Source organism: Chiloscyllium punctatum, chromosome 44, assembly GCF_047496795.1.
Source record: "Chiloscyllium punctatum isolate Juve2018m chromosome 44, sChiPun1.3, whole genome shotgun sequence".
Classification (NCBI taxonomy): domain Eukaryota; kingdom Metazoa; phylum Chordata; class Chondrichthyes; order Orectolobiformes; family Hemiscylliidae; genus Chiloscyllium; species Chiloscyllium punctatum.
This window is the reverse complement of record NC_092782.1, coordinates 42,362,700-42,610,453: the sequence shown is the minus strand read 5'-3', so window position 1 is coordinate 42,610,453 and position 247,754 is coordinate 42,362,700. Positions and strand designations below refer to the sequence as shown.

General features: G+C 43.8%; 4 protein-coding genes across 4 annotated transcripts; 2 read left to right on the top strand and 2 right to left on the bottom strand.

The window, feature by feature from the left end:
* Positions 1-11,112: 11,112 nt before the first annotated feature.
* LOC140466617 (C-type lectin Cal-like) lies at positions 11,113-187,260 on the top strand. Its single transcript, XM_072562066.1, has 5 exons — positions 11,113-11,167; positions 12,883-13,034; positions 126,858-126,986; positions 127,072-127,177; positions 187,136-187,260. Exons 1-5 carry the CDS (start codon positions 11,113-11,115, stop codon positions 187,258-187,260), a joined length of 567 nt encoding a protein of 188 aa, XP_072418167.1.
* LOC140466656 (lectin-like) lies at positions 66,000-77,899 on the bottom strand. The gene is made up of 4 exons (XM_072562096.1): positions 77,845-77,899; positions 76,432-76,583; positions 66,232-66,360; positions 66,000-66,146 (listed from the first exon to the last, which is right to left on the bottom strand). The coding sequence occupies exons 1-4, from the start codon at positions 77,897-77,899 to the stop codon at positions 66,000-66,002; spliced, it is 483 nt and encodes a 160-aa protein (XP_072418197.1).
* Positions 86,912-99,996, bottom strand: LOC140466648 (C-type lectin Cal-like). Its single transcript, XM_072562088.1, has 5 exons — positions 99,918-99,996; positions 98,497-98,645; positions 90,598-90,726; positions 90,407-90,512; positions 86,912-87,133 (listed from the first exon to the last, which is right to left on the bottom strand). The coding sequence occupies exons 1-5, from the start codon at positions 99,970-99,972 to the stop codon at positions 87,045-87,047; spliced, it is 528 nt and encodes a 175-aa protein (XP_072418189.1). The 5' UTR covers positions 99,973-99,996; the 3' UTR covers positions 86,912-87,044.
* Positions 181,062-217,117, top strand: LOC140466616 (C-type lectin-like). Its single transcript, XM_072562065.1, has 6 exons — positions 181,062-181,143; positions 197,069-197,151; positions 198,887-199,038; positions 211,716-211,856; positions 212,257-212,365; positions 217,029-217,117. The coding sequence occupies exons 2-6, from the start codon at positions 197,097-197,099 to the stop codon at positions 217,115-217,117; spliced, it is 546 nt and encodes a 181-aa protein (XP_072418166.1). The 5' UTR covers positions 181,062-181,143; positions 197,069-197,096.
* The last annotated feature ends 30,637 nt before the right edge of the window (positions 217,118-247,754 follow it).

Sequence of the window (247,754 nt, the reverse complement as noted above, 5' to 3'; positions counted from 1 at the left end):
CAGATATCCCAACCCAATCTAGTCCCACCTGCCAGCACCCGGCCATAACCCTCCAAACCCTTCCCATTCATATACCCATCCAGATGCTTTTAAGTGTTGCAATAGTACTTGCCTTCACCACTTCCTCTGGCAGCTCATTCTATACACGTACCACCCACTGAGTGAAAGAGTTGCCCCTTAGGTCTCTTTTATATTTTTTCCCTCTCACCATAAACCTATGCCCTCTAGTTCTGGTCTCCCCCCAACCCAGGGAAAGACCTTGTCTATTTACCCCATCCATGCCCATCATGATTTTATAAACCTCTATAAGGTCACCCCTCAGCCTCCGACGCTCCAGGAAAAACAGCCCCAGCCTGTTCAGCCTCTCCCTATAGCTCCAATCCTCCAACCCTGGCAACATCCTCATAAATCTTTTCTGAACACTTTCAAGTTTCACAACCTCTTTTGGAAGGAGACCAGAATTGCACGCAATATTCTAAAAGAGGCCTAACCAACGTCCTGTACAGCCGCAAAATGATCTCCCAACTCCTGTACTCAATACACTGACCAATAAAGAAAAGCATATCAAACATCTTCTTCACTATGCTATCTACCTGCGACTTCACTTTCAAGGAGCTATGAACCTGCACTCCAAGGTCTCTTTATTCAGCAACACTCCCAAGGACCTTACCATTAAGTGTATAAGTCCTGCTAAGATTTGCTTTCCCAAGATGCAGCATCTCACATTTATCTAAATTAAACTCCATCTGTCACTTGTCGGCTCATTGGCCCATCCGATCAAGATCCCATTGTAATTGAGGTAACCTTCTTCACTGTCCACTCCGCCTCCAATTTTGATGTCATCTGCAAACTTGCTGACTATGCCTCTTATGCTCACATCCTAATCCTTTATGTAAATAATGAAAAGTAGAGGACCCAGCACCAATCCTTGTGGCACTCCACTGGTCACAGGCCTCCAGTCTGAAAAAACAACCCTCCACCACGTTCAAACAACACAGTTAATATATTTTGGATTTGTCAGCAAGACAAGGACATTGAGCAAATTATTAAAATCAGATTTTGTTAAATATAGTTAAATAAGACATTCATCCAAAAACCAAAAATAATTTCAGTCACAACTACAAGACACAGACGTTATAATTGTACGAAATACAAAATCGGCTTCAAACTGAACCCAGACCCTGTCACATGGTCAATTTATTTCCTCAAAGTGAAACACCTCTGACCAGGACCAGGGCCAGAGTCAGAAATCACAGGGACCAGCGCTGACCCAACACCCCAACACCCTGCCCCAGCCCCACCCTCTGCCCCTGACCCCCACACCCTGCCCCTGACCCCCACACCCTGCCCCAGCCCCACACCCTGCCCCTGACCCCTACACCCTGCCCCTGACCCACACACCCTGTCCCTGACCCACACACCCTGCCCCCGACCCACACATCCAGACTCCCACCCCCTGACCCGACCCCCACACCTTGCCCCCGACCTCCACACCCTGCCCCCCACCCACACACCCTGCCCCTGACCCACGCACCCTGCCCCCGACCTCTACACCCTGCCCCGCCACCCACACACCCTGCCTCCGACATCCACACCCTGCCCCCGACCCACACACCCTGCCCCCGACCCACACATCCTGACCCCTACACCCTGACCCAACCCCCATACCTTGCCCCCAACCCACACACCCTGTCCCCGACCCACACACCCTGCCCCCGGCCCCCACACTCTGCCCCCGACACCCACACCCTGCCCAAAGCACCACACACTGTCCCCGGTCCCCACACCATGCACCTGACCCCCACACCCTGCTCCTGACCCCTACACCCTGCACCTGACCCTACACCCTGCACCTGACCCGACACCCTGCCCCGACCTCCACATCCTGCCCCAACCCCCACACCCTGCCCCTGACACCCACACCCTGCCCCCAACCCCCACACCCTGCCCTGACCCCCACACACATTGCCCCCAACCCCACACCCTGTTCTAAAAACAGACAGTGCAAGATAGCAGACGACCACATATCCCTCCCAGATCGTCTCAACGCCTTCGGTGCTTACTTTGAGGAGAATTTTGGTGGACAGGTTACACCTATTCTGACAAGTCCTGATGAACCTATCCCAACAGTCACTGCACCAGAGGTCAGATCAGCTTTCCTTCATGTGAATCCAAGGAAAGTGATGGGACCAGATGGAGTACCAGGCCATACACTCAGAACATGCGCAGATCAACTGGCAGAGGGCTTTTCGGACTTCTTCAACCTCTCCCAGCAGCAGGCCACTGTCCCTGTCTGTTTCAAGAGGGCCAACATCATCCCTGTGCCGAAGAAGGCTCATGCAGCATGTCTCAATGACTACTGCCCAGTGGCCCTAACTTCAGTGGTTGTGAAGTGCTTCGAAAGGCTGGTCCAACCCGTCCATGCCGACCAGATATTCCAACCCAATCTAGTCCCACCTGCCAGCACCGGGCCCATTGACACGAAGAACAGCCTCATAAGAATCCTACTCATTGACTATTGTTCAGTGTTTACCACTATTATCCCCTCGAGACTGATTAGTAAACTTAGTGATCGCAGACTAAGCCCCAATCTCTGCAACTACATCCTCAATTTCCTGCCCACAGGCCACAATCAGTGAAGATTGGGGACAATATTTCATCCTCACTAACATTCAACACTGGAGCCCCCCTGGGATGCGTACTCAACCACCTACCGTACTCACTGTATACCCATGACTGCATCACCAAATACCAGAATAATGCCATTTACAAGTTCGCTGATGATGCCACCATAGTTGGTCAAATCGCAGATGACAATGAAACAGACAACAGACAGGAGGTGAAAGACCTGGAAAAATGGCACACTGAGAACAACCTAGCTCTCAATGCCAGCAAAACCAAGGAACTCATTATTGACTTTTAGCGGGATGTTACTCAAGCCCCCCTACACATTAACAGCACAGAGGTGGAACGAGTGGAGAGTGTCAAGCTCCTGGGGTGGTCATTCACAACAAGCTTTCTTGGACTCTTCATGTGGACACACTGGTTACAAAGGCCCAACAATGTCTCTTTTTCCTCAGGCAAATGAGGAAATTTGGCATGACAGCGAATACCCTTGCCAACTTTCATAGGTGTGTCATCGAGAGCATTCTGTCTGGATGTATCACGACCTGGTACGGTAACTGTGCCACTCATGATCGGAGACAGTTACAGAAAGTGGTGAACTCGGGCCAGACAATCACAAATGCCAACTTCCCATCTGTCGAATCCACCTACCAGGCCCACTGTCAAGGAAAGGCCGCCAGCATTCTCAAAGATCCATCCCACCCTGGCAATGTTTTTCTACAACCTTTACCATCAGGGAGAAGGGACAGAAACCTGAACACACGCACCAGCCTGTTTCGCAATAGTTTGTACCCTACTGTTGTTAGAATACTGAATGGACTCACAAACTCTTAACATTCGCCTGTACCTGTGTTTTTGTTTTTGTCACTGTTTACCTATTATTTACTATCTATACCATGTAACTCTATGATCTGCCTGTACTGGTCACAAGACAAAGCCTTTCCACTGTCCCTCGGTACACATGACAATATATTCAATTCAATTCAATTCAATTCACAAGCGGAGATGAAAGAATAGATAGATAAATAATAGTAGAAAATTTCAAGTGCAGTCAAAGTGTTGTGACCTTTGTAAGGCGAACTTCTGAAAGTGAAATTCAGTGGTCCATGCAAGGCAGTTATTAGTAAAGTGGCTTATTTGACACATATTCCTGATCACAGGAAGACCAATTGGTTCTTCACGTGAATATTCTGAAAAGATATCATCACTGGAAAGAGGATCAGGAAGAATAAGTCTCAGTGAATCAGATGGTAAGAGCAGTTCAAGGTGACATGGAAACAAGAGAGAGCTGCAAGGACAGACTGAACCTCCAACCATTGATGAGATAACTCAGACATATTGGGACAGCTAGACACTGTATTCTCACAAACAAGGACAACAGGATGAGCTTATACAATGACTGAGCAAGTAGAAGGCGATCTGTACAGCTACAGCACGATGTTCATGGGCTGTTGGCATTACTGAGTGGCCAGTGTTCACTGCGCATTGCTAATTGCCACTTGAACAGAGTGGCTGGCCAGGCCATTTGAGAGTACAGTTAAGAACTAAACACATTGCTGTTGCCTCATCCCCCAGCTACATTCCAGAGGCTTATGAATCAAGTCATGGCTGAGGTTTGTAACTATCTGGTTTATTTAGATGATTTATATAGTAACCAATGGGAAAACATATTGGGCGAGTCAAGGAGTTTTTAAGCAATTACAGTTGGCTGGCATCATAATAAATTTAACCAAAAATGAATTTGGAAAAGGGAGAGTGATTTGCAAAACTGAAGACTCTAATAGGATTTCCTGTTGCTAAAACTAATTTAAAAATCATGAGTTTTTTCAGGAAAGTATGGGTTTTTAGAGGAATTGTTGTAGGTTTCGGGATTTGGATGTTTCGGTAAGAATATAGATGATGGTAAAAGAGGGGGAGGTGTGGCATTGTTAGTCAAAGACAATATTATGGTGGCAGAAAGGACATTTGAGGACTTGTCTCCTGAGGTAATCTGGCTGAGGGTAGAAACTGGAAAGGAGAGGTCACCCTGCTGGGAGTTTTCTATAGGCCTCCGTACAGTTCCAGAGATATAGAGGAAAGGATAGCATAGATGATTCTCGATAGGAGCAAGAGTAACAAGGTAATTGTTGTGGGGTCTTTATCTTTCCAAATATTGCGTACTTTAGATGGGTCAGTTTTTGTCCAATGTGTGCAGGAGGGTTTCCTGACACAATATATTGACATTCCTGAAGAAGGGCTGATGCCCGAAACGTCGATTCTCCTGCTCCTTGGATGCTGCCTGACCTGCTGCGCTTTTCCAGCAACACATTTTCAGCTCTGATCTCCAGCATCTGCAGTCCTCACTTTCTCCCACAATATGTTGACAGGCCAACAAGGGGCAAGACCACATTGAATTTGGTACAGGGTAATGAACCTGGCCAGGTGTTACATTTGGGGATATATGAGCACTTTGCTGATAGTGACCACAATTCAGTTATGTGTATTTTAATGATGGAAAGGGATAGGTATATACCGCAAGGCAAGAGTTATTGCTGGAGGAAAGGCAATATGATGCAATTAGGCAAGATTTAGGGTGCATAGGATGAAGAAAGAAACTGCAGGGGATGGGCACAATTGAAATGTGGAGCTTATTCAAGGAACAGCTACTGCGTGTCCTTGATAAATACGTAGCTGTCAGGTGGGGAGGAAGTGGTCGAGTGAGGGAGCTTTGGTTTACTAAAGAAATTGAATCTCTTGTCAAGAGGAAGAAGAAGGTTGGATGAGACGTGAAGGCTCAGTTTGGGCACTTGAGAGTTACAAGTTAGTCAGGAAGGACCGAACAAGAGAGCTAAGAAGAGCCAGGAGAGAACATGAGAAATCTTTGGCAGATAGGATCAAGGAAAACCCTAAAGCTTTCTATAGGTATATCAGGAAGAAAAGAATGACTAGAGTAAGATTAGGGCCAGGGCCTAGATTAGAGTGGTACTGGAAAAGCGACTTTTGTCGAAAACATCAATTTTCCTGCTCCTCAGATGCTGCCTGGCCTGCTGTGCTTTTCCAGCACCACTCTAATCTAGACTCTGGTTTCCAGCATCTGCAGTCATTGTTTTTACCTAAGATTAGGGCCAATCAAGGTCAGTAGTGGGAAGTTGTGCATGGAGTTGGAGGAGACAGGAGAAGCACTAAATGAATATTTTTCGTTAGTATTCACGTTGGAAGGTAATGTTGACGAGAAGAATATTGAGATACAGGCTACTAGACTAGATGGGATTGAGGTTCACAAAGAGGAGGTGTTAGCAATTCTGGGAAGTGTAAAAATAGAAAAGTCCCCTGGGCCAGATGGGATTTATATGAAGATTCTCTGGGAAGCCAGGGACGAGATTGCAGGCCTTTGGCTTTGACTGTTACGTCGTTATTGTCTGCAGGAATAGTGCCAGAAGACTGGAGGATAGCAAATGTTGTCCCCTTGTCCAAGAAGGGGACAAGAAACAATCCTGGTAATTTTTGACCAGTGAGCCTTACTTCGGTTGTGGGTAAAGTGTTGGAAAAGGTTATAAGAGATAGGATTTATAATCATCCAGAAAGGAATACATTGATTATGGATAGTTAACATGTAAAGGGCAGGTTGTGCCTGACAAACGTTATTGAGTTCTTAGAGAAGGTAACCAAACAGGCTGATATGGTGTATATGGATTTCAGGAAGCTGCTTGATAAGGTTCCCCATGGAAGGGTATTGCACAAAATGCGGAGGCATGGAATTGAGGGTGATTTAGCAGTTTGGATAAGAAATAGGATCACTGAAAGAAGACAGAGGTTGGTTGTTGATGGGAAATGTTCATCCTGGAGTTCAGTTATGAGTGGTGTACCACAAGGATTTGTTTTGGGGCCACTGCTGTTTGTCATTTTTATAAATGACCTGGATGAAGGCACAGAAGGATAGGTTAGTAAATTTGCAGATGACACTAAGGTCTATGGAGTTGTGGATCATACCAAAGGATATTGCAGGTTATGGAGAGACATAGATAAGTTGCAGAGCTGGGCTGAGAGATGGCAAATGAAGTTTAATGCAGAAAGGTATGAGGTGATTCACTTTGGAAGGGGCAACAAGAATAAAGAGTACTGGGCTCTTGGTAGTGTAGATGAGTAGAGATGTCTCGGTGTCCATGTACATAGATCCCTGAAAGTTGCCACTTAGGTTCATAGGGTTGTTAAGAAGGCATGTGGTGTGTTAGCTTTTATTGGTAGAGGGATTGAATTTCGGAGCCATGAGGTCTTGCTGTACAAAACCCTGGTGCCGCCGCACTTGGAGTATTGTGAACAGTTCTGGTCACCGCATTATAGGAAGGATGTGGAAGATTTCGAAAGGGTCCAGAGGAAAGTTACTAAGATGTTGCCTGGTATGGAGGGAAAGTCTTATGAGGAAAGGCTGAGGGACTTGAGGCTGTTTTCATTTGAGAGAAGAAGGTTGAGAGGTGACTTAATTGAGACATATAAGATAATCAGAGGGTTAGATAGGGTAGACAGGGAGAGCCTTTTTCCATGGACGGTGATCACTAGTATGAGGGAACATAGCTTTAAATTGAGGGGTGATAGATGCCAGACTGATGTCAGTGGTAGTTTCTTTACTCAGAGTATGGTAGAGGCATGGAACGCCCTGCCTGTGACAGTCATAGACTCGCCAACTTTAATGGCATTGAAATGGTCATTGGATAAACACATGGATGATAACAGAGTAGTATGGGCTCGATGGGCTTCAGATTGGTTCCATAGGTCGGTGCAACATTGAGAGCCAAAGGGCCTGCACTGTGCTGTGATGTTCTATGTTCTATTACACTTCCTTTCCCTACAACATTTCCATGTGACAGTAAAGCAGATAATATCTATAAAATATTATCCATTGTGTAACCAGGACCTGAAGTCTTAGGTCAAGAATGTTTGATATACTTCTCTGTAATTTCTACAGAATCAAACCATGTTCCAACATGTTGATTGTATTGCCAATCTCCTGTGTAACTTGGAATAGCTTCTTGATTAAAGATCCAGGGAACTTTGCCAAATGACCTTTCGCAAACTCACAGGCTGCATATCTTGTTTTTCACTGCATGATACAATGGTCTCATGGAGTTGCCTGTGTATGAATTCCAGGGGGCATGTTTAACTGTTGTCATTACCAGTTTCCAATGGTGCAGGTGGATGCAGAGATTTGACACAGTGGCAGTATTTCATTTCACAGTCAGATTAGTGTCTGCACACCACCTCAGCACTATCCCCACTATTGAATCCCACTGAAATGAGGTATTGGATGGCCACCTGTTCCACAGGAACAGGGAACCTGGTTTAAACAGAGTTCTTGATCCTCAGAAATGTAATTAGAACATGCCCACTATGGGTCATGGGCCTGCACAATCATAAATACTATAGCTGAAGCTCACAGCAGTGAGGATCCTGGACACAGATGACCCAGTAAATGATTGGGAAGGGAGTAATGTTTAAAACTATTAATCAGGAGTTTTACTCCACACTGAGAATCCTCTACTGTTGATTCCACTCTCGCCTAGATCTTCGGATTTACTACAAAGTTACCAGGCATAAGGGGCTTCCGTTATGTAAAGGTTAGAGAGAAGCTGAGATTGTTCTTCTTAGAATAAAGTAAGCAAAGGTCATATTGAATTGAGGTATTCAAACTCTTCAACAAATAGGGAGAGGCACATTTAAATTAATTGACAAAAGGATCAGAGAAACATTTCTTTATTACAGTTCTTCACTTTATCTAAAAGGCAAGGCTGAATAAAGTCTTCAAAGCACATTTACTGACAACTTCCAAACAAATTGAATAAGAATGAAAGGGGAAATGTGATGAACGATCAGTGCAGAGGGATCAAATTGACAGTTCTTTCTAAGCTTCTGGATTAGTGGTGCTGGAAGAGCACAGCAGTTCAGGCAGCATCCAAGTAGCTTCGAAATCGACGTTTCGGGCAAAAGCCCTTCATCAGGAATTCCTGATGAAGGGCTTTTGCCCGAAACGTCGATTTCGAAGCTACTTGGATGCTGCCTGAACTGCTGTGCTCTTCCAGCACCACTAATCCAGAATCTGGTTTCCAGCATCTGCAGTCATTGTTTTTACCTAGTTCTTTCTAAGAGTCAGCTCAGACTCAATAGACCAGAAATAACTGCGCAGAGGCCAGTAAGCCATCGCCAAGTCACCCTTTATTTACATGTGCTCTACAAATGGGCTGTGACCAGACATCTCAAAACCAGCCCCTAGACAGAGGAGACCTTCTGAATCACCTGTTTATTTCTTTTTCAGGAGCAGTACACAATCACAATCAAACTCTTGTCAATAGCAACTCCACTCAGTACACTGGCTCCGACCCACACAGCTCAGAACCAGTCCCTAGCGTGAGGGGACTCCCTGAGACTCCTGTTCATATCTATCAGCCAGGGCTCCCTGATTGGCCCAGGTTAGCAACCCCCAATCAGGGATCTCATTGTCAATGACCATTCGTCTGGCCATGGTTCTAATCACTACAGCACCAAATGGCATCCTTCTGTACACTGTTATTGTGTGATTTTAAAATTTTCGAACAAAGAATACATGCTGCATTCAGTTCTGGTCAGTGTACTGCAGGACTATTATATTGACCATGATAAGGGTACAGCACAGATTCAGCAGACTGTTCCTAGGGTGACAATGATTAAATCAGCCAAAGGGAGCTTGCGGTACAACAGTGATGTCCCTACCTCTGGGCCGCAATTTCTGGGTTCAAGTATCAACTACCCCAGAGATGTGTCATAACATATCTGAATTGGTTGATTAATAACACCTAAAAGGAGTAAATCTAAATGCTAATGTGGATTGTTAATGATAAAGAGATAGTGAAGGCTTCACCTGCATCAGGCAATGAACTGATTTAATGAAATGATTTTGTTTCGTGTCGCTGACAGGACAGAGGGAAAATCTTTAAATTAGCTCCTCACCATTCAAGGTGATATCGTAATTAGATTAGATTAGATTACTTACAGTGTGGAAACAGGCCCTTCGGCCCAACAAGTCCACACCACCCCGCCGAAGCGCAACCCACCCATACCCCTAACCTAACACTACGGGCAATTTAGCATGGCCAATTCACCTGACCTGCACATCTTTGGAATGTGGGAGGAAACCGGAGCACCCGGAGGAAACCCACGCAGACACAGGGAGAATGTGCAAACTCCACACAGAGAGTCGCCTGAGGCGGGAATTGAACCCGGGTCTCTGGCGCTGTGAGGCAGCAGTGCTAACCACTGTGCCACCGTGCCGCCCACTAATGTTGAAAGACTGGTGGAAATCTAGAACTCTGTCTCAAAAAGCTGTGGATATGGAACCAAGATGGAGTTAAGACACAAATCAGCCAGGATCCAACTGAGTGATGGAACAGGGTCAAGGGGCTGAGGAGGTCAGATTCTAAGATCTGGTGCAAATCGGATGACATTAGTAATGACGGGTAAAAAATCTATCTTGGTGCGTTTAATTGTCAGTGACAAACAAGATTTTTGACAAATACTCATAACCATAGATTAAAACAAAGCAGCTTCAAATTTGTCCTCTTGTCCTGCCATTATTCCTGCTCAAGCTTTCAACATGATCCTGCCAAGAGCTGAGGCAAAAAAAGATTAAACCAGAATGGGAGGCAGGGGGGTATTTCATCAACAAATCAGATTTACAGAGAATAAAGGCCTGATAACTACTGGTGAGAGAACAGAGGCATTATCACATGCATCTCTTCAAAGATCATCACAGTGCCAGAGGACTGGAGCACAGCTAATATGTTTTACACCTGTATATATATATTTATTGGGAAATAGAATAAGCCAAGGACATTTACAAATAATTTTAAGAGATTGTCAGAAAAAGGATGAAACATCAACACATATTTACATGCACTTTTAACACAATAAGTCATCCCAAATTTCTTCTCAAGTGCTTGACAGCTAAATATGACATCAAGTTCTCATATTTTGTGAGAATTATCCCTTTATTCTGGCAACTTCATCTCAATCCAACAATATGCAATCCTGTTTGCATCGATGACATTTATTGAATTCTACTTTCTGAAGTGCAATCACTTACATCTGATTATGGTGTTGGGAACAGTGCCTGCCAATTCTATCTCTCACTCAGCACTCACCATATCATATTCTTAGCACATCAAATATTCTGAACATACTTGAATATCTGCATTTGAATATCTTCCAGACCCCCCAATTAGTTGACAGCCACTAATTAATCAACAATAACACTGACATCATTAGTGGCTGAACCAATCAGATTTGAGTAAATAGTTCCATGCTCTTCACAGATAATGGGATATATTGGCAGAAGCAATAGAAACCTCATCACATCCCCTGTCTGGGAATGAGAGAGGTAGCAATGGGAGCAGGAAATTCCCACTTTTGTCCTGTTGTATAGATGTTAATGTTGAATCTATTTCAAATTTCAGATTTGAGGAAAGGAACTTCACCGCAGGCATGAAACTGATTGGAGTTTTGCTGCTGAGTGCATTTCTCATCAGTAATGTGGCAGGTAAATGGATTCTCTTGTCGCTAAACATCCACCATTGCAAACTAAAATCAAGATGTAAATTGTCGCACGGGGGAAGGTGTATCAGGACAATAGAAGCTGGGAATTTGGGAATGCTGAGAAATCAGAGCTAACACTTTGGTTCTGAGGAAAGGTCACCGGACCCCTAACATGAACTCTGATTTCCCTTCACAGATACTGCCAGACGTGCCGAGCCCCTCCAGCAACTTCTGTTTTTGTTGGAGCAGCAAGTCTCTGTTACTTGAGACCCTGCAGCTCACAGCCACTTTACTGAAGTGTGATTCAGATACACTCCAACACAAGAGAGGGGGAGGGATACCTACATTGCTTTCTCTCAATCTGATGTTAAAGTACATTGCAGGAAGAGAAGGTAGAGAATGAGACCTCATAAATACTGATGGTGGCGAGTGACAAGTGTTGGAAGAACTGACCAGGGTCTTGCAATGCTGAATGGGGATGGGAATGAATGAAGTGGCAGAAATATAAGGTGATAATGTGAACAATGTGGAGGTCTGAGAGGGGGGAGATAAGGTAAAGGGAAATTCGAACATGATTCTTGGAAGGAATAGAAGGAATTAGGGAAGTGTGCGAAATGGGACAGTTGAAGGGACTCACTGTGGAGTGAGCTCTCATTTTGGGAAGAAACAGGAGAGATATCAGAAACACTGGTATTGACCGTGGCATCATCAGAACAGGACAGACAGAGAGACCAAATGGAGCAGACTTCGTACAGAATGTGACATGGGAATAAGTGCAATGATGGCATCAGTGGGAGCTGGGGCATTTATCCCATTCTGCCATTGACAGTGTCACCTCAGAACTAGAAACTTTGAGGAAGGGGAGAGTCCGAGATTAACATAAAAACAAATGAAGGGTGACAATTTGGAATTAAGTTGATGATATTTTCGGTGGATATATAAAACATAAGGTGGTCACAAACGAATCAGTTAAAGAATTCATGAGAATGGCCTCCTCCAGAGTGTTGAGAATGTGAACCTTGCCATTACTCGGTGTACCAGAGGCTGACTGTACAGCCCCATTGGGGGGAATGTAGACAAGCTGAAGGGAATGAAGTGATTTGTTGATAGTGTTGGAGGAAGTGATCAGAATGGTAGGAGACCCCTGTAGGAAATAAACACTGTCTTTGACCAACTGGACCAAGCAGATTGTTTCTGTGCTGCACTTTCTCTGTATTTCCACATAAACAAACATAGCGTGTGAAGGTTATTGGAGTCAGGTGGGAAGTCTCACTCTGAGGCAGGCCCCATTGACCATGTGCTCATCAGTTTCTAGCTTCATGAAGGGGAAATGAACTGTGAATGATGTGTAGAGGTGTACAAGATGATTAGGGGTTTAGATAGGGTTGACAATGAGAACCTTTTTCCACGTCTGGAGTCAGCTATTACGAGGGGGCATAGCTTTAAATTAAGGGTGGTAGGTATAGGACAGATGTTAGGGGTGGATTCTTTACTCAGCGAGTTGTGAGTTCATGGAATGCCCTGCCAGTAGCAGTGGTGGACTCTCCCTCTTTATGGGCATTTAAATGGGCATTGGATAGGCATATGGAGGATAGTGGGCTAGTGTAGGTTAGGTGGGCTTGGATCGGCGCAACATCGAGGGCCAAAGGGCCTGTACTGCGCTGTATTGTTCTATGCTCTATGTTCTATGTAATTATTGTGGCTTATTGTAATTTGCAGCTGATCAACTGACTACACGGAAACCAACACACATGGGTCAGGACCTTGAGAAACGCAGTTGCTTGGGCAACGGGGATTGTCCTGATGGCTTTGTTTATTTTGGTTATTGCTACAAGTTTGTTTTTGCGACAAAGACCTGGATTGATGCTGAGGTAAGACCTTGGAATCTCCATTGTAAGGTATTGGGTTGTGTTCCTCAGTGTTTCTGAAATGACTGAACACAGAATGAAAGAAGCTTCTTGTATATTCCTGGACATTTCGGAAGCCATGTGTTACATTACCTGGGTAATGTGAACTCCACAATCAACTATGACATTGAATCTGCTCGATATGGAGGGACCCATAACAAAATTATTTTGCCACAAATGACAACTGTTTTGGGTGAACCAGGTTTTAAAGTTGTCATGTGATAATTGGATACTTATTATTAAAATGATTTTCTGTGTTCCAATAGAACATACTGTGACTTACACATGCATCATTGTAATGATGTTTACTAAAGTTCATTGTTCAAAATGTTTGTGATTATTCTGCTCAAGTTTGAAGTAGGTCACCGACGTTAAAGATCATTGCATTGCAAAGACAGAAAAGTGGTTCAAGGAACTAAAAGTCTTTCACTTGTGAAGGTAACTGAGAAAGGAAGTTCTTTTGCTATTAAAATGTTGAGAGTAATAGATATTCTTGAGGAGTATTCAACCCTCTCAACGGCATTTCCTCAGTATCTTGGAGCGCAGAGGCTGAGGGGTGACATTATCGAGGTTTACAAAACCATGAAGGATATGGATTGGGTGAATAGCCAAGTTCCTCTTCCCAGGGGAGGGGAGTCCAAACCCAGAGGGCATAGGTTTAAGGAGAGAATGGAAAGATTTAATAGGGACCTGAGGGGTAGCTTTTTCTCACAGAGGATGGGAGATGATGGAATGAGCTGCCTGAGGAAATTGTAGAGATGAGGACACTCACAACATTTTAAAATACATTTGGACAGATTCATGGTTTGCAGGGATATGAGCCAAATAGAGGCAAATGGGATTAGTTCAGTTTTGGAAACCTGTTAGGCATGAACGAGTTGGGCCGAAGGGTCTATTTCTGTGCTGTATGACTCTATGACTCTATATCATTGAATGACAGAACAAGCTCAAAGGGCATATTGAAGTACCCCTATTCCTATGTTCTTTGTGCATATGTGGGCATTTTATGCTGGGTCAACATTTATTGCCCATCTCTGTTGCCCCTGAGAATGTGGTAGTGAGCTGCCTTCTTGACATCCTGCAGTCCTTGCAGTGTAGGTGGACCTTGCAGTGCTGTAGTGATGGATGTCATCGAGTAACAGTGAAGTAAAAGAGATGACAGATACAAATCAGGATGATGTTTGGCTTGATAGTATTGCCATATAACTTGTTCTAGATGGAAGAGGTCATAGGTTTGGAAGATGCTGTCTCTGCAGCCTTGCTGAGATCGTGCAGTCCGTCTCTTGGATGGTATACACTGTGCATGAATGATGGAGGGAGTGAATGTTCAAGATGCCTGCTGGCTGTGCCAATCAACTGGGCTGTTTTGTCCCAGATGCTTTCAAACTACTTGAGCTTTGTTGGAGCTGTACTCATCCAGGGAACTGGAGAGTACACCATCACACGCCTCACTTGTACTTTGATTAGATTACTTACAGTGTGGAAACAGGCCCTTCGGCCCAACAAGTCCACACCGCCCCGCCGAAGCACAACCCACCCATACCCTTACATTTACCCCTTACCTAACACTATGGGCAATTTAGCGTGGCCATTTCACCTGACCTGCACATCTTTGGAATGTGGGAGGAAACCGGAGCACCCGGAGGAAACCCACGCAGACACGGGGAGAACGTGCAAACTCCACACAGTTAGTCGCCTGAGGCGGGAATGGGTATGGTGGATGAGTTTTGAGGAGTCAGGAGGTGAGTTTATCATTGCAGAATTCCAGACCTCTGCCCTTGTAGCAATAGGTATTTATTTATATGCTGTTCCAGTTCAGTTTCTGACAAATGGCACTGTGAGGATCTTAATAGACAATGACTCAGTGATGGTAATGTTATTGAATATCAAGGGGAGATGGTTAGATTCATTCTTGTTGAAGATGATCATTGCCTGTTTTTATTGATCTGAGTTTATCTGAATTAGAAGACCTAACTAAAGTTCAGCAAAGCTGCAGCATAACTTCTCTATGCTTATACTCAATGCCCCTTCCAATGGAGGCATGCATACCATGGCCCTACTACCTTACTACCTTATCTGTGCTGCCATCTTTAGTCATCTGTGGACCTGCACACCCAGATCCCTCTGCATATCAATACTCCAAGGGGTTCTGCTAGTCACAGTATAATTTCCACCTGTACTTGACCTTCCAAAATGCATCACCTCACATTTGTCTGGATTAAATTCCATCTGCCATTTTTCAGCCCATACCTCCAACTGACTGCTGTATCCTCTGACAATCCTCCTCACCATCTGCAACTCCTTGTATTGTCTGCAAACTTACTACTGAGACCAATCACGTTTTCCTCCAAATCATTTCTGTAGATCATGAATAATTGGGGTCCCAGTTCTGATCCGTGAGGAACACCGCTAGTCACAACCCTCCATTCCGAAAAGCATCCTTCCACTGCAATCCTCCGTCTGCAATGACTAATCCAGTTCTATATCAATCTTGCCAGCTCATCCCTGATACAATGTGACTTCACCTTTTGTACCAGTCTGCCATGAGGGACTTTGTCAAAAGCTTTACTGAAGTCCTTGTAGACAACATTAACCATGATTCCCTCATCAATCATCTTTGTCACCTCCTCAAAAAACTGAATTACATTAGTGATACATGTTCTCCCCCGTGCAAAACCAGGCTGTTTCTTGCTAATAAGTTCATTTGTGTCTCAATGTCTATAGATCTTGTCCCTGAAAGTCTTTTCAATAATTTCCCTACCACTGATGTGAGACTCACAGGACAGTAATTTCCTGGATTATTCCTGCTACCTTCTGAAACAATGGGACAACATTGGTTATTCTCTAGTCATCTGGGACCTCACCTGTGGCCAAAGAATGGATAAATGTTGTTAAAAACCTAGAGCCATCCAGCTCTGCATTCAGGTATTTTCAAAAACCCACAAGATATTTTTAATATTTGGCTTGGCTTGTTGACTGGGAATTTATTTTGAGTGGCTTCCTCTTTCACTTGGTCAGTTATATCTGCATGATCAATTAATTTTCTAACTTCCTATTGGGTAATGTTTTTCACATATATTCTACATAGAATAATTTAGACATTATTTGCTCATATTTGGAAAAGAATGGAGCTATTTGAGATAGTCAGCTTGGCTTTGTGTAGGGGAAGTCTTGTCACAAATTTGGCTGATCAAGATGATGGAGGAGGGTAGGACAGTGGAGGTTGTCTACTTCGACTTTACTAAATCTTTTAACAATGTTCTTTTATGGAAGATTGGTCCAGAAGATTAAGTCACTTGGATTTCACAATGAGTTGATAAATTGGATACAAAATTGGCTTGGCTATAAAAGACAGACCATATTTGTAGAGGGGCGATTTTCTAACTGGAGGTCTGTGACCCATTGTGTCCTGTAAGGAACAGTGCTGGGACTTCTGTTTGTTATATAGATCAATAGTATATATTATTTGGATGAAACTGTAAGTGGTCTGATTGGTAAGCTTGCAAATGAAATGAAAATTGTTGGAGTTGTGGGTAGTGAGGAAGGTTGTCAAAGAATACAGCACAGTAAAGGTCAGTTGGAAAGTTGGGCAGAGAAATGGCACATTGTGTGTAATCTGGACACGTGTGAAGTGATGCATTTTGGGAGGTCAAATGCAAGAGGAAAGTATACAGTAAATGGCGGGCCCCTTATAAACGTTGTTACACAGAGGGATCGTGGGGTGTAAATCCATGTCTCACTGAACATGGCAACAAACTCTGGTCACCCTGCTACAGGAAGGATGTTGGAAAACTTAGCAGATGCAGGAAGGATTTACGTAGGAAGGGATTAATAGGCTGGGACTTTTCTCTTTGGAATGTTGTAGTTTGAAGAGTGACCTTGTAGAGGTTAATCAAATCATGAGGGGAATGGACAGGGTGAATAGCCAAACTCTTTTTCCCTGGGTTGGGGGAGTTCAAATCTGAGGGCAGAAGATGAAGGTGAGAGGGGCAAGATTTAGAAAGAACCTGAGGAGTAACTTTTTCATGGAGAGAATAGTGTGTGGATGGAATGAGCTGCGATAGGAAGAGATGGAGGAATTTCCAGTTGCATGATTGAAAAGGTGTCTGGATGGAGTTATGAATACTGCAGGTTTAGACAGGCTTTGGCCAGATGCTGACAAATGGGACTCGGTCACATTGGGATGTCTGGTCAGCTCAGACGAGTTGAACTGAAGGCTCTGTTCCTGTGCTGTACGACTCTATGACAAGTGGATAAGGTGGTGAAGAAGGGTTCCAGTCTGCTTACCTTCATCTGTGGGGGCACTGGGGATAAAACTGGGCAAGTCACGTTGCAGCTGAATAAAACTTCAGTTAGGCCGCATTTGAACTATTGTGTGCAGTTCTGGTTGCCACACGACAGGAAGGATGTGGAGGCTTTGGAAAGAGTGCAGAAGAAGTTCATCAGGATGTTGCTGCATTGGAATGTATTAGCTGTAATAAGAGATAAGACAAACTTGGATTGTTTTCAGTCGACCGTCATGGGCTGAGAGCTGATGTGACAGAAGTATCTAAAGTTATGAGAGGCACAGATAGAGTGGATAGTTGGAATCTTTCTCCCAGGGTGAAAATGCCAAATATTCAGTGGAATAGTTTTCAAGTGAGGGGGAAAAGTTAAAAGGATATGTTACAAAGTCAAAACAGTGTATGGTCACTTTGAGAGCGAGAGGGTTTTCTGAATTTAAAGTACAGCCCCAGCTGCCATTTTACAGAATAGCTAAGAGACAGGCTTTTCCAAAATACATACATGTAACTATTGGCTGTTCAATGGATACCTGAGTTTGGCTGGTGTTTTGACAACAATTCAAATTTAACCAATTAATTTAAACTATGCCCAGGATTGTAAAACCCAATTGAGTTTGAATTTACTGTGTTGACAACATCGGACCAATGAGAAAGTACGATGTTGGGAGGTATAGAATACCAGGGCATTTTGAAAATTGGTCAAAGCAACTGAGACAGAGAACCATCATCTGAAGAAATAAACACCTTGCTCACAAAGAAATCTCAGAAGGCACTATCTATCAGAAGGTATCTTTTCCTGGAAAAGCAGTAGAAAGTAAGAAGATAATCCAGGGAGAAGACAGCAGAATAGGAAGGACTGAAGGAAGTAACTGTTTCTGATGACTGGAAGGAAGGCAGCGGAAGGGTCTGTTTGGAATTGAGATTAAATTAATGCAATGTTTAGACTGGAGCAGCAGTTTTGTAGAATTGGGGTCAGATAGTAATTAATTCAGAAAAAGTGGGGGATCTTGGATTTGTTACAATTTTTTGTTCAGTGTTCAATGTTAGAATTAGGAAAATAAGTTACTATTTTTCTTAAAACAGTGGAAATTAGGAGGTCTCTTTCACTCACTCACACTTTTAGCAGATTTAGTAGATTTAACAACCCTCCACCACCACCCTCTGTCTTCTACCTTTGAGCCAGTTCTGTATCCAAATGGCTAGTTCTCCCAGTATTCCATGCGATCTAACCTTGCTAACCAGTGTCCTGTGGGGAACCTTGTCGAACACCTTACTGAAGTCCATATAGATCACATCTAACTCTCTGCCCTCATCAATCCTCTTTGTTACTTTTTCAAAAAACTCAATCAAGTTTGTGAGACATGATTTCCACACACAAAGCTATCCCGAATCAGTCCTTGCCTTTCCAAATACATGCACATCCTGTTCCTCAGGATTCCCTCCAACAACTTACCCACCACTGAGGTCAGGCTCACTTGTCTATAGTTCCCTGGCTTGTCCTTACCATCCTTCTCAAACAGTGACACCACGCTTGCCAACCTCTTGTCTTCCAGCACCTCACCTGTGACTATCAATGATACAAATATCTCAGCAAGAGGCCCAGCAATCACTTCTCTAGCTTCCCACAGAGTTGTAGGGTACACCTGATCAGGTCCTGGGGATTTATCCACTTTTATGTTTCAAGACATCCAGCACTTCCTCCTCTGTAACATGGACATTTTTCAAGATGTCACCATCTATTTCCCTACATTCTAAACCTTTCATGTCCTTTTCCACAGTAAATACTGATGCAAAATACTCGTTTGGTATCTCCCCCATCTCCTGCAGCTCCAAACAAAGGCCGTCTTGCTGATCTTTCAGGGGCCCTATTCTCTCCCTAGTTACCCTTTTGTCCTTAATGTATTTGTAAAAACCCTTTGGATTCTCCTTAATTCTATTTGCCAAAGCTATCTTATGTCCCCTTTTTGCCCTCCTGATTTCCCTCTTAAGTATACTCCTACTGCCTTTCTACTCTTCTAAGGATTCACTCGGTGTATCCTGTCTATACCTGACATATGCTTCCTTCTTTTTCTTCACCAAACCCTCAATTTCTTTAGTCATCCAACATTCCCTATACCTACCAGCCTTCCCTTTCACCCTGACAGGAATATACTTTCTCTGGACTCTCATCATCTCATTTCTGAAGGCTTCCCATTTTCCAGCCATCCCTTTACCTGCAAACATCTGCCCCCAATCAGCTTTTCAAAGTTTTTGCCTAATACCTACAAAATTGGCCTTTCTCTAATTTAGAACTTCAACTTTTAGATCTGGTCTATCCTTTCCCATCACTATTTTAAAACTAATATAATTATGGTCGCTGGCCCCAAAGTGCTCCCCCACTGACACCTCAGTCACCTGTCCTGCCTTATTTCCCAAGAGTAGGTCAGGTTTTGCCCCTTTTCTAGTAGGTACATCCACAAACTGAATCAGAAAATATTCTTGTACACACTTAACAAATTCCTCTCCATCTAAACCCTTAACACTATGGCAGTCCCAGTCTATGTTTGGAAAGTTAAAATCCCCTACCATAACCACCCTATTATTCTTACAGATAGCTGAGATCCCCTTAAAAATTTGTTTCTCAATTTCCCGCTGAATATTGGGAGGTTTGTAATACAATCCCAATAAGGTGATCATCCCTTTCTTATTTCTCAGTTCCACCCAAATAACTTCCCTGGATGTATTTCCAGGAATATCCTCCCTCAGCACAGCTGTAATCTATCCCTTATCAACAATGCTACTCCCCCTCCTCTCTTTCCTCCCTTTCTATCCTTCCTGTAGCATTTGTATCCTGGAACATTAAGCTGCCAGTCCTGCCCATCCCTGAGCCATGTTTCTACAATTGCTATGATATCCCAGTCCCACGTTCCTAGCCATGCCCTGAGTTCATCTGCCTTCCCTGTTCGGCCTCCTGCATTGAAATAAATGCAGTTTAATTTATCAGTTCTACCTTGTCCCTGCCTGCCCTGACTGTTTGACTCGCCTTTGTTCTCAACTGTACCAGTCTCAGATTGAAATCTTTCCTCACTTTCTCCCTGGGTCTGACTCCCCACCACCCCCCCAACCCCCTTCTCCACCCTCCTCCACCACCGCCACCTTACTAGTTTAAATCCTCTTGAGCAGCTCTAGCAAATCTCCCTGCCAGTATATTATTCCCCTTCTAATTTAGGTGCAATCTGTCCTTCTTGTACAAGTCACTTCTACCCCAAAACATCTTCCAATGGTCCAAAATTGTGAATCTTTCTCCCATACACCAGCTCCTCAGCCATGCATTCATCTGCTCTATCCTCCTATTCCTGCCCTCACTAGCTCATAGCACCATGAGTAATCCAGATATTACTACTCTCGAGGACGTCCTTTTTAAATTCCTGCCTAACTCTCTGTAATCTCCCTTCAGAATCTCAACCATTTTCCTTCCTATGTCGTTGGTTCTAATGTGTACAATGACCTCCAGCTGGCCCCTCTCCTCCTTGAGAACATTCTGCACTCTCTCTGAGACATTCTTGATCCTGGCACCGGGGAGACAACACACCATTCTGTTTTTTCACTGCTGGCCACAGAAACGTCTGTCTGTACCTCAGACTAGAGCATCCCCTAAGACAATTGATCGCTTGGAATCCGATGTACCCCTCATTACATTAGAGCCAGTCTCAATACCAGAAACTTGGCTGTTCATGCTACATTCCCCTGAGAATCCATCACCCACTACATTTTTGAAAACAGCATACTTGTTTGAATTAGGGATAGCCTCAGAAGACTCCTGTACTAATGGCCTACCTCTTTTGCCTTTCCTGGAGTTAACCCATACATGTGACTGTATCTGAGATTTGTCCCCCTTCCTATAACTATCATCCATCACATCCCCTTGCATTTGTAAATTCCTCATTGCCTCTAACTATCTCTCCAACTGATCCATTTGATCTGATAGAACTCGGAACCAACGGCATTTATTGCAGATATAATCCTTAGTAACCCGTAAACTCTCCCTAAACTCCCACATCCTACAAGAAGAGCATATCACTCTACTAAGGGCCATTTCTGCTTCTTTCAGTCTACAGACCCAGAAAATAGCACTGTCATATTCCTCTACAAAACACTGCTCCATGTTAAATTAATACTTAAGGCTTATATTTTAAGTTTAATCAAGAGACATAGCTCAATAAAACATATAATCAAGAAAGAACCCACTCTACTCACTACTGCAGACTTATTTTAAGGCCACACTTAAAACATCCACTTATCTGTTCCTGTGCTGTGACCTCTCCCAAACAGGTTCCTCCAAGATCAGTTGTGAATTTCACTGTTTTTTAATTTTCCCAGATGCATTCTGATGTCCAGCGATACATGAATTTGGCACCAAAGGCAGTAACTGCTAACTCTGTCAGTTAACAGTGTGGGTTTCTCTCTCTGTCCTGCACTGACCTCACCATGTGCTTCCTTTGTTTGCTCTTCTCCCTTTTAAAACTGCTGTTGTTTTGACTTATTTTCTCAAGTTTCAAAACAATGCAACAGCTTATAAAACAGTCATTGCTGCTCCTGGAATTCAAAGAAATCACCTCCAGCACCTAAAATACCTCAAGAAAGGAAATTTTTCCTGTCCTCCATCTTGGATTACCCAGAATCCCTTGCACTATAAATTTACTCGGGATTGTCTGTGAGACCATTTCCAAGGCTGACCCTTCATTAGAAGTTGATGCAAAGGCACCAGGATGGATGTCAGGTTATGTTTGAACTTTATTGTAATAATTTACCATCTCAACAAATTAGCTGAGGTCCTATTCAGATGTGGGAGCTGAGATATCTTTTGACCACCCTCTCTTTATCTTCCAAAGTGTATAAACCAAGTCAGTCACTCTGGGAACCTGGAACATACATGTTTCACTTATAAGGCATGTGCCTGCCTTGGAAAAACATTTGAAGGACTATGTCCAAGTTCTTTCAGTGTTCCTTATTGGTTTTCCCTGTTATTATAACATCTTCAAGGTAAATATTGAGCTGAAGTAGACCTTAGAAAATGTTCTCCATCATCCACTGAAAAATTGCCCATGTGATGATATCCCAAATGGCAGTCTTGCGTGTTGGCACAAACCCTTTCTGGGATTATCTAGGAATCCTTGTCAAACTGTAATTATAAGGAAATTTGGCTCGTGTTCAACTGAACGACAACACCCTCCACCCTCCCCCCCCCCCCACCCCCTCCCCCACCTCACCAGATTTTAATACAAATCCTCTAATGTACGGATTGGGGATTTATCCAGCTACAAAACAAAAGGTTCACCATTTGTTTAAAATCCCCAAAAAGGTCCACTGACCCGTTATTTAATGAACTCTATGACAAACGGGCCTCATACATCCAGTGCTGTGTCTATTTTAAATCAGAACTTCAGCCAGATAGTGTCAACACACATCCCTTCAGAGAACACTGAAAACAGCAATGAAGACATCATCCCGCCAATTACTCTTTCAATAGAGAAGCTTCTTATGAATTTTTCTTTCCCATTGTGGCTGACCCAGCAAATTTCGGGATGCGACCGTTATTCAAAATAAAGCAATGGGGATAATGATAAGTTGATTGATAATCCCAAATACACAGAACGAAGCAATCACACACAAAGTTGTGCAATTTACTGAGCTCTTCTTTGTCTCTTTCCTCCAGGGAATTCACTTCATTGGAACGATGCACCTTGTGATTTGAAAGTGTATTCCCTTTGCTCTTATAAATTGCCGTTTCCCTGCTGCTACCAGAATAATCTATCACTGCTCCCTGGATCCTGTCTGGGATGTGGATGTAGTGCCTCCATCTGCTTGTAGTTGCGATCACAGCCAATGATGACTGTACTGACTTAGTTTCTCAGCCAAGAATAAAAATTGCATAATGAGTTGTGTGTTTGTTACTGTGAGTCTAGTTTATAGCAGCCTTCCTGTCCCACTGATGCTTTCTACCCATCTGTCCTTTCAATCCTATACTGGGGAGGAGACAGCAGAACAGGGACATGGATAATTTATAATCCATTTCCACAATGTGAGTATTACTGCAGGGTCCAACTCTATTCCCCTTTGGGAAGGTGTTGGCTGTGAGCTTCCTTCTTGAATTAGTGCAGTGCGACTGGAACAGATACACCCCATCTTGACAGGGAGGGTGTTCTAGGATTTAGATACAGTGACAGTGAAGGAATAACATTCGTTCCAGGTCAGGATGGAGTGTGCCTTGGAGGGGGACCTGCAGTTTGTGGTGTTCTCATGGCCTTGAAGGTCTGGTTCATACAGCTCACTGATTAGGAAAGTGTAGTCAAAGGAGCTGTGGCCAGTAGCTGAAGGCCATCTTGGAGATGGTACACACTGTTACCAGGGGGTGCTGTTGGTGGAGAGAGTGCCAAGCAAGCAGCATGTCTTGTCCTGGGTGGTGTTGAGATTCTGGAGTGTTACTGGAACTGTGCTTACCCAGGCAAGTGGAGAGTACGGGTGGTTCTCCTTTAACACTGCAGTTGGGTTCCAGTGAAACCTCGCTTCATAGAAAATCGCTGAATCGAAATAATGGGGCTGTGGGAAACGTGGGGCTGGGGTAGACCAGCAAAAAATATCCCTCACAATCGCTTAAAACTCACCCAAAACTCCAACACAATGTATAGCACAGCCAGAATGAAGGTTGAAATCATATTTATTAATGACACACTAGTAAATTTAACACAGTACATTCAAAAACTGTAAGAAAGCTGCTCTCTGTCTCGGACCTCTCTCAGAAAGTTGCTTCTGCTGGCAGCTGACATCGCACATGCGCAGAACAGAGTTGGGGTTTTTTCGATAAATACTCAATTGCCCCTCAAGTGTGAGCCATTGCATTTGTGGGCAGTTAATGTTCCACAGACACAGCCAGAGGCCCTACATCAACAGGAAGGGTTACCATCCCATCAATGTCTGATGGGTTTACACCCACCGTAGATGGATCCTTCAGGTGGAAGTGTGACTCCAGGAAGCAGTGTATATGCTTCAGATGGTCACAGCTTTTCCAGTTCCGGGTACCTTCAGGCTGGATATGAGGAGACCAGGAATACCCACTGAGGAAATGGCTGCTCACTCTTGTGACATAAATAAACAGACACAGGTGTCAGCTCCAAGATATTCCACAGGGTAATCCGAGTGACCATTGAGCAGGTCTTTTGATGATGTGACCTAGGTGCTGAGGTTGGTTGGGTAATGCCCCTCAACATCCCCTCACAAGGTATAGCAGCCTGTACCTGCTCAGGTAAAATAAAATCATTAAAAAGGAACCAGCAACAACAACCATAATGCCAGACACACAGACACAACAACTGAAACCAACAGCATAGAGAAACTGGCCAGACAATAAGGCATGCTGGGATACGTCAGTCCAAGACACAGACACACAGAGACAATCCTGCTAAGAGATAGGCCCTTGCAAGGTTCAAGCCCAGAGAATTGAAAACCAGTGAGGAACCAGAACACATTAGCAAGTGTAAAAGGTCAGTTCAACATTTCCTGACAAACATCACCACGAGATACATGGGGCAGACGTGTCTCAGTAAAACAAAAGACCAGGTGTACACCCTGTCCCAAAACCAGATACCCAGGGCCCAAAACAGACCCATAAACAAACAATCGAAAGCCATTAACAACATCTCAAGGTGATCAAACCAATTAAGCCAATGCCCCTGATCGGTGAAGACCTTGTAAAATTTGAGAAGCTGCCCAGGAATGTATAAGAAGCCGACTCTGGCAGGGCTCAACCTGACCCCACTCTCCCTCTGACCTGAGAGGTCCCTCTGGACACGGCAGAGACCAGAGCAGCTTGACCTCCGACCAGAGAGAGAACCAACCCGTGAAGAGAGAGGAACAAGCCAAAGAATTCAACAAACCAGCAAACGTTACCAGTCTCTGGGAAGTATTAAAGTTTAGAAAGAATTGGATAGTTAGAGATAGGGTTGTTAAAACTGTAAAGATTAGCTTTTACCGTGTTGTCTTCAAATAAAGACATGACTGTCCCACTCACTGCTGCCACATGCTGCATCATCCCCCAACTGACACACACAAAGGTACCTGGGGAAATACATTTCACACTTACTGGTCAGGTGGCTCTGCAGGGTCCTAGAGAGGAGGAAAAAACAATGACTGCAGAGGCTGGAAACCAGATTCTGGATTAGTGGTGCTAGAAGAGCACAGCAGTTCAAGCAGCATCCAACGAGCAGCGAAATCGACGTTTCGGGCAAAAGCCCTTCATCAGGAATAAAGGCAGTGAGCCTGCAGCGTGGAGAGATAAGCTCGAGGAGGGTGGGGGTGGGGAGAAAGTAGCATAGAGTACAATGGGTGAGTGGGGGAGGAGATGAAGGTGATAGGTCAAGGAGGAGAGAATGGAGTGGATAGGTGGAAAAGAAGATAAGCAGGTAGGACAAGTCCGGAGAAGTCAAGGGGACATTTACTGAGCTGGAAATTTGGAACTAGGGTGAGGTGGGGGAAGGGAAAATGAGGAAACTGTTGAAGTCCACATTGATGCCCTGGGGTTGAAGTGTTCCGAGGCGGAAGATGAGGCGTTCTTCCTCCAGGTGTCTGGTGGTGAGGGAGCGGCGGTGAAGGAGGCCCAGGACCTCCATGTCCTCGGCAGAGTGGGAGGGGGAGTTGAAATGTTGGGCCACGGAGCGGTGTGGTTGATTGGTGCGGGTGTCCCGGAGATGTTCCCTAAAGCGCTCTGCTAGGAGGCGCCCAGTCTCCCCAATGTAGAGGAGACCACATTGGGAGCAACGGATACAATAAATGATATTAGTGGATGCGCAAGTAAAACTTTGATGGATGTGGAAGGCTCCTTTAGGGCCTTAGGGTGAGGGAGGAGGTGTGGGCACAGGTTTTACAGTTCCTGTTGTGGCAGGGGAAAGTGCCAGGATTGGAGGGTGGGTTGTTTGGAGGCATGGACCTGACCAGTTAGTTGCGGAGGGAACGGTCTTTGCGGAAGGCAGAAAGGGGTGGGGAGGGAAATATATCCCTGGTAGTGGGGTCTGTTTGGAGGTGGCGGAAATGTCGGCGGATGATTTGGATTATGCTAAGGTTGGTAGGGTGAAAGGTGAGCACCAGGGGCGTTCTGTCCTTGTTACGGTTGGAGGGGTGGGGTCTGAGGGCGGAGGTGCGGGATGTAGACGAGATGTGTTGGAGGGCATCTTTAACCACGTGGGAAGGGAAATTGCGGTCTCTAAAGAAGGAGGCCATCTGATGTGTTCTGTGGTGGAACTGGTCCTCCTGGGAGAAGATACGGCGGAGGCGGAGGAATTGGGAATACGGGATGGCATTTTTGCAAGAGGTAGGGTGGGAAGAGGTGTAATCCAGGTAGCTGTGGGAGTCGGTGGGTTTGTAAAAAATGTCAGTGTCAAGTCGGTCGTTATTAATGGAGATGGAGAGGTCCAGGAAGGGGAGGGAGGTGTCAGAGATGGTCCAGGTAAATTTAAGGTCAGGGTGGAATGTGTTGGTGAAGTTGATGAATTGCTCAACCTCTTCGCGGGAGCATGAGGTGGCACCAATGCAGTCATCAATGTAGCGGAGGAAGAGGTGGGGAGTGGTGGCAGTGTAATTACGGAAGATCAACTGTTCTACGTAGCCAACAAAGAGACAGGCATAGCTGGGGCCCATACGTGTGCCCATGGCTACCCCTTTGGTCTGGAGGAAGTGGGAGGATTCAAAGGAGAAATTGTTAAGGGTGAGGACCAGTTCGGCCAAACGAATGAGAGTGTCGGTGGAAGGGTACTGTTGGGGATGTCTGGAGAGGAAGAAACGGAGGTCTTGGAGGCCCTGGTCATGGCGGATGGAGGTGTAGAGGGATTGGATATCCATGGTGAAGATGAGGCGTTGGGGGCCAGGGAAACGGATGTCTAGGAGGAGGTGGAGGGTGTGGGTGGTGTCTCGAACATATGTGGGGAGTTCCTGGACTAGGGGGGATAGGACAGTGTCGAGGTAGGTAGAGATGAGTTCAGTGGGGCAGGAGCATGCTGAGAAAAAGGGTCGGCCAGGGTGGTCAGGCTTGTGGATCTTGGGAAGGAGGTAGAATCGGGCAGTGCGGGGTTCCCGGACTATGAGGTTGGAAGCTGTGGGTGGGAGATCTCCTGAGGTGATGAGGTTCTGTATGGTCTGGGAGATGATGGTTTGGTGATGGGGGGTGGGGTCATGGTCGAGGGGGCAGTAGGAAGAGGTGTCCTCGAGTTGGCGTTTGGCTTCAGCGGTGTAGAGGTCAGTGCGCCAGACTACCACTGCGCCCCCTTTATCCGCTGGCTTGATGGTGAGGTTGGGATTGGAGCAGAGGGATTGGAGGGCTGCGCGTTGTGAGGGTGAGTGGTTGGAGTGGGAGAGGGAGATAGACAGGTTGAGGCGGTTAATGTCCCAGCGGCAGTTGGAAATGAAGTGGTCGAGGGTAGGTAATAGGCCAGCGCGGGGTGTCCAGGTGGATGCAGTGTGTTGGAGGTGGGCGAAGGGGTCCTTGGAAGGTGGGCGGGAGTCCTGATTGTGAAAGTAAGCTCGGAGGCGGAGGCGACGGAAGAATTGTTTGACGTCACGGCGTGTATTAAATTCATTGATGCGTGGACGGAGGGGGATGAAGGTGAGTCCTTTGCTGAGAACTGATCGTTCGTCCTCAGTGAGGGGGAGGTCTGGGGGGATGGTGAAAACTCGGCAGGGCTGAGAGCTGGGATCTGGTGTGGGTGTAGAGCTGGGAGTGGGGGCGGAACCTGTAACTGGAGTGGGTGTGATGGTGGGGGGAATGGGGGTGGAGTCATGAGCAGGGGTAGTGTTCCCCTTTGGGTTCTGGGGGGTGGGGATAGTGACAGTGGGGTCTGTGGGGGGCATGTCAGCAGAATGCAGGTGAGTGGCGCTGGTGGGGGCAGAAGTGGTGGTGACCACGGCAGTAGGGGTGGCGGAAGTCACTGAGTGTGTGACATCAGCGATGATGTGAAGGGCAGAAGAGATGTCAGGTGTGATGCATGAGGAATTGTGAGGGGTGGAAGTGGTTGTGGGAGTGGCCATGATGGGGGCGGAAGTGACATCATCAATCAGGGTGGGGGTGGTAGCTGCATCACCGCATGGCTCATGGTGGAATAGGTTCCGAGGCCAGGGGAATCTTCTGGAATGTTTTCGAGCACTGGATAAAAGTTTGTTGTACTTACAGTTTTTGATGTTTGAGATGGAATTGAAATACTGTTTGTTGAGAGTATGAATTCTCCTGAGGATGTAGTACAGAGTGGGTCCTTTGCAATTCTGAGAGAGTGTGGCCCTCAGCTGAGGCAGGGCTGACTGGAGAGAGGTTAGGTGCCGGCGCATTGCTGCAAGTGTGGAGCGGAGGATCTTGAAGGAGAACTGTTGCTGGTGTTTTTGAATCTGTAGTCTGTACTGTTTGTCCTGTTCGGGTCCGAACTCTGCTGGTTTAAAGGTGGTCCGGAGTCCGTGTGGGATAAGTTGGTTACGGAGGCAGGCACTGAGGAAGCGAATGTGGCTGTGGTAGCGAGTTTGTTTCACGACATGGTTGAAGAGCTTCAGGGCAGAGGAAATGACCTGGGAGAGGGACTCCTTGAGATTCTTCTAGAGAGAGGAGGAAAACTTTTTCAAAGCAGTCATCCTTGCAAGAGGATTCGCAGTAGGGTTAAAATCAACGAGGTAAAAACAATGACTGCAGATGCTGGAAACCAGATTCTGGATTAGTGGTGCTGGAAGAGCACAACAGTTCAGGCAGCATCCAAGTAGTTTCGAAATCGACGTTTCGGGCAAAAGCCCTTCATCAGGAATAAAGGCAGTGAGCCTGAAACGTGGAGAGATAAGCTAGAGGAGGGTGGGGGTGGGGAGAAAGTAGCATAGAGTACAATGGGTGAGTGGGGGAGGGGCTGAAGGTGATAGGTCAAGGAGGAGAGGGTGGAGTGGATAGGTGGAAAAGAAGTTAGGCAGGTAGGACAAGTCCGGACAAGTCAAGGGGACAGTTACTGAGCTGGAAGTTTAGAACTAGGGTGTGGTGGGGGAAGGGGAAATGAGGAAACTGTTGAAGTCCACATTGATGCCCTGGGGTTGAAGTGTTCCAAGGCGGAAGATGAGGCGTTCTTCCTCCAGGCGTCTGGTGGTGAGGGAGCGGCGGTGAAGGAGGCCCAGGATCTCCATGTCCTCGGCAGAGTGGGAGGGGGAGTTGAAATGTTGGGCCACGGGGCGGTGTGGTTGATTGGTGCGGGTGTCCCGGAGATGTTCGCTAAAGCGCTCTGCTAGGAGGCGCCCAATTGATTACCTGGACCTCCAGGAGGGATTGAATAGTGTCCCACATAAGGACATGTACTGGTTTGTTTCTGGAATGAACTGCCAGAGAATGTGGTGGATACAGAGACAATTACATTTAAAACATACTCAGACAGGTATATGAATTGAAAAGGTCTAGAGGGATGGTGAGTCAAACACATGCATGTGGGACGAGTTTAGTTTGGGAAACTTGATCGGCATGGACACATTAAGTGAGGGGTCTGTTTCTGTGCTGTATGACTCAAGAAGACTATGATTCTATAACTGAGGGCAAATTATTAACATGGCTGGGAAATTGATTGAGTAGCATGTGACAGGAAGTCAGGATAATGGGTAAGTCTTCAATTTACAGGATGTGACCAGTGGTGTCTCACAGGATCTGTACTCAGCCCTCTATATTCACATTATCTATCAACAACTGAAGTATATCTAGAAGTCTTCCAGATGTACTGATAACAAAGTCTGACAGCATTGTAAACAATAAACAATAGCATTAAATTGATAGATTGAATAAATGGGGAAAACTGTGGTACATAGAATTTAATGTCAGCGAGTGTAAGGTTATTAATTTTAGAAAAATCATGATAGAGAGGGTACTTTCTAGATAATATGCAGTTAAGCACAGTGGCTGTCCAAAGAGCCTTCGGGGTTCGGGTGCATTGATCTTTAAAATGAATAGCTGTGGAAAATAATCAACAAAGCTCATGAAATGTTGGTCTTTATGTCGAGAGGATTGGGGTTACACGGATGTAGAGGTTTTGCTGCAGTTAGACAAAACCCAAGTCAAACCCCACTTGAAATCCTGTGAGCAGATCTGGGCACCACACCTTAAGGATGCATTAGCCTTGGAGGGAATACAATGCAGTTTATAGAAGGATACGTGGACTTAGGAGGCTCAGTTATGAGGACAGATTGTCCAAAGTTAAGCCTGTTTTCTCTCGAGTTTCGAAGGTTGAGGGGTGATCTGATTGATGTCTTCAAAATATTAACAGGAAAAGACCAGGAAGATAAAAGTAAATTATTTCCACTGCTTGAGGATTCTGGAACTAGGAGTGACAGTGTAAACACTGGGCCAGACCGTTCAGGAGAGCTGTTACACAGCACATTGACACACAACCTTTGGTTGATGTTTGGAACTCTCTTCCACAAATGGCAGTGGATGTGAGATCAGTTGTTAATTTCAAATCTGTGATGGAAAATACTGTTCAGCAAAAGCGACCAAGGGATATGGAGCAAAGGTAGGGAGTTGGAGTTAGGCCACAGGTGTACCATGATCTCGTTGAATGCCGGAACATTCTTGAGGGGCTGAATGGCTTCCTCTTGTTCTTACGCTCCTAAATCTTACCATACTCTTACCTGCCCTGAGAAGAACAATCCCGGTACCTGTCGTGTAAAAAGTTCATATGAGTATGTAAATAAGATAGTTAAGATCATTCCTGGGAAGTGATGGAAGATTACAAAATTACTAGTTTATGGTTTTTTCCAATAACCTTATGGTAGAGGTGTATTCTTGTCCGTAGTTAGCTCTGGGCATGTTTAAACTAAAAAGTCTTATTTGACTCGACATCCAAAAGACTCCTGCAGTATTTACCAATCCCTGTCCTTGATATAACTGTCTGATATGGTGCGAGCAGGTTGGTGAGGAACAGAAAATTGATTGAGCAACCAAACAATGATGGACAGCAACAAGAAAGAGAAAGGAATGGAGAGTTCATTGTCATTACCAGAGTGCTTTGAACAATTTTCAGTCCCGATCCAGGCTGTATTTAACTTCATACTCACTGGAAAGTACCCTGGGCAGTGGCTGCACAGATATCAGAGATTCACGAGGCATCACATTGTATTAGCACCAGCTATAAAGCTTGGAAAGGAGCAGGTTAGTGCTGACTGCATGTAGTGGGAGGTGATGCAGATGGTATCCTAATCAGACAAGAGATCATCAAGGAGCCATCTGCATATGGCATATGGAAGTTAAAGTATTTTATATTTAAATCATACTTAGAAATAATACCATTGTTAAATCACACAACACCAGGTTATAGTCCAACAGGTTTATTTGGAAGCACTAGCTTTCAGTGCGCTGCTCCTTCATCAGGTGATTGTCGATGAAGGAGCAGCACTCCGAAAGCTAGTGCTTCCAAATAAACCTGATGGATGATAACTTGGTGTTGTGTGTGATTTTTAACTTTGTGCACCCCAGGCCAACACCGGCATTGCCAAATCATGAACACCATTGTTGAGCAAGTGATTGGAAGAGAGTGTTAGTGGGTTTATTCATGATTTGTACCAACTGACAGAAAATTGCGAAGATGTAATTTTGAATCGGAATCTTTACAATGAGGAAAGATGCCTTTCAGCCCATTCAATGCTCTCTGACTCTCCGAAAAGAATGCTACCCAGACCCAGTCCCCTATCCTTTCCCTGTAACCCTCCATTTCCCATGGTTAATCCATCTAGCCTGCACATCTCCAGACATTATGGGGCAATTTAACATGACCAATCAACCTAATCACCTAATCTGCATAACTTTGTACTATATTTCTTTGTACTTAAGGGTATTCTTGACATTGTCAAAGGCCGTTGAGAATCAGAGATGAAGTCAGAGAAATGCAGGAGATAGAGGCAGGCTAAAGGATTAATGGGAATATGTAAATAATATTATTACATTATAATTGGGAATGATGGAAGATCACATACTACCAAGAGATTGTTCTCTCCCATGGTTTCCAGACAGAGGTGATTTCTTCATCTGTATGCAGTTAATGTTTTTGATGAAAAAGCTCATATTTGAATCCAATGTCGGAAATATTTACCAAGCTTTCACCCAGACCATATGAAAATCAACAACGTGGGGGTCTGAAGGCATGCTTGAAGGAGGGGCCTTCCTGCTCCTCTTGTCCAATGAGGAATCTATAAAAATTTAGAAATACCATTTACTGCGTCTCCCCTGTGCAGATTAGTCATTTTTCTCAGCTTCAATGAGAACATTTGTAACTGCTTGGGCTCATGGTTTCTATTACAATGTGTCTATTACATTCCTGAGGACTGGTGATGCTGTTTAAACTAGGCCCCTGATCCTGGGTGGGTGTTCTAACCAAGAACCTGTTTCCCTGTGATGAATAAACAAACTGAGATGGATCTTTCTCTGTTATTGCAGCATTGTTTAATTTTCATCAGACTCTTGTATCTTCAACAACTCAAACCTGTTCCATCATATATTTGGACTGTGACTGATCTGTATCTGAACAGCATTGATCTGACTTAGTTCCCTATCCCTTAAGCTTCTTGCTGTACAAAAATCAATGAATTTGTACCTTGACATCTTCCATTCAGTCCCAGCCTCTGCAACATTTTTGGTGTGAGTGTTCCAGACATACTGTAACTTTTGTGTAAGGCAGTGCTTTGACAAGACCTAAAGCTAATTTTAAAATTTTCCCTTTCATTCTGGAATCCGCCAGCAGATAAAATAGTTTTCTCTCTATCCAAGGTCACCTGTTTTAAATAGATCTTAAATTCTTCAATTAGTTACCAATAACCAGCCAAAAGGGAGAGGTGGTCACTGCTGGGTGTGGAGTGCTTTACCTTGATTTAATCCCTCCCCTTTACTTTTCTTTATTTCACATCAGCATTGCCCCTTCGGGCCTCTGCTTGGCACTGGTTCCTTGGATACATGGGGTGGGTTTCCTGGTGCTGGAATATCAATAAAGTTGTTTGCACTTGGTGTTTTCACTGTGTCTTGCACCTACACACACACAACATGAACACTGGGGGATATAGACACTACAGCTGTGTGCGAACGGAAAACAAAAAAGTAAAAAGCTAAATTAGCCTTGTAAGCCTTGATACTGTTCTACTGAATCTGTGCTCTATCCTTATCAAGGCCTATCAATACAATCTGCCTTGAGGTGCTTTGTCCAGACCTAAAACAAAATGCTTTAAATGGGTCAGAAACTCACTGGGTTAAAGTTATGTTTTTGGGCAAAGTATGGGAGTCTCACACTGTGTTTGGTTTGTGTTAGTACCAAATAATTGAGGAGTCATGGCATATCCTCAGAAATTGGACACAATAAGCAAATGTCTACAATTGAAGAGAGTCAATGGTATGCCCCAGTTTGAGGTAATGACCAACCAGCTTGGAAAATACATGTTGAATTTGACTCCCATCATGAGATACCTTTTGAGAAAAGGTCAACATTAGCTTGAATATTTGGAGTAAACCGAGACTCCAGCATTTTGGAAGATAAAATAGATAATCTTTTATCAGAAATGCCAGCTCTTCTCAATTCCAGGTGCCCTTGGTGCCTGCCATAAATATATCTTCAACACAATTTGGTGCAGTACTCATCCAGGTCCAGAATTTCAGTCAAAGTAAGCCCGTTTGTTTCACAGTGAGAATATTAAATGAAACACAATTATATTCCAACTCTCATGACTGGAATGAGGTCAGCCAGCTGGACCTCATAGAATATGATTTCCTTGATTGGGGCTGTTAATCTGGTCCAAACAGGGAGTCCTGGCTGACAGATATAAACAGGAGTGTCAGAGGTTCTGTTCACTCTGAGAGGTGTGTCTGAGGAAAACGGACCAGTGTCAAGTGCTGTGCACCTGTAAATAAAGGGTGACTTGATGATGTGATCCCGGCCTCTGTGGTGTTATTTCAATGATGACAAGAGGAAAGCATGATCCTGAAGAAACATGTTCACAATGGTCATCTTTTTGAATTGGGGGTAAGTCTTTCTTACATCATGCTTTTTTTGGGGAATTTTGACTCTTTCAAACCCTGCCATTGAGGACTGCGTCAAGCTCGTGGAAAGAATGCAAATTTTTTTCTGAGTGAACAACATTGTGGAACACAAGAAACAATGAGCGGTTCTCCTGAGAGCCTGTAAAGCTGTGGCTTTTTCTGTCATTAGGAGCCTTAAATTCCCGAACTACCAAATACTAAACCTAAATACTAAATTAAAGAACTGACTGACATAGTTCAGGAATAATATAACTCTGAGCCTCCTCCAATTCTGAGACACTATCACTTTTACTCGGCAACTGAAGAACTTTCTACTTCCATTTCTGTATCCTGAGTAAGGGTACAACCTCTGTGTCCGTCTCTTCTGAAAGGCAGCTTGTTCAATTATCACTGACTGTAGTAAAAGGCTCAGGCTGAAGCTTGATTGGACGGGATTGGTTACGAGAGATTCACCGAGACTGGCTCAAGGTTTTTCACTGAGAAAATGGCTGCCTGAGTGAAGTCCGAATTAAACACCCGGAAATCTTCCAGGAAACTCCAGGGACTATCAGAGGAGCCAAGACCACCTTGCGGGTTAATCAAGAAGCAACCCAGTGATTGGGCAAGACCCACCCAGTGACATTTGCCTTACGGGCAAAAGGAAAAGCAGAAATCAGAAGGTTGGAAAGTGAAGGAATGGGCAGCACCGGTCGTCCTGAGTTTGAAGGCCGGTGAGTCAGTTCACCTTTGTGAGCATTATAAACAAATGGGGTCAATTTTTATCCAGTGTGTGCAGGAGGGTTTCCTGGCACAGTATGTAGACAGGCCAACAAGGGGCGAGGCCACATTGGATTCAGTATTGTGTAGTGGGCCGTCACGGTGGCTCAGTGGTTAGCACTGCTGCCTCACAGCACCAGGTTCTCAGGATCGATTTCAGCCTCGGGCAACTGTCTGGGTGGCATTTGCACATTCTCCCCATGTCTGTGTGGTTTCCTCCCACAGTCCACAGATGTGCAGGCCAGGTGAATTGGCCATACTAAATTGCCCAATGTGTTAGGTGCATTAGTCAGAGGGAAATGGGTCTGGGTGGGCTACTCTTCGGGGTCAGTGTGGACTTGTAGGCCCGAAAGGCCTGTTTCCACACTGTCGGGAATCTAATCTAATGAACCATGTGAGTTGTTAGATTTGGAGGCAGGCGAGCACGTTGGTGATCGTGACCACAATTCGGTTATGTTTACTTCAGAGATGGAAAGGGATAGGTATACACTGCAGAACAAGATTTATAGCTGGGAGAATGGCAATTGTGATGTGATCAGGCAAGATTTAGGATGCATAGGATGGGGAAGGAAAGTGGAGGGGATGGACACAATTGAAATGTGGAGCTTGTTCAAGGAACAGTACCTGTCAGGCAGGGAGGAAGTGGTCAAGCGACGGAGCCGCTGTTTATGAATGAAGTTGAATCTCTTGTCAAGAGGAAGAAGAATGCTTAGGTAAAGCTGAGACATGAAGGCTCAGTTAGGGCACTTGAGAGTTACAGGTTAGCCAGGAAGGACCTAAAGAGAGATTTAAGAAGAACCAGGAGTGTACATGAGAAGTCTTTGGCAGGAAGGAAGGTAGGTCAGGAATAAAAGAATGACTAGAGTAAGATTAGGTCCAGTCCAGGACAGTAATGGGACATTGTGCATGGAGTCCCAGGAGATAGGGGAGGCACTAAATGAATATTTTTCATCAGTATTCAAATTGGAAGAAGATAATGTTGTTGAGGAGAATACTGAGATACAGGCTAGTGGACTAGATGGGATGGAGTTTCATAAGGAGGAGGTGTGAGCAATTCTGGAAAGTGTGCCACTAAATAAGTCCCCTGGGCTGGATGGGATTTATACGAGGATTCTCTGGGAAGCTAGGGAGGAGATTGTAGAATCTTTGGCTTTAATCTTTATGCCATCATTGTCTTTAGGAATAGTACCAGAGGACTGGAGGATAGCAAATGTTGTTCCCTTGTTCAAGAAGGTGAGTAGAGACATCCCTGGTAATTATAGACCAGCAAAGCCTTACTCTGGATATGGGTAAAGTGTTGGAAAGGATTATAAAAGACAGGATTTATTATCATTTGGAAAAGAACAATTTGATTAGGGACAGTCAACAGGCGTTGCCTCACAAATCTTGTTGAGAAGGTGACCAAACAGGTGGATGGGGTAAAGTGGTTGGTGTGGTGTATTTGGATTTCAGTAAAGCATTTGATAAGAATCCCCATCCCCATGGGAGGCTATTGCAGGAAATACAGAGGGGTGGGATTCAGGGTGATTTAACGGTTTGGGTCAGAAATTGGTGAGCTGAAAGAAGACAGAGGGTGGAGGTTGATGGGCAATGCTCACCCTGGAGTTCACTTATTAGTGGCGTATCTGTTTTGGGACGACTGCTGTTTGTCATTTTTATAAATGACCTGGATGAGGGCGGAGTAGAATTTGTTAGTAAATTTGTGGATGAAACTAAGTTCGGTAGAGTTGTGGACAGTGCCGAAGGATGTTACAGGTTACTAGTGGGACATGGATAACCTACAGAAATGGGCTGAGAGGTGGCAAATGAAGTTTAATGAGGAAAAGTGTGTTGTGATTCACTTTGGAAAGAGTAACAGGAATACAGGGTACTGGGCTAATGGTAAGATTGTTGATAGTGTGGATGAGCAGAGCGATCTCGGTGTCCATGTACATAGATCCATGTACATTAAGAAGGTGTATGGTGTGTTAGCTTTTATTGATAGAGGGATTGTGTTTCAGAGCCATGAGGTCGTGTTGCAGCTGTAGAAAACTCTGATGTGGCCGCACTTGGAGTATTGCGTACAGGTCTGGTTACCGCATTATAGGAAGGATGTGGAAGCATTGGAAAGGGTTCAGAGGAGATTTACCAGATGTCCCCTGGTATGAGGGGGGGGGAGGGGTTCTTATGAGGAAAAGCTGAGGGACTTGATGCTGCTTTTTTTTAGAGAGAGATAAAGGTTGAGAGGTGACTTATTAGAGACATACAGGATGATCAGAGGACTTGATAGGGTGGACAGTGAGAGCCTTTTTCCTTGGATGGTGATGGCGAGCGTGAAGGGACATAGCTTTAAATTGAAGGGTGACAGACATAGAACTGATATCAGAGGTAGTTTCATTCCTCAGAGAGTAGTAGGGGCGTGGAATGCATCGCTTGCAACAGGAGTAGATTCACCAATTTTATGGGCATTTAAATGGTCATTGGATAAACATATGGACGATAATCAAATAGTGTTGATTAGATGACTTCAGATTGGTTTCACAGGTCAGTGCAACTTCGAGAGCTTAAGGGCTTGTACTGCACTGTTATGTTCTATGTTCTACGTTCTATTATTGGAAGATCCCACATGCAACTACAGGGGTAGCCCCAGCAAGATCCTAATCTCTGCACCCAGTTTAAATTTAATCTTCCCAGTGAAATTCCACCAGGGTGCTCCTGGAGCAAGAGGTGAGCCCCCATGTGGTACATGCTGCCCGTGTTAGACACTGAGTCAGGGGAACCTGACCCTGTGCTAAAATGCTTCAGGAGGCTGTCCAAGGAGCAGCTGATGTTGATGGATTCAGAGAGGACGGGGTGCGGTGATTCTAACAAGGTCAGCCAGGTGGACTTCATAGAATACAACTTCCCTGATTGGGTCTGATAATATGACCCAATCAGAGAGTCCTGGCTGACATAAAAAGTATGAGTGTCAGAGATATAACCTCATCTATAACTCAAATTCAAAGATTTTTAAACAATCAGTGGAACTAACTCTCACACTCTGACAGATTGGACACAGGCAACAGCTTCGATTTGGATTAAGTACCGCTCAGTACAGCTTAGAATTCAGAGAAACCAAATGTCTAGTAAAAAATATTAAATGTAGAAATGTATAAATCTCACCACTATATCACATAATAAAATGCCATTGTGAATTCAGAAATTCAGGCTCATGTTGATACAATACAATGATGCTGCAGTCTACATTCCAGGGTCACCTCAAACCGCTGATGATGATCATCTGGAGTGAGAATGGATCAAGCTGAGCAGAAGGTTCAGTGCTTATTGAGGGAGCAAGAATATTTTGTCAATTATAAGAAGTCAGCTTCTGAAAAGAAGTTACAGAATTTTTGAGAAGCACAAAAGGCTGAGCTAGAGTGCACTCCAATCAGGGAGTTCTACCTGGATTCTTGGTCAAAGTACAATCCAACAAATACCATGAACATTTGTTTAAAAGGTTTTACACAAATATCATTAACAAGAGAAGTATTTGAGCACAGCAGTTGGTCTTCAGCTTTTCACAAACAGGCTTGTGACTGCAAACCATTTGAGGGAAGAAGTTCTTCACAGAATCCATGAAGGTCTCTGAGGAATAGCCAAGTCGAGAGCTCAGACACTACATTCTTTACAATGATGTGATGATAATGTGGAAAATGATCAACCGTAATCTAATGGATTCAAGGAGCAAGTTCAATGGGCTGAATGCCCAGCTCTTGTTCACATGAAGTGTTGTGTTGGATTGTCTACTGCCTTGACCAGGTGCACATGGCAGTATTAAACATACGTGCCACCCCTCTATGTGGCAGAGGGGATATTCAGAGTTAGGGTGTTAGGTACTGCAAGAAGTGTTAGTTAGCAAAGACCATTGAGACATGTTGCTCACTGACAATGGATATGTTGAAGATATAAATGAAAATGATATTTCCACAGAAAGTTCATGATAACATCTTGGACGTGCACCATCACATCTTCGGCAGCACCTTGGACAATTACAGCAGCACACACTCTGCTGGTTTTGTTTGATTCAGCTGTCAGGGATTTGCATCCTGCTGTGAACACATGAGAGTCACAAGACTAGCAATCAGAGACTGTGCAGGCCTCTGGCTCTCAGAGAAGTGCTGGAGTCAGCACAGATGCTGAGCCCGAGGCTGGTGATGAGCCTCTGAGCCTATCCATCATTGGCAGACACTGGAGGAACAGAGTGAGGCATAGGGAGATATGACAGAGCTTTCTAAGAGGTGTGTGCACTGGCTCAATTATTGGAGAATCCAACCAGACCATGAGCCTTATCATCAACTGTGCTTTAGAATACATGGCTGTATCCATTAGACTCACAGTGCAATTTGTTAATATTGATGTAAATCTTCATATTCTCAGAGATTTGTGCACATCTCCAGCATGCGAAGCCTCCTGTGTAACAGCTTCCACAGCTGGCTGGCATAGCTCATCCTCCTCAAAATCAGAATATGGTTCTCACTCGATTACATTCTCCTCTGCCAGGGCCTCCCTCTCTGAAGCACCAGGCTCTGTATTGTGCAGCAGACCGTGACCACGAGGGACAGCTGAGCAGGTGGGTATTGTCCTGGAATATAATGTGCAAACACTGCTGGGTAACTGAGAATGTTATTCTGACAGGACCAGAGAAAAGAGAAGACTCCTGTAGAGAGAGAGGGTGAGTGATATTAGACATTGCACTGAAGAGCTGTCTTTAGTAAGTTATAATGCCTGAATGTAAATGGAAAGAGTGACAGTTATGAAGATAGTGAGAGCCTTTCACTGGGAATGACAAGCTCAGGATGTCAGACACCAAGAGGATTGTTAACCAAGTAAGCACAGAATCAAGAGAGTGGGAAGGAGCAGGCAAAGGATGGTGACACTTGCCCTTGTTGGAGTGTAGAAGGCCAATAATCTTATTGTGCCAGCACGATGATTATATTAGATTACCTTACAGTGTGGAAACAGGGCCTTTGGCCCAACAAGTCCACACCGACCCATAACTCACCCATTACCCCTTACCTAACACTATGGGCAATTTAGCATGGCCAATTCACCTGACCTGCACATCTTTGGACTGTGGGAGGAAACCAGAGCACCCGGAGGAAACCCACACAGACACAGGGAGAACCTGCAAACTCCACACAGTCAGTCGCCTGAGGCGGGAATTGAATCCGGGTCTCTGGCGCTGTGAGGCAGCAGTGCTAACCACTGTGCCACCGTGCCGCCCACTATGTGTCCTTCTGGAGCACAGATATCTCACTGATCTCAATGGCTCCTTTAGATTAGGCTGGAAGTGTCAATGCTTAAGGGCAGATGAGGCCTTTCTGCAACTGTTTGAGAAATAAATGTTACCGAGGAAAACTATTTAATCATCTTGGAGGTAGTTGTGGAGCCCCAATTGGGGGGGAGGTGGTTTAGACATTTCACTTCTAGGACATTCCTACAGGAGCACTGTCCAGGTATTGTCCCAGGCTCAACCATCATCTACTCCTTCATCAATCAGCTCCCCACCACCATCAGGGCAGACGTTGAAATGTTTGCCACTGATTGCACATGGTCAGCACCATTCACAGCACCTCAGATACACAGCACTCCACATCCAGATGAAGCAAGATCTGGACAATGTACAGGCTTGGGTTGTCAAGTGATCAAGTAACATTCCCTCCACATAAATACCAGGCAATGATAATTTCCAACAAGTGACATTCTCATTGATGAATCTTGCACGATCAACATCCTGGGGGTTACCATTCAAAGCCTGTCCACTATCTAAAAGGCACAAGTCAGGAGTGTAATGGAATGCTCTCCACTTGTCTGGATGAGCTCAGCTCCAACAACACTCAAGAAGCTTGTTACCATCAACAAACCAACCCACGTAATTGGCTACATAACCATAAGCATTGACTCCCTCCATCACCAACGCTCAGTAGCTGCAATGTTTGTCATTTACAAAATGCACCACAGACATTCACCATGGGCCCTTAGCACCTTCCAAACCAATGACACTAACATCTGGAAGGGCATAGATAGCAGATACTTGGGAACACTAGCACCTGCAAGTTCCCCTCCAAGTCGCTCACCATCCAGACTTGGAAATATATCACTGTTCTTTCAGTGGCACTGGATCAAAATTATGTAACTCCTTCCTAACAACATTATGTTTCTACTGACACTAAATAGACTGGAATTGTTCAAGAAGGCAGCTTCCCACCACCTTCACAATCGCAAATAGGGATGGGCAATAAGTGATGGCCCAGCCAGCCACACCCATATCCCTTGAATGAAATTTAAAAAGAATGTTCCTATTACATGACTGTGTGCTGATGACAATGATTAAAATAGGCTACCTGTTCCAGTGGGATTAAGAGCCATCCAGCGCCCAATTTCAGGGGAGTTTCAATGTTGGGGTGTTGTGGGGTGAGAATGATTGGGAACCAGTCTGGAATGTGGGACTGTCACTATCTCAACCTTCAGCACCAACCTGTACTGATGCCATCGTGCTGGGACAGCAGTTAAACCAGCCCCCTGTGAGACAACCACAGACAGCTCCATGAGATGGTCACACCACTCCGTCAAACAGAAAACACACAGCCTGTGTGATCATGAAGATCACTTGACAATGTGACCGAGGCTACACCTTGAGGAATATTTCTGAGGAAAAAGAAGCAGCAATAACCAGCTCCAGCAAAACAATTAACCAAGGATGTTGGTACATGGTTATATTAGGGAGGACAAGTACAACTTCATAAATGGCCTGTCGAGAATTGAATTTGACTATGACACCAACTTGGGAATGTTTTGATTTATAAATTTGAGTACCATATGTAAATTAAATAGACATTTCAGTTTTATTCTGTGAATTGTGTTCAGGAGATTTGGGGACTGGTTTGTAATATCAAAAGCATGGGTTCAATTCCTGCAGCAGCTGAGGTTACCATAAAGGACTTTCCTTCTCCACCTCTCCCCCTGAGTGCGGTGTGGTCACCCTCAGGTTAAATCACCACCGGGTATCTCTCCCCCTGAGTGCGGTGTGGTCACCCTCAGGTTAAATCACCACCGGGTATCTCTCCCCCTGAGTGCGGTGTGGTCACCCTCAGGTTAAATCACCACCGGGTATCTCTCCCCCTGAGTGCGGTGTGGTCACCCTCAGGTTAAATCACCACCGGGTATCTCTCCCCCTGAGCGCAGTGTGGTCACCCTCAGGTTAAATCACCACCTGGCATCTCTCCCCCTGAGGGCGGTGTGGTCACCCTCAGGTTAAATCACCACCGGGTATCTCTCTTTCTAGTGAGAGAGAAGCCTATGGTCAGAGAGGGCTACAACAACTTTACCTTCACTTTTAAAGAGAGCTATGTTTTACAAAGTACCATAGTTATTGACATAAATAATCTTTTTTGTAATCATGTTATTACTCTGATTTCTGTTTAAAGTTAGTAACAATTGTACAGTCACCAGTTTAGTAAGGCTCTCAGACCCTGACGGCGAGAATACAAGAGGTGTCCTGCTGAGTCTGTATAAGGCTCTGGTCAGATTGCATTTGTGATATTGTGAGCAGTTTTGGGCCCTGTATCTCAGAAAAGATGTGCTGGTCTTGGAGGGAATCCAGAGGAGGATGAAGGGATTGTCGTATAAGGAGCGGTTGAGGACTCTAGGTCTGCAGATGATGGAGCTTAAAAAAATAAAGGGGAATCTCATAGAAATATACAGAATACTGAGAGGCCTGGATAGAGGGCACATGGAGAAGGTGTTGGACATCAGAGAGAGTAGGATCTGAGGGCACAAACCAAGATTGAAGGGCTGATGCTTTAGAAGTGGGATGAGGAAGAATTTCTAAAGTCAAAGGGTGGTGAATCTATGGAACACATTGCCACAAAAGGCTGTAGAGGCTAAATTATTGAGTGAATTTAAGACAAAGACCAATAGGTTCTTGATTTCTCAGGGGATCAAGGTTACGGGGAGAAGGCAGGAGGATGGGGTTGAGAATCGTGTTAGTCAGGATTGAATGATGGAACAGGTTCAATGGGCAAAATGGCCTAATCCTGCTCCTGTATTTGATGATCTTATTGTAATTTCTTCTTTCTTTGGTTTTGAACTAAATTTTATCTTCAAATGCCAAGGCACACCTTCCAGTTTGTCACTATATAATCCCCAAAAAACATTTAAATGTATTACACCATGCTGCAAAAAACACATTTACTTTGATAATTAGATCAATCAGTTGGTATAATTTTCACTCATATAGAAAAAAAGCCATTTTTCTGAAAAAGAAATTGCTTCATTTCCAATGTCACTTCTTTGCCTTTGGATTCAGTTTTGGTCATGACCCAAATGTACAATGTGACTGAGGCTGGAGGGTGATGCTGTTTCCTTTTCTAGTCCCAGTGCTCCACTGATCTCAGTCAATGTGAAATCCAATCAGATTGATGTTATGGCCAGTTATTTAGGTATCAGGCTGTGTCAGGTTTCAATAAACAAACTCAAACAAAAATACAAAGGTCAGTGATAAGCCTGAGTGGATTATACAAAATCTCTCTGCATTTTGTCATGATCCTGATGGGAAGAGCAAGTTGATAATCAAGCTCCATAAACAACCATTTGAGTCATTATTCCAGTGAATTTGACATTAAATTTTCCCTTTTTTTTGCCTTCACCCACTTCATCTCAGCATTTCCTCTTCCTCAAGATCTCCCTGTCAATTTCTGGGAACGGGATGGCAAAGTCATATCAAACTCAAAACACTAACTTTGTTTTTCTCTCCACAGATTCTGCCAGACCTGCTGAATTACATCAGCATATTCTGTTGTTATGTTAATTGTATATAAATTCATAGATTTATAGAATCATACAGCATGGTCCAACTAGTCCATGCTGAACATAATCCCAAACTAAACTCGTCCCACCAGCCTGTTCCTGGCCCATATCCTTCCACACCTTTCCTATTCATGTACTTACCTCAGTGTCTTTTTAACATTGTAACTGTACCCACATCCACCACTTCCTCAGGAACTGCGTTCCACATGCAAACCACCCTCTGTGTGAAACATTTGCCTTTCATGTCATTTTCAAATCTTTCTCCTCTCACCATAAAAATATACCCCCTCATCTTGAAATCTGCCAATCTCAGGAAAAGACACCTCCCATTAAGCTTATCTATATCCCTCATGATTTTATAAACTCCTATAAGGTTATCTTTCAACCTCCTATGCTCCAGTGATAAAAGTCCCAGCCTCTATAGCCTTTCTTTATAACTCCAAGTTCAAAATCACATGATACCAGGTTATAGTCCAACTGTTGTGTGATTTTTAACATTGTCCACCCCCGTCCAACACCAGCAGCTCCCAATCATTTATAACTCAAACTTTTCATACCTGGCAATATCCTAGTAAATCTCTTCTGAACTATTTCCAACTCAATAACATCCTTCTTGTCACAAGGCAACCAGAATTGGACATAGCAGTCCTGAAGATGCCGAAGCAATGTCCTGTATAACCTCAGCATGACTTCCCAACTCCGAGACTCAAAGCAAAAAACTCTGGAAATCACAGCAGACCAGGCAGCATCCATGGAGAGGGAGCAAGTTCACATTTTGAGTCTAGATGACTCTTCATCAGAGCTCTGCTCCCAAAGGTATGTTAAAGACAGTTCCTCCCACTGTACTTCCCTGTTATATTCAGGTTCTGTCAGAATGTCAGCACTGGGCAAGTCAGATCCCCAGAGTGAAAACTGGCTTGATAGACCGAACGGGTTACATTCTCATTGCTGTCAGTGACTAAAGGAGACTCACCAGGGATGAGAAATGGGGATAGTAAATTCATTTCAGATAGCATTGGAATTTAAGGATTACTGGCATTTTTTAATTTCTTACTGACCAGCATTTATTGCCCTCCCTAATTGCCCAGAGGACAGTTTTGAGTCTACATATTTCTGTAAGTCTGCAGTCACATGTTGGGTAGACCGGGTATCAACAGCTGTTTTATGGAATCATAGAGTCCCTACAGTGTGGAAACCAGCCCTTTGGCCCAACAAATCCACACCGACCCTTCAAAGAGTAATCCACCCAGACCCATTCCCCTACCCTATTAACTTACATTTACTCCTGACTTATGCACATTACCTACACATCCCTGAACATTATGGGCAATTTAGCAGAGCCAATTCACCTAAACTGCATACCTCTGGAGTTTCCTTCTGTTAAATGTGAATCAGATGGATTTTTCCAATAATTGGGAATGATTTCATGGTCATCTTTTTACTCTCAATTTCAGATTTTGATGAAATTCAAACATCACCATCAGGTTCATGAACCTTGATCCCCAGAATGAGACCTGTGTCCCTGCATTAATCACCTTGCGATAATACCGTTAGGCCATCTAACCTTTGTACTGGATCTGAATTACATCTGTTCCCCCATTTCTCTCCCTGTTGGGAGGTTTACTTACTACAATAGCAGCAGTGAGATTGAATCTGTTCGTAAAGAACAGGGCCCATTCACCATTACTGGCAGCTTTTAGAAAGGAATACAATTGAGGTTTGTTCAGGAGTGACAATGAGGTACAGGGAGATAACTTGTGTATGTGTGATCTTAATCACCTCCTCGTGTCAATGGAACTACCTGGAAGAACTCTTTCTCACAACATGATCTGTGCAGACCTTTCCCCAAGACCCTGGTTGATGTCTGTTCCTTTCCAGTTCTCTCTCTCTATGATCAAGTGACACTGATATCATCATTACATCATGACACAACAGTGTTATACACGCTGCTGATGGTCATTCCATCAGTCGACATCATGTCCCAGTCTTTATCCATTTTCTGTATGTGTTTTATGCATTGTAAAGGTGATGGTTCTGAAAGGGTTAATACTCACATTACATTGGCTCCACCTATTCTACTGACATCACACACTGTCTGTGGATGGAGACAAGGAGTTCTGCTCCAGCTTATTGAGGGAGCAAATATATCTGCAACGGCTCCCTCAGGTTCTCGTATCAAACCCTGACCAAACGTAATTATTGTTATCATTTAATAACCTTCTTGTTATTGAAGAAAAGTGCTTTGAGTGTGAATGCTCTAGTGCAAGGCTCAGGGATGGGAAACAGTGAGTGGGGAGAGGGGGGTTGGTTATGAGGTTGGCAACCTGTGACCAGTGAGGTCCCACAGGGATCAGTGCTGGGAACACAACTGTTTATTAATTTTATTAATGACTTGGGGGAAGGAAGGGAACGTACTTAGATACATCTACAGTTTACACTAAAATATCTGGGAAAGCAGGTTGTGAGAGGGATACCAACAGTTGATGGGCTAAGTAAGTGTGCAAAAAGTTGACAAATTGAGGGCAAATGTGAAATTTTCATTTTTGAAGGAAGAACAAAAATACAGAATATTGTTTAAATGGAGAAAACCTGCAGAAAGCTGCAACACAAAGGGACTTGGGGGTACGTGTGCATGAAAGACAGAAAGCTAGCCCACAGGGACAACAGGTAATCAGGAAGGTCACTGGAATGTTGACCTTTATTTCAAGAGCATTGGAGGACAAGAGTCGGGACATCTTTCTGCAACTGTATATGGTACTGGTGACACCACAGCTGGGGTACTGAGAGTGGGTTTTGGTCCTCTTATTTAAGGGTAAGTATCATTTCATTGAAGGCAGTACAGACACTGTTCACAGGGATGATCCCTGGTATGGAGGGATTGTCTTATGAGCAAAGGTTAAACAGGTTGGGACTCTTCTCATTGGAATGGAGAAGAATGAGAGGTGATCCTATTGAAATGTTGAGAATCCTTAAAGGGCTCAACAGGGTCAATGCTGAGAGGATGTTTCCCTTCCTGGGAGAATCTAGGACCAGAGGGCATGGTCTCAGACCAGTGGGCCTCCAAATTAAAACTGACATGAGCAGGAATTTCTTCTCTCAGAAAGTTGTGACACTTTAAAACACCTTGTTACAGAAAGCTGTGGGGACAGAGTCCTTGTGTATATTTAATGGCTGAGAAAGATAGATTCTTGATGAATACAAGAATCGAGGATTACAGAGAAAGGCAGGAACATGGAAGTATGGAATGTTGAATCAGCCGTGATCCTATTGAATGGAAGAGCAGGCTTCAGGGATCAAACAGTATCCTCCTGTTCCTATTTCTTGTGATCCAAATCAGAGATATGAACAAATCCAACCTGAACTGAAAATTGTCAAGGGTCAAACAGAAAACGATGAAAATATATTGACGGTAAACATATCTGGGAACAATATCCAGGCTTGGGCTGACCAGAGTGAAGTGACATTGACATCACACAATACCAGGCATTGACTACATACAGAAGGCTGGGAGTCCTGCTGACTGACGTTAGCTTCTCAACTGCACCCAGGAGACTATCCTCTGTAAACAGGCTCTCTGACCTGGGAACTGCTCTTCTACTCAATGCTGCAGTGAGCAGGTACTTCAGAGGGTTTCAGTGCGATTTAAAGTCAGAATATAATCTCACTTTCAGAGACCTGTCCCGACACCCATCCAGGGCACTGGTCACATTGGTAATTCTCCGGTTGTTCAATTATTGATGAGCATGGTCCTGACAGCACGGTCTCTGCCAATGAATTGGTGCTGGGGATGGGAGTGACAGCAGGATCCTCAGTACACTGTGTCTTTTACAACATTGCTCAGCAAAAACTGAGTCTATTTAAACAGCGCCCTGCAGAAACAGTCAGCAGAATCAACTTAAAATCTCCTGGGAAACTGTAACAATCACATGACTCAACCTGCAATCACATGACCCAATAAAGACTGGTTTAAACTCCAAACAGAGGGAGTGGAGGATAGTTACAGATGAATGGTGTGTGTGAAATAAACCCCAGCTCCTACAGGAGAGCAGCCTTCAGCTGTGATTGATGTAGAGATCTTCCATGTCAGCTCCATTCCAGCCATGAATCATGGTGTCACTCGATGCAGATATTATTGAGGCTTTGGAAGTAAAGTGGGCATGGAGGCTTCGAGTTGGTCTTATCAGCCACTTGTCCTGACACTGCCCTCAGCAACAATACCCTCTGACCTCCTGCGAGTGAAATATTTGAGAAGTTTCCACATAGGAGATTGATTCATGAAGTTGTTCACATGGATTTCAGGGTGAAGTTGCCAATTGGAAACAAAGTTGGGTTCACAGCAGGAGACAGAAAGTGGTGGTGGAGGGTTGGTTCTCGAACTGGAGACCTGCGCCCGGCTGTGTTCCACAGGGATTGGTGTGGGTCCTCTTTTGTTTCTCATTTATATAAATGATTCAGATGAGAATATGGAAGGCATGGTTAAAGAACAAAGAACAAAGAAAATTTACAGCCCAGGAACAGCCGATCCAAATCCACTGTCTAAACCTGTCGCCCAATTCTCGGTATCTGTATAACTCTCTTCCCCACCCACTTATGTATCTATCCAGACGCACCTTGAATGAATCTACAGTGCCTGCCTCTATCACCTCTGCTGGCAATGTGTTACAGGCACCTACCAACCTCTGCGTAATGTACTTGCCGCATATATCCCCCTTAAACTTTTCACCTCTCATCCTGAACGCATATCCTCTCGTTATTGAATCCCTCACCCTGGGAAAAAGCTTATCTCTCTCTACCCTGTTTATACCCTTCATGGTTTTGTCGACCTCAATCAGATCCCCCCTCAAATCTTCTTTTTTCTAATGAAAACAATCCTAACCTACTCACTCTCTCTTCATAGCTAGCACCTTCCATACCAGGTAACATTCTCGTAAACCTTCTCTGCCCCCTCTCCAAAGCATCCACATCCTTTTGGTAATGCGACCAGAACTGTACACAGTATTCTAAATGCAGACAAACCAAAGTCTTGTACAATTTTAACGTGACCTGCCAGCTCTCATACTCAATATCCGTCCGAATAAGACAAGCAAACCATATGCCTTCTTAACCACTCTAAACACCTGTACAGCCACCTTCAGGGTACAATGGACCTGAACTCCCAGATCTCTCTGCTCATCAACTTTTCCCAAGGCTCTTCAGTTTACAGTATCGTTCATTCTAGAATTAGACTTCCCAAAATGCATCACCTCGCATTTGCCTGGATTGAACTCCATCTGCCACTTCTCTGCCAACTCTTCAGTCTATCTATATTCTCTTGTATTCTTTGACAGTCCCCTCTGCTTTCTGCTACTCCATGAATCTTCATGTCATCTGCAACCTTACTGATCAGACCAACAGTGCCCTCTTCCAGATCATATATGTCTATTACAAACAGCAGTGGCCCCAGCACTGATCCCTGTGGAACACCACTGGTCACCTTTCTCCATTTTGAGAAACTCCCTTCAACTACTGCTCTCTGTCTCCTATTGCTCAACCAGTTCTTTATCTGCCTCGCTAGATCACCCTGCACACCATGTGACTTCACTTTCTCCATTAGTTTACCATGGGGAACCTTGTCAAATGCCTCACTAAAGTCCATGTATATGACATCTAAGGCCCTTCCTTCATCTATCAACTTGGTCACTTCCTCAGGGGCCATTTGTTTTTAGTCGATGTGGAGATTTAGAGAGCAATGAGGTGAGGTATGAAGGAAGAATTATTCACCCGGTAATTAAAGAAACAGATAAATTAGAGTTAATAATTAAATACCCTGTAAAAGATTTTAAATGTAATTATTGTAATAATATCTACAATGCTACAGGGATGTTTAGGAAACACTTGAAAATATGCAAGGGAATTAAATCAGTGAGGATTAGGTGCAATAAATGTGAATGGGAAGGGAACTATCAGGCGGTAGCGTGCCAATATCCAAAATGTAAGAAGAGTGATAATGTTAGTAATAGTAGTAATAGTTCCAGTAATAGTCATGAAGGAGGTGGATTAGAAAAATCATACCAGTGTGAAGGATGTCCATTAAAATTTAAATCAGCCAGAGGGTTGGTATGGCACGATCTACTCCACACAAAACCATGTTGCCTATCACTGATGAGCCCATTCTTTTCCAAATATGAATAGATTTTATCCCTCAGTATCTTCCCAGCAACTTGCCCACCACTGATGTCAAGCTCACTGGTCTGTAGTTACCTGGAATATCCCTACTACCCTCTTGTACGGGGGGACAGCATTACCAATCCTCCAGTCCTCCGGCACCTTACCTGTGTTTAAGGATGCTACAAAGATGTCTGTCAGGGCCCCAGCTATTTCCTCTCTCCCCTCCCTCAGCAAACATCCAGTCCTGGGGATTTGTCAACTTTAAAATCCTTTAGCCTACCCAACACATCTTCCCTCCTTATGTCAATGTGATCCAGAGTAAACAAACGTCTATCTCTAATCTCAGCATTCATCACCTCCCGTTCCTCAGTGAACACTGATGTAAAGTCATCATTGAGAATCCCACCCATTTTCTCATGTTCAACACACTACCTTGCTTCCTTATCCTTTAGTGGACCAACCCTTTCTCTGGTTACCCTCTTGCTTCTTATATAAGAATAAAAGGCCTTCGGATTCTCCCTAATTCTGCTCGCCAAAGCTATTTCATGACCCCTTTTCGCCTGCTTGATTCTTCGTTTAAGAATGGTCCTACTCTCCCGATATTCCTCCAAGGCCAGATCTGTTCTTAGCTGCCTGGACCTTATGTACGCTTCCCTTTTCCTCTTGGCTAGTCGCACACTTTCTCCTGTCATCCACGGTTCACGAATCTTGCCTTTCCTATCCCTTATTTTCAAAGGGACATGCCTATCCTGCACTATCTTCATCCTATCCTTGAAAGCCTCCCACATATCAGATGGGGACTTGCCTTCAAATACCTGTGCCCAATCCACATTTCCCAGCTTAAGCCTAATTTTGAGAAAATTGACCTCTTCTCAGTTTAGCACTCGACCCTTAGGACTACTCTCATCTTTGTCTATGAGTATTCTAAAACTTACAGAATTGTGGTCACTATTCCCAAAGAAATCCCCCACTGCAAATTCTACCACCTGGTCTGGCTCATTCCCCAAAACCACCTCCACCCTTCTGAACAGCAGTGTCTGCCATGGTGCCATGATCCTGGCAACTGCTGCCCTCCCCTGGTGAGCCATCTCCCCCAACCATATCATAAACTGTATACCTGTTTTGGAGGGAGATGACAGCAGGGGACACCTGCACTGCCTTCCTACTTTTTCCCTGTCTGTTGGTCACCCATTCACTGTCTCTCTCAGCAATTCTAATCTGTGGTGTGACCAATTTACTGAACGTACTATCCACGACCTCCTCAGCATCGCGGATGCTCCATAGTGAGTCCATCCACAGCACCAGAGCCGTCATGTGGTCAAACAAGAGCTACAGCCAGACACACTTCTTGCAAGTGTAAGAGTCAGGAACATCAGCCACATCCTTGAGCTCCCACATCAGGCAAGTGGCACATGCCACAGGTCTGAAGCCCCCTGCCATTGTAAGCTTAGCTTTATAGCAACAAACTAAAACCAAACAATGCACTTGAATATATGAAAGAAACGCAAGTAAGTTAGTAAGTTTGCAGATGTGACGTAAGTTGGTGGTGTATTGGACAGTGAAGAACGCTATGTAAGATGACAAAGAGATCACAACCAATTGGGTCAATGGGCCCAGGAGTGGCAGATGGAGTTTAATGAGGATAAATGTGAGCTATTGCTTTTTGGTAAAACAAACAAGAGCAGGACTTATCCGGATAAAACCAGTGCCTGGAGTCATACCGTAGAACAGCAAGATGTAGGGGTTCAGGGACATAATTTGAGAGTTGCATCACATGTAGACAGGGTGGGTAAGAGGCTTTTAGCACACTAACCTTCATTGCTCAGGCCTTTGAGTGTAGGAGTTGGAACGTCATGTTGAGGTTGTACAGGACATTGGTGAGGCCCCTTCTGTGTCCAGTTTTAGTTGCCCTGTTGTAAGTAGGGTATTATTAAACTGGCGAGGGTTCAGAAAATATTTACCAGGATTTTGTCAGGAACAGAGGGTTTAATCTGTCAGGAGAGGTTGGAAAGACTGGGACTTTTTTCACAGAATCGGAGGAGGTCGAGGGGTGACGTTCCAGAGGTTTATAAAATCATGAGAGGTTTGGATAAGGTGAATGCCAGCTGTATTTCTCCTCGGGAGGGGGATTTCAAGTCCATTGGGCACATTTTTAAGGTGCGCAGAGAAACATTTAAAAAAGAAATGGGGGGGGGCAACTATTTTATACAGAGAGTGGTACATGTTGTATTGAATGTTAAAAAGTTATTTGGACAAGTTGGGAATGTTGGGAGGGATGTGGTCCAAGTGCAGGCAGGTGGGACTAGTTCAGTTTGGGATTGTGGTTGACATGGACAGATTAGTCTGAAGGGTCTGTTTCTGGGCTGTATGACTCTGTCACTCTGTGACTCTGTAACATGTACTGTCCTCCCCTCAGCTTTGAATCAACCCTGTACATGAGGTAGGCTGGCAATGAATTCAGTGTTCCACATGACTCACCCTTACTATCGCATCAATAAAGGTGTTATATAAATGTGTGTGTTTGTTGGATGGTGAGGTGGCTTCTCGTGGTAATGGTGCAACAGTTCCATGTGTTCCCATTGTTTCCATTGTTGCAGCTGGAGGTGCTGTAGTTCCCGTATAGAACACATGGTGGCAATGTTGAGACTAATGTTCCTGTAGCGCAACACCACCATCTGCTGGCCTATCTCGGAACTGCCGGTTCTCTGAATTATAACCATTGAAGTTTCCAGCACCAAAGCAAATCATTCTGCCCATTCTAACTGTGACAGTTCTCAGAAAGAGAGTTCCTGTTTGGCTCCAGGGATATCAGTTTGCAGGGAAGAGCTGGGAAAATAATGAATAACTGTGTTGGGCTTGGAGCAGAAGGGCTTCCAACTGATTAATTCGATCTGATAGGATTTGCAGCCAAATACATTTCCTGCAGACATAATCCTCAGTAACATGTAACACTCCCAAAACTTCCACATCCAACAAGAGCCTATCACTCTACTAAAGGCCATCACAATCAACAGACCTATTAAAATAGTACTGCATTATTGCTGTAAAAGTACACTGCTCTATGCTAACTTATGGAATAACAGTGTTGGGATTGGAGCAGAAGTGGTTGCTGCCTTGCAATCTTTCTGTTCTACAATAAACGTGCAATGTTGTAAAGCAAGAGGAATCCTTCCACTTTCTCAGTCAGGAATTTGTTTCCTCAGAGGAAACAATGTGAAGGACCACACAATGTGAGCTCAAAGACCTTCCAATGACACAGTCCAATGTCTGTCAGCATACAGGGAAATGGAAAGAGTGGTAAAGGAAGCAGCAGCCAAGCTAACAGAATGTTGTATCTTTATTGGGTTTGTTGGTGAGGATCACTCCAAACAATCCTCCAGGAGCACATCCCAAGCATCCTTTGTGAGCATCTCATTGTGCCTCTCTCATGATCTTTAAGGGTCATCGGATCAGCATCTCCCTCCATAGCCTCATCATGGAACAGGGCTGTGTGCTGCACAGTAACCCCACTGTTCAAAGTTTCACCATCCTCCCCCCACCTCGGCCAGCCTAGGGTACCAGACAGTGTAGAGCACATCCAATCCCTACAATACACCAAACCCTTGTGAGGGGATGTTGAGGGGCAATACCCAATCACCCTCAGCACCTGAATCACATCATCAAGAGACAACGATCTGCTCAATGGTCACTCGGATTGCCCTGTGGAATATCTTGGAGCTGACATCTGTGTCTGTTTATTTGTGTCACAAGAGTGAGCAGCCATTTCCTCAGTGGGTATTCCTGGTCTCCTCATATCCAGCCTGAAGGTACCCGGAACTGGGAAAGCTGTGACCATCTGAAGCATATACACTGCTTCCTGGAATCACACTTCCACCTGAAGGATCCATCTACGGTGGGTGTAAACCCATCAGACATTGATGGGATGGTAACCCTTCCTGTTGATGTAGGGCCTCTGGCTGGGTCTGTGGGATACTAAATGCCCACACAAGTGTAATCATTCACACCCTGAACCGGGGCAATCGAGCAGTGACCCCAAAGCCAACCCCCCGGCCTTTCAATTACAGATTGTTTTTCATTTTGCTTTCATTAGGACTAACATGCAAGATATCAAAGTTAGAAAGAAAACATCAGCCAATACAGTAAGAGAACAAGGTGCTGATTGGTTGGATTGTGGTTGGCATGGAGATGCAGTGAGACCTGTCATCAATCTTAGCTGATGAAGCTCACACCAGGCCAGTCGGCACCGGTCAGGGTGTTGCCATGGGGAATGCAGCAGGGTCTGACATTCTAATTCACTTTCCCCTCAGTGTAAAAGATACAATCTAAAGACAAGTTCCTCGTGTCTGTGCAGAACAGGGTCCTGTGTGTGTACATGCGGAGCTTCTAGCTCATTAATTGAATTATACTGTGAGCCAAACTGATTATCTTACATTGATTTCCGCTGTATCTGAGCACAGTCTGGATGATGGAATCCATTTCCAACAACAGGAGCAGGGCCATCCTCCTGCTGTGTCCCAGGATACGTGGAGCCGGTGAGGTCACTGCACTGTGCTAATCCCCAGGAAATGGACTGGGAGCTGGAAAACTCTGGGCCTCCCCCTGCACACCCCATGCATCCTGAGGGGCCCTGCAGCTACAACCTTTCTCTGGGCTGGGTGTTCCCAATCCTCTGTGCCAGACCACTGCTGCTCCTGTGCTTGCTGTCAGCTCTGCTCCTCCTATACCATCATTCACCTTCTTCAGAAGGCAGTCCCAGTGACCAATATCTCACCAGAGGCAGGAAGCAGGAATCTCAGTGAAAATTGGGAAACACAAGGAGCGAAGGAGGTTCTTCAGTCTGAGGAGAGTCATTGGTGACACACACCTGCAGGTGAGGACACAACACACTCCCCCAGACAGTGGGACATGCTGCATGCCCGCCAGTAATGAGGGCCTTGTCTCCATCGTACATTCAGCTTCAGCCTCAGCAACTTGGTGAATAGACCACATCAGCTCAGTGAGCAGTATGTCACATCAAAATGGAGTACTTACTGCACTCTGAACCCTTTCCCATCCCAAATCAACATCAATCTTTCACCGTCCCAGTGCATTCAGTCCAGACTATCACCACCCTTCCATGATTGATGATGAAGTGATGGTGTGTGGCTCTCACATCATCCTCTGATGTTGAACAAACAATGCTTCACCTTGAGCCAGTGCTGGCCTTTTGTAAAATCATTGCTGCTGACTTCAGAATCATTGAAATGTCCAAGTTCAACTTGCAAGGACCAGTAACATTGCACAAGTCGGCCGTGAACATTATCTGACCCTGAGCACCTTCACTACAGGGAAATGGGCGATGAAATGAATATTCAAGGCTACACGTGCTATCGTAAGGACAGACTGACGGGCAGAGGGGGTGGGGTGGCCTTGTTGGTAAGGGAGGATATTCAGTCCCTTGCGCGGGGGGACCTAGAGTCAGGGGATGTAGAGTCAGTATGGATAGAGCTTCGAAACACTAAGGGTAAAAAGACCCTCATGGGAGTCATCTGCAGGCCCCCAAACAGTAGTCTGGATGTCGGATGTAAGTTGAATCAGGAGCTGAAATTGGCTTGTCGCAAAGATGTTACTACAGTTGTTATGGGGGATTTTAACATGCAGGTAGACTGGGAGAATCAGGATGGTATCGGGCCTCAAGAAAGAGACTTCGTGGAGTGCCTCAGAGATGGATTTTTAGAGCAGCTGGTGCTGGAGCCGACCAGGGATAAGGCGATTCTGGATCTGGTATTGTGTAACAAACCAGAATTGGTCAGTGACCTCGAAGTGAAGGAGCCATTGGGAAGTAGTGACCATAATACAATAAGCTTCAATCTGCAATTTGAGAGGGAGTGGGTACAATCGGAAGTGACAATATTTCAGTTGAATAAAGGGAAATATGGAGCTATGAGGGAGCAACTGGCCAAAGTTCAATGGTGCAATACCTTAACAGGAAAGACCATGGAGGAACAATGGCGGATATTTCTGTGTATAATGCAGAAGTTGCAGGATCAGTTCATTCCTAAAAGGAAGAAAGATCCCAGGAGGAGACATGGGCGGCCGTGGCTGACGAGGGAAGTAAAGAAACATATAAAGTTAAAAGAGAAAAAGTATAACTTAGTGAAGATAAGTGGGAAAACTGAGGACTGGGAAGCTTTTAAAGAACAACAGAGGATTAGTAAGAAGGAAATACGCAGAGAAAAAATGAGGTACGAAGGTAAACTGGCCAAGAATATAAAGGAGGATACTAAAAGCTTTTTTAGGTATGTCCAAGGCAAAAAAATGGTTAGGACAAAAATTGGGCCCTTGAAGACAGAAACAGGGGAATATATTACTGGGAACAAAGAAATGGCAGAGGAATTAAATGGGTACTTCAGATCTGTGTTCACTGGGGAAGACACAAGCAATCTCCCTGAGGTAACAGTGGCTGAAGGACCTGAACTTAAGGGAATTTATATTTGCCAGGATTTGGTGTTGGAGAGACTGTTAGGTCTGAAGGTTGATAAGTCTCCGGGACCTGATGGCCTGCATCCCAGGGTACTGAAGGAGGTGGCTCGGGAAATCGTGGATGTGCTGGTGATTATTTTCCAGAGTTCAATAGAATCAGGGTCGGTTCCTGAGGATTGGAGGGTGGCTAATGTTGTGCCACTTTTTAAGAAGGGTGGGCGGGAGAAAGCAGGAAATTATAGACCAGTTAGTCTGACCTCAGTGGTGGGAAAGATGCTGGAGTCTATTATAAAGGATGAAATTACGGCACATCTGGATAATAGTAACAGGATAGGACAGAGTCAGCATGGATTTATGAAGGGGAAATCATGCTTGACTAACCTTCTTGAATTTTTTGAGGATGTAACTCGGAAGATGGACGAGGGGGATCCAGTGGATGTAGTGTACCTGGACTTTCAGAAAGCTTTTGATAAAGTCCCACACAAGAGGTTAGTGAGTAAAATTAGGGCGCACGGTATTGGGGGCAAAGTACTAGATTGGATAGAGAATTGGTTGGCTAATAGGAAACAAAGGGTAGTGATTAACGGCTCCATTTCAGAATGGCAGGCAGTGACCAGTGGGGTACCGCAGGGATCGGTGCTGGGACCGCAGCTTTTTACAATATATGTAAATGATATAGAAGATGGTATCAGCAATAACATTAGCAAATTTGCTGATGATACAAAGCTGGGTGGTAGGGTGAAATGTGATGAGGATGTTAGGAGATTACAGGGTGACCTGGACAAGTTAGGTGAGTGGGCAGATGCATGGCAGATGCAGTTTAATGTGGATAAATGTCTGGTTATCCACTTTGGTGGCAAGACCTGGAAGGCAGATTACTACCTCAATGGTATCAAATTAGGTAAAGGGGCTGTTCAGAGAGATCTGGGTGTTCTTGTCCACCAGTCAATGAAGGCAAGCATGCAAGTACAGCAGGTCATGAAGAAGGCTAATAGCATGCTGGCCTTCATAACAAGAGGAATTGAGTATAGAAGCAAAGAGGTGCTTCTGCAGCTGTACAGGGCCCTGGTGAGACCACACCTGGAGTACTGTGTACAGTTCTGGTCTCCAAATTTGAGGAAAGACATTCTGGCTATTGAGGGAGTGCAGCGTAGGTTCACGAGGTCAATTCCTGGAATGATAGGATTGCCTTACACGGAAAGACTGAAGCGACTGGGCTTGTATACCCTTGAGTTTAGAAGACTGAGAGGGGATCTGATTGAAACGTATAGGATTATGAAAGGATTGGACACTCTGGCAGGAGGAAACATATTTCCGCTGATGGGGGAGTGCCGAACCAGAGGACACAACTTAAAAATACGGGGTAGACCATTTAGGACAGAGATGAGGAGAAACTACTTCACCCAGAGAGTGGTGGCTGTGTGGAATGCTCTGCCCCAGAGGGCAGTGGAGGCCCAGTCTCTGGATTCATTTAAGAAAGAATTGGATAGAGCTCTCAAAGATAGTGGAGTCAAGGGTTATGGAGATAAGGCTGGAACAGGATACTGATTGGGAATGATCAGCCATGATCATATTGAATGGCAGTGCAGGCTCGAAGGGCTGAATGGCCTACTCCTGCACCTATTGTCTATTGTCTATTGTCTATTGTCTATTGAAATTATTACAAATTATATGGAACTGGGCAAGGAGGGCCTGACAGTTGGTGGGCCTTCTCTCACTCTCTCTGTCCCTCCTCCTGTGCTCTCCAGCTCTCTCTACCCACAACCCCTCACAATCCGATCTCCCTTCCCTATTCCCATCTCCAGTTCACTCCCATCTCTGATACCCCCACCATCTTCTCCATCTCTCCCACCTCGATGCCTTCCCTGGAACCATTGCCCAGTGTGCTCACTGCTCCCTGGAACTCATTAACTGCACAATGTGTGATTTGAGGTGGTGTACAGAGAGACAGCGCGAGTAACAACAATCACCGACTCACGGAGTTATTGAGTCAAAAAGCACAGAAACAGGCGCTTTGGTCTAACTCATCCTGTAATCAAGTTGCCCAAACTAATCTAGTCCCACTTGCCTGTGTATGACCCATGTCCCCCTCAATCTTTCCTGTTTGTGTCACTGTGCAAATGTCTTTAATGAGCCAGATCCTTTAACCAACTGAGCCACAGTGCCACCAGTTCCTCAGGATAATCCCTTTGGCCAAGTACCTTCAGCTGCTTTATCTTTGACTCTGTAACTTACCATTTGTAATGCACAAATGTTATTGTCAGCAAGAGATAATCCAACCAATTGCCTTTGCTTTTCAAATGCCCACAAAAATAGTTGAATATTATTAACCAGAATATTTGCAGGATCAGCTGTATAACATACAGGTCAGAGGCTGCGAATTCTGCAGTGGCTAAACCACATCCCAACTGTGTCTAAATCCTAGAACACCCTCCCTATGAAGACAGGGTGTACCTGTTCCAGTCGCACTGCACTAATTCAAGAAGGAAGCTCACAGCCAACACCTTCCCAAAGGGGGATAGAGTTAGACCCTGCAGTAATACTCACATTGTGGAAATGAATTATAAACTATCCATGTCCCTGATCTGCTGTCTCCTCCCCAGTATAGGATTGAAAGGACAGATGGGTAGAAAGCATCAGTGGGACAGGAAGGCTGCTATAAACTAGACTCACAGTAACAAACACACAACTCAGGATGTAATTTTTAATCTTGGCTGAGAAACTAAGTCAGTACAGTCATCATTGGCTGTGATCGTAACTACAAGCAGATTGAGGCACTACATCCACTCTCAGTCAGGATCCATGGAGCGTTGTTGGATTCTTTTAGTAGAGCAGAGACCTGGCAGTTTGTAGGAGCAAAGGGAAGGTAATTTGACTTTGCAGAACATATCGTTCCAGTAAAGTAACTTCCCTGGAGGAAAGAGAGAATGAGGTCAGTGAACTAGACAACTGTGTGTGTGATTGGTTCATCCTCTGTTTTTGGGAGCATCAATAATCTCATCATTTGTTGTTGTTGCGTTGCCATAGTCTGACCAGACCATAGGGGCTGCTCTCTGGTGGTGATTTAACCTGAGGGTCACCAGACCTCAGTCAGGGGAAGAGGTTGAGAAGAAGAGTCCTTCATGGTAACCTCAAACTGATGATTGGAATTGAACCCACACTGTTGGTATCACACTGCTCTGCAAACCAACCATCCATCCAACTGAGTTAACTCTGTCCCATCTTGTCATTATCCCATTGCTTGATGTAGGATATTGGTCACAACCCTAAATTTGCTGGGTCAGCCACAATGGGGAAAAGAAAATCATTTGAAGCTTCTCTATTGAAAGATCAATTAGTTGAGCAATGTCTTCATTACTCTTTTCAGTGTTGCCTGTTTACATTAAATAATGTAAGTGTTGTCACTATCTGGCTGAAGTTCTGAGTTCTGATTTAAAACAGACACTGTCTATGAGATAGAACATAGAACATAGAACATAGATCATAGAAAAATACAGCGCAGTACAGGCCCTTCGGCCCTCGATGTTGCTCCGACCAAAGCCTACCTAACCTACACTAGCCCAATAACCTCCATATGCTTGTCCAATGCCCGCTTAAATGCCCATAAAGAGGGAGAGTCCACCACTGCTACTGACAGGGCATTCCATGAACTCACAACCCGCTGAGTAAAAAATCTACCCCTAACATCTGTCCTATACCTACCACCCCTTAATTTAAAGCTGTGTCCCCTAGTAACAGCTGACACCATACGCGGAAAAAGGTTCTCACTGTCAACCCTATCTAAACCCCTAATTATCTTGTACACCTCTATCAAATCTCCCCTAAACCTTCTTTTCTCCAATGAGAAAAGCCCCAAGTGCCTCAGCCTTTCCTCATACGATCTTCCTACCATGCCAGGCAACATCCTGGTAAACCCCCTCTGCACTCGTTCCAGTGCCTCCACATCCTTCCTATAGTATGGCGACCAAAACTGCACACAATACTCCAGATGAGGCCGCACCAGAGTCTTATACAACTGCAACATGACCTCAGGACTCCGGAACTCAATTCCTCTACCAATAAAGCCCAGTACACCATATGCCTTCTTCACAGCACTATTTACCTGGGTGGCAACTTTCAAAGATCTGTTTACATGGACACCAAGATCCCTCTGCTCATCCACACTACCAAGTAGTCTACCATTAGCCCAGAGATGTGTGACAATCATTTGTCAATAGCCACAGGGTTATGCTGTATAAATATCCGATGGTTCATTGAACAACACAAACTTCCGCTGCAAGGAAATAGCTTCAATGAACAACCTGAACAGACTGGCCTGAGGTCAAGGTTCATTAAAGCTGGGAAATAAGCCTCTTTCCAGAGAAAACAAGCAACTATCTTACTGAGTGGAAGATGAACAGACTGTGACAGATTACACTGTTGTGATGGTTGCTCATGGTCAAACTGACCAATCACTGAAGACAGGACAGTGTCAAGGTTTGATCTCACTGGCTGCTGACAAGGAAATGGGGTATAAGGGAATGAGCCCCAGGGTGATAGCGAGCTCTCTCAGGAACAGGAGTTATCTGATCACCGGCTGGAGCAGACTGAGATGGAGCAGGCTGATCACATGTTACAGTCTGATCTGGAGTGGTTTCTTCAAAGAGGATTGTGAAAGCTCACCGTGGGCATTGGAGGTTATTAAGAACAAGGTTTGATGTAAGTCACATGACTGGTGATGAATGTTACTTTGCTGTCGGCCCCTGCTCGGGCTGTGTTTAAACAATGACTACCTTCAGTGAATCCTTGTTGCTCTGCTTCAGTTAGAGTGAAGGCTGCTCTGGACCAGCTGTCCAGCTGATCTCTGCAATTTCTAAAGAAAACCATGTTCAGGGATGGACAGGCAGCTGCCAAAGGAGAAGTGGGCCATTCAGTCCATCAAGGCCGCTCTGTCATTCAATGAGATCACAGCTGACCTGATCATCCACAACTTCACTTTCCTGCCTATTCCCCATAACCTTGATTCCTTTCCTGATTCAAAAGCTGTCTCAGTCCAATACTCCATTCCCCTTAAAGGAAAAGCCAGCATTCCACTTGCCTTTGTGATTATCTGTGGAGTTTGTATGCTGGCCTTTTGGGATTTTTACATGAGGACTCTAATCATTCCACTGTGCTGCACTAGTCTGCAGACTGAACCCACTGAAATAATATTCATCTCCTGTTGGCTTCCTGCCAAACTGCATTACCACCATTTTTCCACGTTATGGACTATCTGCCAAGATTTTGCTGACTCATTTAACCGGACACTATACCATTGCTGACTCATTGTGACATTCCCGGCTTATCTCGTTTTTGTGTGATCCACAAACGTGGTGACTGTAGGTTCCCTTTCATCCTGTAGATCATTAATATATGGTTTAAATAATCGTGGACCTAACACTAATCCTTGTGGGACTTTTTGTTCTGTTGAAAGAGTGACTGTGAGACATTAGGACTGGATTTGTTGAGCAAGCTGCATCTGCAAGACTTGATGTAGTGACTGGAACAAGGTCAGCCTGCTGCACGTCTGAGAATACACGTTTCCTGAAATGCACTGTTAATTTCCGCAACACCCTCATTCGGCCCACCCACCCAACGCCCCCACCAACACATCCTTCACTCACAGCACCTTCCACAGCCACCACAAGGGGTGTAAAACTTTCCCTTCCATCCAAGGCACCAAAGGATCCTTCCATCTCTGGTAGAGATTTTCCTGCACATCCAAGCACCTCATCCCTGCTGTGTCCATTGCTCTTGAGTGGACTCTTCTGTTTTGGGGAGACAGGATGCCAACTCGCAGAACATTTCAAGGAACATCTCTGGGACATATGCATCCAACACTCTCACCGTCCTGTGGCTGACCACGTCAACTCCCTCTCCCAATCTGCCAAGGACATACAAATCCTGGGCCTCCTCCACTTTGCAAGTTTCTACCCAGATTACCATTTATCCTAAAAACAGAGAATACTAATGAGGAACACTTTGAGAAATTGGACATAGCCCTTTGGAGGTTTGAGAAGGGGAACTTGTGTTTCAGGCTGTCCCAGTGACCTACCTGGGTGACAGAGTGGACAAGACCAGTTACCGCCATTGGAAGATAAAGTGAGGGTGATCAAAGGTCCCCCGGCTCCCACATGTATTCAGGGGCTCAGGACATTATTTGAACTGGTAAATTATTACAGAAAGTTCATAAATGAACTGGCATTCACCCTGGCACTTCTTCATCAACTCCTAATAAAGTGTCAGGCTTGAAAATGGTCTCCCAGACAATCACTAACTTTCAATGAACGAAAGATACAGCGATCATCCTCGAAGGTGTTGATACACTCTGATGCCGAGAATGATCTGGTATTGATGTGTGATGCTTCTCAGTACAGTATCAGGGTGGTATTAGCTCTTCGGTGGCTCCATGATAACAAATGCCCAATCGCATTGGCATCCTGGACATTGATGCATGTAGAGGGTAAATATACCCAGATAGAAAAGAGGGAGATTTGGGGTCAGCAAGTTCCCCCAATACCTCTATGGGCAACAATCTACAAAAATCACAGACCACAAACCCCTACTTGGTCTGCGTAAAGAGGACAAGGCAGTGCCACCCATAGCTTGGGGCCGCATTCAGTGGTGGGCTTATACATATAAGAGAAAGCACTGTCCAGGAGGCTGAGTAATGAATGTGGGTGCATTGAGCTGCCTCCCATGACCAGATACACCAGTGGTGGTACTCCCTGCAGAAGAGTCTGCAATGATATTAAATTTTCTGGACACAATCCCAGTCACAGCCCCCTGTCTCAAACTTTGGACACAGGAAGATCCACTCCTTTCCAAACTGAAACTGCTGGTATTAATGGGAAAAACCAAAGGGCCATCACAACTGGAGCTGAAAGCTTTTTGGACCTGGAGAGTCCAGCTCACGGTAGAGTATGGCATATTATTACATACAGCAAGAGTGATTGTCCTGAGCAAAGGTCGCTGCCAAATACTGGTTCAACATCACCAGTACCACCCAGAGGTCTCCTAAATAAAGATTTTGGTGAGAAGTTGTGTCTGGTGGCCGGGATTGGGTGCAGACGCAGCTGCATTGATGGGGCAGTGCCCAGAGTGCCCTGTGGCCAAGTACTGCCAGCAGCTGCCCCACATCCATGGGAATGGCCAGGCAAAGCTTGGACTCGGTTTCACCTCAACTACACAGGTCCTCTCATGGGTTCAATGTTCTTAGTCATTGCAGATGTCCACTCAAAGTGATTGGACGTGCATAGGGTCTACTCATCAAACATGGGGGCAACGATAGAAAAATTGTGCACATTGTTTACAATATACGGAGTCCTGGAAGTGTTGGTCACAGGTAACAGCCATCATTTACCTGCAGGGAATTTAGTTGTTTCTTCAAGTCGAATGTGGTTCAACATTTGAGGACAGCTCAATACCACCCCTCACTCAATGGCCTGGCAGAAAGGGCTGTCCAAACTTTGAAGACTGGATTGAAGAAACAGCATATAGTCTCACTAGACACCAAGCTGTCACAGTTCCTGTTTGATTCAAGGACGATGCCACATGCTACTACAGGGACAGCAGCAGCAGAGTCAGTAATGGGTAGGACAGGTTTAAATCTTCCCAAACCGAGGGGAGAGTGAAATGGTATCAAGAACTCTAATGCTGGACCCAAGACTCTGCCAAATGCAAAAGACAGTTTGATAGAGGGTATGCAGTTTGATATAAGAATCATGTACAAGGCCCTACATCAGTAAGAGTCATGGTCGATGTGAAATCAGGGTCAGTCATGTACAACATTCATCCACGTGTGACATTCCTGAATGAAAGCTGCAATTTCACAAACGGTGCAGGAGCAAAACATGCCCTGCCCCTTGGAACCTTTGGGAAATGCTGCTGGAACCTGTGGATCCACCCTCTCCTTCAAACATTCTCGAGTCCCCTGAATCTGAGATGGAAATAACTGAAGTAGCTGCCTCACTATCTTTGCCACTGAAAGCAGGGAGTGAAATTCTACCGAGGTGCTCCTGGAACAAAGGGAGAGCTCCTGTGCTTTACACGCTTCCCGTGTTGGATTCCAAGTCAGAAGAACCTGACCTGGTGCTAAAACACCCCCAGGAAGCTTTCCAAGGAAAAGGTGCAGCCTATGGCCTCAGATTCAGTGGGCGAGGGATGCAGTGATTGTAACAAGGTCAGCTGTGTAGACCTCATAGAATATGAGTTCCCTGATTGGGGCTGTAAATCTGCTCCAATCAGGGAGCCCTGGCTGACAGATTTAAAGGGGAGTATCAGAGAAGCTGTCACTTTGGTACCTGCCTCTTTATGAGGCTGTACTGCAGTGAAGGAGTGTTCATGTGTAACGAAAGTGTGACTTAGTGATGGGATACCGCCCTCTGTAGAATTATTTGACTTCAGAGACAACTGTCGGTGGTTAGTGAGTTGACAGGTGCCAGAACATCAGAGCAACAGAGTTCAAGAAGAAGAAAGGAACATTTTCTGAAAGCCAAGTATTACAGTGAAGTGTGTGTGTCTGTGTGTCTGTATGTGTGTGTGTCTGTGTGTATGTGTGTGTGTATGTCTGTGTGTTTGTGTTTGTGTGTGTGTGTGTGTGTGTGTCTGTGTATATGTGTGTGTCTGTGCGTGTGTGTGTCTGTGTGTTTGTGAGTCTGTGTCTGTGCATCTGTGTGTGAGTGTGTGTGTGTATGTCTGCGTGTTTGTGTGTCTGTGTGTGTCCGTGTCTGTGTCTATGTGTGAGTGTGTGTACGTCTGCGTGTTTGTGTGTCTGTATGTGAGTGTGTGTCTGTGTGTCTGTTTCTGTATGTGTATGTCTGTGTGTTGTATGTCTGTGTGTGTGTGTCTGTGTGTGTGTGTGTCCGTGTCTGTGTGCCTATGTGTGAGTGTGTGTGTGTCTGTGTGTGTGTGCGTGTGTGTGTGTATGTCTGCGTGTGGGTGTATGTGTGTGGTTATGTTCAGGGGATATTTTGATTCATAATAAGCTTTTGCACTTCAACGTCATTTGCTATGTTAAATCGATTAATACTCCATTCAATAAGTTCTACTGGTAATAAATTAATGAATTGTGAAGAAACTTGATGGATAGATCTTAGTGTTTAGAACCTGCTATGGATAAGACTTTTCAACTGATCATTGAGTCATAGAGTCATAGAGGTGTACAGCATGGAAACAGACTCTTCGGTCCAACCTGTCCATGCCGACCAGATATCCCAACCCAATCTAGTCCCACCTGCCAGCACCCGGCCCGTATCCCTCCAAACCCTTCCTAAAATCTATATAATTTTTTCAGTTGTGTTGTGGACGGTGGAATAGTGAGACTCGAATGATAGGAGCGTCGGTCGGAGTAACTCAACCACACAGAGTCCAGTTGGAATCTCACCCAGGGATCTATTTGCTTTTCCCTGAGACATTCGGCAGCATTGACCTACCGATAGCGTGCACACAATTTTCTTCACCACGAAAGTTATCGGGTTGGTTCAACCTCCACATCATAAAATCTGATGGAGATCCATCAGTCCAGAGGTAAGTCCCCTCCTATGGAGATATAAACTCATACTATTTAAAAATATATCGTTTGTTTCCCCTAAATAAAATAAAGCAGCAACGCCAGTAATGTTACCTTGTAGATATCATTCAAGCCAATCCAAAAACTTTTGAATGGGGATGAATTCTTTCGAATAAAATGACTCTGCTCCTCCGAGTGTATGGAAGCAAGATGACCATCAGGAGCCAGTGTTCGGCAGTGCCACTTGAAATGATATAAAAAAGACAATTTATTCCTGGTTACATTTTTATATTGAAACATATTCAATTGTGTTTCTCCACCAGGTTTATTTTTGAAAATTTGCTGCGTTGGAGAATATGAACAATAAAACTACAACCCCATGATTGTGTGTCCACAAGGACCTGATATGGGCTGACTCCAAACTTCAGTGAATGGTGCCACACTGAGGCTGAGGATTTGGGACCAATCTCATTGTGGCTTCAACCCATCAGATAGAAATGTCAGCAGCTTCTGTGTAACAGCTGATATTGGGCTGGTCTTGTGCTCGAATGCTCTGTGGGTGACGTTGTGTTTCCTGTTCTCTCCAAGTTTTATCCACACACAGCTGTCAATCCAGATGTGAACAGTCACTGCAGTCCATGTCACTGTGCAGTGACCACATTGACAGCAACAAATTTCTCACAATGACAGACCACAGAACATCGATGCTTGTCAACTTTAGATCGTATTCTCAGGAGATCATGTGATTCAGTGATGGTTTCTTAGGAATTTAACAGGTTGTTGCTGTAGGGATTGTAAAGTTACACAATGAGTGATTCTGGTTCAAGCTCAAATGTACAGACAATGGATGATGGAGAAGGGCCGAATCTTGTCAGGGCCTGACCCACATGGGATATGGTGAGAAATGTGGCAGGAACATGTGAGAGGTCCAGCAAGGTCTATCTCGATATCAGGAACAACTCTCTGCAACTTTAAACTACTTTCTCAGCAATGAGATGAGATTCTCACTGGGGGGGTAGTAAGTTGATTATTAAGGAGGAATAATCTTTGTTAACTGCAAATATTGCCTCATTAATATGCAGCTGCCCATCCTACTACCTGCCGGAGCAAACCAGATGCTGAAAATTCAGAACATGGACAGTGAATACCTGGCAACCTCAACCCATGGCCTGCTTCATTAGGACCTTCATGTCGGGCACCAGGTTCAAATATCTCTTGGCACGCTCTTAGGGAGCTTCTTCCCAGGAAAGAAGCGGGGGGGGAATCAACCAGAATTCCAGGACAGAGACGAGAGAGAAGAAAATAAGGCCACACCCCCTCCCCATTATTGCAATGTAAAATGATGGATGAGAGTTTAAAATTGAGTCCAAACATATCCTATATCATTGCTATAGATTGCTAGATTGGAATTTGTTAATTATGCTGTGAAACCAAAATATAGCCGTTAATTTTTCCACGTCTGCACTTCAGTGTTTTTCCTTTGTAAAATTTGACTTAACATATAGATAGGAAATTCAATGCATGTGCAGAGATTTACTGTCATATATACCCATGTACAAGTCAATCTTTTGTCAAAGTACACCCCTTGTTTTGGCCAAAAAATCATGTATTTTCCATATATCTTGTGTATAAGTCAACCCTGTGTTATAAACCTCTTACAAAGGAAACTACATGATCCCATTAACCCACTTAGACAAAATCACATTCGTTCATTCGTACTGGTAACTCTACTCATTGCTCTTTGTTTACTATATTGTGTCTTCATTCATTCATTCACTCATTCATTTATTCATCCATTCTACTTACTGCACTTGGTTTATTACAGCGCGTTTTGACTCATTCATTCATTCAGACCGGTACTAAGTCTATCGGTACTTATTGCACTTTCTTCACTACACATCTAAAAGTTAATATTGTTAAAAAGTTAATCATTTTAATTATGCTATTATATCTGAATAAAAGTGAGATATATTAGTCAAATACCAGTTTATCTTTAATTCTTTGACAGGTTTGTTAATGTTGTTGAGGTTTAGAACATACAAAAGTAAATGGGAGGAATAAGGAAGAATTTGGCAGTAAAGTTCAAGATGCTTACACATTCAGAATTTAATAAATGTTTCATTTTCAGTGTGCAATTATACCAGGCCATGACCATGTTGAACAGTGTGATTTTGAAGAATTTTATGAATCTTTAATATATAAAATTTTCATAATGGTCTCTCGCTTTTATCTGGTAATTACCTTCACTGTAATTCATTGTGTTTTTCTTCTTTACCTGGGATTAGTTGTGCGATCAAATCGACTTCTGCTAATAATATAGTATTTTAAATTGCAGCATGAATTTCAGCCTCTCAAAACGAGCATCTGTGTGTTCGTTGACCCTCTAACTTGAACCCTTAAAAGTCGTCTGACAAATTCAACCTAACACCTATCTGAAATACAGTATAGACCATGATTGTATACGGCATATTTACAACATTTGCAAAAACCATGCTAAAATCAAAATATTATGGAAATCCACCAAAGGCTCTAAATAAGATATCCCACCCGCTGAAGCTCCAAGTGGAAGGTACAACACTTGAATGTAAGTACAACATGGAACAGGGCAGACAGGCTCTTCAGCTGACCATTTGTGATGACCATGATGTCATTCTAAATGGATCCGACCTTCCTGCATGTGATCCGTCTTCTCTCTATTCCCAGCCTGTTCATGTGTCTGTCTAAAGACATCTTCAAACATATCTGTATCTGCCATTTTCCCCAGCTGTATATTCCAGATGCTGACTAACCTCTGGATAAAAGTTGTGCCTCATACACATCCTTTCAACTTTCCCCTTTCACCTCAAACCTATGCCACCTAGTATTTGACATTTTCACCCTGAGAAAAAAATTCCGACTATCCACCTGATCTGTGCATCTCTTATATATTCCTCAGGTCACCTCTCAGCCTCTGATGCTCTAGTGAAAGCAATCCAAGTTTACCTCATCTCTCCTAGAAAGCCTATACACTCCAATGCAGCAGCATCTCGGTAAACATCTTCTGCACTCTCTCCAGAGCTTCGACATCCTTCCTATAATGTGAGATACAGAACTGCACATACTATTTTAAATGTGACCAAACTAAAGTTTTATTCAGTTACAACATGACTTGCCAACTTTTATGCTCCGTGTCCTCACTGATGAGGGTAAGCATGCTGTACACCTACTTTACTGCCTTACGCACTTGTCATAGTCATACAGCATGGGAACAGATCCTTCGGTCCAACTTGTCCATGCCAACCAGACGTCCCAATCTGACTTTGTCCCATTTGCCAGCATTTGGCCCACATCCCTCTGAACCCTTACTATTCATACACCCTTCCAGATGCCTTTTAAATGTTGTAATTGCACCCACTTTCTCTGGCAGCCTGTTCAATACACGAATCACCCTCTGCATGTAATGGTTATCCTTCAGGTCCTTTTTCCATCTTTCCCCTCTCACCTTAAACCAATGCCCTCTAGTTTTGGACTCCCACGTCCTCGGGAAAAGATCTTGGTTATTTACCTTATCTCTACCCCTCCTGATTTTATAAAGCTCTGTACGGTCACCTCTCAGTCTCATATGGTGCAAGGACAAAAGTCCCAGTCTATTCAGCCTCTCCTTATAAATCAAACCATCCAGTCTCGATATAGAGTTATGGAGTCACAGAGATGTACAGCACAGAAACAGACCCTTCAGTCCAACTTGTCCATGCTGACCAGACACCCAAACCCAATCCAGTCCCACCTGCCAGCACCCAGCCCATATCCCTCCAAACCCTTCCTATTCATATACCCATCCATATGCCTTTTAAATGTTGCAATTGTATTAGCCTCCACCTCTTCCTCTGGTAGCTCATTCTATACATGTACCACCCTCTGAGTGAAAACATTGCCCCTTAGGTCTCTCTTATATCTTTCCCCTCTCACCCTAAACCTATGTGCTCTAGTTCTGGACTCGCCCACCCCAGGGCCATCCATGCCCCTCATGATTTTATAAACCTCTATATGGTCACCCCTCAGCCTCCAACGCTCCAGGGAAAACAGCCCTAGCCTATTCAACCTATCCCTATAGCTCAAATCGTCCAATCCTGGAGAGATCCTTGAAAATCTTATCTGAACACTTTCAAGTTTCACAGCGTCTTTCCATAGGAAAGAGACCAGAATTACATGCAATGTTCTAACAGTGGCCTAACTAATGTCTGTCCAGCTGCAACATGACCTCCCAACTCCTGTACTCAATACTCTGACCAATAAAGGAAAGCAGACCAAACACCTTCTTCACTATCCTATCTACCTGCGACTCCACTTTCAAGAAGCTGTGAACCTGCACTCCAAGGTTTCTTTATTCAGCAACACTCCCTAGGACCTTACCATTAAGTGTATAAGTCCTGCTAAGATTTTCTTTCCCAAAATGCAGCACCTAACATTTATCTGAATTAAACTCCATCTGCCAGTTCTCAGCTCATTGGCCCATCTGATCAAGATCCCGTTGTAATCTGGGGTAACCTTCTTCTCTGCCCACTGCACCTCCAATTTTGGTGTCATCTGCTAACATATGCTCACAGCCCAATTATTTATACAAATGATGAAAAGTAGTGGACACAGCACTGATCCTTGTGGCACTCCATTGGTCACAGGCCTCCAGCCTGAAAAACAACCCTCCACCACCACCCTCTATCTTCTACCTTTGAGCCAGCTCTGTATCCAAATTGTGAATTCTCCCTGTATTCCATGAGATCTAACTTTGCTCACCAGTCTACCATGGGTAACCTTGTCGAACGCCTTACTGAAGTCCATATATATCACATCTACTGCTCTGCCCTCATCAATCTTCTTTGTTTCTTCTTCAAAAAACTCAATCATGTTTGTGAGACACGATTCTCATTGCACAAAACCATGTTGAATATCCCTAATCAGTCCTTGCCTTTCCAAATACAAGTACATCCTGTCCCTCAGGATTCCCTCCGACAACTTGCCCACCACCGACATCAGGGTCCCTGGTCTATAATTCCCTGGCTTGTCCTTACCACCTTTCTTAAACAGTGGCATCACAGTGCCAGTCTTCCGGCACTTCACCTGTGAGTATTGATGATACAAATATCTCAGTAAGAGGCCCAGCAATCATTTCCCTAGCTTCCCACAGTGTTCGAGAGATTTATCCACTTTTATACATTTCAAGACATCTAGCACTTCCTCCTCCATAATATGGACATTTTTCAAGATGTCACTATCTATTACCCTACATTTTATATCTTCTATGTCCTTTTCCACAGTAAATACTGATGCAAAATGCTCATTTAATAACTGCCCCATCTCCTGCGGCTCCACACAAAGGCCACATTACTGATCTTTGAGGGGCCCTCTTCTCTACCTGGTTACCCTTTTGTCCTTTATGTATTTGTAAAAATCCTTTGGATTCTCCTGAATTCTACTTGCCAAAGCTATCTTATGTCCCCTTTTAAGTATACTCTGACTGCCTTTGTACTCTTCTAAGGATTCACTCGATCTGTCCTGTCTGTACCTCAAATGCGCTTCCTTCTTTTTCTTATCCAAACCCTCAATTTCTTTAGTCATCCAGCATTCCCTATACCAACCAGCCTTTCCTTTCACCCTAACAGGAATATACTTTCTCTGGATTCTTGTTACCTAATTTCTGAAAGCTTCCCATTTTCCAGCTGTCCCTTTACCTGCGAACATCTGCACCCAATCAGGTTTCGAAAGTTCTTGCCTAATACCATCAAAATTGGCCTTCCTCCAATTTAGAACTTCAACTTTTAGATCTGGTCTAACATCCTTGTGAATTTTTATTGCACTCTTTCCAATTTAATAACATCCAACCTGTAGGAGGCTGACTAGAATTGTACGCAGTACTCCAAATGTGGCCTTACCAAGACCTTTTACAGGTGTAACATGACATCACACATCCTCAATGACCGATGAGCACAAGTGTGCCCAATGTTGCCTTCACCACCCTGTCCACCTGAGACACCACTTTCAAGGAGCTATGGAACTGCACCCCTATGTATCTCTATTTGACTACATTCTCCATGGCCCTACCATTGACTGCGTAAGACCTGCCCGTTGCTCAACAAAACCTTATCCATTGCAGGTGTAAAGTTAACAATTGATCTTGTATCCACTGCTGTGTGTGGAACATATCTAGCACCCTTTAGGTGCTCTCCCTCTTTCGAAGGGAGCATGGATCTTGCAGCTGCTCCTGGGATTGCAGGCTTAATTAAAGATTTATTATAGTTTTATTAGAGTTATTATATATTGCTATTTTAAGACTTTTATTCATTTTACTTCAATAAAATTTTAAAAAAACAAAGATACTACACAAAAACTATTTTTTCCGATGGACATTTTTAAAAACAAGCTTTTCAGGGTCGATAGTGAATGGCTGAGGTGTTTGATTCTAAATTCAGAAGTTAAAAAAACTATTCACACTTTGAAGATATTTTTGAAAAGCCAAACAGTTTTTTTTAAAATAAAGTGCTGTGTTGTTATTTCCAGGTGTCCTACATATGGTGGCACGGTGGGCAGCACGGTGGCACAGTGGTTAGCACTGCTGCCTCACAGCGCCAGGGACCCAGGTTCAATTCCTGCCTCAGGCGACTGACTGTGTGGAGTTTGCACGTTCTCCCCATGTTTACGTGGGTTTCCTCTGGGTACTCCGGTTTCCTCCCACAGTCCAAAGATGTGCAGGCTAGGTGAATTGGCCATGCTAAATTGCCCGTAGTGATAGGTGAAGGGCTAAATGTAGGGTAATGGGTCTGGGTGCATTGCTAAATTGCCCGTAGTGTTAGGTAAGGGGTAAATGTAGGGATATGGGTGGGTTGCGCTTCGGCGGGTCGGTGTGGACTTGTTGGGCCAAAGGGCCTGGTTCCACACTGTAAGTAATCTAATACGGTCATCTCTGGAAATGATTATTTTTTTCTTTGAGTAATTTATTGAGGAGAGGTCATTTTTTATTTAGTTAATCAGCTAAGTGATTGATTTTATTTTAGTCTTATATGTTTAATAAATACATTTTAAAATTCTTTTCCATTTTAACATTATTTTCTGTGGGTAATTAGGTGTGGTTGATTTGATATAAAAGGTGTTATTGGAAGTTCCTTTTTTTTAGGTGTAATGTTATTGGCACATATGAGATGGCTAATAGATTGAGAAAAGTTATTACATAACAGGATCAGTCAGACAGATGGGTGACTGTCAGGAAAGTAATGAGATAGTTCAAAAGCCTCTGCTGGCTATTCCTAAATGGAAGGCCAGTCAGTTATTGGACACTTGGAATAATTATAATGCTCGGCAATGTTTGACATTTCATGGAATTATTGTTACCGGGGAGTCTCCGTCATAGACTGGAGATTCGTGGTAGTCAGTGCAAATTTAGGATGGTTTGTTGCTTTCCTGGTGCAAGGATTAAGGACTTCTCTAAATGTTTCAAACATATTGTTAAAGGTGAGATTGAGAAGCAGGAAATTATTGTATTACTTGTTCACATTAATATAAAAATGTCAAATGACATTTTGAGGAAAAAGGTTAAAGCAGTACAGAGTAAATATAAGAGGTTAGATAGTTAATTTTTAAAAATCCCAGAAGTAATAATTTCTGTTTTATTCCCAATGCCAAACTCAAACAAGGGAAAAAAACAAAAGGTTAAAGGTCATAAATCAATGGCTGACAAGCTGGTGTTTTGTTGAGAGATTCAGCTTTTTGGACAATTGGAACGTCTTTTGGGATTGCTAAGACCTGTTCAAAAAAGATGGGTCTCACCTGAACTGGAAAGGGACAACTATCTTAGCAGAGAGAATTGCTCATTCCATTAAGAGAGACTTTGTACGAAAGAGAGGGGGAGTGGAGGAATTTTAAGCAGCAATTAAATCGAAGGATTGGAGGGTAATGTTCAGAATGTGGTGAGAACATCAATTAGAAAAGAAAGACAAGAAAGAGTCAGAGTCTGTAGTAACTCTGAAGGACCAAATTGCTTTTATTGCAGTGCAAGAGGCCTGACAGGTAACGCTGATGAACTGAGGGCATGTTTAGGAACAGGAGATTGAAACATCTTGGATATTACAGAAACTTGGCTGAGAGATGGGAAAGACTGGTAGCTCAATGATACAGGGTTTAGATGCTATTGGAAGGATCAGAAAGGAGGCAAGAAAGGAGGGGAAGTGGTATTTATGATTATGGAATAAATTACTGCTGGAACTAGAGAAGGTATTCATGAAAAATTGGCCAGTGAAGATATAAGGATAGAAGTTAGAAATAAGTAAGGAAAGGTCACTTTGATGAGATTGTGCTAAATGCCCCACAATAGTAAGAGGGAAATTGAGAAACAACTATGAAGAGGGATCTCAGATATATGTAAGCAGAAGAAGGTTGTAATAATGGGGGAATTTTAATTTTCCAAACATTAACTGGGGATTGTACAGTGTCAATGGTTTGGATGATCAAGAATTTGTCAATTTTGTTCAAAAAATTATCTTTATCAATATGTGGATGCTCCGACTCAAGGCAGAGCAAAAGGAGACCTTATTTTGGGAAATAAGGCAGGGCAGGTGACTGCAGAAAAAGTAAGGGAACACTTTGAGTCAAATGATCATAAATCTATTAGTTTTAAAACAGTTATGGTAAACAATAAGTCTTCCATGAAAGTTACATTTTTTTAAATTGGAAAAAGACAAATGTTAATGGTATGAGTCAAGAAATTTCAAACGTTGATTTGAGTGAACTCTTCGCAGGTAAAATTATGTCTGAAAAGTGGGAAGCGCTCAAGAGTGTGATGACAAGAGCTCAGAGGCATTTTGTTCCTAGTAGAGAAAAGGGTAAAGCTGGTAAAGGTCAGAAGTCACACGACTATAAGGTGTCATGTGACTTTTGACCTTGTCCACTCCAGTCCAACACCAGCACCTCCACATTAAGGCTGGTAAGATTAGGGAACAATGGATGAATAAAGATAGCGAGGTTCGAGTCAAGGATAAAAGAAAATCTTACTTTTAGACATGGACAACTTGGTTCAGTTGAATCTCTTAATCAATGTAAAGAGTGTCAGGGCATTCTTAAGAAAGAAATCAGGAAGGCAGAGAGGGGATATGACAGAGTCATAGAGTCAGACAACACAGAAACAGACCCTTTGGTCTAATCCATGCCAAACATACTAATCCATGCCGATCATAATCCCAAACTAAACTACTACCTGCCTGTTCCTGGCTCATATCTTTCCAAAGCTTTCCTGTCTTGTACCTAGGAGAAAGTGAGGACTGCAGATGCTGGAGATCAGAGCTGAAAATGTGTTGCTGGAAAAGCGCAGCAGTTCAGGCAGCATCCAAGGATTCGTGAAGAAGGGCTCATGCCCGAAATGTCGATTCTCCTACTCCTTGGATGCTGCCTGACCTGCTGCGCTTTTCCAGCAACACATTTTCAGCTCTATTTTGTACCTATCCAAATGTCTTTTAAACGTTGTAATTGGACCCACATCCACCACTTCCTCTGGAAGTTCATTTCACACACAAACCACCTCTGTCTATCAAAATTGCCTCTTATAGCTTTCTCCAATCAACTTCAACCTTTGCCTCCTAGTTTTGGTTCCTGTACCCTGCAAAAAGATCTTAGTTATTCATTCTATCCGTGCCCCTCATGATTTTATAAACTTCTGAAAGCTGACCCTTCACCCTCCGATGTTCCAGGCTTTGAGGAAATCCTGTCGAGCAGGTTGGATACTCCCCAATGATATCTATTCCTCTCAACATTTTAATAGCAAAAGAACTTCCTTTCTCAGTTACCTTCACAACTGAAAGGCCTTTAGTGCCTTGAACCACTTTTCTGTCTCGCAATGCAATGATCTTCAACGTCATACACCTACTTCAAACTTGAGCAGAATAATCACAAACATTTTGAACAATGAACTTTAGTGAACATCATTACAACGATGCATGTGTAAGTCACAGAATGTTCTGCTGGAACACAGAAAATCATTTTAATATTAAGTATCCAAAGAAGAAAATTCTTAAATTAAAATTGGGACAATTTTAAAACTTTGCTCATAGTTTTCATTCACTGCTAAATTATTTTGTTAAGGGACCCTCCATATCGAGCAGATTCAATGTCATAGTTGATTTCCTTCCTGATTTAATTTAGAATATCATGGAGTTCACGTTACCCAGGTAATATATGCACGGATTCAGAAATATCCAGGAATATACAAGAAGCTTCTTTCATTCTGTGTTCAGTCATTTCAGAAACACTGAGGAACAAACCCAATACCTTACAATGGAGATTCCAAGGACTTACCTCAGCATCAATCCACGACTTTTTCTCAAGAACAAACTTGTAGCAATAACCAAAATAAATGAAGCCACCATAACAATTCTGTTTGCCCAGGAGACGACATTTCTCAAGGCCCTGATCCAAATGTGTTGAATTATGTGTAGCCAGTTGATCAGCTGCAGATTAAAACAAGCTGCAATAATTACATCGTTCACAGTTCACTTCCCCTTCATGAGGCGAGAAACTGATGAGTACTTGGTCAATGGGGCCTGCTTCAGAATGAGACTTTCCACTTGACTGCAATAACCTTCGCGCACACTGTTTGTTGACATGGAAATATAGAGAAAGTGCAGCACAGAAACAAAGTTAAAAATCACACAACACCAGGTTATAGTCCAACAGATTTAATTGGAAGCTTTTGGAACACCACTCCTTCATCAGGTGGTTGTCATTTGTCCAGCACAGAAACAAGCTGCTTGGTACAGTTAGTCAAATACAGTGTTTATTTCCCACATTGTTCCCATTATCACCTCATATTTCTGCCACTTCCTTCATTCCCATCCCCATTCAGCATTGCAAGACCCTGGTCAGTTCTTCACACACTTGGCACTTGGCAACCATCAATGTTTATGAGGCCTCATTCTCTACCTTCTCACAGACAGTACTCTTCCTCCAGTGTGGTGGGGGAGGGGTGTGGTGCAATCCTGAGCCATAAACTGAGCTCAGGGATCTTCAATTCTTCAAAGAGGGAACGAGGGAGCTTCTGAAAACTGGCAGTGTACTAGAAATGAGGGGAGAATAGGATTGGACTGGGTGAATATTAATGACTTGGGGAGTGAGCAGGATTATGGGATTCAATTGATTTGGATATTAAGTGACACGGGGAGTCAGCACAGCAGGAGATAACTGAGTGAGATACGTTTGAGGAGGAAATGTGAGAATAGGATCAGATTGAGTGGGTCAGTAATGGGTCTCTGTGAGTGAGAATAGAAAGGGATTAGTCTGTGGGAATCTATTAAAGCATTTGAGCAGTGAGCAGAAGGGTAGGTTTGGACTGAGTGGAAAATGAATTCATGGAGAGGGAGCAGGAGAATGGGATAAGAGTGGGAATGAGCAGGAATGTGGGATCAGAATAAGAGAGAAAGCTGGGCTGGGCATTGCCATTTGCCCTGGGCACAGACAGGCAGGAGGGGGAGGGGCAGTAAAATCAGGTGGGATGGTGAAGCATGCTGTGCCCATATGGGGAGTGGGCAGACAGTGAATGTGGAATGTGTAGAATATCAAACACATGGCAATGGTTCGGTCATTGCTCACTTTCAGAGATTCCTCAAGGTACCGTCTCTGTCTGTTCTCTCTCATTCACACAACAGGACATCCATTAACCCCTCAGCTCACAGCATTAACCTGTCCTCACACACAATGTTAGTTTGACCCTACCTGCAACATCACTGACCATCAATGTACTCAGCACCAATCCCATCAGCAGCATCATGTCTGCAGTGAAGTTCCTTTCCCCTCACCTGAAACACAACAAAAATGATTCAACATCAGTGTCCAGGTTTCACAGTTAAGATGGGGCTCTCCTGCTCCTCTCCTTACCTCTCCCTCTCCCTCTCCGTCTCTCCCTCCCTCTCTCTCTCTCGCCCTCTCTCTCCGTTGTCTGAAGTGATAAGGTGTCAAGTCTTACTGTCAATATATATAGCAGACTGTGAAGATGGAAGGAACCATTGAAATCAGATCCAATTGACTCGAGAATGAATGATGTCCAAATTCCTGCTGACCAATCAGAGACTGGCAGCTCAGCACAGAAGGGATTGGAAACCATGAGAATGTTTCTGGAGTTACATATTAAATTGTACAACGTGGCACTGGAACAGCTCAGTTAGAAAGGAAACTATACTCATCGTTCCTGGTCTCTGTAATCAGGTGGAAGTGAATGCTTTGCTCAGATCAGGAATTAATGAATGTTCACAATGAGAATTTAAAAATTAATTTCCTGATGAAGGGCTCCAACTCAAAACATCGATGTTCCTGCTCCTCGGATGCTGCCTGACCTGCTGTGCTTTTCCAGCAAAACATTCTCAACTCTGATCTCCAGCATCTGCAGATCCTCATTGTCTCCTGATCTTTGAGGGACCCTGTTCTCTCCCTCATTATTCTTTTGACCTTAATGGATTTATAAAAACCCTGTCCTAACCCTATTTGCCAAGGCTATCACATGTCCCCTTTTTGCCTTCCTGATTTCCTTCTTAAATGTATTCCTATTGCCTTTATACTCTTCTAAGGATTCATTTGATATCTCTTGTCTCTACCTGACTTATGTTTCCTTCTTTATCTGAATTAAAACCTCAATTTCTCTAGGCATCACTGGCTGGCCAGCATTGATAGTCCATCCCTATTTGCCCTTGAGAAGGTGGTGGTGAGCTGCCTTCTTGAATCACTGCAGTCCACTTGACTTTCTAGTGATTGTTACAACTGAGTGTCTTGAGAGGCCATTTCAGAGAGCAACTGAAAGCCAACCACATTGCTGTGACTCTGGAGTCACATGTAGGCCAGACCAGGTAAGGATGGCAGATTTTCTTCCCTGAAGGACATTAACGAACCAGCTGGGTTTTTCCAACAATTGACAATGGTTTCATGGTCATCTGTCAACTCTTTATTCCTAGATTTTTAAAAGTTGAATTCAAATTCCACCATTTGCCATGGCAGGATTTGAACCCAGGTCCCCAGAGCATTATTTTGGGTTTCTGGATTAATAGTTAAGTGATAATACCATTTGGCCATCACCTCCCCAGAAGAGCATATTTACAGTGCAGTCACTGTAAGTGAATAATATTCACATGAATGTGTGAAATATTTTGCCATTTGATCTGATGAGCAAGATTGTTACACAGCATCAGAACTCCATCTGTCCCCCATTTCTCTCCCGGTTGGGAGGTTTCCTTCATGCAATAACAGCAGAGAGATTGAATCTATTTATAAAGAACAGGGTCCACTCACAGGCTGCTGGTAAGTGAGGACCAAGGGGAATTTATCATTCTTTGTAGAAGTAGTAGTGGACCCAGCACCAATCCTTGTGGTACTCCACTGGTCACAGGGCTCCAGATTGAAAAGCAACCCTCCACCACCATCTTTGAGCCAGTTCTGTATCCAAATGGATAGTCCCTGTATTCCATGAGATCTAACCTTGCTTACCAGTCTTCCCTGGGGAATCTTGTCGAACGCCTTATTGAAGTCCATATAGATCACGTCCACTGCTTTGCCTTCATCAATTCCCTTTGTTACTTCTTCAAAAAACTCAGTCAAGTTTGTGAGACATGATTTCCCATGCACAAAGCCATGTTGACTATCCCTAATCAGTCCTTGCCTTTCCAAATACATGTACATCCTGTCCCTCAGGATTCCCTCCAACAACTTGCCCACCACTGCCGCCAATCTCACTGGTCTATAGTTCCCTGGCTTATCCTTATCACCCTTCTTAAACAGTGGCACCATGTTAGCCAAGCTCCAGTCTTCCAGCACCTCACCTGTGTCTATTGATGATACAAATATCTCAGCAAGGGGCCCAGAAATCACCTCCCTAGCTTCCCATAGAGTTCTAGGGTACACTTGATCAGGTCCTTGGGATTTATCCACTTTTATGTGTTTCAAGACATCCAGCACTACCTCCTCTGTAATATGGACATTTTTCAAGATATCACCACCGATTTCCCTACATTCTATACCTTTCATGTCGTTTTCCACAGTAAACACTGATGTAAAATACTTGTTTAGTATCTCCTCCATCTCCTGCAGTTCCACACAAAGTCTGCCTCCCTGGTCTTTGAAGGAACCTATTCTCTCCCTAGTTACCCTTTTGTCCTTAATGTATTTGTAAAAGCCCTTTAGATTCTCCTTAACTCTATTTGCCAAAGCTATCTCATGTCCTCTTTTTGCCCTCCTGATTTCCCTCTTTAGTTAGCTCCTAATGTCTTATACACTTACAAGGATTCATTTGATCTATCTTGTCTATACCTGACATATGCTTCCTTCTTTTTTCTTACCAAACCCTCAATTTCTTTCATCATCCAACATTCCCTATACCTACCAGCCTTCCCTTTCACCCTAACAGGAATGTACTTTCTCTGGACTTGCGTCATCACATTTCTGAAGGCTTCCCATTTTCCAGCCATCTGAGAACATCTGCGCCCAATCAACTAATGAAAGTTCTTGCCAAATATCGTCTAAATTAGCCTTCCTTCAATTTAGAACTTCAGCTTTTAGGTCTATCCTTTTCCATCACAATTTTAAAACAAATAGAATTATGGTCCCTGTCCCCAAAGTGCTCCCCCACTGACACCTCAGTCACCTGCCCTGCCTTATTTCCCAAGAGTAAGTCAAGTTTTGCACCTTCTCTAGTAGGTACATCCACATATTAAATCAGAAAAGTTTCCTGTACACACTTAACAAATTCTTCTCCATCTAAATTCTTAACACTTTGGCAGTCCCAGTCTATGTTTGGAAAGTTAAAATCCCCGACCATGGTGGTGATTGTTGGAGATCAATCATCTCAGCTCCAGGACATCTCTGCAGGAGTTCCCCAAGGTCGTGTCTTAGGTTCCACCTTGACCCTGTTTCATTAATGACTTGCCTTCCATCATTAGGTTAGAGGTGGGAATGATTGTAGATGATCGCACAATGTTCAGCTCCATTCACAGCTCCTCAGGTACTGAGACAGACCATGTCCATGGTGCAGTAAGACCTGGACAATATCCAGGCTTGGGCTGACATGTGTGAAGTGACATTGACATCACACAATCCCAGGCAATGTCTCCAGAAAGAAGGCTGGGAGTCCTGATGGCTCACGTTACCTTCTCAGCTGTGCCCAGGAGACTATCCTCTGTCAACAGTCTCTTCAACCTGGGAAGTGCTCTTCTACTCAATGCTGCAGTGAACAGGCACTTCAGAGGGTTTCATGCAATTTACTCGATGCAGATATTATTGAGGCTTTGGAATTAAAGTGGGCATGGAGGTTTCGAGTCCCACTGCAGCTATTCCCACTGAAACCCCCACCCCCCTGGTATCCCTCACACTCATGTACTGTCTAGTTCATGAACCAATCTGTTCATGAGGTAGGCTGGCAGTGAATTCATTTTCCACCTGACTCATCCTTTCCATCACATCAATAATCCTCAATCTTTATCCAGTGATGGTCACCTGGAAGATCGTAATTCCAGTGAATTGGAATGAAGTTGCCTGGGAAAGCAGTGAATGAACAGTGGGAGGTTCCAAAGTGGAGATAATTGGGTCAAGACTAGGCTCAGAGCTACAAGGGGAGAGGGGAGGAGCCTCTAATACTGAACCTCCAGGAGGAATTGAAGACACAGATAAAAATCACACATTAAAAGGAACTGCATGATCAATAGTTCAATAGAGAGGCAAGATGAATACAAAGAGTACAGGAGAGAACCGCAAAATAGAGGGTCATACAGAAAACAATGAAAATAGATTAATGGCCAATCATGTTTTTCGGAACCAATGTTTGAAAAAAATGAAAACTAATTTCTAAACGGAGAGGCAAAGTAAGAAAGAGGCTGATTGAGGAACAACAAGGAAACTTCTTGTGGAGTTGAAGGACATGACTTTGTATCTGTCTTCATTAAAACAGATGATTCCAATGTCAGAGTAAAGCAGCCACAAACTGAGCAGCTCCAAGGGAACAGAGTGAGAATATAAAGGGACCCAGACAGAGGATCCTCACAGCAATAACGTTCATTTCAGGCCGCGTAGAAGCTATTATAAGATTAAAGGTGTGATATAAATGCATGTGTTTGTTGTATGGGGAGGTGACGTCCAATGGTTATTCTGCAACAGTTCCAAGAATTCCCATGATTTTGCATTCTTGCAGCTGGAATTGGGGTAGTTCTGGTATGGAACACCTGGTGGAAATGTTGAGACCAATGTTCTTGTAGCTGAACACCACCATCTGCTGGTCTATTCCCGTACTGCCTGTGCTCTGAATTATAGCCATTGAAGTTTACAGCACCAAAGCAAATCATTCTCCTACTGGATTAGTGGTGCTGGAAGAGCACAGCAGTTCAGGCAGCATCCAACGAGCAGCGAAATCGACGTTTCAGGCAAAAGCCCTTCATCAGGAATAAAAGCTGATGGGCTTTTGCCCGAAACGTCGATTTCGCTGCTCGTTGGATGCTGCCTGAACTGCTGTGCTCTTCCAGCACCACTAATCCAGTATTTGGTTTCCAGCATCTGCAGTTATTGTTTTTACCTAGCAAATCATTCTTCCCATTCTAACTGTGACAGTTCTCAGAAAGAATGTTCAATTTTGCCAGCTCTAAGTAATCGGTTTGCAGAGAACAAATTGGAAAATATGACTGTTAGGTCCATCTCACCTTCAAACTGTTTATTCAGAGGTGGGATTGGAGCAGAAGGGGTTGCTGCCTTGCAATCTTTCTGTTCTACAATAAATGTGCAATGTTGTAAAGCAAGAGGAATCCTTCCACTTTCTCAGTCAGACATTAGCTCCCTCGGAGGAAACAATGTGAGGGACCACACAATGTGAGCTCAAAGACCTTCCAATGTCTGTCTGAGTGCAGGGAAATGTGATGTGGAGGTGCTGGTGTTGGACCTGATGAAGGAACAGTTCTCTGAAAGCTTGTACTTTTAAATAAACCTGTTGGACTATAACCTGGAATTGTGTGATTTCTAGCGTCAGGTAAATGGTAAGTGTGATAAGGGAAGCAGCAACCAGGTTACAGAATGTTGTCATCTCATTGTGTCTCTCCTGTGGTCTTTAGGGGTCATCAGATCAGCATCTCCCTCCATCTCCTCACAATGGAACAGGACATTGTGCTGCACAGTAACCCCACTGTTCAAAGCTTTGTTATCCCTCTCCCCCCTCTAGCCTGGAGTACCAACTACAGAGCACATCAAATCCCCAAAGAACAGCAGACCCTGTGTTGTTTGAGACAGGCTGTCTCTCGGACCCGAGGTGACAGTGAAGTCTGCAGATGCTGCAGATCAGAGTTGAGAGTGTGGTGCTGGAAAAGCACAGCAGGTCAGGCAGCATCCAAGGAGCAGGAAAATTGATGTTTCGGGCCGGAGCCCTTCCTGATGAAGGGCTTCTCCCAAAATGTCGATTCTGTTTCTAGGACCCTGCAGGGCCACCTGACCAGTAAGGGTGAAATGTATTTCCCCAGGTACCTTTGTGTGTGTCAGTTGGGGGATGATGCAGCATGTGGCAGCAGTGAGTGGAACAGTCATGTCTTTATTTGAAGACAACACGGTAAAAGCTAATCTTTACAGTTTTAACAACCCTATCTCTAACTATCCAATTCTTTCTAAACTTTAATCCTCCCCAGAGACTGGTAACGTTTGCCGGTTTGTTGAATTCTTTCGCCTGTTCCTCTCTCTTCACGGGTTGGTTCTCTCTCTGGTCGGGGGTCAAGCTGCTCTGGTCTCTGCCGTGTCCAGAGGGACCTCTTGGGTCAGAGGGAGAGTGGGGTCAGGTTGGGCCCTGCCAGGGTCGGCTTCTTATACCTTCCTGGGCAGCTTCTCAAATTTTACAAGGTCTTCACCGATCAGGGGCATTGGCTTAATTGGTTTGATCACCTTGAGATGTTGCTAATGGCTTTCGATAGCTTGTTAATAGTGACCCCTTTGATGGGTCTGCTTTGGGCCCTGGGTGTCTGGTTTTGGCCCAGAGTGCAGGGGTCGGGCTGGATGTGGGGGTTGGGGCAAGGTGTGGGGCTCGGGCCTGGCTTAAGGATGTGGGTGGGGGTGTAGGGGAGGGTGTGTGGGTCAGGGCAGGGTGTGGGGGTCAGGGCAAAGTGTGGATATCGGGGCAGGGTGTGGGGGTCAGGGGCAGGGTGTGGGGGTCAGGGCAAAGTGTGGATATCGGGGCAGGGTGTGGGGGTCAGGGGCAGGGTGTGGGGGTCAGGGGCAGGGTGTGGGGGTCAGGGGCAGGGTGTGGGAAATGGTGGTGGTCAGTGAAGGCCAATCATCTCAGCCCCTGAACATCATTGCAGGACTTCCTCAGGATAATCTTCGAACCAACCTGTCTAGAGACATTATTACACACCTCTAGAGCAGGTGGGGCTTGAATCCAGGCCTCTCAGTCCAGGGCTAGGGACACGACCACTGTGCTACAAGGGGTCACTAAAAGTAAGATAGAGGCATTGCTGGGAAATGAACCCAGCATTTCATTTTTATGAGGTAGGCACTTTAATCATCTAAGGCACAGTGACTACTTCCTCAGGATAATGTCCTCAGCCCAACAATCTTCAGCTGCTTTATCTTTGACCCTGTGACATAACGCACAAATGTTCTTGTCAGCAAGAGATCATCCAACCGAGTGTCTTTGCTTTTCCAATCCCCAGCAACAATAGTCTGGTGACTGTTATTGACCAGGATATTTGCAGCATCAGCTCGAAAACATGCAGGTCAGAGGCTGTTATTCTGCAGTGACTGACTCACACCCCAACTCCCCAAAAGCTGTTGATAAGGTCAATGTCAGGAGTGTAATGGAATACTCTCCACTTGCCTGAGTATGCACAGTTCCAACAACATTTAAGAAACTCAGCACCACCCAGGACAAGATATGCTGCTTGCTTGGCACTCTCTCCACCAACAGCACCCCCTGGTAACAGTGTGTACCATCTCCAAGATGGCCTTCAGCTACTGGCCACAGCTCCTTTGACTACACTTTCCTAATCAGTGAGCTGTATGAACCAGACCTTCAAGGCCATTAGAACACCACAAACTGCAGGTCCCCCTCCAAGGCACACTCCATCCTGACCTGGAACGAATGTTATTCCTTCACTGTCACTGTATCTAAGTCCTAGAACACCCTCCCTGTCAAGATGGGATGTACCTGTTCCAGTCGCACTGCACTAATTCAAGAAGGAAGCTCACAGCCAGCACCTTCCCAAAGGGGAATAGAATTGGACCTTGCCATCTAATGTGGTGGCCCATTATTGAAGAAAGGTGGTAAGGGAAAGCCAGGGAACTACAGACTGGTGAGGCTGATGTCACCCATGGGTATGTTGTAGGAGGGGATTCTGAGGGACAGGGTTTACATGTATTTGGAAAAGCAAGGACTGATTAACAATAGTCAACATGGCTTTGTGCGTGGGAAATCATGTCTCACTAACTTGATTGAATTTTGTTTTGAAGAGTGATGGAGAAGATTGATGAAGGCAAAATGGTGGAAGTTGCCAATAGGACTTTAGCAAGGCATTTCACAAGGTCACACATGGTGGACTGGTTAGCAAGGTTAGATCACATGAAATGCAGGGAGAACTAGCCACTTAGATAAAAAATTGGTTTAATGTAGGAGTCAGAGCAGATTGGTAGAGGATTGCTTTTCAGACTGTAGACTGGTGACTACAAGTGTGCAGCAATGATTGGTGTGGGGTGCAAGGCTTTTTGTCATTTATATAAATGATTTGAAAGTCAACATAGGAGGCATGATTAATAACCTTGCCGATAACAAAATTAGTAGTATAGTGGACAGTGAAAAAGTTACCTCAGGGTCCTTGATCTGATGGGCAATGGGCTGAGGAGTTTTAGGTGGAGTTTCATTTAGATAAATGTGAGGTGCTGTAATTTGGAAAGGCAAATCAGGGCAGGAATTATACACTTAATGTTCAGGTCCTGAAGAGTGTTGCTGAACAAAGAGAGACCTTGGGGTGCAGGGTCATAGTTCTTTGAAAGTGGAGTTGCAAATTAACAGGTTAATGAAGGTGTTTGGTAAACTTGTCCTTATTGGTCAGTACATTGAGTATCAGAATATGGAGGTCAGGTTGCAGCTGTATAGGACATTGGTTAGGCCACTTTTGGAATACTATATTCAGCTCTTGTCTCCCTGTTATAGGAAAGATGCTGTGAATCTTTACCTGGTTCAGAAAAGATTGACAAGGATGTTGCCAGGTTTGGAGGGTGTGAGCTATAGGGAGTGTCTGAATAGGCTGGGACTATTTTCCCTGGAGCGTTGGAGGCTGAGGCTTGCCCTCATAGATGTTTGTAAAATCATGTGGGGTGTGGGTAGGGTGAACAGTTATGGTCTTTTCCCCAGGGTAGCGGAGTCCAGAATTAGAGGGCAGAGGTTTAAGGTGAGAGGGAAAGATTTAAAAAGAACCTAAGGGGCTATGTTTTCCCGCAGAGAGGGATGTGTTTATGGAATACACTGCCAGAAGGGGCAGTGGAGGCTGGTGCAATTACAACATTTAAAAGGCACCTGGATGGGTATGTGAATAAGAAGGGACTCGATCATTTTTGAATATCTTGTGGATGTTGACGAGTTGGTACTGAAGGGTCTGTTTCTGTGCTGTACCTCTCTGTGTCTCTGTGACTCTAATCCTTCCTTTGCAGAAATGAATTATAAATTATCCATGCCCCTGATCTGCTGTCTCCTCCACAGTATAGCATTGAAAGGACAGATGGGTAGAAAGCATCAGTGGGACAGGAAGGCTGCTATAAACTAGACTCACAGTAACAAACACACAACTCAGGATGCAATTTTTATTCTTGGCTGAGAAACTAAGTCAGTACAGTCATCATTGGCTGTGATCGCAACTACAAGCAGATTGAGGCACTACATCTATTCCCAGACAGGATCCAGGGAGCAGTGATAGACTCTTTCACTCGCAGGAGGGACGCGGCAGTTTGTAGGAGCAAAGGAAACACAATTTCTGATCACAAGGCAGATCGTTCCAATCAGGTGTCTTTGCTGGAGAAAAGAAAAGAGTTCGATAAATCAGACAACTGTTTGTGTGATTGGTTCCTTCTGTGTTTTTGAGATTATCAATGATCTTGTCATTTTCCCCATTGCTTTATTTAGAGCATTGGTCGTAACCCTAAGCCACAGGGTTATGATGTGTAAATACCATACGGTTCATTAAAGAACACCAATGTTTTAAGGACATAGCTTTCGTGAATAACCGGAATAGACTGGCCTGAGGTCAAGGTTCATTAAAGTTGAGAGTTAAGCCTCTTTCCAGAGAAAACAAGCAATTGTTTTACTGAGTGGAAGATGAATGACTGTGTTAGATGACAATATTGTGATATTTCCCAATGGTCAAACTGACCAATCACTGAAGACAGGACAGTGTCAAGGTTTGATCACACTGGCTGCTGACAAGGAAATGGAGTATAAGGGAATGAGCCCCAGGGCGATAGCGAGCTTTCTCAGGAACAGGAGTTGTCTGATCACCGGCTGGAGCAGGCTGAGATGGAGCAGGCTGATCACATGATACAGTCTGATCCTTGGACAGGTCCATGTTATCTGGGTCACTAACCATTGTAAGTACAAGGGTCAGCTTGTGAAGTAATCCTATCTTTGCTGCAATTTGTTGTGTCCATTGCTTTAATACAGGGCAATTAGGTCCTTTCCTTTGTTGGGATTGCCTTGGAATATTGAAATTCAGAGTAAACCAGACAGACCAGGAAAAGCAGGAACAAAAGCTGACAAGAAATACAATTTGTAAATAACCTGGGAGACTTCCTGCTGTGATCCTGTTTGCAGTCAGTGTACAAGTTACTCACATCTAAAATGTTTATACTATTCAGCGGGAGATTGGATAGTTTGGGAGTGAAGGTGCTGAGTTTACTCTGGACTGGATTCTCCTGTGAACATGGACAGCACAGACTCTCCACAGGGTTAAACAATCTCCTTCTCCATGGCACAGACTTCAGATAATTGAAACAGTCTGTGAGATTTTAGTTTAGAATAATGTGTTTTGGATGATGTAGTTTTAAATCAGGGAGGTGGAGGGTTACTTGGAGCTATTCAGGTGAGTTCATATCCTGGAAAGACTGCCTCGATCTGATTTGGAGAATCTAAATTCAGACCAATTGAGATAAACCTCTATTAATCATCAATGTTCATCTGGTTCTAGTGGAGGTCAGTACCAGCGCATCCACATCAGTCATCGCACAACCAGTTTTTGACAAAATTTGCTCTGGACTCCAGCCCTGAATTTTATGCAGGACCTCAGCTGGGCTGAGAATCTATCCAAGGGAACATTTGCAGATTAATGATCCAGCCTCTGTTCCGGTCTCTTCTGAAAGGCAGCTGGTTCAGTTACTAGTGATTATAGTAAAAGACTCAGACACAAGCTTCATGGGGGCTGCTCGAGATTCATCTAGGATGGGTTAAAATTTTTCAAATAGAAAATGGCTGCTTGAGTGAAGTCTGAATTAAATGTCCAGAAATCTTCTCGGAAGGCGTAGAATTTCATAGAATCTCTACAGTGTGGAAACAGGTCATTTGGCCCAACAAGTGCATATCAACTCTCCGAGGAGCATCCCACCCCGACCCTACTCCTGCATTTCCCATGGCTAATCCACCTAACCTGCACATCTTTGGATTGTGGGAGGAAACCAGAGCACCCAGAGGAAACTCATGCAGACACGGGGAGAATATTCAAACTCCACACAGAGAGTCACCCGAGGCAGGACTTGAACCCAGGTCACTGGTGTTGTGAGGCAGCAGTGAGCCTAGGGACTATCTGAGGAGCCCAGGCCACTTTGCATGTTGACCAGCCATCAGTTCTGAGATTCTGCAAGGCCTGCCAAGTGCCATGTGCCTTACAGGCAAAAGAAGAGGCAGAAGTGAGAAGACTGGAAATTGAAGGAATCATCAAACTGGTCCAATTCGCGGAATGGGAAGCACCGGTTTTACCAGTTTTGAAACCTGATGGGTCGGTGCACCACTTTGGGGATCTTAAATCAAATGGTGAACCATATTTTCGCAGCTGAATAAATACCCAATCCATGGGTTAGAGGATTTACACACAAAGCTGTCCTTCAGCTGGACATGAGCCACACTGAATTGCAATTGCAGTTCGACGAGGATTCCCAGTTAATACCCATAAGGTTTTGAACCAGTATACAAAACTGCCATCTGGGGTATCACTACAGGTGTAATTTTCAGCGGAAGATGGAGAACATTTTGCAAGGTTTACTTCAGGTCAATATTTACTTCAGGTCAATTGTTGTAATAATGGGGAAAACCAATAAGGAACACTGTGAGAACTTGGACATAGTCCTTTAAATGTTTTCCTAAGTGGGACGATGCCTTACAAGTGAACCACGAATGTTCCAGGTTCCCCAAGTTCCACCCATTGGAAGATAATGCGAGAGTGATCAAACATACCCTAGCTCCCATGTCTGTCCAGGAGCTCAGCTCATTCCTTGACCTGGTAATTTATTACAGAAAGTTCAAACATAACCTGACATCCATCCTGGTGCCTTTGCATCAACTTCTAATGCAGGGTCAGCCTTAGAAATGGTCTCAGACAATCCCGAGCTTCCAATGAAGTAAAGGTGAAGTTATCATCCTCAAAGGTTACCATCTCCATGTGGCATTGGGATGATATTAGCTCTAATGTGGCTCAATGGAGAGAAATACCCAACAGCTTACACATCCAAGTCTTTTGCTCACGCAGAGCATAAATACACCCAGATAGAATACGAAGGAGATTCGGAGTCAGAAAGTTCCATCTTGGGTTAAAGTTTAACTTGGGTTAAAGTTCGTGCTAATCACAGACCACAAACCCCTACTCGGTCTGCTTAAAGAGGACAAAGCCAACTATGAGAGAGAAAACTGAGCTTTATTTCCTGTGTGCGTGTGTTCGCATTGAGTATAATAACCTGTGTGCTTGTGTTCACATTGAGTATAATAACCTACTTCTACATCACCGACAATGTTAAATCGATGAAGACTTCAATCGATAAGTTCTGTTATGAGAATAAATCAACGATTTATTAAGAAACCTGATTGATGGCTCTTTGTGCTTAAAACCCGCTATAGATAAAGCTTTCAATTGATCATCTTGGTAAAATCAGTATCATTTTTCCAGTTATGTTGTGACCGGTGAAATACTGCGACTGGAACAACAATAGCTTTGGTCATAAGAAACTCAACCACACGGAGTCCAGTTAGAATCTCATTCATGGATCTATTTGCCTTTTCCTTAGACATTCGACAGCATTGACTTACCAATGAAATGCACACAGTGTTCTTTACCATGATAGTTATCGGGTTGCCTCTTGTGCCAACGAAGAAAATCTGATGAAGATCCATCAGTCCAGAGGAAAGAGTTCTCCTGTGGAGATATAAGTTCACACCACTGAAAAATATATTGTTGGTTTCCCCTAAATAATGTAATGCAACAAGACCAGTAACGTTACCTTGTAGATATCGTTGAAGCCGATCCAAGTTAATTCTGTTCGTGAGAATTTCTCTGCAATAATACGATTCTGCTCTTCCCAGTGAATGGAAGCAAGATGACCACCAGGAGCCAGCGTTCGGCAGTGCAACTTGAAATGATTTGAAGAAAGACGATTTATTGCTGGCTACGTTTTTACATTGAACATGTTCAATTATGTTTCTCCACCAGGTTAATGTTGGAAATTTGCTGCAGTGGCATTAATTTTTCTTTTATGGATACATTGCTTTTTCCCCCATTATAAAATTTCACTCAAAAGTGTGGATAAGAAATACAATGCATTTGCAAAGATTTACTATTTCTGATCATTAATCTATCTAACATATTTATGACATTTCCAAAAACAATGCTAAAAACAAAATATCATGGAAACCCTAACAATAAAAGACTCTTAATAAATTATCCCACTTCATTTATCTGCTACAGCTCCAAGTGGAAAGTACAACATTTGAGTCCACAATACAGCACAGGAACTGGCCGAACAGCTCACCAGTTCTGTGATGACCATGGTACCATTCGAAACACATCCCATCTGCCTGTATATGGGAGGATTCCTCTATCTCCAACCTGCTCGTGCATCTGTCTCAATAGCTCTAACACATATCTGTGACTTTCCCTGGCAGTGTGTTCCAGCCGCTGATTGTCCCCTCTATGAAAAGTGTGCCTTGCACGGATCCTTTAAGACTCTCCCGCCTCAGCTTAAACCTATGCCACTTAGTATTTGACATTTTCACCCTGAGCATTTCTGAGCTGATCATGATGGCATTCTGAAGTAATCCCATTATTCCCCACCTGTAAATGTGTCTGTCTAAGTATTTACTGAAATGTAGCTTTCATAGCTGCACCCACCACTTGTCCTGGCAACGCATTCCAGTCACTGACCACGCTCTGTATAAAAACCCTTGTCTTGCACATATCTGTTACGATGCAGAAGACAAACCCCTCTGCTAATTAAACTGAAACACCCAGAAAAGCTTGCCTCACTTTGAAATCTGCTGAAGTATGAGTGAGTGAAAGAGACCTCCTAATTTCCACTGTTTAAAGAAAAATAGCAATTTATTTTCCTAACTCTAACAGTGAACACTGAACAAAAACTCGTAACAAATCCCAGCCCCCCCCCCATTTCTTAACTAATTACTATCTGACCCCAACTCTATCAAACTGTTGCTCCAATAAAACAATTATTAAACATTGCATTAATTTAATCTCAAGTCCAAACAGACCCTTCCGCTGTCTTCCTTCCAGTCATCAGAAACAGTTACTTCCTTCTGTCCTTCCTATTCTGCTGTCTTCTCCCTGGATTATCTTCTTACTTTCTACTGCTTTTCCAGGAAAAGATACCTTCTGATAGATAGTGCCTTCTGAGATTTCTTTGTGAGCAAGGTGTTTATTTCTTCAGATGATGGTTCTCTGTCTCAGTTGCTTTGACCAATTTTCAAAATGCCCTGGTATTTTATACCCTCAACATCGTACCTTCTCATTGGTCTGATGTTGTCAATACAATAAATTCAAACTCAACTGGGTTTAGTATCCTGGGTGTAATTTAAATTAAATAGTTAAATTCAAATTGTTGTCAAAACTGCAAACAAAACTCAGGTATCCATTGAACAGCCGATAGCTACATGTATGTAATTTGGAAAAACCTGTTTATAAACTGGCAGCTGGGGCTGTACCTTAAATTCAGAAAACCCTTTCTATCTTAAACTGACCAAACGTTCTTTTGACCTTGGAACATATCCTTTAAACTTTTCCCCCTCACCTTCAACTTATTCCACCTACTATTTGATGGTTACGCCCTGGGAGCAAGATTCCGACCTCCTCCATATCCATGCCTCGCATAATATTCGAAACTTCGGTCAGGTCGCCTCTCAGCCTCTGATGGTCTACTGAAAACAATCCAAGTTTGTCTCATCTCTCCTTACAGCTAATACATTCCAATGCAGCAACATCCTGATAAACTTCTTTTGCACTCTATCCAAAGCATCCGCATCCTTCCTATAGTGTGGCAACCAGAACTGCACACAATAGTTCAAATGAGGATGAAATAATGGTCTCCTTTGATGTTACAGCCCTTTTCATATCAATTAACATCCACCTGGCCAAAGAAACACTGGCATCACTACCAGCAAAACCAACACCGCAAACACCAGACAGCACCAACTTCATCAGCAAAGACAACATCCTCCAACTAGTAGACCTGTGCCTCACCACCCACTTCACATTCAATAACCAACAAGTTAACCAACAACCAACTACAAGCAATTCACCGAAACCTCCCATGGATCACCAATATTAGGTCTCATAGCGGAAGCAGTAATGCAGAGACTTGAACAAGCTGCCCTCCCATCTATCCAACCCAAACTTTGGGTCCGTTATGTGGATGACACCTTTATCATCACAAAACGGAACAAATTAGAGGGAACGTACAACACCATCAATAATATCCTGACTGGCCTAAAATTCACAAAAGAGGAGGAGAATGACAATAGACTCCCATTCCTAGACATGCCAGTTGAACTTACAGCTAAGGGAAAGCTTCAAACCAGCGTCTACAGAAAAACAATGAGCACAGAGCAAATACTTAACTTCAGAAACAATCATCCCAACACCCACAAACAGAGTTGCATTATGACATTGTTTCAGTGAGCCTACATCACACTGCAGCACCCAAGAACCACAAACAGCAGAAGAAAATTATCTATACAATGTTTTCAAGAAAAACGGTTACCCGATAAACAAACTCCGCCAATTCCTCAGGAACAAACACAAACAAGCAGACACAACCCAACCAAAAACTATAGCCACGTTACCTTACATCAAAGACACATCAGAAATGACTTCCAGATTACTCAGACCCCTTGGCATCATGGTAGCCCATAAACCTATCAACATACTTAAACAGCAACTAATGAACCTAAAGGATCCATTAGATACGACCAGCAAGACTAATGTCATTTAAAAGATACTGTGAAAAACACTACATCAGACAAACTAGCAAGAAACTTGCCGCCAGGATACATGAACAGCAACTGGGCACCAAAAGACATGACCCACTATCACTAGTTTCCACACATACAGACAAGGAAGGACACCACTTTGACTGGGACAACACACACATCCTAAGACAGGTGAAACAAAGACACACACAAGAATTCTTCGAGGCATGACACTCTGACCAGAACTCCAAGAATAAACACATCGACTTAGACCATATCTACCTTCCCTTGAAAACTAAGAACCGGAAATACCATCATCCACCTTAAGAAACTAAGACCTATAAATAAAGAGGCAGAACATACCACCAGACTCTCACTGATGATGTTACCGAGTATGGTGACGAAACATCTGAAAATAAACCTTCAAGCTCAGTGAGCTAACTTATATATTTATGCCTCCATTATTTCCTCTGGCAGCTTGTTCCATACATGCAGTATACTTTGTGAGAAAATGTTACACTTCAGGTCCTTTTTAAATCTTTCCCCTCTCACCTTAATCTTACACCCTCGAGTTTTGGAGTTTGGAGTCCCCCACTGGAGGAAAAAGAACTTGGGAATTCACCCTATCCATGTCCCTCATGATTTGATTAGATTAGATTACTTACAGTGTGGAAACAGGCCCTTTGGCCCAACAAGTCCACACCAACCCTCCGAAGAGCAACCCACCCAGACCCATTCCCCTCCATTTACCCCTTCACCTAACACTACGGGCAATTTAGCATGGCCAATTCACCTAACCTGCACATTTTTGGACTGTGGGAGGAAACCAGAGCACCTGGAGGAAACCCACGCAGACACGGGGAGAATGTGCAAACTCCACACAGACAGAACCTGGGTCTCTGGCACTGAGAGGCAGTAGTGCTAACCACTGTGCCACTGTGCCGCCCTCTATAAACCTCTGTCAAGTCACCCCTCAGCGTATGACATTTCAGGGATAAAAGCCCCGGCACGTTAACCCCCTCCTCTAACCCGAACCCTCCAGTCCCTGCAACATCCTTGTAAATCCTTTCTGGACCCCCGCAGGTTTACCAACATCCTTCCCTTAGCAGGGCAACCAGAATTATGTTACCATGTTCAGTGAACCACAGACTTACATCCCAAGTTCCCTCTTTGCATCAATGTTAATAAGGGGTCTGCCATTTACTATATACTTGTTTCTTGCATTTGACCTCCCAAAATGCATCACCTCACACTTGCCCAGAAGACACATTATTGCGATTTCTCTGCCCAACTTCCCAATTGATCTTTATTGTGCTGTATTCTTTGACAATCTTCCTCACTACTCCAGCAATTTTTGTGTCATCTGCAAGCTTATCAATCAGACCATCAATGTTTTCATCCAAATGATGTATTCTATTTATCTATATAATAAACAACAGAGGTCCCAGCACTGATCCTGGCAGAACACCACTAGTCATAGACCTCCAGTTAGAAAAGCACCCCTCCAAAACTACCCTCTGTTTTCTATGGGCAATCCATTTTGTATCCAACTTACTAACTCATTGTGAATTTGAAGTGATTTAATCTTCTGGACCAAGCTCCTTTGAAGGGGTTTTGTCAAATGCTTAAGTAAAGTCTAAGGAGACAACATCCACTGCCCTACCCTCAACCATCTTGGTCACTTAGAGTTATAGAGTCATAGAGATGTACAGCATGGAAACAGACCCTTTGATCCAACTCATCTATGCCGACCAGATATCTCAACCCAATCTAGTCCCACCTGCCAGCACCTGGCCCATATCCCTCCAAACCCTTCCTATTCGTATACCCATCCAAATGCCTTTTAAATGTTGCAATTGTCCCAGCCTCCACCACTTCCTCTGGCAGCTCATTCCATACACATATCACCCTCTGCGTGAAAACATTGCCTCTTAGGTCCCTTTTATATATTTCCCCTCTCACTCTAAACCTATACCCTCTAGTTCTGGACTCCCGCATGCCAGGAAAAAGACTTTGTCCATTTATCCTATCCATGCCCCTCATAATTTTGTAAACCTCTATAAGGTCACCCCTCAGCCTCTGACCCTCCAGGGAAAACAGCCCCAGCCTTTTCAGCCTCTTCCTATAGCTCAAATCCTCCAACCCTGGCAATATTCTTGTAAATCTATTCCGAACCCTTTCAAGTTTCACAACTCCTTTCCGATAGGAAGGGCACCAGAATTGCACGCAATATTCCAACAGTGGCCTAACCAACGTCCTGTACAGCCGCAACATGACCTCCCAACTCCTGTACACAATACTCTGACCAATAAAAGAAAGCATACCAAACTCCTTCTTCACTATCCAATCTACCTGCGACTCCAATTTCAAGAAGCTATGAACCTGCACTCCAAGGTCTCTTTGTTCAGCAACACTCTCTAGGACCTTATCATTAAGTGTATAAGTCTAACTGAGATTTGCTTTCCCAAAATGCTGCATCTCGCATTTAACTGAATTAAACTCCATCTGCTACTTCTCGGCCCATTGGCCCATCTGATTAAGATTCTGTTGTAATCTGAGGTAACCTTCTTTCCTGTCCACTACACGTCCAGTTTATCTGCAAACTTACTGATTGTACCTCTTATGCTTGCATCCAAATCATTTATGTAAATGACAAAAAGTAGAGGACCCAGTAACAATCCATGTGGCAGTCCACTGGTTACAGACCTCCAGTCTGATAAACAACCCTCCACTACCACCCTCTTCTGCCATTGATCCAGTTCTGTATCTAAATGGCTAGATCTCCCTTTATTCTGTGAGATCTAACCTTGCTAAACAGTCTCCCATGGGAAACCTTGTCAAACGCCTTACTGAAGTCCATACAGATCACATCTAACACTCTGCCCTCATCAATCCTCTTTGTTACTTCTTCAAAAAACTCCATCAAGTTTGAGAGACATGATTTCCCATGCACAAAGCCATGTTGATTATTCCTAATCAGTCCTTGCCTTTCCAAATACATGTATATCCTGTCCCTCAGGATTCCCTCCAACAACTTGCCCACCACCGACGTCAGGCTCACTGGTCTATAGTTCCCTGGCTTGTCCTTACTACCCTTCTTAAACAGTGGCACCACGTTAGCCAACCTGCAGCTTGCTAAATAAATGCAATCAAAATTGAGAGACAAGACTTCTTCTGTTCAGAGCCATGCTGGCTATCTCTGATAAATCCATTGTTTTCCAAATATGAGTAAAAGAACAAAGATGTGTAATGTATTATGTGTAGAATATATGTGAAAAATATTGCCTGACAGGAAGGCATAAAATTGGTTGATAACGCAGACATCACTCACCAAGTGAAAGAGACCTGAGGAAGCCACAAAAAATAAATTTCCAGTCAACAAGTCAGATCAAATATTAAACACATTTGTGCATTTTCAAGAATACCTGAATGTATAGTTGAGTGGCTGTAGGTTTTTAAACAGTATCTGGCCTTTCAATGAGCTGGGAACAGATCTTCAAAATGAACCATGTTTTCTATGATCTGAAGATCAGAATTCCAATACTGGCCCCACAGAATTCCTACTCCATTTATTTTGTAGGACGTTTCCCTGGATGGCGATCAGGATCAGGCACATGCTGATTTCACTCTCCTCCACTCCAGAGAAGCTCAGCCCAGTTAAAACAGGCAATGACCACCTTCAGAAAGAATGAATCTGTACATCTCCCTTTGATATTCAATGAGATTACCATCACAGAATCATCCTCCATTAACATCACAGTGCCATTTGTCAGAAACTGAACTGGAGCAGCATATAAATAAATAAATACCTGTTGCTACAAGGACAGAGCTCTGGAATTCTGCTGTGATTAACTGACTTCCTGACTCCCCAAAGCCAGTCCACCACACGCAAAGTAGAAGTGAGGAGTGAGAGGGTGTACTCTCCAGTTCCTGAGATGAGTACAGCACTAACAAAGTTCAAGTAGTTTGAAAGTATTCGGGAGAAAGAAGCTCACTTGATCGGCACACCCAGCAGGTACCTTGAAAATTCACTCCCTCCGTCACTAATGCAGAGTGTATCCCATCCAAGGGATGGATTGCAATAACTCAGCAAGGCTACAGAGACAGCATCTTTCAAACCTGTGACCTCTTCCATCTAGAACAAGAATGATAGTAGTTATATGGCACCACCACCAAACCACACATCATCTTGTCTTGTGTCTGTAATCTCTTTTTTCTTCACTGTTGCTCGATCACATCCTGGAATTTTCTTCATTACAACATTAGAAGGTGCACCGAAATTCCAAGGGCTGCAGAATGTCAAAACGGCAGCTCACTACCATATTCTCGGGGCCAATCGAGCTGGGCTGTAAATGCTGACCTAGCTGGAATTGTCCACATACAAACAAAGGTCATAGGAACACGGGGAGGCCATTTTGCCCCTTGAGCCTGTTCTGACATTCAGTTACATCATTGCTAATCTGTAGACAACTCCATATACCTACATAATGCCCCTTCCTCTTGAAACCCTTGATTAACAAAAATATTATCTATCTCAAATTTAACATGAACAACAGATCCAGCATTCGCTGCTGTCTTGCTATAACACACCCTTTGAGTGTTGAAGTGCTTTCTAACCTCTCTCCTGAACGGTCTGACCCTAATTTTTAAAGTATGTCACCAATCCAACAAATGAATAAATCAAGTCTCGCTGTTGTCCTTAGATGAATAAAGAACCCTCCATGTCTGGCAGATTCATGTCACAGCTCATTACCCTCATCATTTGTTTTGGGATATTATGGAGTTCACGTTACCCAGGTCATGCATACACGGCTTCAGAAACATCCAGGAATATATAAGAAGCTTCTTTCATTCTCTGTCCAGTCATTTTAGAAACGCTGAGGAACACAACCCAATAACTTACAATGGAGATTCCAAGGACTTACCTCAGCATCAATCCAAGTCTTTGGCTGAGAAACAAACTTGTAGCAATAGCCAAAATAAGTGAAACCACCAGGACAATCCCCTTTGCCCAGAAGACTTCGTTTCTCCAGGTCCTGATCAATACGTGTTGAATTTGGTGTCTGTTGATCAGCTGCAGATTAAAACAAGCTGCAATAATCACATCATTAACAATTCATTGCCCCTTCATGAGGCTAGAAACTGGTGAGCACATGGTCGATGGGGCCTGCCTCAGAGTGAGACTTTCCACCGAACTGCAATAACCTTCTTCATGCTCACTCTGTTTATTTATTTGGAAACAAAGAGAAAGTACTGTACAGAAAGATGCTGTTTCATCCAGTTAGTCAAAGACAGTGTTTATTTCCCACAGGAGTCCCCTTCCTTTCTGGTCACTTCCTCGAACAATGCCACCAATTAACTTCATTCCCTTCGGCTTGTCTACTTTCCCCTCAATGGGGACTGTAGAGTCTGTTTCTAGCACACCGTGTAATCACAAGTTTCACATTCTCAACACTCTGGAGGAGGTCATTTCACACAAATTCCTTAATTGATTTGTCGGTGATGTGCTTATATTTTATGAATCTATCTAAAATATCATCAACCTTTGATTACTCCAAATGTTCACCCATCATTTGCCCTCATGGTTCATCTCAGGCTGCCCCCTTCCTCAACATTTCTATTTCTGAGGTGACACTGTCAATGGCAGAACTGGATAAATGCCCCAGCTCCCACTGATGCCATCATTGCACTTATTCCCATGTCACATTCCGTACGGAGTCTGTTCCATTCAGTATCTTGTCTGTCCTGTTCTGATGATGCCACGGTCAATACCAGTGTTTCTGATATCTCTCCTGTTTCTTCCCAAAATGAGAGCTCACTCCGCAGTGTTTGGCAGTCCCTCCAACTGTCCCATTTCCCACACTTCCCCAATTCCTTTCATTCCTTCATGTTAAAAAGTTTCCCTTACCTCATCTTCCACCCCTCAGATCTCTATATTGTTCACATTATCTCCTCATATTTCTGCCACTTCATTCATTCCCATCCCCATTCAGTATTGCAGGACCCTGGTCAGTTTTTCAAACATTTGACCTTTGGCTGCAGTCAGTACTTATGAGGCCTCATTCTCTATCTTCTCACAGACAGTGTTCTTCCTACAATGTACTTTTCCATCAAGTCGAGAGAAAGCTGTGCTCTTTTGTGTTGGAGTGTGTCTGACTTACACTTCAGGACAGTGACTGTGAGCTGCTGGGTCTCGGGTAACAGAGACTTGCTGCAGGTGGACTTATCCCATTCAGTCTGACTGCCCCAAATTCCCAGCTTCTATGGGAACACTTTCCACATGACAATTTACATCTTGATTTTAGTTTGCAATGGTGGATTTTTGGAGACAAGAGAATCCATTTACCTGCCGCATTACTGATGAGCAATGCACTCAGCAGCAAAACTCCAATCAGCTTCATGTCTGAGGTGAAGTGCCTCTCCTCAAAGCTGAAATAGAAAAAAGATTCAACATTAACATCAATACATCAGGATAAAGGTAGGAATTTCCTGCTCCCATTGTTACCTCTCTCTTTCCCAGCTATCGGATGTGATGGGGTTTCTATTGCTACTTCCAATATATATCATCAGCTGTGAGGAGCATGGAACCATTGACTCAAATATGATTGGCTCAACCATTCATGATGTCAATATTATTGTTGAACAATCAGTGGCTGTCAGCCAACAGGAGGGTCTGGAGGATATTCAAATACAGGATATTCAAAAATGTTCAAAATATTTGATGTGCTATGCCTGAGAATTTATGATGTGACATTGTGATTGCTGAGTGAGAGATGGAATTGGCAAACACTGTTCCCAACACCATAATCAGCGTGTTAATGAATGCACTTCAGAAAGTAGGATTTAATAAATGTGATTGATGCAAACAGTTTGGATTACTTATTATTGTTATGAGATGAAGTTCCCAGAATAAAGGGATAATATTCACAAAACTTGATGTTAAATTTAGTTTTCGTGCTCCACAGAAGAACTTTGGAATGTTTTATTCTGTTAAATGTGCATGAAATTATTAGTTGTTGTTCCCTTCTTTTTCTGAAAATGTGGTTAAACCACTTGTTTCTTGGCTTATTCTGTTTTCCCATGTGTGTATGTATATATAAACCATATCAGCTATGCTCCAGTCCTCTGGCACTGTACCATTTTATCGAGTCATGGAGTCATAGTGAGAGTGGAGGGTTGGAGCTATAGGGAGACGTTGGATAGACTCAGAGTTTTTTTCACTGGAGTGTTGGAGGCTGAGGGGTGACCTCATAAACTTTCATAAAATCATGAGGGCCATAGATAGGGTGAATAGCCAAGAATAATGGAGTCCAAAACTCAGGGACATAGTTTTAAGATGAGAGGGGAAAGATGTAAAGGAAACCTGAGGGGTAATGTTTTCACACACAGGATGGTGTGTGTATGGAATATGCAGTGAGAGGATGTGATAGAGGCAGGTACAGTTACAACATTTAAACAACATTTGGACAGGGACATGAATAGGAAAGGGTTAGAGGAATATGGACCAAATGCTGGCGAATGGGATTATTTAACTTTGGGATACCTGGTCGGCATGTTTTCTGAAGAGATACATGTATTAGTGCTTCTGCTGTCTCTGTCCAAACTCCCTATCAATAGGCGCCAGTGCAATGAAGCCTGACCAGGTGTAGGAATATATCCCCTGACCGAGGACAAAGGCTCAGGAGGCAGCAGGATTCAGGCAAGTGGCAGAGTTTATTCTTTTTCAAGCAACAGCTGGTTAATGCAGGGAGAGGGTCAAAGACCTTCCCCAAATCTGGCCACGATGTGAGAACCCAGTCACTCCCTTAACCTGCGGCTCAGATCAGAAGAGAGATCAATGACACACTCTGATTGTTACAGTCAAATACAGCATTTTTATACATTTTGTGTTACAATAATCACATAGATCGTGGTCACTGTGTCCGTCCCCTTATTCTATACACCCAATCCTGTGAAACACCTAATCAATGATGGGCAGCCCCAAGTTTCCATGATTGCATGGTGTTTAATCAAAATTGTAATCGCCAGGCCTTGGGATCTTTCTATGCATCCGATTCATTCATATTCCAGAGTTACTGGGTATACTCCTTCAGATCTCTCCCAAACTTGCTTATCCGTACGGACTGCAACAAACATTATGTTGGACAAATGGGTAAGAAACTAGCCACCAGGAAACATGAGCACCAACTAGCAACAAACCACCTGACCAGCTATCACTAGTATCCACATACACAAACAAACAGGGACACTAGTTCACCTGGGATAATGTGCCCATCCTGGGAAAGGCCAAACAAAAGCATGCAGGGGAATTCCTAGAGGCCACAAAAGTAGGAAGCAGGTCAGGGCACCCATGCTTTCCTGGAGGCTCACTGATGATGTCACCAGCACGGTGACGAAACGTCTAAGCACAAACCCACTGGCTCAGTCAGCAAACCAACGACCTATTATTAATTTCTATTGTAACGTTAGTTATAAAGTGTAATGTTATACAGCTACTTCTACTGTTGGCACTTTTATCTAATGAGCTGCAAACAATCTATTTTGTGCCAGGCATCTTCTCAGAGATATGGAAAGTATTTCCCAGGATTAATTAACTTTTCACATCTGTGTTTCAATATTTTTCTCCTAATGCTTCTATTATTCTTTGGCTATATATGTGGATTTATAATTATGTTGAAAACTATCTCTATGATAATCTGAATAATCTTTAACAAGAACTTATTTCTTAATATTGAGAATAATTTCAAAGAAACAACTGATTACTACAAAATAAATGGAGCTGTTGTTTTAATAGCGGCAGAATGAGTTAGGTCGACTGCCTCAAGGACTGTTCTGGACTCCTTGTTTGAAAAGATACCGTTCACCTAATGGGACAACATCCTTTCATTAATGAGGCTGGAATCAATCACTTGCCTTATTCTAATGAACTTGTGTCTATCCTTAGGCATCCTCTCATCAAACTGTCTGGGATGACTGTGTAGGGCCTCAGGTTCAATTTGGAGTAGCCCTGCTCAAAGGTACCATTATGTTTCTCTGAATGGTGGAGCAGCCTATTTAATTATGTTTATCCGTTGTCGGCCATTTTACATCTTTCGAATATGGGCAGGCCTAACACAAGCCTTTTTTTGTCTGCAAATTTGACTAGTTTCTGAAATACTCCCATTCTCCCAATCAGTTTTAATATGTTTTTCATCTTGGATCTTGATGGGAGCACATGCAAATCTTGGGCAATGATTGTGGAAAGACAACTGGACAAATTTGGAGCTGCTTTATGCTTCACTGTAGATATAAATATTTGTCAAAGATCTTAATTATCACAGACAAGTAAACAAACCAAGATGGATCTTTACCTGTCATTGCTAACATTAACCGATTTGCACAAGATCTTTGAATCCCACCTCCCTCAATCCCTCAAGCCTGTTCCATCACTCAGTTGGATCAGGGCTGATTTGTCAGAGAAAGTGAGGACTGCAGATGCTGGAGATAAGAATTGCAAAGTGCGGTGCTGGAAAAGCACAGCAGGGCTGGCAGCATCTGAGGAGCAGAGAATTGGCATTTGGGCATAAGCCCATCATCAGGAATATGGTGGGGATGAGGGGTGAGCGGAGAAGGGGCTGTGAGATAAATAGGTGGATTGGGTTGTGGGTAGGGTTGGGATGGCTGGGAAGGTGATAAGTAGATGCAGGTGGAGATGTGATGGTGATAGGTCGGAGGGGTGGGTGGAGCAAATAGGTGGGAAGGAAGATGGACAGGTAGGACAGGTCAAGAGGATGGTGCTGAGTTGGAAGTTTGAATCTGGGATGAGGTGGGGGGAGAAGAGATGAGGAAACTGGTGAAGTCCACATTGATGTCGTGTGGTTGGAGGGTCCCAAGGTGTAAGATGAAGTGTTCTTCCACCAGGCATCAGGTGACTGGAATTTGGCAGTGTAGCCGACTCAGAATTTGCATATCTTTGGCAGAGTGGGAGCGGGAATTGAAATGGTTGGCCATGGGGTGGTGTCCATGTGTTCCAGAAATGTTCCCTGAAATGTTCCTCGAGTTGGTGTCCTGTCTCCCCAACATAGAACAGACCACATCGAGACCAATGGACACAGTAGATGAGGTGTTTGGATGTGCAGGAAAATCCTTGTTGGATGTGGAAGGGTCCTTTGGGGCTTTGGACTGAGGTGTGGAGGGAGGGGGTAAGTGCAGGTTTTATCCCTTTTGCAGTGGCAAGGGAAAGTGCCGGGAGTGAAAGGAGGGTTGGTGGGGAGGGCATGGACCTAATGACGGAGTCACGGAGGGAATGGTCTCCATGGAAAGCCGATTGGGCAAGGGTGGGGAAATATATCTCCGGTGGTAGTATCAGACTGTAGGTGGCAGCAACAATGGAGGTTAATGCAGAGATTAGTGGGGTGGAACAAGGATTTGGGATGTTCTACCTTGTTGCAATTGGAGGGATGGGATTCAAGGGTGGAGGAGCGGGAAGTGGAGGAGATAGAGACGGAGAGGTCAGGAAAGGAAGGGAGATGGTCCAGGTGAACCTGAGGTCAGGGTGGAAGGTGTTTGTGAAATTGATGAAATTGATGAACTGTTCATTCTCCTTCTGGAAGTACAAGGTGGCACCGATACAGACATCAATGTAGCGGAGGAAAAGGTAGGGGATGATGCCAGTGTAACTGCAGAAGAAGCAGGCCTAGCTGGGGCCCATGTGGGTGCCCATTGCCACCCCTTTGGTTTAAAGGAAGTAGGAGGATTCGAAGGAGAAATTGTTGAGGGTGAGGACCAGTTCAGCCAATCGAATGAGTGTGTCGGTGAAGGGGTTCTGGTTGAGTCGGCAGGGAGGTAGAAACAGAGGGATTTTAGTCTTTCACTATGGCGGATGGATATGTACAGGGACTGAATGTCCATGGTGAAGATGAGGCTGGGGAAACGAGGTGGAGGATGTGGCTGATGTCCTGAATGAATGTGGGGAGTTTCTGGGCCAAGGGGGGCTGGACAGTGACAAGATATACGGAGATAATTTTGGTGGGGGCAGAAGCAGGTGGAGATGATGGGTTGACCAGGGCAGTCAGGTTTGTGAATTTTGTGACTGATTTGTGCCTTGACTCCACTTTGGTTCCATCTCACCAGCCATTCAGGTTTTCCTTTGGAATTTTCCATTCAGCCCAGCCTCAACAGCAATTGGAGACAGAGTTCTAGATTTCCATGATCCTTCATGTGAGACAGAGCCTTATGATATGACTTTGAATTGTAAGGATCTAGTTTAAAGTATTTTCCCCTCAGTCCTGTCAGCCACACGAAGTAAAATAGATTTTTTTAAATCAGCCTGATTTAGTTGAAGATTTCACTCTTTCTTTATCAGAAACAATCCCTGTGAACATTTAGACTCTGTTTAGATGCTATTATCAACCTGTTTAGAGATGTTATGACCCATCTCTGGGGGAAATAGTGCTTGAACCCAGGCCTTGTGTCCATTTGGAGAAAGTGAGGACTGCAGATGCTGAAGGTCAGAGTCGAGAGTGTGGTGCTGGAAAAGCACAGCAGGTCAGGCAGCAATCTGAGGAGTAAGGGAATTGATATTTCAGGCATAAGCCTTTCATCAGGAATGAAGGATGAAGGGCTTCTGCTCGAAATGTTGATTCTCCTGCTCTTCAGGTGCTGCCTGGCCGGCTGTGCTTTTCTAGCATCACACTCGTGACTTGTGGCCATTCCCACTGCACCACAAGCTTCCTTCAACTGATTTCGTCATTCTCAACCCAGGAACACTCTGCTGAATCTTTGCTGCAGCCTTATCATGGTCAATATAATAGTCCTGCAGTGCACTGACCAGAACTAAATACAGCATTTTTACTATGTCAGAAAATCTTAAATAAGCACAAAAATAATATGTGTAGATGGGGGCCACTTGGCCCATTGAATCTGTGCTAGCTCTTAGAAAGAACCATCAGTCAGGTACCCCTGCCATTCTCATTCAGCACCATCTTGTCTGCATTTCCATTTTAAGTATTTGATCAATATCTTTGTAAAGTTGTTCAGAAATATGCTTTGATGACCCTGTTAGGCCTTCCGTTGTAAATAAAGCAAAAAGCTGTGCTGAAGAGACAATTCTCTGGTTCATTGCCAATTCATTTAAATGTGCCTCTACCTACTTGCTGATGAATTTGAATACCTCAACTCAATCTAACCGTCGCTCACTCTGTCCAAAGAAGAACATCGGAGCTTCTCTGCTACCTTCACATTGTTGGACATGATGTCTGTGAGCTTCAGTGAGGCGTTTGACAAGGTTCGTCATGGTAGACTGGTTAGCAAGGTTAGATCACATGGAATACAGGGAAAACTCGGCATTTGGATACAAAACAGACTCAAAGGTAGAAGAGAGATTAGTGGTGGAGGTTGCTCTTCAGACTGGAGTCCTGTGACCAGGTGTGTGCCACAAGGATAGGTGCTGGGCCCACTGCTTTTCGCATTTATATCAACAATTTTGATGTAAACGTCGAAGGTATGATCAGTATATTTGCAGATGGCACCAAACTTAGAGATGTAGTGGACAGCAAAGAAAGTTACCTCATAGTACAACGGGATCTTGATCAGACAGGTCAATGAGCTGAAGAGTAGCAGCTGGACTTTAAGTTAGATAAATGTGAGGTGCTGCATTTTGGAAAGGCAAATCAGGGCAGGTCTTATACAATTAATGGTAAGGTCCTGAGGAGTAATGCTGAACAAAAAGACCTTGGAGTGCTGGTTCATAATTCCTTGAAACTAAAGAGACAGGTCGATAGGATAATGAAGAAGCCATTTTGTATGATTGCCTTTATTAATCAGTGCATTGAGGACAGGAGTTGGGAGGTCATGTTGTGGTTGTATAGGACATTGATTAGGACACTTTTAGAATACTGCATGTAATTCTGGTCTCCTTGCTATGAGAAGGATGTTGTGAAACTTGAAAGGGTTCCAAAACTTAAAAAGGTTCCAAAAAGATTGACAAGGATTTTGCCAGGGATGGAGGGTTTGATCTTGAAGGAGAGGCTGGGGCTGTTATCCCTGAAGTATCAGAGGCTGAGGGGTAAGCTTATAAAGGTTTATAAAATCATGAGGGGCATGGACAGGGTGAATGTTCAAGGTCTTTACCTCGGGTGAGGGAGCCCAAAACTAGAGGCATGGGTTTAATGTGAGGGGGGAAGATTTAAAAGGGACTTTTGGGGTAAGGTTTTCACACAGTTGGACCTGTACGACATGGACTGCTGGAAGATGTGGAGGAGGCTGGTACAGTTACAACATTTAAAAGGCATCTGGATGGGTATATGAATAGGAATGGTTTAAAGGGACACTAGCCAAATGCTGGCAAATGAGATGAGATTATTTTAGGATATTTGGTCGGCATGGACAAGTTGGACCAAAGTCTCTGTTGCTATGCTGTACATATCTATGAATCTATAACTGAAGTTCCTTATTCCTGGTAACTTTGTAGTAAATCTGCAGATTGGAATGGGAGGGGAATCAATAACCGAGAATATGCAATATTTCCTTAAAGCAGCGTGGAGTGACACTCCTGTTCTTCCTGGTCAAGAGGTTTAAACATTGCTCAATTCCCAATTATTTACTGGGTCACCTGTATCCAGGATCCTCACTGCTCTGAGCTTCAGCTGCAGGATTTATGATTGTGCAGGCCCATGACCCAGAGTGGGCATGTTATAATTACAAAACATTACCGTGGATCAGTGAGTCTGTTTCAACTAGTTTCCCTGTTCCTGTGGGATGGGTGGCCAACGTTGATGGTGAGTGGGTGGGTAAATGGAGCTGAGTCCACGAAAAGTTCAACCATGATCCTGTTGAATAGCGTAGCAGGCTCATAAGGCCAGATGGCCTCCTCCTGCTCCCATTGCTTATGACTGTATGTTCTTTTTCAGTTCCTAATTTCAGTGGGATTCAATAGTGGGGATCGTGCTGAGGTGGCATGCAGACACCAATCTGAATGTGAAATGAAATACTGCCACTGTGTCAAATCTCTGCACCTACCTACACCATTGGAAACTGGTGATGACAACAGATAAACACGCCTCCTGTAATTCAAACACAGGCGGTCCCATGAGACTAACTGATCACACAATGAAATAGAAGTCATGCAGCCTGCGTGTTTAGAAAAGATCATTTGGCAAAGTGCCCGAGATTGTTAATCGAGAAGCTATTCCAAGTTACATAGGTGATTGAGTGAAATAATCAAGAAGGAAGTTTGAACCTATTTCTATTTGGCAGGAAATATAGAGAAGTAAATTTAAAAATTGTATTTTAAATCTGCAAATATTATCTGCTCCATTGTCACCCTGAAATGTTATAGGAAAATGAGCTGTTATTTATGTTTATACTATACACACGGGTGTATTCACACATCAGCAAGTGTCAACTTTAAATAAAAGTCTGTTTATCAAATGTTCACATGTTACACTTAACCCTTTCAACATCCTCCCAGGATGCCAGCATTACACTTTACAATAGAAATAACTACTGTTTGTTCAGATCAATAAAGGAAAGTCATGAACTTACATAAGCTTAAAATTCCCAAACATTTGACAGCCAATGTTTCTCTCATTCCATTTGGTTGTGAGAGAAAAAAAATAAATCATCTCAATCTTGTCCTCAGATTTTCAGTCCAAATCATCTGATGGAACAGTCTGAATAGCTTGAGGCTGTTTGTGAAATTCCTTTGTGGAAAGTATCCAGTGATGAATTCCAGGGTCTGATAAGAAAATCGAGTCTCACGATGAGAATACTTTCCTTCTCCATCATTTGAGATGGTGGTAACAGCTATCAGGACTGTTTCTGTGGTGATTGTTTGTTGGCCATCTTTTGTGGGGAAGGATCTGGTGATACATTAGGGTTCTTCATCAGGAATCCATTTTGTTAGTTCCCGTTCTCCCAAGACTGAAGGGGAATTGACTGAATACAGAGAAAAATAATTGCAACATCGCAGGGAAATGGACAATTGATAGTTGAAATATTTTCTCTACTTATTTTTAAAATCCAAGAAATCCATGAATAATAGTCAGATTTCATTCAATATGTTGTGGCCTACTGATGATAATAAATCTTATTGGGAATAGAAGCATTTATTCATCACAAATTGTCACACCTCACTGCGGTAGTGCACTGGAAATCAATCCCCATTGTTCCTAGAATTTACAAAAGTTAAAGATTTTATAAAAATACAGACAATTCCCCAATTTACCTGTGTTTCAGCTGTAAGTGGACAGAATGTATTGGCCAGGGTTCCAGACTTAGCAAGAATGAATATTGATGACACAGAAATAGATTCTCACCACAGATTAACAATTATGAACAGTTGGCTTACAACTCCTCTCGTTAAAATACTAACCCCTTTCAGCTCCCTTTCTGAACACAGATGCAGACTGCACAGACAGAAACAATAAAAACATGGATGTAGTGGCAGAGGGAAAAGCTGGGAAGGTCGCTCCAATGTCCCTGCTCACAGCATTTGCTGAGATGATTCTTGGGCTGATCTGAACCTGCTTCTTGAACTTTCTTCACCAGATCCTTCCACAAGTTTGTGGGAGGCATGATATAACTGGCTCACACATGAAATAGTCTCTGACCTAACAACTAAGCATCACAAGGTACAAAAACTGGGAAGGGGAAATAAACTGTCTACCCTCAGGCTTGAAAAGCTTTTTAGTGTCGGACATCACGACTCCTTCTCCTCAGGACATTGTGTCATTTCTTCTGAAACATTCCCACTTTGAAGCTGTTCAGTTACCTGAACCTGAAGCATTTACTTGTCGGTCGGCAGAAGGCCTTTTGTATTGATCATGCTCACGAGCCAACAGACCAATCATTCACTTGGTTTTGGCCTAACCTCTGTTCATACACACCCCTTCGCTCCATCTAAGCTATAAACTCAGCTTCCACAACTGAACAAGTAGCTGTTTAAACAATACTTACAAACTATGGAGCCTCAGGACTCAATGTCACATTCAATAATTTTAAAGCCTAAACACTTCCTGCCATGTCCTTTCCCCACCCCTATGCTCCAGGGTCAGTCATGATAAGGAATGCTTTCAGCACAGCCAACACATTTTCACCCACTCAGAGTCCCCATTATCCATTTTCTCTTCCTCTCTGGCCTCCAATCAACAATCCCTTTCTTTCTCCCCCCTGTTCCCCTCCCTCCCTCTCTCTCTGGGCTCTGTCTCTGTACATCAGCTCATTGTTTTTCCTCTAACCCTTTGTGAACAAAATGAATTTCAATTTTTACCTGAGGCTATCAGATGTGAAGAAAGGTCACTGCACTTGAATGGTTAACTTTGCTTTCTCTGCCAGACCTGCTGAGTTTCTTTGGCAATTTCTATTTTTCTTACAATAATGTCAGGTTACTTGATTTTAAAACGTGTCTCAAACCTATGACAATCCTCAGAAAATGGTTCTTTTGCCATTGCAGTCCACCTTCAAAAGTACGGTAGAATAAAAAGATGCAGACTTTTCATGCTTCCACATCTAAAAACATTGAACATAATTCAAACATTCATTTCACGACAAAAAGTATATGTTGCAGAAATGATAAAACACAAGATTTACATCCATTTGTTCTTCTTCCCATCGCCTCTGCCATAAAACCATATAGAACCTTATATTACCATATAGAACCTTATATCAGCCGATACAATCTTAGTGTTTCTTCAGCATTTAACTTATTCCAACACTTTGTACGCAGAACAATGCATCTGCAATTAAAGTATTTTGTTTATCAAAGTGAATCCTCTTTACATTAAATGATTACAACAAGAAACCACATCTATACAGTCTCCCACTTCAAGTTTTAAATGTTTGATGATCATCAATGGATTATGATCAGTTAAAGTTTGTGTTTCCTTGTTATCATGTCACATGTCAACTTCAAAGTGTTGAAGAGCCAATAAAAATCTCAAAGTTTCTGATTCTTCAGAAGAATATTTCCTCTTGATGGAGGTTGAGTGTATGAGAGAAGTGTCACACTGGTTTCTCTGCTCCCAACACATCATCCTGTAACAGGACTGATCTATGGCTAAGCTACCAGCATCAATTGCCATATTGAAAGGTCTGGAAAAATTAGGGGCAGTCAACATTGGGACAAGTGAGACTGAGAGCTCTGTCGGCCATGGTAATGCTAAACTAATGCAAAATAATGAACTCCAGACCATTCAGGAGAGCTGTTACGCAGCACATTGACACACAAAGTTTGGTTGATGTTTGAACTCTCTTCCACAAATGGCAGTGGATGTGAGGTCAGGTGTTAATTTCAAATCTCTGATGGAAAATATTGTTCAGCAAAAGCGATCAAGGGATATGAGCAAAGGCAGGTAGGTGGAGTTAGGCCATAGGTCAGCCTTGATCTTGTTGAATGTCAGAACATGCTTGAGAGGCTGAATGGCCTCCTCTTGTTCCTATGCTCTGAAATCATACCATAGTCTTGCCTGCCCGAAGAAGAACAATCCCAGCATCTCTGTTATTGTCTCATCCTTGAAGTCTTTCATTCCCAGTACCTGTAGTGTAAAGGGTTAATGTGAATATGTCAAGTACCTGTAGTGTGAAAAGTTGATGGATATGCAAATAAGGTAGTTTAGATTATTTCTGGGAAGTGATGGAAGATTATAAAATTACCAGGTCATCGTTTTTTCCAGTGACCTTATGGTAGCAGTGAATTCTTGTCTGTAGTTAGCTCTGACCACGGTTACATTAAAAAGTCTTATTTGACTCGAAATCCAAAAGACTCCTGCAGTATTTACCAATCCCTGTCCTTGATATAACTGTCTGATATGGTGCGAGCAGATTGATGAGGAACAGAAAATTGATTGAGCAACCAAACAATGATGGACAGCAACAAGAAAGAGAAAGGAATGGAGAGTTCATTGTCATTACCAGAGTGCTTTGACCAATTTTCAGTCCCAATCCAGGCTGTATTTAACTCCATACTCACTGGAAAGTACCCTGGGCAGTGGCTGCACAGATATCAGAGATTCACGAGGCATCTCATTGTATTAGCATCAGCTATAAAGCTTAGAAAGAAGCAGGTTAGTGCTGACTGCATGTAGTGGGAGGTGACGCAGATGGTATCCTAATCAAGCAAGAGATCATCAAGGAGGCAACTGCATATGGCATATGGAAGTTAAAGTGTTTAATATTCAAATCATACTCAGAAACAACACCATTGTTGAGCAAGTGAATTTTAATAAACATACTTGCAATTGGAAAAGAGCATTAATGGGTTTATTCATGATTTATACCGACTGACAGAAAATTGCAAGATGTAATTTTGATACTGAATCCTTACAATGAGGAAAGATGCCTTTCAGACCATCAAGTCCTTCCTGACCCTCTGAGAAGAATTCTAACCAGACCCAGACCCAGACCCAGACCCAGACCCCTACCCTTTCTCTATAACCCTATATTTCCCATGCTTAATCCATCGAGCCTGTATATCTCTACACACAATGGGGCAATTTCACATGCCAATCAACCAAAACACCTAATGTACACATCTTTGGACTATATGTCTTTGTACTTAAGTGTATTCTTGACATTGTCAAAGGCTGTTGAGAGTCAGAGATGAAGTCAGAGCCATGCAGGGGGGAGAGGCAGGCTAAAGGGTGAATGGGAAGATATGAACAATATGTTTACATTATAATTGGGAATGATGGAAGATCACATACTATGAAGGGATTGTTCTCTCTCATAATTTCTGCTTGGGGTTGATTTCTTCATCTGTATGCAGTTAGTGTTTTTGTTGCTTAAAGAAAAAGCTCATATTTGAATCCAACTTCTCAAGTAATGCTCACCCAGACCATATGAGAATCAACAACGTGGGGGTCTGAAGGTATCCTTGAAGGAGGGGCTCTCCTGCTCCTCTTGGCCAATGAGGAATCTATAAAAATTTAGAAATACCATTTACTGCATCTTCCCTGTGCAGGTTAGTCATTTTTCTCAGCTTCAATAAGAACATTTGTAACTGCTTGGGCTCATGGTTTCTATTACAATGTTTCTAATACATTCCTGAGGACTGGTGATGCTGTTTAAACTAGGCCCCTGATCCTGGGTGGGTGTTCTAACCAAGAACCTGTTTCCCTGTGATGAATAAACAAACTGAGATGGATCTTTCATTGCAGCATTGTTTAATTTTCACAAGACTCTTGTATCTTCAACAACTCAAACCTGTTCCATCATATATTTGGACTGTGACTGATCTGTATCTGAACAGCATTGATCTGACTTAGTTCCCTATCCCTTAAGCTTCTTGCTGAACAAAAATCAGTGAATTTATACCTTGACATCTTCCATTCAGTCCCAGCCTCCGCAACATTTTTGGTGTGAGAGTTCCGGATTTCCTGGGACCTTTGTGTAAGGCAGTGCTTTTGATAAGACCTAAAGCTAATTTTAAAATTTTCCCTTTCATTCTGGAATCCCCCAGCAGATAAAATAGTTTTCTCTCTATCCAACCTGTCATCTGTTTTAAATAGATCTTAAATTCTGCAATTAGTTACCAATAACCAGCCAAAAGGGAGAGGTGGTCACTGCTGGGTGTGGAGTGCTTTACCTTGATTTAATCCCTCCCCTTTACTTTTCTTTATTTCACACAGGCATTGCCCCTACGGGCCTCTGCTTGGTACTGGTTCCTTGGATACATGGGGTGGGTTTCCTGGTGCTGGAATATCAATAAAGTTGTTTGCACTTGGTGTTTTCACTGTGTCTTGCACCTACACAGACACAACATGAGCGCTGGGGGATATAAACACTACGGCTGTGTGCGAACGGAAAACAAAAAAGTAAAAAGCCAAATTAGCCTTGTAAGCCTTGGTACTGTTCTACCCAATCTGTGCTCTATCCTTATCAAGGCCTATCAATACGATCTGCCTTGAGGTGCTTTGTCCAGAGTTGGACAAAATGCTTTAAATGGGTCAGAACATCATCGGGTGAATGCTACATTTTTGGACAAAGTATGGGAGTCTCACACTGACTGTGTTTGGTTTGTGGTCAAACCAAATAACAGAGGAGTCATGGCATATCCGAAGGAAATAGACACAATAAGCAAATGTCTACAATTGAAGAGTGTCAATGGTGTGCCCCCAGTTTGAGATAATGACCAACCAGCTCGGGAAATGCATGTCAAATTTGGCTCCAATTATATCACCTCTAAGATACCTTTTAAGATAGGGTCAACAATAGCTTGAATATTTGGAGTAAACAGAGACACCAGCATTTTGGAAGATAAAATAAATTATCTTTATCAGACATGGCAGATGTTCTCAATTCCAGGTGCCCTTGGTGCCTGCCATAAATATATCTTCAACACAATTTGGTGCAGTACTCATCCAGGTCCTGAATTTCAATCAAAGTAAGCCCGTTTGTTTCACAGTGAGAATATTAAACGAAACACCACTACATTCTAAGTGTCATGATTGGAATGAGGTCAGCCAGCTGGACCTCATAGAATATGAGTTGCCTGATTGGGGCTGTTAATCTGACCCAAACAGGGAGTCCTGGCTGACAGATATAAACAGGAGTGTCAGAGGTTCTGTTCACTCTGAGAGCTGGCTCAGAGGAAACCGGACCAGTGTCAAGTGCTGTGCACGTGTAATTAAATGACGACTGGATGATGGGATCCCGGCCTCTGGGGTGTTATTTCAGTGATGACAAGAAACATGTTCACAACAGTCATCTTTGAATTGGGGTAAGTCTTTCTTACATCATGTTTTTGTTTTGGTGAAGCGTTCAAACCCTGCCATTGAGGACTGGGCCCAGCTCGTGGAAAGAATGCATTGTTTTTTGGGAAAATGACATTGTGGCAGATGGAAACAATGAGTAGTTCTCATGATTGCCTGTGGAGCTGCGGCTTTTTCTGTCATTCTTACATTCCCCAAGCCACCAAAACTAAACCTAAATGCTAAATTAAAGAATTGACTGACGAGTGAATGAATATTATGACTCTAATCCTCCTTTAATTCTGAGACAATATCAGTTTTACTTGGCAATTCACAACATCAATATGAGAATCAATGAAGATAAATGTCCAGTTAAATGATCACCCACTTCTAATGGAAGTCGATAACAGCGTGGCTATCTCAGTGATCACAGAGCCTGGTCTTCATAAAATTTGATCTGGACTCCAGCCCTTAACTTTGTAGAAGACATCAGCAAGACTGAGAGATGATACTGGGGGACCTTTACTGAATAAGGGGACAACCTCTGTGTCCGTCTCTTCTGAAAGGCAGCTTGTTCAATTATCACTGACTGTAGTAAAAAGCTCAGGCTGAAGCTTGATTGGACGGGATTGGTTACGAGAGATTCACCGAGACTGGCTCAAGGTTTTTCACTGAGAAAATGGCTGCCTGAGTGAAGTCCGAATTAAACGCCCAGAAATCTTCCAGGAAACTCCATGGACTATCAGAGGAGCCAAGATCACCTTGCGGGTTAATCAAGAAACAATTCAGTGATTGGGCAAGGCCCACTCAGTGACATTTGCCTTACGGGCAAAAGGAAAAGCAGACATCAGAAGGTTGGAAAGTGAAGGAATGGGCAGCACCAGTCATCCTGAGTTTGAAGGCCGGTGAGTCAGTTCACCTTTGTGCGGATTATAAACAAATGGTAAACTGTTTTTCACAACTGGATAAATACTCAATCCCTTAGATAAGGATTTATATGTGTAGCTGGTGGGGAAGCTGTCCTCCATGAAGCTGGATATGAGCCATGCTTGCGTTTAAATGTTTAGACCAGGATTCCCAGAGATATGCCACATTTAATACCCATAAGGGCTTTTACCAACAGAGAGGGCATGCCGCAACCCAAAGGACTAGCCACACTACCATACATCAGGAGCATTTCTGAACTGACAGCCAGACTACTGCGACCACTAGGACTCATAACAGCACACAAACCAACAGCCACGCTCAGACAACAACTCACCAGAACGAAGGACCCGATACCCAACATGAGCAATACTAATGTAGTGTACAAAATCCCATGCAAGGACTGCACAAAACACTACATAGGACAAACAGGAAGACAGTTAACGATCCGTATACACGAACACCAACTAGCCATGAAACGACACGACCAGCTATCCTTAGTAGCCACACACACAGATGACAAGCAACATGAATTCGACTGGGACAACACTACCATTATAGGGCAAGCCAAACAGAGAACAGCCAGGGAATTCCTAGAGGCATGGCACTCATCCACAGACTCTATCAACAAACACATCGACCTGGACCCAATATACCGGCCACGACAGCGGACAGCTCGAACTGACAACCGGAAGCGGCAGAGACAGGCCACTATAAATGCCGGAGGAAACAGCACAGAAGCGCTTCACAGGAGGCTCCCAAGCACTGAGGATGTCACCTAGACAGGGGACGAAACGTTTGCAAGACAAATTCCCAGCTCAGCGAACAGAACCACAACAACTGCCTTTTGTGCTATCGTCAGCATGTTTAATTTTCCAGTGAACTTGGGAGAACATTTTGCAGGGTGTACCTTAGGTCGCCATTTCCGTAGATGACATCCCATAACAGAGAAAATAAATAAGGAACACCTGGAGAACTTGGATGTAGTCCGAAGGTGTTTTGCCAGGGCAGGCATATTGCTAAGAAGGGAAAAATGTGCGTTCCAGGCCCAGCAAGTGACCGACTTGAGACACAGAGTTGACAAGACTGGGTTACACCCATTGGAACATAGAGTGTGGGTGATCAAAGGTGCCCCAGCTCCCACGTGTCTCCAGGAGTCCAGGTCATTCCTTGGGCTGGTAAATTATTACGGAATGTTCATACATAACCTGGCATCCATCCTGGCACCTTCACATCAAAACCTAAAAGAGGGTCAGCCTTGGAAATGGTCTCATAGACAAGCCTTCGCTTTCAACGAAGAAAAGTAACAGCTATCCTCCTCTAACGTCTTTGTACACTGTGATCCTGAGAAAGAGCATGTACCGACATGTAATGCCTCCCTGTTTGACACTGGGGTGGAATTAGCTCATGGTCAGCTCAGTGGACAAGAATATTCAATAGCTTATGCATCCAGGACATTGGTTAATCTCCCAGATAGTAAGAGAAGGATTGGCAATCATATTTGGCGTCAGGAGGGTAATTTGTGATAATCACAGACCAAAAACCCAGACTCGGTCTGCTTAAAGAGGACAAGGCAATGCTGCCCATAGCTTCGGGCCACATTCAGTGATGGGCTGTCATATGAAGTGTATATAATTCCAAGTTAGAATACTGTCTGGGAAGCTGAGTAGTGAATGTGGATGCATTGAACTGCCTTCCATTAGCTGATACATCACCGGTAGTACCCCTGATGAAAATGTCTGTCATGATACTAAATTTTCTGGACATACTCCCAGTGACAGTGATCAATATCAGACTTGTGATACAGAAAGATCCAGGCTTTTCAAACTGAAACAACTGGTATTGATGGGGAAAACCAAAGGGCCATCACAACTAGAATTGAAACCTTTGTGGATCTGGAAAGACCAGCTCATGGTTATGCAGAGCGACAATGATTGTCCCAAGCAAAGGTCACCATCATATAGTGAGTGAACTCCACTAGGGCCATCCAGGGGTCTCCAAAATGGAGATGTTGGTGAGAAGTTATGTCTGGTGGTGGCCAGGTTTGGGCACAGTGGTGGGACAGTGGCCAGAGTGTCAACAAGGTCACACATTACCCCCAGCAGCTCCCCCATATCTGTGAGAATAGCCGGGTAAACTTTAGACTTGGTTTTACATCAACTCGGTAAGTTCTATTATGGGTTCAGTATTTATAGTCATTGTAGGCACCCACTCAAAGTAATTGACCGTGCAGAGGGTCCATTCATCAAACACTGGGATGACGATAGAAAAACGAGCCGCATCTTCTGCAGCAAAGAGAATCCTGCAAGCCTTGGTGACAGCTTTCTAACGATCGTCAACCAGGAGGGAATTTGGTCATTTCTTAAAATCAAATGGGATTTGACATATCAGGACAGCTCGATTCCACCTACCTTCTGCCAGAAAGTGCAGTCCAAACTTTGAAGACAGGCTTAAAGAAACAGCCGATAGCCTCGCTAGATACCAAGCTGTCACATTTTCAGCAGCAGCGGGAGCAGTGAGAGCAAAGACCAAGGGGCTGCTGGGAAGGGAAATTAATCCTGTAATAACTTACCTCATGGAAAGGCAGAGTGCTGACTGAGCAGGAGGGGACACGGGTCTGTTGAGTAAGTGAGGTCATATATTTGGGGGGTTGCTTACCCAAAACAACACTTAGGTACTGTCTCCAACCCATCCTGCTCCTTTAATCAAAAAGCAAATTCCTGTATGCCGGATTAGTAAAGTTAGTAGTTTTTTTTTCAATAGTCTCTTTGGGATTGGAGAACAGTGGAAATGGATGGTACAGCAGTTGAATGTGTCTCCTGTAGAATATGAGAGGCAAGGATCAGCACTAATGGACCAACTGACTACATCTGCGGGAAGTGTACCCAACTGCAGCTCCTTGGAAACCATATTAGGGAATTGGAGCTGGAACTGGATGAACTTTGGATCATTTGGGATCCTGAGGACGTAATTTAGAGGAGCTACAGGAAGGTAGTCACACCTGAGGTACAGGAAAAAGGTAAAGGGCTTACAGTCAGGGGATGGAAAGGGGACAGGCAGACAGTGCAGGGATCCCCTGTGGCCATTCCCCTCAATAACAGGTATGCTGTTTTGGATACTATTGGGGGGGGGGGAGGGTAGGGGGTGTGACTTACCAGGGGTAACCCATGGGATATAGGTCTCTGACACAGAGTCTGTTCCTGTTGATCAGAAGAGTAGGGAGGAGAGGAACAGAGCATTAGTCACTGGGGACTCCATAGATATCGGGCCAGATTAGAGATTCTGTGGGAACGAAAGAGACTCATGGATGGTGTACTGCCTCCCAGGTGCCAGGGTTCATGTTTTCAGAATCCTCAAGAGGGAGGGGGGAGCAGCCACATACATGGTCCACATACGCACCAATGACATAGGTGGGAAAAGGGATGGGGGTGTCAGGAAGAGATTCAGGGAGTTAGGGTGGAAGCTTACAGCAAGAACAAACAGAGTTGTTATCTCTGGATTGTTACCTGTGCCATGTGCTAGTGAGGCAAGGAATAAGGAAGGGGACGAGTTAAACATATGGCGACAGGGATGGTGCAGGACAGAGGGTTTCGGATACCTGGATAATTGGGACACATTCTGGGGTAGGTGGGACCTCTACAAACAGGATGGTCTACACCTTAAGCAGAGGGGCACGAATATCGTGGGGGGGGGGGAGTTTGCTAATGCTCTTCTGGAGAGTTTAAACGAATTCAGCAGGGGGATGGGAACCTGAATTGTAGCTCCAGTGTACAGGAGGTTGAGAGTAGTGAGCTCATAAATAAAGTTTCAAGGTTGCAGGACACACAAGGTTGTGTCCACTTCAATACCAGGAGCATCCAAAATAAGATAGCTGAACTTGCAGCATGAGTTGGGACCTGGTACATCGATGTTGTGTCAAGATTAGAGTGATGCTGGAAAAGCACAGCAGGTCAGGCAGCATCCGAGGAGCAGGAAAATTGAGGTTTCTGGCAAAATCCCATCATCAGGAATGATGCAGGGAGCCTCTGGGGTTGAGAGATAAATGGGAGGGGGTTGGTGCTGGGGAGATAGTAGCTAAGAGGACAATAGGTGGATGGAGGTGGGGATAAAGGTTTACGTACAACAGTCCATCTTCTGTAGTTACACTGGCACCACTTCCCACCTCTTCCTCCGCTACATTGATGACTGCATCGGCACTACCTGCTCCCGCGAGGAAGTTGAGCAGTTCATCAACTTCACCAATACATTCCACCCTGACCTTAAATTCACCTGGACCATCTCTGACATCTCTCTCCCCCTCCTGGACCTCTCCATCTCCATCCATGACGACCGACTTAACACTGACTTTTTTTACAAACTCACTGACTTCCACAGCTACCTGGATTACACCTCTTCCTACCCTACCTCCTGCAAAAATGCCATCCCGTATTCCCAATTCCTCTGCCTTCGCCGTATTTGCTCCCAGGAGGACCAATTCCACCACAGAACACTCCAGACCTTCTTTAAAGACCATAATTTCCCCTCCCATGTGGTTGAAGATGCCCTCCAATGCATCTCATCCATGCCCCTCACCTCTGCCCTCAGACCCCACTCCTCCAACTGCAACAAGGACAGAACTCCCCTGGTCCTCACTTTCCACCCTACCAACCTCCACATAAACCACATCATCCAACAACATTTCCGCCACCTCCAAACGGACCCCACCACCAGGGATATATTTCCCTCCCCACCCCTTTCTGCTTTCTGCAAAGACCATTGCCTCCGTGACTACCTGGTCAGGTCCACGCCCCCCAATAACCCACCCTCCCTACCTGGCACCTTCCCCTGCCACCGCAGGAATTGCAAAACCTGTGCCCACAACTTCCCCCTCACCTCCATCCAAGGCCCCAAAGGAGCCTTCCATATCCATCAAAGTTTCACCTGCACATCCACCAATGTCATTTATTGTACCCGTTGCTCCCGATGCAGACTCCTTTACATTGGGGAGATTGGACGCCTTCGTGCAGATCGCTTCAGAGAACATCTCCAGGACACCCGCACCAATCAAACCCAATGCCCCGTGGCCAAAAATTTCAACTCCCCCTCCCAGTCCGCCGAGGACATGCAGGTCCTGGGCCTCCTCCACCACCACTCCCTCCACACCTGACGCCTGGAGGAAGAACATCTCATCTAATGGCCTCAGAACACTTCAACTTAAGGGTTTGTGGACTTCACCAGTTTCCTCATCTCCCTCCTCCCAACTTACCCTAGTTCCAACCTGCCAGCTCAGCACCATCCTTATGACCTGTCCTACCTGCCAACTCCCTTTCCCACCTTCCTTTCCAATCTATCACCTTTATCCCCACCTCCATCCACCTATTGTACTCTTAGCTACCTTCTCCCTAGCCCCACCCCCCTCCCATTTAACTCTCCAGTTCGGAGGCTCCCTTCCTCATTCCTGATGAAGGGCTTTTGCCTAAAATGTCACTTTTCCTGCTCCTTGGATGCTGCCTGACCTGCTGTGCTTTTCCAGTACCACTCTAATCTTGACTCTGATCTCCAGCATCTGCAGACCTCACTTTCGCCCACTTCGATGTTGTGGCCATTTCAGAGATATGGATAGAGCAGGGACAGGAATGGTTGTTGCAGGTTCTGGGGTTTAGATGTTTCAGTAAGAACAGGGAAGGTGCCAAAAGAGGTGTGGCATTGTTAGTCATGGACTGTATTATGGTGGCAGAAAGGATGTTCGATGAGGACTCGTCTTCTGAGGTAGTAAGGGCTGAGGTTAGAAACAGAAGAGGAAAAGTCACCTTATTGGGAGTTTTCTTTGGCCTCCGAAAAGTTCCGGAGGTGCAAAGGAAAGGATTGCAAACATGATTCTGGATAGGAGCGAAAGTAACAGGGTACTTGCTGTGGGGGTCTTTAACTTTCCAAATATTGACTGGAAACGCTATAGTTTGAGTACTTTAGATGGGTCAGTTGTTGTCCAATGTGTGCAGGAGGGTTTCCTGATGCTGTATGTAGTTAGGCCAAGAAGATGCAAGGCCACATTGGATTTGGTACAGGCTAATGAACCAGGTCAGGTGTTAGATTTGGAGGTAGGTGAGCACTTTGATGATAGTGATCACAATTCAGTTAAGTTTACTTTAGTGATGGAAAGGGATAGGTATATACCACAGGGCAAGATTAAGAGCTGGGGAAAAGCAATTATGAAATGATCGGGCAAGATTTAGGATGCACAAGGTTGGGGAAGGAAACTGCAGGGGATGGGCCCAGTTGAAATATGGAGTTTGTTCAAGGAACAGTACCTGTCAGGTGAGGAGGAACTGGTCAAGTGAGGGAGTCATGGTTTATGAAAGAAGTTGAATCTTTTGTCAAGAGGAAGAAGAAGCGTTATGTAAAGATGAAATGTGAAGGCTCAGTTAGGGTGCTTGAGAGTTACAAGTTGGCCAGGAAGGACCTAAAGAGAGAGCTAAGAAGACCCATGAGACGATATGAGAAATCTTTAGCTGGAAGGATAAAGGAAAACTCTAAAGCTTTCTATAGGGATGTCAGGAATAAAAGAATGACTAGAATAAGATTAGGTCCAGTCCATGTCAGTAGTGGGACGTTGTGCATGGAGTCTGGGGAGATAGGGGAGGCACTAAATGAATATTTTTCACATTGGAAGAAGATAATGTTGTCAAGGAGAATACTGAGATACAGGCTGGTGAACTAGATGGGATTGAGTTTCAGAAGGAGGAGGTGTGAGCAATTCTGGAAAGTATGCCACTAAATAAGTCCCCTGGGCTGGATGGGATTTATACGAGGATTCTCTGGGAAGCTCGGGAGGAGATTGCAGAACCTTTGGCTTTAATCTTTATGCCATAATTGTCTACAGGAATAATAACAGAGGACTGGAGGATAGCAAATATTGTTCCCTTGTTCAAGAAGGGGAGTCAAGACATCCCTGTGATTATAGACCAGTGGGCCTTCATTTGGTTGTGGGCAAAGTGTTGGAAAGGATTATAAGAGATAGGATTTATAATCATCTAGAAAGAAGAAATTTAATTGGGGATAGTCAACACGATTTTGTGAAGCGTAGGTTGTGCCTCACAAACCTTGTTGAGAAGGTGATCAAACAGGTTGATGAGGGTAAAACGGTTGATGTGGCGTATATGGATTTTAGTAAAGCATTTGATAAGGCTATTGCAGAAAATACAGAAGCATAGGAGTGAGGGTGATTTAACAGTTTGGATCAGAAATTGGCTCGCTAAAAGACGACAGAGGGTGATGGTGATGGGAAACGTTCATCTTGGAGTTCAGTTACTTGTGGTGTATTGCAAGTATCTGTTTTGGGGCCACTGCTGTTTGTCATTTTTATAAATGACTTGGAATGGAGGGGTGGATAAATGGGTTAGTAAATTTGTGGATGAGCCTAATGTCAGTGGAACTGTGGACAGTGCCGAAGGATGTTGCAGGTTACAGAGGGACATAGATAAGCTGCAGAGCTGGGCTGAGAGGTGGCAAATGGAGTTTAATGTGGAAACGTTTGAGTTGATTCCACCCTCCCAGTTAAAAAGAACAGACAGGGTGGATCAGAGAGTGCATCACAGCTACAGAAACGAAGATTGTTGAGGAAAGTTTGCCTACTGAATCAGTATGGGTGGAAGTTAGGAACAGCAAGGGAGCTGCCACCTCATTGGGAGCTTTCTACAGACCCACTAATAGCAGTAGAGAGATTGAAGAACTGATAAACTGGCAGATTTTGGGAAAATGCAGATGTAGCAGGGTTGTTGTTATGGGTGACTTCCCAATATCGACTGGAACCTCCTTAGTGCAGATGGTTTGGAGGGAGCTAGTTTTGTTCGGTGTGTTCAGGAGGGTTTCCACACTCAGTATGTAGACAGGCCGATGAAGGGAGAGGCCATTTTGGATTTGGTGCTCGGCAATGAGCCAGGACAGGTGTCAGATCTCCTGGTGGGAGAACACTTTGGTGACAGTGACCACAACTGTCTCACATTTACCATAACCTTAGAGAGGAAAGGAGCAGTCACCAAGGGAAGATATTTAATTGCGGAAAAGGAAGTTATGATGCTATCAAACAGGAGTTGGGAAGTACAGATTGGGAGCAATTGTTCCACAGAAGATGTGTGGAGACTGTTAAAGGAGCAGTTGTTGCGAGTGATGCACAAACTTGTTTCTCTGAGACAGGTAAGAAGGGGTAAGATTGAGGAGCCTTGGATGATGAGAATAGAGCAGCTTCTCATTAAAAAGGAAGAAGACAGCTTATGTAAGGTGGAGGAAGCAAGGATCTAGCACAGCTTTACAGGATTACAGGCTTGCTAGGAAGGAGCTCGGACATGGACTGAGGAGAGCCAGGAAGGGGCACGAGAAAGGCTTGGCAGGAAGGATTAGGGAGAACCCAAAGGCATTTTACTCATACGTAAAGAATAAGAGAATCAGGGAGAAAGTCGGGCCAATCAGGGATAGCGTAGGGAATTTGTGCGTGGAGTCTGAGCAGATAGGGGAATCCCTAAATGAGTTTTTTCCTCGGTTTTCACTAAGGAAATGAGAACTTTGTTGTGAATGAGGAATTTGAGGAGCTGGGATATGGGCTTGAACAGATCAAGATTAATGAAGTTGATGTGTTGGAAATTTTGGTGAACATTAAGATTGATAAGTCCCCAGGGCCAGACCAGATTTATCCTAGGTTGCTCTGGGAATTGAGAAAGGAGGTTACTAGACCGCTGATGAAGATCTTTGCTTCCTCACTCTCCACAGGAGCCATACCCAGAGGATTGGAAGGAGGTGAATGTTGATGCTCTTTTCAAGAAGAAAAATAGGGAAATCCCTGGCAATTACAGACCAGTCAGTCTTCCATCTGTGGTCAGCAAGGTTTTGGAAAGAATTCTGAGGGATAGGATTTATAACTATTTGGAAAAGCATAGAGTGATTAAAGGCAGGCAGCATGGCTTTGTGAGGGGCTGGTTGTGCCTAACTAATCTTATTTAGTTCTTCAAGGAGGTGACAAGACAGGTCGACAAAGGTCGAGCAGTAGATGTGGTGTATATGGACTTCAGCAAGGCATTTGATAAGGTTCCCCATGGTAGGCTCATTCATAAAGTCAGGAGGTATGTAATATCTGGTTTCAGAATTGGTTGGCTGACAGAAGGCAGAGAGTGGTTGTAGATGGAAAGTATTCTGCCTGGAGGTCACTGTGTTGAGTAGGGTCCCGCAGGACTCTGTTCTTGGGCCTCTGCTCTTTGTAGTTTTTATAAGTGAGTTGAATGAGAAAATTGAGGGATGGGTTAATAAATTTGCAGACGACACAAAGGTTGGAGGTGCCGTTGATAGTATTGAGGGTTATTGCAGGCTGCAGCTTGACATGGACAGGATGCAGAGCTGGTCTGAGAAATGGCAGATGGAGTTTAACCTGGATAAATGTGAAGTGATACATTTTGGAAGGTCGAATTTGAATGCTGAATATAGGATTAAAGATAGGAATTTTGACAGTGTGGAGGAACCGAGGGATCTTGGTGTTCGAGTATGTAGTCCCTCAAAATTGCCACCTAAGTGGATAGGGTTATTAAGAAAGCATATGGTGGTTTGTCTTTCATTAACAGGGGGATGGAGTTTAAGAGCTGCAAGGTTTTGCTACAGCTCTACAAGTCCCTGGTGAGACCACACTTGGAATATTGTGTTCAGTTATGGTTGCCCTACTATAGGAAAGATACAGAGGCTTTGGTTAGGGTGCAATGAAGGTTTACCAGGATGCTGCCTGGACTGGAGAGTTTGTCTTATGAATAGAGGTTGACTAAATTTGGACTTTTCTCTCTGGAGAGAAGGAGGAAGAGAGGTGACCTGATCAGGTATACAAGCAGTGGTGGTGGAAGCAGAGTCATTAGGGACACTTAAGTGCCTGCTGGATATGCACAAGGACAGCAGTGAATTGAGGGGTGCGTAGGTAAGGTTATTTTATTTTACATTAGAATTAATCCTCGGCACAACATTGTAGGCCGAAGGGCCTGTTCTGTGTTGTACTTTTCTATGTTCTATGTTCTATGTTTGATTCACTTTGGAAAGAGTAACAGGAATACAGGGATACTGAGCTAATGGTAAGACTCTTGATAGTGCGGATGAGTGGAGAGATCTCGGTGTCCATGTGCATAGATCCGTAAAGGTTGCCACCCAGGTTGATAGGATTGTTAAGAAGATGTACGGCCTGTTAGCTTTTATTGGTAGGAGGTTTGAGTTTTGGAGCCATGAGGTCATGCTGCAGCTGTACAAAACTCTGGTTCAGCTGCACTTGGAGTATTGCATTCAGTTCTGGCCACCACATTATAGGAAAGATGTGGAAGTGATGGAAAGGTACAGAGGAGATTTCCCAGGATGTTGCATGATATGGGGGAAAGGTCTTGTGAGGAAACGCTGAGGGACTTGAGGCTGTTTTCGTTAGAGAGAAGAAGGTTGAGAAGTGATTTAATGGAGACATACAAGATGATCAGAGGATTAGACAGGGTGGACAGTGAGAGCCTGTTTCCCTGGATGGTGATGGTGAGCACGAGGGGACATAGCTTTAAATTGAGGGGTGGCAGATATAGAACAAATGTCAGAGGTAGTTTCCTTACTCAGACAGTAGTAAGGGTGTGGAACACACTGACTGCAACAGTAGTAGATTTGCCGACTATATGGGTATGTAAATGGTCATTGGATAAACATATGGATAAAAATCGAATAGTGTTGTTTAGATGGATTTCAGGTTGGTTTCACAGGTCAGCGCAACATTGAGGGCCGAAGGGCCTGTAACTGTGCTGTTATATTCTATATTCTAATATTGGACCATGCCACATACAACTACAGGGTTAACCCCAGCAGAGTTCCTAATGGGCAGTGGTCTCTGCTCCCAGGTTAGGTTTAATCTTCCCAATCCTGGGGAGGGAGGGTGAAACAGCACCAGGAAGTCCAGTGCTAGACCCAAGGCTCTGCCAAGTGAGAGAGATGGTTTGATGTTGGGGACGAAGTTTGGTGTAAGAATCGGGGAAATGGTCTCACTTCGGGAAGAGACATGGTCAACGTGAGGTCAGGGCCAGTATAAGGTGGGTGTGACGGTCCTGAATAAGTATGTGAACAATATAAAAGCTGTGAATTCACAAACATTGCTAAACATGCCCTGCTGCTCGGAACCTTTGGGAAATGCTTCTGGAACCCATGGATTCACCCTCTCATTGTCAACGCCTCTGAGTCAGAGATGGACAAACAGAAGCAGACACTTTGCTGTCTTGGCGCCGAAAGAAGAGAGAGTGAAATTCCACCGAGGCACTCCTGGTGTGAGAGATGAGTCCCCATGTGGTACACACTGCCCATGTTAGATACTGAGTCAGGGGAACCTCACTTGGGGAGAACAGGAAACACAATGTCACAGACAGAGCGTTCAAGCACAAGCCCAGCCCAATATCAGCTGTTACACAGAAGCTGCTGACATTTCTATCTGATGGGTTGAAGCCACAATGAGATTGGTCCCAAATCCTCAGCCTCAGTGTGGCACCATTCACTGAAGTTTGGAGTCAGCCCATATCAGGTCCTTGTGGACACGCAATCATGGGGTTGTAGTTTTATTGTTCATATTCTCCAACGCAGCAAATTTTCAAAATTAAACCTGGTGGAGAAACGTAATTGAATATGTTCAATATAAAAATGTAACCAGGAATAAATTGTCGTTTTAAAATCATTTCAAGTTGCACTGCCGAACGTTGGCTCCTGAAGGTCATCTTGCTTCTATACACTGGCAGGAGCAGAGTCATTTTATTAGAAAGAATTCATCTCCATTGAAAAAGTTTTGGACTGGCTTGAATGACATCTGCAAGGTAACGTTACTAGCATTGCTACTTTACATTATTTAGGGGAAACAAACTATATATTTTTAAATAGTATGAGTTTATATCTCCATAGGAGGGGACTTTTCTCTGGACTGATGGATCTTCATCAGATTTTATGAATTGGAAGATGAACCAACCTGATAACCATAATGATAAAGAACACTGTGTGCACTCCGTCGGTAAGTCAATGTTGCCGAGTGTCTCAGGGAAAGGAAAATAGATCCCTGGGTGAGATTCCAGCTGGACTCTGTGTGGTTGAGTTACTCCAAACAGCGCTCCTATCATTTGAGTCTCACTATTCCACCGTCCACAACCCAACTGAAAACATTATATAGATTTTACCAAGATAATCAGTTGAATAGTCTTATCCATAGCAGGTTCTAAACAGCAAGATCTATCCATCAAGTTTCTTCACAATTCATTGATTTATTACCAGTAGAGCTTATTGAATGGAGTATTAATCGATTAAACATAGTAAATGATATTAAAGTACAAAAACTTATTATGAATCGAAATATCCCACAAACATAACCACACACACACAGACACACGCAGATACACACAGACACACACACTCTCACAGGCACACACATACACACACATACACACACACACAGACACACACATACACACACATACATGCACACGTATACACACACATACACAGACACACACACAGACACACACATACACACACATACACGCACACGTATACACACACATACACAGACACACACACAGACACAGACACACACATACATGCACTCACATACACACGCGCATACACACAAACTCACACACACACAGACACACACATACACAAACCCACATACACACAGATACGCACACACAGACACACACACAGAACACACACACGCACAGACACACACACACGCACAGACACACACACGCGCACACGCACAGACACACATACAGACACACACAGACAGGCACGCACGCACACACACAGACACGCACGCACACACAGAGAAAGACACAGACACACACACACACACACACACGCACAGACACACACACAGACACACACACACAGACACACACAGACAGACAGACACACAAAGACAGACAGACAGACAGACACACAGACACACACTTCACTGTAATTCTTGGCTTTCAGAAAATGTTCCTTTCTTCTTCTTGAACTCTGTTGCTCTGATGTTCTGGCACCTGTCAACTCACGAACCACCGATAGTTGTCTCTGAAGTCAAATAATTCTACAGAGGCCGGTATCCCATCACTAAGTCACACTTTCGTTACACATGAACACTCCTTCACTGCAGTACAGCCTCATAAAGAGGCAGGTACCAAAGTGACAGCTTCTCTGATACTCCCCTTTAAATCTGTCAGCCAGGGCTCCCTGATTGGAGCAGATTTACAGCCCCAATCAGGGAACTCATATTCTATGAGGTCTACACAGCTGACCTTGTTACAATCACTGCATCCCTCGCCCACTGAATCTGAGGCCATAGGCTTCACCTTTTCCATGGAAAGCTTCCTGGGGGTGTTTTAGCACCAGGTCAGGTTCTTCTGACTTGGAATCCAACACGGGAAGCGTGTAAAGCACAGGAGCTCTCCCTTTGCTCCAGGAGCACCTCGGTAGAATTTCACTCCCTGCTTTCAGTGGCAAAGACAGTGAGGCAGTTACTTCAGTTATTTCCATCTCAGATTCAGGGGACTCGAGAATGTTTGAAGGAGAGGGTGGATCCACAGGTTCCAGCAGCATTTCCCAAAGGTTCCAAGGGCCAGGGCATGTTTTGCTCCTGCACCGTTTGTGAAATTGCAGCTTTCATTCAGGAATGTCACACGTGGATGAATGTTGTACATTACTGACCCTGATTTCACATCGACCATGACTCTTACTGATGTAGGGCCTTGTACATGATTCTTATATCAAACTGCATACCCTCTATCAAACTGTCTTTTGCATTTGGCAGAGTCTTGGGTCGAGCATTAGAGTTCTTGATACCATTTCACTCTCCCCTCGGTTTGGGAAGATTTAAACCTGTCCTACCCATTACTGACTCTGCTGCTGCTGTCCCTGTAGTAGCATGTGGCATCGTCCTTGAATCAAACAGGAACTGTGACAGATTGGTGTCTAGTGAGACTATATGCTGTTTCTTCAATCCAGTCTTCAAAGTTTGGACAGCCCTTTCTGCCAGGCCATTGAGTGAGGGGTGGTATTGAGCTGTCCTCAAATTTTGAACCACGTTCGACTTGAAGAAACAACTAAATTCCCTGCAGGTAAATGATGGCTGTTACCTGTGACTAACACTTCCAGGACTCCGTATATTGTAAACAATGTGCACAATTTTTCTATTGTTGTCCCCATGTTTGATGAGTAGACCCTATGCACGTCCAATCACTTTGAGTGGATATCTGCAATGACTAAGAACATTGAACCCATGAGAGGACCTGTGTAGTTGAGGTGAAACCGAGTCCAAGCTTTACCTGGCCATTCCCATGGATGTGGGGCAGCTGCTGGCAGTACTTGGCCGCGGGGCACTCTGGGCACTGCCCCATCAATGCAGCTGTGTCTGCACCCAATCCCGGCCACCAGACACAACTTCTCACCAAAATCTTTATTTAGGAGACCTCTGGGTGGTACTGGTGATATTGAACCAGTATTTGGCAGCGACCTTTGCTCAGGACAATCACTCTTGCTGTATGTAATAATATGCCGTACTCTACCGTGAGCTGGGCTCTCCAAAAAGCTTTTAGCTCTAGTTGTGATGGCCCTTTGGTTTTTCCCATTAATACCAGCTGTTTCAGTTTGGAAAGGAGTGGATCTTCCTGTGTCCAAAGTTTGAGACAGGGGGCTGTGACTGGGAGTGTGTCCAGAAAATGTAATATCATTGCAGACTCTTCTGCAGGGAGTACCACCACTGGTGTATCTGGTCATGGGAGGCAGCTCAATGCACCCACATTCATTACTCAGCCTCCTGGACAGTGCTTTCTCTGAAATGTATAAGCCCACCACTGAATGTGGCCCCAAGCTATGGGCGGCACTGCCTTGTCCTCTTTACGCAGACCAAGTAGGGGTTTGTGGTCTGTGATTTTTGTAGATTGTTGCCCATAGAGGTATTGGGGGAACTTGCTGACCCCAAATCTCCCTCTTTTCTATCTGGGTATATTTACCCTCTGCATGCATCAATGTCCAGGATGCCAATGCTATTGGGCATTTGTTATCATGGAGCCACTGAAGAGCTAATACCACCCTGATGCTGTACTGAGAAGCATCACACATCAATACCAGATCATTCTCGGCATCAGAGTGTGTCAACACCTTCGAGGATGATCGCTGTATCTTTCGTTCATTGAAAGTTAGTGATTGTCTGGGAGACCATTTTCAAGCCTGACACTTTATTAGGAGTTGATGAAGAAGTGCTAGGGTGAATGCCAGGTCATGTATGAACTTTCTGTAATAATTTACCAGTTCAAATAATGTCCTGAGCCCCTGAATACATGTGGGAGCCGGGGGACCTTTGATCACCCTCACTTTATCTTCCAATGGCTGTAACTGGTCTTGTCCACTCTGTCACCCAGGTAGGTCACTTGGACAGCCTGAAAAACAAGTTCCCCTTCTCAAACCTCCAAAGGGCTATCTCCAATTTCTCAAAGTGTTCCTCATAAGTATTCCCTGTCATTAGGATAAATAGTGATCTGGGTGAAAACTTGAAAAATGTTCTTCATCATCAGCTGAAAAACTGCACAGGCTGACGATACCCCAGATAGCAGTCTTGTATGTTGTTATAACCCTTCTGGATATTAATTGTAGTGTACCTCTGGGAACCCCCTCTCAATGCAATTGCAAGTAAACATGGCTCATGTCCAACTTTTGAAAGAGCAGCACCTCCCCCCCCACTCCCATCAGTGCTCCATGTAAACCCTCTATCGCAGGGACTGGGTATTTATTCTGCTGTGGAAAGCAGTTCACTGTTCGTTTAAAATCCCAAAGAAGATGAACTGACCCATTGGCTTCAGAATTGGTATGACCAGTGCTGTCCATTCTGCAAACTGGACTGGTTTGATAATTCCTTCACTTTTCAGCTTTCTGATTCCTGCTTCTACTTTTGTCCGTAAGGCAAAAGGCACAGGGCAGTCCTTGCAGAATCACAGAATTGCTTCCTGGTCAATATGCAGGATGGCCTTGGCTCCTTTGATAGTCCCTAGACCTTCCTGGAAACTTCTGGGAATTTAATTAGGACTTGACTCAGGCAACTACTTCCTAATTGAGGAATGTTAAGCCAGTCTAGGTGAATCTCTCGCAGCCAAGTTTGCCCCATTAAGACTGAGCCGGAGTCTTTTCCTACAACTGCTGGGAACTGAACCAGCTGCCTTTCAGAAGAGACTGGAAAAGAGGCTGGACCATTAATCTGCAAAGGGTCCACAATGTAAATTCTCAGGTAGGCTGAGCAATTTCCCAAAGTTAAGGACTAGAGTCCTGAACAAATCTTACTAAAAACTGCTTCTGCGATCATTGATGTGTTGCAGCAGTGTTGATCTCCATTAGAACCAGATGACCACTTAACCAGAGGGTCATCTTGATTGGTTCTGATTTGAATGAGCTGAAAATGTGTTGCTGGAAAAGCGCAGCAGGTCAGGCAGCATCCAAGGAGCAGGGGGTTGGTTAGCTCAGTTGGGGGTTGGTTAGCTCAGTTGGCTAGCTGGCTCATCTGTGATATAGAGTAACATTAACAGCGCAGGTTCAGTTCCTGCACTGGCTGAGGTTACTATGGAAGTCCTGCCTTTTAATGGACCATGTATATATTGGGTGTGGGCGTTTGCACTCCCTTTTTGGTTTTCTCAAAAACCTTCTCCTCTGTTTCTGGCTGCACTTCAGTCCCACGCTCCTGATCTTCGGGCACCCAGTACGGAGGTGGGAGGGCAGGTCCGAAGACCTCCTCGTGGGTCTGCTCCTGGGCCTGGCCAAACTGGCCATCAACAGGTCCAGGCAGTGGGCCGTAGAGGGGGTCGTTAGGGCCGACTGCCTGTCCCTCTTCCGGGGTTACGTTAGAGCCCGGGTGTCCTTGGAGAAGGAGCACGCGGTGTCCACCAACACCCTGGAGTCATTCAGGGAGAGGTGGGTGCCACAGGGAGTGGAGTGTATTATTTCCCCGTCCAACTCTATTTTGATTTAGTCCTTACCCTCCCCTTCACTGTTTTGATCACACAGCATTGCCCTTTTGATTTGAAGGGCAGTGCTTGTCACTGGCCACTCGGGTGTTTTTCCTATCTTCCTGGTGATGGAAATTGAATAAAGATTGGTGCACTTTGTGTCTTTCACTGTGTCTCACATCTACACACACACCATGGGTGCTGGGGAAAAAATAAGCACTACTGCAGTTAGGCGGTAGTGTGAAGAGAAAAAAAAAGAAAAAAAAGAAAAAAAAAGCATCCAAGGAGCAGGAGAAACGACGTTTCAAGCATGAGGCCTTCTCCTGCTCCTTGGATGCTGCCTGACCTGCTGTGCTTTTCCAGCAACACATTTTCAGCTCTGATCTCCAGCATCTGTAGTCCTCACTTTCTCCTCTGATTTGAATGTTCCAAACTGGATGTGTGTGAACTTTCCAAGGTATGAACTCTCCTGGATACCAACCTATGAGCTATCTTACTCAATTTCTGTCAAGTAGGACTCTTTTGCTGTCTCGAGGCCCCATACTAGCAACAACTACAATGGCTTGCTGGCCAGAATCCAGAAGATAATTTTAACTGTTGGTTGAGACTTGGCTTTGTTTTGGGGTTTTGCTGTGGGCAGACCTCGAGTCACTCTGATCAGGATATGCTCTGAGTAAAGCTATGCAGTTGTCTTCACTCAAGTGGTGTTCCCTAACCTCAATCGGACTGGCGAGGCTGTCCGCTTCCCACAGAGTACCCTGAACTCATATACTCTACTTGCTGCATTTTCCAATGATAAAGCCAGTTATAGCGCCTGAGTGAAATCCAGCTGAGCTTCAGATAGCAGATGTTTTTGCACAGTTAGGTCATTAATCCCATATAGCAGATAATCTCTAAGCATCTCATTGAAGGTTAAACCAAATTTCCAGGCTTCTGCCAGTCATTAAAACATCATCAAAAATCCTAACACAGATTCCACTAATTCTCGAATTGCTGAATAAAAGCAATAGTGTGTCAGAATTCGAGGAAGCTTTTAGCACAATCACTGGCAATTGAACCAGCTGCCTTCACAATTACTTAACATTATCAATCAATTCTTTTAGATTAGATTAGATTCCCTACAGTATGGAAACAGGCCCTTCAGCCTAACAAGTCCAGACTGACCCTCCGAAGAGTAACCCACTCATACCCATTCTCCTACCCTACATTTACTCCTGACTAATGCACCTAACACTATGGGCAATTTAGCATGGCCAATTCACCTAACCTGCACATCATTGGATTGTGGGAGGAAACCTCCTGAAAGGTAAGGCAGGCTCCTCATCACAGAAAAAGCTCTGGCTCCACAGGCTGTCAGGAGAATTACTCGTTGCTTTGTATCTGCCACAATGTCATTTGTCCAGAAAAAATAACACATTCTTTCCCCAGACAGGGCCCAGTCATCAACGGTAGCCAAACACGACAAGCATCCCAAAAAACATATGATGTAGGAAGCGCTTACCCCAACTCAAAGATGACTGTTGTGAGCAAGTTTCTTCAGCATTGTCCTTTACTCTTGGCGCCACCATCAAGTCACCCCTCATTTACGCATGAACAGACCATTCCTATACTACTGCCTCATACAAAGTCAGACATTCAGGCACTCAATATCCCTGCCATTCATCCTTTTCCTGTCAGCCAGGGTTCCCTAATTGGGCCAGATTAACAGTGTCGAAAAGTGTAGCGCCAGAACAGCTCAGCTGGTTAGGCAGCATCTGAGGAGCAGGATGTTTTGGCATTAGCCCTTCATCAGGAATGTATGGGGGAATGGGGGCTGAGAGATAAATAGGAGTGGGGTGGGTCCGAGGTAGCTGGGAATGTGATAGGTAGATGAAGGTGGGAGGTTATAGGTCGGAGGGAAGGGTGGAGTGAACAAGTGGGAAGGAAGATGGACAGGTAGGAGAGTTCAAGAGGGCAGTGCCGAGTTTGATGTTTGGATCTGGGATGAGGTGGGGGGAGGTGAGATAAGGAAACTGGTGAAATTGATGTTGATGTCATGTGTTTGGAGGGTGCCAAGGCGGACGATGAGGCCTTCTTCCACTAAGCATCAGGTAGCTTGAATTTGGCGGTGGAGGAGGCCCAGGACTTGCATGTCCTTGGCAGAGTGGGAGAGGGAGTTGACCTGGTTGGCCACAGGGCAGTGGGGTTGTTGGGTGCATATGTCCCAGAGGTGTTCCCTGAAACATTCTGTGAGTTGGCATCCTATCTCCCCAAAGCAGAGGAGATCACATCGAGAGGAATGGACACAGCAGGGATGAGGTGTTTTAATGTGCAGGAAAATCTTTGCCAGAGATGGAAGGATCCTTTGGGGCCTTGGATGGAGGTGAGGTGGGGGGTGGGGGGAGAGGGGGATGGGGGGGGGTGGGGGGGGGAGGTGTGGGCATAGGTCTTACACTCCTTGTGGTCATGATTTAGAGATGCCGGTGTTGGACTGGGGTGTACAACGTTAAAAATCACACAACACCAGGTTATAGTCCAACAGGTTTAATTGGAAGCACACGAGCTTTCGGAGCGATGCTCCATCATCAGGTGAAAGGCTTAACAGATAATCAATTTTTTCATTGTATAATTTCAGTTACCTCACACTGTAAATTTTTGCAATAAATTCTGTGTGTTAGGATTGAGCCCTCTACTACCACCTGATGAAGGAGCGACGCTCTGAAAGCTAGTGTGCTTCCAATTAAACCTGTTGGACTATAACCTGGTGTTGTGTGATTTTTAACTTTGTACACCCCTTGTGGTGGCGTTAACAGTGCCTTTCAGGAAACGTGTATTCTCAGACGTGCAGCAGACTGACCTTGTTCCAGTCACTACATCAAGTCTAGCAGATGCAGCTTGCTCAACAAATCCAGTCCTAATGTCCCACAGTCACTCTTTCAACAGAACAAAAAGGTCCCACAGGGATTAGTGTTAGGTCCACGATTATTTAAACCATATTTTAATGATCTACAGGATGAAAGGGAACCTACAGTCACCACGTTTGTGGATCACACAAAAACGAGGTAAGCCGGGAATGTCACAATGAGTCAGCAATAGTATAGTGTCCGGTTAAATGAGTCAGCAAAATCTTGGCAGATAGTCCATAACGTGGAAAAATGGTGGTAATGCAGTTTGGCAGGAAGCCAACAGGAGATGAATATTATTTCAGTGGGTTCAGTCTGCAGACTAGTGCAGCACAGTGGAATGATTAGAGTCCTCATGTAAAAATCCCAAAAGGCCAGCATCCAAACTCCACAGATAATCACAAAGGCAAGTGGAATGCTGGCTTTTCCTTTCAGGGGAATGGAGTATTGGACTGAGACAGCTTTTGAATCAGGAAAGGAATCAAGGTTATGGGGAATAGGCAGGAAAGTGAAGTTGTGGATGATCAGGTCAGCTGTGATCTCATTGAATGACAGAGAGGCCTTGATGGGCTGAATGGCCCACTTCTCCTTTGGCAGCTGCCTGTCCATCCCTGAACATGGTTTTCTTTAGAAATTGCAGAGATCAGCTGGACAGCTGGTCCAGAGCAGCCTTCACTCTAACTGAAGCAGAGCAAGAAAGATTCACTGAAGCTCGTCATTGTTTAAACACAGCCCGAGCAGGGGCCGACAGCAAAGTAACATTCATCACCAATCATGTGACTTACAACAAACCTTGTTCTTAATAACCTCCAATGCCCACGGTGAGCTTTCACAATCCTCTTTGAAGAAACCACTCCAGATCATTGTGGCTGACCCAGCAAATTTAGGGCTGTGACCGATATCCTACATCAAGCAATGGGATAATGACAAGATGGGACTGAGTTAACTCAGTTGGATGGATGGTTGGTTTGCAGAGCAGTGTGATGCCAACAGTGTGGGTTCAATTCCAATCATCAGTTTGAGGTTACCATGAAGGACTCTTCTTCTCAACCTCTTCCCCTGACTGAGGTCTGGTGACCCTCAGGTTAAATCACCACCAGAGAGCAGCCCCTATGGTCTGGTCAGACTATGGCAACGCAACAACAACAAATGATGAGATTATTGATGCTCCCAAAAACAGAGGATGAACCAATCACACACACAGTTGTCTAGTTCACTGACCTCATTCTCTCTTTCCTCCAGGGAAGTTACTTTACTGGAACGATGTATTCTGCAAAGTCGAATTGCCTTCCCTTTGCTCCTACAAACTGCCAGGTCTCTGCTCTACTAAAAGAATCCAACAACGCTCCATGGATCCTGTCTGGGATGTGGATGTAGTGCCTCAATCTGCTTGTAGTTGCGATCACAGTCAATGATGACTGTACTGACTTAGTTTCTCAGCCAAGATTAAAAATTGCATCCTGAGTTGTGTGTTTGTTACTGTGAGTCTAGTTTATAGCAGCCTTCCTGTCCCACTGATGCTGTCTACCCATCTGTCCTTTCAATTCTATACTGGGGAGGAGACAGCAGATCAGGGACATGGATAGTTTATAATTCATTTCCACAATGTGAGTATTACTGCAGGGTCCAACTCTATTCCCCTTTGGGAAGGTGTTGGCTGTGAGCTTCCTTCTTGAATTAGTGCAGTGCGACTGGAACAGGTACACCCCATCTTGACAGGGAGGGTGTTCTAGGATTTAGATACAGTTGGGATGTGGTTTAGCCACTGCAGAATTCGCAGCCTCTGACCTGTATGTTATACAGATGATTCTGCAAATATTCTGGCTCATAATAGTCAACTATTTTTATGGGCATTTGAAAAGCAAAGGCAATTGGTTGGATTATCTCTTGCTGACAATAACATTTGTGCATTACAAATGGTAAGTCACAGAGTCAAAGATAAAGCAGCTGAAGGTACTTGGCCAAAGGGATTATCCTGAGGAAGTGGTGGCACTGTGGCTCAGTTGGTTAAAGGATCTGGCTCATTAAAGACATTTGCACAGTGACACGAACAGGAAAGATTGAGGGGGACATGGGTCATACACAGGCAAGTGGGACTAGATTAGTTTGGGCAACTTGATTACAAGGATGAGTTAGACCAGACTGCCTGTTTCTGTGCTTTTTGACTCAATAACTCCGTGAGTCGGTGATTGTTGTTACTCGTGCAGTCTCTCTGTACACCACCTCAAATCACACATTGTACAGTTAATGAGTTCCAGGGAGCAGTGAGCACACTGGGCAATGGTTCCAAGGAAGGCATCAAGGTGGGAGAGATGGAGAAGATGGTGGGGGTATCAGAGATGGGAGTGAACTGGAGATGGGAGTGGGGAAGGGAGATAGGATTGTGAGGGGTTGTGGGTAGAGAGAGCTGGAGAGCACAGGAGGAGGGACAGAGAGAGTGAGAGAAGGCCCACCAACTGTCAGGCCCTCCTTGCCCAGTTCCATTTAATTTGTAATAATTTCATCGCCCATTTCCCTGTAGTGAAGGTGCTCAGGGTCAGATAATGTTCACGGCCGATTTGCACAATGTCACTGGTCCTTGCAAGTTGAACTTGGACATTTCAATGATTCTGAAGTCAGCAGCAATGATTTTACAAAAGGCCAGCACTGGCTAAAGGTGAAGCATTGTTTGTTCAACATCAGAGGATGATGTGAGAGCCACACACAATCACTTCATCATCAGTCATGGAAGGTTGGTGATCGTCTGGACTGAATGTACTAGGACGGTGAAAGATTGATGTTGATCTGGGATGGGAAAGGGTTCAGAGTGCAGTAAGTACTCCATTTTGATGTGACATACTGCTCACTGAGCTGATGTGGTCTATTCACCAAGTTGCTGAGGCTGAAGCTGAATGTACGATGGAGACAAGGCCCTCATTACTGGCGGGCATGCAGCATGTCCCACTGTCTGGGGGAGTGTGTTGTGTCCTCACCTGCAGGTGTGTGTCACCAATGACTCTCCTCAGACTGAAGAACCTCCTTCACTCCTTGTGTTTCCCAATTTTCACTGAGATTCCTGCTTCCTGCCTCTGGTGGGAAATTGGTCACTGGGACTGCCTTCTGAAGAAGGTGAATGATGGTATAGGAGGACCAGAGCTTACAGCAAGCACAGGAGCAGCAGTGGTCTGGCACAGAGGATTGGGAACACCCAGCCCAGAGAAAGGTTGTAGCTGCAGGGCCCCTCAGGATGCATGGGGTGTGCAGGGGGAGGCCCAGAGTTTTCCAGCTGCCAGTCTGTTTCCTGGGGATTAGCACAGTGCAGTGACCTCACCGGCTCCACGTGTCCCGGGGCACAGCAGGAGGATGGCCCTGCTCCTGTTGTTGGAAATGGATTCCATCATCCAGACTGTGCTCAGATACAGCGGAAATCAATGTAAGATAATCAGGTTGGCTCACAGTATAATTCCATTAATGAGCTAGAAGCTCCGTATGTACACACACAGGACCCTGTTCTGCACAGACACGAGGAACTTGTCTTTAGATTGTATCTTTTACACTGAGGGGAAAGTGAATTAGAATGTCAGACCCTGCTGCATTCCCCATGGCAACACCCTGACCGGTGCCGACTGGCCTGGTGTGAGCTTCATCAGCTAAGATTGATGACAGGTCTCACTGCATCTCCATGCCACCCATGAGCCAACCAATCAGCACCTTGTTCTCTTACTGTATTGGCTGATGTTTTCTTTCTAACTTTGATATCTTGTATGTGAGTCCTAATGAAAACAAAATGAAAAACAATCTGTAATTGAAAGGCCGGGGGGTTGGCTTTGGGGTCACTGCTCGATTGCCCCGGTTCAGGGTGTGAATGATTACACTCGTGTGGGCAGTTAATGTTCCACAGACCCAGCCAGAGGCCCTACATCAACAGGAAGGGTTACCATCCCATCAATGTCTGATGGGTTTACACCCACCGTAGATGGATCCTTCAGGTGGAAGAGTGGCTCCAGGAAGCAGTGTATATGCTTCAGATGGTCACAGCTTTTCCAGTTCCAGGTACCTTCAGGCTGGATATGAGGAGACCAGGAATACCCACTGAGGAAATCGCTGCTCACTCTTGTGACACAAATAAACAGACACAGATGTTAGCTCCAAGATATTCCACAAGGGAATCCGAGTGACCATTGAGCAGGTCGTTATCTCTTGATGATGTGATTCAGGTGCTGTCTGGTACCCCAGGCTGGCCGGGGTGGGGGGAGGATGGTGAAGTTTTGAACAGTGGGGTTACTGTGCAGCACATGGTCCTGTTCCATGGTGAGGACATGGAGGAAGATGCTGATCCGATGATGCCTTAAAGGTCTTGTGAGAGGCACAATGAGATACTCACAAAGGATGCGCTAATGAAGGATCGTTTGCAGTGATCCTCACCAACAAACGCAAGAAAGATCCAACGTGCTGTTAACTTGGCTGCTCCTTCCTTCCCCAGTCTTTCCATTTCCCTGTACATTGGAAGTTCTTTGAGCTCACATTGTGTGGTCCTTCACATTGTTTCTGCCGAGGGAGGAGAAGGATTCCTCTTGCTTTACAACATTGCACATTTATTTTAGATTAGATTCCCTACAGTGTGGAAACAGGTCCTTCAGCCCAACCAGTCCATACTGACCCTCTGAAAAGTAACCCAGACCCATTTCCCCTCTGACTAATACACCTAACCTATGGGCAGTTTAGCATGGCCAATTCACCTGACCTGTGGGAGGAAACCAGAGCACCCGGAGGAAACCCATGTAGACACAGGGAGAATGTGCAAACTCCACACAGACAGTTGCCTGAGATTGGAATCAAACCTGGGACCCTGCTGCTGTGAGGCAGCAGTGCTAACCACTGAGCCAACGTGCCACCCAGAAAGATTGCAAGGCAGCAACCCCTTCTGCTGCAAGCACACACAGTTATTCCATATTTTCCCAGCTTTTCCCTGCAAACTGATATCCCTGGAGCCAAACAAGAACTCTCTTTCTGAGAACTGTCACAGTTAGAATGGGCAGAATGATTTGCTTTGGTGCTGGAAACATCAATGGTTATAATTCAGAGAACCGGCAGTACAGAGATAGGCCAGCAGATGGTGGTGTTGCGCTACAGGAACATTAGTCTCAACATTGCCACCATGTGTTCTATACGGGAACTACAGCACCTCCAGCTGCAACAATGGAAACAATGGGAATACATGGAACTGTTGCACCATTACCACGAGAAGCCACCTCACCATCCAACAAACACACACATTTATATAACACCTTTATTGATGCGATAGTAAGGATGAGTCATGTGGAACACTGAATTCATTGCCAGCCTACCTCATGTACAGGGTTGATTCAAAGCTGAGGGGAGGACAGTACATGTTACAGAGTCACAGAGTGACAGAGTCATACAGCCCAGAAACAGACCCTTCAGACTAATCTGTCCATGTCAACCACAATCCCAAACTGAACTAGTCCCACCTGCCTGCACTTGGACCATATCCCTCCCAACATTCCTTATTCAAGCACTTGTCCAAGTAACTTTTTAACATTAAACATTTTCAGAATGTTCATTCGACACAACATCAACCACTCTCTGTGTAAAATAGCAAAAATAGCAGCCCCCCATTTCTTTTTTAAATGTTTCTCTGCTCACCTTAAAAATGTGCCCATTGGACTTGAAATCCCCCTCCCGAGGAGAAATACAGCTGGCATTCACCTTATCCAAACCTCTCATGATTTTATAAACCTCTGGAACGTCACCCCTCGACCTCCTCCGATTCTGTGAAAAAAGTCCCAGTCTTTCCAACCTCTCCTGACAGATTAAACCCTCTGTTCCTGACAAAATCCTGGTAAATATTTTCTGAACCCTCGCCAGTTTAATAATACCCTACTTACAACAGGGCAACTAAAACTGGACACAGAAGGGGCCTCACCAATGTCCTGTACAACCTCAACATGACGTTCCAACTCCTACACTCAAAGGCCTGAGCAATGAAGGTTCGTGTGCTAAAAGCCTCTTACCCACTGTGGGATATAGGTAAATTAATGTTACTTCTGCAATTCTGCAATTCCATTTTACAAAGTAAAATGAACTCACACCAGTGTGTTATTGTTTTAGCCACGAGCTGAGTCAACAAGAATGGAAACGATGTGGAGGAAATATATAATTGTTTTTGTATTAGCTAAAACTGTATGTCAGAATGAAATGTGACTTCAAAACAATGGTAGACATTATGGGCAAGTAGATAAGATGTTGTGAGGGGATGAAGTTAAGCTAGATACGCCTGTACAAACAGTAGGTATAAACATCTGCTTCCCACTTTTACAGAGACAGAGGAACAAAGCCCAATTAAAAGGGTCATAGGGATCAGAACGGCCTCGGGAAAGGCACAGATGAAGGGGGTAGATAATAATGAAGAAAGAATATGCCTAACAATGACCTACAGCAGGATGAGGTCAAACAGCCTTGTGAGGCCAGAAATAAGCATTTTGTCACAGACAAGGCCGGATAAGGCAAGAGATAAACAGGGGTAATGGGGGCCGGTTTTAGGGAAGTAGACGATGTAAGCAGGGCAGGAGCAATGTAAAACAAAAGACATCAAATCATATAAATATTATGTATGACTTGAACTTGGTGTGTGTATGTCCTCTACCTTATAGGCACTGGACATCTCACCCACTTGCAAGTGTAAAATAAAGGACACTGCTGATTCAGATTTTGTCTCGGACTGCAATTATTGAGGTGTGTGAGCTTTGTTTCTCACACCACCCTGTCTACATGTGATGCAACTCTTAAATTATGTCCCTGAACCCCTACATCTTGCTGTTCTAAGGTATGACCCCAGGCACTGGTTTTATCCGGATAAGTCCTGCTCTTGTTTGTTTTACCAAAAAGCAATAGCTCACATTTATCCTCATTAAACTCCATCTGCCACTCCTGGGCCCATTGACCCAATTGGTTGTGATCTCTTTGTCATCTTACATAGCGTTCTTCACTGTCCAATACACCACCAACTTACGTCACATCTGCAAACTTACTAACTTACTTTCGTTTCTTTCATATATTCAAGTGCATTGTTTGGTTTTAGTTTGTTGCTATAAAGCTAAGCTTACAATGGCAGGGGGCTTCAGACCTGTGGCATGTGCCACTTGCCTGATGTGGGAGCTCAAGGATGTGGCTGATGTTCCTGACTCTTACACTTGCAAGAAGTGTCTCTGGCTGTAGCTCTTGTTTGACCACATGACGGCTCTGGAGCTGTGGATGGACTCACTATGGAGCAGCCGCGATGCTGAGGAGGTCGGGGATAGTACGTTCAGTAAATTGGTCACACCACAGATTAGAATTGCTGAGAGAGACAGTGAATGGGTGACCAACAGACAGAGAAAGAGTAGGAAGGCAGTGCAGGTGTCCCCTGCTGTCATCTCCCTCCAAAATAGGTATACAGTTTATGATATGGTTGGGGGAGATGACTCACCAGAGGAGGGCAGCAGTTGCCAGGATCATGGCACCATGGCAGATACTGCTGTTCAGAAGGGCAGGAAAAAGACTCATAGGGCCATAGTCATAAGGGATTCTATTGTAAGGGGAGTAGATAGGCGGTTCTGTGGCTGAAAATGAGGCTCCCAGATGGTATGTTGTCTCCCAGGTGCTCGGGTCAGGGATGTCACCAATCGGCTGCAGAGCATTCTGAAAGGGGAGGGTGAACAGCCAATTGTCGTGGTGCGTATAGGCACCAAGTAAAATATAAGTTAAAAACTCGAGATGAGGTCCTGAAAGCAGAATTCAGGGAGCTAGGAGAGACATTAAGGAGGAGCACCTCAAAGGTACTGATCTCGGGATTGCTGCCAGTACCATGTGCTAGCCAGGGTAGAAATGAAAGAAAAGGCAGGATGGACTCATGGCTTGAGGGACAGTGTAGGAGGGAGGGGTTCAGATTTGTGGGACATTGGGACCGGTTCTGGGGAAGGTGGGACTATTACAAATTGGACAGTCTCCACCTGAACCAGACTGGAACTAATGTCCTTGGGGGAGTTTATGGTACCTGCTGTTGGGGAAGTTTTAAACTAATGTGGCAGGGGTTGGGAACAAAAGAGAAGTCTACGAGACAGTGAGGTGGTAACTGTAGACAGTAAGGATCAGAAAGTTAGCTTTACCAAGGGGAAGAGTAGGCAGACAGCAGATGAACACAAAAGAACTGTCAGCCTGAAGTGCATATACTTTAATGCATGGAGTATAGTGGGTAAGGCAGATGAGCTTTGGGCTTGGATTGGTGCCTGGGAGTAAGATGTTATTGGGATCACAGAGACTTGGTTGAAGGAAGAGCATGGTTAGCAACTAAATGTTCCAGGATATAGATGCTTCAGATAAGACAGGGAGGGAAGTAAAAGGTGGAGAGGAGTTGCATTGCTGGTCAGGGATGATATCACGGCTGTGCTAAAGGAGGACACCATGGTGGGCTTGAGCAGTGAGGCATTATGGGTGGAGCTGAGAAATTGGCTACATTGGTGGGGCTGTATTACAGGCCTCCCAACAGTGAGCATGAGGTAGAAGAACAAATAGGTAAAAAGATTATGGAACAATGTAGAGGCAACAGGGTGGTGGTGATGGGAGATTTTAATTTTCCCAACATTGACTGGGATACACTTCGTGTCAGAGGCCTGGATAGGGCAGAATTTATAAAGAGTGTCCAGGAAAGTTTTCTACAGCAGTATGTCAGGAGTCCAACAAAGGAAGGGGCCATATTGGAGATGGTGCTGGGGAATGAGCCAGGCCAGGTGGGAGAATTTGCAGTGGGGGATTTCTTTGGGAATAATGACCACAATTCTGGAGGGTTTAGAATACTCATAGACAAAGATGAGAGTAGTCCTAAGGGTCGAGTGCTAAACTGGGCCAAGGCCAATTATATCAAAATTAGGCAGGAGCTGGGAAATGTGGATTGGGCACAGGTATTTGAAGGCAAGTCCCCATCTAATATGTGGGAGGCTTTCAAGGATAGGATGAAGATAGTGCAGGATAGGCATGTCCCTTTGAAAATAAGGGATAGGAAAGGCAAGATTCCTGAACCGTGGATGACAGGAGAAATTGTGCGACTAGCCAAGAGGAAAAGGGAAGCGTACATAAGGTCCAGGCAGCTAAGAACAGAACTGGCCTTGGAGGAATATCGGGAGAGTAGGACCATTCTTAAACGAAGAATCAAGCAGGCGAAAAGGGGTCATGAAATAGCTTTGGCGAGCAGAATTAGGGAGAATCCCAAGGCCATTCATTCTTATATAAGAAGCAAGAGGGTAACCAGAGAAGGGTTGGTCCACTAAAGGATAAGGAAGCAAGGTAGTGTGTTGAACATGAGAAAATGGGTGGGATTCTCAATGATGACTTTACATCAGTGTTCACTGAGGAACGGGAGGTGATGAATGCTGAGATTAGAGATAGATGTTTGTTTACTCTGGATCACGTTGACATAAGGAGGGAAGATGTGTTGGGTAGGCTAAAGGATTTTAAAGTTGACAAATCGCCAGGACTGGATGTTTGCTGAGGGAGGTGAGAGAGGAAATAGCTGGGGCCCTGACAGACATTTTTGTAGCATCCTTAAACACAGGTAAGGTGCCAGAGGACTGGAGGATTGGTAATGTTGTCCCCCCTGTACAAGAAGGGTAGTAGGGATATTCCAGGTAACTACAGACCAGTGAGCTTGACATCAGTGGTGGGCAAGTTGCTGGGAAGATACTGAGGGATAAAATCTATTCATATTTGGAAAAGAATGGGCTCATCAATGAAAGGCAACATGGTTTTGTGTGGAGTAGATCGTGTCTAACCAACTTAATAGAGTTCTTTGAGGAAGTGACCAAGTTGATAGGTGAAGAAAGGGCTGTAGCCTTCATATACATGGACTTTAGTAAGGTGTTTGACAAGGTCCCCCATGGTAAACTAATGGAGAAAGTGAAGTCACATGGTGTGCAGGGTGATCTAGCGAGGCGGATAAAGAACTGGTTGAGCAACAGGAGACAGAGAGTAGTAGTTGAAGGGAGTTTCTCAAAATGGAGAAAGGTGACCAGTGGTGTTCCACAGGGATCAGTGCTGGGGCCACTGCTGTTTGTAATATACATAACTGATCTGGAAGAGGGCACTGTTGGTCTGATCAGTAAGGTTGCAGATGACATGAAGATTGGTGGAGTAGCAGAAAGCATAAGGGACTGTCAAAGAAAACAAGAGAATATTGAGTACAGGAGTTGGGAGGTCATGTTGCGGCTGTACAGGACATTGGTTAGGCCACTGTTGGAATATTGCATGCAATTCGGGTCTCCTTCCTATCGGAAAGATGTTGTGAAACTTGAAAGGGTTCAGAAAAGATTTAAAAGGATGTTGCCAGGGTTGGAGGATCTGAGCTAAAGGGAGAGGCTGAATAGGCTGGGGCTGTTTTCCCTGGAGCGTCGGAGGCTGAGGGGTAACCTTATAGAGGTTTACAAAAGTATGAGGGGCATGGATAGGATAAATAGACAAAGTCTTTTCCCTGCGGTCGGGGAGTCCAGAACTAGAGGGCATAGGTTTAGGATGAGAGGGGAAAGATATAAAAGAGACCTAAGGGGCAACTTTTTCACGCAGAGGGTGGTACGTGTATGGAATGAGCTGCCAGAGGATGTGGTGGAGGCTGGTACAATTGCAACATTTAAGAGGCATTTGGATGGGTACATGAATAGGAAGGGTTTGGAGGGATATGGGCCAGGTGCTGGCATGCGGGACTAGATTGGGTAGGGATATCAGGTCAGCATGGATGGATTGGACCGAAGGGTCTGTTTCCATGCTGTACATCCCTATGACTCTATGAAGAGTTGGTGGAGAAGTCGCAGATGGAGTTCAATCCAGGCAAATGCGAGGTGATGCATTTTGGGAAGTCTAATTCTAGAATGAACTATACTGTAAACTGAAGAGCCTTGGGAAAAGTTGATGAGCAGAGAGATCTGGGAGTTCAGGTCCATTGTACCCTGAAGGTGGCTGTACAGGTGTTTAGAGTGGTTAAGAAGGCATATGGTTTGCTTGTCTTATTCGGACGGATATTGAGTATGAGAGCTGGCAGGTCGTGTTAAAATCGTACAAGACTTTGGTTTGTCTGCATTTAGAATACTGTGTACAGTTCTGGTCGCATTACCAAAAGGGTGTGGATGCTTTGGAGAGGGGGCAGAGAAGGTTTACGAGAATGTTACCTGGTATGGAAGGTGCTAGCTATGAAGAGAGAGTGAGTTGGTTAGGATTGTTTTCATTAGAAAAAAGAAGATTTGAGGGGGGATCTGATTGAGGTCGACAAAATCATGAAGGGTATAAACAGGGTAGAGAGAGATAAGCTTTTTCCCAGGGTGAGGGATTAAATAACGAGAGGATATGCGTTCAAGATAAGAGGTGAAAAGTTTAAGGGGGATATATGCGGCAAGTACATTACGCAGAGGTTGGTAGGTGCCTGTAACACATTGCCAGCAGAGGTGATAGAGGCAGGCACTGTAGATTCATTCAAGGTGCATCTGGACAGATACATAAGTGGGTGGGGAAGAGAGTTATACAGATACCGAGAATTGGGCGACAGGTTTAGACAGTGGATTTGGATCGGCTCGGGCTTAGAGAGCCAAAGAGCCTGTTCCTGGACTGTAAATTTTCTTTGTTCTTTGTTCTTTAACCATGCCTTCCATATTCTCATCTGAATCATTAATATAAATGAGAAACAAAAGAGGACCCACACCAATCCCTGTGGAACACTGCCGGGCGCAGGTCTCCAGTTCGAGAACCAACCCTCCACCACCACTTTCTGTCTCCTGCTGTGAAGACAACTTTGTTTCCAATTGGCAACTTCACCCTGAAATCCATGTGAACAACTTCATGAATCAATCTCCCATGTGGAAACTTCTCAAATATTTCACTAGCAGGAGGTCAGAGGGTATTGTTGCTGAGGGCAGTGTCAGGACAAGTGGCTGATAAGACCAACTCGAAGCCTCCGTGCTCACTTTACTTTCAAAGCCTCAATAATATCTGCATCGAGTGACACCATGATTCATGGCTGGAATGGAGCTGACATGGAAGATCTCTACATCAATCACAGCTGAAGGCTGCTCTCCTGTAGGAGCTGGGGTTTATTTCACACACACCATTCATCTGTAACTATCCTCCACCTCCTTTATTGGGTCATGTGATTGCAGGTTGAGTCATGTGTTTGCTATAATTTCTCGAGAGGTTTTAAGTTGATTCTGTTGGGAATGGTTTTGGGTGGATTACTCTTTGAAGGGTCGGTGTGGATTTGTTGGGCCAAAGGGCTGGTTTCCACACTGTAGGGGTTCGATGATTCCATGAAACTGCTGTCGATACCTGGTCTACCCAACATGTGACTGCAGACTCATAGAAATGTATTGACTGTAAACTGTCCTCTGGGCAATTAGGGATGGGCAATAAATGCTGATCAATAAGAAATTAAAAAGTGTCAGTAATCCTTAAATTCCAATGCCATCTGAAATGAATTTACTATCCCCATTTCTCATCCCTGGTGAGTCTCCTTCAGTCACTGACAGCAATGAGAATGTAACCCGTTCGGTCTATCAAGCCAGTTTTCACTCTGGGGATCTGACTTGCCCAGTGCTGACATTCTGACAGAACCTGAATATAACAGGGAAGTACAGTGGGAGGAACTGTCTTTAACATACCTTTGGGACGCAGAGCTCTGATGAAGAGTCATCTAGACTCAAAATGTGAACTTGCTCCCTCTCCATGGATGCTGCCTGGTCTGCTGTGATTTCCAGAGTTTTTTGCTTTGAGTCTCGGAGTTGGGAAGTGATGCTGAGGTTATACAGGATATTGTTTCGACATCTTCAGGACTGCTATGTCCAGTTCTGGTTGCCCTGTGACAAGAAGGATATTATTGAGTTGGAAATAGTTCAGAAGAGATTTATTAGGATATTGCCAGGTATGAAAAGTTTGAGTTATAAATGATTGGGAGCTGCTGGTATTGGACGGGGGTGGACAATGTTAAAAATCACACAACAGTTGGACTATAACCTGGTATCATGTGATTTTAAACTTGGAGTTATAAAGAAAGGCTACAGAGGCTGGGACTTTTACCACTGGAGCATAGGAGGTTGAAAGATAACCTTATAGGAGTTTATAAAATCATGAGGGATATAGATAAACATAATGGGAGGTGTCTTTTCCTGAGATTGGCAGATTTCAAGATGACGGGGCATATTTTTATGGTGAGAGGAGAAAGATTTGAAAAGATATCAGCGGCAAATGTTTCACACAGAGGGTGGTTTGCATGTGGAACGCAGTTCCTGAGGAAGTGGTGGTTGTGGGTACAGTTACAATGTTAAAAAGACACTGAGGTAAGTACATGAATAGGAAAGGTTTGGAAGGATATGGGCCAGGAACAGGCTGGTGGGACTAGTTTAGTTTGGGATTATGTTCAGCATGGACTGGTTGGACCATGCTGTATGATTCTATACCTCTATGAATTTATATACAATTAACATGACAACAGAACATGCTGATGTAATTCAGCAGGTCTGGCAGAATCTGTGAAGAGAGAAACAAAGTTAGTGTTTTGAGTTTGAAACGACTTTGACATCCTGTTCCCAGAAATTGACAGGGAGATCTTGAGGAAGAGGAAATGCTGAGATGAAGTGGGTGAAGGCAAAAAAAAGGGAAAATTTAATGTCAAATTGATAGTTTAATTTTGTGACATATGTTATAAGAGTCACTAATAAATCAGAAAAGGAATTCAGGAGAAATATCTTTATCCAGAGTGGTGAGAATGTGAAACTTGTTCGTGTGTGGTGTGATTGAGGAAGATCATTCAGAGATAAGTTCCTGGAATCTCCATTGTAAGTTATTAGGTTCGTTCCTCAGTGTTTCTAACGGTGAGCAAACACGAGAAATCAATGAAGTTTCACATTGGTATCTTGTTTCAAAAGCGGTAAATGTGGATGATCACATTTTAACATCCACCACCTAATTTTAATATCTGAGACTTGCTTGGATTAAACTCATTTTCAAACCAACTGGATGTAAAATTGCTGCAGTGAGGACCTGACCAAGGTCATCCAGAAACCCAAGGTGGAAGCAACAAAACTGGCTGCACCAAAATTCCCATTTTAGTGAAGACATTGAAACTGAATCAGTGTCAAGGATATTGCATCTCTGGTATTAGTTCACACTTCCATGAAAATTGTTGTCTGCAATTCTTCAACTTGAAAGGACAATGGACTCAGTCTGGGTTTAAAATTTAATTTAGATGGAGTTTAACTTGCATAGTTCTAGTTAATCATCCATTTACTGACTTGCTGAAAAATGAATTTCTTTGAATTATTATTTATTTTATTCTAAAACCTCATGTGAGTTTATTTTATTCTAAATAGCAATAAAAGTTTTGCAAATTCACAAGATTAATGACTCAAATAGTCCCTAATGGAGCTTGATTATCAGCTTGCTCTTCCCATCAGGATCATGACAAAATGCAGAGAGGGATTTTGTATAATCCACACAGGCTTATCACTGACCTTTGTATTTTTGTTTGAGTTTGTTTATTGAAACCTGACACAGCCTGACACCTAAATCACTAGCCATAACAGCAGCCTGATTGGATTTCACATTGACTGAGATCAGTGGAGCACTGGGACTAGAAAAGGAAACAGCATCGTCCTCCAGCCTCAGTCACATTGTACATTTGGGTCATGACCAAAACTGAATCCAAAGGCAAAGAAGTGACATTGGAAATGAGGCAATTTTCTTTGAAGAAAAATGGGCTTTTTTATCTATTAGAATGAAAATTATACCAACTGAGTTATCTATTCATCAAAGCAAATGTGTTTTTTGCAGCACAGTGTAATACATTTAAACGTTTTTTGGGCATTGTATAGTGACAAACTGAAAGGTGTGTTTCGGCATTTGAAGATAAAATTTAGTTCAAAACCAAAGAAAGAAGAAATTACAATAAGACCATCAAATACAGGAGCAGGATTAGGCCATTTTGCCCATTGAACCTGTTCCATCATTCAATCCTGACTAACACAATTCTCAACCCCATCCTCCCACCTTCTCCCCATAACCTTGATCCCCTGAGAAATCAAGAACCTATTGGTCTTTGTCTTAAATACACTCAATAATTTGGCCTCCACAGCCTTTTGTAGCAATGGGTTCCATAGATTCACCACCCTTTGACTTTAGTAATTCCTTGTCATCTCACTTCTGAAGCACCATCCCTTCAAACTTAGTTTGTGCCCTCAGGCCCTACTCTCTCTGATGTCCAACACCTTCTCCATGTGCCCTCTATCCAGGCCTCTCAGTATTCTGTATATTTCTATGAGATTCCCCCTTATGCTTTCCTGATGAAGGGCTTCTGCCTGAAACATCGATTTTCCTGCTCCTTGGATGCTGCTTGACCTTGTGTGCATTTCCAATGTCACTCTAATCTTGACTCTAATCTCCAGCATCTGCAATCCTTACTTTTGCCCAGTAGCCCCATTTGATCAAAGGCTTCTCTCTCATTAGAGAGGGAGAGACAGAGAGAGATGCCAGGTGGTGATTTAACCTGAGGGTGACCACACCGCACTCAGGGGGAGAGATACCCGGTGGTGATTTAACCTGAGGGTGACCACACCGCACTCAGGGGGAGAGATACCCGGTGGTGATTTAACCTGAGGGTGACCACACCGCACTCAGGGGGAGAGGTGGAGAAGGAAAGTCCTTTATGGTAACCTCAGCTGCTGCAGGAATTGAACCCATGCTTTTGATATTACAAACCAGTCCCCAAATCTTCTGGACACAATTCACAGAATAAAACTGAAATGTCTATTTAATTTACATATGGTACTCAAATTTATAAATCAAAACATTCCCAAGTTGGTGTCATAGTCAAATTCAATTCTTGACAGACCATTTATGAAGTTGTACTTGTCCTCCCTAATATAACCATGTACCAACATCCTTGGTTAATTGTTTTGCTGGAGCTGGTTATTGCTGTTTCTTTTTCCTCAGAAATATTCCTCAAGGTGTAGCCTCGGTCACTTTGCCAAGTGATCTTCATGATCACACAGACTGTGTGTTTTCTGTTTGACGGAGTGGTGTGACCATCTCATGGAGCTGTCTGTGGTTGTCTCACAGGGGGCTGGTTTAACTGCTGTCCCAGCACGATGGCATCAGTACAGGTTGGTGCTGAAGGGTGAGATAGTAACAGTCCCACATTCCAGACTGGTTCCCAATCATTCTCACCCTACCACACCCCAACATTGGAACTCCCCTGAAATTGGGCGCTGGATGGCTCTTAATCCCACTGGAATAGATGTCCTATTTTAATCATCATCATTGGCACCCAGTCATGTAATTGGAACGTGTTAAAAATATTCCATTCAAGGGATATGGGCATGACTGGCTGGGCCATCACTTATTGCCCATCCCTAGTTGTGATTGTGAAGGTGGTGGGAAGCTGCCTTCTTGAACGATTCCAGTCTATTTAGTGTCAGTAGACCCACAATGTTGTTAGGAAGGAGTTACATAATTTTGACCCTGTGCCACTGAAAGAACAGTGATATATTTCCATGTCTGGATGGTGAGCGACTTGGATGGGAACTGGCAAGTGCTGGTATTCCCAACTATCTGCTGCCTTTGTCCTTCCAGACAATAATGGTCAGTCATTTCCAAAGTGCTACATGACTATCTATAGTGCACCTTGTGAATTACAAACATTGCAGCTACTGAGCATTGGTGTTGGAGGGAGTCAATGTGCACAAGCAATGTGCACAAATCTCTGACAATATGAAGGTTTACATCAAAATAAGCAAATAGCACTGAGAGTCCAAAGGATACAGCCATGCATTCTAAAGGACAGGTGCTGATAAGGCTCATGGTCAGGTTGAATTCTCTAATGACTGAGCCAGTGCATACAACCTCTCATAAAGCTCTGCCGTATCTCCCTGTGCTTCACTTTGTTCCTCCAGTATCTGCCAATGATGGATAGGCTCAGAGGCTCATCACCAGCCTAGGGCTCAGCATCTGTGCTGACTCCAGCACTTCTCTGAGAGCCAGAGGCCTGCACAGTCTCTGATTGCTGGTCTTGTGACTACCACTTACAGCTGAATCACACAAAACCAGTAAGGTGTGTGCTGCTGTAATTGTCCAAGGTGCTGCCGAGGATATGATGGTGCACGTCCAAGACATTATCATGAACTTTCTGTGGAAATATCTCACTTTCATTTATATCTTCAACATATCCATTGTCAATGAGCAACATGTCTCAATGGTCTTTGCTAACTAACACTTCTTGCAGTACCTAACACCCTAACTCTGAATATCCCCTCTGCCACATAGAGGGGTGGCACGTATGTTTAATACTGCCATGTGCACCTGGTCAAGGCAGTAGACAATCCAACACAACACTTCATGTGAACAAGAGCTGGGCATTCAGCCCATTGAACTTGCTCCTTGAATCCATTAGATTACGGTTGATCATTTTCCACATTATCATCACATCATTGTAAAGAATGTAGTGTCTGAGCTCTCGACTTGGCTATTCCTCAGAGACCTTCATGGATTCTGTGAAGAACTTCTTCCCTCAAATGGTTTTGCTGGTTGTTGAAAAGCTGAAGACCAACTGCTGTGCTCAAATACTTCTCTTGTTAATGATATTTGTGTAAAACCTTTTAAACAAATGTTCATGGTATTTGTTGGATTGTACTTTGACCAAGAATCCAGGTAGAACTCCCTGATCGGAGTCCACTCTATCTCAGCCTTTTGTGCTTCTCAAACTTTCTGTAACTTCTTTTCAGGAGCTGACTTCTTATAATTGACAAAATATTCTTGCTCCCTCAATAAGCACTGAACCTTCTGCTTCAGCTTGATCCATTCTCACTCCAGATGATCATCAGCAGCTGTTTGAGGTGACCCTGGAATGTAGACTGCAGCATCATTGTATTGTATCAACTTGAGCCTGAATTTCTGAATTCACAATGGCATTTTATTATGTGATATAGTGGTGAGATTTATACATTTCTACATTTAATATTTTTTACTAGACATTTAGTTTCTCTGAATTCTAAGCTGTACTGAGCGGTACTTAATGCAAATTAAAGTTGTTGTCTGTGTCCAATCTGTCAGAGTGCAAGAGTTATGTCCACTGAGTGTTTAAGAATCTTTGAATTTGGGTGAAAGATGAGGTTATATCCCTGACACACATTATTTTCATGGCAGCCAGGACTCCTTGATTGGATCATATTATCAGACACAATCAGGGAAGTCATATTCTATGAAGTCCACCTGGCTGACCTTGTTTTAATCACCGCACCCCATCCTCTCTGAATCCACAAACATCAGCTGCTCCTTGGACAGCCTTCTGGGGCATTTTAGCACAGGGTCAGGTTCCCCTGACTCAGTGTCTAACACGGGCAGTGTGTACCACATTGGGACTCACCTCTTGCTCCAGGAGTGCCTCAGTGGAATTTCACTCTCTCTTCTTTCGGCGCAAAGACAACAAAGTGTCTGCTTCCGTTTGTCTGTCTCTGATTCAGAGGCGTTGACAATGAGAAGGTGAATCCACGGGTTCTGGCAGCATTTCCCAAAGGTTCCGAGCAAAAGGGCATGTGTAGCAATGTTTGTGAATTCACAGCTTTTTTGTTGTTTACATACTTATTCAGGACCGTCACACCCACCTGAACCTTATACTGGCCCTGACCTCACGTTGACCATGTCTCTTCCCGAAGTGAGACCATTTCCCCGATTCTTACACCAAACTTTGTCCCCAACATCAAACCATCTCTCTCACGTGGCAGAGTCTTGGGTCCAGCACTGGACGTCCTGGTGCTGTTTCACCCTCCCTCCCAGGGTTGGGAAGATTAAACCTAACCTGGGAGCAGAGACCAGTGCCCATTAGGAACTCTGCTGGGGTTAACCCTGTAGTTGTATGTGGCATGGTCCAATATTAGAACATAGAATATAACAGCACAGTTACAGGCCCTTCGGCCCTTGATGTTGCGCTGACCTGTGAAACCAATCTGAAGTCCATCTAACCAACGCTATTTGATTTTCATCCATATGTTTATTCAATGACCATTTAAATGCCTGTAAAGTTGGTGTGTCTACTCCTGTTGTAGGTAGTACGTTACACACCCTTACTACTCTCTGAGTGATGAAACTACCTATAACATCTGTCCAATGTCTGCCACCCCTTAATTTAAAGTTATGTCCCATCGTGCTCGCCATCACCATCCAAGGAAAGAGGCACTCACTGTCCACCCTATCTAATCCTTTGATCTTGTTGTATGTCTCTATTAAGTCACCTCTCAACCTTCTTCTCTCTAATGAAAACAGCCTCAAGTCCCTCAGTGTTTCCTCATAAGATTTTCCCCCCATAACATGCATCATCCTGGTAGATCTCCTCTGAACGCTTCCAAAGCTTCCACATCTTTCCTATAACGAGTTGACCAGAACTGTACACAATACTCTAAGTGCGGACGCACCAGAGTTTTGTACAGCTGCAACATAACCTCATAGCTCCGACACTCAATTCCAATACAAATAAAAGTTAAAACACTGCACACCTTTTTAATAATCCTATCAACCTGGGTGACAACTTTCAGGGATCTATGCACCTAGACACCGAGATCTCTCTGCTCATCTATGCTACCAAGAATCTTACTATTAGCCCAGTATTCTGTATTCCTGTTACTCCTTCCAAAGTGAATCAACTCAAACTTTTCGACATTAACCTCCATTTGCCACCTCTCAGCACAGCTCTGCAGCTTATCTATGTCCCTCTGTAACCTCCAACATCCTTCGGCACTGTCCACAACTCGACTGACCTTAGGGTCATCCACAAATTTACTAGCACGTTCTTCTACGCCCTCATCCAGGGCATTTATAAAAATCACAAACAGCAGCGGTCCCAAAATAGGTCCTCGCAGTACACCTCTCGTAACTGAACTTCAGGATGAACATTGTCCATCAACCACTACTCTCTGTCTCCTTTCAGATAGCCAATTTCTGATTCAAAGTATCAAATCACCCTCATTCCTATGCCACTATATTTTCTTATAGAGGGGAACCTTATCACATGCTTTACTGAAATCCATATATGCCACATCAACCGCTTTAGCCCCATCCACCTCTTTGGTCACCTTCTCAACAAGGTTTGTGAGGGACGACGTAGTCTTCACAAAACCATGTTGATTATCCCTCATCAAATTATTCCTTTCTAGATAATTATAAATCATATCTCTTATAACCTTCTCCTTCTTCCTCTGGACAAGAGATTCAATTCTTTAATAAAACATGATTCCCTCGCTCAACCACTTCCTCCCTGCCAGACGGATATTGTTCCTTGCTGAAAATGCGTTGCTGGAAAAGCGCAGCAGGTCAGGCAGCATCCAAGGAGCAGGAGAATCGACATTTCAGGCATGAGCCCTTCTTCAGGAATGAGGAAAGTGTGCCAAGCAGGCTAAGATAAAAGGTAGGGAGGAGGGACTTGGGGGAGGGGCATTGGAAATGCGATAGGTGGAAGGAGGTTAAGGTGAGGGCGATAAGGTGAGGGTGATAGGCCAGAGTCGGGGTGGGGGCGGAGAGGTCAGGAAGAAGATTGCAGGTTAGGAAGGTGGTGCTGAGTTCGAGGGTTGGGACTGAGACAAGGTGGGGGGAGGGGAAATGAGGAAATTGTAGAAATCTGAGTTCATCCCTTGTGGTTGGAGGGTTCCTAGGCGGAAGATGAGGTGCTCTTCCTCCAGCCGTCGTGTTGCTATGGTCTGGCGATGGAGGTGTCCAAGGACCTGCATGTCCTTGGTGGAGTGGGAGGGGGAGTTGAAGTGTTGAGCCACGGGGTGGTTGGGTTGGTTGGTCCGGGTGTCCCAGGGGTGTTCTCTGAAACGTTCTGCAAGTAGGCAGCCTGTCTCCCCAATATAGAGGAGGCCACATCGGGTGCAGCGAATGCAGTAAATGATGTGTGTGGAGGTGCAGGTGAATTTGTGGCGGATATGGAATGACCCCTTGGGGCCTTGGAGGGAGGTAAGGGGGGACGTGTGGGTGCAAGTTTTGCATTTCTTGCGGTTGCAGGGGAAGGTGCTGGGAGTGGAGGTTAGGTTGGTGGGGTGTGTGGACCTGACGAGGGAGTCACGGAGGGAGTGGTCTTTTTGGATCGCTGATAGGGGAGGGGAGGGAAATATATCCCTGGTGGTGGGGTCCGTTTGGAGGTGGCGGAAATGACGATGGATGATACGATGTATATGGAGGTTGGTGGGGTAGTAGGTGAGGATAGTGGGGTTCTGTCCTGGTGGCGATTGGAGGGGCGGGGCTCATGGGTGGAGGAGCAGGAAGTGGAGGAAATGCGGTGGAGAGCATCGTCGACCATGTCTGGGGGAAAATTGCAGTCTTTGAAGGAGGAGGCCATCTGGGATTTCTCCAGTTTCCACATTTCCCCTCCCCCCACCAGTCTTGTCAACTCTGTGCCTCAAGTCGGTCACTTGCTGGGCCTGGAACTCACATTTTTCCCTTCTTAGCAATATGCCTGCCCTGGCAAAACAAATTCGGACTACATCCAAGTTCTCCAGGTGTTCCTTATTCATTTTCTCTGTTACGGGATGTCATCTACGGAAATGGCAACCTAAGGTAGACCCTGCAAAATGTTCTCCCATGTCCACTGGAAAATTAAACATGCTGACGATAGCCCAAAAGGCGGTCCACTCTGTTGGTAAAAGCCCTTGTGGGTATTAAATGTGGCATATCTCTGGGAATCCTGGTCTAAACATTTAAACGCAAGCATGGCTCATATCCAGCTTCGTGAAGGACAGCATACCCCACCAGCTACACATATAAATCCTTATCTGAGGGATTGGGTATTTATCCAGCTGTGAAAAACAGTTTACCATTTGTTTATAATCCGCACAAAGGTGAACTGACTCACCGGCCTTCAAACTCAGGATGACCGGTGCTGCCCATTCCTTCACTTTCCAACCTTCTGATGTCTGCTTTTCCTTTTGCCCGTAAGGCAAATGTCACCGGGTGGGCCTTGCCCAATCACTGAGTTGCTTCTTGATTAACCCGCAAGGTGGTCTTGGCTCCTTTGATAGTCCCTGGAGTTTCCTGCAAGATTTCCGGGTGTTTAATTCGGACTTCACTCAGGCAGCCATTTTCTCAGTGAAAAACCTTGAGCCAGTCTCGGTGAATCTCTCGTAACCAATCCCGTCCAATCAAGCTTCAGCCTGAGCCTTTTACTACAGTCAGTGATAATTGAACAAGCTGCCTTTCAGAAGAGACGGACACAGAGGTTGTCCCCTTATTCAGTAAAGGTCCCCCAATATCATCTCTCAGTCTTGCTGATGTCTTCTACAAAGTTAAGGGCTGGAGTCCAGATCAAATGTTATGAAGACCTGGCTCTGTGATCACTGAGGTAGCCACGCTGTTATGGGCTTCTATTAGAAGTGGGTGACCATTTAACTGGACATTTATCTTCATTGACTCTGATATGGATGCTGCAATGTAACTGTTCCAAATCAGATATAGGTGAATTGTCCAGGATATGGAAAGTCCTCTGGATACACTCCTGGATACCAGCCTCTAAGTTAACTGACTCTTGTAACAACTACACTGACCTGCCGGTCAGGGTCCTATGAAAATGTTTAATGCTTGGCCGAGGCTCAGCTTTGTTTTGGGGTTTTGCTGCAGGCTGACCCAGAATCACACTGAGCCGGATATGTCCTGAGTCACACTGTGCAATTACCTCATTAACAGGTAAACCAAATTGACAGCCTTCTGCCATCATCGTAACCTGGTCATAAACCTTGACACGGATTGCCTGGTTCTTGAATTACTGAGTAAAAGTGATACTGTCTCAGAATTAGAGGAGGCTCAAAGTCATAATATTCCTTAACTATTTCAGTCAATTCTTCAATTTCGTATTTAGATTCAGTATTTGGACACTCAGGGAATGTAAGACTCCTAATGACAGAAAAAGCCACAGCTCCACAGGCTGTCAAGAGAACTGCTCATTGTTTCTCATCTGCCACAATGTCGTTCAGAAAAGATATTGCATTCTTTCCATAAGCTAGGCCCAGTCCTCAATGGCAGGGTTTGAACACGTCAAACCTCCCAAAAAAGAAATGATTTAAGAAAGACTTCCCACCAGTTCAACGATGACTGTTGTGAATATGTTTCTATAGGAGTATGCTTTCCCCTTGTCATCAGTGAAATAACATCCCAGAGGCCAGAATCCTGTCATCAAGTCACCCTTTATTTACACGTGCACAGCCCTTGACACTAGTCAGGTTTCCTCTGAGCCACGTCTCAGTGTGAACATAAACTCTGACACTCCTGTTTATATCTGTCAGCCAGGGCTCCCTGATTGGACCAGATTAACAGCCCCAATCAGGGAACTCATATTCTATGAGGTCCAGCTGGCTGACTTCATTCCAATCATGGCATTTGGAATGTAGTTGTGTTTCATTTAATAGTCTCACTATGAAACAAACTGTTTTACTTTGACTGGAATTCGGGACCTGGATGAGTACTGCACCGAACTGTGTTAGAGATATATTTATGGCAGGCACCAAGGGCGCCTGGAATTGAAAGGAGTTGGCATTTATGAAAGTGAGTAATTTCTTTTATCTTCCAAAATGCTGGAAGATTTTACTCTGAATATACTCTGAATATACAAGCTAATGTTGACCTTTTCTCAATAGGTATCCTCGAGGTGATATGATTGGAGCCAAATTCAACATACAGTTCTCGAGTTGGTTGGTCATTACTACAAACTGCGGCACACCATTGACTCTCTTCAATTGTAGAAATTTGCTTATTGTGTCTATTTTCTGAGGATATGCCATGATTGCTCTGTTATTTGGTACGAACACAGTCAGTGTGAGACTCCCATACTCTGTCCAAAAACATTGAATTCACCGGTGATTTTCGGACCCATTTAAAGTATTCTGTACAACTCTGGACAAAGCTTCCTCAGGCAGACTGTATTAATAGGCTTTGATAGGGATAGAGCACAGATTCAGCAGAACAGTGCCAAGGCTGGAAGGAATTAATTACAAAGTGAAATTGGCTTTTTCTATCAAACAGTGTGGTGCTGGAAAAGCACAGCCGGTCAGGCAACATCTAAGGAGCAGGAGAGTCAACGTTTTGAGCATAAGCTCTTTATCAGGAATGTGGGTGTGTCCAAGGGGGCTGAGAGATAAATGGGAAGGGAATGGGGATGGGGGAAGGTAGCTGAGAGTGCGATAGGTCAATGAAGGTGGAGGGTAATGGTGATAGGTTGGAGTGGAGGGTGGGGCAGATAGATGGGAAAGAAGATAGAGAGGTGGGACAGTTCAGGAGGGTAGTGCAGAGTTGGAGGGTGGATCTGGGATGAGGTGGGGGAGCAGAGATGAGGAAAATAGTGAAATCGACATTGATCCTGTGTGGTTGGAGGGTCCCAATGCGGAAGACAAGGTGTTCTTCCTCCAGACATTGGGTGGTTAGAATTTGGAAGTGGAGGAGGCGCAGAACTTGCACGTCCTTGGCAGAGTATGAGGGGGAGTTGAAGTTTTCAGCCACAATGCAGTGAGGTTGTTTAGTGTGTATGTCCCAGAGATATTCTCTGAAACGTCCCGCAAGTTGGCGTCCTGCCTCCCCAGTGTAGAGGTGACTACATCGAGAGCAATGTAGAGGTGCAGGAAAATTTCGGTCAGATGTGGAAAGATCCTTTGGGGGGGGGCATTGGATGGAGGTGGGGGGAAAGGTGTGGGCGCAGATGGGAAGTGTGGGATTAAAGATGTGACCATGCAAAACTGCACACAACCTGAAACTCAACTGGACTTCAACAGGCACCACAACTGGCTCTGTGGGTAGAACATGCAGCAAGTGGACCATATGAGTTACAGGGTATCTGATGGAAGTAGACAATCTGGCCAGGCCGAATGAGCTTCACTTGAGTGAATGCAATTGCATAGGCTCACTCAGGTCATATCCTGAACAGTGAGATCCTAGAACCCCAAAGCAAAGCCAAGCTTCAGTCAACTGGTTACAATGTTCTCAAGGGTCCAGGCAAGTAGGCCATTGTAGTTGTTGCCGGTGTGGGACCAGAGACAGCAAAGGAATCCTATTAGGCCTGAACTGAGTAAAAGAACTCATAGCCTAGTATCCAGAAGAGTATATATCCTAGAAGGTTCACCTAGAGCCAGGTTTGGAACAGTTAAATTGCTGAGCAACATCTGAGTGAAAATCAATTACAATAAACGCCTAGTTAAATGGTCACCCAGTTCAACTGCAGGTTGATACCAGTGCAGCCGTATCAGTGATTGCGGAATCAGTCTTTACTAAACTTCGCTCTGGATTCCAACCATTAAGTTTCGGCCAGACTGGGAACATTTTCCAGGGGAACCTTTTCAAATGAATTGGACAACTTCAGTTCCAGTCTCTTATGAGAAGCAGCTGTTCAATTACGACTGATTCTGGTAAAATGATCGGGCCCAAACGTGATGGAGTAAAGTTACTTCTGAAAGATTCAACTTGATTGGCTCAACATTTTTCAGTTAGAAAATGGCTGTCTGAGTGAAGTCCAGTGAAATACCTGGACATTTTTAGGGGGAGGTCTAGGGATTATTAAAAGGGACGATGCCACTTTACATATTAACCAGGAAGCAATTCCCTGATTCTGCAAGGCCTGCCCACTGCCATTTGCCTGATGTACAAAAGTAGAGGCAGAAATCAGGATCAAGTTAAAAATCACACAACATCCAGGTTATAGTCCAACAGGTTTAATTGGAAGCACTAGTTTTCAGAGTGTCGCTCCTTCACCAGGTGGTTCTGGACCTGTTGGACTATAACCTGGTGTTGTGTGATTTTTAACTTTGTACACCCCAGTCCAACATCGGCATCTCCGAATCAGAAATCAGGAGGCTGCAAAGCAAAGGAACCATCGGCCCAGTGCAGTTTGCAACATAGACAGCACAGGTCATACTGACTGGGAAGCCCAGTGGGTCAGTTCATCTTGCTGGGGATTCCAAACAAATGGTGAACCACTTTTTGCAGCTGGATAAATACTCAATCCCTCACATCGAGGATTTATATGGAAAAGGAGGTGGCAGGGACTGTCCTTCAGAAAGCTGGAAATGAGCCATGCATATCTGCAATTGCGATTAGATGGGGATTTCCAGAAGTATGTTACAATTAATACACACAGGGTCTGTACCAATATACGCGACTGCATGTTTGGAATATCATCAGTCCATGTCATGTTCCAGCGGACAATGGAGAACACTTCACAAGGTCTACCCCAGGTCATCATTGATCTGGATCACATGCTAATGACCAGGAAGATCAATAAAGAACATTTAGAGATCTTGTACATTGTACTTAAATGTTTCTCCAAAGACGGAGGTACACCCCAGGAGGGAAATGTATGTGTTCCAGGCACTCCAAGTGACTTACTTGGGCTACAGAGTCAACATAACTTGGTTATACCCTTTGGAGGATACAGTGAGGGCAATGAAAAATGCTGCAGCTTCCACATCTGTACCAGAGCTGAGGTCTTTCCTTGGGTTGGTGAATTATTGAAGAACATTCATGCGTAACCTAGTCCCCATCCTGATACCCTTACGTTTGCCATTAATAAAAGGGTCAGCCTTGGAAATGGTCTCATAGCCAAAGTGTAGCCTTCAGGGAATTGAAGAAGCAGCTGTCATTGTCTAAGGTGTTAGCACTCTATGATTCCAAATGAAATGTGGTGCCAATATGAGATGACTCCCTGTACGGTATCAGGGTAGTGTTGGTTCACCGGTGACCCAGTGGAGAGGAACATCTGATTGTGTATGCTTCTGAGATTTTGGCTGATGCCAAATGAAGGTACGCCCAGATAGAGAAGGAAGGTTTTGTTGTGAGAAGATTCCACCAATATCTTTACAGATGAATATTTGTAATAGTAATGGCCCAAAAACCTCTGCTAGGGCTACATGAAGAGGACAGGGTCCTGTTGCCCAATGTTTTGAGTCAAAATCAGTGGTGACTTCTTATTCTAAGTGTGAACAATTACAAGTTGGAACACCATCTGGGAAGCCACGTGGCAAATGCAGATGCCTTGAGCTGCCTCCCATTGGCAGATACCCCACTGCTGGTGCTGACTCTAAGAGGAGTCCATTCTGGTTTTAAACTTTCTGGACACCTTCTCGGTCACTGCAGACAATATGGGACTGTGGACGCAAAAAGATCCCATTTTGGCAAAACTAAAACAGCTAAAACAAAAGGGTCATCATAATCAGAAGTGCAACCTTTTAGGGCCTGGCCAGACCAGATCACCATAATGGACAGCATGGCATTAAGAGGAGCAACTGTGATTGTCCCGAGCAAAGGTCACCGCTAGGTACTGGTTCAACTCTGCAAAGGTTACTGCTAGGTACTGGTTCAACCCTACAAAGGTCATCGATAGGTACTGATTCAACTCTACAAAGGTCATCCAAGGGTTTCCAAAATGAAGAGGTTAGCAAGAGGTTGTTTCCAGTGGCTACAGGAGGATGCTCATGTAGTTACATTGGTGGGGCAGTGTCCTAGTGCCAACAAAGACAGAAATTACTGCCAATAATTTTCCCACGTTGACAATGCCAGTCTTTTTATAGGCTCCATGTTTTTTAGCATTATAGATGCCCATTCAAAGTGTTTGGACTTGCATTGAATTCATTCATCGACCACAGGGATGACGACTAAAAAGTTGCAAACATCCTTTGCAGTACACAGCAACATTTACCAGCAGGGCATTCAAGTATATCTGAAAGTCAAATGGCATTTGGCATGTAAGGACAGCTCCTTATCATTTGTCATCTGATGGTCTAGCGGAAAGAGCAGTCCAAATTTTAAAGACAGGATTAAAGAAACAGTTTACAGCTTCACCTGAGAACAAACTATCCCAGCTCCTGTTTGATTATCAGACCACCACTCAAGAAATTACAGGGATAGCTCTAGCAGAGTTACTAATGGGGAGAAGACTCTGCACCAGGTTAAACCTGATCTTCCTCGACACTGAAGGGGGTTGCGTGAAGGTGAAACTGCATCAGGAACACCAATGGTGGACACAAGACTCCTGTAATTGAGAGAAACAGTTTACTTCAGGGGATGAGATTTGGTGTCAAAACCCTGGGGATGGCCCGACATGGGTAAGAAGCATGGCTGACATGAGGTCAAATCCCATGACGTACAAAGTTTGGGTAGGTGAGGTGGTCCTGAACAAGCTCCTGGATCTCATGAAAACTGCACCCTCAAAGATGGCAGGAGTAAAATATACCCACTTCCTCAGAACTTCTGGCAAAACTGGATTCTCAGAACCCATGGATTCTCACCCTTCACCAAGTGTCAACGAAACCTCTGAAGATGAGATGGACACGGCAGATATCACAACCTCAGTGTCATTGCCGCCTGAAGAAAAATGTCTTCCGATGTTCCAGGTACAAGAGGCGGTCTACAGTCTGGTACATGCTGTTAGTTTCTGAGGCAGAGTCAGAGAAAACAGACCTGATGCGAAAATGGACGCCTGTAAAATCTACAGAGAAAGAAATGGGCCTACATACCAGGATGTGTCACAAAGCTGCTCCCTTTTTTCTAAAAGTTGCTCCTTTCCTCAAGGATGCTGTGTCGTTGTTTTTTTTAAGAGGGGTCATTCATCAGCTCCCGGTTCCGAGGTGACTACTTTGGTACAGAAATGACAAAAGATTTCGAGAGGCCTTTGTTTATATGTAAACAGATGAGACTTCAGGCCAAAATGGTCATGTTTTCGAACTGACCAGTATAATGAAAGGGGAGTGGTCAGTTCTCGAGCTGATCAGTTCAGTCCACAACTAGTTAGGAGTTCAACAGTGAGCTGTGTGGAAACAGGGTGCAAAAAAACTCTCTCTCTCCTCCAACCTGAAGCATTTGTTCCATTTTTATACTTTTTTTTAACGGGGGTTTGCTTATTGGGACTGTCGTGTATATTCAGAGCATTACATTACATTCCATTACAGTGTGGAAACAGGCACTTCGGCCCAACAAGTCCACACCGACCCACCGAAGCGCAACCCACCCATACCCCTACATTTACCCCTTACCTAACACTACGGGCAATTTAGCATGGCCAATTCACCTGACCTGCACATCTTTGGACTGTGAGAGGAAACCGGAGCAAACCCACGCAGACACGGGGAGAACGTGCAAACTCCACACAGTCAGTCACCTGAGGCAGGAATTGAACCTGGATCTCTGGCGCTGTGAGGCAACAGTGCTAACCACTGTGCCACCGTGCCACCCACAACAGCTTAATTAAATCCAGTTTGGATTCATATAGTTCTGGAGGGGTTCTTTATTCTGTTTTTTATGTTTCATTGTGTAATTTTATGAATAAATTGCTGTCTGGTTTAAAACCTGGGAGTCAACCGAGCTCTCTTACTCTGGGTAATTTTCACTGTACACTTGCCGAAACAAATTGCAAAGTTCTGGTCTGGGTTGCCTGCTTAAGAATGTTTTGAGTGGTCTGACCTAGTCCATAACAACTGGGGGCTCTTTACAGAATTACAAACAGCAAGTGGGAGGTGCTAGTGTCTTTATTTTAGGTGTTGGCTTTGTTGGGTAGACAAAGCTGGGATAGGAATGGCTCCTTCAGTCGCCAAAAGTTTTCTGGAAGTGGTTGCGGTGACTTTGGGAGTTTTGCAAAAGGTGAATAAGACCAAACTGCAGGAATTAGCAGATCAGCTGAAATTGGACCTGCCTACTTCTGTGAGAAAAGGAGAGATAATTACAGTAGCAGCTCAGCATTAAACTTGCCAGCGAAACCATCAGAATCTCTAGAGATGACAAGAATTCAATTGCAAATGAAGCAGTTTGAGTTCGAGGCGAGAGATAAGGAAAGGGCAGCGGAAATGAAACAGTTTGAGTTATGATTGAAAGCAGAAGAGAGGAAAAAGCATAGCAGCAGAAGAGAGGGAAAAGAGAGAGCAGCAGAACAGAGAGAAAAAGAGAGAGCTTTTGGACTTCAGAAACTGACACTTAAAAAGGAAAATTAACTTAAAAGGTTGGAGATAAAAGCTGAAGGTAACCTCAGTGAGGAAGTAGTGCAAACTCATGTGGAAGAGCAGAGAGTTAAAATGGCAAGGTTAGCAGCTGAAGGGGCTGATGATTATGAGCTGGTCCATAAAACATGGATTAGCTTCCAGAATCAATTTCAGTCCACGGGGGATAGAAATTTAGGCAAAGAGAAATCCTCACGTGAAAAGGGAAAGGTAGATCTCAGTGAAGATCATAAGGATAACTCACCATAGGGTTAAAAAAAGACCTTGAGGGGGACAAGCAAGTTAAGCAGCTCCAGTGTTTTCATTGTAATAAAGTGGGCCACACAAAACCAGTGTTGGTGGGCTAGGAGAAAGCCAGATGTAGGAAACAGGACAAGCCTGGGAGTTTTGTTGGACTAGTAACAAAAAGTACAAGGGAAGTTAGACAACAGCCTCAGAGTGTGCAAAATGATTTCAGGTTGATTAAGGAGGAAGTGCCAGATCTGCTTAAAAAATATACATGCAAGGATAAAGTTTATTCACATAGGCCAGGAGTAGCAGGTAAAGAGGTTACAATATTAAGGGACACAGGATCCTCTCAGTCTGTGATGCTGAAGAATGAGGAGATATGTACTCCTGAGGGTCTATTGCCAGAAAATGTACTGGTAACAGGAACTCATGGTGAGACAAAATGTGCTCAATTATGTAAAGTGAGGTTAGAGAGTCCAGAGAAGAGTGGAGAATTTGTGGTAGGACTACTGGACAAACTTTCAGCTCCAGGAATACAATTTGTCCTTGCAAATGATATAGCTGACTTACTGTTAGATGTACTGTCTACTCTAGTTGAAAAGCTAGAGGAGACGCAGGAAACTGAAGAAATGAAGGATGTTTATCCAGGAATTTTCCCAGATTGTGTGATCACAAGATCACAGAGGCACAAGTTGAAGCAGGAGAGACCAAAAGGCACAGATAAGGAAGCTGACATAGCTTTATCCAAAGTTAAAAATCACACAACACCAGGTTATAGTCCAACAGGTTTAATTGGAAGCACACTAGCTTTTGGAGTGACGCTCCTTCAACAGGTGATAGTGGAGGGCTCGCTTGTAACACAGAATTTATAGCAAAAATTTACAGTGTGATTTACAGTGTGATTATACATTGAAAAATTGATTGTCTGTTAAGCCTTTCATCTGTTAGAATACAGTGATAATTTCACTTCTTTCATGTGTAAATCACAAAACCTTTTTTTTTAAAAAGTTGCATTCTCGGATTAGCTGTTAACAATGGTGATAGCTAGACAATATGTTGAAGGTGTTGGCCCCCTGTGTTCTCTGTCTTTGCCATGATGGGCACTGCACAACAATCAACAGACAGGAGGGTTCCCTCCCAATTGGGGAACACTTCAGTGGTCCAGGACATTCAGCCTCGGACCTTCAGGTGACCATCCTCCAAGGTGGACTTTGGGACATGCAGCTGAGAAAACTGGCTGAGCAGAGGCTGATAGCTAAGTTTGGTACCCATAGGGAGGGCCTCAACGGGACCTTGGGTTCATGTCACATTACAGGTGACCACCATGCACTATACACACACAGATACTCCTACACACACACACTCTCACACACACACTGGCACACTTATACACACATACACACGGACACACATACACACAGACGCGCACACAGACACCCACACACACCCTTACAGACACACACACTCCCACACTCACACATGCACCCCCTCACAGACTTAAGACACTCTGCACTTACTACACACACACACATACACATACACTTTCTCACACTTACAACCCCCAACCCAGACAGACATACACACACAGAAAGACAAAGACCCACAGGCACACATATATTTTGTGGGGTGAATTTCTACTTGTAGGGTTACATCGTACTTTGCTCAAAAACTGCATGCATTTATGTAAAACTCTGTTATCTCACTTTTTAGATTAGAATCAATCTAAACATTACGGCATAGACAGAGAACACAGGGGGCTAACACCTTCAACATATTTACATCACACTATAAATTTTTGCTATAACTTCTGTGTGTTAGGATTGAGCCCTCCACAATCACTGATGAAGGAGCGCCACTCCGAAAGCTAGTGTGCTTCCAATTAAACCTGTTGGACCATAACCTGGTGTTGTGTGATTTTTAACTTTGTACACCCCAGTCCAAAACCGACATCTCCAAATCATGGTTTTATCCAAGACTGTTTTGATCAGATAAGTGGACAGAGCAGGTGCGAGTAGGTAAACATGCAATTATCTAACACTCTGCTTAGCTGATTTCGTTGCAGAAGAAAGATGAGAATTTAAAACAGTTATATCAAAAGGAGAATGAGAGTGTGTTATTACTTAACAAATGATGTCTTACATAGAACAGAAAAGTACAGCACAGAACAGGCCCTTTGGCCCACGATATTGTGCCGAGGTTTAATCTTAATGTAAAATATAATAACTTAACCTACACACTCCTCAACTCACTGCTTTCCATGTGCATGTCCAGCAGTTCCTTAAATGTCCCCAATGACTCTACTTCCACCACCATCGCTGGCAACGCATTCCATGCATTCACCCTCTCTGCATAAAGAACCCACCTCTGACGTCTCCTTTAAACCTTACTCCTAATACCTTCAAACTATGACTCCTCGTACCAGTCAATCCTGCCCTGGGGAAAAGTCTCTGGTTATTGACTCTATCTATTCCACTCATTATCTTGAATACTTCAATCAGGTCTCCTCTATTCCTCCTTCTCTCCAGAGGAAGAGAGGAGACCTGATCGAGGTCTCCTCGATTGAGGAAATGGAGATCTTCACACATTCAAGCAGATGAGAAATGGCAGAGCTCCATCAAATTGTTTTGCCAGTAGGGTACAGAAAGGTGGTGCTGCGAGTGGCGCATGACCTATCACTTGGAGGTCATTTAGGGTGAGGAAAACACTGGCTCAAATACAAAGACATTTTTACTGGCCTGGACTACACAATGATGTAGTTGAATTTTGCCAGACGTGTCATACGTGTCAGCTGATTGGAAAACCACTGGCAGTAATACCACCTGCACTTTTAATATCTATTCCAGCATTTGAGGAATCTTTCACAAGAGTCTTGATTGAATGTGTCGGTCCACTACCTCAATCAAAATGTGGGAATAAGTGTTGATTAACAATAATGGATGTGTCGACTATTTTTCCACAGGCAGTCCCATTACGCAACATCACAGCTCAAAGGGTTATAGGGTCATAGAGTCATAGAGATGTTCAGCATGGAAACAGACCCTTCGGTCCAACCTGTCCATGTCAACCAGATATCCCAACCCAATCTAGTTCCACCTGCCAGTACCCGGCCCATATCCCTCCAAACCCTTCCTATTCATATACCCATCCAAATGCCTCTTAAATGTTGCAATTGTACCATCCTCTACCACTTCTGCGTGAAAAAGTTGCCCCTTAGGTCTCTTTTATATCTTTCCCCTCTCATCTTAAACCTATGACCTCTAGTTCTGGACTCCCTGACCCCAGGGAAAAGACTTTGCCTATTTATCCTATCCATGCCCCTCATGATTTTGTAAACCTCTATAAGGTCACCCCTCAGCCTCCGACGCTCCAGGGAAAACAGCCCCAGCCTGTTCAGCCTCTCCCTATAGCTCCAATCCTCCAACCCTGGCAACATCCTTGTAGATCTTTTCTGAACCCTTTCAGGTTTCTCAACATCTTTCCGAGAGGAAGGAGAACAGAATTGCATGCAATATTCCAACAGTGGCCTAACCAATTTCCTGTACAGCTGCAACATGACCTCCCAACTCCTGTACTCAGTACTCTGACCAATAAAGGAAAGCAGACCAAACGCCTTCTTCACTAGGTTGTCAAAGATTTACTTAATTTTTTTACTAGATACGGACTACCAATAGAAGTCCAGTCAGATCAAGGATCAAACTTCGTATCCAAATGATTCAAGGTGGTTATAGATAACATGGGAATGAAGCAATTCAAACCTACTGCATAACATCCAGAATCACAGGGAGATGGCATCAAGCACTAATGACCATGTTGAGGGCTTATAGTTTGGATTATCCAGATGGTAGGGATGAGGGAGTTCCGTTTGTACATTTTGCGATTAGAAATGCACCGAACGAATTAACCAAATTCAGTCCATTTGAATACATTTTTGGCCATGGAGTAAGAGGACTGTTAAAATTGATTAAGGAGGAGTTAATAAGTCAGAATTCAGAGACCACCTATTTGGACTAGGTGTCAAATTTTAGAGACTGATTAAATAGAGCTGGAGATTTGGCTGGCCAGCATTTAAAAGTATCACAGCAGACGATGAAACAGGAAGCAGATAAGAAATCAAAATTTTGCAATTTTGCAATTGGGGATAAGGGATTGGTGCTACTTGCAGTGACAGGGGAACTTTTAAAAGCCAGGTTCAGTGGACCTTATCAAATCGAAAAATAATGAGTGAAGTGAACTCCTTGATAAGGACTCCAGACAGGAAGAAATCCCACAGAGTGTGTCATGTGAGTATGCTCTAAAGGTAATTTGTTAGGGAAGGAAAGCAAGAAGACAAAGTGTTATTCATCACAGCACTGAAGAAAGAACCAAGTTCAGAGGCTTCTGAATTGGACAATGAGGAAGATGTCAAAAATTGAGACAAATTATTGAGTTACCTTGCATAAGAAAATCAAAATGACCTGAAAGAGCTATTACTGTCACATGGGAAGATATGTGGAAATAAACTGGGAAGTACTAACCTAACTGTGCATGGTGTAGATATAGGGGATGCTGTTCTAATTAAGCAACATCCTGATTGGCATAACCTTTTAAAGTTGGCACAGGTTCAGAGGTAGATAGAGAGCATGCTCCAAGATGGCACAACTGAAGTGAATTACAGTGACTGGAGCACACCTATTGTCATGGTGTCAAAGCCAGATGGTACTCAATGGTTGTGTGTGGACTATCACAAAGTCAATGACGTTACAAAGACTTAAAAAAGGACAACAAGTCACAGTGGACAGCAGACTATCAAAAGGCATTTGACAGCCTAAAAACTGTGCTAACCACTGCCCCAGTATTCCTGAAGAAGGGCTCATGCCTGAAACGTCGATTCTCCTGCTCCATGGATGCTGCCTGACCTGCTGCGCTTTTCCAGCAACACATTTTCAGCACTGCCCCAGTATTAGCCACTCCAGATTACGCTAAAGCTTTCAAGGTGGCTATCGATGCCAGTGATGTGGGTGTCGGTGTGGTGCTCCTGCAGGAGGATGACGAGAGGGTAGAAAGACCTATCGGGTGTTTTTCCAGGAAGTTGAATGTTCATCAACAGAAATTTTCAATGGTGAAGAAAGAGACTTTAAGCTTGGTGTTGGCATTGCAGTGTTTCAGTGTTTATATTACCAGCAATGCATCTGAGACAAATGTATAAACTGAGCATAACCCATTGGCATTTGTGGAAAAAAATTAAAGACAAAAATGCCAGACTGTTCAGTTGGAGCTTGTTGTTGCAGCCATTCAATTTGACAATTGTGTATGTGACAGGTCATGAATGCATGATTGCCGATGCGTTATCTAGACTTGAATGAGATACGAAAGCGTTCGGTGGCACGTGTGCCACGGCTTGAATTCACCTGTAGTTGTGCATGTTTGCATGTGTATAGTGAGTAGAGTGTATATGTCTGTTTTAGACTACTAATTAGTTTATTTTTGAAGGGTGATAAAAATGAGGCCACATTTTGGTAATGATGTTTTTTTTGTAAAGTGCAGGAGGTGTCACAAAGCTGGTCCCTTTTTCCTGAAAGGAGGCAATGCCCTTGGTTTCTTTCAGAGGGGTCATAAAAGCTCCCAGCTACGAGATGACTAGTTTGGTACAGAGATGATAAAGGATGTTGAGAAACCTTTTGTTTATATGTAAACAGGTGAAACTTCAGGGCAAAGTGTTCATGATTTAGAAGTGACTTGTATTATGAAAAGGGAGTGGTCAGCTCTCTGGCTGAGCACATGAGTCCAGAACTAGTTAGAAGTTCAGCTGTGTGGAAACCGGCTGCGAAACTCTCTCTCTCTCTCCTCCTGCCCTTCGAACTTCTACCTGTAAGCATTTGTTCCATTTTTGCTGTTTTTTCAGGGGGTTTGATTATTGGGACTGTTGTGTATATTTGGAACAACATAATTAAGTCTAGTTTGGATAGACTGAGTTCTGGAGGGGTTCTTTATTCTGTTCTTTGTGTTTCATTGCTTAATTTTGTGAATAAATCTTTACCTGGTTTAAAACCTGGTAGTCAACCTTGCTAACTTACTCTGGGTAATTTTCACTGCACGCTTACTGAAACAAATTGTAAAGTTATGGTCTGGGCTGCCTACTTAAGAATGTTTTGAATGGTCTGGCCTAGTCCATAATAATGGAAACAATGGGAATTCAAGGGACTGTTGCATTATTAATGCTGGAAGTCCCCTCGCCTTACAACAAACACATGCATTTATATAACGCCTTCAATCTTATAAAACACACTAAGCGGCCTGACATGAACATTATTGCTCTGAGGATCCTCTGTCTGGGTCCCTTTATATTCTCACTCTGTTCCCTTGGAACTGCTCAGTTTGTGGCTCCTTTACTGTGACATTGGAATCATCTGTTTTCATGAAGACAGATACAAAGTCATGTCCTTCAACTCCACAAGAAGTTTCCTTGTTGTTCCTCAATCAGCCTCTTTCCGACTTTGCCTCTCCTTATTAGTTTTCATTTTTCAAATATTGGTTACTAAAAACATGATTAGCTATTAATCTATTTTCATTGTTTTCTGTATGACCCTCTATTTTGCGGTTCTCTCCTGTACTCTCTGTATTCATCTTGCCTCTCTATTGAACTATTGATCATGCAGTTCCTTTTAATGTGTGATTTTTATCTGTGTCTTCAATTCCTCCTGGAGGTTCAGTATTAGAGGCTCCTCCCCTCTCCCCTTGTAGCTCTGAGCCTAGTCTTGACCCAATTAACTCCACTTTAGAACCTCCCGCTGTTCATTCACTGTTTTCCCAGGCAATTGGGTCATGTGATTACAGGTTGAGTCGTGTGTTTGCGAGAGTTTTTCGAGAAGTTTTAAGTTAAATCTGCTGACTGTTTCTGCAGGAAGCTGTTTAAATAGGCTCAGAGCAATGTTGTGAAAGGCACAGTGTACTGAGGATCCTGCTGTAACTCCCATCCCCAGCACCAATTCATTGGCAGAGACCGTGCTGTCATACTATGCTCATCAATAATTGAACAACCGGAGAATTACCAATGTGACCAGTGCCCTGGATGGGTGTCGGGACAGGTCTCTGAAAGTGAGATTATATTCTGACTTTAAATTGCACTGAAACCCTCTGAAGTGCCTGCTCACTGCAGCATTGAGTAGAAGAGCACTTCCCAGGTTGGAGAGCCTGTTGATAGAGGATAGTCTCCTGGGTGCAGTTGAGAAGGTAACGTGAGCCAGCAGGACTCCCAGCCTTCTCTCAGGGACCATTGCCTGGGATTGTGTGATGTCAATGTCACTTCACACTTGTCAGCCCAAGCCTGGATATTGTCCAGGTCTTGATGCTCCATGGACATGGTCTGTCTCAGTACCAGAGGAGCTGTGAATGGAGCTGAACATTGTGCAATCATCAATCATCCCCACCTTTAACCTAATGATGGAAGGCAAGTCTTTTAATGAAACAGCTCAAAATGGAACCTAAGAGATGACCTTGAGGAACTCCTGCAGAAATATCCTGGAGCTGAGATGACTGATCTCCAACAACCACAACCATCTTCCTATGAGGCAGGTATGACTCCAACCGGCAGAGAGTCTTCTCCCTTATTTGCATTGATTCCAATTTTGTCCGGGCTCCTTGATGCCACACTTGGTCAAACATGGCCTTGATATCAAGGGCAGTCACTCTCACCTCACCTCTCGAACCCAGCTGTGTTGTCCATGGTTGACCCAAGGCTGGAATGAAGTCAGGAGCTGTGTGACCCTGGCAGAACGCAAACTGAGTATCAGTGAGCAGAGTATTGCTAACCAAGTGCTGCATTGATTGTAGCATTGATGACACCTTCCATCACCTGACCGAGGATCAGGAGTAGACTGATGGGGTGGGTACTATCAGGTGGGATTTGTTTGAAATTCTCATTTAGACCACAGGAAATAGGAAGAGGCTGTTCAGGCCCTCCAGCATGCTTTGCCATTCAATAGGATCATGGCTGATCCCACATCCCTTACATCCATGTTCCTGCCTTTCTCCATAATCCTTGGTTCCCCGGATCAAGAATCTCCCTCAGCCTTATATATACACAAGGCCTCCTCCCCCACAGCTCTTTGGGGCAGGGAGTTCTAAAAGAATCACAACCCTTAGAGGAAGAAATACCTCCTCATCTCAGTCTTACAGTGGGGACCTTTTATTCTGAGACTATGCCATCTGGTCCTGGAGTCTCTCATGAAGAGGAACATCATCTCAACATTTACCCTGTCACACCCCTGAACAATCCTTTATGGTTCAACGAGATCATCACTCATTCTTCTGAACCCCATTGAGTAGAATTCCAAACAGTTTCGGTTTTGCTCATAAGACAATCAACATGAACTTTTCTCCGAACTGCCTTCACCAAAATGACATCTCTCCTCAAATAAGGTGAGCAAACTGCTCACAGAACTCCAAATATGATCTCACTAGTTGTAGTAAGGCGTCTCTACTCTCATTCTCCCAGACCCTTGAAATAAGGGACATCATTCCATTAATATTCCTGATTACCTGCTGACCCTGTGGGTGAGCTTTCTGTGTTTCATGCACAAGTATCCCCAAGACCCTTTGTGTTACAGCTTTCTGCAGTTTGTCTCCATTTAAATATTCTGTTCTTTTGTTCTCCCTTCCAAAATGAACAACTTCACGTTTTCCCACGTTAGTCACCATTTGTCAACCTTTTGCACAGTTACATAACCTATCAATGTCCATCTGTAAAGTGTTTGTATCCCTCTCACATCCTGCCTTCCCACCTAATGGTAGGAGCGAGTTGATGGCGATAATACATTTTCAGGAGACAGCAGAGTTCAAGGCATGTGGTCATTTCCTCATGCAATGACCAGGACAATGCAGGGAGAGGCCAAAGGCTACCCTGAATCTGGCCTTAATGTGAGGCCCAGTCGCCCTTTGAATTGTCACCTCAGATCAGAAGAAAAGTCAATGACACTCTAATTTTAAATGGTCTCTTCAACACTTTTCTTTTTGCATTAACTTGGCAGCACATTCTCCCTCCTCCTGAACACAACTAATTAATGGGTGTTTCATTCTCCAACTTTAATTGGATTTTTAGTACATCCCTCTATATTAATAATTACCCATTGCTGTGATCTGATCAGGCCATTTTAGTCTGTGAGAAATTGAACTCTTTATAGTTCTCTCAACTACGATATCTGTGTGGGCTCTCTTAGACAAAGCTGTAACAGTCTTCTTTCAGATTTCTCACAATTCAAACGCTCTTACTTACTGTGCTTCTAAGAGATAAGGAGGCCTCTCTTCAATACTCGTAATTAGTTTTTAAAACCTATCTTTCTAATGTTTTCTTTCATGATTTTTTATGGATGTGTGTTAAATCTATAATTTACTTGGAAACTGTATCTATGATTATATCTTGAAGAATCTTACTCAAAACTTACTTGTATTATAACCGAACAGAAAAAATGCGAAAGAGAAATAACTAATTAGTGTGAAATCTTTCAGGATTTATCATACATCAGGGAAAGAAAATGGATTAAGACTGGGATATGGTGTCGACTGATAGAATGAACATCAACAGAATGTATAACACTGTTGTGTCATGATGTAATGATGAGATCGACCAGGGTTGCAGGGGAATGTCTGGACAAGTCAATCCGTAAAGAAAGAGTTCTTCTGGAAAGTTCCATTGACGTTGGGAAATGAATACGATTACACATTCACAGTTTCTATTTTCTCTTAAATCTCATCTACAGTATTCCCTGACACCAATACTCCTTTATCAGGACCTTCTTATCTTTAGGATAGCAAAGAATGTTGCACATCCAGTCTTAGAGTGAAAACAAGCAGTCATTGTACTCTGTACTGAGACCACATGAAACAAATGTTTCCCACACTATACAATATCTGTTACTGCAAAGCTTGTTGGAGTTTTCAGCCATTTATGCTGTTCTGTCATGGGCAGCCCTAACATTAATGTTAACTGTAAATATAGCTACAGTACGTTCCCTTCCTTCCCCCAAGTCATTAATATATATTGTCAACAGTTGTGTCCCCAGCATTGATCCTTGTGGTACCACACTGGTCACAGGCTGTCAAATAGTGAGCCTTGCATTCGAGCATCCACAGACAAGGCATTGTTCTTCAATAACAAGAAGGTTATTAAATGATAACAACAATTACATTTGGTCAGGGTCAATTATTAGGACCTGAGGGAGCTGTTGCAGATATATGTGCTCCCTCTATAAGCTGGAGCAGAACTCTTTGTCTCCATCCACAGACAGTGTGTGATGTCAGTGGAATGGCTGGAGCCAATGTGACATGAGTATTAACCGTTTCAGAACCATAATGTTTACAATGCATAAACCACATACAGAAAATGGATTAAGACTGGGACATGATGTCGAATGATCGAATGAACATCAGCAGCATGTAAAACACTGTTGCGCCATGATGTAATGTTGACTTCGACCAGGGTCTCAGGGGAATGTCTGGACAGATCAATCTGTAAGGAAAGAGTTATAGAGTCGTAGAGATGTACAGCATGGAAACAGACCCTTCGGTCCAACCTGTCCATGCCGACCAGATGTCCCAACCCAATCTAGTCCCACCTGCCAGCACCCGGCCCATATCCCTCCAAACCCTTCCTATTCATATACCCATCCAAATGCCTCTTAAATGTTGCAATTGTACCAGCCTCTACCACTTCCTCTGGCAGCTCATTCCATACATGTACCACCCTCTGCGTGGAAAAGTTGCCCCTTAGGTCTCTTTTGTATCTTTCCCCTCTCATCCTAAACCTATGCCCTCTAGTTCTGGACTCCCCGACCCCAGGGAAAAGACTTTGCCTATTTACTCTATCCATGCCCCTCATAATTTTGTAAACCTCTCTAAGGTCACCTCTCAGCCTCTGACGCTCCAGGGAAAACAGCCCCAGCTTGTTCAGCCTCTCCCTATAGCTCAAATCCTCCAACCCTGGCAACATCCTTGTAAATCTTTTCTGAACCCTTTCAAGTTTCACAACATCTTTCCGATAGGAAGGAGACTAGAATTGCACGCAATATTCCAACAGTGGCCTAACCAATGTCCTGCACAGCCGCAACACAACTTCCCAACTCCTGTACTGAATACTCTGACCAATAAAGGAAAGCATACCAAATGCCTTCTTCACTATCCTATCTACCTGCGACTCCACTTTCAAGGAGCTATGAACCTGAACTCCAAGGTCTCTTTGTTCAGCAACATTCCCTAGGACCTTACCATTAAGTGTCTAAGTCCTGCTAAAATTTGCTTTCCCAAAATGCAGCACCTCGCAATTATCTGAATTAAACTCCATCTGCCACTTCTCAGCCCATTGGCTATCTAGTCAAGATCCTGTTGTAATCTAAGGTAATCCACTTCACCTCCAATTTTGGTGTCATCTGCAAACTTGTTAACTGTACCTCTTATGCTCGCATCCAAATCATTTATGTAAACGACAAAAAGTAGAGGACCCAGCACCGATCCTTGTGGCACTCCACTGGTCACAGCCTCCAGTCTGAAAAACCACCACTCTCTTTCTTCTACCTTTGAGTCAGTCCTGTATCCAAATGGCTAGTTCTCCCTGTATTCCATGAGACCTTGCTAATCAGTCTCCCATGGGGAACCTTGTCGAATGCCTTACTGAAATCCATATAGATCACATCTACTACTTTGCCCTCATCAATCCTCTTTGTTACTTCTTCATAAAACTCAATCAAGTTTGTGAGACATGATTTCCCACGCACAAAACCATGTTGACTATCCCTAATCAGTCCTTGCCTTTCCAAATACATGTATATCCTGTCCCTCAGGATTCCCTCCAACAACTTGTCCACCACGAGGTCAGGCTCACTGGTCTATAGTTCCCTGGCTTGTCCTTACCACCCTTCTTAAACAGTGGCACCATGTTTGCCAATCTCCCGTCTTCCGGCACCTCACCTGTGACTATCGATGATACAAATATCTCAGCAAGAGGCCCAGCAATCACTTCTCTAGCTTCCCACAGAGTTCTCGGGTACACCTGATCAGGTCCTGGGGATTTATCCACCTTTACCCGGTTCACAACGTCCAGCACTTCCTCCTCTGTAATCTGGACATTTTGCAAGATGTCACCATTTGTTTCCCTACAGTCTATATCTTCCATATCCTTTTCCGCAGTAAATACTGATGCAAAATACTCATTTAGTATCTCCCCCATTTTCTGTGGCTCCAAACAAAGGCATCCTTGCTGATTTTGAGGGGCCCTATTCTTTCCCTAGTTACCCTTTTGTCCTTAATGTATTTGTAAAAACCCTTTGGATTCCCCTTAATTCTATTTGCCAAAGCTATCTCATGTCCCCTTTTTGCCCTCCTGATTTCCCTCTTAAGTATACTCCTACTTCCTTTATACTCTCCAGAAAGTTCCACTGACACTGGGAGATGAATAAGATCACACATTCACAGCTTCCATTATCTCTCTAATCTCATCTACAGTATTCCCTGACACCAATAATCCTGTATCAGGACCTATGCAGTGCTTATTCAGAGAGAAAACATCTCCAGATAAGGGCTTGAGGGAATGTCTGTGTAGATGAAGCAGTAAGGAAAGAGCTCTTCCAGAAAGTTCCATTGACACTCAGAGGTGAATAAGATCAAACAATCACAAGCTTCATTGTCTCTCTGTCCCTCAATGTCACTCCTGAACAGACCTCGATTGTGTTCCTATTTGAAAGCTGCCAGTGATTGTGAATGGACCCTGTCTGGCGCACTGACCTCTACACCGCTGAAGCCAAACGCCAACTCGAGGACACCTCTTCCTACTGCCCCCTCGACCATGACCCCACCCCCCATCACCAAACCATCATCTCCCAGACCATACAGAACCTCATCACCTCAGGAGATCTCCCACCCACAGCTTCCAACCTCATAGTCCGGGAACCCCGCACTGCCCGGTTCTACCTCCTTCCCAAGATCCACAAGCCTGACCACCCTGGCCGATCCATTGTCTCAGCATGCTGCTGCCCCACTGAACTCATCTCTACCTACCTTGACACTGTCCTATTCCCCCAGTCCAGGAACTCCCCACATACGTTCGAGACACCACCCACGCCCTCCACCTCCTCCAAGACTTCCGTTTCCCCGGCACCCAACGCCTCATCTTCACCGTGGATATCCAATCCCTCTACACCTCCATCCGCCATGACCAGGGCCTCCAAGCCCTCCATTTTTTCCTCTCCAGACGTCCCCAACAGCACCCTTCCACTGACACTCTCATTCGTTTGGCTGAACTGGTCCTCACCCTTAACAATTTCTCCTTTGAATCCTCCCACTTCCTCCAGACCAAAGGGGTAGCCATGGGCACACGTATGGGCCCCAGCTATGCCTGTCTCTTTGTTGGCTATGTAGAACAGTTGATCTTCCGTAATTACACCGGCACCACTCCCCACCTCTTCCTCCGCTACATTGATGACTGCATTGGCGCCACCTCGTGCTCCCGCGAGGAGGTTGAGCAATTCATCAACTTCACCAACACATTCCACCCTGACCTTAAATTTACCTGGACCATCTCTGACACCTCCTTCCCCTTCCTGGACCTCTCCATCTCCATTAGTGACTGACTTGACACTGACATTTTTTACAAACTTCCTTATCCCACAGCTACCTGGATTACACCTCTTCCCACCCTATCTCTTGCAAAAATGCCATCCCGTATTCCCAATTCCTCTGCATCCGCTGTATCTGCTCCCAGGAGGACCAGTTCCACCATATAACACACCAGATGGCCTCTTTCTTTAGAGACCGCAATTTCCCTTCCCACGTGGTTAAAGATGCCCTCCAACACATCTCGTCCACATCCCACACCTCCGTCCTCAGACCCCACCCCTCCAACCGTAACAAGGACAGAACGCCCCTGGTGCTCACCTTCCACCCTACAAACGTTCGCATAAACCAAATCATCCGCCGACATTTCCGCCACCTCCAAAAAGACCCCACCACCAGGGATATATTTCCCTCCCCACCCTTTTCCGCCTTCCGCAAAGACCGTTCCCTCCGTGACTACCTGGTCAGGTCCACACCCCCCTACAACCCACCCTCCCATTTTGGCACTTTCCCCTGCCACTGCAAGAACTGTAAAACCTGTGCCCACACCTCCTCCCTCACCTCTATCCAAGGCCCCAAAGGAGCCTTCCACATCCATCAAAGTTTTACCTGCACATCCACTAATATCATTTATTGTATCCGTTGCTCTCGATGCGGTCTCCTCTACATTGGGGAGACTGGGCGCCTCCTAGCAGAGCGCTTTAGGGAACATCTCCGGGACACCCGCACCAATCAACCAAACCGCCCCGTGGCCCAACATTTCAACTCCCCCTCCCACTCTGCCGAGGACATGGAGGTCCTGGGCCTCCTTCACCGCCGCTCCCTCACCACCAGACGCCTGGAGGAAGAACGCCTCATCTTCCGCCTTGGAACACTTCAACCGCAGGGCAGCAATGTGGACTTCAACAGTTCCCTCATTTCCCTTTCCCCCTCCTCATCCTAATTTCAAACTTCCAGTTCAGCACTGTCCCCTTGACTTGTCCGGACTTGTCCGACCTGCCTAGCTCCTTTTCCATCTATCCACTCCACCCTCCCCTCCCTGACCTATCACCTTCATCTCCTCCCCCACTCACCTATTGTACTCTGTGCTACTCTCTCCCCACCCCCACCCTCCTCTAGCTTATCTCTCCATGCTTCAGGATCACTGCCTTTATTCCTGATGAAGGGCTTTTGCCCGAAACGTCGATTTCACTGCTCGTTGGATGCTGCTTGAACTGCTGAGCTCTTCCAGCACCACTAATCCAGAATCCTGTTCTTTACAAACAGATTCAATCTCACAGCTGCTATTGCATGAAGGAAGCTTCCCAACAGGGAGAGAAATGGGGTCAGATGGAGTTCTGATCTGGTATAACAATCTTGTTCATCGAATCAAATGGTAAAATATTTCACGCATCCATGTGAATATTATTCACTTACTTTGGAGGTGTTTAATACAACCTAATTGTGACAACATTGTAAGTAGTCTCATTGCTAACATTCATTAATTTCTGACCTTTGAAATACATTCACTTCCAGCCTGATTACAGGGGTCAGGAACGATGAGTACAGATTCCTTTCTCACTGAGCTGTTCCAGTGCCACGTTGTCCAATTTAATGTGTAACTCCAAGAACATTCCCATGGTTTCCAATCCTTTCTGTGCTGAGCTGTCAGTCTCTGATTGGTCAGCAGGAATTTGGACATCATTGATTCTTGAACCAATGATTTAGGATCAGAATTAGGTTAGAATGTCATGATGGTTGGCAGAGACATGTTGGGCTAAAAGGCTTGTTCCTGTGCAATTATTCTCTTCTATGTTTAAAAAGAGCCATTAATTTTACTGCCGGATATGATGGTCCATTTGGGGATCAGTGATGTCGGAAGAAAAATAAAATCTGTGTCAGGGCAGTGGGAGGGATTCAAGATGGAAACTCTGAGAGTACAGGACAAATATGTTTGTGTAAAGACAAAGCACATAAGAACGAGGAGTAGGAGGAGGTGTCACTCTTTAATTGTATTCCCCTCTTCAGTTAGTTTGAGGTCAATCCATATTGTACACCATGGCCATTTAATCAGAGACTGTATATTTTGTGGTTCTCATCTTAAAGTGTTTCATTATCTGGAACATCAGAACTGAATATAGTCAAAGGAGAAAACTGGTAAACAACAATAGTCTGTTTTATTTTTATTTAAAGGTATACTTCCAGAACATTGCACCAGGCAGCCATCTTGCCTCCACATACTCAGGGGAACAGAACGACCTGATTGAACAGACGAGATATAAAGAAAGTAATTCAGATCCTGGAACTTGGATTGACCTGCGTAACATGCACAAGGTAAAACTGCGTGTTATTACAATGGAATCACACTTTTGTCTAGTCATTAAGAAAACCAATCTGTGCTCATTCTTTCAATTAATTCTCTGATTCTCGCACATCTGAGCTTCCAGGCTGTTTGACTGTGTGGAGCGTCTCACTCACTATCACTTTTGCTGCATGGGAATGGTCCTGTTCAGGTCAAGGGAGTTGTTCACTAATTGGGATTCTGGATCATTTCATTTGTCTGTTTTAAAGTTTTTTTTAATGGCCTACTTTGTGCCTTTTCAAATCCAGAGAAGGTTCTCTGAGCCACATTATTACTGATAGCTGCTCTCAGTCTCTTGTTAAGAACTAAGCCAGACCACTCGAAACATTCTTAAGCAGGCAGCTCACACCATAACTTTGTAATTTGAAAATTACCCAGAGAAAGTTAACGAGGTTGATGACTAGATTTTAAAACAGACAAAAATGTATTCACAAAATAATGCAATAAAACACAAAGAACAGAATAAAGAACCTCTAGAGAATGCAACCTGTCCAACCAGACTTAAAGGTGCTGTTCCAAATATACACAACAGTCCCAATAAGCAAAATCCCTTTAAAAACCAGCGTAAATGGAACACATGCTTACAGTTTGACGCTGAAGGGCAGAAAGAGAGAGAGAGAGAGAGTTTCCACAAAGATCCCAGTTGAACACCTCACCACTTCAAGAACTAAACTGCTCAGCTCAGCTAAAGAGCTGACCACTCCCCTTTCTTTATACAGGCCACTTCTAAAACTTTGTCTTGAAGTCTCATCTGTTTACACATAAACAAACTGCCTCTCAAAACCCTTTTCATCTCTGTACCAAATCAGACAGATCGGAGCCTGGCCCAGTTTATTACCCCTCTGAAAAAAGTCAAGGACAGAGTATCCTTGAGCCAAGGAACAGCTTTCAGGGAAAAAAAAAGGACTAGCTTTGTGAGACCCTGTAGAGCAGATGGCCATTTCCCAACCTCCTGCCACACTGCCACCTTAGCTGAAATGGTGTAGATTGTCCAGCCACTCCGAGCTGTCTCCTGAGGTCCATTCTCACACCTACTAACTCAATGCTTTTAGTTTCATCTCAAGCATCATTCGCTGTAAAACTTGTCCCTTTTCCTCACTGGGTCTTGAAACTCTCTCCCTCTTTTTCCTTTTCTGTTTCCTGAAACTAGCAAGAAAAGATGTACTTACCAGAAAGCAGGTGTTGTGATGGTTCACCAGACTAATTATTAGCATGCAGATTGTTGTATGAGTCTCAGGAAACAGGGTAAGATATTTTGGACAAGAATGAGAAATTTCTTCATTCAAAAGGTGGTGAAGCTGTGGAATTCACTACCAAACAAAGCTTTTAAGGCCGTTTAGTGAGTGTGTTTCAGGAAAGAAATAGAGTCCTTGAGGATAAAGACCTCAACTGGTGTGGGAATATGGCATTGAGATGGAGGAGTGGCAATGATTATGTTGAATGACAGAGTGGGCTTGATGTGTAAAGTGGCTTATTCCCCCTGTTTTCAATTTTCGAACTGCCAGACTTTGTATAGTTTTAAAGCAGGCAGATTGACTCAGGTTCATGGAATATTCTGAGGAATTAACCAGTAAAATTCATTTGCTTGTTTGAAAGCCCAGTGTGTGTCTGTATTCTTGTGCGTAATGAAAGCTAATAAATTAGTACAAATGTTTTGATTTTGTCCAACAGATACGACATGTACAGTAAGTGTGTTTTTTTCAAGTGTGTTATTGATATGGTGAGGTCTGAGCCAACCTCCGATAACCGCATATTGTCTAAGCTTTTTATAAATCTCCTCGAAAAACTTTGCCAATATTTTTACTGGAGTAAACCTCTCATAGTCATCCTTTCTGTCTTCCTCTTACTTATTCTGCATGAAGCTTCAGCTTATCAATGAAAGACCTGAGATTAGCAAAGGAAATGCTGCATGATCTGCAGAATACACTGTTTGTTTGAATTTGGTTTTACCATGTAACTAGACCACTGGGAACACTTGCTTGTTAGTTCATTTCTCCCCAAGTTTACAGTTAATCTTTATGAGGAACTTCTGATTTATATCCTTTGCTGTGTAATATAAATCAGGACCCACGAACCAAATATGCTTCACTGTGCAACATACAAGAGTCAAAAGAGCTCCATTGCAGCTTCTAGAATTGTAGGATTGATAAATATTTCCTGGTTCCTATTTTTAGCTCCCCATAGATCACGGAGGAGATGATGGGCCAACACAAAGGTACGTTTTTAAAGAAAAAAGTCCAAAGATGCCACATTATGGTCAAAATGTACTCCACCCTAGTAACGATTCCAAAGGTGAGATGGTGAACGTCTTTGCATCTATAGTACACTTTATTGGAGAATCTCGAAGGTGACTCACTTGAATTTTGATATTTGCCAAAGAATTCAAACTTGGGCAAATGCTCCTCACTGATCTGGGATACTTCTGCCTTTTAAAGTTTCTGCTGAAGAGATAATGATGAATGTTGGCGCCAATAGATTTATACGGTCTAACCTCGCACCTGTTGACACTCTTCTACATGAAGTCGTGTTGAAAAGTTGGTTTGCTGCAGTGCCCTGGAGTGGCTCAAACACAATTAGGAGAGCTGAAGCTCAATATTCTGAATTCTCCTTACGACAATGTCTTGTGGCTTACAAGTAAGCAATGCCAGTTTAACACTAACTTACCACACTTGGCCATGTATTATACACAAACTTCATGTGACAATGACTCAGATTGATCAGATAAAATTGTAAATTCTGTGTTTCTGTTGTCATAATCTGTACTTCAAAGTTTTCAAGCATCTAATGGTACGGCAAGGCTTTCTTCATATGAACTTTTTAAAAAAGTCAGTCATTTTGAAATGCTGGGTTGTTTCAAATACTATAGTATTACCATAATCGTGAAGCAAATGATGTACAATAACCATAAATACAAATTTATAGGAGTGGGCCCTTAAGCCTACTCTGTCATTTATTAAGATCATAGCTGATTTGATTTCTTCGTATTCTCTCATGGATTGTGGGCTTTGACTGGACCAGCTTATATTGCCAGTACCTAGTTGCCCTTGAAGGTTGTGGTGAGTTGCAGCAGTCTGTGTGCTGTAGATAGACCCACAGTGCTACTAGTAAAGGTAATGCAACTGAATGCCGAGGAATGATAGTTAAATTTTTCTTTGTTGGAGTTGGTCATTGCCTAGTCCCTGTATATCTAAGGGGTCACAAATGGTGCTGAGCATTATGTAATCATCAGGGAATATCCTCACTTCTGACCTTGTGATAGAGGGAAGGTCATTGATGAAATCACTCAAGGCAGTTGGGCCCAGGATCCTAACCTGAAGAATTCCTGCAAAATTCCCAAGACAGTAATTTTGCTAACGTTCTTTGGAGCCATACTCAGTCAGATGCTGGCTTGATGCCAAGGACAGTCACTTTCATCTTACCTATGGGATTTAACACTCTTGTCCATGTTCAGATCAAGGCTGTCATGAGGTTCAGTCTTAGTAGCCCTCTTTGGAGGGTTGGTGTGGACTGGTTGGGCCGAAGGGCTTGTTTCCACACTGTAGGGAATCTAATCTAATCTAAATGACTGCTCCTTGATAGCACTGTTAATCACCCTTACTTTACTGATTTATTACGGCTTCAATTCCACTTTCCTGTCTACCTTTGATATGTTTCAACCTCCTGTTAGTCAAGAATCCATTTAGTCTGGCCTTGAAAATATTCAATGACCCAGCTTCCACTGCTTTGAGGATGATAATTTTACAGATCTGCAACAATCAACCACATACTCCTCATCTCTATCGTAAATGGGTGACTCCTTATTTTTAAATTGTGACTCCTCCCGCCACAGTTTTAGTCTCTCCCAAAAGGAAAAACGTCGTCTCAATTGTCAAGTCCCCTCCAATTTTTATGTTTTGATAAGGCCACCTCTTATTTGTTTAAACTCCAGTACATCTGGGTTCAACGTTTCTGTCTGCATTTTGGACAAAACTTTCATGTTTTATAATCCATTCTCCAACATTCCATTTGCCTTCCTAAGCGCTTGCTGCAGCTGCACCCTAACTTTTGTGATTTATGTACCAGGTGACCCAGGCCCTCTGCATTGCAGAGTTTTGCTGTCAATCTCAAATAATATATTGCTTTTTGATTCTTTCTGCCAAAGTGGCCAAGTTCAGATTAATCCAATGTTTTACGGTGCAAACTTTTCATCTAGTTACATAACTGATCTAAATCCATCTGTATAACTTTTTCTTCTTAATTGACCTTACTCTGAGCAAGTTGCAATCACAACAACCATACATTCAGTCTTTTTCCAAGTAATGTTTGGATAGTCACTTATTATTACAAAATCTGAACACTGAAAAAAGGCACATTTTATTGAAGATTTTTGTTTCTCACTCGTTAATTGACAAGAATACCAAATAACATTAATGCTGCATGGGAGGAGAGGACAAATTAACTGGCAAATGGACTCTGGTAGACATGTTACCATGGAGAATGCATCAATTAGTGATTGACCATTAAATGACAGTCTTTAAATTTTGAGCCAGAGAATTTGACTGTAGACGGGGCATTGACCTGAGAAAAGAACTAGTGAATGACCAACATTCATTTTATTCAGTTGAAACAGATGCAGTGTGCGTACGTGCACTTTGTCTGCAATGAACAAGGCCCTCTACATTACATGTATCTATCTTCCAGTGCACAATTGAACAACACTGAGTCGAACCAACAACCTTAAATTTGTTATCAACATAATTTTTTGTGCCTTTGTTATTATCTGCAATTACAGAATCAGATTGAATATTGAACACTGTTGCGAGTGCCCAGTTTACGTGAGATTACTCTGGAAAGATAGGTATCTCATAAGTTTGAGCAGCAGGCGAAGCTGGCTGTTTTATACTGCTACAATGCAGCAGCATGTGAGTAGTGTTTGCTATTAACAAGATGCTTCCATCAAGCCAAAAACATGTTCTGCCCATCACAAAACCAATAACATGATATATCAGTTTCAATGCCAGGGATGAATGTCCATTCTAAAGCTTAAAATGGCATATCTACACATATCCCTTCAGTCGATATAAGGAGCGATATACTGACTGTAGCCAATCAGCCCACATTTGCAAAACCTGCAACACAGTGTCCAACATTAAATATGATTCCGTCATGGCCTAATCCTGAGTGTGGCAAGATTTATTTTTTCAACCAACTGAAGATTGTCTGTTGGGCTCACAGTCACGTGCTCTTGCTGGGATGTACTGAGACTAAAGGCAGGTTAGAAATGTCCATCCACCATAATCCAGTTCTACTAGAAAGAAAGTGTTATGTCCATTTAATATGGAGCATAAACCAAGTATAATTAAAATTTACATGGAAATGTAATCCTTATCCCTGTGCTTCACACTTCTTTCAGCTATGTAGCTTAGCCTTTAATAGTCAGAAATATTGTTTTAACAGAACTAATAAATTATTAGACAAATTGTGGTCTCAGGTCTAAAGTAAAATAAAGCCAGTTGATTCAAACCCAGACAGCTGTCTTTCCGCTTGCAATATGTTCATCATGATCATGTGATGCAAGTCAACTTTAAGATCCAGCCCACCTTCTTTATATCAATCTTAAAAATAGCAGGGCCTTGACTATTAGTTGCCCAACCAAATAGCATTGAACATTTACCCTTCAACTTTTAAAAAATATGATTGGAACAAGTGTTGATTAATTTATCCCATTATGAAATATGTGTGTTTCTGTAAATTAAGCATTCATTTTAATTCACCCAGGAAAAATATGGGTGAATGAAATATTTAAGAATGGAATGTTTTTACTCTATGTTTAGATAATTGAGAGCGGCATATAGACTGTATCCCTTGTTTCATGACTGATTTTAATAAACACAGGAAAAAATCATTTTAATTCCACTTAGGTAGTTACAAACATTTCTGTGGCACTCATGCGATTGGATTATGTTCTTTATATTTTTCATTTAGTAATAATAGATGTAAGTTTTGGCTTAAATCCAGCAAACAACTTTAAAGAAGTATTTTCTGCTGACTGGCTGCATAATGTTCCCGTTTTACAAGATGAGATTCTATTGCAAAATGGAAGCAATTGAGTAATAATTATATAAATTATGAAAGAGACGTGCTTTTAAACATCTAGCATATATTTTTATAAAGTGCATATTTGAACTAAGATTAAATTTCAGCTTGTTTTCATGGAATGTGAAGTATTTGAGCTTCTGACCTGCATGGTTCATGGCATGTATAGAGACCATGGTTAATGAGTGTTTTTATTAAATCTATAGATGAGAGGTTTGGATATATAATGCCTGCTTGTAGATTCTTGGAGGAGTCCAGAACCAAAGGGTGGAGGTTTGGGGTGAGAGGGGAAAGATATAAAAGGGACCAAAGGGGCAATGTTTTCACACAAAGGGTAGTGTGTGTATGGAATGAGCTGCCAGAAAAAGTGGTGGAGGCTGGTACAATAACAGAATTTAAAAGGTATCTGGATGGGTATATGAATAGGAAGGGTTTAGAGGAATATGGACCAATGGCTGACAAATGGACGAGAGTAGATTAGTTAAAAATCACACAACACCAGGTTAGAGTCCAACAGGTTTAATTGGAAGCACACTAGCTTTCGGAGCGACGCTCCTTCATCAGGTGATAGTGGAGGGCTCAATCCTAACACATAGAATTTATAGTAAAAATTTACGGTGTGATGTAACTGAGATTATACATTGAAAAACTGATTGTATGTTAAGCCTTTCATCTGTTAGAATACCGTGATAGTTTCACTTCTTTCATGTGTAAATCACAAAATCTTTTTTTAAAAGTTGCATTCTTGGGTTAGCTGTTAACAATGTTGATAGCTAGACAATATGTTGAAGGTGTTGGCCCCCTGTGTTCTCTGTCTATGCCATGATGTTTAGATTAATTCTAATCTAAAAAGTGAGATAATGGAATTTTACATAAATTCATGCAGTTTTTGAGCTCAGAGTTCTACATGAATGTATGCAATTTTTGAGCAAAGTGCAATGTAACTCTGCAAGTACAAATTCACCCCACAAAATATATGTGTGCATGTGGGTCTTTGTCTGTCTGTGTGTGTGTGTGTCTGTTTGGGGTGGGGGTTGTGAGTATGAGAAAGTGTGTGTGTGTGTGTGTGTGTATGTAGTGAGTGCAGAGTGTCTTAAGTCTGTGAGGGGGTGCATGTGTGAGTGTGGGAGTGTGTGTCTATAAGGGTGTGTGTGGGTGTCTGTGTGCGCGTCTGTGGGTACCTGTGTCCGTGTGTATGTGAGAGCGTGTATGTGTGTAGGAATATCTGTGTGTGTGTGTAGTGCAATGGTGATCACCTGTAATGTGACATGAACCCAAGGTCCTGGTTGAGGCCCTCCCTATGGGTACCGAACTTAGCTATCAGCCTCTGCTCGGCCACTTTTCTCTGCTGCCTGTCCCGAAGTCCAACTTGGAGGATGGTCACCCGAAGGTCTGAGGCTGAATGTCCTGGACCACTGGAGTGTTCCCCAACTGGGAGGGAACCCTCCTGTCTGTTGATTGTTGTGTGGTGCCCATTCTTCCGTTGTCGTAGCCTTTGCTCGGTTTCCCCAATGTACCATGCCTCCGAGCATCCTTGCCTGCAACGTGTAAGATAGACAACGTTGGCTGGGTCACATGAGTACCTGCCATGTACAAGGTGGGAGGTGTTCCCACACGTAAAAGTGGTATCTATGTCCACAATCTGACATGTCTCGCAGTGCCCACCGTGACAGGTTTGTATGGAGTTGTCCTGAGAGCCGGGCAGCTTGCTACGAACAATGATCTATTTGAGGTTTGGCGGTTGTTTAAAGGCAAGTAGTGGAGGTGTGGGGAAGGTCTTGGTGAGGTGCTTATCCTCATTGATAATGTGTTGCAGGTCACGAAGAACATGGCATAATTTTTCAGCTCCTGGGAAGTACTGAACAATGAAGGGTACCCTGTCGGTTGCAGCACGTGTCTGTCTCCTGAGGAGGTCATTACGGTTCCTTGCTGTGGCATGTCAGAACTGGCGGTCGATGAGTTGAGCATCGTACCCCGTTCTTGTGAGGGCATCCTTGAGTACTTCCAGGTCCCCGTCACGTTCCTCCTCATCTGAGCAGATCCGGTGTATGCGTAGGGCTTGTCCATAGGGGATGGCTGTTTTAATATGTTTTGGGTGGAAGCTGGAGAAGTGTAACATTGTGAGGTTGTCTGTGCGTTTGCGGTAGAGTGTGGTGCTGAGGTGTCCATCCTTGATGGATACGCATGTATCCAAGAATGAGACAGATAGTCAAGAGTAGTCCATGGTGAGTTTGATGGTGGGCTGAAACTTGTTGATGTCACTGTATAGTTTTATCAGTGACTCCTTGCCATAGGTCCAGAGGAAGAAAGTGTCGTCAATGTACCTGGTGTACAATGTCGGTTGGAGATCCTGCATAGAGAAGAAGTCTTGTTCAAACCTGTGCATAAAAATGTTGGTATATTGGGGTGCAAATTTGGTCCCCATGGCTGTTCCGTGTGTCTGGATGAAGAACTGGTTGTCAAAGGTGAAGACGTTGTGATCAAGGATAAAGCGCATGAGTTGTAGGATGGTGTTTGGAGACTGGCAGTTGTTGGTGTTGAGCACTGAGGCTGTTGCCGTAATGCCATCATTGTGGGGGATGCTGGTATAGAGTGCGGAAACGTCCATTGTGACGAGCAATGTTCCTGGTTCGACTGGACCGTGGGTGCTGAGTTTCTGTAAGAAATCCGTAGTGTCGCAACAGAAGCTGGAGATCCCCTGTACAATAGGTTTCAAGATGCCTTCCACATAGCCAGAGAGATTCTCACATAGGGTCCCATTGCCCGACACGATGGGACGTCCTGGTGTGTTGGCTTTGTGTACCTTTGGAAGACAGTAGAAGTCCCCTACACGAGAAGTACATGGGATGAGGGCGCGTAGGGAGCTCTGAAGGACTGGATCCAAAGTTGTGATCAGTGTGTTTAATTCTCGGGTATGTTCTTTGGTCGGATCAGCTGGTAGTTGCCTGTAGTGTTCCTGGTTGTTCAGTTGTCTGTACACTTCCTTGCAGTAATCTGTTCTATTCTGAATGACAATGGCTCCTCCTTTATCTGCTGGTTTGATGACAATGTTGTGGTTGGTTTTGAGAGCCTGGTTGGCATTGCGTTGTGAACGGGTGATGTTTTGCTCTACCTTGTGGGTACGGCGGGTGAATCTAGCATTTATATATTTCCTGACAGTTTGAGCATACATGTCAAGCCCAGGGCAGCGGCCCTCCGGTAGGGTCCATGTTGACACCTTCTTTGGTTGCTCCTCTACAGATCCCTGTGATGACTGTTCCAGTTCATCAGTGGGCTCAGTGGGATCACTGCCGGCACCCTTGAAAGAATTCCCGGAGTCTCATTCGTCTGTGTCTGCTGCCAGAACTAATGGGTTCATTTTGGTGGTGGGGCAGAAGTTGAAACCCCCTACTCAGGACTTCAATCCCTTCTGGTCGAAGGGTGTGATCCGATAAGTTGACAATAGACTTCCCCGCAGTGATAATGTTGTGTACTGTGGTTCCAGGGTGGGCTTTGCTATTACTGGTGAGAATGCCAAGTTTCTCCAGTTTTTTGTTCTTGGCGTGCATGTACGTGGTGTAGTTTTGTTGCCTTGTCTGTTTGGCAATGTCACGTAATTGTACTGATGTATCCTGTGTGCAGGCTGTGAGTGTGGACTCCATCTGAATTTCAAGGTTGTGGTGCCTGCTGTAGAGTTGGTGCACGAGATGATTGAGAAGTTTACGAGAGGTGCGGTGGCAAAGTCTCTCTGCGTAGTCTGTGTTGTAGGTCGACCTAAGTGGGTTTGTGATCGATAATCCTTTCGGGATCTTTCCTGCTTGCCTGCATTCCTGTAGAAACTTGATATCTGTGTTGATATGTGCGATCTTCTTGGAGATCCTCTCCACTTTTAGCCGGCGGTTAGTGGTGCCGATAGTAATCATGATTTGGAGATGCCGGTGTTGGACTGGGGTGTACAAAGTTAAAAATCACACAACACCAGGTTAGAGTCCAACAGGTTTAATTGGAAGCACACTAGCTTTCGGAGCGATGCTCCTTCATCAGGTGATAGTGGAGGGCTCGATTGTAACATGGAATTTATAGCAAAAATTTACAGAGTGATGTAACTGAAATTATACATTGAAAAATTGATTGTCTGTTAAGCCTTTCATCTGTTAGAATAACGTGATAGTTTCACTTCTTTCATGTGTAAATCACAAAATCTTTTTTTAAAAGTTGCATTCTCGGGTTAGCTGTTAACAATGTTGATAGCTAGACAATATGTTGAAGGTGTTGGCCCCCTGTGTTCTCTGTCTACGCCATGATGTTTAGATTAATTCTAATCTAAAAAGTGAGATAACAGAGTTTTACATAAATTCATGCAGTGTTTGAGCTCAGAGTTCTACAGAGTTCTACATAATGTTTGCTACAAATCCTGTATTATGATCGAGCCCTCCACTATCACCTGATGTATACTGGGAATAATACTGAACTCAGAGGATTGAATACTGGAAATAACAGTGTAGGCAGAAAAATATACACTACGAGTAACACTGCATGTGTTTGAATGTGCACTGGTAGTAACAGTGTATAGATAGCAGAAAATACACTGGGATATATCACTGCAGACATAGCATGTACACTGACAGTAACATTTCAGATAGAGGAACATGTACTGTATGTGATAGAGGGGTAAGCTGCACAATTAATCATTGCAAGCATAAACTTTCCAAAGTTGCTGATTAAAAACTATAGGCATGGATGAGAAATTGTGGTTGAGATTGTGCTGTTGACAGTGTGCAGATGCCCAGATCTTCACAGTGTCAGCGATAATGGGAGACAGTCATCTGAACGTGAGAGGCATTAGGATTTGAAACAGCCTCATGTTTCTCAATGTGATGGAGTCATCCTGCACAGCCACCACCACCTTCTGCACTGAGGACAAAACAAAAGCCATATATTTTAAAATGTAGAATTAAATAAAGGCTCAGCCTTTATTTATTAACCATCCCTAATTGCCCTTGAGGTCATAGCAGTGAGTTGGATCCTTGAATCGCTGGTGTAGGTATTGTGAGGGAGGAAGAATCTTAATCCAGTAACAGTGAAGGAATGGCAATATAACTCAAAGACAGGATAGTGTGGAGCTTGAAGGGTAATTTGGAGGTGACAACGTTCCCAGGTACCTGCTGCCTTTTGTTCTTCCAGATGTAGAGGTTATGAGCTTGGAATGTGCTATCAATGGAGCATTGATGAGTTGTTGCAGAGCATCTTGTATATCGCTCATACCTTTGACATTGTGCATCAGTGGTTGGTGGCACTGAATGTGGAAGTGGTGAATGAGGTGTCAATCACACAGGATGCATTGTCCCTGATGGTATCAAGCCTCTTGAGTGTTGCTGGAGCTGTCCTCATCCAGGTAAACAGGGAGTATTTCATCACAGACCTGATGTGTTGGGGATCAATTGTCTTCACCTTAGGTCATCATCACAAGACTTCCTCAATCCAACCATCTTCAGCTGACTCATCAATGAGGGTCTCTCCATCCTAAAGTCAGAAGTTTGGATGTTCAGCAATATGTTCAATGCCTTTCATTATTCCTCAGGTACTGAATGTAGGAACATAAAAACAGGAGAAGGCCATTCAGCCTTTGAGCCTCCTCCATCATTTAATATGATCATGGCTTATTGAACCCTTCAATGCCTCTTCCCCACACAATGCCCTTATATTTTCTATCATGGTATTCAGAGATCTATCAATCTCTATTTTAAACTTACTAAATGACTGGGGCAGAGAATTCCAACGATTCCCAGCACATTTACAACTCCTCAGATATGAAATCAGTCTTTGTCCAAATGTTCCAAGACAATGACAATATCCAGGTTTGTATGACAGCTCGCAAGGAACTTTCATGATACACAAATGTTCATGAGTAACCATGTACAAAAAGACAGAGTCTAAACATCGGCCCTTGACATAGACTGTAATGGACTTCCCATTGCCAAATCCCCCGCTGTCAACATTCCTGGGGATTAGTATTTACCAGAACCTGACCAAGACTCACCATACAAATACTGTGACTACAACAGCAGGTCAGAGGCTAAGAATCATGTAGTGAGAAGGTCACCTCCTTACTCCCAAAACCTATCCACTATCCATCAGGAGTCTGTTGGAATACTGTCCTTTTGTTTGGATGTGCATCTCCAATACCATTTAAGAAGCTGACACTAACCAGGGCAGAGCAACCCATACGATTGGCATCATATCCACAAACCATCACTCCATCCACCATTGATGCACAGTATCAGCAGGGTATACCATCTACAACATGCATTGCTGAAGTTCACCAAGAATCCTCAATGAGCATCTTCCAAACACAAAACCAACAAACCTAAATGGACAAGGCCAGCCGATGTAAAGCAACACCACCACCTGCATGTGACACTCCATGCCACTCTCCAATTTACGTTAGAAATATATAACTGTCCCTTCAGTGTCACTGGGTTAGTATTTTGGAACACTCTCCCTGACAGAATTGTCACTGTAACCCCAGCACATGGACAGCAGCAACTCAAGAAGACAGCTCCCAACCAACTTCTCAAGGGCAGCTATAAATGGGCAATAATAGCCAGCTCAGGTCATGATGCGTACAGGCCATGAATTAATTTTTCAAGGTGGAGGAGGTACATTATCCAGAAAGCATCATCCTTACAAAATCAACCCAGGAGAAATTAAACCAAGTGAGAGAAGAGATCAGGTTTCTCGTGGAGTTTTCAAGAGAGTCGCAGAAGCTGGAGCTCATCGGTGGTGCCGAAACCAAGCCGATCACCCTGACTCTGTCAATCATTGCAAAGTCAAAGAGGAACAAAAGGTAGCTCTGATTGAAGGATTGTACTGAGAGGGATGGACAAAAACTACTTGTTACAAAACATCCCTGGTTAAAAGGCTATTCGGCATTTCCATTAGTTAACATTCCAGCTGAAGGATTTCTGGACAGTTCAGATCACAGAATTGACTCTAGTCTGATGGATCACCTTTTATTTCATGAATTAATATGATTGTCTTTAACTGAAAGAGAGGCAGACACGGTACAGATTTGGATTTAACAATGAGACAGAAATTTATGAATCAAAACAAATGAAAAGAAACAAAACAAAACAAGCTACCAATTGAAAAATTTGAAAAGACTTGGAAAAGTAAAGTCCCATCAACTTTCCAAAACCATCACATTGCTCTCACTAAAAGAAACAGAGAAGTTCCATCTGTATCAAATCCATCGGTTTGTCTGAATTGCTCCTTCTCAGCTCCAGTCCTATGAGCTGGGAGATCTTTTCCTTGACACCTCACACAAATGAGAGCACAAACTTTGGTACTCTTGAGAATCTGCAGAATTCTAAACAAACTCTGAATCTGAAGGTTCACAAGTTTCAGTCTTTCACTGAGCTAACTTATTTCCGGAATTGCTCTGAGTAATTCCCTTTCTCTGGAAGAGACTACACTTGACCCTGATCCCAGTCAGGTGTGCGTTCATTCACCAAAAAGCTTCTAAACATTTTTTTTTAAAAACCTTATGATCCGAGACTCTGCTGAGGTAATGTTTTTATTTTTTCTCTCTCCAATTGTAAAACATCCACAGTACGGTAGCGGCACGGTAGCACAGTGGTTAGCACTGCTGCCTCACAGCACCAGAGACCCGGGTTCAATTCCCACCTCAGGCGACTGACTGTGTGGAGTTTGCACGTTCTCCCCGTGTCTGCGTGGGTTTCCTCCGGGTGCTCCGGTTCCCTCCCACACTCCAAAGATGTGCAGGTCAGGTGAATTGGCCAGGCTAAATTGCCTGTAGTGTTAGGTAAGGGGTAGATGTAGATGTATGGGTGGGTTGCACTTCGGCGGGGCGGTGTGGACTTGTTAGGCCGAAGGGCCTGTTTCCACACTGTAAGTAATCTAATCTATAAACAAACTTCCTTTAGTATCACAGGAGACAGAGACTAGTTTAAAATCATAGTTCTAAAAAAACTGACCTCATTAACCCCTTTCAGAAAGACGGACTGACATCCACATGCCATCAGCTTCAAACACAAACTGAAGAAAACAGATATCGATATGCATCAATCACACATTTGCCTACTTATGCTGAACATGGATTGTTGCTTGTTGTGATACTGCATGATGTCCCCAAATTCCTTAGTGCTGCAACTTCCTGCTGTCTTATACAATTGAAATAATATGTGGATCCCATATTCTTCCTGCCAAAGTGCGTGCCCTCACATTTCCCATTTTATATTCCATCTGCCAAGTCTTGGCCCACCCATGTAATCTGCCTATATCTCTCTGTTGACTCTGTGTCATCCTCTGTGTCATGCTGACATACCTGTCTCTTTGTGGGACACATGGAATGTTCCTCATTCCAGTCCTACTCAGGTCCCTCCCCACTTCTCTTTCTCTGGTCTATCAATGATATCGTCAGTGTTCCTTCCCTCTCTTGTTCACAATCAGAAATATTTCTAAATTTTGCTTCCAATTTCCATGTAGTTCTCACCTTTTCCTGGTCCAACTTGGATTCCTCCTTCCCTTCCTCCACATTTCTGCTTCTATTTCTGGGGAAATGCTAGCCACCAGTACCCGATGCTGTTAGCTGCACTTTGCAACCTCATACCCTGCTTCCCGTTCTCCCAGTTTCTCGATTCTGATGATGCCAACTTCCATGGTGGGGGGGGGGCCCTCAGGGATACCCACTTGGTTCCTCAACCCAGAATTCATCGTTACATGGTTGACAGGGCCCTGAGTCTTGTCTGATCCATATTACGTTCTTTTGCCCTCGGCCCTTCTTTTCCAACCAGAAAAACAATAACATTTCCCTGGTCTACATGTGCCACACTGGCAGCCTGCACATCTAAAGAATCTTAAGCCACCATTTCTGTCTTTTCCAGTGGGATGCCACCATCAAACACATATTCCCCACCCTTTTCTTGTCAGCATTTCACATGGACCATTCCATCCGGGACACCCTGGCCCACTCCTCCTCCATTCACAACATCTCCCACACACCCCCACGTTCACAAGTTTCATTAGCTCCCTGTCCCTCAATGTCACTCCTAAACAAATCTCGATTGTGCTCCTCTTTGAAAGCTGCCAGTGATTGTGAATGGACCCTGTTCTTTATAAACAGATTCAATCTCACTGCTGCTATTGCATGAAGGAAACCTCCCAACAGGGAGAGAAATGAGGGAGACAGATTGGTTTCAGATCTGGTATAACAATCATTTTCTTGGGATCAAATGATGAAATACTTGGATGCTGCCTGAACTGCTGTGCTCTTCCAGCACCACTAATCCAGATGTCTATATGAATATGAATTACTTATTTTGGGGGTGTTTAATGCAATCTAATTGTGACATTCTGATGACATTCTAATATTCTGACTGATAACATTTATTAGTTCCTGATCTTAGAAATGCATTCACTTCCAGCCTGATTATAGGGGTCAGGAACGATGAGTACCATTTCCTTTCTCACTGAGCTGTTCCAGTGCCACGTTGTACAATTTAATGTGTAACTCCAGGAACATTCTCATGGTTTCCAACCCCTTCTATGCTGAAGTGTCAGTCAATGATTGGTCAGCAGGAATTTGGACATCATTGATTCTTGAATCAATTGGATCTGATTTCAACGGTTCCATCCTTCTTCACGGTCTGCTATATATATTTCCAGTAAGACTTGACACCTCATCACTTCAGACAACGGAGAGAGAGGGGGAGAGAGAGAGACAGAAAGACTGAGAGGGAGAGGTAAGAAGAGGAGCAGGAGAACCCCATCTTAACTGTGAAACCTGGACACTGATGTTGAATCATTTTTGTTGTGTTTCAGGTGAGGGGAAAGGAACTTCACTGCAGACATGATGCTGCTGATGGGATTGGTGCTGAGTACATTGATGGTCAGTGATGTTGCAGGTAGGGTCAACCTAATATTGTGTGTGAGGACAGGTTAATACTGTGAGCTGAGGGGTTAATGGATGTCCTGTTGTGTGAATGAGAGAGAACAGACAGAGACGGTACCTTAAGGAATCTCTGAAAGTGAGCAATGACCTAACCATTGACACGTGTTTGATATTCTACGCATTCCACATTCACTGTCTGCCCACTCCCCATATGGGCACAGCATGCTTCACCATCCCACCTGATTTTACTGCCCCTCCCCCTCCTGCCTGTCTGTGTCCAGGGCAAATGGAAATGCCCAGAGCCGAGAGTGTGATACTGGAAAAACACAGCAGGTCAGGCACCATCCAAGAAGCAGGATAATCAGTGTTTCAGGCAAAATCCTTCATCAGCAATAAGGCTTGTGAGCCAAGGGGTCGGAGAGATAAATGGGAGGTGGGTGGGGGGGTGGGGTGGTGGGCTGGGGGGAAGGTAGCTGAAAGAGCGATAGATAGGTGGAGGTGCGGGTTTTGATGGTGATAGGTTGGAGAGGAGGGTGGAGCAGACAGGTGGGATGAAAGGTGGACAGGTAAGACAGGTCATGAGGGTAGTGCCAAGTTGGAAGGTTGGATCTGGGATATGGGGGGGGGGGGGTGGGGGGGGTGTAATGGCCCATTCAATTTGATTCTATTCTCACATTTCCTCTTCAAACGTATCTCACTCAGTTATCTCCTGCTGTGCTGACTCCCCGTGTCATTTAATAGCCAAATCAATCGTCATTAATATTCACCCAGTCCAATCCTATTCTCCCCCTCATTTCCAATACACTGCCATTTTTAAGAAGCTCCCTCATTCCCTTTTTTAAGAATTGAAGATCCCTGAGCTCAGTTTATGGCTCAGGATTGCACCGCCCCCCTCCCCCACCACACTGGAGGAAGAGCACTGTCTGTGAGAAGGTGGAGAATGAGACCTCACAAATACTGATGGTGGCGAAGTGACAAGTGTTTGAAGAACTGACCAGGGTCTTGCAATTCTGAATGGGGATGGGAATGAATGAAGTGGCAGAAATATGAGGTGATAATGTGAACAATGTGGAAGTCTGAGAGGTGGAAGATAAAAGTAAAGGCAAACTCTAACATGATTCTTGGAAGGAACAGAAGGAATTGGGGAAGTGTGGGAAATGGGACAGTTGAAGGGACTCACTGTGGAGTGAACTCTCATTTGTCACCTCAGGAATAGAAATGTTGAGGAAGGGGAGAGCCCGAGATTAACATAAAAGCAAATGAAGGGTTAAAATTTGGAATAAAGTTGATGAAATTTTAGGTGGATTTATATAATATAAGCTCGTCACTAACAAATCAATTAAGGAATTAATGAGAATGACCTCCTTCAGTGTGTTGAGAATGTGAACCTTGCCATTACTCGGTGTACCAGAGGCTGACTGTACAGCCCCATTGGGGGGAATGTAGACAAGCTGAAGGGAATGAAGTGATTTGGTGGTAGTGTTGGAGGAAGTGATCAAAATGGTAGGAGACCTCTGTAGGAAATAAATACTGTCTTTGACTAACTGGACCGAGCAGCTTGTTTCTGTGCTGCACTTTCTCTGTATTTCCATATAAACAAACATAATGTATGCGAAGGCGATTGCAGTCAGGTGGGAAGTCTCACTCTGAGGCAGGCGCCATTGACAACGTGCTCACCAGTTTCTAGCCTCATGAAGGGGAAATGAACTGTGAATGATGTGTTTATTGCAGCTTGTTGTAATTTGCAGCTGATGAACTAACCACGCAGAATTCAACACATTTGGATCAGAACCTTGAGAAATTTAGTCCCCCGGCCAAAGGGGATTGTCCTGGTGGCCTCACTTATTTTGGTTGTTGCTACAAGTTTATTCCTGAGAAAAAGACTTGGATTGATGCTGAGGTAAGTCCTTGGAATCTCCATTGTAAGGTATTGGGTTTGTTCCTCAGCGTTTCTGATATGACTGAACACAATGAAAGAAGCTTCTTGTATATTCCTGGATATTTCTGAAGCCATGTGTTATTTTACCTGGAGCAATGAGTTGTCACATTGAATCTGCCAGATATGTGGGGTCCTTCAACAAAATAATTTTGCCATCAATGCAAAATGCTTTGTATGAACCAAGTTTTAAGATTGTCCTGTAACAATTTTAATTTAAGAATTTTCTTTTTTGAATACTTCATGCCAAAATGAGCTTCTGCACTGCAATAGAATATACTGTGACTTTATACATGCATTGTTGTAGTGATGTTCACTAAAGTTCATTGTTCAGAATGTTGGTGATTACAATCTATTCTGCTATAACATGTTTTTTTCAATGTGAATTAGACAATAGACAATAGACAATAGGTGCAGGAGTAGGCCATTCTGCCCTTTGAGCCTGCACCACCATTCAATATGATCATGGCTGATCATCCTTAATCAGTATCTTGTTCCTGCCTTATCTCCATAACCCTTGATTCCACTATCCTTGAGAGCTCTATCCGACTCTTTCTTAAATGAATCCAGAGACTGGGCCTCCACTGCCCTCTGGAGCAGAGCATTCCACACAGCCACCACTGTCTGGGTGAAGATGTTTCTCCTCATCTCTGTCCTAAATGGTCTACCCTGTATTTTTAAGCTGTGTCCTCTGGTTCGGCACTCACCCATCAGCGGAAACATGTTTCCTGCCTCCAGAGTGTCCAATCCTTTAATAATCTTATATGTCTCAATCAGATCCCCTCTCAGTCTTCTAAACTCAAGGGTATACAAGCCCAGTCGCTCCAGTCTTTCAGCGTAAGGTAGTCCTGCCATTCCAGGAATTGACCTCGTAAACCTACGCTGCACTCCCTCAATAGCCAGAATGTCTTTCCTCAAATTTGAAGACCAGAACTGCACACAGTACTCCAGGTGTGGTCTCACCAGGGCCCTGTACAGCTGCAGAAGAACCTCTTTACCTCTATACTCAATCCCTCTTGTTATGAAGGCCAGCATGCTATTAGCCTTCTTCACTACCTGCTGTACCTGCATGCTTACCTTCATTGACTAGTGTACAAGAACACCCAGATCTGTTTGTACTGCCCCTTTACCTAAACTTATTCCATTTAGGTAGTAATCTGCCTTCCAGTTCTTGCCACCAAAGTGGATAACCATACATTTATCGACATTAAACTGTATCTGCCATGCATCTGACCACTCACCTAACCTGTCCAGGTCACCCTGTAATCTCCTAACAACCTCCTCATATTTCATCCTGCCACCCAGCTTAATATCATCAGCAAATTTGCTAATGTTATTACTAATACCATCTTCTATATCATTAACATTTATTGTAAAAAGCTGCGGTCCCAGCACTGATCCCTGCGGTACCCCACTGGTCACCGCCTGCCATTCCGAAATGGAGCCGTTTATCACTACTCTTTGTTTCCTATCAGCCAAACAACTTTCAATCCAAGTTAGTACTTTGCCCCCAATACCATGCGCCCTAATTTTGCTCACTAACCTCCTATGTGGGACTTTATCAAAAGCTTTCTGAAAGTCCAAGCAGCTTTAATGTGATTGAAGAATTTAGACCGTTGTTTGTAGAACGTGAACTTTCCTGACTTGTATTGGCTATAACTTGATTCCGGCCCCATTAGTTTATATAGTGTGGCTCCTGCGTGATTTTCTGATTAATGTGAGAATGGAACCACTGTGTTATACTAGAACCAACTTGTAATATCCTCAACTTTGAAGTCGGTCCCCTACTTTAAAGATCATTGCATTACAGAGACAGAAAAGTGATTCAAAGAACAAAAGGCCTTTCAGTTATGAAGGTAACTCTAAGAAAGGAAGTTATTTTGCTATTAAAATGCTGAGAGGAATAGATATTGCTGGGGAGTATCCAACCTGCTCGACAGGATTTCCTCAAAACCCCAGAGTATCGGAGGCTGAGGGGTGATATTATAGAGGTTTAAAAAATCATGAGGGACATGGATAGGGTGAATAGACAAGGTCTGTTTCTTTGGGTTGGGAGAGTCCAAAAGGAGAGAGCAGGGGATTAATGTGGGAGGGAAAGATTTAAAAAGGACCTGAGGGTTAACATTTTTACACAGAGGATGGTGCGTGCATGGAATGAGCTACCATAGGAAGTGGTGGAGACATGTACAATTACAAGATTTAAAAAGCATCTGGATAAGTATATAAGTTGGAGGGGTTTAGAGGGATATGGGCCAAGTGCTGACAAATGGGACTCTGTCAGATAGGGATGTCTGCTTGGCACAGACAAGTTGAACTGAAGGCTCTGTTCCCGTGCTGTATGACTCTATGACAAGTGGATAAGGCAGTAAAGAAGGGTTACAGTCTGCTTACCTTCATCTGTGGGGCCACTGGGGATAAAACTGGGCAAGTCACATTGCAGCTGAATAAAACTTCAGTTAGGCCGCATTTGGACTATTGTGTGCAGTTCTGGTTGCCACACAATAGGAAGGATGTGGAGGCTTCGGAAAGAGTGCAAAAGATGTTTATCAGGATGTTGCTGCATTAGAATGTATTAGCTGTAAGGAGAGATAAGACAAACTTGGATTGTTTTCAGGAGAGCATCAGAGGCTGAGAGGTGACCTGATAGAAGTATAGAAAATTATGAGAGGCATGAATAGGGAAGATAGTTGGAATCTTTCTCCCAGGGTTCAAAGGTCAAATACTGGGTGGGATGAGATGGGAAAGTTTAAAGGAAACTTCTTTTCAAAACAAAGGACTGTTGGTGTCTGATACATGTTTGAGCTTTTTGGACAGACACATCATCAGACAGAGAATAGAGGAAATCTCCTAAATGCAGCCAAATGGGATGTTTCAAGAATGACATCATGGTCATCACAAAGATGGTGGGCTGAAGGGCCACTTCCTGTGTTATATTGTTCTCTTCTATGTTTTGATTTGCATTTAAATGTTGTACCTTCCACTGGAGCGAAAGCAGGAAAATGAATGGGGATAATTTATTTAGAGCCTTTATTTGTTAGAATTTCCATACTATTTCATTTTTAGCATTGTTGGAAGTGTTATAAGTATGTAAGATAGAATAATGATATGAAATAATAAATCTGTGCATATACATTGCATTTTCTGTCCAGACACTGAGTCAAGTTTTATAATGGGAAAATACTGAGGTGAAGGGAAAAGAAAAATTAATGCCTGTACTTGTCTTTCCAGGATACTGAACAAATTCCAGTAAACCAATTCACAGCAATGGTGTAGGATATCTTAGGACACAAAATTACACTCTCATGCATCACTTTACATTGCAATAATGGGGACGAGGTGTGGCCTTATTTTCCTCTCTCTTGTCTCAGTCCTGGAATGCACCCGTTCTGGTTGATTCCCCCCTCCTTTCCTGGGGGGAAGCTCCCTGAGACTCCCAACCTGCACTCCAATACTCAGTTTCAGTATAACCCCAGCTCTCAGCGATACCCAAGATCACCAAGCTAGTCTTACCCTGGGGTTCCACACACCCCACCCCCAGAACCAATCTTCCTCGGCTCCATCCAGTAAACACCGCTTGTGAGCTTTTCAATCCCAACACTCTCAGCTAAACTGAAGTATTCATGCTCGTGGGCTTGTTCTGAGGCCGGACCCCAGCCCCTAACACAGAATCAGCAACTTTCTCATTCCCCAGGATTTCTCCTGAATCAAACACTGAGCTGCCTGTTAATTCCTGAACTTCTCCCTGAGTTTGGTGGAATAGCACAGAGTGATCCAACTCGTATGGAGTCCCCGACACAGATTCGGTGTATTCAGCTGCCTTCCTGCAGTTGCAGCATTGCTAAAATAGAGTTGGCCTCAGTTACTGACTGTCTCCCATGGTCCCCATCTTTTCTAACCAACCTTCAAACTCCTTCAGTGACTCTCACATTATTCTGAGTGACTGATTGAAAATCAAACAACATGCTTATGATTGGACAGAATTAATGCTTTTAACATTTAGAAACTGTCAATTGTAGCATCCTCAAGGTTCATTCCCCATAATTCTGGGTACGAGTACTAATTAAATGCAACAACTTGTAATGGATTCCAGCGCAGTCTCCTCATTCTGAGGGAATAAGTTTCCTTCTAATTTCCACGTTAATTTTCAATCTGCAGTTACTCCCTCAGGCTGAATCTTACGTTTGTTGGCTAAGGGTCAGTTTCATTGAGTCTCATGGAGGGTTTCTCTCATTGAAGCTGAGTGAGATCTCTTGTCCTGGGGCAGGGCAGTAAAGGGAAATCTGGCACCTCCCCTTTGCAGACAGGGACCTGGAGTTCCTGGTGGCGGGAAGGTGCAGAGTTGGGATGTTAACCACCCCCAGCACTGTCAGTGGAAACTATGATACCGGACCCTGCCAGCCCACTCCAATGTTGCCAACCCGATCAGTGGACTCTCTGCCATCTGGAGGAATGCCCAGCAGTGTAGGAGAGAGGGCAATGGTCTTCTCATCCCTGCCAGGGTAAATGCCATCATTGTTTCTCTAGTACCTCACACTCATTCTCAACCCATGTATCCATCTCCCACCAAGGCTCATACTTTCACTGTACATCAAAGACCAAAGAACAATACAGCACAGGAACAGGTCCTTTGGCCCTTCAAGCCTGTGCCGGCACATTTTGCCCTTCTGTACTAAAACCGCTCTCACTCACAGGATCCGTATCCCTCTATTCCCTTCCTGTTCATAGATTCATCCAGGTGTTTCTTGAATACAGCCATTGTGTCTGTTTCCACCACCTCCTCTGGCAATGTAAGCCAGGCACTCACTACCCTTGGTGTGAAAAACCTGCCTCACATCTCTTTTAAACTTCCCTCCCAATGAACCTTGAGCCTTTGTCAATTGAACCTGTGTAGTAATTGACTCCCTCCCCAATTCAACAAGGACATGCAGGTCCTTGGACTCCTCCATCGCCACACCATAGCAACACGACGGCTGGAGGAAGAGCGTCTCATCCTCCGCCTAGGAACCCTCCAACCACAAAGGATGAACTCAAATTTCTCCAGATTCCTCATTTCCCCTACCCCCACCTTGTCTCAGTCCCAACCCTTGAACTCAGCACCACCTTCCTAACATGCAATTTTCTTCCTGACCTCTCCGCCCCCACCCCCACTCCGGCCTATCACCCTCACCTTATCACCCTCACCTTAACCTCCTTCCACCTATCGCATTTCCAACACCCCTCCCCCAAGTCCCTCCTCCCTACCTTTTATCTTAGCCGGTTTGGCACACTTTCCTCATTCCTGAAGAAGGGCTCATGCCCGAAACGTCGATTCTCCTGTTCCTTGGATACTGCCTGACCTGCTGCGCTTTTCCAGCAACACATTTTCAGCTCTGATCTCCAGCATCTGCGGTCCTCACTTTCTCCTAGTAATTGACCCCTTCACTCTGGGAAAAAGCTTCAGACTTTCCACTCTATCTATATCGTTCATAATCTTATGAACTTTCATCAGGTTATCCCTCAACTTCCTGTGTTCGAGTGAAATCAAACCCAGTCTATTCAGCCTTTCTTCATTGCTAAAATCCACTATACCATTGCAACATCCTGGTAAACCTTTTCTGTATCCTCTCCAAAGCATCCACATCCTTTTGTTGCGTGGTGACCAGAACCGTACGCAATATTCCAAGTGTGGGCTAAGTAAAGTTCTATAAAGCTGCAGCATAACTTTTCTATCATTACACTCAATGCTCCTTCCACTGAAGGCATGCATCTCATAAGCCTTTTGTACGACCTTATCTACCTACACTGCCACCTTCAGTGATATGTGGCCACTCAGATCCCTCTGCATATTAATACTCTTTAAGGCTCTGCCATTCACTGTTTAATTTCCACCTGCCCTTAGCTTTCTGAAATGCATCATCTCACATTTTACTGCATTAAACTCCATCTGACCTTTTTCTGCCCGTGCCTCCTGTATCCTGCTATATCCTCTGACAATCCGCCTCATTTTCCACAACTCCACCAATCTTCACATGGCCTGCAAACCTACCCATTAGACCAGCTACGTTATCCTCCAAATAAACATCACAAACAGCAGAGGTCCCAGCAGTGATTCCTGCGGAACACCACTATCACAGCCTTCCATTCCGAAAGCATCCTTCCACCATTACCCTCTGTCTCCTATGACTAAGCCAGTTCTGTATGCATCTTGCCAACTTACCCCTGATCCCATGTAACTTCACCTTTTGTACCAATCTGCCATGAGGGACTTTGTCAAAGGCTTCACTGAAGTCCACGTAGACAACATCAACCACATGTCCCTCAATAATCATCTTTGTCACCACCTCAAAAGCATGATCAAGTTAGTGAGGCATGATTTCCCAGACACAAAAGATACTCACATTGAGTATTTTTTCAGACTGAGATAGATAGGTTCTTCGGTATCAAGCGGATTAACAGTTACAGGGAGAAAGCGGGAGAAGGGGGTTGAGAAACTTATCAGCCATGACTGAATAGTGGAGCAGACTCGATGGGCTGAATGGCTGAATTTCTACCCCTTATGTCTTATAATCTTAAAACCATGCTGTCTATCACTAATAAATCCATTTGCTTCAACATACGCATAGAACTTGTCCCTAAGAATCTCTTCCAATAATTTCCTTACCATTGAGGTGACACTCACAGGACAGTAATTTCTTGGATAATCCCTATTACCCTTCTTGAACAATGAACAACATTGGCTATTCTCCAGTCCTCTGGGACCCTACTGGGGTCAAAGAGGATACAAAGACGTCTGCAATTTGTTCTCTTGCCTCCCTCAGTATTCTGGGATATATTCTATCAGAACTCAGGGGCTTGTCTATTTAATACTTTTTAAGGTGCACAATACCTCTTGCTTTTTAATAGCAAATTGGCTAAGAAACTCAACACTCCCTTCCCCGAGATCATCCTCCACCAATTCCTTCACTTTGGTGAATAATGACACAAAGTATTCATTTAAGATCTGACCTACCTCTTCTGACTCTGCACATAGATTCCCTCCTATGTCGGTGAGTGGGCCAATCCTTTCCCTGGCTGTTACCCTCTTGCTTTTCATATATGTACAAAAAGCCGTATCTTCTCCTTAATCCTGTTTGTGAATGCCTTTTCATGATTCCTTTTAGACCTTCTATTTTCTCGTTGAAGTTCTTTCCTCTTTTCCTTATACTTCAAGGATGTCATCAGTTCCTATCCTCCTAAGATCTCACGTATGTTTTCTTTTACTTTTTGACCAAGGTCAAATGTGCTCCTCCTGAACTCTTATCAACTGACATTTCAAATACTCCCACTCTGATGCATATTTACCCTCAAACAGCTGTCTCCAATCCACATTCTCCAGTTCCTGCCTACTGATGTTGTAGGTCACTTTCCCCCAATTTAACACCTTCACCTGAGGACTGCTGTTATTCCTATCCCTAAGTATCTTAAAACTCACAGTGTTATAGTCACTATTCCCAAAATGCTCCCCCACTGAAACTTCACTCACCTGGCTGGACTATTTCCCAAAACCAGGTCCAGTATCACCCTTTTCCTGGTTGGACTGTTCACAAATTGTGTCAAGAAACCTTCCTGAATGGTCCTTACATCGAATGGCAGTGTACATTCAAAGGCCCAAATGGCCAATCCCTGCATCAATCTTCCCTGTTTGTCTGTTTCCATCCAATTAGGGTCAGTGAGTGAGCACTCAGACAGAGAGCCAACAGACTGAAGATGCAGCCTGGTGCAGTCCAGCAGCTGATGTCTGTCCCTGAGCACACAATGTCTCTGCTGCAGCGTTACAATGGTAGGTGTCAGTGTGTTGCTGAGGTGCAGCATTGAAAGGCAGAAGCACAATGTAATGGGATTGGAGATGTACCATGAAGGATTTTAGACACAGACATGTCAGATACTAGTACGTGTGAACATGGGAACATGTTGCTGGTGCTCATGGAAGGTGCCAAGAGATATTTGAGTGTAATGTCCAATGTGAAGGTCCTAATGGAGCAAGCAATAAATTGAAGTCACCAGTTACTCACTCTCCGTGTTCTCAATTTTCAGCATCTTGTTTACTCCTGGCCATTGTAGGATGGGAAGCTGCAGATTAATGAGACAAGATGTGCAGTTAACAAGGGTTAGTCCTCCTTAATAAGTGAGACAATGCTGCTCCTTTAACAAGGTTAAGTTGTCCTTGGCTTTTTTTCAAAAGGTTTCAGAAAGGCAAAGGTCCCGATATGCCTGGAAATACCTATTTGAGAAGGTGTTTAAGTATTTCTTTTAAAACATCTGTGCAATGAAAGGGGAGTGGCCAGTTCTCCCAGTTCTGGTTTGGTTTGGTTTGAGCAAGCTGTCTGTCTGAAGATGTTTGTCAAAGAAACAGCTCCATACTGATCCTCCCTCTCTCTCTGTCATCTCCCTCATGTCAGAACCTGTGTTTGATTTTACCTTTTTTTGCCAATTGGGTGTTTAAGGGATATTGCAAGTATTTGGAACAGCATTATTAATTTGCCATAGAGTCATTTGTGTTTTTAGATGGATTACATTATTCGAAATTTGCTTCTCTTTTCTCAGTATTCCATTCAGTAGACTGTAAATAAATTCTGTTTTATTTAAAACTGAGTGGCTGGGCCAGCTGCATCACTCCTGGAATATCCACATAGACCTGCTTAAAATAACTGGCAAAGTTAGGGTCTGGACTACCTTCTTGAAATGTTTTGAGGGGGTCTGGCCTGGTCCATAACAGACTGGGGACTCTGCAGGATTTATTCTATGGTTCCAATTTGGGTTTAGCGTTGCTGGACTCTAGGCAATGAGTGGTAGGTGTTAATGTCTTTTGTTCCAGGTGTTGAATTCGGTTGGTTTAAAGAGTTGGTGCAGTAATGGTGCTTGCAGTCACTCAGAGTTTTCTGGGGGTGGAAGAAGCGACTTTGGGGTTTTACAAAAGGTGGACAAGGAAAAGCTGCTGGGATTAGCAGTCAAGGTGGAGTTAGAGCTGCCTCCTTCCATGAGGAAAGGGGAGATAATTACAGCAACAGCTCAGCATTTAGATTTGCTGGAAACACCGTCAGAATCTTTGGAGATGACTAAAATTCAACTGAAAATGAAACAGCTTGAGTTAGAGGCAAAAGACAGGGAATGGGTAAAAGAAATGAAACTGTTTGAATTCTGATTAAAAGCAGAAAGAGGAAAAGAACAACTCACTTTAACAGAACAAAAAGGGAAAGAGAGAAAAAAGAGAGAGAAGAGAGAGAAAAGGAGAGGGAGGAAAGGAGAGGGAGGTTGAATTTCATAAATTGGCACTTGGACAGGAACATCAGCTGTAAAGGATGGAGATGAAGGCTGAGGGTCAGCTTAGTCAGGAAGGGCGTGAGGATGAACAAACCCATGATAACCAAAGGCCTGTTGGGGGATGTGATTAAATATATTCAAACATTGCTTAAATTTGATGAGAAGGATGTAAGAGCCTTTTTCATCTCATTTGAGAAGGTGGCTAAAGAAATGAAGTGGCCAGTGACCATGTGGGTTTTGTTGATCCAAACAAAACTTGCAGGTAGAGCTCATGAGGGTTTTGCATCACTATCAGGGGCGGTATCTCGGGCATATGAGGAGGTGAAGACAGACACTGTAAGAGCATATAAACTTGTGTCACAAGCCCACTGACAGCATTTCAGGAATCCAAGGAAAGACCCTGGTGAAACCTACATTGAGTTTGAAAGGATCAAACAAAGTAATTTTCATTGGTTTGTCTGGTCTCCTTCCTATTGGAAAGATGTTGTGAAACTTGAAAGGGTCCAGAAAAGATTTACAAGGAGGTTACCAGAGTTGTACGATATGAGCTCGAGGGAGAGGTTGAATAGGCTGGGGCTGTTTTCTCTGGAGTGTCAAAGGCTGAGGGGTGAACTTTTAGAGGTTTATAGAATCATGAGGAGCATGGCTAGGGTCAATAGACAAGGTCTTTTCTCTGGGTAGGGGAGTCTAGATCTAGAGGGCATGGGTTTATGGTGAGAGGGGAAAGATATAAAAGAGACTCAAGGGGTAACTTTTTCATATGTGTATGGAATGAGCAGCCAGAGGAAGTGGTGGAGGCAAGTAAAATTGCAACATTTAAAAGGTATCTGGGATGGGTGTATGAATAGGAAGGGTTTGGAGGGATATGGACCAGGTGCTGGCAGTCGGGATGAGATTGGGTTGGGATATCTGTCGGCATGGACGGGTTGAACAAATGGGTCCGTTTCCGTGCTGTACATCTCTATGTCTCTCTGACTTTATTTTTAATGTCCTTATCCACCTATGACGCTCTTCAAGAGCCAATTATTCTGGAGAAATTCAAAAATTCACTTTCTGAGTTTGTGAGAACTCATGTGAAAGAGCCGAGAGTTAAAACGGCATGATGAGCAGCTGAAATTGCTGATGATTATGAGCTGGTTCATAAATCAACAAAATAAGCAGTACTACAATTCTTGGATTTTATCGGAAATCCATATCAAATTTTAGCAGTGTGGCTGCTCCACTCTTGAACTGCTAAAGAAAGTCAAGAAGTTTCAGTGGACAGCAGACTGTCAGAAGGCATTTGACAGTCTTAAAGCTGTGTTAACCACTGCCCCAGTGTGAGCCGCACCGAATTACACAAAACCATTCAAGATGAGTATCGATGTGAGTGATATGGGTGTTGATGCTGTGCTCTTACAGGAAGAGAAACGAGAAAATAGAAAGATCTATCAGTTATTTATCCAGGAAATTGAACATTCTTCAGTAGAAATATTCAACATTTGAGAAGGGGACTCTGAACTTGGTGTTGGTGTTACAACATTTCAGTGTTATATTACCAGGTTATAGTTCAACAGGTTTATTTGGTAGCACTAGCTTTCAGAGCGCTGCTACTTCATCAGGTGGTCATGAAGCAGGACCATGAGACACAGAATTTATCGTAAAAGATGACAGTGCCATGTTACCGGTAATGTATCTGAGACAATCATATACACTGATCAGAACCCAGTGAAGTTTGTGGAGAAATTTAAGGACAAAAATTCCAGACTGCTTAGATGGAGCTTATTGTTACAGCCATTCAATTTGGAAATCTTGCATGTGGCAGGATGGGAAAATGTGATTACTGATGTGTTCTCGAGACTTGGAGGAAAAACGGAGACATTCGGTGGCAGGAGCAAACAGACTGAAATGGAATGCTTGCATGTTGATAGTCAATGTAATGTTTATTTGTGTTGTAGTGTACTAACAATTGAAGATTAAGAGGTTTTAACATAAAGCCATATTTGAATATTGACAGATTTTTTTAAGGGGGGGGGAAACGTGTGACAATGCTACTCATTTAACAGGGTTATGTTGTCCTTAGTTTATTTCAAAAGGGGTCATAAAGGCAGAGGTATCAATATGCCTGGAAATATTGATTTGGGAAGGTTTTTAACTGTTTCTTTTAAAACACCTGAACAATGAAAGGAGAGTAGTTAGTTCTTCCAATTCAGAATCTGGTTTGGTTTGGTTTGAGAAAGCTATCTATCTGAAGTTGCTGGTCAAAGAAACAGCTCTATGCTGGCCCTCTCTCTCTGACATCTCTCTCCCGTAAGAACCTGTGTTTGATTTTACCTTTTTTGCCAGTGGGGTGTTTAAGTATTTGGAACAGCATTATTACATTGCCATGGAGCCGATTGAGATTTCAGACAGATTTCGTTATTTGAAATTTGGTTCTTTTTTGTTCATGACTCATTCAGTCGTCTGTAAATAAATCCTGCTTTGTTTAAAACTGAGTGGTTGGGCCAGCCCCATAACTCCTGGAATATCCACAAAGACCTGCTTAAAACAACCAGCAACTTTAGGGTCTGGGTTACCTTTTTGAAATGTTTTGAGGGGTTCTGGCCTAGTCCATAACACAGGCAATTTACTCCAACCCAGTGAGAATCTCACTTCATTGGTGAGAAATTTGTTTAAAATTGCAGAGAGTTGCTCCTGATATCAATATAGTTCTTGCTGGACCTCTCATTTGTTTCTGCCACATTTCTCACCATATCCCATGTGGGTCAGGCCCTGACAAGAGTCTGCTCTTCTCCATCATCCATTGTCTGTACATTTGAGCTTGAACCAGAATCAGCCATTGTGTAACTTTACAATCCCCACAGCAACAACCTGTTAAATTCCTAAGAACCTATCACTGAGTCATATGATCTCCTGAGATATGATCTATAGTTGACAAGCATCAATGTGGTCTGTCATTGTGAGAAATTTGTTGCTGTCAATGTGGTCACTGCACAGTGACATGGACTGCAGTGACTGTCCACATCTGGATTGACAGCTGTGTGTGGATAAAACTTGGGAAGAACAGGAAACACAACGTCACCCACAGAGCTTTTGAGCACAAGCCCAGCCCAATATCAGCTGTTACACAGAAGCTGCTGACATTTCTATCTGATGGGTTGAAGCCACAATGAGATTGGTCCCAAATCCTCAGCCTCAGTGTGGCACCATTCACTGAAGTTTGGAGTCAGTCCATATCAGGTCCTTGTGGACATGCAATCATGGGGTTGTAGTTTTATTGTCTATAAAAGAGTTTCTATTTCGAGCCTGGTCAATTGTCCCATTCCAAAGCTTTTGTAAAAATGTTAACAAGTGACAAGTTGCCTTTGTAATTTACTCTCAAGCTGCATTGCCAACACCTGGCTCCAGGCGGCCATCTTGCTTCCCTGCACTGGATGGAGCAGAATAACGTTCTTGCAGAAATGATACAGAAATCCCAAAACAACTTAGGCCCAGCTTGGATCGGGTTGAGTGACACCTACAAGGTAATTTTGCTTCTGTTATTACATCACATTATTAAGGTGAGAGAAGTACATATTTTTAAATGATCTGGACTGGATCCAGGGACAGCACGGTGGCACAGTGGTTAGCACTGCTGCCTCACAGCGCCAGAGACCTGGGTTCAATTCCCACCTCAGGCGACTGTCTGTGTGGAGTTTGCACGTTCTCCCCGTGTCTGTGCGGGTTTTCTCCAGGTGCTCCAGTTTCCTCCCACAGTCCAAAGATGTGCAGGTCAGGTGAATTGGCCATTCTAAATTACCCGTAGTGTTAGGTAAGGGGTAAATGTAGGGGTGTGGGTGGGTTGCGCTTCGGCGGGGCGGTGTGGACTTGTTGGGCCGAAGGGCCTGTTTCCACACTGTAAGTAATCTGATTTTACTTCCACAGGAGGGGACTTTCTTGTGGATCGATGGATCTGCATCAGATTTTATGTTTTGGTCCGAAGGTGAACCCAATGATCATGGTCGAGGAGAGGATTGTGTGCACGCTTTCTTCAGTAAGTCAATGCATTCCAGGGTGACAGAAAGGGTGGCCTTCAGGAAAATGTTTCCATGCAGTGAATTAGATTTTGTCAGGGCTCTACTTGGCAGTCACTTTGCAAGTAAAACTTTTAAAAGGAGGAGAGTAAGGGGCGCTGAGATTTGGAGAACAGAGCATCCCCTGGGAGTAACATTAAAGTCTTCTCCTTTTGCTCAAATGCCTGCCTCTGTGGGTTCCACAGTGACATGGTTATACCAACACCAGCCTTGGAACTGGTGCATATTTAATGAACTGATTCTGACACATACCAGACTGTAGCTGTGCTCCCAGTGAGCAGTACACAACATTCTGAGGAACAGTATCAACCATCCCAGATCCAGGCCTCATTTTACTAATATACCACACACACCCCTCCCCATCTTGACAGGATTTGACTCCCTGAGTTAAGACTATATAATCCAGATAGATTATTCTAAACTGAAATCCCACTGACTATTCCTATTACCTGAAGTCTTTGGCGCAGTGACAGAGACTGTTTAACCCTGTGGTGAGTCTTTCCTGTTCACATACACAGGAGAATCCAGTCCAGAATAAAATTAGGAAGTATCCCAGACTATTTACAAACTCTACACCTTGACGGCTTTTATTCCTACCTATCATAGTCTGCCTGGTTTACTCTGTATATCTACAATGAGATAGACTCAGTTGCCCTTTCTTGAAGAAAGGTCCATGACAAATCGAAGCAAGAATAGGATTACTTCACAAGCTGACCCTTGTACTTAGAATCACAAGTGACCCAGATAACATGGACCTGTCCAAGGATCAGACTGTAACATGTGATCAGCCTGCTCCATCTCAGCCTGCTCCAGCCGGTGATCAGACAACTCCTGTTCCTGAGAGAGCTCGCTATCGCCCTGGGGCTCATTCCCTTATACCCCATTTCCTTGTCAGCAGCCAGTGTGATCAAACCTTGACACTGTCCTGTCTTTAGTGATTGGTCAGTTTGATCATGGGCAAACATCACAACAGTGTCATCTGACACAGTCTGTTCATCTTCCACTCAGTAAGATAATTGCTTTTTTTCTCTGGAAAGTTCAACTTCAATGAACCTTGACCTCAGACCAGTCTGTTCAGGTTTTTCATAGAAGCTATTTTCTTGCAGCATTGGTGTCATTTAATGAACCATCTGACATTTAAGCAGCATAACCTTGTGGCTTATTGCCAAAAGGTGATCACACCTCCCGTGCACTCTGAGATAACTTCAAAGAGGCTGGTATCCCCATCACCCTGTTATCTATTCTTTAGAGGTGGACAGACCTTGATATTGATCCACGAGTTAAAAACAATGACTGCAGATGCTGGAAACCAGATTCTGGATTAGTGGTGCTGGAAGAGCACAGCAGTTCAGGCAGCATCCAAGGAGCAGCGAAATCGACGTTTCGGGCAAAAGCCCTTCATCAGGAATAAAGGCGGTGAGCCTGAAGCATGGAGAGATAAGCTAGAGGAGGGTGGGGGTGGGGAGAGAGTAGCACAGAGTACAATAGGTGAGTGGGGGAGGAGATGAAGGTGATAGGTCAGGGAGGAGAGGGTGGAGTGGATAGGTGGAAAAGGAGATAGGCAGGTAGGACAAGTCCAGACAAGTCACAGGGACAGTGCTGAGCTGGAAGTTTGGAACTAGGGTGAGGTGGGGGAAGGGGAAATGAGGAAACTGTTGAAGTCCACATTGATGCCCTGCGGTTGAAGTGTTCCGAGGCGGAAGATGAGGCGTTCTTCCTCCAGGCGTCAGGTGGTGAGGGAGCGGCGGTGAAGGAGGCCCAGGACCTCCATGTCCTCGGCAAAGTGGGAAGGGGAGTTGAAATGTTGGGCCACGGGGCGGTATGGTTGATTGGTGCGGGTGTCCCAGAGATGTTTCCTAAAGCGCTCTGCTAGGAGGCGCCCGGTTTCCCCAATGTAGAGAAGACCGCATCGGGAGCAACGGATACAATAAATGATATTAGTGGATGTGCAAGTAAAACTTTGATGGATGTGGAAGGCTCCTTTAGGGCCTTGGATAGAGGTGAGGGAGGAGGTGTGGGCGCAGGTTTTACAGTTCCTGCGGTAGCAGGGGAAAGTGCCAGGATGGGAGGGTGGGTTGTAGGGGGGCGTGGACCTGACCAGGTAGTCACAGAGGGAACGGTCTTTGCAGAAGGTGGAAAGGGGTGGAGAGGGAAATATATCCCTGGTGGTGGGGTCTGTTTGGAGGTGGCGGAAATGTTGGCAGATTATTTGGTTTATGCAAAGGTTGGTAGGGTGGAAGGTGAGCACCAGGGGCATTCTGTCCTTGTTGTTTCCTTGATATTGATCCAGCTCCCTCAAAGCCAGCTCTCAGAGTGCACAGGACATCTGACACTCCTGTTCTTACCTGTCAGCCAGGGCTCCCTGATTGATCCAAGAACATGGAACATAAAACAGTGCTGCACAGTACAAGCCCTATGGCCCTCAATATTGTACCAGCCATGTCGAGAGTGTGGTGCTGGAAAAGCGCAGCAGGTCAGGCAGCATCTGAGAGCAGGAGAATCGACAATTTGGGCAAACGTTCTTTGAGTCGCTTAAGTGCCCCTAAAGTATCTGAGTCTACTACCACTGCTGGCACTGCATTCCATGTACTTATCACTCTGTGTAAAGAACATACCTCTGATAACTCTCCTAAACCTTCCTCTAATTACCTTAAGATTATGATCCCTCATGTTAGACATTTCCACCATGGGAAAAAGTCTCTGGCTATCCACTCTATCTATACCTCTCAATATCTTGTACACTTCTATCATGTCATCTCTCATCCTTCTTCACTCCAATGAGAAAAGTGCTGGCTCCCTTAATCTTTCTTCATAAGACATGCCCTACAGCCCAGGCAGCATCCTGGTAAATCACCTCTGCACCGTCTCTAAATCTTCCACATCTTTCCGATAATGAGGCGATCAGAACTGAACACAGCTGTGGTCTAACCAGGTTTCAGTAGAACTGCAGCATAACCTCCCAGCTCTTCAACTCAATTTGTCTGCAAATGAAAGCCAACACACCATACACCTTCTTAACAACCCTATCAACTTTGATGGCAACTTTAAGAGATCTATGGACATGGACCCCAAGATCCCTCTGTTCCTTCATACTGCTAAGAAACCTGCCTTTAACCCTGTATTTTGCATTCAAATTCAAACTTACAAAATGAATCACTTCACACTTTTCCAGGTTGAACTCCATCTGCCATTTCTCAGCCCAGTTCTGCATTCTGTCAATGTCCCATTGCAACCTACAACACCCCTCCGCATCATCCACCACTCCACCAATGTTCATGTCATCGGTAAACTTACTAACTCAATGTTCCACTTCCTTATCCAAGACATTTTTAAAAATTACAAACAGCAGTGTCCTAGAATTGATCCCTGTGGAACATCACTGATCACCGAGCTCCAGGCTGAATACTTTACATTTACCATCACCCTCTGTCTTCTATGGGCCAGCCAATTCTGTCTGATACAGGCAGCCAAATGTCCCTGTATCCCATGCCTCCTTACTTTCTGATTGAGCCTATCATTGTTACTTTATCAAACGCCTTGCTAAAATTCATGTACACCACATCCACTGCACTACCTTCATCAGCGTGTTTTGTCACATCCTCAAAGAATTCAATAAGGTTTGTGAAGCATTACCTCTAACAAAGCCACGTTGACTCTCTCAGATCAAACAATGGTTTTCCAAGTAATCATAAATCCTGTCTCTCAGAATCCTCTCCAATCCTTTGCCTACCACTGATGTAAGACTGACTGGTCTGTAATTCCCAGGGTTATCACTATTCCCTTTCTTGAACAAAGGAATTCCATTTGCCACGCTCCAATCATCTGGAGCTACAGTGGACAGTAAAGATGCAAAGATCATCGCCAAAGGCACAGCAATCTCTTCCTTCACTTGTTAAAGTAACTTAGGGTACATCCTGTCTGGCCAGGGGACATATCTATTCTTATGTTTTTCAAAGTTTTCAGCACATCCTCCTTCCTAACATCAACCAATTCTACCATATCAGTCTGTTTGATGCTATCCTCAGAAATGTCAAGGTCCCTCTCAGTAGTGAAAACTGAAGCTAAATATTCATTAAGGACCTCCTCTACTTCCTCTGATTCCTGTTGCAAGTTCCCTCCATATTCCTTATCAGCCAAGGTTCCTTCACCCAACCATCCCTTCCTTGCCTCAGTGGGACAACCCTGTCCAGCACTATCAGCGGGTGCTTCCGAAACAACCTCCACATTTCTGTCGTGCATTTCCCTGAGAACATCTGATCCAGAATAACAGCCCAATCAGTGAACTCTTATTCTATGAGATCCACCTGGCTGACATCGTTACAATCACAACCCACTGTGTCTGTTTTAAATCAGAACTTCAGCCAGATACAGTAACAACCCTCACAATATTTCATCCAAACACTCATCCCTTCAGAGAATAGTGAAACCATCATCAAACCAATTGATCTTTCAGTAGCACAAGCTTCATATATTTCTTTTTCTCATTGTGGCTGACCCAGCAAATTTCAGATTATGATGAATATCCTAAATAAGAACAAGATCATTGGTGCTCCCGATAACAGAGACTGAACCAATCACAGAAATAGCTGTCTTATTTACTGGAATCTTCTTTCTTTCCTTCAGAAAATTCATTTTACTGGAATGATGCGTCATGCAACTTGAAAATGGCTTTCCTTTGCTCCTACAAACTGGTGCGTCCCTGCTGCTACTAAAAGAGTCTATCGCTGCTCCACGGATCCTGTCTGGGAGTGGATGTAGTGCCTCAATCTGCTTGTAGTTGTGGTCACAGCCAATGAGGACTGTACTGACTTAGTTTCTCAGCCAAGTATAAAAATTGCATCAAGAGTTATGTGTTTGTTACTGTGAGACTATAGCAGCCTTCCTGTCCCACTGATGCTTTCTACCCATCTGTCCTTTCAATCCTATACTGGGGAGGAGACAGCAGAACAGGGACATGGATAATTTTATAATTCATTTCCACAATGTGAGTATTACTGTCCCCTTTTTGCCCTCCTGATTTCCCTCTTCAGTATACTCCTACTTCCTTTATACTCTGAGCTTTCACTCGATCTATCCTGTTTATACCTTACATATGCTTCGTTCTTTTTCTTAACCAAACCATCAATCTCTTTAGTCATCCAGCATTCCCTATACCTAACAGACTTTCCTTTCACCCTAACAGGAATATGCTGTCGCTGGATTCTCGGTATCTCATTTCTGAAGTCTTCCCATTTTCCAGCCGTAATTTTACCTGCGAACATCTGCCCCGAGTCAGCTTTCAAAGGTTCTTGCCTAATACCGTCAAAATTGGCCTTTCTCCAATTTAGAACTTCAACATTTTCCTTATGGGGTTTTATAAAATCATGAGGGGCATGGATATGGTGAATACATAGTCTTTTCCCTGAGGTGGGGGAGTCCAAAACTAGAGGGTGAGAAGGGAAAGATTTAAAAGGGACCTAAGGGGCAACTTTTTCACGCAGAGATTGGTTTCTGTATGGAATGAGCTGCCAGAGGAAGTGGTGGAGACTGGTACAATTACAACATTTAAAAGGCATCTGGATGTGTATATGAATAGGAAGGATATAGAGGGATTTGGGCCAAACATTGTCATGTGGAGCTAGATTCGTTTGGAATATCTAGTTGGCATGGACAAGCTAGACTGAAGGGTTTGTTTCTGTGCTGTACATCTGTATGACTATGAATTGAGTTTTATTGTCATGTGTACTCAAGTACAGAATGACAGGAGTACTGTGAACTGTTTACAACGTCACCCCTCATGGTGCCCTCAGGTACAAAATACCTCGATACAAACCTCAGATACGAAAAGAAAAATAAGAAGAAAAATGTTACATTAACTTCCAGTGATTCATAGTTTAAGACCAGAATTGAATGCAGTGTTCAAAAAGTGAGCTAACCAATGTCCTTTACAGCCACAACATGACCTCCCAACTCCAATACTCAATGCACTGACCAATAAAGGTAAGCATACCAAATGCCCTCTTCACTTTCCTGTCTACCTGTGACTCCACTTTCAATGAACCATGAACCAGCATACGAAGGTCTCTCTATTCAGGCAACAATTCCCAGGACCTTACCATTAATTAAAATCCCAGCTAAAAACCCCAGGTCCTAGCTCCCAGCCCTGCCGTGTGTTAACCGTTTTCCCAGACCTCCCCCTCACTGAGGACAAACGTTTAGCCCTCAGCAAAGGCCTCACCTTCATCCCTCTATGCTCCCAGGTTAATGAGTTTGACATGTGTCGTGACCTTGAATACTTCTTCCACCTCCTTCGCCTTCAGGCCCACTTTTTCAACCAAAACTCCCGCCCACCCACCGTGGACCCTTTCTCCCACCTCTAACACATCCCATCCACCTGGACACCCTGTGGTGGCCTGTTACCTGCCCTTGACCTCTTCATTTCAAACTGCCACTGTGATATTGACCACCTCCATCTGTCCTCACCCCCCGCCAACTCCAACCTCCCGCCTTCACAATGCACAGCCCTCCACTCCCTCTGCTCCAACCCCAAACCCAACACCATCAACTCGCAGACAAGGTGGAGGGGGGGGTTGTTGCGTAATAGTAGTTTGGCGCACCGACCTCTACACCACTGAAGCCAGGTGCCAACTCACAGACACCTCCTCCTACTGACTCCTCAACCACGACCTCATCTCCCATCACCAAACCATCATCTCCCAGACTATCAACAACTACATCACCTCTGGGGTACTCCCATCCACAGCCTCCAACCTCATTGTCTGTGAACCCCGCACTGCCCAATTCTACCTTCTACCAAAGATTCACAAACCTGACTTCCCAGGTCAACTCATTGTCTCAGCCTGCGCCAGTCCCACTGAACTCATCTCTACCTACCTTGACACCGTCCTGTCCCCCTTAGTCCATGAACTCCCCACCTATGTTCAGGACACCACCCACGCCATTCACCTCCTCCAAGATTGTCATTTTCCCGGCCCCCAACACCATACCTTCACCACGGATATCCAGTCCCTGTACACGTCGATCCACCATGATGAAAGTCTCCAGACCTTCCATTTTGTCCTCTCACACCGTCCCAGTACCCTTCCACCAATACCGTCATCCACCTGGCTGGACTGGTCCTCACCCTCAACAGCTTCTCTTTGCTCTTTCCAACTGTTTCTTTAAATCCTTTCTAGCTAATCTGCAACTCTCCATTGCCTCATCTGAACTATCTTGTCTCATCATCAGATAAGTTTTGTTCTTCTGCTTAACAAGGGATGTAATTTCTGTAGTAAACCATGGTTCCCTTAACTTATCACTTCCTCCCTGCCTGACAGGGACATACCTATCAAGGACACACAATATGTTCCTTAAACCAACTCGACATTTCGATTGCCCCCCTCCCCTGCATTTTGCTTCCCCATTCTATGCATCCTAAGTCTTGCCAAATCGTATTATGATTGCCTTTGTCGCATCGATAACTCTTGCCCTGTGGCATGTACCTATCCCTTTCCATCGTTAAACTAAATGTAACTGAATTATGGTCACTTTCTCCAAAGTGCTCACCTCCCACTAAATCAAACACCTGGCCTGGTTCATTACCAAGCACCAGATTCCACGGTGGCCTCCTCTCTTGTTGGCGCTTCGACATACTGTGTCAGAAAACTCTCCTGCACGCATTGGACAAAAACTGATCCATCTGATGTACTAGCGTTATAGCATTTCCAGTCAATGTTGGGGAAGTTAAAATTCACCAAAATGACCACCCTGTTCTTTTCACTCATACCCAGAATCATTTTGCCAATCCTCCCAGCAGTGTGACTCCTTCTTTTCTGTTTCTAACCACAGCCCATACTACCTCAGTTGACGAGTCCTCGTCAAAAGTTCTTTCAGCCACCATTGCACTATCCTTGAGTAACAAGGCCAAACTCCCCCTCTTTTACCACCTTACCTGTTCTGAATGAAAGTTCTAAACTGTGGAACCTGCAACATCCATTCCTGACCCTGCTCCATCCAAGTCTCTGAAATGGCCACAACATCGAAGTCCCAGGTACCTATCCATGCTGCAAGCTCTCCTACCTTATTTTGGATACTTCTGGCGTTGAAGTAGACACATCTCAAACCAGCTTGCTGTCTGCCAGCACATTCCTGTGACTGTGGAATCCTGTCCATGCCCTCCCTACTCTCATCCTCGTGTGCACTGGAACTGCACCTCAGGTTCCCATCCTGCTGAGCTAGTTTAAACCCGCCCAATAGCACCAGCAAATTTCCCACCCAGGATACTCGTACCCCTCTGGTTCAAGTGAAAACCAGCCTATTTGTAGAGGTCCCAACCTCCCCAGAATGAGCCCCAATTATCCAAGTACCTGAAACCCTCCCTCCTGCACCATCCCTGCAGCCATGTGTTCAGCTGATATCTCTCCCTATTCCTCACCTTGCTATCACGTGGCATGGGTAACCAACCAGAGAAAACAACTCTCTTTGTTTTAGCTCTCAGCTTCCACCTAATCTCATTGAAAGCCTGCCTTACATCCCTATCCCTCTTTCTGCCTATGTCGTTGGTACCTACTTGGACCACAATTTGGGGCTGGTCACACTCTCACTTCAAGACCCTAAAGTTATCATCCGAGACATTTCACTGTACTGCTGTACTTCTCTACTTGAGTGCACATGACAATAGAGGATATTCCATTCTATTCTATCAAGGATTACTGGGAAAAGTCAGGTAAGTTGGTGTGAGGGATGTCAGATCAGTTCTAATTCTCAGTATAACTGCATCGTTTATTTGAACAACTGCAATTCAGTTAAGGGTGTTACTGAATGCCCAATCCAAACTTAAAAATATTGGACTGTACCAGCTTAAATGAATACAATTAAAAATGTTTCTGCCATTACAGTTAGGAGTGGTGTTAAATTTCTATCAATTTTCAGGATCAGAACATTCTAGATTCCCAGTTTTCAGTAATGCACAGAATGAGCCTTGTGTTTCAGCTCAAACGTGGATCACAGCCTTTTGTTATTATTTGAGTAAAACTTGGAAATGTTTTTGTTGTTTAAAACTTACATTCCAATCAATATAAATGATTACTTTTTTGGTGTTTCGTGCTCATCCAATCTGTGCAAGTGTCTGCATTCACAAAAATTGATGTTGTTAGAAGGTAAGGAACTTTCCCTTTGTCATGCAATGCTGTTGTCTGGTTGATCTTCAAGTAGCTTACAATTTATCTGCCACTACGAGATTGGAGTCTTTTGCGGCCAGGCACTGCTGCTACTGTGGGGTTTGAGTTTACTTCCAATAAAGTGTTATCCCTGACGTCCTAATGCTTATGTTAATTCTAAACATAAGCAAGTGAGTTGCTTGGTGTGTTGACAGGCTTGTCAGAAAGCAAGTGGTCACAGTCAAGAAAAATGCATGATTCTAGTTCAAACTTTGCACAAAGCTTTATACAGACCTTCATCCTCATCCCTTCCACTGAGGAAGTAGTGGCCAATTCCATGATAATTGCAGACCTGACACACCCGACAACTAATATCCCACCATCCATTGCAGCACAGAGTCCATTCGACATCCTGATTCTGCCTCGGACTCAGACAGGAGCTATGTAGTGTTTACTTACAGCCATCTCAGCCCAGCCTAGCCCCTTGATGGCTTAGACCACTGCCATCATGGCTGTGGGATCAAAGCTGACAAAGCTCAGAATTCACAACAGTGCAGCAATCTGTGCTGCTGCCTCCACCAGCAGCAATCCATCAATGTCAATGTGATATCCAGACTGCTTTGCCAAGCTGGTGCTATTCAAATCCAGACATTCTCAGGAATTCATGTATTAAATTAAAAAGAATTATTAAAAATGAAATACACTGTGAGGTGATCAGTCAAGTGATTGCATTCAAATATTAGAGATTCTATGGTAGAGTCTTCATTGCTATAGAGTAATCTAGAGTCATAAAGTCATAGAGATCTAGAGCACAAAAAAAATCCCTTCAGCCCATGATGTCTACACTGGTCAAAAACAAAGACCTAACTATTCCAAAATAGATTGATCTGACAATAAACATTCATCAGAATTGTTCAAGAGTTATAATCTCACAGTTGTAACCTCACAAGTCCTAGTATTTATAAGTTAGGATTCCAAATACTAAATTTTATAACTTCATAAGGAACTTGTTTCTGCTACAACGTACCTGTAGATATATTCAACTCTGAAATAGTTTAGTTTTAAAACTCCTTGCAGAGAGAGGACATTTCATTATAGGACCCAATCTACAGTTGAAATTTTAAGCTGACATTAGGTTTGAATAGATCAGTTTGCCTTGCTGAAGAGTAAAGATTGCAGAATGTATCACACTAGTCCCAGAGTTATTCAAATATATCCTGAAAATTTACGTGTAGTCTCCTCACTAAAGGTCAGTAGCAAGCTTGCTGCAGCTACTGAGAGAGAACTGTGCTGGTAGACAACAGAAAGCAAAGACATACATAAGACAAACACAGACAGAAAGCAGAAGGAACATTCATTGATTCTTTTTGATGGAAGATTAGATGGCTATGGCTGTATCAGGGTAATAGGGCCCTACAGCAGCATTGAAATGAAGTTACAGAGCAACACATCACTGAGAAAATAAAGTACAGAGTGGGTGGAGTTAGAACACCCCAGCTGGAACTATCTGGGAGAAAGACTAGAGTGAGACTCTGTGGGGGAAAGAAAACAGAGAAAGTACATGAGCATGAACACGTGAAGAAAATAGATGAGTCTTACCAAATTTAACAACAATCCAGAGCCCTGTATATCTATGATCACTATGTATTATTATATCTACTATTAATGCATAATAAGGGAATTGGTTTAGCTCACTTGGCTGGATTGTTGGTTTGCAGAGCAGTGTAATGCCAACAGTGTGGGTTCAATTCCCATCACCAGTTTGAGGTTACCATGAAGGACTTTCCTTCTCAACCTCTTCCCTCGCCTGAGGTCTAGTGGCCTCAGGTTAAGTCACCACCAGTTGTTCCTCTCGAATGAGAGAGCAACTCCTATGGTCTGGTAAGATGATGGCAACATAACAAACAGTCTCAGCTGGATGATAGTTGTTGATTTTGCCTTCCCCTTGACCAGCCTGTAAAGAACCTGAACTTAAATTGTGGAATTAGGCCACACAACATAAAATGATAACAGCCACAAGGTTGACCACCTAGAAAATTATAGTGAAGATCAAGAACGAGAGCTGACATCAATTGGAGAAGAGAAGAATTCAATAACTAACTTCTTCACAAAGGTTGGCAGTATAGCTTTACATTCAGCAGGTAAGCTCACGCTTCACTAGCAGATATCTACTCCAGGAGATTATGGAGATAGTTCCATTAACAACCTGCACCACAAGGTGACTAAGTGAGAAGTTATATACACCTGTGTGAGTAACCAAAATTATTTCAATGGTAATACATTGTGAAATGTGGGTTTGCATAAAGGAATCTGAGTGTCCTCGTACACCAGTCAATGAAAATAGACAGGCAGACGCTGCAAACAATTAGGAAGACAAATGTTATACTGGCTTTTGTTGCAAGTGGATTTGAGTTCAGAAGTAGAATACCTTACTCCAGCTATACTGAGCTTTGGTGAGACCACACCTGAAGTATTGTATGCAGTTTTGATCTGCCTACCTAAGCACGGATATACTTTCCTTCAGATGGAGTGCAGGCGAGATTCAATCAGCTGAGCCTGAGGGTTTTTGAATTGTCCAGCCAAGAGAGATTGGTTCAAGAAGGCCTGTGTTCACCAGAGTTTAGAAAGACCTCAAACAATGACGAGACAGAATACAGGAAAGAGATTAAAGTGCTTGGCAGCATGGTGTAAAGACAGCAATCCCTCCATTATCGTCAGCAAAACTAAAGAACTGGGAATTGACTCCAGGAAGTAGAGTAGAGTAGAGTAGAAGTAGATGACACACCCCTGTCTGTATCAGTGGTACTGAGGTGGAAATGGTCGAGAGTGCCAAGTTCCTGGGAGTGATCATCACCAACAATCTGTCCTGGTCCACCCTCATCAAGGCGACAGACAAAAAAGCACAATAAGGTCTCACTTCCTCAAGAGGCAAAGAAAATTTGGCATGTCCACCATGACTCTTACCAATTTTTATAGACGTACCATAGAAAGGATCCAATCTGGATGCATCACAGAATGGTGTGGCAACTGCTTCTCCCAAGACCACAAGGAATTACAGAGAGTCGTGAATGCAAACCAGCTTTCCATCTATTGACTCCATCTATACTTCCTGCTGCCTTGGGAAAACAACCAATATAATCAAACGCCACACCCAACCCAGCTTTACTCTCTTCCACCCTCTTCTGTTGGGAAGAAGATATAAACGTTTGAGTACACGTATGAATAGATTCAAGAACATCTTCTTCCCTGCATTTAAGTCGTAATTGGAGAAGCATATGGACGTACGTGGAATAGTGTAGGTTAGATGGGCTTCAGATTGGTATGACAAGTCGGCGCAACATTGAGGGCGGACGGGCCTGGTCTGCACTGTAATGCTCTATGTTCTATGTATCAGATTTTTGAACAGACCTCTCCAAAGTTAATTTTGATTTCTCTCTCTCTGCATCTTCTCTATAGCTGTAACTCTGTGTTCTGCAGCTGTAACTCTGTGTTCTGCATTCTGTTCTGCTACCCTGATGCGCTTTGTATGATATGATCTGCCTGTATAGCATGCAAAACAGCACTTACCATTGTATCATATGGACATGTAACAGCAATAAATGAACGAATTAAAATGAGTGAGAGTCTATTTGAAATATATAACATTCGAATCGGACTGGGCAGATGACATGTTGGGAGGATAGTTTTCTCTGGGGTTGAGTGTTTCAAACCAGGGGTCACAGCCTAAGGATAGGAGGTAGGCCATTTTGGACTGAGATGTGAAAAGTATTTTCACTCAAAATTCAGTGAATCTATGGAGGTCAAGCCACTGGATACATTCAAAAAAGACATGGTAAATGTTTAGTTTTCAAAGGTTTGGGGGAAGCAGGAATATGGCATTGAGGTAGAGGATCAGCCATGACCATACTGAATGGTGGAGCAGCCTCAAAGGGCCGAATGGCCAACTCTCGCCTTATGCTTTAGATATTCCTCACTCGTATGTACTGCCTGAGTTGTGCAATTACGGCAAGTTTACAACAAAGCAATCATTGAACATCTTCAAACAAAAGATGACCTCAATCTGGATTGAGCAGTCCACGATATAAGAAAACTGCCCAAGAAACATTATACAGGAAAAGTTACATTTAATGCAGAACATTTGCAGTGTGTGTTGATTACTTCAAGCACAATAAACCATCTGATGAGATTAGACAGACTTCTCATCTGAACAATATAGCAGATGTGACATCAACACAAATTCTTAAACAATCTAATATTAGAGTGTTTTGTCACAGATTTAGTTCAAAATCTCCAGACCAACAACCCAAGATTAACTTGACTCCTGTCACTGATGCATTCATTGTAGCAAAAGAGGTCACTTTGTGAAAATATGCAATAATCTGAAGAATATATCAAGTGACAAATCAAATAGTTCCCAGCCCATCATGTACATTCAATAATGCATGGACAGAGAATTGAATTCCTTCCTTGGAGAATTAACAACTGTATCTAATGTTATTAATGAAGCAGGAAAGGTATATGCATTCTGTACTTCTCATTCAGAGCTGCAGCACATCAGTGTAATTTCCTTCAACTGTAAAAACTGAATCTGTGACCTAACAAAACCCAACAGTGAAAAAGCAAAACCACCAACTTTACCTCAAATACAGGACAATCCCACCATCCTGGGAACAAGCCTGGTGAACCTTCAGTGCACTCCCTCAGTATTCAACCTGCGATGAGGAGACCAAAACTGCACCCAGTTTTCCAGATGCAATGGAACCAAGCTGCTGTACAATTGGAGCAAGATGTCACTATTCCTGTCCTCATGTTCCAAAAAAAATTTAAACTCAATTGATTATGTGTGTAACTGTCATTCAAATTTTATAAATAAAGGGGAAAATGGATGTAGGTTTGCTCACTGAGCAGGAAGGTTCATTTTCAGACATTTCATCACCATACTAGGTAACATCTTCAGTGAACTTCCGGATGAAGCACTACTGATGTCTCCTGCTTTCTATTTATATGTTTGGATTTCTTTGGGTTGGTGATGCCATTTCCTGTGGTGATGTTATTTCCTATGGTGATGTCATTTCCTGTTTATTTTCCCAGGGGGTGGTAAATGGGATCCAAGTCAATGTGTTTGTTGATAGAGTTCCAGTTGGGATGCCATGCTTCTAGGAATTCTTGTGTGTGTCTCTGTTTGACTTGTCTGAGGATGGATGTGTTGTCCCAGTCGAAGTGGGACTGGGACCATCCATACACCTCCTCCTCCTCTGCCTGCTGTTCCTGCTCTCTTACTTCTCCTCAACCCATAACCCCTGAGCTGCACACCACATCCCTGTGGCAAGAGATGTGCCCTCATGATGGGCAGGATGTGGAGAATGAAGCAAGCTGAGGCAGAAGATGGTACTCTAATGATTGCATCCACTGCAGAGTTGTACTGGAAGTGTTCCTATTGCTTCAGAACTTCCTGACAGTCTGTGTAGCAGCACAATATCCTGGATGCATGTGGTAAAGTTGCAGAGCATAGGCATGAAGCAATGTGAAGTGGGCAGTTTCTGTTACGCAGCAACCACCCTCTGGTTTGATGACAGGATTCAGATACTGTGGGAACAGCATTCTGACACAGAATTAAAACATTAGGGACTTCTGCCAGGACAACAAGAATTCACTGGCAAATCACATAACAAACACACACATAGCATGTGGAAAACTTTGTGGTTCTGTCTTATTTCACGTTTTAGATATATCACCTGTGAAAAAACATGTTTAATCAATAACACTCTGCTCAATGGTAACATACGTCCTCCACCTGCTTTTCACTGGACAACCAGTGACCTCCCCTTTCCTGACACAAAGAGACTCATTCCCTGTCTGAGGCAATAGGGATTGTGCAAAATAGGAGATGTTACATATGTCCCCTGCTCTCGTTTGCTAAGCAAAGGCTGAAAAGAAACTGATGGCTATTGTCGCATTCACTGGCAGAGCCATTCTGGTGCTGATCAGAGGCTGTTGATATGGTTCTAAATGGAATATAGCAGATTTCTGTCCGCAGCTCCTTCATAATGTAAAGACGCTGGAGGTAGAGGTAAGAGAAATGTTCAGGGAAAAATGAAGCTGGAGAATACTTCCTGCTGAGAGCATCCTCCTCCCTTTCCTCTTTCTTGGAAAAAAGGATATTGTTCAGTGCTGCTTCTCTCTCTAGTGCTGTTCTACGCGGGGATCAGTTATGACAGCAATAATGGTTAGGAACAATGGTTTGACTTGAACCCCAAAGATACAAGAAGGTTTGCTGTATTCACAGCCAAAATCTTTGTTGACTATGTCAACTTCAACCAACTCTACAAACGTCCAAAAACCTCGACATTCTCAACCAGAGCCAGCAGGTGTTTGCAATATTATTCTCAAAATTCGTTTCACCTTCAGCATTATTTAACCAAATGTACAATCCCTACTTACATTGACACAGCATTTGAATTTATCTCATCCTGTTATATGGCCAGTGTCCATTTGCCTGTCTGCTGTGTTACTCCCAGTATACATTCCACTATCTACCTGCTGTATTACTCCCAGTATACATTCCACTGTCTCCAGTGTTATCCCCAGTGTACATTTGTCTATCTGCTGTGTTATACACCGTGTACATTCCTCCAGCAGTGAGTTGTTCTTCAGATTGCTGCACATGAACATTTGTATTCATTCACTGAGAAGATTAACCAAGATCGTGGCTGTAATTCCCTGCTAACAAAACAGGACATTGATCTCTGTCTACAAATAAAATTCAAACTCACTGTCCCCAGTTAGAATCTCATTCATTTCAGTTGGTGATCTATCCCTTTCTCTGGAATTAATTTCCAGTTAAATATTGTTTCAGTCACACGTGAATCAACTAACCAATGTTAACATGCACACATCTCTTTGAAAATGCACAATTCTTATTTGGTCCATAATTTCACCAACTTGTGAAATCCATCACCGATCCATCTGTCCACATCCAATGGCCCCACTGTGGGAAAGAAAGAATATCATTAATTTATAATACAGACTGCCTATCTATTAAAAAACTGGTAATATAACAAATATGAGTTGAACATTTGAGAGTCTCCCACATAATAACAATCGTAATTCATTAATTAGCTGCATTGGATAGCCAGCTGGGGCCGGTCAAGTACATATTCTGTGGCAGATTGGAGCCCCAGATGACTTATTATCTCCTGAAAAAACTAAACATGCAGAAGGAGCTCCCAATTACTGGGGCCTGATGTATCAGAGTTTGGTTCAGCTCATGTTTTACAGTGTACACAGGAAACTGGCGATACGGTGGCTTGCACATTTCAGAATATGTTTACCTCACAATGACAGAGAGTTAACAAGGAGAGGGAGTGAAGGATCACTAGGAAGACATGAAAGAACAGGCAGGCAGTACAAGAATCCCCCAGAATGTGGCTCTGACAAACCAAATTTGTTTGGATAAGATAACAGAAATCCTAACCATAAACTTTCAATCTAACTTAAACAGTGAAGTGGTTGAAAATGTTGTACCATTTTCAAAAAGGAAGTGAGGGGTAAATTCAGTGTCTACAAACCAGTCTGTTTAATGTCAGGAGTGGGAACTACTTAAATTAATTAATTATTTCCTCAATAATAATTCAAGAAGTATGGGTTAATAAGGAACATCCATGTTAAATATTCATAATTTCTGATTCACTTTCAGGTGCAAGATTGTGTAAAATCCAAAGTTTCTCTTACCTTAGATAGTGGTCACAGCCAGGCATTCACTGTCTGAGAAATTAACTTATTCTTATTACACATTGTGATGACTCATGGAATAGTTGCCCATTACGATAAGCCTATATAGATCTTCCCAAATCTCTTATGAACTTGGTGAGAATAAGCACTGGAAATCTTTCTCCAGTGGTACTCAGCAGCACAAGTGCCAGTCTTCAGCCAATTCATTTCACTCCAGGAGAAATCAACAAATGGTTAGAGGCATTGGATACAACAAAATCTTTAGGCCCTGACAATATTCTGGCAATAATGATGAAGACATCTGCTCCAGAACTTACCACACCCCTAGCCAAGCTCTTTCAGTACAGCTACAACACTGACATCTACCTGACCATGAGGAAAATTTCCCAGTCTTTGTCCTATACACAAAGGAAAAGCATGACAACTCCAACCCAACTCAACTGGACTCACCATAAAAATATAGTGGTTCCAAGAACAGGACAAAAGCGAGGAATACTGTAACAGGTAACTCACCTCCCAACTTGCCAAAGTCTGTCCAACATTGACAGGACACAAGTCAGGAGCATGATGGAATGCTCCCCACTTGACTGGATGAGTGTAACTTCAACAACTCTCAAGAGCTTGACACCATCTATCACAAAACACCTGTTTGATTGACATTGCATCCACAATCTGTCCTTCCACTACCAATGCTCTGAAGCAGCAATGTGCGTACCAAGCACAAAATGCCCTGCAGAAGTTCACCAAAGATCCTTAGACTTGCTCTTCCAAACACATAACCACTTCCACCTCAAAAGGACAAGGGCTGCATGATATGAAACATTTCCATCTGCAAGTTCCCTTCCAAACCGCTCCCCATCCTGATGTAGAAATATATCATTGTTCCCTCAGTGTTCCCTCCCAAGCAGCATTGTAGGTCAATCTACAGCCCATGGACTGCAGCAGTTAAGGAAGGCAGCTCATCACGACATTCTCAAGGACACTAGAGACGGGAAATAAATACTTGCGAGCCAGTAATTGCCATGTCCCATGATAGAATTAAAGATTCTAAACCCCACCACTCAATGAATCATCACAAGTTTGCAATATGAACAATTTAACCTTCAGATAAAGCCAGACTGTGACCACTCCACGATCTAAGATAAAGTGAACATATGCCATGTTTCATCAATGAACAGGAAAACAAAAAAATTAGAAGAAACATATCTTCCATGTGCAGCCAATACAGATTAATAATCAGTCTTATATAAACTTAAATTATGCCCCTTTCAAATCCAAATACACATTCATTCATTCATATGACAGATAAGACAGATGAAACAGTCTTTTTTAATAAATACCATGGGGAGAAAATATCAGCAAAAAGGCAGAAATACCAAGTCAAAGATGTGGAAGGAGGTAATTTTTACTTTTCTTTCATGATGATGTCACCTTGTTGTCAATTGCAGTCATCTCCAGTTTGGAAGCTGATCAGTTGGACCTAGGTCTTGGCTTGAGTTCGAAGTTTATTTCCTTTCTTACTACAGTGTCTTTGATTGTTGTCACTTACACACACAGTAAGAGAATGAGACAGTACAATCTCACTTGCTGGCAGGCCTGAAAATCTGCGTCCCATGGAGAGAAAGATCTTATGTATATCCTCTCAGAGTTTTTTCCTAAATGGTCTCTCTTCATACTCAAAATGGTTTTACAATCACTGAATGTATTTTGCAGTACCTTCCAGTGGGCAATTTCTAACTCATAACTACTCTAGTGAATTACATTATCCATTTATATGAATATTTCAGTCAAGCCACAAAAAAGGACAATAGACAATGCATCAAACAACAACCAACCAGACTGGTTTGAAAAATAATAATTGAAATATTTTGTGGTGCAAGTGAAGTTAACAACTTGTCAGTTATGTTCTACAACATATAAGGGGTTCATCAAAGTAATCTCATTAACTAATGTGGTCCCCTTGAAACCTTAATACTGTGTTTAAACCTGCTGGCTCATTTGGAAGTACGTTTACTCTTTTTTTTACTTTTCTCCTCAGTCTGCTGGTAACACCTGAATAGAAACGAATTTAAACATCTCCAGGCTTAGTTAAGGCCTGCCTCTGGACTCAGTATCTTTAAAAAGTATCTTCTCTGCAAAGTGAACCAATTCCCAGTTTACAACTGCTGCTTATTCAATTGCAATTTGGCAGTGTCAGAGCTTCTGACAAAAGGGTATATCTGTGTAGCAAATGCAACACCATCCACTGGACATTAACTTACTCACTCTCTCATTCACACAAAAAAATGTGAATATCCTTGATCTTAATGATTTTAATTTGACATTTCTTTTATTTCTCCTTATTTCTTCCTTGGATACTGTGAGTGTTAATGGGTATGATGAAACATTCCCATGAATTTTGGAAGTATTGAATCCTACTTAACAACTATCCCAAGGAAGTTGTTGGTATTAATTTTAAAAAGTGAACTTCACAAATAACATTTGAAGAAACCATCACCCCCATTTCAAAATGGGAGTGATTTAAAAATACAAATCCCAGAACCAGCTCTATTACATACATACATATTACAGGCTACGAGACTACAAAATAATTTAGCTCTTGTCAATACCTATACCCTATGTTGATGGCAACATTGGTACCTGAGAATTCCACAATGATCAAGGGGATTGCATTTTACTGAATTACGTCAAGCGTCTTGACTATTGTTGGAACTGCACTAGTGGGGAGCATTCAATCACTTTCCTAATTTGTGCATTGGGATTATGGACAGGCTTTGGGGAACAACAAGGTGGGTTACTTGCTACAGAATGTGCAACCTCTGCTCTTACCAGTCATCGCAATATCTATATGACAAGTCCAGTGGTCAGTGCAGCCGCTGGGATGTTGGTGGGAAAACATAGTGATGGCAATGTTCTTATTCAGCAAGGGGAGATGGTTGGATTCTCTCTTGTTGGAGATGGTCAATGCCTGGCCTGTATGTGGTCCAACTGTTCCTTCCATAATCATGATTCTATAGGAACTTTCAAAATCAGACAACTACTTGAAGAAGGGTAATTGTTGAGTTATCAGTAAAAAAAATTGAATTCTGGGATAAATCAGAAAAATATTTTATTTAGCGAGCATAAACTTGATTAGCCAGTTGGTTTCCTTATGTATTACGCAATATTATGATCCAACTTTAACAACTCAAGACTACTTGACCTTGCAGATTTGACTCAGACCGATCCATGTTTCAGGATCTGTTTGCATTTTTTCATGTATCACCTGTTTAATGAACTTGTTCTGTTTCTCTGAGTGTGTGGAGGCAAGATGGCTTTTATTGGTAGATGAATTGAGTTCCGGAGTCCTGAGGTCATGTTGCAGTTGTATAAGACTCTGGTGCGGCCGCATCTGGAGCATTGTGTGCAGTTTTGGTCACCATACTATAGGAAGGATGTGGAGGCACTGGAACGGGTGCAGAAGAGGTTTACCAGGATGTTGCCTGGTATGATAGGAAGATCGTATGAGGAAAGGCTGAGGCACTTGGGGCTGTTTTCATTGGGGAAATGAAGGTTTAGGGGTGACTTGATAGAGGTGTACAAGATGATTAGGGGTTTAGATAGGGTTGACCACGGCAACCTTTTTCCACGTATGGAGTCAGCTATTACGAGGGGGCATAGCTTTAAATTAAGGGGTGGTAGGTATAGGACAGATGTTAGGGGTAGATTCTTTACTCAGCGAGTCGTGAGTTCATGGAATGCCCTGCGAGTAGCAGTGGTGGACTCTCCCTCTTTATGGGCATTTAAACGGGCATCGGATAGGCATATGGAGGATAGTGGGCTAGCGTAGGTTAGGTGGGCTTGGATCGGCGCAACATCGAGGGCCAAAGGGCCTGTACTGCGATGCATTTTTCTATGGCCGCCTGGAGCGATTGCTTTGCAATACATCTTTAAATAAAAATAAAAATTAAACAGGCCATTTGTTTATCACTTTTCTGCCTTAACTATATTCAGTTCTGTTGTTTTAAATAGTGGAACATTGTAACTTTAAAAGGAGAACCACAAAATATGCAGCCGCCGATTAAATGGCCATGTCCTCCAATATGGACTGACTCCAAACTAATTGAAAATTGGAACACAGACAGTTGTTACTCAGATTCTATTGAAGTTCACCAAGCCTGAGGTTCCAGCAGCTTTAAGTATGAGCTATCACTAGGTTGGGCTTGTGGTTGAATGTTCTGTAAACTGTGTTGAATTGTGCAATGTTGTCTCCTATAAAGCTGTTGATGATTCCTGCATTCTATCTGATTTGAAAAGTGACCATGTCACACTAATAGATTTATCACGACAACTTGATATACGTGTGTCTCCAATTCAATTTTAGTCAAAAAGAATTTTTACTCGGAAACCATGGTTTAATGTCAGGAACACTGATGAATTTAGCAAGTTAATGGGAGTTGAAGAGTTACAACTGTTTAAATAACAATTGAGATTAGAGGTTCAATTCCAATTGTTATGATCCCTGCTGACATTATTACTGGACAAATCTGATCCAGACAGAAATCTAGCTTGATAGATCATATGTTTTGTTTTTATTGAATTGCATCACAAGCATGGAACTTTGTAGCCGAAATATAAAATGCTGGAAAATCTCAGCAGGTCTGGCAGCATCTGTAAGGAGAGAAAAGAGTTGATGTTTTGAGTCTAACTGACCCTTTGTCAAATCTTTTCTCTCCTTACAGATGCTGCCAAACCTGCTGAGATTTTCCAGCATTTTCTCTTTTGTTTTCAGATTCCAGGCTCCGCAGTAATTTGCTTTTATTTATATGGAACTTTGCAGATTTGGTTTTAACAATAAAACAGAAACTTGCCACACAGGAGGAAATAAGATAAAATAGAATAAAGCTATTTTCAGATAACACAGTTCAGAAGATTACAAAACACAGTCAGAGCACAATCCCATTAAACTTCAACGCAAGAAATATAATAGGCAAGTTACATGAACTGATAGTTTTATTTAGTATTTGGAATTATGACATTATTGTGATTACAGGATTTAGATGTTTCAGGTGTGACAGAAAGGAAGGTAAAAGGGGTGGGGGAGTTGCTTTACTGGTAAAAGAATATCTCACAGCTGTACTGAGGGAGCATACGTCAGATGACTTGCATAGTGATGCAATATGTGTCGAACTCAGAAATTGGAAAGATGAAATCACAATGCTGGGGGTATACTACAGGCCTCCTGACAGCTAGCAGAAGATAGAGGAGAGAACATGGAAACAGATTTTGGAAAAAATGTAAAAACAGCAGGGTTGTTGTGACGAGTAATTTTAACTTCCCCTATATTAACTGGGACTCAGTACAGGCGAAGGGCTTGGATTCAACAGAATTTGTAAGGATATTCAGGAGGGATTCTTGACACAATATGTGAACAATCCAACCAGGGAAGAGGTATACTGGACCTGATTTTGGGAAATGAGTTCGGCCAGCTGAGTGAAGTTTCAGTGGGAAAGTAGTGACCATAATATTGTGCGTTTTTAGATACTCATGGAAAGAAATTGCAGCAGTCCGCAGATGAAGGTATTAAACTGGGGGAAGGTACACTCCAACAATATTAGGCAGGAACTGGAGAATGCTGATTGGAGGCTGCTGTTTGTGGGTAAATCTACATGAGTCATGTGGAAGTATTTTAAACAGCAATTGATAAGAGTTCAGGAACGGCACATTCCTGGGAGAATGAAGGATCGGTATGACAACCTTGGAGGACCAGGGATCTTATGACCCTGGTCCAAAAGAAAATGGAAGCGTATATAAGATCTCGGAGGATGGGAACCGATAAAGTCCTTGAAGTATATAAGGAAGATAGGAAAGAACTTCAACCAGGAATTAGAAAGGCTGAAAGGAGTCATGAAATGTCATTAGTAAACAGGATTAAGCAGAATCCCAAGGCTTCTTATGTACATAAAAAAGCAAGAGCATAGTCAGGGAAAGGGTTGACCCACTCAAGAACAAAGGAGGAAATATACGTGTGGAGCTAGAAGAGGTAGGTCAGGTCCTAAATGAATACTTTGTGTCAGTATTCACCAAAGAGATGGAATTAGTGGAGAATGAAGTCAGGGAAGGGAATGTTGAGTTTCTAAGCCAAGTTTCTAATAAAAAGGAAGAGGTGTTGTGCATCTTAAAAAGTATTAAAGGTAGCTAACTCCCCAGGTACTGATGGGAACTATCCCAGAATATTGAGGGAAGTAAGCGAACAAATTGCTGGAGTGTTCACAGACATCTTTGTATCCTCTTTGACACCAGGTGAGGACTCAGAGGACTGGAGAATAACCAATATTATCCAACAGTTTAAGAAACATAACAGGGATAATCCTGGAAATTACAGGTATGAGAGTCTCACGTTGGTGGTAGGAAAATTATTTGAAAAGATTCTTGGAGACAAAGATCTGTATGCATTTAGAACTTATTAGCGATAGGCAGCATGTTTTTGTGCAGGAGAGGTCATGCCTCACTAACTTTATCAAGTTGTTTGAGGATATGACGAAGGTGATTGATGAGGGAAACGTGGTTGATGTTGTCTACATGGACTTCAGTAAAGCCTTTGACAAGGTTCCACATGGTAGACTGGTACAAAAGGTGAAGTCACATGGTACAAAGGATGAGCTGGCAAGAGGGACACAGAACTGACTCAGTCATAGGAGACAGAGGGTAGTGGTGGAAGGATGCTTTTTGGAATGGAGGGCTGTGACTAGTGGTGTTCCATGGGATCAGTGCTGGGATCTCTACTGTTCGTGATCTACATAAATGATTTGGAGAAAAATGTAAGTCATAGGTTTGCAAGCCATATAAAGATTGGTGGAGTTGAGGATAGTGAGGAAGATTATTAGAGAATACAATAGGATATCAATCAGTTGGAGACATTAAATTTAATCTTGGATCACAATATCCCCAAATAAACAGGTACACACCAATTTTAAATTACCATAGCTAATAGGCATAAAGCTTAAATTGAGAGAAAAATGGCAGATGGAGGTTTATGTGGACCGATGTGAGGTGATGCATTTTGGAAGGCTAAGTACAGGTGGAAATTATACAGTGAATGGCACAACCTTCAGGAGTATAGATATGCAGAGGGTTCTGGGTGTGTAGGTTCACAGGTCACTGCGTAGGTAGATAAGGTAGCAAAAAAGGCTTATGGCTGGCTTGCCTTCATTGGAAGGGGCATTGAGTATAAGAATAGACAAGTTATAGAACAATACAGTGCAGGCCAGGCCCTTCAGCCCTAGACGTTGCACCAAAGTTGTTCCAAAGTTATGCTGCAGCTTGATAGACCTTCAGTTAGGCCACACTTGGAATATTACAGTTCTGGTCACCACACTCCCAGAAGGATGTGGATGCTTTGGAGAGGGTACAGAAAAGGTTTACTAGGCTGTTGCCTGGTGTGGGGAATTTTAGCTATGAAGAAAGGTTGGATAGGCTGTTTGTTTTCACTGGAATGCAGAAGGTTGAGGGGCGATCTGATAGAAGTTTATAAGATTGCGAATGACATGGATGGGGTGGAATGTATGAGGCTTTTTCCAAGGGTTGAGGGATAATTTACTCAAGGGCACTGGTTCAAGGCGCAAAGAGGGAAGTATAAAAGATTTGTGCGAAGAGTGGTGAATACCTGGCTTATGTTGCCAGAGGAAGCAGATACAATAGCTGCATTCAAGAAACACCTGGATGAATACATGAACAGGATGGGAATAGAGGGACAAGGATTCTGTAAGTGAAGATAGTCTTCTCATGGGAGGGCAAAATGTGGCAGTGCAAGCTTGGAGGACAGAAGGGTCTGTTCCTGTGCTGTATTGTTCTTTGTTCATCTACTCCTATGTTAATACAGTACTCCAGAGAGAGTTTGTTTCTCTATTACATCAATAGGTTTATCTTAACTGTTTTTTTTCCAACTCTGGCATTGAGAATTTGCTAGCCCCTTCTTTGGTTAGTCACGCAATTAAGGTTAGACTTTCTCAGCTTCAAATACCCCTTTCAGGTCTCCAGCCAAACATTTCTGTTCTGAAAGTTTCAGACTAAAACTGTTACACTAAGATAACATATTTCCGAACTTTTTTTCTAGGAGAAACCATTTCATACATTTAACTTCAGCAAGGAATTCTGTGAACTAGATTTAGATTAGATTAGATTACTTACAGTGTGGAAACAGGCCCTTCGGCCCAACAAGTCTACACCGCCCCGCCGAAGCGTACTCACCCATACCCCTACATCTACATCAACCCCTTACCTAACACTACGGCAATTTAGCATGGCCAATTCACCTGGCACATCTTTGGACTGTGGGAGGAAACCGGAGCACCCGGAGGAAACCCACGCAGACACAGGGAGAACGTGCAAACTCCACACAGTCAGTCGCCTGAGGCGGGAATTGAACCCAGGTCTCCGGCGCTGTGAGGCAGCAGTGCTAACCACTGTGCCACCGTGCCGCCCACAGTTTAAAACAATACTTTCCAAGCTGTGAGTTTTTCTCCCAAGCAATTTAAAAAAAAAGAATTCTTGATTCTCCTAACTGAAAACAAGATAATTCTCTTCAAAATTTACTGTGTCCACTTCTAAAGCTCTGCCAATGCATACGAATCCCCATGAATACCCCAAGAATTCCCTGTCACATTTCAGGTAAAAAAAAAGTGGCTCACAAAACCAAACAACTTAACCATTAAATCTCCTCAGATATATAGACAATCCCATATGCCACTAATTCCATACACATAGATAATCCCGTATGGCAGTAATTCAAATACAAACTCTAAATAAATGTTATTTATATATCAGGTACTTTAATCACATTGCATCATTGTAATTAAAACTAAATATGACAGCCATCATCATCATCATCATCTAAGTTCCCTAACTAGAATTGCATTTCCCTACCAGGTCTCCATTGCTCCTGGTGCTGTCTGATGCTGAACTAAGCTGTTTGCAACCCTGTTATCCTGCTTAATCTTGAGCCGAGTTTCCAACCTCACATTGCTCCTTTATGAACCCGACCACTTCCATCCCTGTAACCTCATTCAATGCTTCTCTGATTGAGCTTGTCCAAGCTTTTGTACCTGGAAAGTCAGCTGAACATCAAGACACAACAAGGATCAAAGATTCAACAGGCAGAGGATCAATGTATTAGCCCGAAAGCAGCTTGATCAAAGAGAGGATTTCCAACAACAGTTTCCAAGAATTCCAGTCAATTCTTGTTCCATCAGAATTTTCCTCAGTCATCAGCAAAGTATCAAAACTTGATCCCAGTGGTGAGATCAAATGACACTCGCTGAGAAACGACCTGCTCAGCAATACCCAATTTGGTATCTGCTTGGGCACAAACAATGAGAAAAGATTACAAACAGATATAATAGATTCAGTGAATGTGCAAGATGATAACGGATGGAGTACAAGGTAGGAAAATATGAAATTATCTGCTCTCGTGAGGAGGAATAGTAAAGATGATTTTTAAGGAAAGTGATTTTAAATGTGAAATGCAGAGGGATGTATCCATAAACATAAATCACAGAAAATTAACATTGAGATCCAGAAATAAAATGGGAGGATATGAGGCTTGTGAGTCTTTGTTCGGGGATTTAGGGCAATCTTGCTACAAGGACACATCTGAAGGACCGTGAATAGTTTTTTAGTAACCTAATAAAAGTTTCCTTGAGATTGGGTGCAGTATTTTGTCAAGGTGAAAACCCTGAGGAACAAGCCCAATGAAGATTCCAGAGATTTACCTCAGCATCTGTCCAAATCCTTTTCTTTGGGATGAACTGATAACATTAACCATAATAATACCAACCATTGGAACAGAAGTCATTCTGAGTAAGATCAGTTGTATCAACGTTTCTTTCAGGCTGTTTCTTTGTTACCTGCTCAGGTTTCTCAACTTCATAATCCACAGCAACATCATCTGCAGTTCAAGAGAATTGGATTATAAGAAGTTGTCATCATAAAAACAGCAATTATAGCGTCATAGAGATGTACAGCATGGAAACAGACCCCTCAGTCCAACACACCCATGCCAACCAGACATCCCAACCCAATCTAGTCCCACCTGTCAGCACCAGGCCCATATCCCTCCAAACCCTTCCTATTCATATACCCATCCAAATGCCTCTTAAATGTTGCAATTGTACCAGCCTCCACCACTTCCTCTGGCAGCTTATTCCATACACATACCACCCTCTGCGTGATAAAGTTGCCCGTTAGGCCTCTTTTTTATCTTTCCCAACTCACCTTAAACCTATGCCCTCTAGTTCTGGACTCCCCGATCCCAGGGAAAAGACTTTGTCTATTTATCCTATCCATGCCCCTCATAATTTTGTAAATCTCTGTAAGGTCACCCCTCAGCCTCCGACGCTCCAGGGAAAACAACCCAGCCTGCTCAGCCTCTCCCTGTAGCTCAAATCCTCCAACCCTGGCAACATCCTTGTAAATCTTTTCTGAACCCTTTCAAGTTTCACATCTTTCCGATAGGATGGAGACCAGAATTGCGCGCAAGTTGGATCGCTCTGTGCTATTCCACCAAACTCAGGGAGAAGATTCAGGAATTAACAGGCAGCTCAGTGTTTGATTCTCTTGTATAGAACGTGCAAACTCCACACAGTTAATCACCTGAGGCGGGAACTGAACCCGGGTCTCTGGCGCTGTGAGGCAGCAGTGCTAACCACTGTGCCACTGTGCCGCCCACTAATAGATCATTATTCTATCATGACATCTTTCTGACATTTCCAAATTTAATGCCAAAAATTAAATATCATGAAAATCCTAACCACTAAAGTCTCTAAATAAATTATCCCACTCCATTTACCCACTAATGTTCCAAGTGGAATGTACAACATTTGAATGCAAACCCAAACTTAGAACAGAACAATATAGCACAGGAAATGATCCTTCAGGTCCCCATTTCTGTGATTACCATGACACCTTTCTAAACTAATCCCTTCTTTCCCCAGTGGTATGTTCCAGATGCCTACTGCCCTCAGTATATAAAAAAATGTGCCTCACACACATATCCCTCAAACTGTTCCCCCTCAGTTTAAACCTGTGCGACCAAGTATTTGACATTTTCACCCTGAGAAAAATATTCAGAATATCTAATATACCCATGCTTCTCAATTTTATATACTTTTGTCAGGTGACCTCTCAGTCTGGTAACACCGTACTAAAAACATCCAAGTTTGTCTTATCTCTCCTTATGGCTCATAAACTCCAATGCAACAACATCCTGATAAACATCTTTTGCACTCTTTCTACAGCCCCCATACCCTTCCTATCGTGTGGCGACCAGAACTGCACACTATACTTCAAATGTGACCTAACTAAAGTTTTATTCAGCTGCAACATGACTTGCCAACTTTTATCCTAAGTGCCCCCTCAGATGAAGGCTAACGTGCTGCACCTTCTTTCCCACCTAGTAGGAACAAATTACTGCAGATGCTGGAATCTGTACTGAAAACAATAAATGCTGAAGAACACAGCAGGTCAGACAGCATTCATGGAGAGAGAGCAAGCTAACATTTTGCGTCTAGATGACTCTTCATCAGAGCTGGTTCCTTTGCCGTCTTATCCGTCATAGAGTCACACAGTACAGGAACAGACCCTTTGGTCCAACCCTTCCCTGCTGACCAGACATCCCAGTCTGACCTCGTTCCATTTGTCAGGATTTGGTCCATATCCCTCTAAACACTTTCCATTCTTTTACCAATCAAGACGCCTGTAACTCTTGCATCACCTCCACTAGCTCCTCTGGCAATTCGTTCCACATACGCATCACCTTCTGTGTGAAAAAGTTACCCCACAGATCCATTTTGAATGTTTCCCCTCTAGCCTTACAGCTACACCCTCTATTTTTGGACACATCTGCTGAGGAAAAAGACCTTGTCTATTTGCCCTATCCATGCCCTTCATGATTTTATAAAGATCTATAACAGAAGATTAAGGGGAGATCTAATAGACACGTACAAAATAATACATGGCTTTGAAAAGGTGGATGCTAGAAAATTGTTTCTGTTAGGCGAGGAGACTAGGACCCATGGACACAGCCTTAGAATTAGAGGGGGTCATTTCAGAACGGAAATGCGGAGACATTTCTTCAGCCAGAGAGTGGTGGGCCTGTGGAATTCATTGCCACGGAGTGCAGTGGAAGCCGGGACGCTAAATGTCTTCAAGGCCGAGATTGATAGGTTCTTGTTGTCTAGAGGAATTAAGGGCTACGGGGAGAACGCTGGCAAGTGGAGCTGAAATGCACATCAGCCATGATTGAATGGCGGAGTGGACTCGATGGGCCGAATGGCCTTACTTCCACTCCTATGTCTTATGGTCTTACCCCTCAGCCTATGACATTCCAGGGATAAACACCCCATCCAATTCAGCCTCTTCTTATAACTCAAACCCTCCAGTCATCCTTGCAAATCCTTTCTGCACCCTCCCTAGTTGACCAACATTCTTCCAGTAGCAGGGAGACCGAGAGCATTTTGTCATGTTCAGTGAACCATGGACTTGAACCCCAAGATCCCTCTGTGTATCAATGTTTATAAGGGACCTGCCATTTACTGTATACTTTCCTCTTGCATTTGACCTCCCAAAATGCAATACCTCTTACTTGTCCAGATTACACACCATGTGCCATTTCTCTAACGGACTTTCCAACTGATCTTTATTGTGCTGTAATCTTTGACAACCTTCCTCACTATCCACAACTCCAGCAATTTTCCTGTCATCTGCAAACTTACCAGTCAGACCACCTACAGTTTGATCCATATTTTATATTATTTATATACATAACAAACAGAGATCCTGGCACTGATCCTTGCAGAGCACTACTGGTCACAGACCTCCAGTCAGAAAAGCACCCTTCCACAGCTACCCTCTGTCTTCTATGGCCGTGCCTATTTTGTATCCAATTTATTCACTCATAGTGAATTCCAATTTACCTAATCTTCTGGTCCAAGCTCCTATGAAGGGACTTTGTCAAATGCTCAAGTAAAGTCCAAGTAGTCAACTTCTACTGCCTGACCCTCAAATTGTCTTGATCACTTGCTCAACAAACTCAACCAAATTTGAGGCAAGATTTCTCCTGCACAAAGCTAGGCTAACTATCTCAAATAGCTCCATTCTTTTCCAAGTATGAGTAAAAAGCAAAGATGTCTAATTCATTACATGAAGAACAGATGTGAAAAACCTTGCACCACAGGAAGGTAGAAAATTAGTTGACTACACAGACATAACTGACCAAGTGGAAGAGACCAGGGGAATAAATTCCCAGTCAACGGGCCAAGTCAAATAGTAGATACATCTTGTGGGCTATTGAAAATGCCTGAATGGATAGACTTCACCTGACAAAGGAGTAGCACTTCAAAAGCTTGATATTTGAAATAAACCTGTTGGACTATAACCTGGTAAGGGACAGAAAACACTGCAGATCCTGGAATCCAGTGTAGACAGACAGGAGGCTGGAAGAACACAGCAAGTCCTGAGGAAGGGTTACATCCGAAATGTTGACTTCTGCACCTCCTGATGCTGCCCAGCTTGCTGTGTTCTTTCAGCCTCCTGCCAGACCATACCCTGGTGTGAGGTGACTTCGGGCATAGCTCAGTGGCTGTAGGTTTTTAACAATATTTGTCCTTTCAATGAGCTTGGAACAAATGTTCAAAATGAACCTTATTTTCTGTGATCTGAAGATCAGAATCCCAAACTTGACGCCACAAAATTCCCACACCATTCGTTTTACAGGAAGTTTCCCTGGATTATGATCAGGAACAGGGACCCATGTTAATTTCACTCTCAGAAACTGAACTGGAGCTGTATATAAATAAATGCCTCCTGCTACAAGGGCAGAGCTCTGGAATTCTGCTGTGATTAACTGACTTCCTGACTCCCCAAAGCCAGTCCACCACACGCAAAGTAGAAGTGAGGAGTGAGAGGGTGTACTCTCCAGTTCCTTAGATGAGAACAGCACTAACAAAGCTCAAGTAGTTTGAAAGTATTTAGGAGAAAGCAGCTCACTTGATTGGCACACTCAGCAGATACCATGAACATTCACTCCCTCCATCACTAATGCAGAGTGTATACCATCCAAGGGATGGATTGCAACAACTTAGCAAGGCTACAGAGACAGCCTCTTCCATCTAGAACGAGTTATATGGCAATACAATCAAGTCAAACATCATCCCGTCTTGTATCTGTCATCTCGTTTTCTTCACTGTTGCTCAATGACATCCTTCACTACAGCAATGTAAGGTGGACCTACACTGCAAGGACTGCAGGATGTCGAGAAGGCAGATCACTACCACATTCTCAGGGCCTATAGAGCTGGGCAATAAATGCTGACCGAGATTGAAGTGCCCGCATATGCATGTGCGACAGGAGTGGCTCTTTGTGCCACTTGAGCCTGTTCTGTCATTCAATGACAGAGTCATATAGCATAGAAATATATGTCACATTCATTTGGCCCAACTCATCCATGCCTAACAGGTTTCCTAAACTGAATTGATCCATTGCCTCTATTTGGCTCATATCCCACTAAACCTTGCCTGCCCATGTACCTGTCCAAATGATGTTTAAAATGTTGTAATTGTACTCATCTCTACCACTTCCTCAGGCAGCTTGTTCATAAATACACCATCCTCTGTTTGAAAAAAGCTACTCCTTAGGTCTCTATTAAACCTTTGCCCTGTTACCTTAAACCGATATCCTCTAGGTTTGGACTCCCCTCCCCTGGGAAGAAGATCTTGGCTATTCACCCTATCTATGCCCTTGATGATTTGATAAACCTCCATCATGTCACCCCTCAGCCTCTGATGCTCCAGGGTTTTGAGGCAATCCTGTTGAGCAGATTGGATACTCCCCAATAATATCTATTCCTCTCAGTATTGTAATAGCACAAGAACTTCTGTTCTCAGCATTACCTTCATGACTGAAATACTTTTAGTCCCTTGAATCATCTTTCTGTTTCTGCAACACAATGATCTTTAAAGTAGGGGATGTACTTCGAACTTGAGCATATTAATCACAAATATGTTGAACAACAAACTTTCGTGAGCATCATTACAATAATGTATGTGTAATGTCACAATATATTCTATTGAAATACATAAAATTAGTTTGATATTAAATATCCAAACAAGAAAATCCTTTGAAATTAAAATAGTTACAGGACAATTTTAAAATTTGATTCATACTACACATTTTTCATTTATGGCAACATGATTTTGTTAAGGGACACTCCATGTTTGCAGATTCAATGTTACAGCTCATTTCCTTCCTCATTTAATTTAGAATATCATGGAGTTCACATTACCCAGGTAATGTAACACATGGCTTCACTAATGACCAGAAATGTCCAAGAAGCTTCTGTCATTCTGTGTTCAGTCAATTCATAAACACTGAGGAACAAACCCAATACCTTACAATGGAGATTCCAAGGACTTACCTCAGCCTCTATCCAAGTCTTTTTCTCAGGAACAAACTTGTAGCAATAACCAAAATAAATGAAGCCATCAGAACAATCCTGTTCACCCAGGAGACTGCGTTTCCCAAAGTCCTGATCCATATGTGCTGAATTCTGCGTAGTCAGTTGATCAGCTGTAGATTAAAACAGGCTGCAATAATCACATCATTCTCAGTTCAGTTCCCCTTCATGAGGTTAGAAACTGGTGAGCACATGGTCAATGTGGCCTGCCTCAGAGTGAGACTTCCCATCGAACTGCATACAGAGAAAGTGCAGCACAGAAACAAGTTGTTTGAACCAATTAGTCAAAGACAGTGTTTATTTCCCACAGGAGTCTCCTTTCATTGCGGTACTTTCATCCAACACTACCACTAAATCACTTCCTTCCCTTCAGTTTGGCTACACTCCCCTCAGTGGGGGCTGTACAGTCTGCTAGAAGGAAGTAAGGACTCCAGACGCTGGAGATCAGAGTCAAGAGAGTGTGGTGCTGGAAAAGCACAGCAGGTCATGCAGTACAGTCTGCCTCTGGCACAGCATATAATGGCAAGTTTCACATTCTCAGCACTCTGGAGGAGGTCATTCTGATGGTCTCCTTAACTGATTTGTTGGTGATTATCATTTTTTGTAAACCCATCTAAAATATCATCAAACGTTATTCCAAATTTTCACCATTCTTTGTCTTTCATTGCTAGTCTCAGGCTTCCTCAACATTTCGAATTCTGAGGTGATGCTGTCAATGGCAGAACTGGATAAATGCCCCAGCTCCCACTGATGCCATCGTTACACTTATTCCCATGTCATATTCCGTAAGGAGTCTGCATTAGTGGTGCTGGAAGAGCACAGCAGTTCAGGCAGCATCCGAGGAGCAGTAAAATCAACGTTTCAGACAAAAGCCCTTCATCAGGAATAAAGGCAGAGAGCCGGAAGCATGGAGAGAGCTCTAGCTTATCTCTCCACGCTCCTGATGAAGGGCCTTTTCCCGAAATGTCGATTTTACTGCTCCTCAGATGCTGCCTGAACTGCTGTGCTCTTCCAGCACCACTAACCCAGAATCTGGATTCTAACATCTGCAGTCATTGTTTTTACCTACATTCTGTAAGGACTCTGTTCCATTCAGTTTCTCTGTCTGACCTGTTCTGATGATACCAGTGTTTCTGATATCGCTTCCTGGTTCTCCCCAATGTTTGGCAGTGCCTTCAACTGTTTCATTTCCCACACTTCACTAATTCCTTCTATTCCTTCCAAGAATCATGTTAGAGTTTGCCTTTACCTTATCCTCTCAGGCCTCCACATTGTTTAAATTATCATCTCATGTTTCTGCCACTTCATTCATTCCCATCCCCATTCAGTATTTGAAGGGTTTGCAAGACCCTGGTCAGTTCTTCAAAACACTTGTCACTTGGTCACAAGCAATACATATGAGGCCTCCCTCTTACAGACAGTGCTGTTCCTACAATGTACTTTACCATCAGATTGAGAGAAAGCTGTGCAAGTATCCCTCTCCCTCTCTTGTGTTGGAGTGTGTCTGAATCACACTTCAGGACAGTGACTGTGAGCTGCAGGGTCTTAGGTAACAGGGATTTGCTGCGGGTGGACTCATCCCATTCAGTCTGACTACCCCAAATTCCCAGCTTCTATGGGAACACTTCCCGCATGACAAATTACATCTTGATTTTAGTTTGCAATGGTGGATTTTTGGAGACAAGAGAATCCATTTACCTGCCGCATTACTGATGAGCAATGCACTCAGCAGCAATACTCCAATCAGCTTCATGTCTGAGGTGAAGTTCTTCTCCTCAAACCTGAAATAGAAAAAAAGATTCAACATTAACATCAATTCATCAGGATAAAGGTAGGAATTTCCTGCTCCCATTGTTACCTCTCTCTTTCCCAGTTTTCGGATGTGATGGGGTTCCTTTTGCTACTGCCAAATATATCAGCTGTAGAGTGCATGGAACCATTGACTCGAATCTGATTGGCTAAACCATTCATGATGTCAGTGTTGTTGTTGACTATTCACTGGCTGACAGCCAACAGGAGGGTCTGGAAGATATTCAAATGCAGGATATTCATATATGTTCAAAATACTGAATGTGCTACACCTAAGAATTTGTGATGTGACATTGCGAGTGCTGAGTGAGAGATGGAATTTGCAGTTACAGTTCCCAACACCATAATCAGAGTGGAAATGAAAACTCTTCAGAAAGTAGGATGTAATACATATCATCAATGCAAACAGTTAGGATTGTACATTATTAAAATGAGATGAAATTCTGAGAAAAAAGAGATAATGCTCAAAAAACATGAGAACTTGATGCCATATTTAATTTTCATGCTCCTGAGAAGACATTGGAATGTCTATTGTTTTAAAAGTGTATGTAAATATAATTTGTTGTTTCATTCTTTTTCTGACAATCTCTTTAAAGTACTTGTTGTAAATTGCCTTGAGTTATTCTATTTCCCCATGTATATAGATATGAGCCATATATGAACCTGTCCTCTAGCACTATGAGGTTTTCTGAAGAGTTACATTTGATAGTGCCTCTGCTCTCTGTTCCGGAACTCCATTCAATAGGCACCAGTGCCACGCAGCCTGATCAGGCCTTTATTCTCTTTAAGGATGATTAGTTTAGTGTCCCATTCTGATTTAAATGTTTTTTGATCTTGGATATTGGCAGGAGCATGTGGAAACCTCAAGCAAGAATTGTGGAGAGACAACGGTCAAATTTGAATCTGCTACTCAATAGTTCTGAGTGTTTGTCAAAGATCTTATTTGTCACTGACAAGTAGACAACCAAAATGGATCTTTACTCCTCATTACTGACATAAACCAATATGCACAAGATCTTCAAATCTCACCTCCTCGAGCCTGTTCCTTGCTGATTTTAATCTTAACTCCATCTTGGCTCCATATCCCTCACCCTTTTGGGGACGGAGTTCAAGAATTCCAATTTCCTTTCTGTGAGGCAGAGCCTTATGGTATCATCTTGAATGGTAAGGATCTAAGTTCACGCT

Bases quoted from the DNA above. Each gene is read 5' to 3' on its own strand.
- LOC140466656 (XM_072562096.1), bottom strand. From the start codon at position 77,899: ATGATGCTGCTGATGGGATTGGTGCTGAGTACATTGATGGTCAGTGAT. The intron at 76,584-77,844 runs GTAGGGTCAAAC...TTTAATCTGCAG, and splicing joins GATGGTCAGTGATGTTGCAG to CTGATCAACTGGCTACACAT. The intron at 66,361-76,431 runs GTAAGTCCTTGG...TATCATTTCAAG, and splicing joins AGTCGTGGATTGATGCTGAG to TGGCACTGCCGAACACTGGC.
- LOC140466616 (XM_072562065.1), top strand. From the start codon at position 197,097: ATGATGCTGCTGATGGGATTGGTGCTGAGTACATTGATGGTCAGTGAT. The intron at 199,039-211,715 runs GTAAGTCCTTGG...TTTACTCTCAAG, and splicing joins AGACTTGGATTGATGCTGAG to CTGCATTGCCAACACCTGGC. The intron at 212,366-217,028 runs GTAAGTCAATGC...TCTTTCCTTCAG, and splicing joins TTGTGTGCACGCTTTCTTCA to AAAATTCATTTTACTGGAAT.
- LOC140466648 (XM_072562088.1), bottom strand. From the start codon at position 99,972: ATGAAGCTGATTGGAGTTTTGCTGCTGAGTGCATTGCTCATCAGTAAT. The intron at 90,727-98,496 runs GTAAGTCCTTGG...AATCATTTCAAG, and splicing joins AGACTTGGATTGATGCTGAG to TTGCACTGCCGAACGCTGGC. The intron at 87,134-90,406 runs GTAAGTCAATGC...TCTTTTCTCCAG, and splicing joins ACACTGTGTGCATTTCATTG to CAAAGACACCTGATTGGAAC.
- LOC140466617 (XM_072562066.1), top strand. From the start codon at position 11,113: ATGAAACTGATTGGAGTTTTGCTGCTGAGTGCATTTCTCATCAGTAAT. The intron at 13,035-126,857 runs GTAAGACCTTGG...AATCATTTCAAG, and splicing joins AGACCTGGATTGATGCTGAG to TTGCACTGCCGAACGTTGGC. The intron at 126,987-127,071 runs GTAACGTTACTA...ATATCTCCATAG, and splicing joins GCTTGAATGACATCTGCAAG to GAGGGGACTTTTCTCTGGAC.